The 267,276-nt window shown below is 45.6% G+C and overlaps 6 protein-coding genes across 18 annotated transcripts in view; 3 read left to right on the top strand and 3 right to left on the bottom strand.

The window, feature by feature from the left end:
* The window catches only part of NDUFV3 (NADH:ubiquinone oxidoreductase subunit V3), an 8,553-nt gene extending 2,811 nt beyond the window's left edge, over window positions 1–5,742 (top strand). Inside the window, exons 3-4 of one of the 2 annotated variants that reach the window (XM_063344995.1) lie at window positions 1,562–2,527; window positions 5,438–5,742. In XM_063344995.1, coding sequence (XP_063201065.1) covers window positions 1,562–2,527; window positions 5,438–5,604 — 1,133 coding nt within the window. In that variant the 3' untranslated portion in view covers window positions 5,605–5,742. The remainder of the gene's footprint in view (window positions 1–1,561; window positions 2,528–5,437) is intronic. The other variant, XM_063345004.1, reaches the window with a different exon arrangement.
* Window positions 5,743–23,854: 18,112 nt separating this feature from the next.
* On the top strand, window positions 23,855–70,478 carry PKNOX1 (PBX/knotted 1 homeobox 1). 4 transcript variants are annotated; one of them, XM_063344851.1, is made up of 13 exons: window positions 23,859–23,994; window positions 33,769–34,463; window positions 35,280–35,357; window positions 39,993–40,095; window positions 42,849–42,976; window positions 44,114–44,285; window positions 55,762–55,932; window positions 57,405–57,504; window positions 58,554–58,651; window positions 61,028–61,156; window positions 62,161–62,237; window positions 63,858–64,030; window positions 64,982–70,478. In XM_063344851.1, exons 4-13 carry the CDS (start codon window positions 40,045–40,047, stop codon window positions 65,191–65,193), a joined length of 1,311 nt encoding a protein of 436 aa, XP_063200921.1. In that variant the 5' UTR covers window positions 23,859–23,994; window positions 33,769–34,463; window positions 35,280–35,357; window positions 39,993–40,044; the 3' UTR covers window positions 65,194–70,478. The 4 variants fall into 4 exon arrangements, with proteins under 4 accessions (XP_063200910.1, XP_063200931.1, XP_063200937.1 ...); XM_063344840.1 differs by lacking the exon at window positions 33,769–34,463 and having other exon boundaries at window positions 23,855–23,994; XM_063344861.1 differs by lacking the exons at window positions 33,769–34,463; window positions 39,993–40,095 and having other exon boundaries at window positions 23,855–23,994.
* A 14,472-nt stretch (window positions 70,479–84,950) lies between these two features.
* LOC134524440 (cystathionine beta-synthase-like) lies at window positions 84,951–109,825 on the bottom strand. The gene is given in 17 exon segments (XM_063354519.1): window positions 84,951–85,220; window positions 87,745–87,829; window positions 88,587–88,695; window positions 89,255–89,389; window positions 90,646–90,717; window positions 91,307–91,412; window positions 93,062–93,146; window positions 94,191–94,316; window positions 95,405–95,496; window positions 96,768–96,837; window positions 98,120–98,251; window positions 99,491–99,570; window positions 100,934–101,068; window positions 103,520–103,626; window positions 107,632–107,786; window positions 109,641–109,663; window positions 109,666–109,825. Coding segments are annotated over 17 exon segments (1,770 nt in total). The 3' UTR covers window positions 84,951–85,122.
* A 9,283-nt stretch (window positions 109,826–119,108) lies between these two features.
* LOC134519970 (cystathionine beta-synthase-like protein) lies at window positions 119,109–149,499 on the bottom strand. Of its 4 annotated transcripts, none has more exons than XM_063344800.1 (18): window positions 149,345–149,499; window positions 142,991–143,115; window positions 141,743–141,954; window positions 141,047–141,153; window positions 139,951–140,085; window positions 136,553–136,632; window positions 135,091–135,225; window positions 134,478–134,547; window positions 132,032–132,123; window positions 131,048–131,173; window positions 130,287–130,371; window positions 129,986–130,091; window positions 129,064–129,138; window positions 128,222–128,356; window positions 126,672–126,780; window positions 125,874–125,903; window positions 124,132–124,216; window positions 119,109–122,440 (listed from the first exon to the last, which is right to left on the bottom strand). In XM_063344800.1, the coding sequence occupies exons 2-18, from the start codon at window positions 143,030–143,032 to the stop codon at window positions 122,331–122,333; spliced, it is 1,734 nt and encodes a 577-aa protein (XP_063200870.1). In that variant the 5' UTR covers window positions 143,033–143,115; window positions 149,345–149,499; the 3' UTR covers window positions 119,109–122,330. The 4 variants fall into 4 exon arrangements, with proteins under 4 accessions (XP_063200870.1, XP_063200888.1, XP_063200879.1 ...); XM_063344818.1 differs by having other exon boundaries at window positions 149,336–149,470; XM_063344809.1 differs by having other exon boundaries at window positions 149,293–149,444.
* Window positions 149,500–160,794: 11,295 nt separating this feature from the next.
* Window positions 160,795–175,845, bottom strand: U2AF1 (U2 small nuclear RNA auxiliary factor 1). 6 transcript variants are annotated; one of them, XM_063344763.1, is made up of 9 exons: window positions 175,608–175,843; window positions 174,149–174,698; window positions 172,969–173,056; window positions 169,249–169,315; window positions 165,955–166,004; window positions 165,255–165,353; window positions 163,924–164,057; window positions 163,485–163,577; window positions 160,795–161,047 (listed from the first exon to the last, which is right to left on the bottom strand). In XM_063344763.1, exons 5-9 carry the CDS (start codon window positions 165,982–165,984, stop codon window positions 160,912–160,914), a joined length of 492 nt encoding a protein of 163 aa, XP_063200833.1. In that variant the 5' UTR covers window positions 165,985–166,004; window positions 169,249–169,315; window positions 172,969–173,056; window positions 174,149–174,698; window positions 175,608–175,843; the 3' UTR covers window positions 160,795–160,911. The 6 variants fall into 6 exon arrangements, with proteins under 6 accessions (XP_063200833.1, XP_063200824.1, XP_063200816.1 ...); XM_063344754.1 differs by lacking the exons at window positions 169,249–169,315; window positions 174,149–174,698 and adding an exon at window positions 170,117–170,183 and having other exon boundaries at window positions 175,608–175,845; XM_063344746.1 differs by lacking the exon at window positions 174,149–174,698 and having other exon boundaries at window positions 175,608–175,845.
* Window positions 175,846–200,738: 24,893 nt separating this feature from the next.
* CRYAA (crystallin alpha A) lies at window positions 200,739–203,366 on the top strand. The gene is made up of 3 exons (XM_063354400.1): window positions 200,739–200,945; window positions 201,872–201,994; window positions 203,157–203,366. The coding sequence occupies exons 1-3, from the start codon at window positions 200,757–200,759 to the stop codon at window positions 203,364–203,366; spliced, it is 522 nt and encodes a 173-aa protein (XP_063210470.1). The 5' UTR covers window positions 200,739–200,756.
* The last annotated feature ends 63,910 nt before the right edge of the window (window positions 203,367–267,276 follow it).

Raw genomic sequence — 267,276 nt, 5'->3', positions numbered from 1 at the left:
CTGTTATCCCTTTGGGCATTCTTGTGTTAGTTTGACCTTCCTGTATGCTTCTTTGAGGAACTCCTCAACCTTGAGCGATGCTTCCTCACGTGTTAGTTTCTACAGGCTGCTGTTTGGCTGCGTCAGTCTGTGCAGGGAGTCAGGCTTCTTTCAAAGGCAGCTGCCCATCCTTCTACTTCTTCGTGCTCTCCCTCCCCTCCCTGCACCTTCATTCTGGCAGAGAGAAGTATGCACCTGAAATTATTCAAAAGTATTACCTATATAGTGAACTGACATTTTTTTTCTTTTGTACTTAACGTAAGAACTCTGTATTTCTTTCTTCAATACTTTGCTTTTAATTTCATGTGTCTGTCTCTTTTGTGATGTTTTTATTTGGACATTGCTAAATACTTGCTTCTGTTCAGAACTAATTATAGTAACTCCTTGGATCATGCAAGGTATAACTGTAAAACACTAGAAAGGGGGAAGACTGCCTCTAGTTTATGGTCTTGTAAAGTAGATCTGGGGTTCCAAACTGACTGAAAATCTGTTCAATTACACTGCTGGTTGGAAGTGGTGCAACTCATAATGGAGTTGGCTTTGCTATAGCAAATTTCAGCGGTGGCATATCTTCTTAATATGCTCCCAGTCCTCTTCATCCTCCTGTTTTCTGTAACTAGAACAGTATTAGCTATTGGCCAGCCTCTTGAGGATATCATTGGCACAAGCATCCAAGAGGTATTTGGTACTCATTGAAAGGGCCTGAAAATTGCTGCTTTCTCTTCAACTGTTGGCTCCTTGTCTGGAGAATTTAGCTTCATGAAAGTATCCATAAGGGAGAAGAAAAAGGCATGCTAACATGAAGCATTAGGAGATCTAAGACTCTTTTTTACAAAGAGGTCTCAAACCAAAAATAGGAAGCGGAGATAGTGAAGACTGGAGGAGATAAGGTCTTGGGGAAATCATGTTAAACCGCATTAGACACAATTCAGTTGGTAGGTCACATGGACAGTTGAACGATTAATACGGTCATGTATGGCCTCTGGTATCTCTTATTCCACTACTTTGTGGCTTGGGAGTCATCCCGCGCTACAGCTTTAAAGATAACTCTTGCAAGAGGCTGGCTATTGCTATGTCTGTTTATTGTGTCTTCTGCTTTGCTGGCTTGTTCATAGATGGAATTTTATCTCTGTAGCAGCATATTTGAAGAGCTTGGCTAAAAAGCTATCTTAGTGTTCATCTGAGATAGGAAGGTGTCTGTAAACCATTTTCAGTGATGCAGAATTGAAGGACAGAGAAAAACAGCTCTTGCGAGGAGTCTGGCAAAGCAAGAAGCAAAAGGCGTTATCTCATGAGTTTCCGCATCGCAGCAGCAAAAACTGTTAAGTCCTAACTAGAACTCTAGTTTCTCTAACTTAAAATGTCTTAAAACTTCCTGCTTCCTAATGCCTGTATTTAGTAAATAACTTCTTTCAAGTTGCTTTTTGTACCAGATTACCTCAGAAAATTTGTGTGACTTAGATCAATAATTAACAGCAGTGTTGGACATAATGATGATAATCCTCTTTATGCCGTTTCCTAGATCTAGTGGCACCACAGGGAAGCACCAAGCTGCTAGCCATCAAGGCACCAGCTGAATTTCCTAAAATGTTGTCTTCTAGCTCTCTCCTAGTATCTGCAAACAAAGGTGAGAGCATATCTAGTTCTAATCTCAAGAAAGCTTCAAAACCTTCTGCGGAAAACATGAGGATGTTCATGTCAAGGAAAACTGTGGTTGGATTTCCTCAGCGAGTAGGTTCTTCCCTCGAGGAGGAAAACCTGACTACACCTGCAACAGAAAGAGGCTTGAGGAAAGAGTTAGTTGAGGAAGAAACTTCGCCTTCATCCAGCTCAGATTCAGACTCTAGCTCAGATTCTGAGGAAGAAAATGATGATGATACTTCAGAAGTTGCCATTAAAACCAAAGTTGAGTTTCCTAAACGAGATTCCATCTTTTCTGAGAACATCGCAGTAAAGGCATCGATGCTAGCAAAAGAGAACTTTTCCCAGAAATCCCCCAAAGAATATGGAGCGAAGAAGAAGCGATGCAAAACTGGAAGTGATGTGTCTCCTATCAAGCAGGTTGCATTTTCTAAAACATCAGTCAGCCATGAAACATCAAAATCCAAAGCAAGAGACCCCAAAATAAAATCAACTCCAAAAGAAGCAGATCGGCGGAAGCTGGTCTTAGAACCATATATGGTTGAAAGCCAAGACCTGAGTGAAGTCACTCACAAATCTGATTATTTGGAGGAAAAGTCCATTGGAACCCAAGTAGCAGCTATTCAGCTGAAACCTTCATCAGTGACTCAGGAAGACAAAAAGCAAAAACTGGTATCCAGAGGAAAAGAAAAGAAGGTGAAGGAAGCACAGGAGTCAGAAGCAGAAGTAACTGCCCCTAAACTAGAAGAAACTTCTGAAAGCACAGTGTTGGTGATGGGCACTACAGCAAACGAGGAGACCATTCAGGAGGCAGGAGTCCAGGCTGGAGAAAGCAGCACAATAGAGGGTACAACTTTAAATTTTTTGAACTGTGTTGATTCATCTGGGCTAGGGTTTAACTTTTTTTAAAGGGTTTCCAAGTCTTCTCTGTTCGGGATTCTCTGATCTTCATACTGAAGCTAACCTTGTAGCATTGACTTTCTGGAAGATAAATTCGTGTTCATTGCTAATTGTTATAAGTGCTCAGTAATACTCAGTTTCCAGTTATGCTGTGAAAAGAAGCAGTCTTCACCGTATTTATAGTTTCATAAACCAATCACTTATAAAATGAAAACAAGATTGGTTCCACTGTGACCAAAATCATGGGGTTTTTTATGACAAAGCTTCTTTTCCCTCTTCTCTTTTCTCGGAAGGATTTGGTAGCTGCCTTTCTCCTGAGCCAAATTTGATGCCATCTGACTTTTGCTTAAATCCTGCTGTCTTTTTCTTTAAAAAAAAAAAAAAAAATTGCTGTGTTTGAGATTTCAATAGACTTCAAGAAAGCATAGTGTAATGCCAGAAACAGGTATTGATTCTGAGATTGCTAGGTTGTAAGCGAATTGTGTTGAAGTAGCACAGAATTGACCTTATAACCCAGTTTTTGTAATGAGTTGGGAAGGAGACGGTGATATGTTTTAGGAAAGAGCATCGTGCACCATATAATCTTCTCCCCAGCTATACCTCCCTATCTAACTTACCCTTCTTATTTACCACCAGTCCTGTTAACTTACGTACTGATCTCATTCTGTGTATTTCAATAGCAAATGCCCCTCTATGCTGATCTGTGGTGGCTTACTGTTCTTTCCTTTTGACTTAGGCTGCATACCATTCTTAAGACAACCCCCCACTCCCCTTCTAGTTGCAGCTTTGAATTAAAGAATTTTCCTATTTGGCAGTAAAAGCAGCATAATTATGAAGCTGGAGGTGGTAAGGCTGTAACGGCAGGAAAATTTCTGTTGGGTACACGTTGTGCCCCTGCTAGAGGACTCTGCTGCAGTGGCTGTAGGGGAGGTGGGAGTTAGTGCAGGCAAGTTCACACCCCTTTACTGCTGTTGGAAGGTCTTTGGGTGCCAGGAGGTGGCAGAGTCAAACCCAGCTGCACCATGTTCAACAGCGTCACTGGTATCTCCAGACGCATCTTGTTCTCTCTTCCTTTTGAGGCCTTCTTTGAGAAGAGCTACTGCTTTTCCTTGTTTAAAGCTCACAGTTAATGATAATACCTTCTGTAATGTGTACTTCTGTCCTGTTTCTGTGTTCCCTTGTTCACATGCAAACTCTGCAGCAGGCACACTGAAGAGGTAAAAGCGCTTTTTCCCATTACAAACCCGGATGGTAAGGTGATGTTATCCACTTTGTAGAACAGGCACGCTAAGGAGTCCACAAAAACTGCTGACTTTAACTGATAAGTAAGTAGCAACATAGTAGCATGGTAACTTGGAAATACACCTCTGATTCATTTCGGAAGAATATCCTGTGAAATGCTTGCTCTTTAAGAGAGAAAGCAGAGATGAAGTCAGAAGTATGGGGAGGATGAACTCGGGGATGAATTTTTCCTTCAAGAAGCCAAGTACAGTGTGTTTGGGCAGGAAAAAGGAGACTCCATCTGCTTTTCTTCCTGAGCATCTGTCTCTTAATTTGGAACAACTGTCTCTTGCAGGTTGAAGGTACACTTGCCTACGCTTTGCCTGTTCTTGTGGCTATTTGCAGCAAAGACCACATCATCTGGCGTTTATATCTGTAGTGCTGTCTCAGTAGGAGCTGAGCAGTAGAGACAGGGATATTTCCTTTCATAGGTTGTGTGTGTTCTGCTGAAACCATTGCTTACTATGTTGCGTTTTACAAGCAAGTCTTGCTAAATGTTATGGATGTGTGCTCTTAAGCCGACAGCATTACGTTGCAATAATTATGTTGTAATTAAAGGGAAATTCTGGTATTCAGTTGCTTGAGTTCTTGTATTTTTATTTTAGATGGTTGTATTACAAAAAGAAGCTTAACATGGCCTAACCTAAATCATTACATACAAATTTATATGACAAAGCTTTTCACCAGATTATGCTTATGTCTTTCCTAGTGTTAAAACTCTGGGTATATGAGAATAAATTAATATTGAGAGTAAAGCTTTATTTCTTGCAATTTCCTTGGTTGTAAAATCAGCCCATAACAGGAACATGTTATGTAAATGGCACTGCCTAAATTTGCATCAAATTCTAAAAGTGTAAGAGTTAATGTTGGCTTTAACATGAAGTAAGGAGTTCTGAATGACTTTATTAGGTGATTCTTTTAGGAAGAAGAGCTGGTCCAAAGTTTAGGAGATTACATGTAGAAGAAGGGAAACTTACATCAAAGCCTCTTGATATATTACTGTTCATTGTAATCACACTTGAAATTAAACTGTGGAGATCTCAACAATTCCATCACTTCTCCCCATGATAAAAATTCAATCTGTAAAGCAGTTCTAATAGCTGTATCTCATGGTCTGACATGATGATATATCATTTGTACTGCTTCTTGCCTCTTCTGGCTTGCGAAGAATGTCACCTACTGTTCTGTCTGGAGTGAAAACCACAGCAACTATGAAGAAGCCAGGAAATGCAGACATATGTCTTCAAAATATAAATGAAATGTTCTGCCCTGTCTTCCCCCAGCATTAGGTGGTAGTTTGGATTTTAAAACCTGTGCTGTATTAGATGACTTGTACTGATTCCTGTTCCCCTACCGCATACTAATGTGCTTCTTTAGGACCAGACAAGGTACACCAGCAGAACTTAGTAAAGTTATCCTTTTGTTATAGTTGCTGACTTTTTTTTTTTTTTTTTTTTTTTCCCAAATGTGGACTGAATGAGGGATCTGACAGTATATGAAGGCTGGCTCAGTAATTAAGAATATTGCCCTCTTGTGTGGCATCCTTATAGTCACTAGTTACTGTTTGTTTTTACAGAGACCACAAAAGCTGCTGAGCCTGCTCCAGAAGAATTCGATAATTCTACCTACAAGAACCTTCAGCATCATGAATATAACATTTATACCTTTGTTGATTCTGTCGTGGTTCTCTCAAAATTCAGGCAGCCTCAGCCATCTTCTGGAAGACCATCACCAAGGCACTGAAGGAACCACATTTAAAACAAATGCGCAGGCAGAATGATAAATTGTTCTATTTAGCACTGCTGCTTCTTCTGTATTATAAATCAGATAATAAATAATATATAAATGTGCAATAAATTATGCTTGTGCTTTTGAACATTTCTTCTTGGGTCTTAGAATCCCTCACTTCTTGACCTTTGTGAATGAGCTGCAAATGAATCGTCACTGAATAAAAATAGCTTTTCTACCTCTTGGTATAAATTATTTGGTGATAGTGGAGTAAAAAAAATCCTGACTTTTCACTCTCTCCAAACTTTGATACTGACCATTCTTTCAGTACCGTGTCAAAGAACATAATGACCTTTGTGCATGTATCTGTTCGGTATGTGCCCTGATTTTAGTAGGTAGTGTTATCACCGTAATGCAGCGGGCTGTTCTCCTTGCACACAAACATGTCCCCAGCCTGAAGAGAGATTATGTTTACTCTGGATTTGAAGTTAAAATCATTGGCTGGTAACAGCATAAGAAGTATTTTTCTCCTGTGGCAAGAGTGTATGTTTTGTGTTAGTAGAGGAATGTAAGTTTATGTAATGTAATTGAAACATCTTAAAACCTCTGCTGTTGTAAAGGGAGAACATACAACTTTGTTTAATCTTCTGTTGGGGGTTCTAGTATCCAGGTTCTGCAGTAACTGAAATAATTTAATCTCAGTGGGCAGTTCCTAATGAACTATATTACGTTGATTAAGCTCTAAGAAATAACTTGTTTCTAGGGGTAGAATAACTTGAAAGTTATTTTTAAATGTGATGAAAATAGCATTAACGGTATAATCAGCTCCTGGTGATGATTCAGTGGGACTATGTTTCGTATCCCCCCACTTTTCTCCCCCCACAATAAAGTTAAGATTGCTGTCCAGCTTCATTCTTGCTTTGCAGAAAATGTGAGAAATGAGGCACTTCTCAATATATGCCATCAGCGGTTACAGTTGGTCTCAGTAAATTTTGTATTTCCATCCTATTAGTAACAGTCTTCTGCCCTCTGGGAAAACTGCCTTGATGATCACCAGCTGTTGTGGGTTTAGTTCCATTTTGGCTTCTTGTTCATTTTGGGTTTTTTGGTGTTAATTGGTCTTTGAGCAGTTGTACTTGCAATAGCTCCAGCATTTTCCATCACCTGTCTGTATTCTTTCAAGCAACAGAATACGCAAGATCAAAGGGAAAACTGAGTCAGCTTTAGTAGTCTATCTGGATATTGGACGCAAATCCCTGGGTGCAATTAGTAGAACAGCTATTTTATACTCTAACTTGGCAAAAATGTGGTAAGAAGGATCAAGAGGTCTGCATCAATCTGCTGTGTAGAATTTTAAGTCAGAAACTTCTGGCAAGCAATTTTTATTGTCCTGTAAAAACTAAAAAGCATATTACTGACTCTAACTATGAAATTTAAAAATCAGCAAATGCATAAATCCACGTGCTTGGGAATAAAGAGCAGAAAGTCGCTTTGAGACACCAGTGGTGCCACGTACACTGTACTTGTAAAAGGGAAAGAAATTTGCTGTTAAGGTTAAAAACATGAAAGAATAAGGAAAAGGGTCTTCCTTTATTAAGGGCCCACCGCTGGGCCCCTGTAAAGCTGCTGTGTTTTGTTATTAACTGAGACCCCGTGTAGTAACCTGACCCCTGTGGCTTAGATCTGCGTTGGTGCTGAACTATGTTCCTAACTATTTGTTTCGTGATTACGGAAAGGAAGCTGCGAATTGTCAGATAGAATCTAACCAGTAAAAGTTAAAAGTAGTCTGTTAATGTGCTTATGTATTTACTAAATCTGCCCACAGTAGCTGTGACTGTTAGCTGTTTGGAGTCAGACTTGTTCACCTAGCGCCCTTTTTATTTCTAAGGAAGGCTGGTGTTATAAACACTGACTTAATCAGCTGAGGAGGAGTGGGTTGAAACAGAAGCATGTCTTCCTTTCAGTCAATTCCTACGCTCTTAGCTGCATTTCTAGCTAAGGAAATTCTAATCTGTATTTGGGCTAGGCATTTTGCCACCCTTGCGTCACGATTACAGCAAAAATTAATGGTAAATACCCTTCCTCTCCGTGTAATCCTGGCTCAGTGTCTTCCGGAGATCTTTTATGCAGCTCTAAAATCAAGCTGTAAGTCAAATAACTTCATACTTCTGGTGCATATGGTGCGTGTCGTACATTTGTTCTGTTCAGTGAACCAGTCTGCTCCGGGAAGAGCAGATAATGTGAGGAAGGGCATCAAGACTTTTTCCCACTGTTATGTTTTCCTGGACTTCAATGAAAAAAGGCTTCATTTTTTTGTACTGGGCTATTATCAGATGTTATTGTGTTTGAGTCATATGCTAGCACTTCAATTTCAAGCAGGATGTGATACAATATGCTCAAATTCTGTGATGTTAGTGAGTAACTTTGTCTTGCTGTGCTAGGCACTCATCAGATACAGTCAGAGACCTTGTTTTAAAGAATGTATAATCTAGGATATTAACATAATTCCTGGAAAACTTCTAATGTGAAAGAAATTAAGTCTGAGCTTAGTTTTTTGTGAAAACCAGTTCTTCAGAAGTGGCGTTTTCAATGTAAGTAGTGTGTTACTGTGGGAGTACATGAAAATTTGGAAAGTGGAATTCACTAAATTCTCATTAAAAAGATGAAACAACTACTTTCTTTGTCAAAGGGAGTGGGTTTCAAATTTTAGGTCCCTTGAATTATTTTTTTTTAGCATAGCAAACTGCTAATAAAATCGCTTTTCATAATTTTCTTCCACTTAGACCCTTCAAAAATAACATATGAGCCCAGATGGTTCTGGACATCAGTCGAAAACCCACTAATCCAAGGTCCAGAAGCAGAGTTTGTGGTGATCACTTTAGTTATTACAAGGTCAAGATGTTTTTCGGTCCTCCTGGTGCCTCCTTTGGCATTCATTCATGGTAAGCACTGCAATCTATAAGGCTATCTTCAAGATTTATTTTAAATTTGGTAAATTAGACTTCTAACTGGGTGCACTTACAGATCTCCCACAGCATGTCTCCAGCTTTCAACAATCAAAACACGTTCGGTGCCATCTCACTCTGTCTGGTTTCCTGTAAATTCACAGGCCATAAAATCCTGTCTTTAGTCTTTTCTCCCACCACAAGAGATGCCATCATCTAAGCTACTTGTACAATTATGTTGAATCTGCTCTTTAACATGTGATGAAGAAATGGTGAGAAGTTTTAAGGCTATCTCGGGAAAAACATGCAGTTTTTCCTTCAGCTGCTCACAGTAATGAGAATGTGAGCCGAGAACAGTCACCAGAGAAGTCTGCTGAAGATCCATAGAAGAGCAGGACTTCTCGTCTTTAAGCTGATCAGAATCCCACAGCTCGTAAAGTGGATTTGGTGAGATTTTGTGATCTCGTGGCATTTGGGAGGAAGAGTAGGAGAAGCTGGTGAGAGCAGCCGCTTGTCTGTCCCAAAGAGTTTTAATTCCTGGTGGGCCCAATCAATGACTGTTGTGCAGTGAGTGGGTGAGTAGAAAGAATGCTCACAGTATCCTGTAGCGTCGTAACATTAGAATTGTGCAAAGTGAGCTTGGAAGGGAAGCCTTGAGATGATCAGGCCTGCAGCAGGTGCAATTAGGTCAGGTTGGCCTGGACCTTGTCCGGTTGAGTTTTGAATATCTTGAAGGATTGAGATCCTGCAATGTCTCTGGTCACCTTCTCCAGCATTTGAACACGCTCATGATTTAAAAAACAAACAAAAAACCCAGCAAGCAAAACCTTTACCTGTTATCTAGTTGGGATTTTTGTTTTTCTGACACTGGTCCTTACTACACGCCTCTGACAAGCCTGGCTTTGTCTTTTCTGTACCCTCCGAGGAGGCAGTTGAAGATAGTAATAAGATCCCCTTTATTCTCTTCTTCAGACCAGCTAACCTCCATTCCTTCAGGCTCATCTCCTGCAACACACTCCAGGTCCATTTGCATCTTTGTGTGGTCACAGTGCACCCACAGCACATCCCGCTCTTCTGTAGCAACCCACCTCGCCTGAGTGCTCCCTGACTCTCTTCCTCTCTGTAGCTTACACTTCAAGGTATAACATGCTAGAAGGGAGCTTATGTTAATCTTCCTGATTTTTACTTCCATAGTGAATGGGAAGGGACCCGGGAGACTCCTGGTTCCCAAGATGCTGTGCAGCAACAGTAGTGCAGGGCAGGTTCAGGTCCCCACTGTGTCCCGCTGTAAAAACAAACAAAAAAATCTTGGAGTCGTTCCCTGCCCAAGTATTTGCTATCTGCCTGTGATTTACAACCCTCCTAGGCTATTCTGTATTGTATGCTGCTGTTTGCGTACAGAGTTAGACAAAAGGAGCTAACACAATAAGGGTAATATAGGCACTTTTGTCCAGGTCCTTTGAACATTTGAGTGATTGACTTTACAACCGTGGTGTTCTTGTATTGTGGCTTTGTTTGTTTATTTTTTTTTTATTTTATCCTTTGAGAGAAACGCCTCTAAACTCTGGATGATATTAATTAAACTCTTAGGACTGTAAACAAAATATCCCAACAGGTTTCCAGATCATGCTTTTCCTCTCATGTGGTTCTATTTCATGGAATTATAAATACTTATTTATCTTTTCTATGATTCTGTGGTTTGGGTACTTACATACTATCCTTAGTGTTCATCTCGGGATGATACCACTCCCAAGACAATCTGCGCACATATTTTTGAGCTCCCTTTTTTTTTTTCTTTTTTGCCTACACACATTCAATTACATTTGGAAATTCATACCCACCTCTGAAAGTCTTAGGATATATGGCAGCTTTGGGATAGAAGAGATTGTGTTAATGCATAGTTAAGGACACAAGTTTAAGAATGTGTGTTTATGATAATAAAGTATGCTGCAAACTTTGGGTCAGTGTGTGGAGTCAGTGGGTCAGCTCTCAAAATTTATTTTGGTCTCCCCTCCACTCTCAACAAATTTTTAACTGCAAAACAGGTTAACAGGGACATGGTTCTGTAAATCAGTAGTATCAGAGAATACAGCCTATATGCATGTTCACTTCTAATACGCACAGAGCCCGTGCTATGTATCTTAGTTAAAATTAATGCCTAAAATTCTTAGCAGCAGTTGTGTCATCTCTGTTTCTTAGCAGCAGTTGTGTCACCTCTGTTTCTCTAGTCTGACATGCGGTTCAAATGGCAGTACCCCTTTCCAAATCTGAGTGTTTTATCAAGGACCCATCTGGATAGATAGTTCCTAAAGCAGTTAATATCCAATAATGTAAAAAAATAGCTAATTAAAATTATTTATGCTTTCTATCTTTGTTGGTTGAGTTTTTGATTTGTTTTCAGTTTCTGTCTTACCTGTCCCCGTGCTTATGATGTGCTCTGGGTATTCCGTTTGGCTGTTTGCAGAGTGGAGATATGCTTGGTTTGTAAAATCTGTGACAGCATCTGCCTAGCACTGGAGAGGGAACACGCAAGCCACAACACACCTCGTACTCGGCAAATGCTAATGTCTCATAGCAAAGAAAGGGGCAAGAGTTACTTTTCCCTGGAGGCTTTGAAAGGGACTTGAAAGAACCACCCCTTCACGCTTTCATTTCTCATTTGCATGCACTCCTTTTCCAAAAAGCATCTCCTGTGCTTAATAGAGTTTAAAATCGTGCCAGCCTAGGCCATTCTAAACTGTATTGATGTTTCCCAAACTCTCCTGGGGTATCTCTAAAAGTGAGCTATATTCTATTGGTTGAGGACTGGGAGAAATGTGAGGGGAGCTGGAAAGAAATTCAGAATATAGAAAACAGAAGGATAATGTAGGAACTGAGAGCAAAGATGGTCCTTATGACTCAGGTATTGGACTGGCTCTGGATTCATTTGCGAGACCCTTGGCTGCCTGCATAACCGTTGGCAAGTCGCACAATTTCTTGGGTTCTCATCCTCACTTTATAGATGAGGAGTTAGTGGTCCCAGTTTCTCTTTGTACATCATGTCTATTTACCGAGCAACACAGAATAAAAACTAGTAAAAGATGAGAAAGATTTTTTTCTTGCATCTTCTTTGTCAAGTGTGCACATCGTTTAGAAACTCTGAGCTAGCTGAGGTTCTCCCAGGAGATGCAACGCTTATTAACAGCATGACAAAAATACACTTTGGATAGTCTGCGCATAAATGCCAGCAATTTTTAAATTGCATTCAGGCAATGGCAGGGCCGTTTAGATACAAAAAAAGCTTTACAACTGTTCCAAATACTTACTAGTGGAAGACTGTTAACAGACGGGAAAAAATGGGGAGGTGTCCAAAACCAGCAATCCACCCTGGTGAGAAATCCAGCTGCTGGGAAGTGGAATGGTGCTGGAATTCATACCAGGTTGTTGTCTCTGGACACCAGTCAATGGCCTCCATCTTTTATATCACGCTCCCATTAGCCATAAGGATTCCGTGTTTTTCAACTCCTTTTCTCTTGGCGGCTGGGTAAGGAGAAGGAGCTTTTTCTCTCAAGTCCTTGCTGAAGAATCGTTTCAAAGCTGTTGCCTGGGAGAGGAACATCACTACTCTACCCCACTCCTGCCTCCTGAAGGTCACCGTTGGGCAGAGAAAAATCGACCAGTCTACCTTTCCTCCAGCTGCTTAGCTCCTGATGTATGTTTGTTTACTGCTGGGCCCCGAGCTGCTTATCTTCATAGTCTTCCTCCCCTCTGAATAACTTTAGGATTTACCTCTAGAATCAGAGAGCGCTTTCTGCGGCATGGTGTTGGGAAACCAGCATGTTTGAAAATCTTGAGACAGACACCCCATTCCCCGCCCGCCCCCACAAATTTGAGATGACTATAAAAAAGGAGAACTAAAGGAAAAAATAATTGGGAGTTCTTTTCCTTGATGTTGGTAGTACTTTTATGATTGTGTTTTTTGAGATTTTCCACATAGCCTCGAGGAATGGGGAAGCTATTTTTTTGGACGTTAAGATTTCAGGTAACAGCTACAAGATTCCAGCTGCTCGGGCCTCGGGCTTCATGATACTCACCGATTTATGTGCACTAATGTTAAGAGATTTGGCAGCACTTCAAGCAACTGAGTGAAAACAACGTGTTTATTCTAAGCTTCGCTCTTGCCCTTTGACTTGATAGCGGCTGTGCAACTGGCCTGGCTGCTCAGCTCCGCTCTGCCAGAGCATGGGAAAAGTAGGAGCAGCGGCAAAGAGACAGCTGGCTGGCGGCTGACTTAGAAAGACATCATTGCGTCACGCCACGCTTGGTAAGTTATCTATGCAGCACAAGGGCCAGAATTTTCCCCCCTTTTTTTTTAAGCGGGAGGTAGGTGCTGTGCAAGTTGACCACGGGGACTCGGCCGTGTCGAGTAAAGCGTCCCGTTCGTCAGTGGCAAGGTGGTTTTTCAGCCCTGAAATGTAATGCTTTTCTGACCCTCAAAAAAAAAGATCTCTGCTGAACGCCTTTTGAATCCCGTTTAAATGAACTGTTTGTAACCTTATTAGGATTTTCTTTTTCATTTTTAATATGTGGATTGTTTGAATGGAAATATTAAAGCCAGCACGAGCAATAAATATGGATTGCCAGTAAAATAAACAGTTTGGCCTCTGACTGCACAGAGGAAGCACATCAAGTGAAGGAAACTTCTTCTAAAAGTCACTTCTCTAACTGTAAGACTATTCTGATAGCTGCTTCTTATTTAAAACCTGCACTATTTTGTAGCTTACTAATCCACACATTTAACTCAGTGTGGAAGCATAAGTTAATTGACATTCTGCTTCCAAAGCGATACTGATATTATGAAAGGCACTAAACTGATACGTGAAATATAGAGTAAAAGTGAATGGGAAGCAAGAGAGATGTATTTCTGACAATCCAAAAAGAGTTTGCAAACGATAGATAATGACCGAACATGAAATAGTTTTTACATGCATATGGGTTGCTAGTAAAATTCTGGCTCTGGATGAATCTCATGGAAAAATTATGATAGATTTCTGTCATGCCAGACTTTTGCCTTGTCTCTTTAAAACTCTTATGGTGAAACTCATAGGGAGGTATGTCTTGCCCAGTTCGCAGTTACTGTTGTAAAAGTATACATATGTAGAAGACTCACTGGTAGGGAATCACATATGGGACTCTATCCTGAAGTCACTAAGCCGGTGAGTGTATTTTACACCTATTTATGTTGAGCAGGCTCAGCAACTTGCATGAGGAATGTAATGTCCTGAAGGGCTGACTTCATAATTTGCGGCTGCATATATATTTCCTTCACGAAACCACATTTATGTTTCTTTATTATCATTATTCTTTTAAAGGTTTTTAACTACTCACAACTCTCGTTTCTTTTTCCTTGAGTCCTGCTACTCCGTCTTCAGTATTCTGACTTTTTAGATTTCAAATCTTGGCTATGGTGTTGAGGATCAGGTTGCTGGCTGGGGACATCTGGATGGGTTTGAGATTTGTGCATATCATAATCAAATCTCCTAACCGTATATTTCAAGTCCATGTTTTCATTCTTCCTTTGCATTTCCCATTGTTTGGTATCCTCTCTATTTGTAGGAGTGTATGCAGTCTCATGCAATTATATAAAAATGGTTTCCTTATGCATGGTATGAATTTTTATAGCTTTACATTCACTTTTTTTCTTTCTTTCCATCATCCCATTTTGTGTTTAAATAGGTAGAATAAGTTAGGTAATACGTACACAGGGACTGCTCCACCATGGACCGGAGCTCTAAGTATCTCTGTTAACACATGCTGTAGCCAAAGAAGTTTACAGCATGCAGAGGGAAAAGGTTATTGTTAGTGTAACTGAATAAGTATTAGGGTTAATATATAATGTATAGGTCTATGTAATGGATAGTTTTTATTCATCATAAAATGTTCAAATGACTTGCAGATGTATGACTGCTGCAGCTGTTGCAGACCTTGTAATGGCATTAGGCTCTGACTCAGAAAGGAGCTCGTTTGCCAAGAGATTCTGGCAGTGGCTGCGGCTGTGATATTCCCATTGAAGAAAGTATTGTCAGCAGTGGAGGTGGTGATACAAAAGTGAACTGGAGTATGAGAAAGGGGCAAGGCTGGGTCTACGTACGACAGGAAAATGGGGGTTCTGAAAGCTTTCGTTTGTTTGATGTTTAATTATACAGGTAGTGTCCTACCACTACATGGTCTACTAGGGGAGCAGCCGGAATTTATAGTTACCACAGATTCTGGCTACATGCAGTTTATGTTATACTAATTGCAGAAAAAAAACCCCACAAAACACCAAACCTTTGATAATGTAAAACTTTGCTCATGAGTTTTAAAAAGAAAAAGCAAGCTACAGTCCCCACACGTAGAGAGAATTGAATCTCGCTGTGCAAACACAGTCTGTGGCGCAAACTGTGCAGCACGGGAGCTCAGCTACTTTCTGCCTTTGGAGACTGTACAGTCAGGGAATATGCGTACTTAGCAGTCAACGGAATGCCATCATCCTATGGATGCATACAGTACTCTGAAATAGTACTGAGGAAGGAAAAAAAAAATCCCCTGCGTGTTTTTGATTGTTTTCCTAGGTCTGATTGAAGTAAAGAAAATAATGAAGATTGACATCTGAAATAGGCACACATTTTATACGTGGGATGTCATACTGAGATAAACATGCTGGGTTTGATACAGCTTTTTGATTCCTGTGCAACGGGAAAAGCAGAAGCATGATCATTTTTAGAAGAGAATTGGGGAAGGCAGTGCAAAACGAAAGCGCAATTTTGACAGGGTTCGTCGATAATACTCAGAAAGTTGGATTGAGGGAAGCAAACCCTAGAGACAGCTGAACTGTAAATCGCTGAAATGGCGAGGGAGCACAAGAAGAGTCACCTCTCAATGAAGAGCGGATTTCGCCACTGCCTTTTCTGATGCTTTAAACTACTTACGGAGTGCATGAGTTAGTTATGAAATGGACTGCAATGCCGACTCTTGCTTTCTATGAACAGTTAGAAAGCCATAAGCACTATTGTTTCTGGCACTTTTTGAAAAGCCTTTGCCAATGCCATTGTGTTCTTTCTGACCCTGTTCAATGCCATATCTATGAAAGTAAAACTACCAAAATATACAGATTATTAGGAAAGAGATGCAATCTACATGAACTTCACTCATTAGATTTAAAAAATATAAATTGCAACCCTTACTGATGTGACTTTTGCCTTACATGAGTACAAGGGAATGAGCTGATAATAGATCTCTTCTCCAGGGCTCAGAATTCCTTGGATAAGAGGAAAAAAGCCAGCCAACGTGACTGCATTGGTTGCTGATTGGTGCTGTGAGCTGGGATCTGGGTCTCCCCTCTCCCTGGTAAGCGTGCTGCTCACTAGACCAGGGTTACTCGTTTTGTCTGTTCAAGTCTTGGTCAGCAGACTAAAGTCTGCTGGAGAACTTTACCAAGGTCGCATCAGTGGGAAGCAGTGTGTGACAGCAGCGCACTGTTGGGCACACCAAGCGATTCACCCTGCCTCAAGGGCTGCATTTCAGCTCCTTCCTAAGAGCACGATGTGAAGTGTGGGGCTTTCTGATGGATGCAGGATGTGACTGGGCTTGGACATAGGAGCATGAGAGTAATCAGGGCATGGTACAGGGCAAATTTTATTTCTGCTTCGGTTCTGGATCAGATGTGCTTAAATAATCCTACAGACCATCGTTCCATCGTTGTCTGCGCTAGTCAATAAATACTACATGTGACGAGGAAGAATCTCAGTACTGGATGGTTGCAGCGTCTATCCTAGGAGGCCCCATAGCAATGGTATGAGGCATGTGGCCTGCAGATCTGTGGGATTTCATGCACCCTTTCTATGGGAGGAGGCTTAAGTCTCTCCCTGGGAATCTGCACCTGCTCTGGGAAATAAAGAGGATGTTGCAAACTGAAAAAGAGCTGAGCAGTCACTGCCCTGCAGCTTCCGGGTTAGATGGTCCATGGGGGAGGTGGGTCTGTATCCTCAGGCATTGCAAAGATTTGGGAGCGTGCCTCTCAGGTTGTGCCAGTGTGGCACAATGCATCTCTGCGCTGCAGGTCCCCAACCCGTGTGTGAATGGACCAGTCTTTCTTGGAGGAAGGAGCAGACCTTGGCAGGGATACAAGCTTGGATCCCAGAAGCAGTATTGCCTTGCTAGCATAGCACTCAGTCTCAAGCCGGTTTGCCTTGCCTCTCAGCCCACCAGCTATCTTGGGCACAGCATGAGGCTGGTGTTACTTCTGCGCCTTCCAGATCCAAAGTTATTTCATGCAGAGGCAGAATAGGGATCTCTGTACCATATTGCTCTGCAAGCTGTTGACATGTCCTTTATTTCCTAGAATGTCTTCTCATCAATAAATCTTAGGAAAAAATGTCCAAAGAGTCTCCTGTATCTCCTCTTTCTTATGAGGAAAGGCTGGCTTAGGTAGTCTAACTCCAAGAGAGACTCACTGGCTGGCAAAAGGACATTATAGAATTGCAATCTGTAAATGGGTTCAAACAAGGGAATAGAGGAATTAATGGAGAAGTCTGCCAGCAGCCATTGAATATGATGGTCTCTGATTTCAACTTATGATTCAGAAAGGTGCTAAACTATTGACCTCAGGAGCTCTTAGGATGCACCAGAGGAATGCTGACCCAGTTGTTTTCATGTTTGTTGCAGTCTTTCACTAAGCACTTACTACTGGCCAGTATTGGACTCATGGTAGTTTGATCCGCAGGTACATGTGGAAGGAAGGATTGCCCTGAAATTAAGAACTGGGTGCCAGCTAGGTCAATCCGGTCTGTCATGCGTGAACATATTAGCATTGTGCTCAGATGACAACAGTTCTTCATGTTGAGGAAGTGCCTGAAAGCGTTAGTGGGAATGCTGCCCCCAACATCAACCATCAGCTGATCTAGAGCCTGGTCCAGATGTCTGACTGCTCCAAAGAAGAAGGGCTTCAGCTAGATGTGGCGGCAGGAATGTGTGTCACATCTGGAGTGTGGATGTGGGCCTGGAGGATATGGTGTAAGTACTGCAGCATGGACCATCAGAGACGGGCTTGTCTCCATGCAGCCAGGGGTGGCTGTGCATGGTAGTTTCCACAAATCCCAACTTGGCAGAGATGAGAAGGGGAATGTTTGTGGAACACTTCTGCCCATGGCATTTCCTATTTGCTTTTAGCTCGGTGCAGACGTTTCTGTGGAGCCCAGCTTTTCTTTTGCTTTGTGCTAGGAGCTCAGGTGCCTGGCTAGACAGTTGCATTAGGCAGCAAAGCACCTAATCCTCACTGAAGGCCACCTAATCCTCTCAGCTGAATGTCCGCCTACTCCTTCAGATACTCCCTTCTTTATTTTTTCTCTATTTGCTCAGCAATTGAGTTCTTTTCTCTTCCATTTGCAAAACACTGTCGGGAGCAAGCTGGCTGGCCAGCCATTCTTATTCCCCATTACCAACGCCTCTCGATTCTTCTAGGCTCCAAAATGCAGAAACTCATAAAAGCCGCTGGAAGTAAAGGAGTAATGGAGAGGGAAGACAGGTCTCTATGGACTGAAGAAAGTGCTCTGTAGACCAGTGTTTGAGAATCTCTCATTAATGCTTCCTGGTTATTTTTTCTGCATTTCACTTTGCGGAATCCAAATCCTGCTCAAGCTGGTGGGAATTGTTCCACTGACTTCTGTGAGAGTTGGATCTAGCCCCTGGTCTGGAAGGTAAAACTAGCCTCACTGGTTTTCTTTTCTTTCAGCTGGTTTCACTTTCTGCTTCTTAACTCCCAGAATAACGTGAATGCATTCATAGTCCTCCATGTTGAGATTCATACAAAATATTCTCTTTTTCTGTTTTTTTGTGAAATAGAAATCAAAATGTGTATTAGAAATTCCACCTCTGTCCTTCTGACTCTCTTTTCTGCCCCTCTGCCCTGTTTTTTCCTCCCCCCTCCCCCCTTCCACAAGGAGGTAAATGAAAATATCTTTTTAAGTCTAACACATATTTGAAGAAACTTTGCAGTCAACCAATAAGATACTCTCAGCTTTTGGCATCATTAAAAGCAGAAAGTTTGCCCTCAGAAGGTAATCTGTTTATAGTATCTCAAGTGGAAAAAAGATACCTTGGGTTGTGAAAGATGTTTGTTCCATCACCATGGAAGTCCTCGCGCAGTTCCCAGGGCAAGGCATTGCATGTGGGGAGGTGACGGTGGATTTCTACATCACAGCTCAGTCTTCAGCTTCTAAGTGGAAGCTGTGCTTTTATGATAAGATGTTTTTCCTAAAATAGCAGTTTGTTCAAATTAACATCTCTGATAGCAGAAAACGAGCAATGTAGAATGTGGTACGACAGAACATACAGAAAGGAACATTATCTTATAGAGCTTTGGGGTTTTATCCTCCAGATCGCCTAAAATTCTTTCCAAATAACGTGTTAAGATATTGGTAATGCAGTGACTCAACCATATAAACAGATGGACTGAGTAGCATGCAGCCAGTGATTCAGCTAATGTACAGCTCTGGAAGTTCAAATTTGATTTAACAAGAGGAGAAATGTTGAATAAGACATTGATAATTTTTCCTTTTCTGAAGGGGGCTTTAAGTACATTGTTTTTTTCTGCTAAACAGAGAGGGTGGAAAAACACAGGACAGTAACAGCTCATCAAAAGGATGGCATCTTGATCCCCACACAGGAACTCCTTGCAGTAGTACTGCACTGCAGTGCCAGCTCTTGGTCCGAGCCCAAGTCCTGCTGTGGGACATGAGCTCTTAATTTCTCCAGAGGGAGTGTTCCCAGCTGAGTTACACAGATCTCCATGATCTACTTCAAGCAAAGCTTGCCATTTATTTAGACTGAGTTAACTCATTAATTTCAGCTTTAAAATCTTAAAAGCCAAATCCATTATAAAATCAGTCACAAATTTTTCCCAGGCTCCTCCTATACCACGTAAAGTTGTGGCTGCAGATGTGAATGTGCTGCGCCTGCAAACAGGGCACACAGAAGTTGCTTTTTGGAATGCTCTCCAAACCGCCAGAGGACATCTAAGTTGTTGACAAGTCTTATTACACACTTTTTCCCCTTGGAGTGATGAAAGAAGAAACTGGTTTGCTGCAGAGGCCTCCCATTGTTGAGAGATCAGCACTTAAAAACTCACCTGATTTTTATGGGGGTCTGGGGAAAACCCTGCTCTGCTTAGATTATTCCAGTCTTATCACTGCAATTACAGACTTTATTCAGTAAATCATGAGTACAGATTACTGCCACCTGCATGGAAGCCCATCCCTTGAACTCTATGTAAACATTTCCTTTGAAAGCTTAATTATGAAAGAGTTGCACAGTACACAATCAAGAGCCATGAGGCTCTCCTTTTTCTGAACACGTTAAATTCATATGAGTGTTACATTATGCACACAGTTGTAATATTTAGAACTTGGAAATTACTAAAGGATGTCAGAGTAAGCCTAATTTGTCTAGCAACTGTATGCAGGATACAGTTGTGCCCTCAAATGCATTTGCACAATCCTACTATCACGAAATGGCAACTGAAAGTGCATTTTGGAGAATAGATTTGGGAAAGTGCTTTTCTCATTTGGTGAGATGGGACCTTCATAGCTTAGTGTTTGCAAATACTTGGTCCAACTGTGAGGAAGGCTCTTATATATCCGGGACTGTTCTCAGTAACCAAGTAAGGTCCTGACCCTACAAACATGCGTGCTTTAAGTAATGAGCTGTACTTAATGAGCATATTTAATACGTACAATGTGAAGAAAGTAACAGAAGTTTGAGAATCTGAGTATTCTGTTATTTGCAGTTGTAAGCCTAAATATTACAGAACCTCATTTTTACGTACTTGTAATTTGCAATTACAAAATATTAAAATGTCATTTCATTCATGCTGGAATGTAGCTTTTGCTTTTTTAGAAAAAAAAAGCAGCACTCTCACCATTGCATTGAAGTGAGTACACCCATACCAATTGAAGTTCATAGCATAAAACTGCATCAGTTGTGTAATAATCCTTATCAAATGTGTAGTATGGAGAATTTCCTCACGATTTCTGTCTTCCGTCCTATGTATTGTACCTTTGTCCTTTTGCAGAACTGCTGAGGGACAACACAGTTTGTTTGGAGAATAAGAAAGAAAGAAAAGGGGACACATCCTTTCCCTTTTTGTTTGTCTGTCTTTGAATCACTCCTCTTGATTACTTTTTAATTCTTTTCCCCTGATGCTTCTCTCCTCCCAGCTCCTTCTATTCTCCAAATGTTGCAGGCTTCTCTCAAAAGCCTTGTAATTTTTAGTGCTTGTTGTGGCTTAACCCCAGCCTGCAGCTAGAACCCCACAGCTGCTCGCTCACTCCCCCCAGCTGTGATGGGGGAGAGAATCAGAAGGGTAAAAGTGAGAAAAAAACTGATGGGTTGAGATGAAGATAGTTTAGAGAAAAAAAAGCCATGCAGACAAGCAAAGCAAAACAAGGAATTCATTCACTGTTTCCTGTTGGCAGGTAGGTGTTCAGCCATCTCAGGACAGCACGACTCCATCCCATATAACAGTTACTCGGGAAGACAAATTCCATCACTCCAAACATCCCCCCTTTCCTTCTTTTTCCTCCAGCTTTATGTACTGAGCATGGCGTTATATGGTATGGAGTATCCCTTTGATCAGATGGGGTCAGCTGTCCTGGCTGTGTCCCCTCCCAACTTCTTGGGCACTCAGCCTGCTTCCTGGTGGGGTGGTGTGAGGAGCAGAAAAGGCCTTGACTGCCTAGCAACAACCAAAAACACCAGTGCGCTATCAAAAGTATTTCTCATCCCAAATCCAAAACACAGCACTATACCAGCTGCTGGTAAAAAAGTTAACTCTATCTCTACTGAAACCTTAACAGTGCTTTTCTTAAATCTTCATCTCCTAGAGTCATTTCAGCTGTGATATTTTAAAAATTAAGCATAGCTTTTTGAGCTTTGCAGAGGCTGTGTCAGAGAGAAATGAAGATAAAATGAAAAGCAGGGATCTCTCGAAAGCGGTTAGGATTGTGCACTCAGTGAGTTTAGAGATGGGCAGCTGGAAGGCACAAGGGTAATTTTTAGGTTACTTCCTTCTTAGGTTTACATAGTTATATAACGTAGGTACAGGTATATTTGGGGTGTATCCATGTCATTTAATAACATTTGAACCTAGTGACTTAGTCCAGTCAGAATAATTTTGTTTCTGTAACTTTCATGAGAGTAAGCTGTGGAGCTGTGAAAATGTGTCTGTACTCCCTTAATGATCGAAAGTCTCCAGTGGGAGCTTTTAGGCAATGGCATCCACTGATTACAGAGAAACCTTATGTACAACAGAACTTTGGAAGAGATTACAGTCAAAGCTTGCAACGTAGACCCTAAAGTTAACAAACCATGAGGAGCAAATGTGGAGAACCAGGCTTTCTTAACTCTGGTGCTAGGGGAGTCACGTGCTTTAAGATCGGGAGAGTTATAACATTTACTGATACTATGAAAAGCCTGGGAGGCTGAGGAGAGTAAAGGATGGAGTAACCTTAATTAAAAAGGAGACCAAGAGATGGAATTACTGAGGTGAGGGGAAGACAGCAGATGAGGAATTTCTAGACCTGGTGTGTGTGAGGGGGGAAGCTAGGGAAGAAAAAGTGGCAAGAAGGAAGGGAAGGAAAGGCAATGGGAAGCAGCAGGAAAACAGGAAAATTCAAGTTGGGAAAGGCATCAAGAAAGACTTTGAAGATCACTGGGAGAAGAGATTAAACAGAAACTAAATTAGTTTGAATTTAATCTGTACTTTCTCAGGAGAAATCAGTGAACTCCTATCCAAAGAAGTGCAGGCAAGGCAGAAGGAGAACAAAGGGTTTGCAAGGAGAATCAAATTTGAAGAAGAGGCAGGTCTGGGCATGGGAACCAGTTAATTTTAAGCTCTGTTTAGTGAATGTGTCACTAATGAATGTGGCAGGGATAAAGAGAGATGAAACTTGTGGTAGAAGCCAGCCTGGCCACAGGAACTCTTGTAGAGGTGTCGTTACATGGCGCAAAAGCAGAAATAGAGAAAGAGGCTCTTGTGAGTAAGACAAACTAAGAGTTGTATTTTTAAAAAAATCTTGTTTATGTAAGTCATTCACATGAACTTTGACACCCAATTCACACATCTGAGCGCTCTGGATTAGCATAGTTCATTTTCTTCCCCACTCTCTCTGCTAGGTGTACAAGTTCTTTCTCTGTTCACAAGCCCAACGTCCACGTGGCTCTGACTGCGCAGAGGAAAAAGGGCTCGAAAACTGAACTCCTGTAAAGGCTCCAGGCGGTCTAGCCAGAGGATGAAACGGCGGTTTCGTTAGTGGACAAATGGTGGCAGTGTGCACAGAGGGACTAGATCCCTGAAGACCGAAAGCAACTGTGTTGGCCCAGCAGGGTCTGGACACAGCGGTTACGCTCATTGGACGGAAGGCAGGCCTGGCTTGCAGGAGCATTTAAGTAGCAGTTTCTGTTACCGGCCTATTAGCCAGATCATCTTTAAGTGGCCTGGCCCAGGAAAGGGTTATATAGAAGAAACTAGGCAGCTCACTACTGTTCAACCAACAGGAAGAGTGGCACAGACCCTGAAAAAACGTAGGGCATTCCCAGTTTACAGGGGCACAGGGTAATCGAGCGGATTCCCAGCTGCTGTGCTGCAGAGGGACTACAAAACCCAACGCTAACCCTGCTTTGGTTTTGAGCCCAGCTCCCCGAGATGAGATTTGCTCCGTGTGTATCAGCTCCTTCCCCTCCTCGGTAACTTTTGCCCTGGAGGAGCGAGGCAGAGGTTGCCAAGATGGTCCTTCGGGTGGCAGCACGAACGAGGAGCGAGGCAGGGATGAAGGATCACCTCAGCAGGCCCTTTTTCCACAAAACCTATAAGACAGAAACTTTTAAAACATCCCAACAGCAAAAACGAGTATCGATTCTCCTCCTCCTTACCTCTAAGAGCTCCTGATTTAAGAAAAGTTGAGGGAAACGGGGCATATTTAACGGGCGGGCCCCTGGATGAGGAGAGGCGGCGGCCGGCGCACCCCGTCTCCCGGCTGCCGCCCTCGCCCCCTGTGGCGGAGCCACTTGGTATCTCCCTCCTTCTGCACCCCCCCCCCCCCCGAGGAGGTGGTTTCACCCCCCCGAGAGGCGTGGCTGCTACCGCCCCCTTCGTCCATATGCATGAGCGCGAGCCGCCAGGCGCCGGCGTAGGGAGGTGGCGCGCGGTCGCCCCGCCCCGCCGCTCTGGCGGCGGGGCGGGGCGACCGCGCGCCACCTCCCTACACCGGCGCGCGCCCCGCCCCCCGCGGTGAATATTGATGAGGCGTGATGCGCGGCGTGGTGTCGTGTCGGGCGGCGCGGCCGGCCATTGGCCGGGTGCGTGTGTGCGCGCTGACGCGTGTCGCGGCGGTGCGGGTCCCGATTGCTGCAGCCGCTTGTCAGTGTGACGAAGATTGGCACCCAGGTAAGCGCTGTCACTCAAACCCGCTCCCAGCCAAGCCAAGCCAGCCATCCATCACGGCGCGCCCGCCGCCGCTGCCGGCCGGGCTCAGGCCTACCACCACACCGGCGCAGGGGGGGACGGTTGGGGAAGGAGCCCGGCGGGAAGGAGGGGGGAGCCCGGCAGGCGGAACAGCGGGGAGGGGGCACCCGCTACTCCGCAACTGGCCCGGGGAGGGGGGGGGGGGGTTGAGGGGGGGTTAGGGGCGGTGGCGCGGGGAGGGGAAGGGAAGGGAGGCGGGGGGGGGGGGGAGCGAGGAAATTTCTGGAACGGCCGCCGTGTAACCGTTGTCTCTTGTGGGGGCGCGCGTGCCGGCGGCGGGCGGGCGCGCGCGCGCGCACGGGGAGGGGAGACGGGGCGAGGGAGAGAAGGGAACGCGGGCCGCGGCTCGGCGCCGCGCGGAGGGAGGAGGAGGAGGAGAGGGCAACGGGAGGGGGGAGGCGACGTGATGCTTAAAGGGACAGCGCCGCGTTGGCAGGCGTTCCTTGGCGGGGGTGGGGTAGGTGTAGGGGCTCTCCGGCGTCCTTCTCGCCCACGCCGCCCCGCCAGACCCGGCCCAAGCCAACCCGGGGAGCCCTCGCCTTTGGCGGGGATCAAGCCGCCGCAGCAGCTGCCTTCCCTCCCCCCCAACCTCCGCACCTGCCCCCGGAGAGGGGGAGGAAGGGGGCTGCTGACGGCAGTTGGCCGCTGCGGCCGCCCGTAGCCCGCCGTGGGGTGCCAGCCGGCGTGGTAGGGGATGACCTCCAGACCCTGCTCCCGGCCCTGGTGCGGCTTCGGTGGCGGCCTGGCCCCCGGGAGAGCGGGGGCTGGCGTGTCTTTGGCTACGCTTCCTCCCCCCCGCCGTCTCCCCTCTTATTCATAGAAAGCAGATTCTGTTAGCGGCTGGCACTTGGGGCAGTGTGCGCAGTTCTGGTGTGAGGTGGTTTCTTCCTTTTTCTTTTTTTTTTTTTAATTTTTGATGTGACCTCATTGTCTCTTGGCTCGGTTACGAGTAGAGGCTTCTTGACACCTAGACCGAGGCTTCTTGAGTGTTTACACAGCCGCAATTAGGAGCTGAAACTTGATGTTGCCCAGAGGCCCTGCTTATGATGTGTGTAAACAATAATAAATCAAGTTCTGGTTTTATCCTGAAATATTGCCTCAATTAGCCACATGTCCCTGGTCTCCGTGGAGCAGTCGATAGCTTTCCCTCATTCCCACAATGCCAGCTGTATGGCCCAGAGTCCATCAGTTAAAAGTATAAGTAGTTAACACGACTGGCTGGTACTTCTATGTATAGCTTATCACTGTCTTTTTTATAAAATATTTTCTGTTGTCCTAAACAGGAACGTACAATGTGATTTTAGAGACACAGTTACAGTATTTTTTATTTTTTTAAATCTACTGCTGCAGTTTGTGACCCCGTTTTGTGAGTTTCGTCTAAGTAAATGACTAGTGTGGTTTTGGGAGGGAGAATGAGATTCTAGATCTGGTACAATACCCTTACAAGTGAATTCTTATGCTGTGCAATGAATTGCTACTTTTTTCTTTTTTTTTTTTTTCTCACATGCAGCTAAGAGCTGTCCAAGCAAGATTAATTTTTGTCCTTGCCCCTATTTGGAATATGATGTGTGCATGCCATTAAAAAGATCACAGGAATAGGGAGCACAGACAATATGTTCTGGTGTGTGGATGTTGGAAAACACTTGAGCCGGCACTCTATGGAGGATAACGGGAGGGTGTAGATAATTTTCAATGTATGCTAAATGTCTCATCTAATTGTTTTATAAAAAAGTGAAAAAAATCTTCCTCAGTCTTTACAAAAACATGCACGTATAGTTACTAGTTTATAATACTGTTCATAATTTTGTTCTAGAGCATGCTCTGCACAAAGTTTTACCAGTGTAGATTGTTTGATTAGGCAAATTGAAACAACTATAGTTTTAAGAAATTTATGCTCTTCCCTGTTGTCCATACCATGAATATACTTACAGGTTGTTCCCTTTCCTCTATGGGATATAAACTGTTTATGGTCTCCTTGTGCTATGGGGTTATATCCCTTTAGTTATATATGTGTAGTTAAAGTGATATAGCTTCTACAGCTGGGTTAGCACTGAAGTCTTGTTTAAGAATGAGTCCTAGTTAGCCCCTGTTAGCTGCATGTACAAACTTTATGGATTATACTGAACGAGGAAACAAATTGTGACTGTATCAGAAGTCCTTCTACGGATTTCCAGACCTTGTAATTGGTAGACTATGAAGGAGCCGCGAGTGCATTTTCTAAATAGATCTGTAAAATAAAATTGCAAAATTATCCTTTTCTGAGTCTGTGTGTAGCCATATATAATTATTACGTTTAAGTTTTCAAAAACTTGTGAGTAAAAAACCCCAAAACATTTCACATTTATTCAGTCTGAAGAAACAGTTTCACGCTTCTTGGTGTGTCATTGTTTTTAATCTATCCAAAATAAATCTGATTTTTTTAATGTATGTTCTACAGTTTATTTTATGAAGTGTATAGTATATTTTTGCTGTTGACTGCTATCGCTGTACACATTTTTTTGTCATGATTAAAGTATCTACTGGAAAACTTCAGTGTAGGTTTCACCGTTTTCTTAATGTGAGCTTCAGTTAAATGGTGAAAGGCATAGCTCCATTTACTTCGTTCGTAGGGTAAAGACAGGTAGTGTAGAGGCTATTGTACTGCAGTGAGACTTTGAAGACTCATACTGTTCATTCTCATTGATCTCCTGAGTGATTTTGAGGCATGTATTTTTTTTTATCTGTGCCTGTGTATTCTTCTCTACATAAACTGAATACTAATACCTGTCTCCTGTCTGAAGTGGGTCGTCTTATCGTGTAGTTAAAGTGCTTTGCTGGACTGGAATTTATTTTGTTACCGTTGCCTGTGGGCTAATAGGAAAACTGAGAATTCTTCACATTTTGTGTATGTTGTTGTTATGGTTGGTTGGGGTTTTATTTTGTATTTGGAAATTTCACTTTGGCATGTAAAAAATTAGTCTAATATTAAGTAACTTATGGCCTTGATTTGTACTCAATCTGGATACAATTTTAAAGATTCAGATTGTCTATTGAACATAAAAATAACATTTTAAAACTAAATCCTTGCAGTCTTTCATTAGTGCAACTGAAAGGAGTTTAGAATTAAATTTAATCAGAATTAAATATATGTATTTATTCTAAATACTTCAGTCGTATAAAATGGATATGTCTTCTAGAAGCTGTACTTCCTTTTTCAGAATTTTGCTTTCTGACTGTATTTTTTTCATACCTTTCACTGTACTGTAAATGCAGTGCTATAATAAAGTCATAATAATTCTGATTGCTACCACAGCAAGTTTAGAAGTGTTTAGGAGCAATTCAGGTTTCTGGAAAAGAATAACTCTTTTGCTGTTATTAAGCCCTGTATCAACAGCCAAGGGCGAATGATCCACAGAACCACTACCGTGATAGTGGAACTGCTTGTTCTAACGGCTCTGTTAATGTCCTGAATGAAGAGAGATGTAGTCCAAATTGTATTTCAGAATATTATGTAGTGGTCTGGGAGCCAAATGTTACCTCTTCAAAACTGGCACACACGTGAAAGCTTACAATAAAGCAGATTAATATTTTTATTTTGGTGTAAGTAAGACTGAATTATTTTTTTGTGTGTGAAATTTAAAATTCCACAAATGTTACTTCTCTCTTGCAGCAGCTGGTTGCTTCAGTGTCACTTGTTAAAGAGTCTGTAGGTTTGCAAATGATAAGTCTCTCGGGGGAGGTTATTTTACCACAGCTCAATGCTGTACAAAATGTAAAACAACTTAGTGCTCTTCTAAGCAAGAGGATTCCAAGAACAAGGAAAAAAGCTGCTGATAGAGTTCTTTCCTTTGGTTACTTGCTGCTAGATGTTACCAAAGTATTTTACCTGGACCATTATAGCTCTCCCTAAGATAATTGAATGGTGAAGTATTCACATTTGTTATTGAGTTCTTCACTTCGTTCAGTAAGGTTGTTTCATGTTGTAACTGTAGAACATGCGTATCGTGAAATGGAACTAGGAGTTGGGTGGAAAATAAAATGATGACAGCAAGAGTCTGAAATGCCAGTCTTCATTGTTAATGGAGCACTGGCACGCTTTCACGAAGTTGGTAAAGGGCAGTAACTTGGTTCCCCTGCCAGTGGCGTGGGGATCCCAAGTCGTGTATGTTACTGAAGGACAAAAAGGAAGTTGGTGTTAGAAGTGGAAATAAAACTTAAGTCCGCTTGTCATCACATGCTTGCTTATTATCATTCATATGAACATGGTTGTTCGTTTTTTAACATAGGAGCTATGCCAGGCCATGTTGTTCTCTTTTTTTTTTTTCTACGTATGTGTATAAAAGAGCTATTTGCTGTTAAATAGAAGTCTATTTAAGTACTTAGACTGTCAAAAGGTGATTTTTGAAAATGGGAGCTATCTGACTGTGATAATCTTGTACTGTCCCTTATGTTGCTATACCTGTGGTCTGTAACTGTTGTCTTCTACGGCTGACAGTAAATTCAGGTAGAAAAGTAGAATACGGTAGTTTACTGCTGGTGTGCTAAAAGAGGGATCTGGTTTTTTTTAAACCACCAATTCCAGTTTATATTTTATATGTGAGCTTTTGGAATTGCCTGTGTTTTTTCTTGAGGACAGAGGAAGTTAGGAAATGTGGCTATACTTTGCATCCTGCTTAGCTTTTTTCAAATTACATAGCAAGCAAAACAAAGGGAAAAGGATATTATAATACTCACTACTGAAAAATAAGGTCCAAGTGTTTTATATTCAAAGGAAACAGAGGCAATTATGAAACAGAAATTGGAGCATTATACATGTTTAATTTTTAAAAATTATTTAATTTTTTAAATTTAATTGAATTAATATTTAATTAATAACGTTTTCATTCCCATGTTCTCTAGGTATGTGCTATGTTGTATGTTTTATAACTAAAGAACTTGAACTTCTAGATCGGTCTATGATTGCTTAATTTATATTTGTTCTAGCCTATTTGTATGTAGTCTAGACCATAATAGTAGCAATGCCAGGAGTAAGGTTACCTGGTTTGGGTGGGTGTTTTCTTGAGATGTTGTTTTCAGTAGCTTATTTCTTAGTCATACTGAAATTTGCCATGATGAGTATGTTTGTGCAGGGTTGTTCTGGAAACTTTAAGCTAAAATGACTCAGCATTTTGAAAATGACTTTAAGAGAAAGTAAATATGTTAATTTGAGGAGGTGAGGAAATGCTTGCTTGGCTTATTTAAGAGCATATTAACACTTCAGTTCTGGAATTTAGCGATGCAGAGGAGAGAGGGGAAGAGAGCATAAGCATTCACACAGAACGTATGGCCATTCCTCAAGAAACTTCAACAAATCATAAGCTCTTGAATAACTGGTTCATGCATGTTATTCAGCAAATACTTTTTAACCGAACATCCGAATATTCCATGTAACACGAATATCTTCCCATCTGTTGGTCCTTGTATGTCACCTGACTGTGCAGTCATCATCTGAACCAAGTAGTTAAGCATGATGCATCCCACAGCAGTAGGTGCTGGGTAAGTTTAGTCCTAAATAGTCTGTCTTTATTTGTGCTTCTCCCCCAACCCCAGAATGCTTAGGCAGCAGTTGTTTTCACAGAGGGATGAAGACTAGTGTTCAGGGAGAGATGGGGAACAGAGTTTGAAGCGTGGTGGAAATGCAGTAGGCCCAGGAACCAGAAAAGGATGGTACTAGCAAATGGTCAGAAGTGGGGGGAACAAGAAATGGCAAGAAGTGAGGAAGAGGACAAGCTGTACGTTTGTGTGGAAGGAACAACATGGAAGGGCAGTATGAGGCCGAAGAGCAGAAAGAACATGGATAGGAAAGTAAGGAGCATGAAGAGCGTTGGCAGCAGGAATAAATGAGACTAGAACATTGTACATGTTCCACGCAAAAAATAGTTGAGCTGATTGCTTCTGGTTCACTGTTACTAAAGAGCCATGGAAAAAGTGGAGCAGGAAAGGAAGAAATTTTTTATTTAGTCACCATTTTGAAAAGAAAATAACAGTTCATTTTAGGGCCTACACTTAGCAGCAAAACAAAGTTGTTTGTGTTCGACCAAATGTTAGACTCAAAAGAAGGAGGGTTCTGGAAAAGGTACTGACCAATTGGAACCAGTCAGAGAATTGCAGGACCAGGATTTTGTGTTACTAGTTTATTTAGCTAGTCCAAGTTAATGCTTGGTTCATTGGCAGGCTCATCATAAAAATGACATAACTGACAATGGAACATGTTAATTTTGATGAAATGTTTAAATGTGAAAAATGTGTAGAGAGGATCTCCTTATGTATTCAACATCTTAAATGCATTTTAAATGGTTTTATAATAAAAATGGTGGAAAACTTACATATGTTTACATAAACAGCTTGCTAACATTGTAAAGTAATGCATGTAAAGCAATAAAGGCGTAGCGAGATTGGCGCTTAGTCTGTGTCTTCTTCATGAAACTGCAAAGTATAAGCACAAAACAAGATTAATTTCATAGTTTATTGGATGCTGATACAAATCATGATTCAAATAGGATTTCTTATTGCTTTGGTTTAATTTGTCTGAAAGGATATGATAAAATGAGTGTCTCCAGAACTAAGAGATTCACTACATGCTTATGTGGATATTCCAAAGGCTTCAATGGCGAGGGAATGGAATTGTGTCTAGTACATACACAAGCCTGTTTTTCATCCATGTGGGGAATGCTGGGGAAATGTGGAAGTGGAGTTATGGTTTTTTTGGTGGTCTTTTTGGCTTTTTTTTTTTCTTTAAATGAAATTGTGTTTGAAAAAATAATTAAATATCATTAAGTAGGAAAGTTGTACCAGAGTCAGTTCCAGCTGTGGAATTGCTGATACCTGCTCTCTGGTACATAAGGGGTTTTTGTTAGTCTTTCTAATGCAGTCCTCTTGCCACAATAGCAGCGAGGCAGATGCTATAGTGCCTTCTTGATTTTTAGTCTAAAATGTTATGATGACAGCACATTGGGTAAATACTGAAGGTGGAAAAAAATACTTCTCTGTCCTGTGACAAGTAGGTAATGTGTGAGGAATCATGATGTATATGCTAGGATTCACAAGCAAAAAACGTAAGAAGTCCTTCAGTTTGCAGTGTTAAGAATACAGGAATAAAAAACCGTAAAGGAATCTTCATTTACTGTGTGAATATTGGAGATGAATGAGGGAGCGATGGGAAATATTTTTGTGCTCTCTCATACCCTAATCCCTTGGAAGTCTTGGAGCAATTAAAGAAGGGGGAGTTCCTTTCCACCAAGTTTTGTTTTCCTTATCCCAAAATTTCTGTTCAGTCCCCTTAATTCCTTACTATTACTTTATGGAGCTAATAAAGCGGGATCAAGTTACAGTGTGAAATGGGTGGGAGAAATTGACATGCTGCAGGAAGTTTCTTGAATTTAACGATCTTCTAATAGTTAGATGAATGAGGTTTAATTTTGTAGGAGGTAGGAGAGCAACCTGAGGATTTCCTTCTGCAATGCCAAGAGCTACCTGTAGGCAGGATACCTAGCATACTGAGGTGACCTTATTTTATTACTAGCTTGGATAGGATTTCTTATCTTTCTCTTCCTTGTTGTTAAGAAGCATCATGGTAAATTGGTGATTACATGAACCGTAAGCATGAACCATGATTATGCATGCTTCCCAAGAAATATGCTGGTGTAAACACAAAGGATGTATGCAGAATTGACGAGATTAAGTTCTTCAAAAGACCCAGATGCCCTTAATTCTGCTTTTGTTGTTGTGCCTTGAGAAATTTATATTATTTTGTGCATATGTAATATCCATTTTATCAGTTACTGCATACGCAATAGTAGCTTGTAAAGTGGCATATTTTTTACAATACTTCTTTTTGTACTTGGTGCCTGCAAATAGGAGAATTTCCAGAATTCATTCAAAATACCGAAAGCAGGGTTTACACAAAGAGTGAATTGCTAAAGGGACAAAAATCTTTTCATGAGATGGTGTGTTGTTTGTCATGGAGTGTGACATTGTGTGGTGATACTTGGAAGATAGTCTGTGATATAAACACTTAGTATGGCTTGTTAAGTTCTGAAATGGGATATATGAAGAGAGGATGCTACGAAAGATCAATGGGACAACAAAACAGCATATATAGTGTTGGAGAGGTCTTGCAGAATAAAGTCAGTGTTACATAGTATATATGTTCAAAATCCTACAGGCAAATAAAGGTTGATGATAACTTGTAGTATAGCCTGTGTTTCTGAAGAAATTTAACCTTAGTGGTGTATTGTAATTTAATTTTAATTTTCAGTTTCTTAAAGTGTAATATGTATTCAGTTTTTGATGTAATCTCATATTTGTCAAGATTAATATATAAATAACTTTATTGCACCACCAAACAATAAAGGGAAAAATGTGACACGAAGTAAATCTCATTTTACTGCAGTCAGAAATTGGTTTTGTGGCTTTTTAGGGCTTCTCTCCCAGGGAAATTGACAGCATAACAGTTGTGTAATAACTGTTGTGCTGTATCTGCGTAGTGTAACTCCCTGAGGCTGGTATTGTATTCCTGAACAGGAACATCATCTTTCTAAAAGTATAATATTCTAAATAATGACTATGCTTTGTAAGTACCTAAGATAGAGGAAATGGAAGCCACCTTGCTGCTGAATGAGTAGTACATTCTCATTGAGCACAGTTTTAATAAAGTTGTATGCATCAACTTCATAGTGATTTGTTTGTCTTAATTTTACTGAATGCCTCTTTGTAGGCAGGTTGATGGAGATAGGTAACCACTGCAGCAAAGGTAGAATGAATCCCTGATGGCATGTTGTCATATATACTCTGTGTATTGCTTCATTATTATTATTTGAATCTATAAAAATATGAATGTATCTTGATCTTAATGTCTGCTAATATTTTTATATGTGAATATATGCACAGGTCTTTGTTTCTTACTAGCTGACACGCAAAAAGAATGCCTGAACAGAGGGTTCTTCTATGCTTGAATGAACAAGGTCATATTTTACTTTTTAGTAAGAACTTCAATCATGATATGCTTTTTAAGTGACAAAGCAAGTTGGCCTTGGGTTTGGTTTCACAGTTAAGTATCTTCTTTGTTATGATAACATGACTTTAAAGCTTGTCTGCAAGAGTAATAAAAGGAAAAAAATGAATTGGCAATAGCAGTTCCAAGTTTAGCCTCCACAGTGCCTTGGTATTGTCTCCATCCTTTAACAGGTGTATCTGCTCCCTCTTTTTGCCCCCACTGGGATATGCAAGAGGACATAACGTGCAAGCTCAGATCTCTCTTGTTTTCTTGTCTGATATTTTTTAGGCTAGACTCTAGTCTTTATTGCTGTTAAGTGTCTCTTGGAAGAAGGCAATATGACTGCAGTGTCCTCTGGCTTCTTCTGAGCCAAACATTTTCCCCTGCAGCATCTTTCACCTGGGCCTGCATTTATTCAGTACCTCTTTCGGCCCTCGATGTCTCATATGCAGTCTAGAAACTTGCCTATTTCAAGAATTTCAGCTGAAGGCTTTGCAGGCAAGGGCTACTTTTTAATGCGTGAAATATTTTTGACTCACCAGGTCTGACAGTAGTGGCACTATTGTTTCTTTGTTGCAGTTGTTTCTGAATGGAGGGAGCAGGTTTTTCAGATTTGCAATGGTGAAGTAGTTCTTTATGTCTGAGCAGAGACAAGGAATAGATAATCACAATTTATCTGGCAGTGACCTACATTCAGAAGATGCTATGGATAGTGAGAAGTCCTCTATTTGAAAATAGCCCAGCAAGTTGAGGTGGGTGAAAACGCGTACCGAAATTATAGAAGATAAACAGCATGCGAAGAAAGGAATACAAGAGTACAGTGTCTTCTCAGAACAGAATTAAGAAGATGCAAAAATGAGAGAAGCCCATTCCTTGGGGACACAGGTCTTTGACAGTTTAAGTGGTAAGAACTTCTGATGTGTCATCTGCCCCTTGAGGCATCAAGACGAGGCATATCCGTTTGGACTGAAACTCCTTCTAACTCAACGATGATTGAAGCTTATACCGCCTTGTAACTCCTCAAAGTATCTTCCCTGCTCTTTTAGAGCTAGGTTTCATGAACCAGAGGTGGCATCTATATTGAGTGGCTCTTAGCATTTTTTTTTTTTTCTGTGAACTTGTCTGAAAAACATTACTTTTACACCACGCATGGATAAATTTTGGTTCTCAAATCCAAATACCGACTTCATTTCACTTCTAAAAATGTTGGAGTTGCCTTCATCCCAGTTCTTACGCAGTTGGCAAAACTGGCAATACAGGAACTTTGTCTATGTGAGAAACCGAGATAATCTTATTCAAGATCTCAGCTGTGTGTTTTAGCCATCAGATGATTTCAGATGGACTTTGTCCAACATTAGCGTCTGGAGTTTCCCCTGAGGTAGTCTTGCAGACTTTTTTTAATGCTTTTCAGCCCTTGTGTTTTCTAAATACATGTTCACAATCTTTGCTACTTTGCTTTCACAATCATTGCTACTCTTTAAGAAGTAACTTTAATATATCACACAGGTGTTATTAAATTACCACTTAAAATTACTTTAATTATATTTAATTTTTGTAAAGCTTTTTAAAATTGCAGAACAATCCTGTAGCAGAAGCTGTCTTCACAGAATGCGTGATCCTATAGTTTGTGCCCCTTTCTATAGTCTGTTAGTTTTTATCATGTAGTAGATTGCTTGATCATAGCCATCATTAGAGTACATTCTGTGGTAAAATCAAAGCATGATTATGAAGGGGATTTAAATTTTAAAAAAGTCTTTCACCTTTCTTAGTTTCAGACTTTTTACAACACTGATGAGTTATTCCTGTCTGCGTTTCCTAGTTTTATTTTTGGGATGTGTCTTGTCTAGTCTAAGCAGACAGACACAGAGCCAGAGAGTAAAACATAAAGGCTGAACAGCAAGTGCGTTAGCAGTGCAAATGTAGCTTTCTTTTAGAGGTGTCAGCAAAGACAAAGATAAATATGGAATGGATAAATGAATAAGATGAGGGAAAGTTCAAATAATAGCATGGGATAGTGGGTGTGATTACAGATTTTTAAAAATGCTCCAAAACCTGCAAAAAAAATTCCTGTCAGTTTAACTAAACTTATGGACGGAACCACATAATAAATGTAAATATTTTCTTTGCTGTATTGCCTCAGAAAGTGTGTTCTATGTTGTTGTCTCCTTCTGAATATTTCTCTGTTGGTTTTTAGGTTTCTGTCCTCTACATTGTATGTCGGTGAGATTGCTGGAACAAAATAATGTCGTCTTCAACCCATTGAAGGAAAGGGGTGAGCACCTTTCTCAAGGCCAATATTTTTATCTTCTTTAGAAAGCAGTGTGCCCTGGAAACAAATACCATTATGTATTTTGATGAAAAGTTAAGCCAGTTCTAGGTGCTTTTCATGTGTCAAACCGGCTTGCTGTTTTGATTTTTGTTTCTTTTTAACTTTGTATGTGAATATAAGGGTCTATGTTATAGAGCAAGTGCCAGGACTAAAGTAGGAATGAACAACTCACCATGCTGAATCTGCCAATCGTCCATTTCTCTCTGAAGGACTTCAAAGGAACGTGTATAAGGGAAAATTAGAAGGAACAATTGCTTGTTAACAAGTCTGTTGGGTAGTTTCTTCACAACCCTAAGACAGTTAGTGGTTAGTTTATACCCTGAAGCATAACTATTTATATCTGTTGCAAACATCTGTTGTAGCTTGTGTATGTTAAATATGATATTCCTGAACTCCAACAGCTTACTTGCACTTTATGTTAACATTACTGGGTGGTCCCTTTGCTCTTAATTATGAAGGAGTAAGTAGAGCAAGTGAGGAGTGATGTATGTTAAGTGATTGCTTTGTGTACATGTTTCAGCTCATCTTTAATCTCTTCTCTTAGATACTCCTTAGTTTGCACAAAGTCTCCACATTTCTAATTATGATTATTCCTCTTAATTTAGTTTCCTTTCTACTCTATGTTTTACCTTCATACTTACTTTTATTAAAGGCTTGAATTTTTTTTCTTTGTTTTGCAGAACACAATGCTTTTATGAATTCCCTTTGGCCACAGATATCAATGGATTTTCTGTTTGCAGTTCATGCATCAGCTTCCAGTTTACCTGGCCTTAAACATTTCCTTGAGTTTTCCTCATGCTTTGTTTTCAAAATAAATAGCATGAGAGTTAATTCTGTTCTGCATGAAGCAGACTGGATGACTCTCTCAGCCTCGGGTTATTTCTTTTTTATTTGCAGCTCTGAATATAACACAAATGCACAGCTTTCCTTCTTCTGTGATTTCTTTAACAAAGAATAATTGGTGTTTTTAAAGCTAAGTTGTCCAGAAGTCATGTGTTTTTAGGCCCACTTCAGATACCTTAGGCCATATAGTATTTGGTGTAGCTGTGCTGGTTAAAGATGGTCCTGCTGTGAGTTGATAATCGCCACACATGGGCCAGAAATTACCACACTAATAGGTCAGCCAAGAGCAGGGGTTGTATGAGTGCACAACAACGTGCTTCAGATAAAGTCAGCTGGTTTACATCATAGCCGCCTTTAACAGCGGGTTGAACAAGCCTAGCTGACTTTATGTTAAAAGGATCAGAAATCATTCACGTGTTCTGTGGGCTCAGTGGTAGAGCTGTGGAAGTAATTAGCTCTGGCAGGGTGGCAGCGATGAACATCTGGGAGCGACACCAGCTTTGTCTAGCATCATTGTTTGCAGAATGAACATCTGCTTAGGCAGTGTATCTGCTAAGTAGAACTGGATGCTGTATCCTAAATTAGGTTATAAAAGCTGAATGTGTAAATACCTTTGCATTTATTTTTCTTAAAGTTTAACATAGTTTGTCTCTTACCACTACTGGGTAATGAGAAGATGTTTCTCTATAGTGAACCAAAGTAATTCCTCAGTAATTGCCTCAATTTAAGTGTGTGATTAGCTCAATTTGTTCTTCTTGATTTGCAGTAGTTGTGTTCACTAAATCTCATCAGTTGCTATCTTGCCTAATAGCTTAATCTTCTTCTAATGTAATTATAAGTCAGAGGGGAAGCTCTTACGGGAAATAAAGGATATACCCATGTAGAATTCTTTCCAGCCATTCCCCTGGGAGGCAATAGGGCAAAAGTCCTTCTTGATGAAATAATCTATGGATCTGGCTCAAAGCTGTGCACCTCTTTCTTCCTTTGTGTGGCTTGAGGGATTTTGAGATGTGGAATGTCTCTTCCTTATGGAAATCTGGAAGGAAGGGTTGGTACAGCTTGTCTGATTCTCCAGAAATTCTTGCCATGTCCTATTGTCCTCACGAGTTTATATGAGTTGTCTTTGTTACTTCCCTCTCCATGTTGTTCTCTGTGTCGCTAATGTGACGTCACATCCTTACTTAACTCTAAGACAATCTTCCTCTTCTATGACTGTTTTATGTCTTCTTATTTCCTCCTTTCTGACTAAGAACTTCATCTTTCTCCCACAGCCAAATAATTTCTTTAACAGCATTTTTTGAGGAACTTCTTCAGCTTCTAAAACAATCACTGAAGATTTACTCTGTTGCTCTGTTCAACTGTTCTGCTTTTATTTTGAGGGTAGTCTGGTCTGTGCTTTGGATATCACAGTCAAAAATTAAATGTGTGCCTTTTGAGAATGAAGAAAAGCAGAATTTTGTTTGTGTCCTTTCACTCTGTAAATACAGAAAGACACTAATGCCCTGGTTGTAAGCTACCATTTTTGAAAGAAAATAAATGTTTAAATGTAAGACAAATGCTTACAGGGCTGAGGTTTTAGAATATGTCCCATTAAAGTATTTTGAAAGATGCCGCGCTCTGCTGGTGTGGCAAATGCTGATTTAGATTTAACATTAAATGACTCATAACTATAAAAAAAATTTCAAAAGTCTGAAGTACTTCTCTCAGTGACTGCATTTACGTTGTTCCCCCCTTTTTTTTTTTCTTCCTTTATTTTGGTGGAGAAATTGGTAATATTTTTGTAGTATCAAAGAAAGAGATACTGATGTTTTATAAAGATGGATAGGCAAACTGGAACGAGAAAATACTTTCATTGAAGTTATTAGAAAAACTCTAAATAAATGCAGGTTTTACTCATTTCGTCTCCAAATCATATTCTTAAGAAAAACATACTTCAGCACAGGCATTCCCAAACTATAGCACACCTAGTATTCCACCAGCTACTGAAGATGATATGTGCATGTTGTCTACAGGTAGCAACTTGTTCAGCTCTGCAAGCACATGACCCAGTGCCACAACCAAGATTTGCTCTGTCTGCTCACATTTGTGGTTCCCAAGATGCTTTTGTGTGTGTAAAATGGCATAGACTCCCAAAGAATAACAGCGCGATTTAAGTATGAGCGAGTGAAAGTCAATAACCTTGATTGTAAAGGAAGTCATGCTTACATCATCCTGGTGAACTTCTCTGGTCTTTAAAGATGTTCTGGAAAAAAAAAAAAAAAAAAAAGGATTTGCACTTTGAATAGAATTTGATGCAAAGTAAAACTTGAGATTTGTCCTGAGGAGTTAGGTTTGTCTCTGTGCCTGAAACTGTTAAGTAAACAAAGAGGATCTTGCATTTTGTCCTGTGTTTCCTGAATGAAACATTTACTTGAGACTATGGTAATCTATACGAGAAAATATCCAGGAATGTAAAAATTGCTCTTCAAAATGGGTCATGCATTCTACTATTATGCAATGGTGAAGGAAAGATTTCGAAATAGTTGAAAAAATTTGTACTTATTGAACACATTACAAAGAAAAAAGGTCTTGTTTCAGATCTTAAACTGGTGAAAATTCTAATACTTGGTTCTTTGATACTGACACAAGTGGAAGAGAGCAGAAGACCTGGAATTAATACCTGGATTTAATCTTTCACAAGACATGAGCTCTGTCTTCTTTTTTTAATATGAGTATTTTTTTAAAGTAGCTAAACGTTAGGACTCCTATGTGTCAAGGAAAATTGAGTTCTGTGGTAATATGTAATGGTAATACCTTAATGCATTATGTGGTTTCAGTTGTAATGGCTGCTAATCTGACAAGAAAATGAAATGTAAATTAGTAATCTGATGGATAAACGATCTGCTGGTGGTGCTATGCTAAATATTACTGAATGTCTAACTTTAAAAAAAATGTTTAACTCATCTGAACACCAAACTCCATCTAATCCGTAGGGGGAATAACATGCATAAATTTACTTCTGTTATAAATTCTATTAAAATTAATATTTCCCAAGGTATCAAACGTCTATGAAAATGCGACTTCTGAATTCCTAGGTCACTTTTCAAACTATAATCGCATAGGCCCAGTTGTTTAAAAGTTGCTAGATACCGTTTCATTCTTTGTTGAGCCTTAAATGACTTGGATGGTAGATTCCTGATGTCAGAAGTAATTTGAGACTTCAGTTTCTAAAAGTAATTCCAGGCCCTGACTTTAGAATGTGGGATTCATACTCATAAGTAAATAGTAAGTAAATAGGGTATTCCTTAACACTTTTTACATTTGGTTCACTGGTTGTAGACTATTATTATTTCAGTTACAGTAATGCTGAATGTATTGTTAGCTTTTTCAAAACACAGGAACATCAGTCTTAGCCTGTTTCTAGACTTTTATGTATTGCATTAGAATAAGTTAGTTAAGTAGTGCAGAAATAAAAAGCTTACTTGAAGTTTGTGAACGTAAAAGAACCTCATCCTCTTCTTAAAAAATCTTACATTAAAATATAAAATGACACAATGAAACATGTTGCATTTTCCAACCTGTGTTTTTAGTTTGTTTTAGAAATGCATGTAACTGCTGTCATTGTCAATAAACTTGCTGGTTTTTTGGGTGGAGGTTTGCATAAATCTTTATCTTTTTCCAACTTTTAGAACTAGATTCTAAGTGGTCAATTTTGTAACTGACTTTGGTTTGGTTTTGTTGTGTTTTTTTTTAAAGAATATTTGTTCATACTTATGATGGTTTGACATAATTTAACGTTTTATTGACCATGATGGCAACACAGACATTAAGTATAGACAACTATCAAGATGGACAACAGGTAGGTGTGTTTTTCTTTCTCTAGGAACTAAATACAATTAGCTAGAGAAAAAAGGTAGTGACTTTTTCTTTAAAGCCTGCTTTGGAATTGTTTAAATATCTGTTCATGTTTGTAAAACAAGATCTTTAAAGTGATAAACTGCTATTCTTAAATACTTGAATACTTATTAAAGGCTTAGTTAATCTTTGCGTGACTTTACTTAACTTCTGGAAGAACGCTTAGGTAAGGGGTTTTCTTCTGAATCTTCTCTAGATGATCTGTGGGCTGTAATGTTCCTGTTCTTAGGGAAGTAAGATGGGCATCTGTAATATTCTGTGTATATGGTACTTCAGTGTTCTTACGTGTCTGCAGATAGATGACATTTATGCAGTCATAGACTTGTTGGCCTTGAACAAGCGAAGGATAAACTTAGGTATCTAGAATTACTACTGCTTTGACTACATTTAAGTTGATGCAATTATGCTGCAGGCTGCAAACTCTTAAAATATTTGAATTAATTTTAATGAAGTTATTTATTAGAATTGCTAATTAGAAAGCTGGTCGGTGGGCTTCCAGTTTCTTATTTCTGTTAACGAGCAGCTAGAATAATGAAACAGACTCAGATATGTCTGGTCATGAAGTTTCATTTTTGTACAACAGGCTGTATATTTCAACAATTTGAATTGCTAAATTATAATACTGTTAAATGGAGACAAATCATGCAAGTGGCCTGTACTTTGAAGACCTATTTTTACATTACTCTGTGTCAGCCCTAAGCAGTAAATACAAGTACTTCTGTCAGCAGATGGCAACAGTGGTGAACAGTCAGAAGAAAAACAGGAACTTTCCCATCTCTTATAAAAAGATGTTTATCTGACTGCAGTCTGGATTATTGATTTTTGTTGTTTGATTGTTTTATTGCAACTCTAATTTCTCTCTCTCCTGTCGCCTACCTTATGTCTTTCACCTTATTCCCCCAGCAAACACATACCATCCTGTGGCATGTCAGTGAAAGTAATACATCTTTTTGTAAAGAATGGATTGGGAGAGAGCATTTTCTTTCTATTTGTTTTGTATTTTAAGCTCTTGGTGACCAAGATACACAGGTAATTTGGGTGCCTGCTGCTTTTGTAGTTTGGAAATGGCCCATAGCTTGCAGTTTTAAGTGAGCTATTTCCTTCTCCTAGTGTGAGCGTGCCCTAACTGAACATGCTCTCTCCCTTCAGACTTTGCAGATGTATGGCTCAACGTTTATAATAACTTGTATGAGTCATCTCCTTTTATTTTGCTCCTCCTTCTTGTCATTAGCCAAGAAATGAGTCCATTAATTGCGTCTTTTTTTGCAAGGATTCTGGCTTAAAAATTATCTATGCTTGCTGAAGAAGCAAGGCAAGCTGCTCTGTTGGGTAGGATATGCTGGCATTTTCTCAGTTTCTGATTTTGCTAGGGGGTGGCTTGTCCCCAACAGGTAATAAGAGCACAAACCTTTTGGTTCTCCCAGACTTCTTGTTGGGAATAGTATAAATTTCTTTTGCTTACGTTGTGTTGAAATAGATTAAATTCTGTCAGAGTCAGGTTCTCTAGTAGTTTCTGGAGGTCAGCTCACCTCTCGGGAGAGTTCTTGTGAGTGATGTGATATGTACATCTCATGGGAAGAGAGAGTTGAGGATTGCATTCTGTACACTTCCGTTCTGCAGGTGTCAATTTTGGCTGCCTGGTGCTATCTAGAACAATGACGGTCCTCTACTCAAGATAAAACCATTTAAAGTAGAAAAAAAGATTGCAGTGATTTCTTGTCTCTGTACAGATTTTCCCAGTGCTCAAAGGGGAGAAAACCAAGGACTTTGGGTTGGGAGGTGGAAACCATGACTTTCAGATGTCAGGTTCCTCTAAGACATTTTAGTCTGAAAGATGTTTAGCTGGAGGTGATGGGAAAACCGCTCTTTCAACACTTACAAAGCACTCAAAGGCATTACCAGCCACCTAGTGCAATTTAGGTGCTCAGTAGAAGCTGTGCTCTATGTTGTTTTTCCAGTGGTGGCAGATTGTGTCACTGTGTGTTAAATGGATTTGTAGAAGCAGTTACTACTCTTCTCTCCAGCAGCTTCATATTCCTAAAATAATTTGTTATTACAATATGTGAATTTGAGTGGTAATGGGCAGGGGAGGTTATACTCCTGATTATTCAAAGATTAGGGTGACGTAGAATATATCAGTTCTTTGTAAGAAAATGTGTGGTTTAATGGACAAAAAAACTTCAGGATCTCTTTTCTTCAGTATCTTGATATAATGTACAGTAAGAAATAAGAAAGAAAACTTAAGAGTAGGAACTTTCCTGTTGGAAACTTTTACAGTTAGACTAGAAAGGACCCTTCCAACCTAGGCAATTCTGTGATTTTTGTTTTCATCCTGAAGGCTTTTTATGTAGACATCCCCATAATTTTTTTTTTTCAGCAAAAACATTCCAATTTTTTGCTAGTCTATTCCAAAAATAGCCGCTTCAGAAACAAAATGCTTTAACAATTTACTAATATCTGTCATTCCCATTTTAAAGCCGAGTGCTGAAACTTGAAGTGACCTTTACACTACCCATCAAAAAGTGTCAAGGATTAAAAGAGGGGTTTTGTTACTGCTGTGGCTTTTTGTGTAACTGCCAAGTCATACCAACCTTCTGGCAATTTAGTAGCCTTGTGCATTGCTATTTCCTTAGAAAACAGTACACTTATTTTACGTCAAGCGTACAGATTTACTTATAACTTACTCTTTTTCTACAGATGCAAGTAGTAACAGAGTTAAAAACTGAACAAGATCCCAACTGCTCTGAAACTGATGCTGAAGGGGTGAGTCCTGCCCCTGTAGAATCTCAAACTCCAATGGATGCAGACAAGCAGGCCATTTACAGGTAGTAATGGACTCGTGTTCTGTCTTTTCAAGGGTAAAGAATAGATGATTTTTTTTTTAATTAATAATAAGTAGCTTAAAATCAGATGATCTCTTGGCTAACTGTCTCAGTAGTTTGCAGGAAAAGAGTGAGATAAATTAGCTTCACTGTCAGTTGTCAGCCAAGAAAAAAAACTTCCCTTTATTACGGGATTCTTCAATTTCAGCATAGTTTTAAAGGATTAGGTGTCTGCCTTTAAAGCGCAAGTGACATTTAGTATGCTACTCAGACTGTTGAACTATGGTCGCTGTTTGTTAAACTGTAGTTTTTATCTTTAGTGTAAGGTTATATTTTTTTTTGGTAATTAAGTCAATCTTTATTCCCTTTTCTTTAGGGATAACAATCTGTTGCCCAGTAATTAGCTCAAATGGTATTAAATGTTGATGTATAGACACACTAATTTGAGATTTTTCTAGTGTTAAGTGCTGTGCTAAGCAGCGTGGTCAGTTTTGATGAGGTTAAGTGTTCTTTCACTTTAAGTGCTTTACAAAGACAGAATTATTACCAGTTTGCAGGTAAAAAACAAAACAAAAAAAAAAACACCTGAAGCAGAAAGATGTATCCACTCATTTACAGGCTTGTGCTAACAAAATCGTCTTCTGCTCTGAGCATGATTTCACAGGAGGCCTCTGAGTACAGTGTGGATCCTATTCTCGGTTCTGTAAAGTTATTCACGATGTATAAATAAGGCCCACATTGAAGGATAAATTAATTTTGTCAGACTTTAAATCTGCATTCATCCTATTTATAAATCCTAATCCTCATTTCTAATGCACTGTATTAATGTATCTCTTGACACTCAATTACAGTGAATAAAATAGTATGTCATAGCTTTTTAGCTTGTGATTGTTCTCTTTATTTAAATATATACGTATTCTACTGCTTTACTTGCCTCTAGGGTGTGTGGTTAATCAAAATGAAAAAAACACAAAACTTCCATTGTTTTTTGCTAGATCCAGTGGTGTTATATGCAGTCTCTTCCAAGACTTGTCTTTGTTTCTTACATGAGTGACTGTTACCTTACGTGAGTTAGATGTCTTTTCACTGGCGTGCATTTAAGTGAAAATACTTATTCATGTATTTTAACTTTTATTCTAGGCACCCACTATTTCCCTTGTTAGCACTATTATTTGAAAAATGTGAACAATCTACACAGGGCTCAGAAGGCACAACTTCTGCTAGTTTTGATGTAGATATTGAAAATTTTGTAAGGAAGCAGGAGAAAGAAGGAAAACCCTTTTTCTGTGAAGATCCAGAAACTGATAATTTGGTAAGTATAAGCTGTTTCTTTTATTTCTGAAACAATCATCACATTTGCCTCTTCGTAATTTCTGATCTCAAGTGGTGCTTATAGTTTCTCTTCACATTTTTCTTCCTACAAGAGATTCTTATTTATGTTAATGCTGAAAAACTTTTTTTTTTTTAAATTTCTTCTGACCCCTTTTTACCATCTTGTCTGTAAACCTACATTGGCCCTTCACAGTTATTTCCCATTCTAAACCAACTGAGTTCAGTGTATTGGAGATGAACAGAAACATATGCTTGCCATAGACAGGTTGACTCTGCAAATCAATTTTTGGAGTGTCAAAACATATATTATCAAAAACAGGTAATCAATTTAAGTTTTTTCCAAGTTTTTTTTAATCAAGGTTCATCTAGTTAATGTTGGAGAAAAGCTGTTGTAAGATGAGCTTAGAAACTCTCTAACGTAGACAGATTTTTTTCTTGCATGTCGTTATCTCCTTTAGGCTTTCTGAAAGTCCTTACTGTGGTGAAGCTGTGATTTCCCCAGTCCCTTAGTCTCCCTTTTGAATCATATCTCTGGAGAACACCTCTGTGGGCATGCTAGTTTCTAAACTGTCCATCTGTGTTCATCTCTTTAGAGTCATGTTGCAACTAGATTTTATCATATTCAAGACTGTTAGAATTATAGGAGTCAAGTGTTTCATTTTTGAAAACCTGTTCCTCTAAGGTGACTCTGTAATAAAACAAGTCTTCATCCTTGAGGCGACCTCATAGGAGAAGAGGCTACCTAAAATATTGACGTTCTCAAACAAAACTAAATTGATGGGAGGTTGTAAACAACAGAAACAGTAATGTTTTAAAATTGATATCTAGGAAGATTTATGTGGGCAAATAATATCCTGTGTCAGAGGCTAAGGTAAGGTACCTGGAGAAAACTCTTAAATAAAATGAAGACGTAAAGAAGAAATAAATGTGAGATACTGTTTAGAATTGGCAAGAGTGTTACAGTGAACAGCATGTTATGAGGGGCACATATTGTCACAAAAAAGGGGTCAATTTTGGCTGCTTTTGCAAGCAACCTAAATAGGCATTTTGCATAACTTCATTTCTTTACAAGCACTTTATGACCCATATTTAGTGTACTTAAGTTCTGGGAAGATAGTATTTAAATAGTGTCATGGAAAATAAAGCTACAAGAGTCTCTATGTATAATAAGACCAGTGTGAGAGTAAAGAAGGCAGAAGACTGTATGTTCTAGAGTGAGGCAAGATTTTACAGCTCTAGGTAGAGAGACATAAAAAGCTACCTTCTTGGCTACTTGTTCTATCTTTTTAACTGTAGGTTACAGTGTCTAGGATTGAAGTATCTTAATACATTGCGTCAATGATCTTAGTCTATGTAAATATAAAGTCACCTTAGATTAAATCTTCTTCAAGGATGCATCAAGTTCACTTTGCGCTAATCCACCTGCAAGAGTGCTTTCTCTTACAGCTTTGGCTGAGGAGCTGATTGTCTTACAGCAGCTTTTATTTTCTGTTTGGAAACATTTTGAGACTCAAATAAGGTTTTTGTGTTAGAAGGGGACCAAAAACAATGCCCTTCAGAATGATGGGAAAGCAGCTAAAGGAGGACACGTAATATGATACATAGTGATACTCTCAGTATTAGTGTAAAGATACTCGGTTTATAAATGAAGAATTGAAGAACAGGCATTGGCCACTTTGACCACAGTTACAACTAGAACAGAATTGAACCCCCAAAATCTCAGTTTAATATCTTTATCATTAGATCTTTGTGGGCAAATTTTGATGCAGCTCACCTGAGAAATATTTATTTGTACAGACAGTGATTTAGTTTTCTAAGTAGAAAGAAGCATTGACATACCTACTGAAACAGTTCCATGAATAAACCCTGTAGTAGAATGACTGTTGCCGCTGTAGGAATTAAAAATACAAAAGAAGAAAAATAAAGGCAAGGGGAAATAAACAATAATTCTCTTCTTTAGTTACTGCCCTAGTATGAGCAGCAGTGGTGTTGGGGTGCTTTGCTTTTTAAATTTTTTTTTATTTGAAATATGAGTGGTGTAATATTACACTTATGAAATACTTGTAGCACAATATAATGATTGTCTGACGTTTGTAAGCAGAAATAAGTACTTCAGAATGGTTATAATGTCATGATCTGTCTATGAAGAGTATGGCTGTTCCATTGAGGTGCAGAAATGCTTGGAGATTGAAGGCCTCTGGTACCATCACTTTAGAACTTTCTTGAACAGGAAAGCACTCAGGCAAATTTAGGGGGGGAAAAAAGGGTATTATTGAGGGAGAAGGAGCTAAGTACTTTAAAGAGCTGTTAGTTTCTGAGGAAGACTAAATCCAGGCTAAAAACTGCAGTTTATCACATGTGCTAATTTGCACATGTACAAAATCTTATGTGACCTGTGGCTGTTACAGAATTAACTGCACACAGAATTCCCCAAATAACATACCAGTTTCAGGATCCTGTGGTTTGACCCAGGTATCTAGAAAGTTGACTACCAGGAATGCTTATAATTTTGGAATTACTTCTTTATCTCTTTCACTCTGTAATACGTTTGGGGTTTTGTTACTGCTATCAGTGACATCTCTGGAGTGCTTCTTGCATATCAGCTGTGAATTTGAAGACACGAATAAAATTTTCCATGGTTCTTTCTTCAAAGACTTTTTTTGAATATGCTTGCCTCCAATACTTTACTCAAAAATAAGAGATAGTTCTGTTCTGCATGAAGCGGGTCTGCTGACCTGCTAAACCTGAGGTTATTTTCTTCATTTGTAACTCTCCAAATTCAGCATAAATACACTGTTTTCCCTTATTTCTCTAATCCCAGTTTCTTTTCAGAAGCACATCTGAAATCTCACAGTTGGAATGTAGTAGTTCTGGCTCAGTGGATGAGGAAGGAGCAATGGATGTGTTTTATCTTGACTTTAGTAAGGCTTTTGATGTTGTCTCTTATAATGTTCTCATAGACAAACTGATAAAATAAGGATTAGATAAATGAGCAGTGAGATGGACTGAAAACTGGGTGAACTGCTGGGCTCAAAGGATTGCAGTCAGCAGTATGAAGTCCAGTTGAAGGCTGGTCATTAGCATTGTACTCCAGGGATTGATACTGGAACCAATACTGTTTAACATCTTCATTAATGACCTTGGTGATGTGACAGAGTGGCAAATTTGCAGCTGTTGCAAAACTGGGAGGAGTGGCTGATGACCAGATGGCTATGCCACCATTCATGGGTACTTTGTCACTTTTGGAGAAGTAGGCAAACAGGTATCTTGTGGAGTTCAACAAAGGGAAATGCCAAGTCCTGTGCCTGGGGAGGAATAACCAGTACACTCCAGGGACCAACCAACGGGAAAGCAGCTTTGTGGAAAAAGACCTGGCAGTCCTGATGGACACCAAGCCAAATATGAGACAGCAGTGCATCCTTGTGGCAAAGAAATCCAACATACTTGGGCTGCGTTACGAAGATCATTGTCAGCAGGTCAAGGGACATGGTCCTTTTCCTCTACTTGGCACTGGTGAGATGCATCTGGAGTGCTGGGTACAGTTCTGGGTTCCCCACTACTAGGCATAGACGTACTGGATTGAGTCCAGCAAAGGACCAAAAAGATGATTAGGGGACTAGTGCATCTCTCATATGAAGAGAGGCTCAGTGAGCTGGGACTCTTTAGTCCACAGCGGTAAAGGTTTGGGGTGATATTATCGATGTATCTAAATACCTAATAGGGGAATAAAGAAGACAGACTCTCTGACTCTTCTCAGTGGTGCCCAGTGAAAGGGCAAGAGGAAATAGACACAAATTGAAAAACAGGATGTTCCATTAAAACATAAGAAAAAACATTTTTACTGTAAGGATGAGTGAATACTGGAGCAGATTGCCCAGAGAGCTTATGCAGTCCCCATCCTTGCAGACAGTCAAAACCCAACTGGACGTGGCCCTGAGCAACTTACCCTAGCTGACCTTGCTTTGAGCAGGTGCGTTGGATTAAACAATCTCCAGGTCCCTTCCAACCTCAACTACTCTGTGGTTTCTGTAAGCCTTCAAAATAGGTTTCCCAAAGATCCTGCATGCTTTGGCCTGCTTCACGTGCTTTTGGCTGTACACAAACATTCTCTCAGATCTAGCTGGCTTTGGTTGTAGATGGGTCTGCTGTATTCCAATGGTCCTTCATGCTAATTGACCTGTTTGTGATTTTAGTGGTGGCAAAGTCTCTTGGTTAATGTGGTACTCACCTTTGTTGATGGGCTGCACAAATCTAGCTGATTTTACTTGAGATGGATGAGGAAGTATTTATTTGTCTTGTATTCTGTGGCTGCTGAGGTCAGTACTATCTTAAACTGGAACCACATTGCAAAATCCAAAATCTTTGGCATTGAATTCCTGTTCTGTAGTTATATTGTTAGCTATGACTTTCCATTACTAGGTACCAAATGAAATCTGAGTGCGACTTGTCCTCTGCCTGTCCTGAAGGCTGGGCGCTCTGAACAGCTGACATTCTGACAGGCTATTAATTTTGTAAGGGGCAATGAGCAGAAGAGTTTCTGTCAAGTTGTGAAATAGCTATTATGGTTTTCAGTCTCTTCTTTAGCTTGAAATATTGGTGCTTGCAGAGAGAAGGCTGAAGCTGGGCAGTTTTCTCTGCCTTGTGTCACATAAATACATACATTTTTATATAGCTTAAAAATCTCTTTAGTAGAGAGGGCTTCTAATATTGTGCACCTTTGTTGCGTATTGTGTTCTTGCTGCCTTCCTTTTTAACTCCAGTGTTAAATCAGGCATTCACTCAAAAGGAGAAGCTAGTGAAGACTACTAATTAGAACGAGCCAGAAGGGTGGAGGTAGGCCAGACAACTACTTGCCTTCCACCTGTGCTCTTCTCTGACCCCAGCAGAGTCAAACAAATAAGGTGAAAATGCTTGCACAGTAGCAATCACTCAGCTTGGAGCTAGAGCTAAACTGAGATGAATTGAATGTTGTAATACTATAAAGAGTAGAATTCAAGTCCTGTCTGAAAAGAGTCACAGACCTGTTTACAGTAAGGAAATTGGCACGAACTCAGCTGTTTCAGTTTTTTTCCTTTTACTACTTTTGGAAGTGGCATGAAGAACTCCACTACACTTCAGTTTTTGTGATGAAGCTTAAACTAATGGCACCAAAACAGCAGAATATCATTTCAGGGTGCATACTGCCTATAGGCTAATTGCCTAGATAACAGAAGTTGTGATGGGTCACAGATACTGATTGCCAGAATTGTAAGAGGCCCTACAATGTTTCACGTTAAGCACTCACTTGAAATGCCTTGAATATTCCAAAGGAAAAGTTTGAGTTTCATCCAGAGGACCACAGAATGTTGATCTGGATGGCACAGGCATTAGGTCAGTTTGACCTGAAAGGAAGTTCATTAAGATCACTAAGGTTGTTCTAACTTGAGTAACTCTTAGTAAGCTACAATCTAGACTACCTTGTTATTTTGGTATTATGGTTCCCATTCTCAATTAATTGATCTTTTCCTGCATTAGTAGTATAAAGGATGTCAGCACTGGGAAGTACAGGTAGCGTCCACCTGAAACTTAACGTTACGGATATCCATATATTGCTAAGCCTGGCCTGTAAACCAAGTTTCAATCCTTTTTTTATTGTCTAGATAGAGGGATTTGTTTCTTTTTTGTTAACCACTCCAACAGTGTCAGTTGGTGACTTTGAAGCATCATGGCAAAGGGTTATGGTCAACGCAGAAATGGTGTTACTAGGCCTTCTGCAGTGTCTTTCGCAAGTCTGACTTTGTCAGACACATTGTCAGAATAGCGTGTGTGCAGTGAAATGGATGAGAACACTTCTGTAAACACTGATGGCTTCTGGATTGGGTCAGAACTTTGCTATTAGGCTTCAGCATGTTTAAACAAGCGAGAATTTCTCAGAAGAGATTGTAAGAATTTCTAAAGAGATGGAAAAAAATGGCACTTTTTTGTGGAAGGTTTTTTTTCCTTAAAAGAATGTTTAAGGTACTCTGTGAAATGACTTAGATTCAGCATATTTTTAGTTTGATTTATTGCCGTGTTCCTGATCTCTTCTATATGTGCATTCATGTAATAAGAGTCAGCAATGGTTCGCGTTCAAAACCTGCAGCGCTAAAAAACTCACAAAATTGGCTTCCCTGAAGTGGGAAGTTTCAGGTGTTGTCTCTTCCTTTGCCTGAGAGGTGTATAAGATGCCTCTTTTCCTTCCAAGGAAGAGCGTATCACAGGAAAATGCAAAGTTAATTCTGTTGAAAGATCTGTTGAAAGAAAAATGAGAAGTTTCAGTGCTAGCTCCTGGGCAGATTTCATCAGCTTGCTCTGAGATATAAGAAGTTTTGACATTCTAGGTATGTCTTTACTTTTTTTACTTTTTTAATCATCTTCCAGTCAGAAGAGGTGGCTGGTTTTGGACTGAAATTCTTCCAAGAGTTCCAGTCCATCCCTAATAAATAAACAAAGAAAGTTGTTTTTCCGTGATAGTTACCTGTTTGCTCTTGAAGAACTGTTGGCTGCAAACAGAGCTTTGAAACTTTTCCCTTCCAACTTCACTGACTCTGACCAAGCAGGTTAGACTCTTCAGGAAGGTAAAAGAGAGGTACAAGTTTATGATTTTTTGCAGTAAATATTTAGCTCTTCTATGCATGGCACAGCGTATTATTTGAGCCAGAATTATCCTCTATCTTGGAATAAGACATTCCAAGGTTTCTTCTACAGGTTTCTTTCTGGTTTTCAACAGTTTTGTTCTCTTTTCTGTTTCTTGGTCGCTTATGGTGTCTGTGTCTCCATTGATCTTCCCTGAACTTGGTGTAAGTGCTGATTAGCTGCAAGAAGTGCTGCAGACCTCCCCTTTTCAAATCCTAGTCCCTGTGGGAAAGAAGTGGAAGCTGAAGGCTGTGCTCATGTTTACTTACTAGACTGGAAGTGTACTTTCTTTCACAGAGCTTTATCTACCTTCATATCTTTTTGGATTGCTGCTTTGCATTCACCATACTCCCTCCCTATATCAAGCATCAGTACCAGAAAAGATGTGTTTGCTGTTAAGAACCAGATCTTGGTGGTCTGTGTTGCTAGCCAAAAGTTCCCAAGTGCATGTGCTGCTTTCTGGAAGCCTGCTCAGCTGTATCCCCATAACATGGAGTGTCATCTGTTGGAGCTTGTTACCCATTGCCCCTTACCTTTTGACATCTCTATATCATTTTCACAGATAAAACAGATCTTGTAATGAACCAGCTTCTCTTTGTTCTGCACTAGTATCCTTTTGTGTTTAGGACTTACATGACAGGTTCCTCCATGTGTAAGAAGTTGTTCAGCACAAGTGTTTGCAGATAACTTTTAGAGTTTTCACAGATTACATTATGTTTTAAGACATTCAGTAATTAACATTTCTTTGTTCCTTACTATTAACCCAGGCACTGCAGAGAGGACATGTTACCTCAGGATGGTTCCTGGCTCTTGTATAGCTTCTGTTTGGTGTAAACTCTTGCCATATATGGGTGGCTTTTTTAATTTCCCCACATTCATGGACCCATAGGATAATACAGGTTGGATTACAAGCTTGAGAGGTCTGTAGTCCAACCTCCTGTACGAAGTAGGGTCAGCTGTGAAGTCAGAGCAGGTTACTTATGGCTTTATCAAGTCTAGAAACAATACAAAACAAGGGGTGTTAAATATACTCTCACTTTTGTGTTTGAACAGGACACTGCCTTTCTTGAAGACCCCTGAGTTTTTTGTTTTGTTTGGGGTAAGGATTTTTGGTTCAGTACCCTCTTCTCAAAGACTATCCTATTGAATTTTTAGTTGTGTCAGGAAACAATGTAGTGTAGGTGAAGCCAGCTGATGGCAATTGAATAGTCTTGACTGAACAAGCGGTGCTTTTGCATTTCTGAAAAGTTTTCTTGCTATTGTAATGTGCAGAACTGCCTCAAAAACCTCCAGTAGTACCTTTTGTAGCTATGTCTTGTAGCTAGGGACTCAAAATAGGGGAAACAAAAACAAAATACCCCCTCTCCCAGAGTTTCTGTTCTTCCCCTGAAGACCTAAATCGCCCCAGAAGGATTCGCTCAGGAAGGTAGGTGAGCTGTGGATGTACATACTTTAATTGGCTCTTTGCAAATGAGAGGTCATTTGAGTGAGAAGATCACTTGTCAGTACATGGAGATTCTTTCATTTATGTTGTCCACATACGTATTTGCTTTATGCTTATGTGATGTGCCCTGAAATCCATTAAAAAATGTTGAGTATATGTTTCAGATAAACAAAGGTGAGCTGGGCATTATGACTAAGGTAGTGCATAGTATGTTCTATGCCCTTTGCAGCATGTGCTTGGTGCACTGAAAAGACAGGACGCAGGCACAATCTAAAGCATTTTTAGGGCTAAAGATGTCTTCAAATTTAATGTATGATGTATTTACATGTGAATATGCTCTGGATACCAGTTTTAGCAGGAACTGAAAGTTTTTTTCAATAGTCTTTCTTTCTTTGCTTAATAGTTTACCATTGTCTTTATTTACAGCAGTTTCAGCAATACACGTATGTCTCATAGTTACTTCTGTCTTTGTGCGTTTCTCTGAAATGATGCTCCAGGTTTATTTCTACAGTAAAAAGGCTGAATCAATTGGGTTATAAAAATTCATTGTTCTGTGGCATACTCTACTCAGTAGTACTAAATAACAAAAACATGGTTGTTGTAGATTTTAAGGTGTGCCTTTTACAAACAAAGGAGTGAAATATTACTACTTCTTGGATCTGTCTGGAAACATTTCTCTATATTGCCTTTGTTCAACATGGGTGACTTTATCAGGAGTTCTTTGTTTATTTTTTTATTTTTAGCTTCAAGGAAAAAGTGAACTTCTGTCAACAAATTTAAGTTTGGTTGACCCATGCTGCAAAAGAGCAGGAGCCATATGGCCACAATTAGTGTAGTTGTAAATGAGTAAATAAGTCCTGGTGACAGGCATGGCATATTTACAAAGTTTTGTTTGCCTTCCTAACCACAGTAGCCCAGCTTCCTGTACGAGTAGTGTGTCTGTGTGTGGCTGTGCAGAAACCTGGATAGTGTTACTAGTTCTTGGTTTATGGTTAATTTCGACTCTAATTCAATTTTTACTTCAAGTATCAACCATCTATTTGAAACTGAATCTGAGCTGAAGAAAGGACTTTTATTTTTCCTCCAAACAAATGCTGATTAAATAAATAATATAAATATGGGCAATGGTGTAAGAAAAAAAAGAAAACAAACCACTCCTGACTGAGCAAAACTAATCACTAAAACGGTCAAATATTGCGTGCTCTAAGCCATATTTTTGTTGCATTGTTTTATCTGATTGGTTAGGGCATACACTAATATATGTGCTCTGTGTTGGTCTGCCACACGTAAATAATTTTATAATTTAAGCTTTTTTGTCTCTGAAACTCTTTGGCTATTACAGAACAATTGTTAATAATTCTGAAAGAAGCAGAGTGTCTTTAAACATAGATGACCTTTGTTTTGTATATAACCTATGCAAATTAAAATAGATTTTAACTTGATTGTGTTTAAAAGTACTTAAACACAGTTTAAATGTACTTAAACAGTTTAAACAGCAACCACTGCTGAGGGCTGTTTTAGAAGATTGCTGTTCTATATACCTCAGCGCTGGGCCACTTACTCTTTCAAAGGCTTTTGGTGTCATAGGTCATAAGAGTTGCCAGATTTTAATTTGGATCAACTGTCTCAAGTCTGCAGCTCTTATTTTTCTGCAGCTGTGCTTTTAAAGATAAATATTTGGGTTTTATTCTTTTTAGCCCTGAGAATGGATAAGATTTCCTTTTTTTGTTGTCACTTCGTTCTGGTTTTTTTCTCTTGTTTATTTAAATATACAGTCGTCTACACTGGGTGAGTGTCATACAGCTGGCATACCTTCTACTGAAAAAACAGGGAAAAGATCTGTCACAATGAAAGCTAAAGCTGTCATGGTGGAGAGGAGAGTACACACAGAAGTTTGCCTGTCTTGATCTCCTTCAGGTGCTTTGAACAATGGCAACTTCATCTCCCAGTTGGCTTCTTTAGTTAGAAGTGATAAGTGGATTACTTAGTAAGCTATCATTTCTAGTCATTGGATTCAGCGCTCTGGCCAAGTACATGACCCTTCATATAGGACAATTTTTTCCAAATAATGCTAAAATCAAGCTCTGCACTATGTTTCAAAATTATGGTCTATTCAGTTTCATAAAACTGAAGGATGTTTTTCTTCGAGATCTAGCATAGCAAGTAAGTGTTGGGGATGGCACGCTATATAAAAAATCAAGTAAGTAATTACTATGCCGGTGTGTTATGTACATACTTGAGTGTCCTGGATTTCCCACTGCATCATGAAAATTTAGACCATCTGGATTTGGTTTTAGCTTTTGATCTTCTGCCCGTGACCCTTACAATCACCTAAGCTACTTCATTGCTGTATGTAATACCATTAGCTATCCAAGCTTATGAGTCTTTTTCTCATGGTAAGCATGATAGGTATTCTTACATCACATACATTATCTCCTCCACGTCAATTTTTGTTTAAACATGGATTTGTTATTGGGTTTAGTGCTTTGTATTTTATGGTTTATATTTCAGAAACACTCTCCTCACCTGGAAGTTCTTACAAGATTTTACCCCAGAGTTTTTAATCTTTGACATACACTTGCAGAGGAACTTCAAAGTTCTAGGACTGAAGAACTGTTCGATTACTTTAAGCTTTGTTCAACAATATGACAAACTTTGGGACCTTTTTATTCTAATTCTATAGAAAAATAAAAGCTATTGTATTTTTGTTATAGGCGAGATGGCAAGCCATTTCCTGTACCTTTCACCCTCCCTAGCAATCTGTGACAAACTTATGCTAAGTCACAGAAGGATCTTCTCAGTGTATCTCAAATACATCTGTATGCTTTTGGTTTCCTTGGGTCAGCGTGCAGTGTGGAACTGAACCTGGTATTTCTGATACGTAGCTCAAATTGACTGTTGCTTACTAAGCCTGTTCCAACCACGCCATCCAAATAATACCTGTGGGTGGGATTACTTTCACTTTCAGTCTTGTGTGTTGTATGACCCAGGGATGTATGATGGGGATAGAGATCACAGGGACATGCAGGCTCATGCCGTGCTCCATGTACACCTTAACTACGCTCTGTCTTCCTAACATGTCACATGTGACAGAGACAAAGATTATATTGTTGTTGTGTAGTTTACTCAGGCAGTGGAAGGGTACAGGTTTTGTATGTAAACATGTGCCTTTCATGTTTCAGGAGCATAATGGTCAGAGCTAGAAGACTCAAGTCAGCGCTTAGCAATTAGTAACTCTGCTTTAATTGGATGGGTTTTGTTACTGGAAAGTAGTCTGTGCTTAAATCTCAGATTAAATATTTTTTTAAATTAGCAGTTACTTTGTTTCTGATTTTTTTTTTCCCAATTCTCTCCCTAGATGGTAAAAGCAATCCAAGTTCTACGTATCCATCTGCTTGAGCTAGAAAAGGTTAATGAACTCTGCAAGGATTTCTGTAGTCGTTATATTGCCTGCCTGAAGACAAAAATGAACAGTGAAACTCTATTAAGTGGAGAGCCTGGAAGTCCATATTCACCTGTGCAATCTCAGGTATGTTTAAAATACAGCTAAGTGTATTTTTGCTTAGATTTCCATAGGAAGTTATAATTACACTTCTGTTACTATTAGTTTGCAAACAGTGTTTCTGCACATTCTTTGACTTTCTCAAAATTGGTTATTAAGAGTAGAAAGAGATGTATTTTTTTTTTGTGCACATCTGTGTGCCACTGCCTGATGGACAAATTTGTTGAGATGAGCCAGAACGTAGAGTCACTTTTCTTGTCTGTCTTCCTTTTATGATTTTCCTTCAGTTCAGCAAATGGAGATACTCAGAATTGCCTGGATTTGCTATTTTGTTGGAAGGAGGCTAGGAAACAGAATAAACAAAGGAGAGAAAAAAAATTCCTTGTTAAGAAGGTGTCCTTAGTCTACTCTGCTTCATTAGAATATTGAGACGTCTGATGCTTTTTATATACAATCAGTATTCTGGAACAAATAGACAATGTCTGATGGATTATAGTTGCAATATTTGGGATGTATATCACTGCATGTCCCCTAGGGTGACTATGTAGTTATGAACAGTGCCTGTTCCTATACAAGCAAACCTCAGTTTATATATTGTTGACATTACCTAAATGCAATAACCAATTGCATTTTTCGTAGTAAATCAACAACAGTTAATTAACAACGGTATGTTATGGTTGATGCCTCTGCTCTTAGATGCTGGAGAGTGAGCCCTGCCATCCAAGTACCTGCTAGATATCTAGCCTTAGGGGATGCCCTTCTCTGACTTACTAATGTGTTTGATGCTACGTATTCTGAAAAACCTCGATGACTTTTAAACTTTGCTGTCTGGACTCGGTTTTGGTGTCTGGAAGTGTGGAAAGGAGAGTCTAAAATCAGACAAAAACAACTTCTAAAAGGTGTTTTTTATAAGTCTGTTAATAGCCTTCTGTAGAGACAGGATGGACTGAATTTTGCATTTGGTAACAATAGAGATTATTCATACATTTTAAGGAATGTGTAAGAGTGTGCGTGGTCAGGGTTGAGTAAGAGCTATCCTGAGCAGAAAAAAACATATTGAGCATCTTGAATACTTAACGCATTATTTTGAAATTGAAGGAATTGAGGTAATAACTACAATTCTAAAGCTTTGATGCTTGTAATAAGAGCATTAAGGGTCCATTTCATCTGTCCTTTTTCCCCTGTGCCTTTGGAAACTGTTTCTCTTAGTATTTATGTACCTAGAATAATTTCTCCTAAAATTTCTCAAGATAGTTTTATGTCTTTTCTAACAGTTGCTCTCATGAGGATTTTCAAAGGTAATAGTTGGTGATAATGAGAAAGTTAATGTAGGTAATGATGAACCTCTAATGAAATCTCTTTCTCTTTGAAGTTAATCCTATGATTAAACTCCAAATGTCTTTTTAGAGCCAAAATTACACAAGCATGCAAAAAAACCAAAAAACATCAACAAAAAAACTTTATAAAAATGCAAGCAACTAATTGTTTTATTTTTCTAGCAAATTCCAAGTGCCATTGCAGGCACACTCAGTCCCCAAGGGATTATGGTGCCAGCATCAGCATTGCAGCAGGGAAATGTAACTATGGCAACAGTAGCAGGTATGACACAGTAAAGAAAATCTGGCACCTTGCACTTCATTCTAGTTTCTTTCATAGTTGTTACAAAAAATGCACAAATACTTTTAAAAATGTGTTTTAACTCTAATACCTGAAAAGTTGTTATCATACAGTTGAGTGCCTTACTGGTTTCTGAATGTTCATTTAATTTATATGTGTACCAAGTATGCATCTGTGAGTGGAGGTTACGTATATATAATATTAAAAGATCTTTCTGTGCAACTCTGCTTTGTTAAAAGACATTTCAGAGACTGGGGTGTTTTACACTTTTTTTTTTTTTTCCCCTTCAAAAAATAACTCTGACAAAAACATGCATTACTTAAAATATTGCACTTGTTATCTGTCTCATGCTCTATGGAGTTTGGAACCACACCTACAAGTCTGTGAAATCCTTGATGTCCAAGTTGTTCTACTATTGTATGAAGATGAAAATGGAACTGAAATGTTTTACCTTGCTTCTAAGCAAGGTTTTAAAACAAACAGGAAAAATGCCTTGACTCAAATGCAACAAAGCAGTGCAGTCTGCCTCTACAGCATATACTTGCAGAGAGGTTATCCTGAGACACGGTATGTGCTTTGTGGCTTTGGTGCCCAGGACCCCCTATGCATTCACCAAGATTCTGTCACCTTAGTTCACCAGAACATCGAGGTGTCACCCAGCTGACTGCCCTAACTAGTTGACACATATGGGTGTGGTTTTGGTGTTGTGACTGTTGTTGGCTGGAGAGTTAGCTCAGTTAAAACAAAACAATGAACTATTTTATGGCCTGATAGTCATGGCAGTTTCCTTTGAAAATAGATTTAGAATGCCTAAAATACAAGGAATCACAATCAAATTTTCTATAGATTTTTGTGGATGGAAAAAATTTTAGTGTAGCAAAGAGCACATCTCACATGCTTACTAGAAAAAAATAGTTGATATATTATCAAAACCATTGTGTTGTCTGCAGTGCTGATGTGTTTGTGTGTATGAGAATACTATTTGAAGGGCTTTTACTTACCTATGATCTTTGTTGCTGTTCTGTTTTAAGGGGGCACAGTGTATCAACCAGTCACTGTGGTCACTCCACAAGGTCAAGTGGTGACACAAGCACTGTCACCTGGGACTATTCGGATCCAGAACTCTCAGGTTTGTTTCATGGGCTTCACAGAATAGTATTCTGAGTTCAGATAAATCTCACTCATTTTAAGAATTTTGGTTTAAATTTTACATGCTGTCACAATGAGCTCTGTGTACACACACACATAGTAACAAATGTAAAATTAGTGCAAGCACTCTTATAGGAGTTACAGGTTGTATAACATGGCATAAGGTCCCAGATGGATCTCCCTTGCCTCAGCAGGTCATCATAGTTCCTACCTGTTAAATATCTTTTTTTAGTGATGGCAGAAAAGTATAGGTACATGGACTTAAAAAAACCAACCAACCAACCAAAAAAACCCCCACCACCCCTACCCCAACCAACAAACCAAAAAACCCGCACCAAACCAAAGCCCCCTCTGAATTAAATAGACGCTTTTTCAATGCTTAGAACTTTACTAATTGTTGAACTAGGTTTATGGCTGAATAGATTTACTATATTGCATTATGGTGCCACACTGGTATTGTCAGAAATTTGACGACTTATGATGATGGCAACCACTAGTGCTGTGAAACTACATGTATTTCAGAATTTTTATTTATTGAGAAGCATTTTGCCATAAAACCTTCAAAATACTCACTTGAGACTATGGGAGATGCTCACATTGGGGTTATATCATTATATAACCTCAATTATATCATACCCTAAAATATAAGAGCAGGCACTCTTTTTTTGGGAGGTTCTTAAGAGTCGGATCTGGAGAGCTCAAAGAACCAACTAAGGAAAAGGAAACATGAAACCTAGACTATCTTCAGTTATGGAAAACTTTGCTAGCTTTCCTTTGAAGCAGGAAGTGGTAAATCAAATCTTACAGGAATACGGAGTCAATTAGAAATGTGAATGAGGAGCTACCATTTCCACAGCATAAAATCTGTTGGTAGTCACTGACTCACTCACTGTCTTTTCTTCTTCCGACCTTCCAACCAAAAAAGTATGCTTAGAGTATGCTTACCTTCTTTTTATTGGTAGTAGCATGTATATATTTGCCTATATTCTTCCCTAGAATGCATGCAGTTCTGTCCTCAGATACTTTCTGAAAGAAATGTGTAAATTACTCTCCTAGACTGAAATGTTTTTGAAGAAAAATGCTTTTTTATACCTCTGATGAAAAAAATAAAAAAAAAAAAAAGGGACTTGATCTTCTATATATATATCTGTGGCTACTCTTGATGTTAGAAATCTCCAAACCCACCTATACATAGGTTTGGACCTGTATTCCTTGCGACCCATACAAAATCCTTCTTCAGATTTTTCTTTTTCAGTTTTTCAGAATGGTGTGGAGATAGGGGGAAAAATAATGGTGGAGAGCTATTGAAAGTTCACTACAAAGCCTCCATATACAAGGAGATTATTTAGAATGTAAAACATTATTTTGGAAATAAAAGTATGCTCCAAATATATATTTGTTGTAATTTGATAGCTTAAACCTTGCTTAAAACTTGTTCATACAGGACATAGACATAACAACTGGCTTGAAGAAATTGCTCTGTACTGTCTGAAAAACCTGATTTAGAATGATTTCAGCTATAATTGTCTGAAATATAATCTCATATGCAATTTATATGCTATTTCTTCTCAGCTCTGCATAAGCATTTAAGAATGTATTCCCTAACGTTCAGAAAACCAATGTGCAAATGATTTGATGTATCCATAGGAAGTGGAAAAGAAAGCAAAAGTGAGAAAGAAATACGAACCTGTAGGAAAGTAGTAAGAGTGTTGTAAAGTGATTTAAGGGTTCTACCATATATATGCTCTTTGAGAATTTAGATGCATTTATTTAGCAGAACCTTTAGCATCTTTGTTTGCAACTGTAGCATAGTAATTAATTTGACTTTAAGTCCTTTGTTTAAATCTTACAGCTTCCATAGTTGTTTATATTTGCATAGTGAGTATATTCAGTATTCTGTTATTCAATTGCTCTTCACATGTGCAAATGACTACGTAGGGTGACAAAGCAACCAGATCCTTAGGGTAGCGTAGATTGATACAGAGGATCGTTAACCTGACGTACTACATAGGTGGATTTTATTCTAAATTAGAGTAGATCAGCATTTGGCTATTGTCACAGGATCACGTACACAGCCTGGTAACAGATGTAATTCTTAAAACAGAAGTTACATGAAATGTGAAAAACTATGGAAATCTGATAAAACATTTTCCCTGGATAAAGACATTTTGGAATGCTATTGTAGGAGAGCTGCTATTGTAAGTCTTCCCTAGGAAATAAAGTAGCTTTTTATAATCGGCATGCCTCAAGCCTAATTTCTTTTCATTCCTTCTATAAATGAGTTATTCATACATTGATACAGAATACTGCTATTACTATGTTAACTGCCTTATTTCTTCTGAAATTATATGTGCAGCTTCAGTTGCAATTAAACCAAGATCTAGGCATCTTGCATCAAGATGATGGCTCATCAAAAAATAAAAGAGGAGTTCTTCCCAAGCACGCTACAAATGTGATGAGATCTTGGCTCTTTCAGCACATAGGGGTAAGGCCTGAACATGATCAGCAGTCACAGGTTTTTATGTAACTCTTTTATGTGGTCTCTTGTGATTTTTGCTTCATAAAGAAGGTGAATTTATTCTGTTGTTATTTGTGTAATCTCAGTTCAGTTTTCCCTGAAGTCATTTGGACTAGTTCCACAGTCTAATGTCTGTTGATTTTATTATTATTTTAATAAGTATGTTACATTTGTACCTCATGATCTCAATAAACATTCTTAAAAGGGATCTTTCTTCATTTCATTGTGTTGAGAACTTAATGCTCTCTACACCCTGGTTCATGGCACAAGGGAAAATAGTTCCATCTGTGTTTTGTGGGAGTTCTTTTGTAGAGGAGAATTTAAAATTTTCTGGCTTATCTCCTTTCCAGCAGTCCTTCTAATGTGTACCAAGTGTGTTACTATCTGCTTACGCTTTCAATAGAATGACTTTCCTTTGCAGAAAGGATAAATGAGTCTCAAGTTATGTAACAATGTTTAGTTGATTGATACCTACAACTATTATAACTGTGTTACAACAGACAAATGATACAAGGAAACTGTGTGTATGCTTCTTATGTTACGTGCACTCTCTTCATCCATTTAGTTCAGAGTAGCTTTATTTAACTAGAAAATGCTTGTCAGTACTCTCATATGACACTACCTTTAGACGGCATAACTAATCAGATCTTATCACATGCTGTGTTGCCCCGGGATCACGCTGTTTAATAAAGACTGCCAACCATGAGAAGCTTTTTCTTCTGAATTACACATCAGCAGTTTAATGGTATCACATACACTTTCAAGGATAAAATCGATTTCGTGTAGTAAAGCACTCTTTGTTAAATGGTTTTTATCTATAAAAGTTTGTGAGGTTTCTAAAGTTTGTTTTTTAACAAGTCAGATGGTCTTAATCTAGCAGCTTGAATCAGTTGTAATAAAGGAGTCCTTATTTTTGATGAGGAGATGAAACAAGCTTATGCCTTTTTTGTTTGCTTTTTTGTCCTGTCTAGCATCCATATCCAACAGAGGATGAAAAGAAACAGATTGCAGCACAAACAAATCTGACACTACTCCAGGTTAACAATTGGTAAGAGCAAAAATTCCTACTTAATGTCTGTTGTTGTCTTCACATGCTTACAACATAGAGAAATCATTAAGAGTATAACTTGGACACCTAGAGTTGAATTTACTGTTCTACATGTGTTACAAAATATGTATAAAAATACAAGAATGATACACTGATACACAAGCATATTGTTTTTATAGTAAGGTATAATCATACTTGTGCCATTTAAATTATATAAGGACTCCAGAAAACTTTACAACGTTAAGGAGTTAAGATTTGGTCTGTTGCTGAAAGAGGTGGAAGTACTCTCATGTCTCTTCTGCAAGTAAAAAAATTGAAGTTTAAAGCCTTTTAGTGACCTGAAGTTCTGAAAAGTGTTCTCTGGTAATCGTGGTTGCAAATGTTTAAGAAGTTACTGTCAACAGGTATTCATTCTGCTCTTGTATCAAAGGATCCTGTCCTCTGAGCAGTGACGTCTGAATGGAGAGTGTCAGTACATCAGCTACTCTAGTTCATGGTTCAACATGTTCTAGCATGTCTCATCTTCACTAGAGTTTAAGATAATACACCTCCCCCTGCAGAAGAGAAGAGCAAGGGTGCCGACATGCATCATATTCTGCTTGTGGTATTGGTTCCTAAGACTATTGCAGCTAAGTCCAACAGGGACCTCCCTCAGATTTCAATGATGCTCGTTGTGTGGCTGCAGGGGGGTCCGGTGGCAAAATACTCAAGATAGTAGTAGTACACTGGTTCCAGAAGTGGGACAGTGTAACTGTGCCTTTGTGACATGGTAGTAACGGAGCTCTATGGTACTGGGACTCAATTAATGTCTCTGCAAAGCATTGCATTACACCATGTGGACCTTCCAGCTGCACCCTACTTCCTCCCATTGCAGGTAAAGATGGGTCCTGGATGTGTTTTGTTAGAGTTAGCAAGGGATGCTATCCTCAAGTCACAGCTCCTTGCCACAGCTAGCTGCATTGAAATTGATTCAGTTAACTGCTGGTAGCTAAGTGAGATGTAGTTTAAGTATTTTCTTGTTCACTAGCAGAAAGGGGAAGGGCAACAATTAGCGTGCTAAAGTAAACAAGTGTATATCAGGGAACCAAAAGGAATTGGGAAAGATCTGAAAAATGTGTTTGCTGTTGTCTCCTGCATCAGGAACCAGACCTTGAAAAGCCAGAGAGCCTATAAAATAAGTAATGCAGGAGCTTAAGGAGGTAAATGAAACCAGACCAAGTAAACTAGGTTAGGCAGGGGCTAGATTTTAGCTGAACCGTAATGAGGGGAGTATCAGCTTTCTGAGCTGTGCTGTCAGCAAGTTTTCTGGTGCTTAGTTTTTAATAAGATCTTGAAACGTACATCTGTCATGCTGTCTGGAGAATTTCCCCTTCTGAGGTGGGGGGAAAAAATGCTGCTAGCAACAAAATGATAGAAGTACTTTCTTAGCTAGTTTGCCAAAATCAAAGGATGACAGTGTTCTGGGAGCAGTTTTACACATTAAAACGGATGTCAAGCCAAGCTGATAGGGAGAAGATTTTCTATTCCTAGTTTTTTTTCCTCATTGTATACTTTGTGAATCTGAGAGATAATTTTACAGCCAGCTGGTGATAAGTATTTCTTGTCTTCAATTGTGTTTAGGTTTATCAATGCTAGAAGGCGAATTCTTCAGCCAATGTTGGATTCCAGTTGTTCTGAAACTCCCAAAACAAAGAAGAAAACAGCTCAGAACCGACCGGTTCAGAGGTTCTGGCCTGACTCCATTGCCTCAGGAGTTGCTCAGCAGCAATCGAACGAGCTCACAATGTCAGATGGTAAGGAGAACTGGCTAAACTACAGATAATGAAGTTAATTCCTCTGTAACTGGGAAATTAAGGGTTTGATGCTTTTTGGGGGAGGAGGACTTCTTGATATTTCAGTATAAATGTGTTAATCTGGAAAAATATAATGTGTCAGTTTCTCCCTCTTTAAAAAGTATCAGTGTTTTGGGGGGATATTCTATTGGAATTTATTTTGAGAGACTGTTGCTTTTGTTTCAAAGGTCATGGAACAGCAGAACAAGGTTAGATGTGCAACTGAGTTCTCTCAATATGCACGTGCATGTCAGTAGCATTCTGTTTGATTCGCAGTATTGGACTGCAGTTTCAGTTACGTCATTCAGTTACATCCTGTTCACATTCATTTTGCTGTTGCTAGAGGGGCTGAGCATCTGCAATTCTATATATGCCTCATGTTTCAAGTAGAACATTGAGAAGCAGAGATATGTGAGAGCCGCCAAAGACTTTGACTGAAGTAACTTCCTTAGCATCAGATCAAACAAATAAATGCAATTTAAGAAAGGTACACAACTGCTTTAATCTCAGGACCATCCCTTCTGTCCTGCTGCTTTATTCCTTTCTGGTTTTAGCAACTTTTTCCTCAGCCTCCACTGGATCTGACAACAGCTGTATCCATTTAAGTCACCTTGAATCTCTATGAATGCTCCCATTTTTTTTTGCAATTAATTAAACTGGAATACTTTGCAGAAATGGTCTTGTGATGACCGGATTGGAGAATTGCTGTAATGGGGGTCCATAACGCAGTTAAGTTTAAGATTCCTGGCCAACTTAATTCTGTGTTTGACAACCTATATAGCTTTTGTTTTAATTTAGTTCCTTAGGTTTTCTTCCTGTTGATTAGAAACAAACTCTGTTTTATATAAATACGTATTACTTAAAATTAGAAACCAAGAAAGATGCTAAAGTACTATGATTGTGCCTCTCCAGGTGCTGTTGTAACAATTACAGCTCCAGTCAACATGAATGTAGACAGTCTCCAATCTTTGTCATCCGATGGTGCTACTTTGGCTGTTCAGCAAGTTATGATGGCAGGGCAAAGTGAGGATGAGTCTGTAGACAGCGGTGAAGATGATGGAGGAGATCTCTCAACAACAAATATCAGTGGGCTGGTCTTGGATAACAGCGATTCTCTGCAGTAGGAAGCAAGAGAGTGTGACAAAATGTCTAGGAAAAAGAATGGACTGACTGACTGACTGTTTTTATAGTTTGCACAGCAAACATTTTACACAAGTTTTATTTCTAATATGTTTTATATGTAGATATAGAAGGGTGCACTTTTTTGTATTTCATAGTAAGCTTAAAGAGTGTTTTTGCAGGTGCAGCAACTTCTTTCAAATGTGTTTTTTCATTTATTTTCCTTTTCTTATTTCAGAAAATTATATCTAGTAATATAAAGAACCACATAAGCACCCCTTTGTTCTATGAATTGGAAGTGCTGCAATTTCTAAAGAATTCTGCAGTTTCGATTAGTGCTGTTATTTAACACAGCTCTTGATGGGCAGGTGATGTAAATTTAAAGCATGTGACACTAGCGTGTGGACTTGATCATTAAGTTAGATGCATATATTTGAAAGATGCTTCTGCACCTTAAAAACTGCTAGTCTGAGGTGGACAGCAACACACACAAAAAAGAAAATGTTGATGTGTGATTCAGTAGCGAATGTATGGCAATTTAAATAAGTTTAGTTTCTCTCATAGTCCGTGAGCCTGTTTATCATTTGCTATAAAAACTCCTATTTTTACCTTGCCGGGGTTATTGGATAAAAAATATTTTTATAAATTCACTAGGAATTGGGATGACGACTGTATTAAGCAGGAGGAAAAAAAAAAAAAAGAATTTCCAGAGGGGAAAAATAAATGTTTAGTATTCCTATTTGGAAGGTCTGAAAACTGACCAAATTTAATAAACAAGCCTATGCTAGCATTCTATGATTCTCAGCTATCCCACAGTGATATACTATATTTGATAATAGCATAAGAAGGGCCCACTGTTTGATGGGATTTTGATATTGTCAAACATTGATTTATATTATGTGTAAACTAATATTCAAATTACGTTAACTCTGTATCTAGACTTGTATCTGAAGATATTTGCTAAATGAGTATTCAGGTAAGTAAATTCAAATACCCACAACTTTTCCAGTTATTAGAGAAATTTAACAGTTTATAGTTTGTACAACTGAATCTGAAAAATGAAAAGCTGCCTACTATACAGTCATGAATTCTGCTATTTCTCTGCTATTTTATTGCATTTGAAATATTTTCCCCTATACAAAAATATAACTTATGGATTTATATAAAATTTCTTCAGATCTGAAGGTTACTACCGGAATATACAGCAGGCTTTATTAGAGTAGAAAATCCTTGTGTGTCGTTTAAAAACTAAGAGCTAATGATGAAAACACTTATTTTTGTGGTAAGAGTTCATTTCTTTTTTTCCCCAAAGTTTGGACTCTGTCTGCTTATCCATGAACACTTACTTTTGGAACTTTTGTATTTCCCCATGTTAAGTACAAGTAACAGACTCCACGAGTCTCATGGTGAGATCAATGTCTTCTGTTCCCCCTGTCCATTTGTGACAATGTTTTGAGTTAGATCAAAGCCAGAACATCCTTCTGATTTAGGGCAAATCTAGTTGCATTTCTAATGTGACACGGAAAAAGATGTTAGCTTTTAGAATCTTTAGACATTGTATTTGAACAAAGCCCTTTGACAGATGCAAATATTTAATTGAATACTTAATTTCTGCTTCAGAAAACACTCAGGCATGTGCTTAGGTCCCATTGATTTCAGTAGGATTAACGCATGTACTTAACATGCTTAAATGGTTGGAAGGTGGTCTTTAAAGGTTGTCTTCCAAGGCAAATATAAGTTGATATGAAGAAAAACTTCGGAAAGAAATGTCAGTAGCATTGGCATACAGACATGGAGAATAATACTAGTTTTCAGTGACTAGTAGCTGTTTTGAAAAATTGGCGTTGGGTTTTGCTCAACACAAGTGGTGTTTCTGCTATGGCTTTCGCTTATTCCTGGCTGAGGATCTTGCTTCTTAGTTCAAATGCTGTAATGATCTACTCCAGCTGGAGTGGTAATTTCTAAAGAATGTGTTTTCTTCTAACTTCTCTGCTTTGCCACTGATGTGCCATGTTTGTTAAAGAGCATAGTAGATGAATGATGAAAGATTTAATTAGGAGGGCGTTGACATAGCATAACTATCTCAAAAGCTATTGTCAAATTCAGTTTGACCCCAAAACATTTCAAAAGACAGCTATCATATACAAATCATGCTCTTCTGGAAACATTTGACCTACTGCTTCTACAAAGGATACCTGAGATGACTAGAACTGAGAGACAGATTCTGTATTTTTCTTTTTAGTTATTTTTCATTTAATTCCATAAGTGCTTCATCACCCCCACAGTTTCCATTACGTAGTTTTACGTAGGTTTTATTTGTTGGTTTGGGATTTTTATTCAGCTACCCTTGTTCATATTTAATAATGCATTAATTGTTGTCCTTCTGGAATGTAGGCAGATGAATAGTCTACTTCTCAGTGTGTACAGGCCTATGGACAAATACATGCTTTTCCAAATCAACCTATGCTGGAGAAACAGGCCATTTCTCACTGTCTCCTTTTCCTCCCTGACCAGTTGTTGCTGCCTTGGATATACCAGCAGAGCTTTCCCCAGTGTGCCCTGAGGTAGTCTAGGAAGCAGCTGAGCCAGCAGATCTGTTGGGGCAGCGAGTAGCCAGCAGTGAAGGGAAGGGTAAACCAAAATGGGCAAAGAACTTGTGTGGTTTGGAGATAATGTGGCAGTGGGCATTTGCCCCCACTTCAAAACTATGAGAATTGAGATCTTAAAAAGAGAGAGGGTATACAGCTGGCTGGAAGAGGATCCAGGAATACGTAGTTTGTGCGCCACTTGGAACTCAATTGGAAAGAACCAGGCATCAGGGTTTGAAAACTTCTGAAAGTTTATTTTTCAGAAAGAAATCACTACCTGGTTAGCTTTTTCTATTCCCCCCACCTTACATGCAGAAGTACTGTGAAAGGGAGAACGTGGAATAGTTTTACTGTCAAATTAGAAACATAAAAACATAGGGACGTGAATTCCTAAAACTGAAAAGGCTTTACCAATGTAGTCAAAGGTATTGCTTAATATATGGAACTCAAACCTTGTCTTTTAACTCAGTGAGAATTCTGTAGTGGGTATGAGCTGCACAGAAGTGCTTGCTCTTCTCACGATTTAAAAAAAAAAAAAAAAAAAAAAAAAAAAACACAAAAAAACCCCGAACACCCAAATGAAAAAAAAGCAGTATCCTTCTTTTTTTGCTGTGTAAAAAAGATTGCTGGTTTAAGTAAAGCATCACTATCCAGGAAAGGTACGTGTTTACATTAGTTAAAATGTTTTTATAGGGGACCTAATTTTAAACCCATATATAATTACCATACCCTCACCCCCACCCCACCTCCTGACCCCAATTAAAGTCATGGTCATATGCAATAGAACTAATTTGTTTTTTTTAAATCAATGTAATTCTTCTGCAGTTATGATTATTGAAACTTTTAAAATGTTTTCAATGTAATCTTGATCATTAACCCAAAACGGGGTTCTCAGGCCAATTTTTCCAAGATTTCTGTAACAGGCAATGCAATTTCCTGTTGTTCTTTAACTTTAGAAACATTGCGGGTTTTGTAAATCAATTCCAAATTGATCAGGATATATTTTTAAATGACTGTTCCAAAAAAAATAATCATGTTGAAAGACATTTATAATTGACAGGCATGGCTCTGGCCCTGCAGAGAATTTCCTAGATCTGGATATTGGGTCAAAGTGGAGTCCTGCTGACCTCGGGGAAACTCCGTGAGGCTGCATGTCGGGCTGCATTTACCTGCAAAAGAATCAGTTCCTTGTTCTGGTCCCTGATCACTATTAGGAACTTTTTGGAGAGCCCTCAACTTTATCTTCCCTGCATACCGAGGTTTTCTTCCAGTGGAAACCACGGTATAGACGAAGGGCTTAGAATGGCAGGAATTTGTGTTGACCTGGTGTGCACCACCTATCGTTTTGATGCTCAAAAATATGGCCAGGAGGCAGACCTACACTGAGGAATTAGTTCCCGGTTCCCGTTCTTAGAAAGTAGCTTCAGGTTTATGAATATTCTAGTGGAGTAGGGCCACAAAGACAATGCATGAATAATGTATCTATTCATTTCTCTAATCACATGGAAAAAGAATTAGAAGGCAGTTCCGCTTCCTGACTTCATGAACTTGACAGCCCAGAGGATGAAACAAAGCCTTTCCAAGGGATGGTAGTTTCATAAAACCATTAGACTTGTAGCACTTAAACAAACAAAAAAACCCCCACAACATCCTGGTATTTTGAAAAATCGGAACACGTGCATTTAATTGTAATTAAAGTTGGTTGAAGATATATTTTCTGAAGCTGAGTCGTCTTGGGAGAAAAAAAATGAATAAGTATTTGTCTATGCAAGACATAAATGTCAAAAATGTGTGAATTACCCATTCTTAGGTGCTGTATTGTTACTGTCTTTGACTTCTGTTACTTTGATTAGTCTTTTAAACCTTTCAGCCTTATATTCAGCTTAGTTTTTAGAGTTGAATAGGCAAAATGTAGTTTTGAAATCCTGTTGGAAATGTAACTAACCTTCATTCCCTCATGGAAGTCTCGCATGTTAAACAATTGAGTGAAATGTTTTGGTTTCCTAATAATAAATTCAAACTCTCTCCACCTCCAAAAAACAGAGCATATCCATGAAAATGCAGGTTTAATTGTAGCGTGCAAATGATCAAATCATCAGCCTTGTGCTGAGTACACTTTGCTCTTCACTGTTCAGTGTAGCTGAACAGTAAAGCAGGTTGGTTTTGCCAAACTCAAGCTCAGTGTGGGTTCCTTCCCTCCCCACCCTTGGCTTGCTAACCTCCTTCAAATAGGTTTTGGGTTGTTTAATTTTTAGGTCCTAAAAGTAACTTGATCATCCAGTGTAAAGCGTAGTGAAATTGGCACTAATGTGCTTTTAAGTGGTTACCTAAATCATGTTATTTGTTAATTCTTGTCACCTGGAAATATAAAAATCTGTTCCTTTTCTGTGACTTGGTTCTTTAGGACCTGCTGAGTGATCACAGCTGGTTTTGCCAGAGAAAAGCAAGGTGCGAGAAAGCAGTGAAATGCCTTACCAACCTTGTAGGCTACTACAAAGATACTGACTTCGTGTTAATAGAATCCAGTGTTTTCGGGTCGTGACAGAAGTCGCTCGTAAATCTTTCCCTGGGTTAGCAACATTTGGTCTGTACAATTGACAATCTTTAAAATGTGAACCCTGTAACTTTTTTTTTTCCTTGGTTGTTAAGGGATTTTGAAGCAACTGATCTATCAAGGGATAAAATTAAAAATCAGAATATGGTTCATGGGTGATTTACTTTACACTACTGTTCTCTGTGAACTGAAAAAGCACACTTTTAAAGCGAAGCATTTACATTACTTTAACATTAACAGTATTGTTTGGCTGAAAGACAAATATGTTTTCAAGAAATCTTGAGCATAGTTTTGAGCTAGTTAACCAGTTCTTGGCCAGGGACAATCCTCAGCCTTTTTGTTTGTTTGGGTTTTCTTGTTTATGCAAATGAAGAAAAATGTTTACTAGTTCTTACCATTATGGGGATTTTTATTACACTTTTGTAATGCAGGAGCAGCTTCGATGAAAGAATTAGCAGGCAAATAGTCCATACTGCGTGTGACTTTGGGATTTTTTTTGTTGTTCTTCCAGTATTGTTAATTAAAATGGCATGGACATCAAACTTTCAATAATGGTTCCAACCATATATGGTAGCGACTTATTTGAAGAGACTGCCCCCTGTGCAGGCCCCGTGTGTTAACTGCTTAGCCAGATTTGTAAAATTGCCATGTTCTACTAGATCAGAAATCTTCATGAAATGAGCAGCTTTTTTGTTACAAGATAGCGATTCCTCTCTAGCAGGAAACTCAAAACTATTCCGTCCAGCGTGTACGAGTCTTATTCAGCAAAGATGAAGACAGACATGGTGCTCTGAAGATCAAATGTGCTTCTGCTTAGCACCGGAGCATTATTTATTCCTACTGTTGCGTCCCCAGCACCTGGCATGGTGACATCCAGGTGTGATCCCCAAACGGTACAGCCCTGAGCCCAGGGCAGCTGGCTGAAGGCGCCCTGCGTGGCACTGCGCTGGCTGCGGCTGGTACAGCCTCATGGGGCCCTGCCAAAATTTTTTACAGGTTTTTACTTACTCCAGAACATGTCCCTGAGGATTTGGAATCTTATTTTATTTTTAAAGGGTTAATCTGTGATTAACTGAGTAGCATGTGTTCTAGACATTTGATCATTTCTTTGTCTGACATTAAATGAGTGCCTGAGAATAACTCTTGGTGATATTGTTGGAAATAGTTTTAGCTCTACTGCTGCCAGGGAGCAATTTTTTCCTTACTTTGAAGAGAATAAACAACCAAGCAAAAAAACCCTGTAAAGCAGATTTTTTTTCACCTAAATTACGTCCAGTGTAGTGTATTCCTAGTCCAATGGTTTCAAATTCCCCTGGAAGATGAATCCCCCCCTTCTTCAAGGAGGCATTACAGGAATTAGAAGGATAGTCATAAGAAACTGATGAGCCCGTTTGCTCTTGTGGAGCACCTGTTTACAAAGCAGCACTCCTTCAGTATGCAATTTTAGGGCTGTTTCTAAATACCGCTCTTTGTGGAAAACTAGAGCAATATCCTCAATGCTGAAACGAGGGAAAGTAAACTCCACGCGCCGTGTAAAATGAGGGCTCTGCAAAAAGTAACAGAGAAGGCTGGGACACATACTAGGTAATGTATTACTTATTCAAAATCCGTATTTAAATTCATGCAAGTTCAGTGTGCGCAAGGTAGGTAGGATTGAGCCTGTGGTGTATTTAAAAAAAAAAAAAAAAAAAAAAAAAAAAAAAAAACAAACAAAAAAAAACCACCAAAATGAAATTACAAGCCATCATTTAGATACCCTACTAAAATCTGAAACCAATGTGAGCTTCGTAGGTCAGGTTTGGTTTCTCTTCGTGATGCAACTGTGATCTAGAGTTTATGAAGTCATTGGAGAAAAGCTCCTATGGGTATTTATCATCTCTGTTGGTCTTTGGACTTCTGCGTCACTACTCGCACCAGTCAGAAGATCAGGCCCGTGGTCCTACTCCTGACTGTTATTCCTAGCACCCTTTTTGTTAAGTTGGTCGCCGAATCCTAAACAGGGACTGATGCATCTACTAAATGTGAATGTGGAAATAAAATTTAATTTAGAGACAATTTTTGTTAAGATCCAAGCATTTTTAAACTTATATTTTTTTAATAGTTGTGAAAAATACGCAGATCATACTTAAGAAATTCGTGATTGACTTGTGTGTCATTTTTGTTGTGTCCCTGCAGCCTTTCGCTGTGAGCTACAAACCACGGAGACTCTCTTGACGTTCATCAAATCCTCTTTGCCATACATTTCTGCGCAGCTCAATGTATAACCTTGTTTGGTCTTTAAGATTTAGACTGCTTGCTTTCAGCAGAGACTGGTGCAAAGGGGACTTTAATTATATGTGTGATTACATGAGCAATTACTGCACAGGTACTGATTTTTCCAAGATCCAAATTAAGGCTGGGAAGGAGAGAGAATATTTCCATTACTGGTGTCTCACTGTGTTGTATACTGGAACAAGAGGGTGATTTTTTTTTTTTTTTTTTCTGGACACAAAAAAGTACTATTTTGCACAGCTGATTCTGATTAACTTTCTTCACCCAGTAGTACAGCTGGATTCAGACCTGAAAGCTCTTGAAAAATTTGTGTCATCAAATGAAACTCAGCGATTCTGAGGAACTGAGTTGGCGTTTGTTAGCTGATACCTGCGCTGCCTCGGCAGGTGCTGGGGGGAAACACTGCTCCTGACTCACTTGTAAACAAAGTGAGGCTTTAAGTAGCCACATAAATGATTTTCCTCTGAAATCCTCCATTCTGCTTTCAAACAACCATTTTAGTATTCCTGTTCTTTTTTTTTTTTTTTCCTTCCCCCTTTTTTTCTTTGAAAGCTGGCAACAATTAATCCTTGATGACGTACCCTAGACTTTCCCCTGTGTCTCTTCAGCTTTTGAATGGTGAATTGTGTTGAATAACGACTCCGCACATCGCTCCAAGATTCAAAGCCAGCTTTGCTGGAAAAAGCCCAGTAACTTTACAGAACTGAGTTGTGGATGCTGCTATGAATGCAGTATTGGAATGGTAACTAAAAATAAGCTGTCCCTAGCACAGAGGAACGACGTTACAGCTCAATCACTTTAGACCTAAAACAATTTGTACATTATTTTCCCAAGTGAGTGTGTGTCATTTTTGTCACGTACATGCTTTTTTAATAATGTGTTTGCCCCAGTGGAAGGTCTTAGGCATAGAAATACGCATATTTTAATTCTCTGCTTCACAAAATATGCACACCTTAGGGAAACGTGCAAACCCCCTCCCTATTAGACCGTGCAAATCCTTAATTTAAAGATGTTGCAGTTAATAAATGGTCAGAAAAATCCATTTCTGCTTTAAATTTCAGAAGCAAAATATATACGGCATCAAGTGTGCATATTTTGGGATTGCCCCGAAACTCCTTACCAGCAGCTCCTCTTCCTTATGCGGCCCCTTTCTTGCTGTTCTGTAGTTCCGACTCAGGTAACCCAAGTGTCAGCTCTTCTGCTCTTCCTGGAGGACATCTGTTTTAAACAGCACATCTACATGTTTTGCTCCCCCCTGCCCACCCACACGGAAGAAGGAAAGGCTGTTACTCGCAAGGCAGAGAACATCTAACACTTGGGACTTCTCTTATTACCCAGCAATATTGTTGGCACTTTCTTCTAAAATACCTCCGTGATTTTTCGCTGTGATATTGAACCAAAGGGATGTGGGAAGAAGTCTCGTTTTAAAAATCTGCTTTGGCTCGATGTCCTGCTGCAGGTCAACTTTCACTTCATACTATTTTTCTTTTCATGTTGTCCCTGTCACATTTGCGTATGCGAGTTTAGTTCTCATCCTTGTGCCATTTGCTGGTTAGTACCTTGTCAGGGCAACTGCGTACACTTAAAATTTCCTATAAGGAACAGGTTGGAAAGATAGATAGCGTCAGATTTTACCTCCCTCCCTGCCCCCGAATTTTGATGAAAAACTATTTCTAGGGGAATGTGGTCAGTCCGTTACCAACGCTGAGTGGGTGCAGTTTAGTTAAATTAGGGGATCCTCTAGGAAACCTCTGCCGTGTTCTCCTGATCGGAAATCACGAGTGCGGAACCTGCCACGGGATCAGGATTTCTGATAATTTAAGACCGTAATTCCTAGACAAAATGACAGGCAGCCACCTGCAGGCTGGGGGAGCGGAGCAGCAGGGAGGATAAAGCTGTTGGGTCACCCACCCAAAAGGAATTGACTTCTTCTGGCAGGGTGTCGGGAAAGGCAGAAGGACTTCGGCGAACGCTATCTTGGCACTGGGTATAGTTGTGCCGAAAGGACATCTCCTAACGGGCTTTCACTCACCGATATTTTACCCTGGTATTTTACAGCCTCGTGAGGCAGGACCCGAGACGGCATGCTAAAAGGATTGATGCCCAAAATAATGGTTCTATTTAAATCAATTATTCAATCATTAATACAATGAAGAAAGGCCCTCCCAGTTCCACAAATAACTAAGCAGCCGCAGTGATCTTTTACAAAGTTATGGGACGCTGAAGAACACCACCAACCTCCCCAGGCTTGATCGTGCTGTATGTAAAGTGAGTTATTTTTAGGACTTGCAAATTTCAGCTTTTGACTTGATTTTCAGGGCTAATTTAGGGATGCCCAAGAGTTTGTGTGCTGCTTTGCACTTCAGAAACGTGTACGGCTCCTTACCTGTGAAGACATGCCCAGCTGGGAGGCAAAGGTGCAGTGACCATGCGAATGGGTGGCCACAGCACTACGCCGTCGTCCAGGCCGTGGGGAAAATCTGACCTGGGAAAATATAAATAACAATATCAGCAATACCGTGTCCAAAATGTAGAGGAGCACACGGGGGATTAATACAGGAGAATCCAGGACAACACCCATTCGAATAAAGCACGCTAAAAGCCAAGACGTTAAACTTTGACGAATAGATTCTGACAACTGAAGTGTGCGTTGTCTTTGAGTAGGGTTTCTCTTCTCTCCCTGTGCTGCCGCAGCTGGTCAGGGGAAAAGTAACATCGTGCGGCTATTCATTTCGGTGTCCTGAAATGCAGACAGAGATCCTGTGAGGCTTCCAGGCAGAGGCTTAGAGGTGCAAGCTATCCTCGGATCAGAGATGGTGGCAGCCAGAAGGTGGTGTTCACCACCTCCAATGGGCAGCTTGCAGAGGAGCCGGCGGGGACTTTTTTTGCATAGATATTTGAAGAATAATTCCTCCTTGTTCCCATGCTAACCCAGTATGTAGAGCATTCACACAAAACCACTATTATTCAGGGATTGCTGTCTGTCGGTCATTCTCTCTGTTCAAAGGTTATCAGTCACACAAGGAGGGGGGAAGCGGTGGGACAGATAAGATGCGTGACAAAGGATAAACAACCCCAGCAGCCCACCACCCTCCCCAGGCGACAAGGAGTCTGCCCAAATCGCTCGTGACTCCCTTCGAACAATCACTACCTGCTTGCAAAACCCATCCTGATTTCCTTAAATGCTTGGCAAACACAAACGAGAGGTAACCCCATGGACTAAGATGCTCACGCCTTGCAAGCATATACAAGATGTGAATTCATAGAATCATGGAATGGTTTGGATTGTAAGGGACCTTAAGGATCATCCAGTTCCAACCCCCCTGCCATGGGCAGGGACACCTCCCACCAGACCAGGCTGCTCAAAGCCCCATCCAGCCTGGCCTTGAACACTGCCAGGGACGGGGCATCCACAGCTGCTCTGGGCAGCCAGTCTCTCACCACCCTCACAGGAAAGAATTTCTTCCTGATTCGTTCAGCTATTTGTAAATACCTGGACAACAGGTAATTAAGACCTGTAATGCAAGGAATTTCTTGCACTGCTGGCTTCAGCAGCAGCACGGGCTGTCTGGTATCTGGTCTGAGAAGTGACAGTGAGCTTTAACCTTAATAAAGATTTTTTTTCAAGCACATGGAGAAGAGCGGAGGAGGAAGGGATGCCGGGTAAAATGCCCTTCTCGGTGACAGAACCACATCCCCTGGGAGCTGGGCAGGACATATGTGGAGCTGGGGAGCCCTGGCAGCCAGATGGACCAGGAGCACAGAGCACATGGAGGCTCGGGCACCCTGGATGCTCGGGGAAGGCAATTTCTGACCCCCTCCCCGTGGCTTGGCTGCAGAAAAATCCCTGGTGGAAGAGCTGAATGTCCACTATGGCAGCTCAACGTTGGTTTACGTCCGAAGTCACTGTCTGCCTTCTCTAATAACACCTACCTCAGGAAACCAGGGGAAGGGAAGAGGTGGTGTTTCCCAACCGTATTCCTTATCGCAAGTGAGGGGTTTCTCAACCCTGAATGGCAAAGCAAGCGCTGCAGAAGCTGCTGACTGCCCCAAGATGACTTGACTTGCTGCCTCCTGTGGTTTTCCAAGGGGAGCGGGAGGGAGCGCGCGGTTGCTTTTGCGAGGCCATGTCCCCTCTGGGTTTGCAGTGAGCGCTCTTCCTCACCCAGGCCAGCTCTCCACTTCACTGCGGTTTTCTGCAAATCATACAGGCAGGAGGCGAAATTGCTGAGTGCTTCGGATCAGCAGGGCAAGTGGTGGCCACAAGAGTCATCCCACCAGCAGGGACAGGATGGGGAGCTTGCCAGGTGTGGGTCAGGAGCCTGAGGGGGGATGTTTTCCCTGTTAAAGGCATCCTCCTCTTCTCCTGCTCCCTTGCTTTCCCTGTCCCTGCAGCAGACAGTGCAGGACCAGGGCAAGGAGGTATCCCAGCTGCACATAAAACACATCCCCTTATGTCCCCAGCACGTCCCCTTCATGTGCTCTCAAACTGCCCGGTGCGAGCTCCCGAACCAGCATGGCCCATTTAGTCCCCGAGAGCCCTCCAGCCTTGGGAAAAGTCCATGCTGGGGGTCCCAGCCCGCTACCAGCCAAGGGCCACTGGTGGGGTGGCCATATGGAGGGGGACAGTGCAGCCACTCAAATGCCCGTATTCCCCAGGCCCAGCTTTGAGGTGCAGCGGATTTTTTGGACACGCTGAGCTCTAACATCTCTGGCAGAGCTCACCAGAGCCCAGGGCAGCGTCAGCATCCAACAGCTCCAATAGATGGGGACCCTCGTTTCATCTTGAGAAGCAAATTTGCCCATTCCCTCCAACTTTTTCCCAACCCTTCACCTGAATTTCATCTGCTCACTGTTTTTTTGCAGTCGACCAGCATCAGACCGAGCATTAGAGAGGAATACGAAAAGAAGCCAGGGGCACATTTAATATTTCCAGGTATACCTAGGGACAAGGGGGCTGGAGAGAAGTTTGCCTGGCCCAAGTAACACCAGTTAGTGCAGGAGGAAAGTATATGCGTGCTTATCAGTAAAGTTCCCAAAAGTTTATTGGTAAAATTGATTTTATTCAATGCCTTGAAGGAACACAATTAACACTTGTTAACTTCTCAGCCTGATGAAGCTGTGTTTTTTAATACAGTCTCCCTGTACATATATATATGTATGTGTGTATATATTTATGTATGTCAAAGCATTCAGAAGATGGAGTTCTGCCATATGCTGTGGCTCCAGCAGCGGCAAGGGGAGACCAAGAGTGAGGAGGACACAGCCACTGACATGCAATTTGGGGTATTCCCGCTGAACCGGGACACGGACGACGGGGTCAGCTCTGGGTAACCGCTTCATCCAGGCGTCTGTGAAGGACTGACCCTTGACTGCCAGCATCCTTTAAGGCTCTGCTCGGGAGGGTGGAGGCATGAGAGGCGTTTGCCTCCTCCTAAGAACAGAGCCATGCGCTAACCCACTCCCAACTTTAAAAAAAGCCTGGAGAGGGGGACGTCAGCCCATCTGATTTTGGTCCCACCACTTCGAATTTGATGGAATTACAGGAAGCGAAAACCTGGATCCTGGGAGGAAGTTTATCCAGCGAGTTGGCTTACGTAGTGCTATCTACGCACTCTATAAACATAAACACATACAAAAGCACAATCATCTTACAAATAAATAAATAACTGTGTTTGTTCCGGTTACATGCTAGCAGCAATCTAAGCCCTCCTAGCCCACCGCCATGGAACAAACGTGACATCAAAGAAAGCTCACCCCCGATAGATGCTTTGCCCTGGTTTATAAATGACATATACAATGCGGCATCTCTCTAGCGCCCGAGGAACGGTATGGCACCGCTCCTCACCCAGTCCTCCAGGACAGTTTGAAGCATTTAACCCTTTTCAGCGAGGATGTCCCCAAGGTGCAGAAAGCCTTCTGCTGCCGGAGGGTCCCCCCCGTCCTCCTGCCCTGGGCCGGCTGAGAGAAGAGGTTCACTCCTTGCCCTCGCCCCCGCTGCACTGCAGCCGTCCCCCCTGGGGGGGGCAGGTGCAAATCCGTGTCCCCTGGCTGGTGACGGTGCCGGCGGGGACCGCCATCTCCTCTTCGTCGTAGCAGACGCAGCGCGGGCAGCCGTCGGCCACGGGGCTGCCCACGGCCTGGCAGGCATGGGGCAGGCGGGGGCACAGCGGGACGCAGGTGATGTCCCCGCCGGGCTGGCAAGTGCACAGCTTGCGGGCAAAGTCGATGTAGAAGGAGCGGCCGGCGGGGACGTGGCCGCTGGCGAAGCCTTGCATCTCGCAGTCACTCTCCAGGTAAGGGGGGCAGGTGCAGGGTGGGGGGCAATGGGGGCAGCAGCCCCCGGCTGTGGGGGGGGTCGGCCCCTCCACATCCCTCTCGGGGCACGGGGGGCAGGCGCTGGGGTCGCAGGTGGGTTTCGAGGCCGCACTGCAGAGGAGGAGGCAGGCGAGCCACAGGCGAAGGGGGCCGGCGAGAGCCATACTGCTGGGGGGAGAAAGGAGGAGACAGGCACAGGTGTCACCTGGACGTGGGCACAGCAAAACCCCACGGTCTGGACCCCCCCCCGATGTCTAAAGCGAGGGGGATGCAACCGCCTGTCCCTGACATCCCCGCTAGCCATGGGTTTGGTCAGCTGCAGCTTGCTGGGACCAGGGTGGTTTGCTCTAAATCATGGAGTCCTGTGCCCGAAAGCTCCTCCTGGCTCAACCAAGGTGTCTTCCACCCACCAGGTGCTCAGAGGGCTGCAAGGTGGGCACCGGGTTAGCAAAGGCCACATTGCAGCACACCCTGAGCTTTGGCACGGTTGCCCTGGCCAGCAAACAGCGCTTGTTCGCCCCTATATTGATGTTACTAATTTACTTTTCAGTGACTAATTGCTCCTGGGAGACATTCGGACATGGACACATGAGGCGCTCAGGGGAGCTCTCTTTCTTTGGTAGCTTGTCCTGTGGCCGCTACTGCGACCGGGACCCTGCTCCCCCACGGAGCAGGTGTGGGTGCCGGCCCCCAGCCCCTCAGCTGCACCATTGCCGGCCGGCAGCTCCCAGCCTGCCTTTTCCTGCCCCCTCGCTCCCTCGCGGGAAGCCGAGGGAGCCACCTCGCCCCTTGTTTTCAATTTGTGAAGCCTTCGCTTTGTAAGGAAGATTTTTCAGCTACCGGGCACTCTTCTCCGCTCTTCGCCTCCCTCCGTCTATTTTCAACTGGAGAGTCACTGACAGGCACGAAATCCCTTCCCTGCGTCTGCTCCCTCCCCCTCCACTCACACACCCTAGGATGCACAGCCCCGCCTGGCAGCTCAGGCTGTCTCCCTCCTCTATTTTAAGGCTGAGGATTCTTTTTTTGAACTGCCAGCTTTTCGAGACACTACCTTTCTTTAAGGGCAGCCTTTCAGATCCCTTCCCCCTGCCTGAGTGACCTTACGTCCTGCTCTATTAAATACTCTCGCTTCCCTCCCGCGCTGGGTCCTTCCAAGCCGGGTCACTTCTCTGGCTGCCCCAATGCCAACTTTGATTACAATTATATCATGACCATCGTGCTGTGCATTTGGTAGCCCCAAAGTCCTAACTTTTGCAGGCACGCAGCTACTTGCAATGACTTCTTAAACAAAAAAAATAAATTTCCAAATTGCATAACCCTATGGAAAAAAAAAACCAACTTGAAAGCATGAACTCCGTCCATCTTCAATTTGAAAAAAGGAGAGACCGGACCAAGTAATTCACTTTAAAGCCTTCCTGGTTTTGAAACAAACTCTTGTTTGTTGAAGTTACCAGTAACTCTGCTTCATCCCTGCTGTAAGTCACTGTTCTGACCCTTCATTTCACTCACACATTTTAATCTACCGGTTACTTTATCACCGTTCCCAGCGGGCCGGTGGCTGTGCGGGGCAGCAGGGAGCCCAGTGGAGAGGCTGCCCCTCGGTGAGGCTCTCCCTGCCACAGCCCCACACCGAGACCTCCCTCCCAGCTGCTCCCAGCCTCAGCCACCCGCTTCCTCTGGGCTTCGCACACAGAGGGAGCAGGGCGCTGCCATCATTAAGTCAAAGGTTTTGCACACCCCAACCTCTATCCAACCCCGGCAGCCCCATTCACCACCGAAACCTCTGACCCCACCTAGCAAAGAAACCGGGTTTCTTCAGCAGAGCCCATTTCCAGCAAAACCACAACGTGGAGTTTGTCATTCAGTGGCGGCAGCGGGAACAGCCCCCTGCTCGCTCCGGGACAGAATTTCTTTTTGATAATGTTTGACCTCCCCCTCAGTTTTGGCAAACCAGGCCGTGGGCTGGCCAAGGCGCTCCCCTCCTGCCCCACGTCAAGTCCCTGTGGGTCTCGGCCGTGGCCGTGGGGCTCTGGTTACCTGCAGGGTGGCCGGCCGGAGGGAAGGACGGGTGCTGGTGTGCGGTGATGGACCCTGAGCGGCGTCTCCGGTCGTTGCCCTGCAGCCCGCCAGGGCCCTCTATTTATGTGCCGCCGTAGTGGTTCCATGATGAAAGAGTGGTGGGGGGAGGCGGGGAAGGCTCTGTAACACAAAAGGTGGCTGGGCAGGGCCAGCAAGATGTTTATCTTGCTAGTGGTGTTGGCTTAGTCTGTCTGACTACGGGCTAATCCGGCATCTCCCAGCCATCTGCAGGTCTGTCATCTCTCCCCACGCCCCTCTTTGCAGACTTCAGCCGGGGTTTCTGAAGAGTCAGCACCCCCCTGCGCCTCTCAGGCTGCCGGGGGCACAGATGCTGGTATCCGGAGGGAAAGAAAAATGATATAAAAGCTCTAGCGAGGCAGCACAGGTGGAGGGTAGCCAGCTCTGGAGCTGCGATGCTCCCCCTCAGGAGCCGGAGTTTAGACATGGACCTTCATGGGGCACCTGTTTTATCCCTGTCTCCCACCGCTTCCCGGGGCAGGGCAGCCCTCCCACGCCACATGTGTGACACGCGCTGTTTAAAGCACTTTAGGTCCTGCGTGGCTGTTTTCTTCTGGATTAAACTGCAGGGAGCCAAGGCCACGTGTCCCAGCGGAGGAGGTTTGCATGGGTTTCACATGCGGGCATAACCCGTGTGCCCTGACCCGCGTGGGCAGCCCGAGCTGCCCCAGCGCCAGTCGCTCCCCAGTGTGAAAATGTCTTGGTCTAACATACTAATGAGCTCATATGGGACTGTGGAGAGCCGCAGAGGTTTTGGGAGTACTCACACACACACACGCTGCCTGGAGCAGGAGGTGTTGGGAGAAGCACCCAGGGTCCAGGCTGCAGGACCAGGGTCCATCTCCTGCGCTGGAGCCTGGTGGTGTGCTCCGGAAAGCAGGATGGGATGCTGCCCGGCCCTCACCCTCCTCCTGCCACCCTCTCACATATCCTCAAGCCTGAAAATCCCCATTCCTCTGGCAGACATGTGGGGTCCCGGCACCCCGCAGAGCCCAAGAGCACTGAGCTGCGCTGGGCACGGCGAGCGCCCTTGGGCAGCCGCCTCTCACCGGATACGAGAACACTGATAAGATCTCCGTGTCCAGGGAAGGGAAACGAACTCGAAAGACCAGTTATCGGGCAGCCCTGGGGACACGAGGAGAAGGGACGACTGATACAACACTGGGCTCTTTGTCCCGCTGCTGCCGCTGACGCTGTGTGCGGGCGCGTGCTTCCAGGTCCTGGGTGGGTTTCTGCAGACAAGGCAAATGAAACCTCCTCCACTGGTTGCTGAGGGCTTTTCCACCCCGGAGATGCGGTGGGCACGATAGCAGCAACCAGTCCCTCTCAGCACCCCGGGGTGCCAGTGAGGCAGCACTCTGCCCGGGGTGCATGCTGCAGGGCCCGTTTGCATCCTCCGTGTCACCGTGTGCGGCAAACTACAGCGGGTGCAACGCCGACATCCCCGGCCAGGACAATGCCACCATCCCATGTGCCTGCTGGGGGGCAGGCGGAGAAATCGCGAAACATCCCACGGTTGTGCCCAACTTTATGAGTTCCCACATTCCTAGTTAATGTACAGAAGCCACCGTAAATATTTGTGTTTACTGTTCAGCAGTTACTTCACCTCCGCTGACGTGCAGCTGCCTGACCCATAGCCTGCCTGCAGCTGGGTGCCGCTGCCCCACGGCACTGCTGCTGCGGCTGCTACTGGGAGCACTGGGATTCGGGCTGAGCCGCAGGGGCCGTGCGGGCTGCAAAGGGGCTGAGGGCAGCAGAAGCCTGGGCTGTCGTTCCCTGCTGTTAGCCCCTCAGCTGGGGTTTCAGCTGGTTGGTTTTTGAGAGCTGCCCAGGTGAGCGCTGGCAGCAGCCATTCTGCTCAAGCTCATCGAATACTGCATTCTGTTCAAAGATCACAGTAATGGAACATTTTTTCCATAAACACACGCAGTTTCGGAGCGGTCAGCCCACCAGCATGGCCTGTCCCCCACAGCCTCGGTACTGCCAGCCCAAAAGCAGAGCTGTCTAAAGCTCCTGTTTGCACACACGCACACCCGCCGCAGCAGCCTGGAGCTCTCATTCCTGCTGCAAAGCTGTGGGGTGCAACCCAGACACCCTAAAACTTCCCTAACCCCCCGGGAGAGACCTGACCAGCATGCAGGGAATTATTTCCACGTGCACTTAGAGGGGCTGTCTCTGGGGCAGGGTGGCTGTGGGCTCCGGGCTCGGGCAGGTCACCGCCTCGAAGGTGCCCATGTCTCTGGAGCAGCCCAAGGGGTCGTCTCACACCTTAAAACTCATGAACTGCCTTTGGGAGAAGAACCGTCCCATGGAGGTACTCGCATAGGAGACAAGGGATCTGGAGGTCGGAGAGCAGGGTCCCAGCCACCAGTGAAGGGGGGCTCCCTGCAAAGAGAGACGTGACACGTGGTGGAGACAAATCTCCGCTCCTTCTCTTGCAGCCAGGTCTGCTGCACAGGAGGACATACTGCAGCGAGGGGCACCACGAAGGGTCTGGCATGTCCCAGGCTCCAAAGTGGTCCAGATCCAGGCTCAGTTCTGGGCTTCATGGAGTTATGGGGCACTTTAAGACTTATACATTTGAGTTTGGAATACATGCATGGACTAATATCCTTCAGGTTGCAACAGAAATGCTAAAATAAATACGATACAATGAGGTTGAGCTAATCAGTTTTTACTTTTTCTGGACAAATACAGTTATTACTCAAGCAAAAATTTGCAGAAGATCCGATAAAGCTTGTGTCACTCAGGAAACAAAAGACAGCAGAGACACTCTTCCTAAATATAAATACTTTAGCATTCTATAATTTAATAAAAGCCTCGTGCAAACTAGATTAGATTGAAAGTATGGACTAGCCACTTAGCAGCAAGCCAAAATCAAAATTGATTGTTATCCCCTTTGAGCAGCTGCGAAGGCCTATGGAAAGATCGCAAAGCTCTTCGCGTTTTTTGAGAGCAAGTCCCTCAAACTGGGTTTCAACAGTGCTTTAGTTTGGTCCCACAGCCCTCCTTTCACATCTGCTTTTGTTTATGTTTTTTGCAGCCATGGCAAATGGCTCTTCTGACCTTCATCAGTGTCTGGATCATAATGTTCTGACAGTAAAATTAAGATCAACCCTCGCCTTCCCCTCCACCCCTTGATAACGAGCTCTCAGGATGTGTATTCGTGATGTGACTGTCACAGGCTGCAGGGATGAAGCCATATCCCCTCTCCCAGTTACTGTATCTTTACTTCTTGAATGGGTTTGGTTCACTGCCCCCTCCCACAGGACCATCTGCGAGATGCCTGGTGTCACCAGCTCCCCTCGAGGTGAGGAAGGTGCTTTCCAAAGGCCAGTTGCTGCTACAGGAGTGATCCGTTCCAGACCCACCCAGCCCCTTGTCACCCGCTTCCCATCACAGCCCTCAGCTGTCCCATCCTGTGCCTCCTGCCCGTGCCTTCCCAGATCCCCATCTTTCACATACCAAGGTGCCATCTCCCACCCGTTCCCCTCCTCATCGCTCCTCTAGGGCTCTGCCTCTCCCACTCGCCCCCGGGGAGGAGAAGAAGAAGCTGCCTCCTTGGCCCCAAAATGGAGCTGGGGAGTGAGAAGGAAGGTCTCTGGGGGGTGTCCGCAGCCCTCCCTGCAAGGGGTGGAGAGGACCAGGAGGGTGCAGCCACGAAGTGGCTTGTCCCCAGCCCTCAAGAGGGCTGGAGCTTCTCATGGTGGAGACAGCCTCCAGCCCTGGTGGGACCAGGACAACTCGCAGCAGCTACACCACCGTCGGTGCCTAGGTAGGCACTGCTAGCAAACACACCAAACCCCACACCTGCTAAAATCCGGGCAATAGCAACCACCCCCTTCCCGTCCCTCCCCCCGCATTACCTCTCCAGCCCTGGGTAGCTGCATGTAACCAAACATGGCTATGAAACGCAGTTGCTTTAGTTATCTGCTCTTTAGTGGTACTCTGGGTGGCATTTAGAGGACAAGTGGCTATTACATTACAATTTTCACCTAGTCATTTTTGAGAAACTATCAGCTGGATCAGAGCCCCTCGGCTGGGGCCGGGGGGAGCAGCTCTGGCCCTGCCGGAGGAGCGAAGGTGGGTGCAGCCAAGCTACTGCGCTACTTCTTGTCGCTCCTGCTGACGAAGGTGAGGAGGTCCATTGCTGTGACCACACCAAACACCATCTGCTTCATGAAGGAGCTGCCATTTCCATTGACTGTAAGCAGAGAAAATGCCAGTTTAGTGGGGATAAAAAAAAAGAAGAAAGAAGAACCGCCCCCACCCCCCCCAGCTGTGCAGAGACTGCTGTTCATTTATTAAATGAAAACTTTAACGGGGACAGCAGCTGCCTCTGCTCTGCTTCGACAGAAATGACTGATGCAGCCTTGGTCGGGTTACTGGGATCATGTCAGGGAGGTTTCAGCTGCAAATAATGCACCCTTTACCAGAGCAGGAAACTTAATTTCCCAGTTGTTGTTACCCAACCTCTGTTCCAATCCTGCCTCTATCACCGCAAAACTTTTCAGGCCAAACTAATGGGACTCTTTAAGAGCAGCAGTGAGACACTTTCTGCTCTGTTCTCATAACGTCCTACACCACCATTAATAAAACGGCGTTGCAACAATTGCTTTAACTATCTGATAAATGTTTTCTTAAATAAAAATAAAACTAGCCACCTGAGCCCAAACAGAGGATAAAATGCAAGCTCCGAAGGTGTGGGAAGAAAGTAATAAATAAGGGGGTAACTGTGACGGCATTAAAACAGCAGCTCTGGGAAAGAAAACGGGTGTTGTTTGAAAACCAGAGCCAGAGGCACCGCATACAGCTGGCTGATATTTTTTGGTGGGTATCATTTAATTTGCAGATACCGTTTAATTTGTATCAAAATGTGGTACAGAATAGACTTTCGTTATTTTTATGACAACGTAGCTGAGAAATTCTGCCTAGCATTATTTTTGGTGGGAGAATCGAAAATGCGCATCAAAGGCAGTTTCGAATGACGAAAACGTTTGTTTGCAACGTTTTGTGGGAACGTGGCCGGACTTGCAAGCCGGCTCTAGAGCTGATGGGGCTTTGGGGCGGCAGGGCATGGGGATACATGCAAGAGGGGTTGGGATGTTTGTGCACGGTGGGTTTTGGAGGCCACGAGTTCATCAGGCAGCCCTTTGCTGGCAGGTGATACAGCGCAGTGCTGCGTGCTGCTCACCGTAGGAATGCTTTGCATGTTCGAGGCGTAATCCCATAAAAATCAGTGTAATTACACCCTTCAGCTCTAATTTAGAAGACTTAAACGTGGGTCTTCTGACTGCTTTTTCATGTTGCTAGCATTTTAAACAAAGAAACGCCCTTGAGATAAGGCCAAATTTGTCCTTCTGGAAGTTTTATACGCTATAATTGTACTGGAAAGGTGTGTTAGGTGAGCTTTGCAGAACAGCACTCTCCACCATACCTGTTTTGGTCAGAGGAGCAACAAGGCGTGATCCGTGCTGCCATCGATGTGTCAGCAACCCTCGTGCTAATGTGGTCCTACTGCATGCACTTAACTCTACTGAGCCGGTTTGCTTCACCGGGGAGAGGGTGGCTGTACACTGGTTTGAGAATAGACCAAAGGTGCTGGTACTGCTGCTTTATTGGGCTGGTCAAATGGTGCTCCCGAATTGGCAGAGCATCCCTGGTCCAGGTAGGGCCCAAACAGAGATGGCCCAGGCTGCAGGCGTCAGTGTGCATTGTGCCTCCTGACACCCGGCTGGTGTGCCCCTGCCTCAGGGCTTGCTCACGGTCCAACACATGTGTTTTCAGCTTTCTTGACTTACCCTGGACCTTCAGGGTAGGTGTCTGATAGCACCCAGCACAAAAGGCCCCTTAGCATATCAATGTACCCAGATCCCTTGGGGCACACAGGCATAAGGACATCTCTTGGCCGCATCTCCAGAGGTGGCAAGTGGGAAGAGGGGCGTTCAGAGAAAATGTCACAGCCTCTGGGCATGCGCAGCAGAAGGTCTTTAAGCAGTGGGATGCAGACCGTGTAGTTTGTTCACTTGCACTTTTACATGCCTGAATTCCACCTAAAATTTATCTAATGTGCCCAAATGCTCCTTTCGACCTTGCCCTTGGGATACTAAGTCTATGGAGATCCCTAACTTTCCCCTTGTTTCCTCTGTTGCCCACAACCAGCAAGGCAGTGATTTGAATTCAAGGTGAAGAAACTAAATGAGTACTAGAGGGCTGAGCCCGTAGCTGTGCAGCAAGGGCACTGCACCCCAAGCTGCTACCTACAGTCCGCCTTGGCTGTCCGAGGGGACCAAATGAAATCCCATAAAGAATATCTTCCCATCCCCAAAAGTGGGTTTCCATGGCAAACCATGAGATGAGGGGAGGGGGATGGAGCTGTTGGGTGCTTCAGCATCACCCCTGCATGAGGGAACAATATAGCTCCCACGGCCGGGATCTGGGAAGTGCTCCTGCAGGACACACATCCAGTAGTGTGCTGGTCCCAGGCTCCCGTGGTTAAGGCTTTCTGTCTTTCCCCTCATCCCTGTGGTGTCAGGAAAGGAAATGGGTGAATAGTTGGCAGTTCCAGGGCTTTGCAGAGACACAGGGCAGGAATCCTTCCTGCAAAGGCTCAGGGGCTGCACATGTGGAGCAGCTGCGCTGATACCTACCAAGCTCAGTTCGAGAATTTCCCTTTCCCCTTTCAAATATTTGTGCAAAGCCCGTACAGTGCTTCTGCAGATACCTACACTGCATTTGCTCGTGTACAACGATAGCAAAATGGTCGTTCTCCAGGATGCAGGAAAGCTTCCCGAGGCTGTCCTCCAGGCCAATCTAAACAGCACAAAAAGAGACATGTTATGTTTCACTTCACATTTAGAGGACAGTGGTGGAGGGCCTGACTCCTGCCTCTGACTGTAGCTGTGAGTGGGCAGGGCAGCACCCAGCTGGACCAGGATCAGGTGTGCCCCACTCACTCACACTGTTTTGGGGAGATGGGAGGGGACGTGGGCAACCTGCAAACCTGGCTTTGCTGTAGCTGAAATACAGCGCTGTCTCCCCCCAGCCCAAAGGGCCTCCCCATGGGACAGCATGAGGTGATGGCTCCAGCTCCACTAAAACACCATCCGTTTGCCTCACTCCACCTCTGGACCATTGATGGCCATCCAACCCAGGCACGCCTCCCCTGCACACCCACAGGACCTGCCCTGTGTCCTGTCAGAGCCTGTGCCTGTTGCCCCAGCCCTGCTGGGCCTTGGCAATGGCTGGGCTCTGATTTGAGAGGGTGCTGATTCCCCAGCAGGATGAAATCCTCTGACAATGTGAGGCTGGGGGTGGACATTCACATGCTTTGCTCCTGGCATGAAAGCTCCCATGTCCGAACCCCACAGGCTCAGCAGCATTTTTGCAGGTGCCTGTCCTTACTCTCATCTCCATGATGTCGCCATCGCCCTCCCCAACTCTCTCTACCTTCACCTCTCTGTCTTTTCATTGACCTCTTTCTCCCAGCTCCTCTCACATCTCCGGGTGGTGGTGCACCTTCTCCCCTTCCTTGGACAGTGGCTGACACACACCACAGCCTTGGCAGTACCTTTGAGAACTGGTCGTAGATGACCTTTGTAACAGGGTCCGAGAACTGTGCGTTTCCAGCCAGCACTGAGGTGAGGGTGTTGCTGAGGGTCACCATTCCCAAAATAAGTCTGTAGGGGAACAGGGAGTTTTCCAAAAGGTCAGACCTGAGGTAGGGCACATGTTTTACATAGGGGCTGAGCTACTCCCTTGAAGTCAGTGACTAAATGGCTGCTGCCGTCAGCGGAAGGCACCAGCTTTCTCCTCATCTGAGCAGGACAAGAAGATCCTTGTCCTCACCAAGCTGTTGGTTTAACAGTAGTTAAAGATTGCTATTGCAGTCCAGGACTTAGCAGCTGGGAGAAGGAAAACTTGTGGGCTCTCCAGTTGCTTATTTGTGTGGGTTCCCCCTCACAGCTCTCACCTCTCCTTTGGCCTCCCCTCACCTGTGCACTGATCCAACCCCTGTTGAGTCTGGTGGGCGCTGGATTTGACTTTGACTTTAACTAGCTCATTTACAGGGAGTTTTCTTGATGAATCCTCACAAGGAGGTAGATGATATTTTTAAAATACGCATCACAGAATCCAACGCAAGAGACCCATCACTGGATCAGTAAATGGGACTTTGGCTTCATCATGTCTGCTTTTCCTATGTGAATGGCCATCTCTGTAATGAGCAAAAATAGTCACCCTGATTCAGCAACAACAGGAGCTTGGTCATATCCCTTCTCCTGGAGGATCTCAATTGCCTTCTGACAGCTGACTTCTGGGAGAAGAATGAGAGGGGCTGAGAGATTCAGTTTCTGCACCTTGATGTTCCACCACCTGTTGAAAGACAAATGGCAGCACCAAGCTGTTGCTCTCTGCTGCACAGCTGTGGGAGGCAAGGCCAGTAGAGATGAGACCAACCATGCAGAGATATGCTGCCTGCCTGCAAAGCTCATCCCACTCCTATCCCCAAAGCAGTAAAGGCTACAGGTCCACCATGGCCAGGTCTTGTTGAAGACAAGCTTTCTCTACACCTGGTGTTCAAACAACTCCAGAGGCAGGGCTGAGGCCAGCAGTTAGCAAGGTGCTGAGCTGTCCTGAATCCAAGGAAGCTACTGAGGGCTTCACCCTCAAGATCATGAGTGGGGAGGCCTACCAGTTTTACTTCTTTGGTTTGCATCCTTCATCGTAAAAATGCAGTATTTGCAGCTCCTCCAGGAGGCAAGCCAGCAGAGATGCTCGTGTGACTTATGAAGGACAAGCTATGCTTGTTTGCTGGGGACCACAGGCAACTCCAAAATCATCTCAGCCCTTTGTCCTTGCAGAAAAGGCAGCGTAATGCTAGAGGCTGGAAGGGCCAAGAGCAATTCTAACCAGACATGAGAGGCCTTAGAAATGTGTTTAGTTTTTAGGAAATATTTTGCAATAAACTTTGGTTACAGTAACCCAAAGGAGCAGGTTACATCAATGGTAACCTGCTGTCCATAAAGCGAGACTAGGCACTTTGTGAACAATCAGCACTTGCCCAGCCACATGTCAACTGGCATCAGCAGTTTGTCTGTGATTCCCTGCCTTGAGGGGGACTCTTTCCCCGTGGTGTGCAAGAGAGCTGAGTTGGTCATCTTTTTTGACCCACAGCTCTGGAAACTGAAAATTTACCGTTCCCTGCCTGAAAAGACCTCCAGAGCTGTTTGAAAGGGTGCTTGCTACAGGAGGGACCCATCTTCCACGCCATCCCGATTTCCTTTGAACATCAGCTGTGGAGTAGAGAGAGGAGGTTTTGAGCAGAGCTGGACGTCCACCTCAGATGTTCTGCTCGGCAGGGTTTAAGTGGCCTGGACAATGACTGCCACGTGGGAGCGGATCGGAAACTTCGGGACAGAAACGGCTCCTTTATAGACTATGATGGGAGAACTGGGATATCTAACCACTCAAAAGAGAGGAGCTGACATTACAGCCTCCCCAGAGGGATCTGGACTTAGCTGCGTTTTTTCTAAATATTTAAAGATAACACTCTCCTTTGAAGATAATAATTTCCAGACTCAGAAAGCTGATGCCCTTAGCAAAGTTTATACCATCGGAAGCTGTCTTACCAAGGCTTGTGCTCCTGGACGTCATTTAGGAAACCGTGTTTTATCATCCACTTATCATTCAAAAATTTGGACCTAGAAATCACCAACAAAGAATGAGTCTGTGACCCTTCCAGAAGAAGTCGTGCTTTGTTTCATGCACTAGACCGCAGCACTGCCCCAGGGCTCCCATGATTTTTGCAGCTGGCTGCTCTTAGCCCCTTTTAAGGTCAACGGGAGCTGCGGGTGCTCAGTAACTCTTAGAAGCACGCCAGCTATTTGCCTTCCTAACTTTAGGCATGCAAGTTCAAAAACTGTAGCTTGACTGATTCCTGCTCCGTGCAGTCAGTCAGTAACGAGAGGAAATAAAACCCAAGTGTCCCAACACCCAGCCCCTGGTGCTTGCCATGGTAGTATGTTATTTCTGTTTGTTGTTTATTTAAGTTTTTTTCTGTGAGCTGCTTGAGGGAGACTTCCAGCTCTGGGCTCACTCCAAGTGCAATGCTATCAGACTTCTTTGGTTGGCTTTCCAGCAACCCAAGCCATCCAGGCTCAGCAGTGCTAAGCTTATTTCACCAAAGGGCCCCATGCTCCCAATCCAGGCCACATGCAGAGAGAGTGGGGAGAAGATGATGGGAGCTCCCACCCCGCTGCCGGAAAGCAGGCGAAGAAGCAAGAAACTCACATGTAGTTCCTGACGGAATCGGGCAGGATGACAACACAGCGCTGGCCTTCCTTCAGGTCCTTGGCAGCCCGCACAGCGACGGACATGGCACTGCCCGAGCTGCCACCTGGATGCAGACCAAGAAGAAAGAGACAAAGGTTGGGGCTACCCAGAGTGTAGGGCCACAGTCCCAGTGTGTGGGGCACAGCGCTGCTCCAGCTAACGGCGCAGAGGCACACGGGCAAAGCAGTAGCAGAGGTGGCACCTCATACACCAGGGCAGAGAGTGCAGGGAGTGAGAGGACAATTGGCCCCACAGCTGATTTAGGGGTCCCCACAGGCTTTAGGGTCAGGAAGAAGTAGGGACTGAAGGGACGTATTCATATGGTGGCTCTTGACAATAGGCTTTTGAGAGTCACCGTATGAATGAGAGCACAAGAGTCACCGTATGAACTTCACAAACCACTTCTTGTGGTGACTCTGTGGGCAGACCAAGGGCTGAAAGGTTCCATACAGGGACATTCATACCACTGCTGCCCATACCACACTCTTCCTTTGGGTGAGGAGAAGACCATGCCAAATCTAGAGCTTCTGTCTGACATATTTGGCGATCAAAGATTGGCTTTAAATGCATTGTAAAGACTGAACAAACCATAAACATTGCATTCATGCTTGGAATACCAGGCCAACGTGATGGGAAGACTTAAACGCTCCCCGTGTCCGTGTGCACGCATGTGGTTTGCTGCACGTAGGGAAAGGAGGTCCCTGCTTTACAGAGGCAATTCTTCCACCGGTAGTTCGAGTACTGGAAGTTAAACACATTCCACTATCTGTGTGCCAATTACACACTGCATTCAAGGCAGCACGTATTTTACAGCAGGTTAATTAGCACTGGGTCACATTTTTCAAACAAATGAGGAAAAGCCCTGAAAAATGCAGTTCAGGGAACATGAAGCTATTCATAAATTACAGTTGAGTTCAGCAAGTGGTTTCTGTTGAAACACGGTGACTCCGTGCCTACTAGGTTAAATCAACATTTAAGCGTTTCATTACAAATGGCCTGATCTTTTCCAAAACTCCCTGGATGTGAGCGCTCAGGACTTTTGTCAGCTGTAACTGCAAGCCTACATATTGCCTGGTCCTGGAAGCAAACCTACAGCTATCTGCTCGGCAGCAGGGAAGGCTTAAAAATGCTGATGCTGTGCAGAGGCTCTTAGGGTACAGGCAGGGTTTGTTCGAGGGCACCTGTTTATTTTGGAAAGCCGTTGGGATCGCTTACAGCTTGTTGGCATAGGGAGAAATACTCAGTAAGAACATCTTACACTTTTTTTACTTTCAAACTTTTCTGGTCCAAACCTGGCACCTCTAGTGTGGCAACCACTCAACGACAGAGTACAGCCTCGCGGAGTTGTTAGCAGAGTGACAGTTTTAGCCCACCTGTCCTGCCCTGAGTCCCATTAATCCTCTCTTCAGCCCGTGTAACACTACACCACACGGAGTTAGGCATGAAGATCCAGTTCCAGGAGTGCTCCAGTAAGAGGAGAGTTATTGCTTCTATAATTATTGTGGCTGATGAGTCAGGTCACAGACCACTGACTCACTGCCACACCTCTGAAGTCTACAGCGACCTACGCACCAGCTCGGGGTTTGGCCATTCAGCCCCCTTAACCTAGCAGGCAGAAAATGCAGAAAGCACCTACCCCAAAGCATTTTGGTCCCAAAAGGATGAGGTTCAGAAAGTTTATGAAGAGAAGCAGCTGTTGTCATTGGTGCTTACCGCACAATAATCCCTCCTCTCTAATCAGCCTGCGAGACATGAGGAACGAGTCTCTGTCGTTGCATTTATACCACTGATCAACCACCTGAAGAGAAAGCAAGAATGTTGGTTCCTGGTGATGTTATTTCAAGCTGTCCTGACCCTCTGAGGCATGCTGTCATGCTGATGCCTACAACATCTGGCAGCCTTGGGCTGCTTTCCACACTCCCTGAAAGCAAACGCATTTGTCAGGGCGTCCTTGGTCTGGAGGGTGTTTCCTTGCTTGCAGGTACCCACTCCAGCTTTTCCAGCCGGCACCCTTTCCTGGAGAGTTAGTGATGTCTGACAGGTCCAGGGTTAGGATGTGGAAGAGGGAGTGGTGTTCATGATGTCCCAGGCTAGGCTACACTAACGGTCAAGATTTTGCCAGGCAAAATCAGATCCAACCACAGAAAGAGTTTGGGGTTATTACAGGTCACAGCTCTAAAGCCATGTGACAACAGTAGAGATGTAGTTAACACAACATCCGAAAGTAGAAAGAATCTGGGGTCTGAGGCTGCGGGGGACCTTTCTAAGAGCAAGGCTGGGGGAATTACAGGAAGCTTGAATTAAGGCTTTAAAGCTCTGTGCCTGGTGGCAAATCATCCACCGAGAAGAAACTTGTCAAGAAGCGGTACAAGGTTCATGAACTGTTGTCTTACACGGCTTGGATCTTGCCTTCCAGCCCATAAATGGCGCAAGGTTTCTGCTGCATGCATGTGGTGCCTGCGACAGCGAAGGCTCAGGAAATGCTAGTGTGATGAAGAGCAGCCTCAGCCCTGACCTCTTCTGTGTGGTCATAGTGAGAGAGGCACGCTCTGAACATTGGTGAGGCTGAGCTGAGGAGGCTGGTACCGTGGCATGTTCCTCATTTGCCCCTGTATTTGCCATCTCCCAGTAGGTCAGTTATAATCAGATTTACTCAGAGAGATGCTTTAGTGCTGGGGTCTCAATCCCCCCCCCAACAGCTTGTTCTGCACTGGGAAGTTATACAAGTAGCCTTAGGGCTGGGCCACAGCTGGGTGACAGAGCCGGCTACCTCTGAACTTGGGAGCAGGCTGGATGAGAAACCAAAGATCAGACAGAGAGCTCTAATCACATGGCTACTTACTGATCTGTCAAGGACAGTAGGGATAAAGTCATGCCCAATACCCTCTACTTCAATAGTTGTGGTGTTTGTCCTGTTCATCTCACTGGGCAAAGCGACGATGGAGCCTTCGGGATCTACACCAATGATCTTTGAGGAAAGGAAGTTTTGTTAAACCACAAAGGGAGTTCAGAAATAGTCAAAAACACAACTCAAAGGAAAAATTACCCACGGCCTTATCAGCAACATTTTCCTTCCCATGATATTTATTAATATTCCTATCCACTGTCAGCATGGAGAGCTTCTAGGATAAAAGGGTACTCCTTCCCACTGGCCTTTTAAATAGACCCTAGGTAGTGTTCAGCTGCTGCAGAAGTCACTGGTGGCTTAAAGTTATCACTCTCAAGGTATTTGTTGTCACCCCTTTGGCAGAGACTGCTGCTTCCAAAGCTCAGCCCTTAGGATAGTGCGAGTGCTCCTTCATCTGCTCCAGTGCAAAGCCAGCCAGCTAGCTCAAACCTGTGGAAAACCGGGGCTACAGACACCCTTTCTGGATCTAGTTGTGCTGGCTGACAGTGGCACCTCCCTGGTTGCTTATAGCTTTACGTGTGGGCTGAGGTTGCGTCCCCCAGCACACAGCTTAAGAAGGGATGGTGACACTGCTCCACACGCAGCCTCAAGCAGTCAGTGAGGTAATCTCACCCCCAAGGTCTTCCAGTGGCCGGGTCCTCACCATGTCAATTACAGCAACTGTTAGGCCTCCAGTCCTCCTTGAAGCACAGGCTCTGCAGAATGAGCATCTACGACTGCTGTCCTCCATAGAGCATGGAGGCTTTTGCAACAGCAGATGAGAAGCACTTGCCCAGTCTGCCCCCCGCCCCGCAGAGCTGCCAGGACAGAAACTTTCAGCAGGTGGGTTAACCAGGAGCAGTAATGCCATTGGCTGGGCCAGCCACTTCTGGGGTGGACATCTGACAGTGTCCTGCAAAGGGCCGGACACCCTGCAGTAATGGGGCTGTGGAGCCTTTGACTGCTAAGGCACTTGGATGGATCTAGGTCAAGCTGAGTGTAACAACAAATTGCTTCCACCAAAAGCCAGGCTCACTGTGAAAAAACAAATAGGTGGAGACAACAACTGCGAGCTCAGGTGAGCCATGGGGTTAGGTTTGATCAAGAGCACAGGTAGGAAAAACCAGGGGGCCATGGGTCCCAGCGGGCAGTCCTGCCTTCCAGCTTACCTTGCACTCTGGGCACTTCTCCTTCAGCTTCCTGGCGACGCCAGTGACAGTGCCTCCGGTGCCAGACCCAATCACCACCATGTGGACCTTGCCTGCAGGTCAGGGAAGAGAGAGGCTTGCAGGAACTCAGCATGGCCTCCCTCCAGCAAGGTCTCCCTTTTGTTCAGGGCCCTGCGCAGATGCAGAGCTCGTGTCCCTCAGCTGCTAGAACCCCGTGTGAGGAAAGGATGAGAGGGGGGTCATGCTAGTGGCCAAAGTGTAGTCTTGTGCAGAAGCTCAGATGAGTTTGCAGGGTCTGAGCACAGCTGATCCTGAGTGAGTGCAGGGGGATGAAGGTGACCTCCAGATCTCCTACTGGTCTCCATGATTTCTGCGTCTTTGGCACCTACTGGTTTAAGGGGGAGGGAGCATCTCAGCACTTCCATCCCTTTTCAACTGCACCACGTCAAAGCAAAGCACGCACATATCAATAATGGGCACAACTTTTTAGCTAGTGTTAGTATCCACAGTGGAGAGATGTCAGAGCTCTACCCTGGCACCCGTGTCGGTCAGATGGAGCCCCACTGGCAGCAGTGAAGTTACACTGATTTAGGACTGGTAGGAGCAGAACCAGTCAGGCCTTCAGAGCCTTATACTGCAACTGCATGGGGAAAGGGGGACTTGTAATTCACTGCTGGCAGGCAGCAGGAGCACATCTGAACATTATAGTGGAGGGAAGGCTGGGACTCTCTTGTTCCTGTTGCTACCCGACTGCTTCACTGTTATGATAACTGCTCTCTGGTTAAAACCCTTGAGTCCTGTTTACATTTTGCAGTGCTCCCAGTACTGGCAATAAATTTCACTTCTATCTGCAGAAACACGGACTGGGATAGTCCTTTATCCTCCCTCAGCCGTCACATCAAATGTCATTAGCCTGTGAAGTTTCAGTCTATTTTGATTTCCAAATGAGCATGCTGGACCAGATGCAGCCTGCCATGTCCTGATGGACTTATACTCCCCAGTGAGGCCTCTTGGGACATCTCGTGCTCTCAGCTGACAGGTCAGAGATGTTGTAGCCACTGAGAAATGGGTTCTTCCTCCTTGGGTACAGCCTGAATTTGTTAAGCCTCTGGTCTCCTCCCTCAGGCTTTTGAAATGGGAGGCTGTAGCAGGGAAGTCTGGCAGGCTCAGGTGGATTTGGAGTGGATTATGTGAAGTCGCTACACTCTATGTGTCAGTATTATCAAGGGTACCTTCACCTACAGAGGCTCTTTTGGCCATTTCTAGACATTTAGATCAATAAATGGTGTAAAACAATCCTCTCAGAGAAGGCTACAGCCCTCCACACATCCTCAACACGCAGAAACAACAGCGCAGACAGTACCTTCGCACTGCTCCAGGATCTCCTCCGCTGTGGTGTCATAATGAGCCAGAGGGTTGCTTGGATTTCGGTACTATTTATTTCAACAGAGAACAGCACGAGTTACTGTGTGAAGCGCAAGTCAAATACCAAACTAGCAATAGCTCCTGACGAGCTTTACCCAAAGCATGCAGCTGCCCTCTCCTCTCCCTGGCGAGGGGTAGACTGCAACCCGGCCAGGCCAGGTCACAGGTATTCCTCCTGGTTGTCACTTTGGGGCAGATTTCCAAGGACACTCAGGATTTGTTCACACTGGAAGTTTAAATTTGCCCACAAACTCTTTGGCACTTGGTGTCTATTCATTATGGAGTGGTGTGGCTGTCCCATATGCCCCATTGCCAGGTTTGGTGGGATCTGGTGTTTTTGTTAAAGCCCTAGCTGCTGGAGGCAAGAGAGCTCCTCAGTATTTTAGCTATTGCTTAGATAGAAGCCTTTTAGCCTTTTCTGTTGCCTTCAAAAAGTTGAAAACACAGCCCCACAATACTTCTAAAAAGCTCAGAGAACGAAAAAAAAATCCCTCCTCAAAAGCCATATTAGAAAACTTTTTTCAAGTATCACATATATATATAATTTTCAGAGCTGCTTTGTCACTTAGGGGCATTTGTGGCTGGCAGTGCAGCAAGTTAGGTGGCTGGCAACCGTGAGCCGGAGCAGTTGTCCCACCCGTAGAGAGGGATTTGCCACAGGGGGTACACAGGTACAGCACTGAAATGCATGCAGCCCCATACTCATCCCCACAGGCCAGGCTGCTTCCGGAAAATGTATTCAGACCTTGAGGTCCATTTTTCTCAAAAGGAAGGAGCCTCCCTGACTTTTCTGCCCTATAGGGGCTCCCTACTTGCTCTAGGGGTGCCTTCCTGCAGCAGGGTCAGACCAGAGGGAGAAGTGTACAAGACCATGTGCAAGATCCAGTGCTGCAGGAACCACTGGCGTGAACCATCCGTGTTTGCCCTTTACAGCACGAGGCTTATTTTTAAGGCAGAACAGAGGCTGCTAGAAGAGGCAGAAGAAGTGGGCTTTTTTCAGGTCAAAGTTAAATCTGAAGCAATTTGAGGAGTCTTTGAAGTGTGCAAGAAAACCCAGCCTCGCCCACATCTAGGCTTTGGCAGAAGTATTACAGGCTTGGAAGTGTCCCTCATTCTGTTTCTGCCACCACATGCTTTACAGAGGAGCGATTAAGTTTCAAACGCCATAAAACGCTGACGAAATCTGCCCTCCGTTGCCAGTTTGAACGAAGCCCCCAAACACAGGCACACTTGGAGGACACACTATAAACCGTCTTTGGAAAGAGAGTCGGTGGAGGAACGGCATTTTACCTGGTCCAGGATATGAGAGTTTGGGATTTCACTTTTCAGCTTCCAGGCAACACGAATGTTAGACTCCGGGGCATCAAAGCGGGTGCACGGGGTCCTCACAATTTCAACACCCAGCGCCTTCAGGATATCGACCTTTGGGAGGGAAGAGAGTAGATGTAATGCAACTGATCCCACGTAGCAATGGTAATCCGAACCTGCGGGCTCATGGCAGCGTCAGATGCCAGAGGAGATTTGCATGCGCGAGACATTTAGCATTTTGGAGATACAATGTCCCATTCTTGGCCATGCTATCTCTGACATCCTCCTGGCACCCAGGGCCTCCTGCCTGAAGCTGGCACTTGGATTCAAGCCTGGCCTCGTGCCCTGTCCTACTGGGAGGGCAGGCTGGGGACACGGCAGAGGTAGGTAACACTGTGCTGCAAAGGGGCAGAGGGAACCAGGGTAGGGAGCAGGGTCTCCTGTGTGCTGTGGTCTGAGCCCCTGCATGCACGGAGGAGGTCCTAAAGCTGTCTTTGCCCCAAGTCCCTTCTCTCCCCTCACCAAGAACAGGGAAGGAGAAACTACAAATCATCCCTAGGGTATTAATCCATGGGCAGATGCGGCTGTCGGGGGTGGAGGGGGTCCAAGAAGAAGGGCGGGTGAGTGTCGGGGTGCCTGGAGATAAAGCCCATGGCAACTGGAGGTGGCATCTGATCCAGCCTGAGCTTAAGTGAGATTTGGGTTGAAATGAGGGTGGTGCTTTGGACAAGGGCTCAGCTGAGCCAAGCCAGGGTCCAGGTTTGGCTTCACTGGCATGAGTTCAGCTGAGCAGTTTGTGAGACTTTTGGCTCCCCAAGGCAGAAATTTCTGCCATCGTCGGGATGGCAGTTTTACCTGGTCACCAGCTCTCGCGCAAGTGATTCGACTTCCACCACCTCAGGAAAGCAGCTCAGACAACCATAAGTGTCTCCAGGTTAAAGAAAACCGTAGAGACACAGAGAGACCAAGTGGCACATCAGATGTCAGAGGGGGAGTGAGCAGGACCGGCATCCGAGCCCCGGCACCTGCCTGCCTCTCCTCCACTCCGTCCAGCCCTTGCCCTTGCAGATAGCAGGTATTGCTCCATTTCTCTGCAGCCACACACCGTGTCTGGCTAATGTGTGACCCCGGCTGCACCGCTGACACTGGGTAATCAGCCAGGCCATCACAGTGTGCTTTTTTTTTTCATCAAGAGGAAACCTTCTGAATAACTACAAAGCTATGTCAGTGCGTGCAGCAAGGCTCGTTACCCTTTAAAGGAGGGGGCACTCTGTCTCCAGAAAGGGAGAGGCAGGGACAGACAGACAGGGAGGTGTTCCCCAGCTGTGGGGTAATACCGTACAGAGCTCTGACCTTCTCCATGCTCATTTTCTCCGGCAAGACAATGATGCAGCGGTAACCTTTCACTGCAGCTACCAGTGCCAGCCCGATCCCTAGGTGGTGGGGAGGAAAGGGAATTAGTTGACAACAGCATTTGGCAAGGCCAACCGACGTGCATTGTTTCCCATTTTCCTCCCTCCCGCCGGTGAGCGTAACCTAGAAATGTTCACTGACAAGCCACGGATGAGGGTATCCTCCATGAGTCTCTTGGGATGTGCCAGGAGCACCAGGGAGCGTGGGAGGATGTGAGCCCAGCTGCTGTATCCCTCTTGCTCGCTGTTAGCGTGGCACAGAGCAAACAGCAGGGCTGGGGAGTGCTTTTCTCCCCTCACCGAGGCTCAGGCCCCTTCCTTTTCTTACCAAAACACGAGACAGGAGGTGACTTTGCCTCACGAGTGCCTTCCCCCTCCAATGCTCTTGGCTGGGGGGGTGACACACGTGAAGCTGCACATATCACCCTGTGGCAAGCAGGCGAAGGGAATCTCTGCTCCAGTTTCACTGGGGGTGACGGATGGAGCCAGCTGCTCCCCGGCTGGAGGAGGAAGGTGAGGTTGGAGCAGTGTGTCCCCTGCGAGAGGCTGTGGGGAGCATGGGGCCAGCGGGCAAACAGCCCTGGGGGCACACAGCTCCCCTCGCCCCCACATCTGGGGGTTAGCCAGGGAAAGGGAGGGGGGTGGCTCTGGGGTTCCTGCGGCAAATGGGCTGGGAAGGAGCAAAATTCCCAGAGAAAAACCCCGTTCTGCATGGCTAGTGAGGGGGAGGCAGGGAGCACAGCAAGGGACACAGCTCCGTCCAGAGTGCCTGGACAGCCTCCGTTGTGCTTTCTCTCAGGAAAACACACTAGGCATACACACGTCCCTGACACTGGGGCAGGCAGCAGCAAAGGGCCGTGGAAACTTGCACCCATGGTCCTGTGCAGGCTGCAAAATACAGGGGAGGCTCCTCTGTTGTCCCCCTTCATGTCATAACCCACCATAATCTAGTGCCTGAGAGGGATGACAATGACAAGGAAAAAAAAAACCCAGAGGATTTATGCTCCAGCCTGTCAGGGAAACCCTCTCTGGGAACCTCTGAATATTCAAGAACTTCCCAGCCTGAAAACACCTGGGGCTGCTCCAGGTCCTCCGTCTCCTGAGGCTGTTTGCCTTGCTGTAAGATAACCTGCTGGGCACATTGCGCAGCGTGGGACCCCCGCAGGCCCTTGGGAATTTCAGCCACGAGGCACCTCAGCACCCCAGGGTGCCCATGGCCACCAGAGAGGAGCTGAGGGAAGGATGGAGCCAGAACCGCAGGGGTCCAAGCTGACCTTGTAACGGCAAGCTCAAGAGCTCCTCAAATCCCTGCCCCTCCTGCAGCCCCTCAGAGATGCCACCCTGCCCATTACTGCGGCAGAGGGAGCATCCCTGTCTTTCCTACCTGTGTTTCCTGAAGTGGGTTCAATCAGTGTGTCTCCTGGTTTTATAATCCCAGCTCTCTCTGCATCTTCCACCATCCGCAGGCTGATGCGGTCCTTCACACTGCCCCCTGCGTTGAAGTACTCACATTTTGCCACTGGAAATGAAAGGTGAGGCTCCGTCAGGGACAAGCTGTGATGGGGAGCACCAGGCTGCCCTGCGGCCCCCATCTCCCTGTTCCCCCCAGCCCTCGCTGCAGTCATTTGAGGATATTCCTCCTCTGGAGGATGGTCCTTTGCTCAGGGGAGCGCATCCATCCTCTGCTTACAGTGTGCCGCAGATTGTCACGGGATTGCCCCCCAGTATACCTGCCCATAGTCCATCTTTCCCACCACGTTTCATCTACTTGCAGTACCCTGAATGCAGCGGGAAGGACTGGTAAGCCAAAGATAAAATCAACTGGACATACAGTGATTGCTAGGTGGAAGGCCCCACGCTGGTGAGACACACCTTGCTGCCCTGCCTTGAGGACTCTTCTCTGAGCAAGGACTGTCAGGGTTAACAGCAAGGTCTCACCATCTTTCCTGGGGCATGGCAGTTATTAATAGGTATCTAATAAGGTGCCCTTCTGCAGGGGTGGTCTGTAGTCCTGAATGGGGTGCCATAAAGAAAAGAAAACAATAGAAACAGCACTTTCAACTGTCAACCAAAATTATAATTTCTTCACTGAGCTGCCAAAAAACCCAAGTAACAGAGACTTTCCAAAGTATGCACAAACTGCAAGGCACACCTCGGCTCCTAATCAGGCCTTCCAAACCACTAATGCTCGGGGCAGGACTCTTCTCACCAAGGTTTTGGTGAGCATCTACATCTGAACAGATGGCACTGAGCTGTGTTTTACGGACAAGAGGGAGAAAAGGGTACTTTTCTCTTCATCCTAGTAGAGACAGCTACTTCAGGCTGGCAAATCAACTCAATACCTGAGCAGCCAGAAGGGGGGAATGATGATCTTGTGCTCATCATTACATTTTATAATGCAAAACAGCCAAAACTTCAGCTACACAGAGATCCCTGGAGGCACAGAGATTACAAGGTCATCGCGTCCAACCAGAAGTGCTTCCTTGACGCGGCAGTGCTGCAAGCTTTCATATATTGGCTTGGTAAGACGCTCTGTGCTGACTGGCAGCTCAGAGAGGACCATGCAGCTGCTCTGCCTGCCCAGCTCTCCTTCCTCTCCTGCACCAGGGGAGGGAGACACTATCCCAGCAAACAGGGTCTCCTCAGCTTCCCCGCTGCTGTTTGCACCAAATCCACTTCCCTCAGCAAGACATCCTCCAAGGGACAGACTGCTTCAGAAGGGGACCAGACATTGCAGAGCTGTCCTCCTGCCTCCACCACCTCTGCTCCACGGTCCCCTACTGTCCCCTGAGGTCTCATTTGAGGAAGCGAGAGGTGGTGCAACATGGAGGTTGCAGAGTTAGGGGCCTGAGGATCCCAGATCCGGAGGAGAGATGTTGTAGAAGAGCACAGCATGCTCCATGTGGCCGTGTGCCTGGTGGAGGCTGGCTACCATGCGGATTCCCTGCTGCCACATAGGACCACAAGGTCACGCTGTGCCCTTTTACTGAGTGTGAGCACTCATCACATCTCTCCTTCCTACCCAGCTATGTGATGCTCATGAATCTTGCTGCCTTTGAGACAGCCGTCTTTCTGCCTAGTTTGTCTGAAATTAATTAATAGGGTTAAAAGCTACAGGAAAGGAGGCTGACAAGGCCATATATACAGACATAGACTAATTGTATCATCCTTATGTCTGTAGGGGACCAGGCTAAAACCAAACCTTACAGGAGATACCACCACACTATGCTAACATCCCTTTGGGGGGTGAAGACTTGGGTTCTGCTGGAAAACCTGGCCCAACAGCCAGCACCTTGGCCTGGCTTTTAGCACCAGGGCCTGGCACGCGTGTCACTGATAAATACAGCTGTCTGCAGCCCCCGCTGCTCTGCCTGGAGCTGCGTTTCAGGAAGATCCCCAAGGGAGGCTGTCGCTGCCCTCAGGACGGTGACACAGCAGACGGCAGTGCCTGGCCGGGCTCCAGCTGACCTGGCAGAGATGACACCACGTCGAGACGATGCTACGCTGGCGTGTGCCCCCCGCAGGCCGAGCTGCTCCCTCTGCCTGGGCAGGCTGCGGGACGAGTCCTGCCGTGCTCTTCATCCCATCCCAGACACCACGTTTTGGGAAGGTTTGGCCAGTTGCTCCCATGCATGCCACATGCTACCCCGGGTGCTGCAGCATCCTTGCCCATTGCCGGGATGTCATCCGCCGCCCATCCCCAAATTCAGCCAAGCTCTGCTCTGAGCTTATGATGCAATTATTTGGGAGGAGAGACGCCTCCACTACCATTACGCCCCTGCTAGCTGCAGCTTGACACCATCCTGACAAAATGTAACCTAATAAGCGGGGGTACCCAACACGTGCCACATCTGGCCCTCCCCATCTCTGCCTGCTCTCCACAGAGCCTCTTCTGTAGCTTCCCCCTCCACCACCGCCCCTCACCCTCACCTCATGGCATGGAAAAACCTGGTAGAAAGGGGACACTCACAGAGCTCACACTTAAGCCCATAGGACTTCCCAATCTTGTTGACTCGGACCATTGGGGTGCAGCCAATTTTCTTCAGGATGTTGGGCAAGATCTTTGTTTCTTCTGGCCTGAAACAATGCAGAAAAAAAAAAGAAAGAAATATGTCAAATCAAAGCAACTGTTATGCAACGTGAACCAAGATAAAATCTGAGTGAGGTTTCAGCAACTTTAGCAAGGCCACCAAGAGACACTCCAGCTCCAAGAGAAAAAGTCCCCATCAACAATTTTACAGCAACAGGAGCTAGTTACGGTTTTCCATCACTCTTACAATGAGTTATTAATTCTTTTGCATAAAAAATAAGGTAATTAATATCCAGGGCTGTTCTAAAACATCTTGTTCTGGAAGGTCCTCAACCAAACCTATAACTACGTGAAGAGCTGACAAGCCGTGGGATTTTGCATAGTGGGTGAGAAAGCCAGAAGGCCGTGCATGGTACAAGGCTCCTCCTCTTTCCTCCATCCTACCCAGCACCACCTCTGCTTTTCGCATTTTCAACTATCCCTGGACCAACTGTTGCTTGCCTGGCCGGGATTCCCAGACTTGCAAGGACGGCTCCAAGCCACCATAAAGGCCCAAGACACAGAGGACTCTGGAGCTTTTTTTGCAAACAATTAAACTGAGCTTTTGGATCAGTGCAATCCAGCCACCCAGTTTTGCTAGTCTCTGTCAGGCTCCGGCAGAAGCCAAGAACCACGTCACAGCAATTGCAACCAGAATGAAAGAGACTTGTTTGCCCAACACGCCACTGAACGCATCTTGCCACGCAGCCAGGGAACTCGTGTCCTTGAACTTTTTAAAACATGGAGGGAAAAGATTGGCAAGGGCTGTGTTTATTGGGGCCACAAACGTATTGCCCCTGGTTGACAGCCAGCACGTCTCTCCCTGAGCGGGGTGGAAAAGCCCCACTCCCGCACTGCTCGGCTCCCCTTTGCACAGCTCTCGCCTACTATCATCCATTGAACCTTGAACCCAAGTTGTCCTTGTCTGCTATCACAGCCAGGCAGATGGCCATCTGCTGACAGAAAGTCCATATGGTGCGGGGATGACATGCTGATTTACTTAAAGGCACACACACCTCCCTCCAGGTTTTGCAAGTGTGATATAAACACATCTTGCTTTGCAAGAGTGCAGGGGCAGTGGTTTAGTGTAGGTCTTTACTACCAAGAGGAGCCAGCCCCCTTACACCGCAAGCACAGAAAGGATGGAGTATTACATGCAGGCTGCTACCTCTCCCTCCATGGAAAGTGTTGCTGCGCTTTCGCAGCCTCCGTTGAGTGCTGGCAAATGTGAGGCAATAACTCAATAAATGAGCTTCCCCCATAGCTGCAGCCATTTTCCATCTGCTCGAAAAGCCACTGAAAAGCTCAGGGATTTCAGGGGGCTGAGCCATGGCACGAGGAGGTTCCAGCTCCTTCAGGCGGCATTTAACTAGAGCCTGGCTTTCAAGAGAGTGACCTGCGTGTTACGTTACACATCTAGATGGCAGGAAGTCAGCTCGGAAGAAGAAAGCGAGACCATTTATTTACGTTCTGCCAGTGACTGTGGCAAAGGAGTTGCTACCGTGCCCTTTCAACCCCAGCAAGGCGTGATGTGGCACGGCTGTGGGGTCTGCAGTGGTGGAGCCTGGCAAGGTGACGGGGAACGAGAAGGCAACCTGTGCTGCCTTGCATGCCGGGGCGAGCCTTGCCAGGAGAGCGAAAGTGGGAACCAGAAACAGGACTGCTCTTTTGTGCTGCTACCGGCCATAGTGACTGTCCCCGCAAAAGAAGAGCCTTTCTCTTGCTCTGCAGCAAATTTTCCACAGTTCCTATCAAATTCCTTTCCTAATCATTACCGTATTTTACTACAAAAATAATACGAGCACGGTCAGTTTCCTTTTCCAGCTGCGCAAGCTCTGGGCATGGGCCTGAAGGCAGCGGGTCTATGGTGATACAAGGATCTGTGGCAAATGCCTTTGGTACTCCTAAGGGATGTGGTAGGACATTCCGGTCCTGCAGCAGTTCAGGATCCCAAAGGACAAGAACGGTTTTTGTCCAAGATTTCTGCCTTTACTCATGGCATGTTATTCCGTAAAATGACATGGGGAAAAACAGTCCTGGCAAACCAAGTGATTGTTGCTGAGGTTATAGTGGATCAGAATTATCTCAAGGACTATCAGAATCACTCTACCTCTGTATCTTTGGGAAAATTTAAATAACTAATATTCTTAATTAAAATAACCTCTTGTCTTCTCCCTCCCCCCCTCATCCTCTACTTCTACACCGAAACTCAATCAGCTTCACATGGGAATCTCAGAAAGTCCAGTGACTTTTGCCACATCAGCTGCCATCTGTGGTTTACCCACAGCAGAGAAAACAAACCAACCTCCTCCATGCACTGCTGCAAAGTAAAAGAAACGGTGTGACGAGCGCCAGTGTATTTTCTTCACTGCCATACAGTGGATTATTTTTCAGTCCCTGCCCCAGCGATGCTGCGTGGGCCCCCTCAGCCAGACCCCATCCCCAGGGAGGTGCTCAATGCCCAGGGCTGGGGCTGCCCTGGTTGTCCCCCCTCCGACTGCCCACCTCCCGGCTAGGAGGCTGGGATGGGCCCTGGCAACATGATGCCAATTTGGTAAAAACCAAGAATGTTATCCTGCTCAGCATGATAATCAAGGAAAAAAACCCCAAACCATTTTGACTGAAAAGAGCTGATCCTGTCCTTGGGCCCTAGCTGCGGGGATTGCACTGGGTGAGTGCCTGGATGCACATTTGCTGGGTCAGCTCTGGGGCTGTGGAGCCCACTACTCCTTCATGGGCCAGACCCAGAGGCTGTTTTGGGCTTGACACACGCCGGTGGTTGTGCTCTGGCTGTGTCCTGCCTGGCATGCCATACAAAGCTCCCCCAGCCGGCTCCCGGCTGGCAGGCATCCACGCAGAGCGGTGCTACACCTCCCACAGGCTCCAGTTCCTCACACACTGGAGCTGAATTCATGTTTTACATCTTTGGCGCAGCAGGGACGTGTCTGCAGTTCCCCTGACATTTATAGGACAGCCTTATCTTTAATAGCTTGTGTAGGTCTGGTTTACCAGGCCTTTAAAGCACCTCTTGTCAAGTCTAGTCTGGGCATTTGGCAGGCTCACCTCACCCTGGGAGGCAACCGGCTGCTGTGGGGACAAGACCTGCTCATAGCAATCACTTCGCCTAGCGCTGCACTCTTGGGTCACTCATGCAGGGTGGGCAACCTCAGCATGGGCCATTTTATACTTATTTAAAAGCCCAGACTGTGGTAATCAACTTGGTCACAACCTTGAGCAACCTGGTGTAGTGGGAGGTGTCCCTGCCCACAGCAGGGGGCTTGGAACTAGGTGATCTTTAAGGTCCCTTCCAACTCTAACCATTCTATGAGTCTATGATATGATTCTATGAATCCATTTTTGTGAAGGTCTCTCGGCCGTCGGTGAAGACATTGCTAGTACTTAGAAATCTTCTTACACACGACCTCGGACTGTTTGAGTGGACAAGGGTAGTTTAGTTAAGCTGCAGTTCTTCGACTGATGACTGCATGGCTGTTACTGACTGTGCTGTACGAGGGGATGGGTGCAACAGCTTTGGGGTGTATGCGCGGACTGCACTACAGCCAGGAGAGTCATTACTGCATCTCCCCGAGTGCCTGGCAGTTGGGAGTGCCTTCACTTCTGCTGTGCAACACAAGACCTCATGGAGTACACTCTGCAGAAGCATGCAAGTCCCCTGGTTGAAATCTACCTCTAAAATACGTTCGTCTTAATTCTTCTAAAATGAGTTGCCCCAAGCCAGCAGGCTCTTTCAAATGCGTGCTTGAAAACACAGAGCTGAGTCTCGAGCCAGCCACATCTTTCTGCAACATTAAAGGGAGTGAGAAAGTTCTTCCTGGAGAGGAGATATGAGGTGGGTTTTGCCTTCTGGAAAATAAACCATCGTTAATATCACAGATTGTCGAACTACTGACTTCTGGTCGTGACGATCCCGGTGTAACAATAGTATTTCATCTTCAGAAAAAGATACTGAGCTGTCTGCAATCTGAAATAACCAGTATTAGAGAATTACTTACAAGGGCATACAGGAGTGTGGAGACTTGGTGGCCGGCGTTGCAGCTGTCCAGGTGCACTTACTGGGCAAGTTGGGAAGAACCCACGTGCAGTCAGCTTGGCTTTCCTGACTTCCCACGCAACTGCCATTCATGAGCAGGCACGTCTTGGTCAGCTCCTGTGTTGTGGAAATAGAGACCCACAGTCACCTGGGTAGAAAAAGGGGCGGGCAGGCACCTGGGCAATAATTGTCAAAGGCAAGAAATGACATTTGGGTGTGCAGGCAGGGTGGCCAGCCTGCATGGGGCATCCCTGCTGGCTTTTCAAAAACCCAGTTCTAACAGATGCATGAAATTGCTCTTTCAGAGTGGTATACTAGATCACGTACATGGTAAACCATAATCTGGCCATCATCTCCAGTAAATCTTCCCCTGCTCTAATGTACGTTAAAGCATGCCCTCCGCTAGAAAATTTGGTGGTCTGTATTTAATTATTTGGTCAAGAGCAGTATTTTGCATCCTAGCAGTGAAGCAACTGCAGATAAGTCTGCCCAGCAATAATTTGAGAATACTTGTACGGTGGTTGCGGGCCTCAAAGGGCCAGAGGACACCTCTACTCTGGCATCCAAGTGTATTAAAAGTGAAAAAAGATAATTGATAGAAACAAAACATCAGGGAAGGGCAGCAAAGGTGCTCACGGGTACTGAGCAAGCTCCACAGTAAAATAGTTTAATCAGAGGAGGATTCATCGGATTGGAAACGAGACAGGCGGCTGGTGGTGAGAGGGGGCTTTAATGCGGGGGTAACTGGAGAAGGTGACCGGGAAACACTTTTTTGATCCTCAGCATCAAAGAATAAGGCAAAATGAAATTACCAGGAACAGCTATAGGAGCAGAGCAGGTAAAAGTGGAATCAGAAAAGGGTTAAACAAGTTTGCAAAGGCCGACTTCATTAGTGGCTTTTAAACACACTGGCCTTAATGGTACTGCGAACATGGGAATTTGCTGCGCTGGTTTCTGTCTATTGCTGGTGCATCTACAGAGAAAAGGCAGAGTCTGGCTTTATAGTTTATTCTTGCCATCTGCTACTGACCAACAGTAGAAACAAGGGTTACATGGAGCTTTGGTGTGACCCCCTCTGGGGTGACCCTCTCTGCAATTCATCAGCCACCCTTTTGTGTGAAGGAAACCAGCCACGTGGAGAAAAGACACATGATTTTGGTAACTGGGAGTTTCTTTTCTGGCCTGTTCAACAGAATGAATTTACCTCGATTCAGCCTTTGTTGAATAAAGGGACCTTGCAGCTCAGTAGGGTCATGGTTGGAGACTTGTGTCTTTCTTTGATTGATGATGTCCCTGCCCATGGCAGGGAGGTTGGAACTAGATGATCCTTAAGGTTCCTTCCAACTTTAACCATTCTATGACTCTATGATGAAAGTTGGCATTAACCTGCTTGTTGTAGCATAGCCTGCCCTATCTTCCTACATTACTGTGGTGGTGTATTTTGCAATTAAAGCAAGTGTAATGCTCTCGTTAACTTTACTGTAGCAGAAATTCTGAAGGTCCTGGTGTTGGACCTTCCTTCTACATTTAACTTCAGATTGAGAACAAAGACGTAATTTTGAAATTTGATAGAACCAAACAAGTGACACAAAGAAGAAATATCTCATTTCTAAACTCAGAGGTCTGCCTGCAGAAGGACCAGGCCTGCTGCCCCGTGGAGGGGAGGGGATGTGGGAAATCCACCCTAGCTCCTGCCCTGGGGAGGGAATTTGGGCAGCTGACAGGAGGATGCTGGAGCCAACATGCGCAGCACGGACAGCAGAGGTCAACGAGTCTGCGGAGCATCATCTTCATCCCAGGCCATAAAGCCACCACTCTGCCCCTCCTGGACGCCCAGGCTGCCTGCAGTGCCTGCAAAGCCCAGATGACTCACAACGGCCAGGCAAGCAGCCAACACGCTGTTACGGCTAGGTCCTGATTGCCTAATTGATTTGTGGCTTGACATGTGAGCCCAAGCCAAGCCTTAATTACCATTTCTGCCATCCTCCTTCTTCTCGCTTGCTCCTTTCACGCCCTTGGTGGCAGGTTCTTTGAAGCAGCTCAGCAGGACTACCTGAAGTCAGCGCCGTGCTTTCCTCACTGGCCAGGAGGATGGGGCTGCGGTTCGCTCTCTGCGTGTTGGGCTGCCCCTGAAACACAGAGATACACCACACCATTATCCTAGCCATAGCAGCGGGCTGACACGGCCCACGGCGTGTGACCGAGCTTTCTTCTCAGACAGAGGCCCTAGGGGGTCTTGAAGATGGAGGTCAACAACCTCGTGTGGCTGCCTGGCCCCATGACTGAAGCCTGAAGCAGGATGGCAGGCAGGGCACACTAGGCCACTTCCACATCAGTTGCTAAGCCACATTTTTCTCCTCCGGAGACACCAACCCCAGCTCCACAAAGCAGTGAGACACCATGAGGGTGCAGGGTGGCCACGTCAAAACGTCTTGGAACCCCCCACAGCTGGTCTAACAAAAACTGTCCCGGCAAACTGTGCCTCCCGGCGCTCTTCCCCCCTACTGCCAAACCTGTTGCTTCTTGGGAGGAATTAAAGGAAAAAAAAAAAAAAAAAAAGAGTTTATTTCCTTGCAAGCCAGGATTTGTGATGGCCTTGAGTGTATCTCTCCAAGCAAATCCTTGCTTACCTAATGAATTAACTGGGAAGGAGCAAAAGTCACTGGTGGGTAAAGAAGAGATAAGCTGCAGTGTATCAGAGGCAGTTAGCAGGCTTTCACAACAGAGGTCACCAGTTACCAACCAAAATGTTGGCAAACTAGATTTTTTTTTTTTTTTTCTGGTGATACCCATCTCTATTTTGTGGTGGCATAGAAAAGAGAGGAGAGGCGGTGGGCTGAAATTATTAGGGCTGCTTTTGTCAGTCTTTTCTCAGTTTGCCAGCGCGTGGCTCCCTGCCCCAGTGTGTGCCGGCACCGAGGGAGGCTGGCAACGGCAGCAGGGCACCACGCAAGTCCCCTCTCCCCTTCAGCCCTGGCTGCGTGGGCACTGCCTCTGCAGCTGGGTGAGTGACATTAAGCCTGGTGCTGCTGGTGTCCCCCCCTCCAGTTTGGACCCCTACTTTAGGGCAGCCACCCCAGAGCCACTGTGTGTCTCAGCTGAGCAGGTGGGGAGCCAACACCACATGCGCGGCTGTGGGTACAGCCACCTGTCAAGCCCTGGGTGAAGGTGGGCGACCTCCACAGGGCCTCAGGAGCACCCAATGTCCCTTGGGCACCTGCCTGGGATGGCAGCATCCCAGCATCTTCCCCGTCACCACCAAGAAGTGCCGCAGGCCCCAGTGTCACCCCTGCCAGGAGCAGCCAACGCACCCCGAAAGCTGGGTGCTGGAGGCAGCGTGCCGTGCTGAGGTGGGTGGTACAGGAGGACTTCATGGAAGGAAGAGCCTTACTGGCTTTCCACCTTCTGAAATAAGTTATGCTCATTGTGTTCAGTTGCCTTATCATCTGATAGAAAAAAAAAGGCAAGAATGGGGTTTTCATTTGTTCGCTCACCCAAAGTGTATACAGACGTATTTCCTAGAGGCCCAGAGAACAAAGAAACGGGACCTGGCCCTTGACTAGGCCAACATCTACACTCCTCGCTGCTGGAGGATTTCTTGTGTATCTCCTCAAGGGTTGGTTAATTCCTGGCATGGTGTTGCACAGATATCCTTCCAGTTACGAATCACTCTAAAATCGCTGCATCGCTCTGCCCAGCATCTGGATTCATGGTGAAATTAAGGTATGTCTAAAAGCACTGTGGTTCTGAAGGTAACCTTAAAAACCGCCTGAAGTAGGCAGCCCCAATACCATCTATGTGAGATGGCAGATGACTTGTAACAGGACCAAAGCATGGGAAGAATCAGACCTCCCCATATCTTCTGGAGGCCTTGACAGGACACCAGCGAGCTGCTCCCCTGCTGAGGTCTCAGCAGTCACATGCCACGGACACGCAGGCTGGGTGGCAAGTACGGGGCAGAAAGGGGCATGGGGCCACTGTGGACAGTCTGACTGCAGCCAAGGATAGCTGAGAGGAGCAACGCCCAGCGCAAACATCTCCCCATGCTGCCTCCAGCGCAATTTCAAGTCACCTTCTAGCACAAAGCAAAGATATGCCCTCTCTCGGTTGTCGAAACTCTTTCCTATATCCCAATACTCCTCCTAACCCCTGCCTGAAGCTTCAGCTATCATCTGATTAGCCGTCAAGCACATCTGACTTATTGTAGGTGTCCTGCAATGGCCCCATTCCTCTCTTCTAAACAGAGAAGCTTGAGACAGCACAAGGCTGGACAAAGGATAAATGGAAATATCCACTGGGAAGCAAGCCAAGAAACCAGGCATACTAACATGCAATTCTGCAGCTGCTATCACTTACGGAAAATGTATGACAAAGGGCATAGGCTAATGTTTATAGAGCACTTTGCAGATAGGAGATTGCAATTATTAGGTTATCAGACTGCATTGATAACTTCAAAAGGAAGAAAATCAAGATGCTCATTAAGTAGACTAAGGGAAAACAAGGCAAACTCAGCAGGGCAGAAAGAGTTACCTGCAAACTTGCCCCATTCAAAGCAAAATGCCATTTTCTTGCTTTATTTCCAAGGAATGATATTGCTGTCTCTGAGCAAGACAAATGCAACATCAGTTTCACAGAATCATGGAGTGACCCAGGCTGGAAGGGGCCTCGGAAGGTCCCCAGTCCAGCCTCCTGCTCAAAGCTGGGTCAGCATTAAATTCAGACCAGGTTGCTCAGGGCTTTGTCCTCTTGGGTCTTGAAAACCTCCAAGGATGGAGACTGCACAAGCTCCACCACCCAACTGACCTTGTAGCATAAAGCCAGAACCTCCCCAGTTTTCAGATTTGTTCAGATCTTGCTGAAAGCACAGGATCTCCCTGGATCAGAGTCAACCTTTGAGCAGGCTGAGAAGCAGAGGCTACCAGATTCCTCCTCTTCTTCTCAAGCCTCTCCACAACAACTACGTTACCTGGTTAGTAGGCACATCTCCCATGCAGCCTGCCGTTAGAAAAGCAGAGTGTTTGGTAATAGATAAGCCATACTCACCACCTTTGGTGTATCAGCCGAGTGCCTTCGCTGCGCTCTAGCCCTGAGCTTATATGTGCCGGGTGGCAGGGGACACCAATGAGCAGCGGTAAGTGCTCTGCTGAGGGACGCTGATTGGGTCCTGCCCCACACCTAATTATGCCCAGCACCTGATTGCTCTCTGAGCGTAAATGATTGGGGTATAAAAAAAGATAAGCGTTTTGTTGTTTGTTTTAATTCATACTTATCTTCAGAAGTGCTCTCATCCCATCCCCAGCAATTTTGTGATGGTTTTAGGATCTTGTTTCTGATCTGATTTCCTGTCTCATATTTAACCTGCTGCTTAAAGCCGGCTCGTCTGCGTCAGCATGTGCCTTGCTGAATTAGGCAAAAGCAGTGACAGAAATGACATGTTACGTTAGGAGCTGTCTGATATGGACTCTCTGTGTCCTCTGGGCCCATTAGTCTCCACATCGCCTCCAGACCTAAACCTCTTTCTCTTTCTCATTCTAGCTCCTGCTCCTTACGCGACTGTTTTACTATTAAATCAGCCAAGAGCAGCGAACGGCTTCTGCTCCGCAGTGATTCCCAAAGGCTGGCTGGGCGATTAGGAAATTATCTGGGTGCAGACTTACTGGAAGACGAAAAGGCCACGGGAATTTCACTCCCTCCTTTCCCCGCTCCTTCCTGCAGCTGGGCCAGTGCACAGAGATGCCTGGTCCAGGCTGGGGCCAAAACACAGTCACAAAGGAAACTGCACCGTTATTCAGATAATCAGGCGGGAATAAGGTTTATTGGAACGCTTATTTCGGAATTAAACCTTTCAAAGACACGACTGTTGTAGGCATTAGCACAGGAATGACATTACCTTTGGTCTTTTTGCAATAGATGAACTCTCTGGAAAACATTGCCAGAGGTAATCCTTTGTAGAAAAATCTTGTGGGCTATCTGATGTGACGCAGAGCATGCGAGTCTCTCATAAAGAGGCTGCAAATAACCCTAACCCCGGCAGGAATTGTGTTTTCTGGGCATTGCAGTTACAGAATAACCCGGTCACCCCTTCCTGGCTACCTCCTGAAGCAGCACCGGCTCCAAGTGTAGTCGTATTAAAAAATAAGATTCTTCCCTTCTGTGACCAAACTGCAAGAAACGGTGATCTTTTCAACCTAAAATGAAACAGAGGCTTGGATGGGCATCTGGAAGGACAGAAGATCATTTTGAAATAAAACACTTGGTTTAGAGAATTTCTTTTTAATGAAACATTTTCTTTAAGAAAAGGTCTAAATGGCAAGTTTGGGCACTTGCCCCCTTTTTTGGGCAAGGTAAAAGCTACATCTGATCAGAACGCTCAAGTAATTGTCCCCTCAGCACCACCATCCCTGAGCTGCTATGGGGTCTGGCTCTGCTCAGCATCACCAGTCGTGCAGGCACGCACGCAGCTGGATTTGCCCCCAGCAGGCTTTTTTATGTGGGTTTTCCTGCTTTGCCTGTGCCTGGGTTAGGAGCAGAGGAGGAGCTGGTTGGCGGGGGCTGGCTGGGGCCTGCACTGCCACCCTCGTGGTGCTTCCACTCCACAGACACCCCAAGCACTTCACAGCCCCTGCACATAACAAAAATGTGGCCTGTGGGTACAGCACAAGAAGGACATGGACCTGTCGGAGCAGGTCCAGAGGAGGGCCACAAAGATGATGAGAGGGCTGGAGCACCTCTCCTATGGAGACAGGCTGAGAGAGTTGGGGTTGTTCAGCCTGGAGAAGAGAAGGCTCCGGGGAGACCTTATAGCGGTCTCCCAGTACCTGAAGGGGGCCTACAGGAGAGACGGGGAGGGACTCCTTATCAGGGAGTGTAGTGATAGGACGAGGGGAAATGGTTTCAAGCTGAAAGAGGGGAGATTTAGATTGGATATTAGGAAGAAATTCTTTACTGTGAGGGTGGTGAGACACTGGAACAGGTTGCCCAGAGAAGCTGTGGATGCCCCATCCCTGGCAGTGTTCAAGGCCAGGCTGGATGGGGCTTTGAGCAGCCTGGTCTAGTGGGAGGTGTCCCTGCCCATGGCAGGGGGGTTGGAACTAGATCATCTTTAAGGTCCCTTCCAACACAAACCATTCTATGATTCTAACCTTACCTTGCTGCTCTGCTGTGCTGGTGTTTAAGAGTTACTAAATTGAAAAAACACATCGCATAGTTGCTTATTCCCCAGCAGGCTCGCACCGCCCTGTCCTTTATCTGAATGGTTACCTTGCAGCTTTTCCCCTGCAGGATCCTGCTGACGAACCGGCAGCGTCCTCGGGCCAGGAAGCAACAACCGGAGAGAACTGGTCAACCGGCCATAAAAAAGAGAGGGAGGCACAGGGAGTGAGGGAGGCGGCGGGGAGCACCGGGGTGGCTCCTGGCTCTCACAAGAAGGTGCGAGGGGAGAGTTTGTGCCCGTGCACGGGGAAGGACCTCTGCTTTTCAAGCATCATCGAAAAGACTCTTTGCAGAGGTGGTTTTATAGTACTCATCTTGGCGGGGTTGAAAGGGACACAGCACTCAGGTTTTACTTCTGGGATCTTGGGAGATCTTTTGTGACCACAAAGCCACCTCCCTGGTGATTTTTTTCTCCCAGAGGAGACAACCAAGTTTTAAAATGTTCCTGATTCTGCTGTACCAAGAGGGAAGAAATCCATGTTTTTCCCTCACATATAATTTAATAATCAAAATGTCTTCATCAAAGCAGTTGAAGCTTGATAGGTAGGGCTTGATAGCCCTTGATAGCCCTAAGCTTGATAGGTAGGTTGGTAGGGCTTGATAGGATGTCTGGAGAAGAAGGGTTAGCAATGTTCTGGGAAGGCCCAGCAGATAATTCAGGGCAGAATGGTCTTTCCTTGGCTCTTGGCTTATCTTTGGCCATCAGAGAAAGACATTTTGCTGTGAGGAAATGGGGTCAAAACTGCTACTTGTCAAGCTGAGTGGGGCTGTGAGTTGGAATACCGGTAATGATACCCACTATCTAAATTACACAGGTAAAACGGGAAAAAGGCAGGATGTTACTTGCCGTTAAACATATTTTTCACCTGTTCAACACACTTGGTGTAAAAGCCTTATTTTAGTGCAAAACTATTCCAGCCAAAACATGACATGTGCCATCTGTCCAAAATATGGATTTTATGAAGCCCTCCCCCCCATAATTTAAGCCTTACCAAAAACAGGTAAGAATTTAATTGCCTGTGGCTAGACCCCACTGCCACTTCTGAGCAGCGCCGCATTTCATGCCTAGCCTCCCCTCGGCAGGGACCTGTGTTACAGTGCGAGACACTCGGTGTAAGGTGTGCCAGCCCAGCCGGTCACAATCCAAGGCAAAAAATGGGTTAGAAAACTTATTTTTTTGTTACTGCGTTGAGGCAGCCATTCACACCCACCTGTTTCAGGAGAGGTCAGCACTTGCTTGTACAACCCACGGGTGTTTTCAATGCAGCTGATGTGTCCCCTTCACCGGTCATTCTACTGCTGGTGGCTGCAGGGACAGCTATGCTCCAGAGACAGGTGGGGGGAAAGAAGACCTGCTGGCTTTCCTTAGGAGGACACTGGAAGGAACCCAAGGCACGAGCAGCTCCAAACGTGCTGGGTTTTTCGCTCTTTGCAGGTCAGACCCGCTGTCTTTGCCCCATGGAGCTGATCAGCGCATTCCCGTATCCTGATGGGTCCCAAAGGCAGTGGTCTCTCTGTGAATCAGCACGTTGCCTTCACTCCAGTTTACCTGAGGACATGAAGTATTTGTTACGTACCGCACTATGAAGGGAACACAGGGACAGTCAGTGCATGTAGGCCACTCACCTCATTTGTTTGGACACTCGAATCCGGCTGGTTACCCCTGGAGGATCCAACGACTTTTCAAAGCCTGAGATTTGTCAGGTGTGAAAGGAGGAGGTGTGTTTGTTTGAAGCAGCTATGGCTTATTTACAGCTGTCAAAAGACTAGTGCAACCTGCAGAGTGAACAGCACTTGGCTTTTCCCCTAAAAAGGAGTAGATATTTTCTTAAGCCTAAGGCAGGGGTGGTGGCAGGTGAGTTGGCCGTTCTTACAGCCACACCACGGGTCGGGTCCTGCAGGCTCTCCCCTCGCTTACTGTCCCCCAGCATTACAGCCCCTGGGTGACTCTGGTGTTTGGCACCAAACAAAGCAGTGGTGGGACACGGCCATGACACGTGGCTCTCCTCCAACCCTGAGGAAGGCTCAGGGCTGCTCCTGCTCTGCAGGAGCCACTGTTACATGTAGCAGCCAACCCTTGCATCCCGCCCACCCCCCTTCCAGCCATCCCTGTCGTGCGCTGCCCTCCCCATTACGGACACCTAGAAAAACAAAGCAGGAAACTGATTTCACTGCCGAGGTCATACGGCGTGGGGGGAAAGCTGCACTTTGGCTGGATGTGGTCTGCAACAGTTCACTGCGCGGAGCTGGGGCAGCTGTGAGGCCAAGCCAGGGCCCTGCAGGCGAGGCTGCAAGGCTGGGCATGGGCACGGCTGCAGCACAGCTTAGGCAGGGACTGAGGGAGGGGCCCGGGCTCTGTGGGACCCCCACGCACACAGAACATCCCTGCTGTGTTCGTTTAACCCCACGGCAAGCGGGGCCAGAGCCGTGGTGCAGGCCGGGCTCCTTGTGCCCTGGCAGGGGCTGTGCACAGCCACTTCCCACTCCTCAGCTCTGCTTCCCATAAGCCCCTATAGATAAAGAACGCCTTCAGGAATATTTCACGAGCAAAGCTCAAACACGTCTGCCTTTACCTTGCAATGGCAAAAGGTAGCGGCACTTCCCTCAGCAACACTTTTTTTTTTCCCCAAAGGGAATTTATTGCTTTTGTAAGGTAGCTTTCTGGACTGAAGTCCTCCGTTTATCTCCAGAGCCAGTACAGCAGATTGCACCCAGTAATTTTCCCTGCGTCGGTGACCCGTGAGAAGGGGCACTTCCGCGGCTGGGGACAGTTCAGTGCTAGCGGTGCCGTTAGGCAGTGCCTCCGCCGCCGGGAAAGGTCTTGCCTCCTTCTGCAAAAATGGGCTCTGCGCTGGGGGACACGCCGAGGAGCCCTGCCTGTTTCTCTCAATAGCTGCACTGGCTAAAACCACCCCCGATCTACCTCGCTAGGGTATTTTTTAACGGGTTGAGTTCCCTGTTGGGGAGGGGAGCAGGGGCCAGGGCTGGGGCAGGCATGCCTTTAGCCTGCTGGCAGGTGGAACTTGATCCTGCACGGCTGCCTGACGCTCTCTGTGCCTGCTTAGCCTTTGGCCTTACTGCCGAAACGTTCTTTCCTTGCAGGGGTGAGCCTGGGAGTGACACCTCTGTGTATCAGACCGCAATATCAGGATCCTTTGCAAAAACGTAAAGGTAAGGCAATGATCCTCAAGGCTGCCAGCAACGACAGCATTTCAACTATCACATGAAAATGATGTGTAAGGTAAAGAAAGTTTAGCGTGTCATTTGCCTGCTGTGTTAGTCACCCTGTGCTGCTGGAGAGCACATTGGATCAGGAGCAGGAAGATAAAGCTGAGGACAGTACACTGTGCGTGTGAGGAGGTAGATGAACCATGCCCCTGTAAGAAAACCTGGCATGCAGGCGAGTGAGCCAGCAAGGGGTTCATGCCACACACCCGTGGGACTGGCCCCGGCACCTGAGACAGGCAGAGAAAGCCCCACTGCACCTCTCCACCCACCGGCTATTCCCTGTGTCTCTGTGAGATGGAACAACATCCCGCTGAGACTGTCCAACAGGGTCCTAAGCTATTTGGATAGGGCTGAACAAGGACTGACTGCCTAAGGAAACGGGGACCAAAAAAACAAGGGATGAGGGTTTTATTCGCTTGCCTAGCAGATATAAACCACCTTCATTGCAGTTTACTCGAGCAATCGACCAAGACACCAAGCATCAGCACAACTACAGGTCTCTCAAATAATACAGCCAGCCTCCTCTGTTTCTCCCACCTGCTCTTTATCCATAGAGCACCACACCCATGCACCTCACTTGAATTCATACACCTTTTAATATTATAGCTTCACCGTAATTCCCAAAAGACATTGCCTTCTCCCAGAAACAGGCTAGCCCCTACCCCTCGCATTTATTCAGAAATACTGATCCAATCGACCGCACAGGCATCTGTTGCTGTAGGAGCTTCACCAGCGGCATCTGAGCCCTAGATCTACATCCTTCTTTTCCTGCCCTGTACAGAAACACCAGGATTGTACTAAAGCCAGCCACGAGAAGCAGACGGTGGGGCTGGCTCACCCACAGCTCTCTGGAGGCACAAGAAAAGAACAGCAGAGCATTGCGGTCCACACATTGAGAGTGAGAGGTCTTCTGCAGCTGATAGAAATTTCTCACAGCCTACAGTCCAATCCGCTTTCGACTTGAACTGCCATTAAAAAGCCCAGAGTCATTCTGCAATCAAACAGCTTTTATTGAACTCTTTATATTGTACATTTGTGAACATTTGTGCAATAAACACAGCACATACATAGTATTGATTTTTCCCAGCTTCTTAAAGCATAAGAAGTCTTCCCTTTGTCACAGTAGCATGTTGCCGCTATGCAGTAAGAAAGTGTTGGATGGCAGTGGCAATGCCAGGTGACTCCTGACAGTGAGCATGTTGTGTGAAATTCGTAACAGCAAGCAGATGTTTTCAGAAACCATTTAGCGACTACCCTGGTGGGCAGATGAGACTGGTCTGGCTGCTTAGATGAACCTCAGCTAGACAGAGTTCAAGTCAGCCACAGCTCATGGAAGAAGCGGGAAGTAGTAGGGGATGCAATGACTTCAAAGTGATCCTTAAGTCATCACCTGATAATTGCTTGCAAAATATTATACAGATTTTACTGGATAATTGTCTTCAGGTGAGAAAATAAAGTTGCCCAGAGAAGCTGTGGATGCCCCATGCCTGGAGGTGTTCAAGGCCAGGCTGGATGGGGCTTTGAGCAGCCTGGTCTAGTGGGAATGCCCATGGCAGGGGGGCTGGAACTAGATGATCTTTAAGGTCCCTGTGACCCAAACCACTCTATGATTTTTGCAGAGACAACATTACACCAAAAGGACTGATATTCTCTTACAGTGACAAACAAATACAGCACAAATTCTTGATAAAAATATCCATGTGCAAAATAGTTTCCAGGCTTAGTCAGCACTTGCATAACCAGCACAGGTAAACAGAAGATGCAAGGCACCCACTTTGGGAAAAAAAAAAAAAAATACAGTTCTGTTCAAGCTCTGGACTTGAATTTCAGGGTAAAGACCAAACGAACAAACTGCAATGTCTTCCTTGGCCCTCAGAGTATTTGAAACAAAGAGATAAGCCCAGCGTTAATCCAGCCCTACTGCTACAAACCAGGCCCAGGATAGTAACAACATTCTCACATAGGCAAAAAAGCATCACGCTCAAGCTTTTACATCAGAGAAACTTCTCTGTCCCCTTCTCTTTGCTGCCTTCATCCCTACTACAGGGAAGAGCTCTGGAAAGTTTTTCAGTCATTTAGCAACTCCATCTATTTCACCAATTCCTCTGGTCAAACAGGGTTGCTACTGTCTGTAAGAGTGGCTGGTGGCCACCATCCTCTCCTTGTACCAGCGTAGAAGAGGAGACGGCTCCTGCTCTTAACAAACTGCACAAGCAGAGCAGCGCAGGTGGATTTCTTTGATACTTTGGCTTACTTTGATTGCTTTAGACTCACATTCCTTCTTCCCTACCAGCTCTAACCACCCCTTCTTTCTTAGTCAGCAATACTACCTGATTTCATGACCCTACAGAGATTAATCTATGAACAGTAAACTAAAAAAAGCAAATTAAAATCTTTACACTGTTCTGTGTCACAGGTAAAGCTACGCATTAATCTTCTGCTGCCCCAACTGTAACTTCCCTCCTATACTGCAGTTCTGAAAAGCAACTTTGGGGATCTCATTCTACCCTCCTCATATTTCTTGCTGAATTCAGTTAGGCTGGGACATGGAGCTTTTACAGGCACAAAAAGAAAAGGAGAAAATCCCAAATACTTAAGCAACCCCTCCCTGCCACCATCAGTGACACAGACGCCTCTGAGCACACACTTCCAAAACGTACAGCAAATTCCACTGCCACAGGAAGGCCAGCAAGGTAGAAAGAAATCCATATACAGGAGGTAGTAAATGCGATTTTTTAAATAACCCCTTTTCTCTTAGCTGACTCGCAACTCCCTTCAGCTTGTTTTTTAAAAAAAAAAAACAAAAAAAAACCACAAACAACTTTGCTATCCTATCAGCAATAGCCCCAGCCTAAGTAGTATTTTTCTACTTCAGTGGAAAGAGAGACAAGCTAAGAGAAGTGTCCCTCTTACTGATTGAAAACTTCATTCTTGGCAAAAGGCCAGTCAGAAGATGATTACATTGGTCTTTATGAAGATGAAGAACAGCTACTTTTCTCCTGTAACCACAGGGTGATTCCACTCATCGTTCCCACTTACAGCAGCCGGTAGCCTGAGCACAGCTGTGTATGGATGGGGCTGTGAGTGCCAACCTCTGCCACGGCTATGCAAGTCAAACACTACTGAAGAATCCAGAGGTACAGCAGCAGTGAATAGCTGTATCTGCACACACCTACTTCACGTTATTCATGTACTCTTGACAGTACCAGCCCAGACCATGTTTGCCACTTACTTCCAAGCTTGGCTACAGTGAATTCGATTAATAGTAGGGTTTTTCTCCTGGAATAAGGCACTACAGTGTAGGAGCACTTGAACAGGACTTGAAAGAGTTTACAGCTCTCGACAGATTACCTTTGGCTCTTCTAAAACAGGTATAAAAAGCAGCACTTTAAGATGAATAAGAGGGTGTGAAGCTGAAGCAAAAGGTACTAGATAAAACAGTGTGATTTTCAAAACCTTTAGGCAAGAAGCTTGATCTTACGTTTTTATCTTTTCAATTGTGCTTACAATTGGGGAGAAAAAAGAAAAGTCTGCCTTTGCAGTGAAAGCTGGTACACTGTGCAAAACAAAGGCATTAGTTTATGTTTATCACTTCATTGTCAGGCTTCCACTCAAGTCAGTTTTTCCTCAGAGCGGCTGGTTGAATCAAGCCTCAAATCTAGTCCTCCGGATTTCCTCCTGTTTTACACTGATGTCACCGAAAGGGAAATTCCCCTTTTTTTCTCTCCATGCCCCAGATCTGTTTTTGTCTCCACACAGGTATTGTCTAACTTAACACCCTTGCACAAAAAAAAAACCCAAACAAATAGTCCAAAACTTTCCAGAGCTCTCTTGGGCCCATTTTTCAGTAACTCTTTATTTCAACACATTATATGAATCTGAAACAGTGTTTTGGAAAGCCAGACTTCAGACGTAACAAGTAAGGAATATACCAGTTAATTTAGGCAATATTTTTTACACATATATATCGGTAAAAAAATAAATTGTCTTGATAAGAAATATGTCTAACCTGATTAAGAAACAAGTACTCAGAACCTGTGCAATACCGCAAAATGCACTGGCTGTATAGCTAACACCAGGATAGATAACTGCTTATTTTCAGAACTTAAAAAAAACCAAAACAACACCCTAAGGACAGACAATTATACCTACGAAATAAACCTGATTCTTTGTTAGAGATTGCAAAATGTTGTTGAAGAGGCTCCACATTGCTACTTGACGTTAATTGGACTTTCTTTCCCGTTCTCGTGCAGTCACAAAGTTAAGCAGGTCGATGGCTGTAACGATGCCGAACACCATTTGCCGCTTACTGGAGGAACCATCAGTGTGATCTACACAGAAACAAAGAGGAAATTCTGGCTTTAGGAGGCACAAAAACACACCATCCCACTTGGTTTTCATGGCACTGTTTGTAAAGGCAGGTGGCCAAGCCAACCCAGCTCTGCGTGTCAGGGCCTGTTGGTGGAGCTGGTTATCACTGATGACCCTTGTACATCAAGGGAGAACCCAAAAGTCATCTTGACTGACAGTCACACAGGAAGCGGCATGGATTTTAATTTCAGAAAGGCTCCTCGACAAAAGGGATTTAGAAATGGAAACATTATGGAAGGAAGGGTAAGAATCCATCAGATTTATTCTTGACACAAAAATTCAAACCAAGTCCTCTGTTATAAAACATATTTCCCTCATATGTTAGCTTCTGTAGCTCTACTTGAAACAGCTGCAAACAGCTATTATCCCATCAGAACCTGGGGCCACTAGAGGACATGTGACTACCATCTTCCTACACCACTGTCAAATACAGAATTAGTATAAAAATCACAATACAACATTTTCCCACTTATATCCGAAAAACTTATTAACCATCTAATCATTGCCACATTGAGAGTGCAGGTTCAAGTGATTTTTTCATCATGAGCATAAGCTTTTGACCTGGGAACCAAGCGGCCAAGTGGCCTCTGGCCCTTTATCTGTGGTCCAAGTTTTCTGTTCCTAAAGTCTGGCTGTATTGAGATGTTTAACCCACTTATATAAGCAGTTTGTTCAGCCAGCTGGATTTTCCTGGCCTTTCTATTTACTCAATCTTTGTTCCATTGCGAGCTTCCACTGAGATTCTAATTTGATAAATAGTTAGCACAGAGACAAGAGTACATCCTTACGGAGATTATCATGAACAAGCACAAATTTCATTGCTATTCTTCATTTCCAGTCATAATTGAGATACCTGCCAGATAAACCTATCTGGTGAGTCTTAATATTGTTTTTAGTCTAGTTCCTCAGTGTTTATAATTTTGCAAGTTACCTGCTATAAGGAAGATAAAACAGGAAAAAATACTATTCATATATAACAGTGATATACTCTAGCTTTGAAGATTTATTTCGCCATTTCCAGTTCATAAAGAAGGCAGTGTAAAGACTTTTGAGAAGGATGAAGAAAAGTAGAGTTTGGAGGAAAAACATCAGGTGAAGGGGAGTAAGTTAGTTTAAACAAAATAAACAGGAAAAAAGAAATATTAAGCTGTCTTGAGGCAGTTATGTCAGTGTTGACATCTAGATCTTACTAAGATCTTACTAAACTTTATGAAGTTATACTAAAGGTTTCGCTTTAGCAAGGCAAAAAAATTGAAGTGTAGTTAACCTGGGATGCTCCCTGTGATGGAACTGCTGGGACTTGTATGTCAGGAATAGGAAGAAGCGAAAATCAGTTGTAGTGCAGGAGCTTATTCCTTGGGTTACTGCTACTAACAAAGCCACTGTCCAGTGAACTAGACTCAGGCATTCAGTTCTGAGCAGTAACTTGCTCCAAAAGCAGGTACATTACAGTATGTAGGGTTATTAATGGATTTAACATTTATTCCACAAGAATTACAGCGCTAGTGTCTTACTAAGTGTTAGTAGCACGTAGTTACATACACAGAGAGGATTTGGCTTCTTCAGAACTTGTTTACGCACTCACGCTTGTACTTGCTTCCTGTTACCACTCAAAGATTATCTCTTATGAGGCACAGTACATCATACTCACATTGAATTTGTTCATGAACCACTAGAGCAAAGTGGTCTATTTCCAGGATATGAGAGAGTTTCCCCAGGTTGTCTTTCAGGTTTATCTGAGGAGAGAGTTACAAACTTAAATAAAACAAGTCCTTTACATGTTTAGTGGTCGATAATACTGCACGAGGTATACAGGGATTAAAAACAATACGTCAGCATTTATACGCTGCTCTCCATGTGAAGTATTGTACAACACTAACAAATCAAAGCAAACATAAAAGATCGGTTTTCTTTGTTTCTAATTTAAAAAAAAAAGAACAAAAAAGTGAAGCACTATATGAAGCTATTAATTCTGATTCTGTAAACACAATGAATATACTGAATATCTGAAAAATGTTAATGATAGAAGAAGGTCAAGTGTTCCATGTGTCTAACAAAAGAAGTTACCATAAAACTCATTATACTTGGTGATTTTACTCCAGCAAGACTGGGAAAAAGTGAATCAATCTGGCTGCAAATCATTGTGGAAGTGAGTATGATCTGCAAAGGCAGCAGGTGAAGAGAAAAGCCTGAACAAGCCAAAAACAAAACCAAGGGTGAAGATTGCTAGCTAACACTATATTCGGGTGCAAATCAAGGAACTGAGAATTCAGAATTCATTTTTAGTGAAGTTCAACTTTGCTAAGACTAAACAAGAAAGCACCCTGTGTTGACTGCAGAAACAATACAGATCCTTCTGAAACACTTAGCTGATCACTTGCTGGACCCATTTTAAAGAATGAATAAAACTGTTCTTCCTACATGCTTTAACATATTAACCAGCAGCAGGTCTATGACCCAGGTGACACTCTCCAGGTAACAGCAGCACCCACCATCTGATATACTTTCATTAAAGGGGATTAAAAGCGATTTATGGCAAAGAAAAGCCTTGCACTGCAAATTAAAAAAGTCTTTATCCTGCAGTGAGCTCAGCTTGTGACTGGGGAATAAACATGTGGAACTAATATCTGACTCCACAAGAATGGCCCTCCTCTCCACTAACACACAGCACTTGTTTGGACTAGCAAATTATCCTACAACTAGTGTTTCAAGGCCCTCGAGTGCTATCCTACTAGAGAATTTAAAAGAAAAAAGCTATAACCATTACTCTTCCATTCCAAGAGATCACCACAAAATAATTGCAGTGATCATACCAAAGAAAGCTTCCTGTGTTGATAAAAGATAGCTTTGCCTTGGTAGTCACAGGCTAAATTGACCTCTTATTGATGCACATTGTAGTATGGATCCTAACTGTAGGATATCCCAAGTCATTTCAGTAACACAGATGATCCGTTTTCTCAATTTCCCCATTAAACAAGCCAAATAAGCTTGACTGAAGTGGCAAGAAGAGCAAAATCCACAATACCTCTGAGGTTATGTGCATTTAACCATGTTTCTCCATTAACTTATCAATTCAAATGGAAAATAACCAATGAATGATGCTTTGAGTTAGCACGTTAGCAATACCACCACTTTTGTGTCACTCCCCTTCCATCCTCCACCAAGAAAAGGCCAGAACTAAAGAGAAAAGAAATGGTTAAGCTCTTCTTTACTGAAGAAGCATGAGAAACTTCAAGCTGCCCATGGAAAAAAGCCACAACCTCAGAAGCGCAGAGAATTGGCTACTACAGCTAACACCAGTGTAGCTACAGAAATGATTGCACACAACCAGCCCAGAAACTCTTAAGGTGTCCAAGTGAGGGAGAACATGAACTAAGCAGTTTTGTTACGCACCACATTTCCACCTGATGCTTGATTATCTGTCTGGGAAGGAAAAGATATATTTACATTTGTCCATAAAGAACTAGCATCCTTTCTCAATCTCAGGGACTTGGTAGTTTGTAGACTGAACGGAAGCATTACACATACTTCCAGAATAGAGCACCTCATCTACTATGAGACAGTGTTGAAACTAAAAGCCTGGTAAAAACTATGTCAAGCATTCCATGTTAAAAAACAAAATCCTTTTCCTGCAAGAGAAAAGCAACAGCAACAGTACTTATATATTTTAGAAGAGCACCTATACAGCTCGGAAGCTGTGGTATCTTGGCACACCACATTGGATGGACAGGTGAAACTGGCTAACATCAAAATTCACCTATCTTGACAACATCAGCTTTGAGCAGCCATCCCCCTGTTTCAGCAAGGCATCTGATCCAAAATGTAAGCAGTTGCTTGGTTTTAGGCAATACAGAAATTATTTGTAAGAGCTGTTTCAACATTTCCCTGTCTCTTCCTCTGGATAGTTACATTGCCCAGGTTTGTGATGGAGTTTTTGGGGAAGGAGGAAAGGACAAGCATGCTAAAAGAAAGCCTGTTAAAGTAATGGAACAGCACAATATAGAGCCACAACACAAACCTGGGAACTACTGAGTGACCTAGGACAGGGTTTAGAGCACGTCTGTGCTCAGTGACAGCTGCTCTGCATGGTCCCAGGTAAACCTTACCCAGCCTGATGCCATTGTTGTCTTAGGACACCCACAATAGTACTTTAAACCAGAGAACAAGGAACTGTAGAATATACCTGCTTACCTGTTTAAATTGCTTGTAGATTACTTTGCTGACTTCATCAGAAGGCTGAACTTTTCCAGCAAGCAGTGAAGAAAGCATGTTACCCAGGGTAACCATGCCTAAAATCACTCTGGGAAAGGAGAGAGAGAGAGAAGATAGGGCTAAACAACATAAAAGCTTCAGGTGTTCTGTAGAAAAAAAGCGTACACTCTCAGCCAGCCAGGAGAAGTCAGTTGAACTGCTTCATGGTATAAAGCAACATTATTGACGGTATACTTGAATTCTTTGCCTCTGCAGGAGACAGAGTCCAGTTCTCAAATTCTGGAGACTCACACAGAAGTCAGCAGGTGCTGTGGGTGCCTGGCCCTCCTGAGCTCTTTGTACCTCTAGTTCTTGCAACTGGAGACCTTCTTGCAATCTGAGAGCACTTTTCAAAAACACAACTTCATTATTTTACACCCTCATCTGTTCTTTTGAAAGGAGTGATGAGGCCAGAGACATACTCACTTCAATTCTGCTTATTCCCCTTCTCCCTGCAATGATCTTGCAAGGACCTGCAACAATTAATCCCTTGAGTTAGCAAGGTTAGTAAATGGAGAGTAACTGAGCGACTCATTATTCAGCCTGTCCTATATGAGACTTGCAGGGCAATAAGGCGTACCAGCTTGCTGCAGACACCCTGGTTTACAGCGGTCACTTCAACATTGCGCTATAGTGCAATGCTCTGAAGAAACCGGGTAAAAGCTGTGGTGGAGATCCATAGGTTTAGGGTTGTTTGTTTTAAATATGAATTTTTGCTTTGTCAAGTTAAACAGTTATTATAAAAAATAATGAAGTTATCCTGCAGAGACACACTGAGTAAATATATCATAATAATCCTTAGAAGCTTATTATGTGAAGCACAGGACAGTCCTGGCATGACCGCGTATGTCATGGTTTAACTAGAATCATGCCAAATAGAACCATGCAGCCACTCGCTCACACCCCTCCCCCCCTCCAAGAAGGGTGGGGAGAAGAGGGGGGGAAAAAAAGGAGGGAAGAGGGAGAAAAATAAGCTTGTGGGTTGAGACAAAGACAGTTTAATAGAAATAACAGAAAGGGAAAGATAACAATAATAACAATGACACAGGTCACTCTCACTGCTCAGTGAATTGCCACCATCTCAAGCAGTGATCGCGGATTACTGCCCCCGGTTAATCCACATTTATATACTAAGCATAATATCTAGGGTATGGGATATTTCATTGGCCATTCCGTTGCTCTGTTTATGCTTCTATGGGAAGCCGAAAAAAGTCCTTGAATAGCGTAAACATCATTTAGCAACAAGTGTTATTGACATTCCTTTCACAGCAATCACTAGAAAGAAAATTCACTTTTTCCCAGCTGAAACCAGAACAGTATATTAAGTCCAGCATTTGCGTGTTTAAGGTAATATTTCTGAACTGTGTTACTATAACTGAAGAAAGATGAGTGAAAGGATTTTATACTTCTGGTAAGTATTTAAAGACATCCCTTGGGACCTGGTAAGGCAAGTGATACATATGGATGAATAGTGATATATGTGGACATACCCAGATTCATCAACAACTGGTACCTGGTCGAATCCCTTCTCCCGGAGAATTTCAACAGTCTTTGCACAGGTAACAGTTGGAAGCACAGTCAGAGGGGCAGAGAGTTTGAGTTCCTGAACACTGATGTTCCACCACCTGGGGACGAAATAAAAACCAAGCCTATGCAAGTCTTCTGGGAAGAACAGAACCGGTTGTTCATGTACAGTGGCCTTCAACACTACAGGAATGTAAGAAGGCTACAAGAAAAAGTCAGGATTCAGCCAGAGTCAGTAAAGCTTCAAGGCTTTCAAGTTTTCTCCCCTATATCAGAAAGTCACTGAAGTGTGAGAAGGCTTTAAGGCCGAAACTCTTTTCCTCATTTCATCTATTTTCTAGAATTACAGATAGTGGAGAGTACTAATCTCCCAGGTTCCATTATTTGTATCTTACACAGAAAATTTTGTGCTCCTACTCAAAGACCTAGCCATATTTACAGTCATTATAGGTAGCAATTTAGGGAAGATCCCCCTCCACTTATGCAGGCTTGCAGTGCTTTGCACTCAAGAACTCTGATCTTGAAAGGGTTCTCTGTATACTACCTTTCCATTTCAGATACAACTCTTTTCATTGAAAAAATACATAAAATCATTAAGTACCATTTTCTTCTGCTGCCATGCAACTCAAAGAAATCAACTAGTTTAAGCAGATTTAATTAATAGCTGCAATTATACATCAACACAATAGCATGAAAGATTAGCTAAATCCAAGGAAGTAATGTAAACTGAAATGAGCTTTAAATTAGCAACTGCCATAAAGTCGATTGAATAGACTCAAGAAAATCCAAATGGATCTGACATGTTTACCAAGGCTTTTTGACAAGGTCGTCTTCTTTCATGAACCCTTTCTGAAACATCCATTTGTCACTCAAGAACTTGGACCTGAAAGCATTGGGAAGTGAAAAGCTCATTACCAGGCTGAACATCTCACAGCAAACCTAATAGAACACAAAGGCAACTGTTTACAGATTGCTACCACTAAAAACTAAAGAGTAATTGAAAATATACTGCGGTTTGCCACCCAAGCTTACCAGCCATGGACATTGAGAAGAAACACTCATAGTAAGAAAAAGAAATCCCATAGGAAACTAAGTCTCATCTACGTCAGTCCCTTGCAATACAATAGAGAGACAGCTTGGAAAGGAAAAGTGCCAACCTGTACTCAGGCAAGGCCTGCCTGCAGTTTCTAGTCATCTAGCATTGTGTTGGATGCAAGGGAAGTCGGGAAACACAGCTAAAAACATCATGTTTTGGGACATATTTCAATGCAGTAGGAGAGAAACAACTTTTTAGCACAGCTCAAAGCCCTCACACTTCCAGCTGTAAACTCACCCCAATACTGGCTACTGCTACAGTAGCACTGTGTTCTGCTGTGGACACCAGCAGAGAGAGGGGACAGCCTTACAGTGACCCTTCCAGGAATGGGATAATAGCAATGGTCCCCAGTAAGTAAAACAGGGAAAGTAAGTCTTTTCCTGTGAAAGATGCTAACCAGTGATGGTTATGTACTGAAGTCAGACACACGGAGAAGCTTAGCTTTCAGAGTGCTAAGCAACTTTCTACTCCATGTCAGAGCCTTTCTAGATACCTCAGAAGTTGTGCCCCAAACACATTCCTTGCTTTGGTAACTGGGTGCTATAAGAAATATGTATCCAACTTGCCACTGCTGTAAGGAGGTCTGAGGGGCTGCCTCATCCTTTTCCCAAACAGAAAACAAGCAGGTTCTTACATGTAGTTCCGGATAGAGTCAGGGAGGATAACAACACAGCGCTGACCTTCCTTCAGCTCTTTGGCTGCCTTCACAGCTACAGACATGGCACTGCCTGAGCTGCCACCTGCCAAAACACAGATCAGGGACAAAACTGACAAATCAGAAGTGAAATGAGAAAGAATGGGAGAGAGGAGGAAAGAAAGTAGAGGAACCCAGGGTGAGGAGCTTCTGAAGTAGAAGAAGGTCTCCCTGACCTGCACAAGGCTTCGCCTCCCACATATTATTCAGAAAAACTCAAAGGAGTCACATCTGCTCTTACCACACAGCAGTCCTTCCTCTCGGATCAGCATGCGCGCAAAAGTAAACGACTCCTCGTCATTGCTCTTGTACCACTGGTCCACTGTCTGGGAAGGGGCAGGAAGACAGAAACAAGGGTTGATTTAAATGAGGAGGGCTAGGGGAGTGCCACAACTACTGTGAGTTCAACCCATGCTCTTGGAGGTAACAGCTGCCCCACTGAGTCATCTGCCTGGGCTTCCATCCTCCAAATGCCAAGTATTTTGTGGGGTTTTTTGCCAAGGTAAAGACTACCACATTAACACAATAGACTCCTTATTGAAACCTCACTATGAGAACAGGCTGTTTTGAGACATCCACAGAGTATCAATTAGTTTCCTCCCCTCTTGGAGGGCATCCTTGGGACACAGGCTCTGCAAAGGACATAGTCATATCAGTTTTGGCTGAGAAGGGTTAAGGTGCTTTGTTGGGCTTTTTTTTTTGTTGTTTTAAATTGGTTGCTTGGTGTAGTTTTTGAACTTAAAAAAAAAAGTAAGTCTGGTGGTCTAGGAAAAATGTTATCTGCTCACAGCTTTTCCACCTAGCGTTGTAAAAAAAAAAAATGCGGCCAGTGCAAAAGACTCCCAAGGACTTTTGCTGACAGAAAGAACAGGAATAGTTCTGACTGCTAGCCCTCCCCTTTCAGCTCGAAGAAATACTTCCACAAGTTTTTCCTCCACCTTTCACCTTACTTCTGCAACACAACAGAGGGCAAAGGGCAGTAAAATAAGAAGCATGACTTACAGATCTATCCAACACTGTGGGGACAAAATCATATCCAATTCCTTCCACTTCATACATTGTCTTGTCAGTCTTATTCAGTTCTTCTGGTGTAGCAAGGATGGAGCCTTCAGGATCAACACCTATAATCTGGAGAAGCAGTTTCCACTTTGGATACCATGACACACTGCTTTTGAGAACACAGCTATTTACTCATGAGCACTGGCTTCATTACAGCTGTTGGTGTCATGCTGGCTGCACACACAGCCAAGTTAACAGCAACCTAGTCTCCTATTCATTTCTTCCTGGCAACACTCATCTCCCCTGTGAGCAAAATGTTTTGCTGCTTCTGGCCCCTTGGCAACCCATCCTGTCTCCTGAGGCCGTGGACACTGAGGGGCATCACTTGTTCTATATGGGTTTTGTTTGGCTTAAACAGAGGACAGGGTTTCCCCAAGACAAGATTGTCCTCATTCACATGTCATCATAGCCAATATATTTCGTGCCAAGTGTAAGCAGGGAAGTTTTATTTTGTTTACTGCTCCCTGCCTATGTAGGAAAATATTCACGATTGAAACACAATACCAACTTCTGTGAGGATTTAACACAGCACACAGGTAGACACGCAGGCTGGCATGTTCAGAGAAAGTGTCACTTGGTAAAACCTCAGCAGCTCCAGACAAGTTAGTGAAGGCACATTCAGAGAGGAAACAGAAGGTTGCAGTACACACCAGAGAAAGAAGTTTCTCAGACACCCCATGAAGGGATCTGTGGGCCAGTTTTCATCTGCTGAGCCAAACTTGATCTCTGGTAGCCAGTGAGACTAGAGCGTGATGATTTAAGAGGGTCTGAAAACCTTTCTTTGCTGCTCAGAACTACCTTCTAACTGTGAACATCCAAGAGGTTCCCAAGGAGATCTAGGGTAGGCTTGCAAAGAATGGGACGTGCCAAGTGGAGCAATTTGAGATTCACACCACTAAAGAGAAATTCTTTAGGCTTACCACTTACTTTGCAACCTGGACACTTTTCCTTTAGCTTTCTGGAGATGCCGGTGATGGTACCTCCGGTGCCAGCCGTAGCCACCAGCATGTCTATTTTTCCTGTTTAGAGGCGAGGGATAGAAGACAGTTGTGAAATCTCCCCCAGAATGATGAATTAATAACCCACTTAAATCCAAGTATAGAATTTCTCTAACAAAAATGTGAAGCAAAGAGCCCTATCTTGCCCAAGAGCTGTGTTATGAGACCTCCCTTGAGACCACCTTGCTCAATCCCCATTTACTGCAACAGTGGTTTTGAAGCGTCCATCCAGCAGCCTGGCAAGGCACCAATTTGTGGTACTTTGGCCCATACAGCTAACACCTGATGTTTTCCTGTTACTGTATTTGCTGATGTAGATAGCTCATTCTTTAATTTAGAATGAGCAGCCTATTACATTAATTTACTGAACGAGTGCCAAGAGCATGGGATAGGTACCCACTGAGAGAACTGTTAACACAACTACTCTCTCATTTTCACGTGAAAAATACTGGTTTGGTCATGGGCACCTAGACTGAGTGCAGGTATGATAGTTTGTTCTTCTGCCACCCCCTACAGTTTCCATAGTGCATCCACATGGCAGCTTTGTTAATAAAAAATACACGCACCAATTCACGCACAAAACCAAATGCTTGCCAATCAAAAGAATAACACCCTACCAAGCAGGGCTATAAGCTCAGTAATAACTGAACAGTGATCGGCCTATGAGGAAAAGTAAATAAAACCAAGAAGCCTAAAGCTAGAACTCATCTAGACTCTCAGCTTGTGGGCCGTCAGTTTGTTAAAGTATACTCATTTTAAGTCAAACTTAAAGAAAGTTTCTCACAGAAGGACAAGCCAAATCCTCTGAACAACTAGAGTTGCTTTTTGGGGGGTGGGGAGGAGAAGTGGTCCTCACCTTAATGAGATGGAATTTAATAGCCGAGTTTCTTATTAGAGGGCCCCATCAGAAACTGTACTGTTTTATAAGGCAGGTAAGTAGCCTCCTATAAGACTTCCTTTACCACCTATGTATGTCAAATGCCTATGTGGTAGGCTGCAGCACCACACTGAATGCCTCCAGTAGCTCTCAAACCAATTCCTCCACTGGGTGAGTTAGCCCAGCTAAAGCTTTCTGCTGCCACAGCTCAGTCACTTCTGGTACTCCAACCTGGCTGCCTACAACTAACATGAAAGCGACCTCTGCCGAGCAAATAGGTCTTTCTGGTGGCAACTGCAACACAGAAAGTTTGTACTCCTGAGGACTCCTAAGTGAAGAAGCTTCCAGGGTAATGGAGTATTTGGTCTGAGAACGTAAAAATACCTGTGCGGAGTCCTGCACTTGGGTCACAGCAACCCCATGCAATGCTACAGGCTTGGGGAAGAGTATCTGGAAAGCTGCCCAGTGGAATAAGACCTGGGGATGTTCGTTGACAGCTGCCTGAATATGAGCCAGCACTGTGCCCAGGTGGCCAAGAAGGCCAACAGCACCCTCCTGGCTTGTATCAGAAATAGTGTGGCCAGCAGGACTAGGGAAGTGATCGTTCCTCTGTACTCAGCAATGGTGAGGTCACACCTCAAATGCCGTGTTCACTTTTGGGCCCCTCACTACAAGAAAGATATTGAGGTGCTGGAGTGTGTCCAGAAAAGAGAAACGAAGCTTATGAAGGGTCTAGAGCACAAGTCTTATGAGAAGCGGCTGAGGGAGCTGGGGTTGTTTAACCTGGAGAAAAGGAGGCCAAGGGGAGACCTTATCGCTCTCTACAACTACTTGAAAGGAGGTTGTTACAAAGTGGGGGTCAGTCTCTTTCCCCAAATAACGAGAGGTAGGATGAGATGACACAGTCTCAAGTTGTGCCAGGGGAGGTTTAGATTGGATATTAGGAAAAATTTCTTCACCTAAAGGGTTATGAAACATTGGAACAGGATGTCCAGGGAAATGGTTGAGTCACCATCCCTGGAGGTATTTAAAAGACATGTAGATGTGACACTTGGGGACATGGCTTGGCAGTGTTAGGTGTGCAGTTGGACTTGATGATCTTAAAGGTCTTTTCCAACCTAAATGATTCTGTGATTCTATGATTCTGTATTTGTGATCCGAGAAAGCGATGCTGTTCTTTTACACCACTCTAGCCATGTCTTTTTTTGTTGCTTTTTTAAAGATAATTAAGCATCACTGCTTTCTCCACCTGGTCTCAGGCAGAGGAATCTAAAAAACCCAAGCACCCCCCTTTAATGGGGGGGGGGGAAAAAAAGAAATCATTATTATGACTACTGAAATGAACTAATTCCCTAATGACACACTGCATATGTATGGGATTTGCTGTGTGAAAATCCATGCATTTCTCAACCACCTTGGGTCCCATTCTCCAAGTACCTAACAATAAGAGAATACTAGGGATTCACTGAAGAGGTGATTAGTAGTAGATCAAACATACCTTCGCACTGCTGCAGGATCTCTTCAGCTGTGGTGTCATAGTGCGTCAGGGGGTTGCTGGCATTACGGTACTATATTGAAACATACAAGAACCATTAAGCAGACTAGAAAGACAACAAAATTCACATTGTGAGGCATTTCAAGAACATGACATTCTCCAAACCCCACAACAGCTACGTACACTCTTTTCAGTCGGTTTGCTTGTTATCTGGACCTAGGCAGAATGCACAAGGGAAGGTGCAACCTTCCTAAGGGACCTAATTTAAGAGTAGTGCTAAGGTGCCAGCACCCTCCAATGCCAAGATCAGTCCTGTCTGTGGGACAGTCGTACAACACTACCCGTGTACCTATTCTTCCAGGCAGGACTGCAAGTCAGTGGAAAGCCACCCATGTTTCGCAGTTTCTGCAAAAATAGGCTTGTTGCTGCCCTCTATTGACTACAAAAGCTTGCTACCCTACAGCATGGTGATGCCTCAACTACAGCCCCAGACCTGCGACATTTTTCCTCCAGAGACACACCTAGGCTGTTGAACAGTCAACCAAGGACACTAAGGAGCAAGGCTGCAATGTCTCCTCCCAAGCTACACCTGCATCTCTGACACTTTGGCTCTTACCTGGTCTAGTATATGTGCATTGGGGATTTCATTTTTCAGTCTCCATGCTACTCCCACGTGAGATTCCGGAGAATCAAATCTAGCAGTAGTTGGGGTCCTCACAATCTCAGCACCCAGAGCTCTCAGGACATCCACCTGTAGCAAATAAAGGTGATCACAAAACCCAAAACACGTTCCCAGCATAGAGACTTCATCAAGATGCAGGGTAAAGAAAACATCTTCCCCTTTACCTGGTCTGTAATAGCCTCCTTAACAGTTCTCCTAAACCCCAGCCTCACATCACTGAGCCACGGGTACAAATCCTTAATGTCATTTGGTCTTAACTAAGCTTTACTTGTGAGCTAGATGTCAAATTCATATTTCTATTCTAGGCCTTCAGGCCAGTAGGGACTGTCAGTACACATCGCAAAGCCTCATTCAAGCAAAACATCATCTCTTCTCAATGCCAGTCACGTATGTTCTGCACTCCAACAGTGCTATAGCCCAATATTTTATGTTTAAGTGCAAATTATATATATTTACCTCCTCCTCCGGACACAGGCAGCAAAGGAGATCCTCCAGGGCCCTATGCACCATTCAACTGCTATAAGGGCAAGAAAGTTTATGACACTGAGCTAAGGCAAAGCCTGTCTTTAGAGGGGAGGGAGGCCTTTGGTGCTGTGTGGCACATGGCAATGATCATGTGGTACCTCTCCCTCCAGAGCACGTTAAGAGCAAGCAATGAGTGTAGCCCTTCAGGGGATGTTGTTCTCCTCTGTGCCACTGCCTTTCAATTGGAACACTGGAAGTGTTTGAACTGAGATAAGTGGTTTTGCTGACAGCAGTTTGCTGCCTCAAGTGTGAAACAGAGGGGATCCCTTCTCTACTCTCTTCTCTTGTTTCAGCTGCAGGTGCAGCACCACAGGACAGAGCTTGCTCTAGAGCTAGATGTTTTGTGCTTTCCACAGAGAAGGTAAATGGACATTACCCAGATGGCTTTTCCTTCCCCTTTGTTGTTGTGGTGACACAACTCAGATGCTTGCCAGTACCCCCCAGTGTAACTTTAGGAGGTAAATGGTCTTCCTCACAGCCTTGCTCAGCCCAGTGCAGAGCAGAAAAATATCCAAAGCTTCAGCACTGCCTTCCTTCCTACTCTTTGCTCAGTGAGGGACAGCTAACCCAGGGACAGGTAGTCTCTTCAGTGTGCTAGATATGTGTCAAGTTCCCTTGACAGTAATGACAGTTTTCCAAGTAAAAGTGCTGTGGGGACAGGTCTTAAAGACATTTTCTGTCCATAGTTGGCCAGCCTGGATTTCTCTGGGCACTGGGCAACAGTCCCTCAGCAGAGTTCTGCCTGGCCAATGACTTCAAGACAAAGAGGCTTCACCTTTGTTGCTAAAGCCACAGCACCCATCTGCACCAGGAACTCTACAAGTGAGAACATGCTTACTTTTAAGTTATTGAAAATAAAAGCAGATCTGACCTTCTCCATGCTCATTTTCTCTGGCATCACAATGATACAGCGGTAGCCCTTAACTGCTGCAGCCAAGGCCAGCCCAATTCCTGGAAGCAAGCAAAGACATGTAGAGCATACAGTGAGGAGCAACAAAGAACAAAACCCACAATGCTAGCTTTGGCATGCCCTGGCTTTAATCAGATTTTCACCAGAGGCTTGAGTACAGTGTCTCTAGAGGGGTGGCAAAGGGGATGTTTCTGACTACCGGGGAGAACTGGATATACAGATGCTGCTAGTACTTTGAGGATCACAGCCAACAGAAAGTTTAGCCAAGGGTGGTAAAACTTGACATGTGCGAACTGCTAGTTTTACCACATGCACGTCACATTTTTCCTCTCTCACCCACTTCATTTTTACAGAAGTAATTTGGGAAAAGAATGAGCTTTATGCTAAAGAAGACTAGAGCAATTGTTTTGATACTGTCAGAAGAGCATTAGAGCCTCTATTGACTCACTTCTGCATTAAATCCCTAGTTTACAGTGTGCCAAAATCAAGTCCTTTCTAAAAGACATGACTACCTGTTTGAAAACATAATCCAGGAGCGGAGCACAGACTAGGATCTACCTGGCTGGGGAGCAACTCTGTGGAAAGGGACCTGGGGATCCTGGTGGACAAATAGCCCAATACAAGTGAACAGTGTGCTGCGGTGGCAAAGCAAGCCAACAGGATGCTAGGCTGCATCAACAAGGGCATCACCACCAGAGGTAAAGAAGTCATTATCCCACTCTACTCAGTGCTTGTCAGGCCACACCTGGAATACTGCATTCAGGTTTGGTCCCCACTATACAAAACAAAAAAAAAAAATGTGGACAGGCTGGAGAGGGCCCAGAGAAGGGCCATAAAGAAGATCAAAGAACTGGGAAGCCTGCCATATGAGGAAAGGCTGAGAGCATTGGGTTTGTTCAGCCTTGAGAAAAGGCGGCTAAGGGGAAACCTTATCACCATGATCCAGTATTTAAAAGGTGGCTACAAAGAAGATAGAGGTGGGATGGAGTAAAAAGGGATGGAGACTCCCTTTTTACAAGGGGTCACATGGAAGAGACAAGGGGTAAGGGTACAAGATACTCCTGGGGAGATTCCGATTGAACACAAGAGGCAATTTTTTCACAATGAGAACAGTCCATTTCTCTAGACTGTACTTTTGCCAAGAGAGGTTGAACCAGATGATCCTTGAGGTCCCTTCCCATCTGGTATTCCATGATTCTATGATTAAACACTCTTTGTGATTGAGGTTCTAATGCATTATGTCAACTTGCTACCACAGTGAAGTACCTTGACTGTTAGAGACAGACACCTCATTTCTACTTTAAAAATCTGTACCTCCAGCCTGATTTCTGCCTTCCAGCTTGTTATTGTCTGCCTACCTGAAAAGCTAAGTTCAGAGTGCTTCCCCTGTAGAAGAGAAGCTTGTTATCAGATCACCTCTCTGCTGCATAAGCTAAACAGATCAAGTTAGTTGATATGTGTCTGAGGTCGGGCTGCACGGCACCTCCCCTGCTGTTTTGGGTACAAGGCAAAGTACCAACACATGCCCACGAGAACGCCTCCCAGGCAGTTTACCCTACACAGAGACTTGCTTGTTCAAAGCTGGCACTGTTTCTACATGGTGCTGGATTGTGTAGGGGTGAAAAAAAAATTTTTAACTGTTCCTGTAAGACAAGTTAAATATTTCAGGCGTGGGGGGGAAACTTTTGCCAGTCTATTATAGTCAAATATGGATGCCCAATTAAAAAAAAGCAGAGGCCTCACTGCCTCGCTAAGGCCAAAGCCTGAAGAGAAGCCATCCAGCACTCTCCCTTATGGTCTGTGATGAAGAAAGCACTTTAAGACCTGAACTCTAACACTTTGTACATTCTGCTAGTGACCTGGAAATGCAGCAAACATCAGAACAGGACTTTGGCTGAGGAAAAAGTGGGATGCAGAGATGACAAAAATGTAACATATTAGCTCTCACATTTAATATACTCAGTAGCTCTGAACAGTAGCCTAGAGAAAAAGCCAATTCTCTCAGGTTACCATCTGCCCCAGCCTTTGCTTTTACATGAAAAGAGACATCTTTCTGAAGTAACTGTCCTGTATCTCCTTCAGTTCTGCCTTCTGTTGTTTGGATTCTGTGGCAAGGAGAACCATTTATCAGGTACTGACCCAGAAAGCAGGATGTCATAATTTGACCTCAGATGCTGGAGGAAAGGAATATGGAGATTTTCCACTACATGCTATTGTTCAGGCAAGAGGTGTTAGTCACAAGGGCTCCAGTTGCACTGCACCCCCCACAGAGCAGCTGCTGATCAAACAGCAACAGATACGACTTCACAGTTCTCTGCTGAAGGCAGGAGAACTGGTCACAGATCAGCTCCTGATCAAACAGCAACAGATACGACTTCACAGTTCTCTGCTGAAGGCAGGAGAACTGGTCACAGATCAGCTCATCATCCCAGTCCCTCCACTAACAAAAGCTGAAGCGGATCAAGAGAACAAAAGATTTGCCTGGCCTGTGTCTATCATAAGGCAACAGTGGATGCCCAGGAAACAGTTTAAGAACAGGACAAGACACCTCTCCAGAACAAATCAGGCAGGAGAGTAGCTTGTAGCTCAGCTCAGGATCCTCCTAATAGCAGCAGCATATTTTATATTGAACTAGCTTAAGGGAGAGCATTCCAGGTATGTTTACTCTCCACCAACAGATCAGCTTAACAGAAGTACAACAGCCATGACACAGGAACCCTGAGTTAACTCCAGGCTGCTTGGATCATCAGATGCTCTGCCCTGGCCCCTAATTAGCGGGACTGTTCCTTCCCCCTGCCCTCCAAGGAGGAGATGCTGACCCAAGTGGAATCTGTTGAAAAATCTAGGTGTGCAAGAGGTATGCCAGCAGACAGTGCTGTGGGGATGCAGCTCATCTCCCATCTCAACTGCACCAACATGGGAAAGGCCGTTTCTCAAACCAGGCCCACCTCACCTGACAAAGGGACCATAGGACTTCCCAAATAGAATGGGAAGATCCAGATTCACACCAGTCTTTTGGTGCTTTTTTTCCCCTCAATAATTTCAGTCAGACTTTAATTCCTGAATAGGACCTGAAGACCCTGGTGAATATGGCCTAACACTTATTTTCTTTTAAAGCAAAAGGCCTCTGCAAATTTAGCAGACCTCCTTTCCAGCTGTTCTGCTCAGCATAGGCACTGCAGAATTGCTCCTCGTGTGAGATGGAAGAGGCATTGCTCCCTACACCATACAAGCAGGAAGGGATCCCTTTTCTTCCTTGCATAGGCAGCCTCCATGCACCAAACTCAAGTCTGCCTCTTCCAGGAAAAGCACCACAGCATTTTCCTCACACACTTTACCAGGGTCTCTCCATCCCCTACCTGTGTTTCCAGAGGTTGGCTCTATGATAGTGTCCCCAGGCTTCAAGATCCCAGCTTTTTCAGCATCCTCCACCATCCTCAGGCTGATTCGGTCCTTCACACTGCCTCCAGCATTGAAGAACTCGCATTTTGCCACTGGAAAAAAAGAAACAAAGCAGAGTTCTTAAACAGCAGTCATTTGTTAAACAGGCTGCTGATCCCAAACGTATCTGCAAGACCAACTCTTAACATGTCTGCCCAATTGACCTCCCTACTTTACATCAGAGATGGGGGATTCAGTTCACAGCATCTCCAACGTTAAGAGTCACAACAACAAAGCAAGTTTGGTACTTGATGCTGGCCCCAGAAGCCAGGAACCCACACTCTGTCAGTCTCAAAAGATGACCTCTCCTTTCATCTTTCCTCTTTATTACAGCCCAGGCATTAGGATGAAAAGCCCCAGGGCTCTTCCACTGCTATAGCATGGGGGAAACAGAACTCTACCAACATGCCTTGCCTCTTTTCCCTGCTACATTCTCCAGCCAAAGACTTTCTGATCAAACTGGAAGTTTCTCCCCTTGTTTAGTCTACACTTTCACTTCAGTACTCACAGCACTAATCCCTTCAATGGTGTTAAGCACCACCTTTCAGGAGTCTGATCAGAGCCTCCAGATATCTCCACGATTGCTGGATTTAAAAAACAAACAAAAACATTCGCTGAAAGTTTCATCCCTTTCATCATTTTCCATGATCTTTAGTGGTGACTGCAGATCTGCATTTGTACACACACTGATGAAGTAGTCAAAAACTTCATAAAACATTTTTAAAATTTAAAAGTTATTTTCTATGGAAAAAGTTTTACTTTTTCTACAAAAATGGAAAAGTTACAGGGAATGCCCTCATGAAGTACAAATTGAAAGATGTTTTAGATGACCATATCCTAAAAATCTGAAAAACTGCCACAGAAAAAGAGGAATTTTTCTCACCGTGTTCTGTAGGGTACCTGCACTCCTCCTGTGCCCAGGTGGGACTCCAGTGGACCCATTGCTAACCAGGACTACCCAAGTTTCTGAAACAGTGTTTCTTATTTTGATTTTCTGCTTGCAGAAGTACTCACAGAGTTCACACTTGAGCCCATACTGCTTCCCAATCTTGTTGATTCGCACCAAGGGTGTATCGCCAACTTTATCGAGGATGCTTGGCAAGATTTTCAGAGGCTCTGGCCTGGTACACATACAAAAAAAGTCAGCGTATTCACAGAGGGGGCCACAGGCAGATCACACAAAAGCAACACAGCATTTCCAGTGCTTTTTATTCAACCAGCTTTCTCCCCCACCTTTACCAGGCTAGTTATTTTAGATATTTTAGTTTAAAAGAATGTCCATTGGGTATAAATTCACAAAACATCAAGTCCTTGACCAAAACAAGGATTAATCAGACATCAAGCCAAGTGCTGAGGCAAGAATGAAGTGCTCTGCACTTCCTCCTGGCATGAAGTAGTTTAGCAGTGCTGACAGTCAGCTATTTTATAAGCAAAAAGCATTAACAGTGCAATCTTTCATCTAGTCAGGGAACTGCTTGCCAGGTTACTTAAAATAAGTTAGTTCCAGTTCATGTAGTTTCACATCTTTGGTGCAAGGTCCCTTAATCTGGGTTCTTAGCTTTGCTTATATGTGGAAATTAAGAAGCACCAGTGTATCCACATGCTAAACAGCATCAATTTAAGTCAGTCATCTTTTGTTAAGTCCACGTGGCTCTGAGGGGACCTGGATTAGCGCTGTACTGAAAATCAGCAAATATAAGTAATACTTACAGAGTGGTATGACGATGGGGGGAGGCAGAGATGGGTTTCCCAAGCTTCCATGTGCATTTGCTAGGTGTATCAGGGCGGATCCACTCCCTTTCCTTGTCATTAGACTTGCAGTTCTCATTGTCCATCCCACCAGGGAGGAAATATTTGCCAGGTGCATGAGGGCATGAGTTCATATCTGGCTTCTGGTGGGGAGGACGTCTAGGCATTTCATCCTTGGGGGAGGGGGACAGAAAAGAAAAAAAACCAAACAAACAAACAAAGAAAAGAAGCGAGGGGGGAAGAGAGAGTGTGATTTGTATGCCTTGCTGTAACAAAGTTAGTGCATCTTTTGAGACTATCAAAGTTACTCAAGTTCTGCACCATGGAAAACCACCCATTCACACTCACATCACCATCCTTCCTAAAATAGCTAAAAATCATGTTACTCATAAGGAGTCATTATTCTTGTCTCTGTCCCTTCACTAATGTATCTATTTCCAGTCTAGTGGTTCAGCACACAGTTCTTCTGAGGGAAGCTCAACAGAAACTACCCTGGTGGCAATTTTCAAGACAGCAGTATTGCCTATAAGCCAAAGAGAGCAATGGCAACAGTTAGCCTTTAACACCCAAGAACAGGTTCTACCACTGACTACAAGAGATCCTATCACTGTACCTAAGACTCAGGTGTTCGGGGAGAGAGCATAGTATGTCTCAGACAAATCCCATCCTCAAATGTCCGCCTTGTTTTTCCCTTATGTGAAAAAGGTCACAACGAACTTCACTTCCCACTGTGAAGATGGGAAAGCATTTCAGCGGAATTTTGATTTGCCAAATCCTTATCTCCAAAATGAGAATCTTGCACTGCAATGCTGAGTGCAAAAGCTCAATGCAGTGTCCTACATGAAGGGAACTTAAACACACTGAAGCATGTGCTTACTGTAACTACCATCCATAAATATCAAGAAAACAGGACTAACTTCATGGGAGACACCCCTCCCACACGAAAAAAACAGCTCTCTGAAATAAAACCTCCCCATTCCAAGCAGAGAGAAACAGGGTAAGACTACGTGGTGCCAAGAGACTCTGAATTGCTACTTGTAGTCATGAAGGAGAACTCTTCCAGAAAGGCCACTGGTTTCAGTAGCACCTACTTCCATAGCATTCCAGAAAAAAAAAAACCTAGAACTCCCTCCAAAAACACATAGGGCTTTCCCAAATTCTGGTGACAGAAAGGCAGGCAAGCAGTATTCCCCAAAGACCAATGAGTACCTTAGACACAGAAACAGGCCTTTCTGACATCAACTTCTCCATGTTCTTTGGTGACGGCACAGTAGATCGGACTTTCCTCAGAAGATCAAGTACTGTGGGTCACAAGACTGGAATCTTCTTCAAAGCTGCAGATCATTAAAAAAAAATAAAAATCAGGAAAGAGCCTCTTGCAGGGGCAAGACAAACATCCCACTTTCATAGGGAAAAATAGAAGCTGCAAAACGAAGTGACAATGTCTTGTGTAAACAGGATAAACAAAAATGATCACGCGGCAGAGGTACTGCACAAGACCAGTGAAGGGTCTCCTGACCCTGTTCTTCTCGCATTACCTGATTTTTCCCCTGCCCTGCCTTCCACAGCTCAGATCCAGTAAAGGAAGCAGAAAATATCTCTATTGGACTGCCTGCAACTCCATAAGCTTGAAAGCCACACAAAGTAATAGAAAATACTCCAGTTTGCAGGATATATACCTGTAGGGACACCGAGGGTGAAAGGGCTTCATGGGGCCATCACCAAAAGACCCTCTACACAACTTAGGAAAAGACTTCATATAGGAACACTTGTAGAGGCCTCTCTGCCTTTGGGGAGACCTTAAACCTCACAAGTTCCTACCTCAACTGAATCAGTATTGCATGCACAATTGTAGTGATGCTGGATATAACACACACAGTAAACACTTCAACCACAAGGAAGCCTTCTAGCAGGCTTTTTGTTTTAGAAATTAGTAAATATAAAATAGAAGCAGTAAGTTCATTTCTCCTACTCCAGCTAGTTGTTCATAGAGCCTGCCTGTTTCCTTTCCATTGAAGGCAAAAATCTGGCTGAAGTCTTGGACAGTGTGGGGTTTTTTTCCTAGTATTTGTTTTTCTCATCACCGTTTAGCAGCAAGATTCAAGCTCTTTCCATTACTGAATTGTGCTAGGCCTGGAAAGGGTCCTTGGCCTCATCCTCCTTCTTCTGACAAACACGCACAAAACAGACACAGCTTAGATCAGAGTTGATGGTCTGGTAAAACACTGGAAAAAAAGCTGAACCACAGGATCAGTGAACTTTAGCATTTGATCCCGCAAGTTAACATGCACCACTAACCACGACTGCCTTATGCACACACCAATTCATTTATTGCATGCCGAAGGCATTTAAACTGCCCTTCTTTAGGAAAAAAAAGCCTCCAAAAGCACCAACTTTCCAGATTAAGGCTTGAAATAATTCTCCTTTTGCATATAAAGTCTTCCATGGTACCAAAATGATATGATTCTCCTTTATTTAGGTTACTACATGCCCAAGAGCCAAGATGGACTACAGCCTGTCATAGGCTACTGACCAGGGCTAGACTGAGAGACACCAGTCCAAGAAAGCTATATCCCATAAATACACATAATCTAAATAACATCAACCAGTCTTTGTTACCAGAAATTAGTTTAGTTCCAGAATGAAACCCAGCCTTCATTTCTATTTCTAGAAGGTGCCCGGTTCACGGTTCAGAATATCAGCATTTTTTTTTAAACAAAGAAAAACCACTGAAGAAGTTTCAAGTCTTTCTATGAGTCACATTCACGTGCTCCTTTAGACAGCTGGCGTGCGATACTGGACATTGACACTGACTGCCTCTGCTCACAGGTAGCACTGACAATATTTATAAAGTCCATCTAATAAGGGTACCTTGCTGCCAAAGGATCAAACCATTTCAACATTCAGAAAGAAAGCAGCAACAGGTTATAGACAGGAAACAGCAGGTTTTGTTCATCTTCTAGGTTCTGATAAAATAGGAGGGCAAAACCTTTAAAAGCTTTAAATCACCAGTCCTCAGTGTTGTTCAAGAGGGTCCAAAATTGCAGAGAAAGGGAGAGAAATTTGTTGCAGGAAAAGTTTCAGAGGTTTCAAAAAATAAGTATTTGTTCTCTCTATTGAAGGAAGGAAAGAAAGAAATTAACATGGTGCTCTTCAAAAGCTGCCTTTTGGAGGATTCCCTCCAATTTGGGAAAGACAATACCATCTCATTTCCCCTATTGTAAGGCAAAAAAAAAAAATCCACAATCCACTAACAGCATCACCCATCACCTCTTGAATTAGGAACAGCAGAAATGGAGGAAAAGCTATATTTATCACCTTCAACTAAGCTGTGAGATTCTCTCATACGTTTAGAACGGCAAAACTCTGATGTTTCATCAAAGCTTCAATAATGGGTCCAGAACTCTGAACAAAAGCGAGGATAGAGAGAAAAAGCTAACCACAAGCACTGCCAACAAAAACTCTGTCACCAAATACTAACCTTAAGTAACATCATTCATTGAAAGGAACACAAGATCCTCTTCAGTAAATCCCTTCAAAACATTTTATTAGGCATTATTTTAAATAACCCCACACTCACCCAGGCCAAAGTAGATAAGTATGCATATATACCTTTACAAAGTCAAATTCTAATCATGCTAGTAGAGAATCAGTCTTAGCTATGTTCAACCTAACATCTTAGGGTTTTGAAGAAGGACAAAATTCTAGGACAGAGTTGGTTGTTCTCCACGGGGAATTATTACTGCAGCACTCAGCAGAGACAGATAAAGGCATCTGTGATGGCTTACTGTTCTACCTAAGAAACAAGTCAAGAGCCCAAGAGTGACTTGTCATGTTCAGTACCAACAGGAAGATCTCAGATCTTCAAGCTCCTTCAGTGCTACTGATGAACTCCCTGAACACCACCCAGAGCATGCAACCGGTGCTTACAACGCTAGATGATGCAACTTCAGCAAAACAGGGGGAAGAGGTGGTCAGCCTAGGACACCCAAATTCCTCTCAAGACCCATGATCCTGCCTACAGGCCCAAATTGGGCCATGGGAAGCTGATGCTTCCTACTGAGGAAGATCTTTGGGGGGCACAGGGGACCTAGGAAAGGGGGTGAGCAGAAATTGACAAAACAGAGGACGACAGCAACTTCTTCACTAGCCTGACCCTCTTCTCAGTCTTTCTTCTGGGAATGTAGACTGGGGAGACAGGACAGGAGAATGGTGACTGCTGCTCCAGCTGCAATTGATGGCTGCTTAGAAGAGTCTGAGGGACATAAGCTGCAGGAAGAGTTGCTCATCTTCATGACAGAAGTTCTGTCAGCCTGAATTTAAATTTGCTGTAAAAGGGAACACTCCCATAACTAGCTAGGGGTGTGGGCCGAGTCTAACTAGACAAGTCTGACTAACTTCTGCCATTATATCTGCAGAGGGCATGAGGCAGAAAAATCAGAAAGACAATTTACAAAGTCACTTATACCTAAGTCACGAAGGGGACTGGGGGATAGGCAGAAGTATGAAATCCAGAAAGCCTCATGGGCAAGGCTCACACCTCTGGATCCATCTCCATGGGACCTTAAAGACCTAAACTATTTCTCAACTCCTACAGAACAGGACTGAAGGTCACCAAGTGAAATTAATCCCCAGCCATACTAAGCTGAGCTCATTTCATAGATATGTTAGGAGCTATACTTTCTAAGGCTGTTTACAGTATATGATGTCAGCACTAATGCAGGCAGTTAAAGAGTACCATGTATGCCAGAACCTAATTAACTCGAGTCTTGTCTGAAGCAGAAACAAAGCTGTCTAAAAGGCAGGTGTAAGAGGTGGATCAGAGAGAGATGCCCCAAGGGCTAACTAGTCAGCAGGAGATGAGATATGGGATTTCATTATGCTGCGGCCTGAGAACGGGAAACTTTGACATTAAGCAAGTACTTTACTTCGTGAACAAGTAAACCACTACAAACCAGTTCTGCTCACTCTGAGTATCGCAGGGTCTTAAGAGAGCTTTAAGATCTTTACAGGTTTAAAGATGTAGCAGTACCCATCCAGCCTTTCAATGGTGTTCAGAAACACCACAGCTGTAAGTGATGCATCTGCATCTGGTTTTTTGTTGGTTTGTTTTTTTGTGTTTTTTTTATTTTTTTTTTTCATATTTCCCCCCAGCTCCTCCCTGCTACTTCCTCAGTAGTGGGCAGCCATCGCTTCTGTGTCAGGAGATATTAAGTGACACGAAGTAACTGGGGTATGAATTAACAACACTGTGGCTCTGGGAAGAAATACTTTGAGAATTGAATCTTATCTATTTTCCTTGCCAGAGCAGATGATCACACATGTGTCCTCTCAATGACCACTCTTCCTTTCAAGGCTGTGCTGGCATACTTGGAAGCCTCCTCATATGAAATGAGTAGTTCTTTAATGCCTCGGTAACACTGCAAAGATGTTAAAACTTCAACAGCAAAGCAAGTTAAGGCAACCGTTAAGGCAATTGTTATGCTACAGATGAGCCTGTAAAAACATTAAAGTGTTCAGCCTGCCTTCTCCCCACAGAAGGGAAGCTGTGCACGCAGCTGTAACTCAGGTGTCCTCTGACATCTCCATTTCCTGAATTCAGCCCAACCCTGTCCAGGCTCGCCTGATAAGTTTTCTGAATGAAGACTGAAGTCTTCGAGGAGCACAACAGCATTAGAAAAAAGACTGGAGGATGTCTTTATCTGCATTTTTGTCTGTTGCAGTCAGAAAATTTCATTATTACTTTCCCTGCTTCTAGTTCCCTTTCACACAAAGATGGACCAACATTACTCTTGATCTGTTAAGCTCACCAAGTACATGGAGGAAAGCATTACAGGCACGGTTAACAGAAGCACAGAGATTACGCAGGGTGCTCAGCATGACAAAAAGAAGGAGCTGGAGTTCTGCTCTCAGTTTCTATCCAGTCTATAAAACAGGTAGAAGCACAGCTCCCCTTCCCCAGCATTACGAGGCATCACATCTTTTGTTAGCCCAGGGACGTCTGAGAAAGGCTGGCAAAGAAACACTGGTCACCAGTGCCTGGGCAGGAAGCCAGCTTTTTAGCTGATGCATGTTTTGTGGGAATGATCAGCTGCCGCCCACTCTGGCTACATCTGTAGAGCTTTTGGCAGGTATCCACAGTCCAACCATGAGCAGGGTGCACCCTGCTGCCTGCCTAGCTCCTGTGTGTCTCACATGCAGACAGCAGGCACCTGCCAATAGCCAGAGGCCAGTGCATCTGAGCCATACTGGGAGGCTGCTATGCTGCCGGTGCCAGCTAAGCGACATACCTCAGCCAGCATGCATGCTCCAGGACACGGGGCCCCCATGACCCTTGCTACCAACCACAGTTTTTAGAAGTACTGCTTTGGCTTCAGGAAAGCAGGCTAGTTAACTCACACACAGAAGGGTCATGATAGGATATTAAAGAGCCACCAACTAATATCAAAAAAGGATAACCTGCCCAAACGCCCCAAGTATTGGACTTAACCTAGCACCTAAACGGAGATCATCAGTAGCAATCTCACTACAGCCATTCCCCTGCTAAGAAATACCAATTTCTGAGCAGGTCGTAGTTTCACAGGAAATACTTTTCCTCCTCTGACACAAAATCCCCAGATTTCACTTATCTCCATACTCTGAGTTTTCCCTCCTTGCTGCAGCACAAGTTTTACAGAACACAGAGCTCTTGTGCCTCAACTCAGCAAACAGACTCGTTTAAAGGGTAAACACTCTGAGTAACTTTGCTGGAACAGGGCCCAACGCTCCAAAATCTCCACAGTCAAAGGCTTTAGGATTTAAAAAAAAAAAAAAAAAAAAGATATACAGAAGACTAGATACTCAAACAGGAAAAGGAGAGGAACTGCTTGTCTTTCAAGTAATGTCTAGTTCAGTAATATGCTACCAGCATTACTAATATTGCTATTGAAGTAGGTCTCACAGGTCTCGGGCAATATCAGGCCCTTTCTAATAGGGGAAGGGCAACGCATACAATAAAGTGCAATAGAAAAATCTTCTTAGTCCAGTGCATTAGGCAAAAAACACTGGCAAGAGACCGCCACGGTACCTACGAGAACAATGGATGAACGGCCAAGAACAGCCAAAGAGCTGGTGCCAAACCCAGAGAGAACAACAAAAGGCACAATATCATCCTGCGAGCCTGTGTAAGAAGCAGGGAGCCGGCCTTTCCTCCCTCGGCTTCCCGCCCGGAGGAGCGGGAAGGCCACAGGCACCCTCCCGAAGCCGGCGCTGCCCTCCTCCCCGCCGGCAGGCCAGCTCCAGGGCTCCGCTTGGCCGCAACAGGTCTGAAACCCCCCATTCCCATTTCTTAATCACAAAATAAAAGCCCACCCATGTAGTACAACCGCATCCACCCACCAGCCCGCAGCCCGACATCCTTCCCCGCAGCGAGGGGAAACCGCCACGCCACGCCACGGTGACCGTTTAACGGCCGCCCCTGCTGAGGCGATGCGGACACCCGCAGCTCTCCCCCCGCAGCTCTCCCCCCGCACCCGCGGATGATGCAACGGGCGGCGAAGGGGATGCAGCCGCCACCTTACTCACGCGAGCTCCTCAGGACGCCGACGCCGCCCACCCGCGCTGCAGCGCGGCACACCGGCGAGGAGGAGGAGGAGGAGGCGGAGGAGGAGGAGGCGGAGGCGGGAAAGGGACCAGCCCCGGCCTGGGGTTAAAAAGAGCCCGCGAGCCCCTTGGCCCCGCCCCGCCCGTCGGCCCCGCCCCCCCGAGGGGAGGGAGCGGGAGCGGGCGAGGCCATTGGCCGCCACGGGGGAGTTGGCGAGTCAGGGACAGCCAATGGGGAGGCGGCGCGCGGCCACACGGCACTGCCGCCTGCAGCCGCTTGGCGGCCGGCCCGGGCCCGGGCGGGGCGGAGAGCAGCGTGGCCGGCGCGATGCCGGAGCTCGGAGGGAAAACCAGGGGCAAAACGGATGGGTTTCCCCAAAGGGGCCCCGCGGAGCCCGAGGAGAGGTCTCTGCCGGGGGCGTGGGCCCGAGGGGGCGCGGCCAGGCCGCGGCCTTCGAAGGCCGTGGCCGTGAGGGGAGGAACAGGCACCTGGGCTGCTTGTGACACCCCGCGCGCTGGAGGTGTTACTGGCAGCCTGCCGGATTTGGGGAAAAATAATACCCACCGCATCAGAGGGGCTGCTGTGAGGGGAGTTTCACGGGTGGGGCTGCAGCCAGACACCCCCCCGGCAGCCGAACCCTCTGAAAAGGCCTCAGGGCTGTGCTGCGGCTGGCCACCCGGCTTTGCGGCCCTGTCTCAGCTTGCCCAAAGTCGACATCAGGGGGAAGAGAGAGGACCCAGGCGTCTCTGGGTCTGGTGTCAAAGGCTGAAAATACCCATCCTGGCACAGGGAGGAGGTGGTGAATGCCCGAGCTGGGAGCTGGAAATGGTGCTACAGAAAGTAAGCGTGACCCTCTCACTGAAATAAACCCACACCGATCATTTCGCTAGCGGTAGTTGTGCCATGAATCAGGAAATGGGTTTATCCCAAAAGGTGCCAAGCCCTAAGCATGACTCTGGAAAACACCTAGACGCTTTCTCTGTTTGAAGCTCCCGTGTTGCCTGCTATTTGTCTGCTGGTGTGCTTGCTGGCACAGAGGCAGGCTGCACACTGCTTTTGAAGAAGGAGCCAAGGCCAGGCTGGATGGGGCTTTGAGCAGCCTGGTCTAGTGGGAGGTGTCCCTGCCCATGGCAGGGGGGTTGGAACTAGATCATCTTTAAGGTGCCTTCCAACTCTAACCAGTCTATGATTCTACGAGAAGGAGCAGCCACCTCGAGCCTTGTGGGGGGGCTGTCCCCTAGCCAAATTGGCTTCATCTCTGTGAGTCCTTATGGCACCAGTGCAATGGATAGTTATTATGCCCTGATGTAATTATTACATTTTTGATGGTGCCTGAGAATGTGATGAGGTATTCGGCTGGCAAGTCGCTCAGTGTCACATTGGCTCCATCTGCACTGTTGTGCACAGAGCTTTACAGTGTGTAGCACAGTGTGCAGGTGAATTTAAGACACTCAGTGCAAATTGTCTCAGAATAATTATTGACAACCACAAGGTACTCCAGGTTATGCAGAAAGCTAAAACAAAACAAAACAGAAATCCTTGCATGAAAGCATGAGATTCCAAAAAGGCTTGCCAGAGTGAAACATCCCAAGAACATAGCTTGTTGCTGTAGAAAGTCCAAGCAGCAATTTCTTCTGTATCTATGAAAAATACCAGTAAAGAGAAATGCAATTCGAGGTAGCTTTATTTTAGAACATGGTTCACCCTGAAGTGTTCCATGTGTTTTAGGTAATCAAAGGAGTGGAGACAACTGTATGCCTCCATCTGTACATATAGATACTACGTAGTGTAGCTGTTTGAAGAGTATGGCATGCTATATAAAAATAAAAAGGAACAGGATGTTTTAATCCAGTGGTAAAAGGAGACTTTACAACTGGATATGACTGGTCTGAAGCTGAATGACCGATCTTAGGGTTACAAAGTCAAGGGTCTCTCTGGTGATGAAATGGACCATGACTAGAATATGGGGTGAAATTTATGAAAAAACACAAGAAAAGCACAGAGCAATTAAAAACAAATCAAGAGAATAGACAGGTATTTTATATTGGCCTTAAATAAACAGTGACACTGAAGCAGCTGTTTCATTACATATGCTAAAAATACACACAAATTATAGAGAAAAATTCACGTGTTGATGACAAATTACATTGCTTTTTCCTTGCCCATTTCTGCATCAAAGTAGATGTAAACCTACTTTGAATCCCATGTTGTTATCCTCATTTTCCTAAAGATTTACTAGAAAATACTGCTGTTAAACAGGACAATTATTTACTTTAAATCACAGTTTGCCTAGCTAATTATGTCTGAAATATGCATGTAAAGTGAGGTTTGCACAAGTAACCATTAGCCCCACTGGAAAACCATCAATTGCAAAAGCACGTGGAATCAGATTCTAGCTTGCATCTGGTGCAGCTAAATTACAGAAAGATGCAAGAAGAATGCAGAGTGTGAAAATGGTAATGCTAAGAAGAGCTGGGCCTTGAAACGGGTACCAGAAAAACGGTGAGACACCAGGGCACGCGTGAGGCCCAGTCGCAAAGCACAGCGAAGCAAAAATCCATGAATATTTGGAACAGAATGGGTGCAAGTGTTTGAAAACTGCAGTTGTACCCACAGAAGGTACCCAAGGAGGGATAACCACACCTTTTATGCCTTTCAGGAGGGACTGAGTCAGCTCTTCTGTCTGAAAAAGTGCCAGCCTCGCAGCAACCACTGCGAGTTCAGGCAGATGGACGTCGACACCTGAAATCAGCAGCACAGATGGATTTGCCAGATCCTGTAAAATGTAAAACAGACACCTCAGAGAGTGACAGCACTAGGCATGTTGGAAACTATCTAAACATAATGTGTGAGGCTAATGAGAGGGATTTGTAACTGCAGCACAGTTCTGCACTCAAAATTCCGTCTGCTTCACCATGTCAGCAGCCAGGTGAAGGTAAGCTAGCGACACTTACAAGAAAATAGGAATTTTGACTTGAAAAACTGACTTAAAAGATATCCGCAGCGACAACGACCCACACTGTGCCATTGGCATCAGTGGCATTAAAATCAGTCATTGTGGCTGGGAATGAATGCACAAAGCTTTTCTCCACCCCACTGCCCGCTAATTAGACCCATTATGGCTGAGCCAAATCAGTAGGACACTTAGATTATTCTTCAACCCAGCCTTGCAAATAACTCCCATAAATCAGCAGGTCACTACCAATTTCATAAGTGGAGCCACTTAAGCCATTTCCTGAGATCGGACAACACTTAGGATTATTTTTCTCCCAAGGAACAAGAGAAGTCATGGTGAAGGTTGGTCTATAGTCAAAGTTATGATTTGATCAGTGTAGTGGCAATGTGATGCCAACTGGAATATTAACATAGAACTAGACTGTTTAGGAGCGGCAAGCAGAGAATGTTGTTTCTTGTATCAGTGATGAGTAGACATGCTGAAAATGAAGATCCCTTGGACAAGTGCAACCAGTGATGAAAGGGAAGGGGGAAAAAAAAAGGTAAAAGCTGTTGTGGTAGGATCACTAAAGGAGGAAGATCAGGTGGAGAAGGCTTTTTGTGAGAGACTAATGAAGTCACCGAAAGAACCAGTGGTGCTTTGGTGGTACCCAGAGCCCAAGGGAGAGCACAAGGCTTTCGCATAAGCTCGTGAAAATGTTTTTGTACAAAGGGAGGAAAAAGCAGCCCAAGAAGAGCCACTCCGTATTTTAACTGCACGGGAGAGGCTGCAAACAATTTGGAGGACATAATCATAGTTCAAAATGATCTTTGACAGACTGGAGAAATGAGAAGAGAAACTAAAATAGGAACTTGGCCAATAAGGACAAATGCAAAATTTTACAGCCAGGCAGGAGCGATCAACTGCTTGAGTTGCCATCTGGACAGCAATTGCGTAGAGCGGAAGGTATAACTGTAGTGCCATGCAAACTCAATGTGAGTCAACAAGGCCCTGCTGTTGTGAAAAAAGCAAATGTCATACAGGGTTATGCAAACAGGAATATAGTGTGCAGGACACATGGCACTCTTGGCATTGGCACGCTTTGTTGAGGTACCATGGCCCATCTGGAATGCTGCATTTCAAAAAAGATACGGCCCGTGTGGGACATGGCCTGAGGAGCACAAGAAGAAGGTGTAGAGAGAAACATGGCCAGGAGGAAAGACTGAAAGAAGTGAGGTTGTTCAGAGAAGAGAAAACTGAAAAGAGGCAGAACTGTCTTCCCTTAGCTAAAGGGCAACGAGGAAGGGGATAAACCATTTTTCGTGTTCCTTCAGAATAGGAGAAAGTGGAAAAGGTCAAAATTACAGTAAGGAGGATTTAGGCCGAACATCAGAACCTCAGCACTGCTCTGCTGGAAGGGACATCCTGAGGTCTGCAGTTCAGCCTCCTGCTCAAAGCAGGGTCTGTCTAGAGATCAACCCTGGTTGCTCAGGCCTTGTCCAGTCAGGTCTTGCAGGCCACCCAGGACAGAGACTGCACAGCCAGTCCAGTGCCTGACTGTCCTCATGGAGAAAATGTTTTCCCTACACCCAGATGGAACCTCTCCTCTTTCGATTTATGACTTCAGTAAAGATCCCAACTTTTCCTCTTGCTGACCTCCCTGTAGGCATAAGGAGGTGGCTGTTAGGTTCCCCCACAATTGTCCCTTCCCTGGGCTAAGCAAGCCCCGTTCCCCTGACCTCTCCTCACAGGGCCACCACTCCAGCCCCTGACTGTTCTGGAGGCCCACCCCCCACCAACTCACTCCATCTTATTCATGTCTTTTCCCCCCTGGGGACCTAAAACAGTAGCCAGTATCTCGCTATGGTCTAATGGGTGCCAAGCAAAGGGGCACCATCACTTCCCTCAGTCTGTTGACTGTCCTTGTTCATCCCACCAAGGATGCAGTTTCCTCCCCTTTGCTTCAAGGACACACAGTGGCCTCACGTCCAGCTTGCTGCCCACCATGACCCCCAGGGCCTTACCTGCAGAGCTGCTCCCCAGCCAAGCAGTCCCCAGCCTGTGCCCTGCCAGGGGTTGGCCCACCCAAGGTGTAGGACTTTGTCCTTGTCCAGTTTCACGAAGTTCCTGCTGGCCCATCCCTCCAGCCTGTCCAGGTCCTTGTGGATGACTGCCTTGCCCTCTAGTGTGTCAGGTACACCACCCGGTTTGGTGTCCTCCACATTCATTTTCTCCTCTAAGTCACTGAGAAAAAAACATTAAAAAAGGACAGATACGGGCACAGACCCATATGGTACTTGTAACTGGTCTCCAGGGAGGGTATGAACCATTAATCACTGCCCTCTAAGCCAAATAATCCAGCCAGTTTTTCTCTCATCTGGCAAGCCACCCGTGCCGACTGTGAGAACCCATCTTGGATACTGGGGTGGAGTGAGAAACTGTCAGAAACCTCACTCAAGTCATCTGCTAGTACTGCAAGGAGGACGTAATCTGCTGCTCTCCCTTCACTACAGATCTGTTCCCTTTGCTGAAGATGTTTTTCCTGTAAGGTGTTACAGCTGCCACCACATGTGTGTTTTGAGAATCACAGAGTTGTCCAAAAGACCAAAGGCTTGTCTCCTTGGAGGCTGAGCAAGAACTGCAACTAAACGTCTCTGTTGTGGTCAACACAGTCACACGAAAGGGTCAAAAATCATGAGTCAAACACCTCCAGAATGAAAAGACAGGCTCAGACATTAATGAGACTGTTACTTTGGTTGGCTTCTGGCCTGTCTTAAGACTTCGGAATTTCCCTTGCCCATCTCCAGCCCAGCAATGCAACAACTAATGTTATATGCAATCCCAAAGTCAGTAACGCAGTCTGCTCACTTCCCACTTGTGCTTTGTCCAGAAATCAGTTCTTCACTGATCAGTTCTTCTCGCTGCCTCAGTCTCTTTTTCAAGTCTCTTCCTCCTGGAGCTCCAGGAGGACTTTTTCCTCCACCAAGACAAGAGGAAGCAGAGAGGAAGCATGCTCCGTGTTCACTGGAGAGGAAGGAGGAAGGAAGAGGAAATGATGGAAGATGCAGGACTATTTTGATCCGTGAAGTGCTCTCTCATCTGCCTCTTAGACACATGCAGTATTAGCTCTCCAGGGAATCAGGGGTGGGTAGAAAAGGGAGGAGCAGTGGCTCCCCCTGGCTCTTCCACAGCTCTCAGGCCCAGGAGACAGGCTGGTGCACAGGCTGCTGCGGAGGCAGTTCCCTCCCTCCCTCCCTCCCCGTGGCTGGAATCCAAGACAGCTCCAGGAAGAAAGCAAGAACGATCTGAAACACGGCCAATATTCCGTCACATAGGTAGCAAGACTTGAAATCAAGCCAGATGCTGGCAAAAGCACAGCAGGCCTGAGCCTGGTAGACTAAAGGCTTTTTCTGTGAAAAACGACGAGGCAGGGAGACTGGTTTGATCACTGCCTGCCTTTCTCCCCACTTAGTCTTGCGGCTCACTGAAAACAGAGCAGAAAGAATTTTATTATTTTTTTTTCCTCCAGACCTAACTAAAAGAGCAGCTTTGGAAACAAGAGACCTGGAAGTGGCCTAAGAGGGTAGATTTAGATTAGATATTAGGAAGAAATTCTTTACTGTGAGGGTGGTGAGGCACCGGAACAGGTTGCCCAGAGAAGCTGTGGATGCCCCATCCCTGGCAGTGTTCAAGGCCAGGCTGGATGGGGCTTTGAGCAGCCTGGTCTAGTGGGAGGTGTCCCTGCCCATGGCAGGGGGGTTGGAACTAGATCATCTTCAAGGTCCCTTCCAACCCAAACCATTCTATGATTCCATGATACAGCACACTGATTTCACAGGGCTCAGGAAAACAGCACTCCATACCTTCGTCAAAGATGCATGAGTTTGTCCCAAAGGAACACTGGCATCATAATTATTTTTTCTTCCTAGTGGGCACAGTGTGCAGAGTTCTAAATATCTTTAAGGTATTTGGATCAAAGAGGCAACCATGCTCACACAAGCTACTGCAGGGCTCCGGCCTCACCCGCATCCCACCACTTCAGCAGAAGTTACCACCTTTCTGCTCTGCTGAGGCACAAACGCGCCTTTGCTCCTGTCAAAACCATCTAGTTGGAAAGCAAACACCCAAACTGAAATTATGAGAAAGCACCCAACCCGATTATCGGAGCACTGCTAACAAGCAGGCATTTGCGTCTTAACAGTTGGAGATAAGCACACCCTTCCCACTTTGCATATGGTGAAACGAAGCCAGGGGCTCCCAGAGGTAGTCTGTTGGCAGCAGATCTGGTTTCTTAGCTCCCACCATTCAAACCGGATTCCACAAATCCAATTTACAATTGAAACTTTAGATCAATTGAATTAACACAATTATAACAAAATAATAACAATTATTTTGGCAGGAACCTCCAGCCGCTGCTGGAGAAATACTACGGGACTGTGGTATAGGATAGCAGTGTCCTTTCACCAGTGGTTCTTCTTGCTGGAGGTTACAATTTTATAAGAAACAAAACATGACATGCATTAACAGGGGATTAGATCTTTATGATTGATAAGCACCTCGCTGACAAGGAAGGATTGTCCACATAGTTGAGAATTGCTTCATTTTCCATCATAGTTGAGGAGAATCGCTCCATTTTCCTTAAGCATGGATTTAACAAATTGAACATTGCAAAAAGAATTTGGAGACATTTGTAAAAAAAGTAACCTTGGCTAATCAGATTAATGCAGAAACACTTGTGCGTAGTTTCAGAATGTATCACGCAGCAATTCAACGTGAAGATATCAACGTGATTTATCCTACAGACATTTAGCTGTAATTTCAGGTTTTTTCAAAATCCACTCCAAGGTAAAATTGTGCTCTACAGCAACGCAGCTCAGCTTCCTCCTTGCAATAAACGGCAAATACAGCCTCAAAGATTCTCTTTTCTGACAGCCTTACCTAGGAGGCGTAATTTCCTTACCGGCTGAAGTGAGCGCACACCAACTCGGTTGTTTTTTAGCTCTGCCTTTTCCTGAAGCAGACTGGTTTTTGGGGCAGCCATCAGTGAGCGCAGCAGCATCAGCAGTTACAAGCGTTTGGAGAACAGAGCGATTACCATCCCCCCGCTTTCACTTCTAACAGATTAGAAGACAGTACATTCAGTTTAAGGTGCTGTTATAGATTAGTGGCAATGGACGTAGTTGTCAATGCCCAAAGGTTCACAGCTGGAGCAATGCAACGTAAGGAAGAATCATCTTTAAAAAGCCATGACCCCTCTCAGTTACTCATTTCTTCAACTAAGTGTGCTCCTTCTGCCAAAAGTGAGCTGCCTTATTCTCTACAGACCACCGCAACAGAAACTGGCAGGGTCTCTCAACCAGAACCCTTACCATTTAGAAAAAAAGAAACACACCACCAAAAAAACAAAAATAAAAAAAACACAAAACCCCAACTCCTAACCCCAAGTTGCACTCTTGATACTTAACTTTATCAAGTAACTATGGAGAGGTTGTTTTTTGATATTTTTTCTTTTTTTTTTTAGTTGAAGACATGCTCCATCAGCTCTAAAAAAAAAAACAAAACAGAAGGCAAAGAATCACTCAAAAAATAGCTCAAGACAAGAGCTTGAAACTTGTAGTCTATGTCCTCATTAGTCATTTAAAGAGCAGCATCCCATCTAAAGGAAAGGGATAATTTTTGTCAGATTCTTATAAAAAAAGGCTTTATTTTGAACAAGTTTTCTCCATTTGGTTTTACAGTCTCGGCATACATCATATTCATGGACAAGCAGCATTTTCACAGAATAAGAGCCAAATACAAAGAAGAGGAAGCCACTTGGGATTAACAGTTTCAACCTAATTGACTCAGACTTCAGAAAATACTGTATGCTGTCACTTATTTGAGGTAAAGGAATTCCATAAATTAAGATCCACTGTTTAACAGAAGAGCCAACAATGAAATATTTGCGAGAAGTAGGTACGTTTGGGAAGGAGGGGAAAAAAATTTTACTCTAAGACACTGTGAGCAACAATAGGAGGGGGAGGTAGAATTTCCACTTGGTTTGTATTGGTAAACCAATACAGTTTGGACTACCATGTATAAGTGTTCAACCAAATTTGTGCAGTATAAATTTCAAGTCTGATGAATTTTCCTGGTGGTATAGTCTTAAAAGGTGAGCCTAACTGAAGATACATCGTGAGCTTAGTTTATATGCTGAATGCTGTCACTAGATAATCATTACATGATCAGTTAGTGATTGGTGCCCATGTTTTTTCCTTCGAGGATCCAGTAAAATCCATCGCTTTCAATGCCTATTATGACATATTCCAGTTACATGGTTAATTTTTGGGTAGTTGTATAGGCAGACCATAAAATGATGAGTTTGGGGGGATTCAAGGAGAATATTGGGGGGAGAGGGAGAAATCAACCTTCTACTATCTGTTCACACACAAATATACCTGCAGTTTAACAGTGTTTAGATAAACAGATGAAAGCTGTTACAGGGACACATTTATATTAGTTTAAAATTAACTTCTTTATAGAGCAAATCAGCTTCTGCAATTAATCTGTCTAAAAAAAAAGAGATCTTAAACCTTTTTAAATAGTATCTGCATTATACTAGATACTGTTTTAAAAAACAGAAAGACTATCCTCACCTTTTTGACCTCAAGATTTAAATTAGCTCACTAATAATCCTAAATCACACTGAAGAGGAAATGGAACGGGACTAATATCCTGTAAACTGCAAGAACTAAATCAATGTTAAAGTCCTAATGCCTAGCAGAAATACCACAGGTTTCAGTTCAGCCATCTAATGCCAGGCACTGTTCAATTTCTTCCAGTGAAAAGAAAACATAATTTGACTTATGTACTTGCAACAAAACATTAATCAGTGAAGCTATCTTCACATAGAGAGATATATTTATTTAAAAAAGGTTATTGGCAAAATAAATTCCACAATCTGGTTGGCCAAACCATCCAGTGCATACAAAATAAATTCAAATTGAATTGGTGCAAGAATTTAGTTTTAAGAGCCAAAGCAGATGCATTTATAAAAGCTCATTTTTCAGTATTATTTTGTTTGCCAACTTCAAGTTCCGGAGAGCAAAATGGTTTTATACTTATTTTGGAGGCAGAGAGAAGCTGGTTTCTTAGTCTGGCTATGTAATGCTTCCACATCTTTTCCATTTCTTTCCCTTTTTTTTCTTTTAAATAATAATCAAGGAGCAGATTTACCATTTTGCAAGTTATCTGACTCAGAACTAAAGCACTAGCAAATTCTCTCCCCCATTGGCAAGCTATATTGTATTACGTGGCTTCATGTACATAAAGTTGTATTGTGCAGATATACGACCGCTGACCTCTTACGTTACACTTTGAACAAAAGCAGACATGAATTAGGTTAAACTGCAAGTCAGCCATTGTGCAAATTGTCTCTCAAGATGTTCTAGCAACATTTCTGTTACAGCTTTAACTCCTTAAGAGACATACAACCTACAAAATAGCTTTTGCACAATTCAGTTAAAACTCAGAGAAAAAGATGTCTTGTTTGTGAAGAAACTGCCATTAGCTTTTTTTCTAGCTAACATCCATTAGCTTTTATCATACTTCAGACTACCACAAAGCAAGTAACAGTGGAAAAAAATTATTTTCCGCTAGCATCCAATTAGTATCCTATGACTTTGAACACTAAAGAAATGCTTTTCCTTAAATGACAACTAAGAGAACATAGATTGAAAAGAAAAATCAGTCTGTTAAGAAGTTTGGTCCTTGCATTTAGGACCTTGCATTTCCTTCAATAGATCCTATGTATTTCATGTACATGGAGCATGAGTTGTTTGGTTTTGGGATTGTTTTTTTTTTTTTTTTTAAAACCTCACCTGCCTATTATGAATCCTTGCAATAAAAATACTAATTTTTCCCCACACTGCACTAGGCAGCTTTCTTTCCAGCCAAAGAAAAGGAATTTAGTGAAGAATCATAAGAAAAAAGATTAAGCTATGAACTCTGGCACAGCCAGGAGTAGCAACTCAACTACTCCAGAGGGCTTAGAAAATAGGCTTTAGATTTTACACCAAGAAGTTGGATTTATTGTAAATGCCACAGTCACATTGATAGACAGAGCACAGACTTCTGGTAACAAACAAACATACATTTTTGTAACTAAGCGTTTCTACTTGGTAAATAAATGCATTTCGCACAGCCTTCCTTTTAAATGTGCCTAAACTAACCTAAATAAGCAGACAGCATAGCAGAAAAGGGAAACTTATGTGAGTAACTGTTTCTTAAGCAGTATATTATTTTTACTATGTATATAATATTTTATATTATATACACACACATTTTCATCAACAGTTCAAATTATACCCGAATAAAAAAACCAAACAAAACCAAAACTGGCGCTCCTCCAATACATTTGCCACCTTTCCCTCAGGCATAGTTAATCCAGGTATTTGTCAAGTTAGAGGAATGACAGTTAAAAAGACTCCCCCCACAAGAAACAAGTTACACAAAGAATACTGTATCACTACAAATTTTTTATTCAGAAGCCCATCTTTAAAAAAAATCTCATTATGAACTTGTTTGGTCAAACTACAACACTTTCTAGCAGACATACAGTAAAAATGGCATGGCTCAGAATCGACCAGATCTTTCACGATCTCTTGACCGCCTCCTATCACGTTCACGTCCTCCTCCTCCACCACCACCTCCACGACCACGATCTCTGGATCTAGACCGACGTTCACGGGACCTCGACCTGGATCTATGCCTTCAAAGAAAGCGTGAATATTTTATTGTTTCATCACATTCAGCAAGTCACTTGCAGTACCACACAGTGGAATGCTTAAGGATGTAAGTAATGAGGGAGAAGAAAGACAATGTGGTATTAGAAGGATTAGTAAATTGTCACTCAAGGCTGCCAAACCACGTATTCACAAACAGAAAAAAACCTTAATACCAAGGAGTCAACACATACTGTTAAAAGACTCAGCTGTTCACTGCCAGTCATCCAACAGGCATGCAAACCTTAAGCAAAGGCATGTAGAAAAACCAAATACAGTTACACAGCTGTTAATTAAAGAAGCAAGAGAAGGGGACACCTGCTTTTGCAGTTCTGAGTTGCTCTAAACACATAGCAAAAGCCTACAGCTGTTTGTAAGCTCACTCCTGTTAAATCAACTGCATTAATTAGCAATTACAACTCTTTTTCCTTCTTTTTTTTTTCCTACACCCCACCCCTTCCAGAAGCCATCAGCATTTGCAAATAAGTCTTCCCTGCCTCTGAGGTCAATAACTTAAAATTCAGGAAGAAAGCTAAAAGCACCCAGAATGTACTGCTAACACAGCTATTATGGATTTATAGCTTATATGGCACTTGTCAAGCAAAAGAGTGGTTTGAATGTTTTTAGGCATTTTTGGAAAAGTTAATTTTATAAGACAGGTAAACAGTACAGTTTTAAATACGTGTAGAAATTACAGCAGAACTAAAACGCTCAGGGAACTGAATGCTACAAGTCTTAAGTTTGCAGAATATTGTTTCATGGTGAGATAGTTTGGGGTGGGAGTGTGTGTGGTGACAAGTTTTACTATGACAGACACACACACGTTACCCTTGCATACCACTGAGCTGTCCAGAATTACTAAATAAACCCATTATTCAAAAGTTCTGGTTTACCCTCCAATGTATTTAATTCCACGTAGAACTACTTTCAGGTCAGTCTAGTTTATACAATCTACCTGTGAAACCCCACTGACAACTGATTATTTTTTTTTTTATATATTAAGCCTTACTGCCTAACCTGTGACAGCTTTAGCTGCACAAAGAATTTAAATAAGGCAAATAAAGACAAAACTGGATGCAGGATTCCGCTATTTCATTTGGTTTACCGCAGACTGAAATTGGGCTATAGGTAAAACAATCACATTCCAAAGCCAAACATACAAGTCTGATCTTTCTTGCCATAAAAGGTGGTACCTTTTAATTAGCCTTACTAAGTCCAAGAGATCCAGATTCAGACTCGTGGAAGTGACCAAAAGGCTAACACAAGAGCCTACTTTGTCTTTTTCATCATTCACCTTAAAAGCTTACATTTTCGTTAAAATTAATATTAATTGGGCTATTTTAGGAAAGTATTTAGGCACAAACACACATGCCTAAGCAACACAATCTACATTTTTCCGAAGTTAAATTCATCCTCACAAGTTCTAAGACACTGCCAGAGACATTTATAGGAAAAACATGTTCACAATCCCAGGCTCCTTCTGTGATTGAGAGAAACCTATAAAACTGTGCTTGATATAAAGGGAAGCTCAACAATTTTGTATGCCTATCCTAAATAGCAAGGTCCTAAAAGAAAGCAAATTGAATCCAGCTCAAAGTGAACCATCCACAAGACAAGTATCACATTAACAGCAGCTCTATAAGCCTTTCTACAGTGTACCTTAATAAATAATATAAATAATAGAATGTATTTCTCACAATCTTCTTTTTTGCCATTAAGCAAAATTACTATTCCTTTGCCCTACTGAGAATTGCTATCAAGGGTCACATTGTGAGGCTAGCATTAGTAGAAAGTGAGCTCAATACAGTGACTGCCTGTTACTAACACTAAAGAATGAATACTGGCTAGAAGAGTTAGCCATTAACTGTTAAAAACAAGTAAGTTTGGGTATTGAATATAATCTATAGATAAGCTTTACTGCATAATGCTGGAAGTGGCCAATCTGATCCTGCCAAAATGCCCATTAGCCAAGTAGCCTGCTTCTAACAGAAGCCACCAGCAAATACCTTTAGAAGACAATAAAATAGAGAAGAGGTGTAAAGCAATACTTCTCCCAAACAATGGCCACCTATAACAGTTTGCAGTTTGGAGATCTGAACCACAGACAGGTCCTATGTACTTAGTGAATACTCTTCTCCTTGGAGCCTGCCTTCTCTTAAAGCCACATCAACTTCAGCATCCCCAGCACCACATAGCAAGAAGCACTATAACTTTTTTTTTTTTTTTTAAGGACAGACCTATTCCTTTGTTCTGAACTAGCCACTTGGTAGCTTTACTTGATGCCCTTTCATTGGTATGTGTCAGAACTGCATTAGAAAAAAAAAAAAAAAAACAAGAGGACTTAAGTTTAAAGATTTCCCTTCAGAATTTTCAGCAACTGATCCTTAATTTACTTGTTTTAATCATGTTTAAAAGCAAACTTACTTTTTACGACGACGCCCATACAACTCACGTCTCAACTCTCGAGAAATGGGCTTCAAATGCATGAAGTTGCAGAAGCCTCCTCGTGTACACTCTCTGAAACAGAATTCAAGAGGGACCGTTCAGTTAAAATTCCCAGTTCTACACCGCATCTGTTTGCCCTAAGCCCTAGTGGACCTCTAGCCATGTAAAAGTTAATCACCCCTAACCTTAAACCAGTAAATTGCAAGCATCATTTACTGACACTGACTCACTCCTAGATCAAAATCCTAAAAAGGTGGCAAAAGTCAAGAGGTTGACTCCAGGTCCTCTATAATAACATTACCTGAAGTGGTTTTCTTCTTACACTAAACTACACATAAAAGCCACACCCAAGCAAGCAGCCAGTCTGCACACACATTTCAAAGATACTGTCATAGGCAAAAAGGAAGTCACTCTTTACCCCATTTCATATTGACGGCAACAGGCCTCTCTGAAGTCAGTCACAGGTGAAAGCTCAGCATGAATGGGCTGTCCATTAAACCAGCGGTTGTTCAGGTCAATCACAGCCTTCTCCGCATCTTCTTCACGGCGAAACTAAAAGCAAAATTAACAGGTTCTTATGTTAGAGAGAAGCAACTGAAGTAGATCAAAGATACTTATCAAATCAGTTGTGCGATATCTGAGGCTTAGGACTAGTAATCAAACTAGAACCTACTTTAGAGTTCCTGGGACAGTCCCTCAAATCAAGGGTAAAGATGCTAGCTTTTCATTAATCAGAACTCAGAGCTAATCACAACATCAATATTTTCTCTTATGTTCTATTTGGTCTTTCAAGTTTTGTGGCTTGTATTAAAAGATATGATAGAATACATTGTGTTTTCTCAGTACAGCTTTAAACAGAGAGAATGCTTAAGAGTATTTTCTAATATGCTCTAGATGTAATGGATTTTTTCAAACACTTAAGAGAAATCTGCATGAGAACTGAAGCTCTCATTCACTTAAATTAGAATTTACAAAAATCTGATCTTGTTTTACAATGAATGTAAAACTTAATTTGAAATCCCTTCTCACAGCTAACCACTTGAAAATTTTTAAAAACAACTTTTCTTTCTGACTGTGACCTACACAGATGAGAATTTTAGGTGTGAAAATACTTTCCACTTAAGGGAATGTACAGTAAAAATATGCAAACGAACTCGCACACCCCCAACACTGTGTACACCCAATAAAATTTTTGCAGGTGACAGCTCTGTACTCATTATTGAAGAGATACCAATGATTTTTAAGAGCCAAACCTAAGTGCTCCAGTTTGCACCTTAAACCACCCAGCTACTGCCAAATATAACTTGGTTACAAAATGTTTTGTTTAACTGGTAAGTTAGAAAACAAATGCACCTGTTGGAAATAAACACACCTGTTGCGAATAAACCTCTTCTCATAATGAAGTGCTTAAAAGGCAGTGCGGTGGGCAGACAGACCCCAAATTAATCCTGGCAAACTAAACAGTCCAGCAGTGGTGACTGTGTTTGTAACAATGTAAAAAAAGAAGTGTTAATCTTTATGAAAATGACACAGATTTTGACTATCAAGAAAGCGTCTCATATCTTAAAATTTCTTTTAGATTCTATTCACATTTTCACTCTTTCTACTTTATATTGTGAAGTGCAAGATGAGCTTATATCCTGAAGAGCTACTCTCACAAAGTCTACAAGCATACAGTAGCTTTTCAAAATTATAAATCAATAAATACCACCCCTATTGATTATATAAACACGTCTCTCTCTATCCTACCTTTACGTATACATTTCCAACTAGATGATCTCCAAGGTTATCACAAACATTCATCTCCTCAACTTCACCGTATTTTTCTTCCATTTCTGTGAAGACCTCCTAAACACAAAGCAACCCATTAAAAGTTTGCAGCACAGTAGCACAGAAGTACTGCATTTAGCAGTTAGTAAGTACAAGAGAATGCCTTCCATAAAAAAAAGCAAAATAAGAAAGTTTTTTTTTTAATTTCTTATTTTAAAATTAGTACTTGCTTGGCCTGTACTGTGTCCATCTGTAAGTACAGCACTAACAGGATACAATAAAAAGCTATGGAAAACAGTAAGCATTCGGTATTTTCAGAATACATAAAATGCACTAGAAAACACCACATATAAACCTTGATGCTATAGTTTTACTAATTTGTTTCTATACAAATAATTAAGTTTATTTTAAATTTACAGGAAAGAATGGGATTATGGAATCAAAATCCTACATGGCTTAAGTTGCTGATTTTTAAACGAAGTCTATTACAAACAGTAAAGCTGAAGCTAAGCTAACCAAAGGCTATACCAGGAAATATTTAGCACCAGAAGTTTTGAGTTTTTTATGAACACCTGAGGCAACAAGCGCTTTTCTCTGAATTCACCTAATTGCGCTATACACTGAATATAGCTCATTTGTGTCAACAAATCCACAAACACTTTAATGCATTTTTACATACCTCAAAGAATTCATCATAATGTTCCTGCATCTCAACATCACTCACAGCACCTGTAAAAATCAAGAGTCATATCAATTAGAGTCTATAAATAAGGAAGAAGAGATTTTGATCATACTACAAAACAATCTAGAGAGGCCGTCTGGAGCGTAAAAGACACCATATAGCATGGAGCTAACTAATAGGAATATTAAAAATAAGTATGCGTGAAGAGCTTTGAGTCCCTAAAGTAATATGTCAAAACATTACATTGACATGATCAAATCAAAACAAGTTTTAATCAGAACCAAACTTGTATGCCACAAATTTGAAGGAAGGGGAAAGGAATTATTTTGAAATATCACTTAAATTTAATGTATAGTCCCACCTTCTATCTACCAACAATTTTACCTACACAGAAGGCAAGTGCTTTGTCACATTTGCATATTTTAAAGCATGATAAGAATTTAGTGTTCCTCTTCCTAAAGGCAGAATTTCATTTTAACATGTCCACCTCTCCAGCATACACACTAAAATTTCAGAGTTCACAACGTAACATAACCCAGAATTTTTCTATTTTAAAAATTTGTTCAAAATAGTTATTGAAATGACACACTTTTCTCAGTGCCCTCAAAGAAGGGTACCATAATCCTTTGCAATAGAGAGCAATATCAATTTTTCTATAGTCCTGCAGAACACCTTTTAGTGCAAGACAAGCCAGCTGTATATTCAGGTTAGATTATTTTCATGCTCCAAGCTGGACTTCACAAATGAGCGCTGCTTGCCTGCTGCTATGAAAAAAAATAATTTAGCTGATTTTTTCAAAGCTTTAAGAATATAAAAAATGTATTTATTTCTTCCAGTCTACAGCATTTTAAACTACATTAAGCTGTATACATTAAAGCCTCATGTACTGGCTCTTCAGCAGTTAAGTGGTTTATTAAGATCAAGCGGAGCAGTTTTAAAGTGACACCTGCATTTTATGCTATAAAAAAAAATACTCTAGCCTTTAAATTACAAACACTACTGTTTTAGTTCACAGAATGTCAAAGACAAAGAGACTGAGCCAACAAAGCTGAGTTTATTCACTTTGGGCTGCTATGAAAAAAAGAAATGCTTTGGTCTCGGTCATTTTTGGCTCTGGAACTTTAATTACTTTTCTTCCACCCATCTCACCTCCTGAAGAAGGCTAAGGGGCATCTGTTATATAGTTTAGGCTAACAATGTTTCTGCATTTATGTTTGCTTTTGAGAGCTTTCTTCTTCCCCATGGTTATATAGCAAATTAAACAAATATCAAACATTAAACCAGTATTTCTAGACAGTTTAATACTTAACTATATTCCCGAGGTTCTGCCAACACCACTGATAACAGCTTACTAATATGTAAGGATTTTTTTTTTTTTTTAAAGATATCAGACAGGGGCTTTGTGAGCCACACTGGGAATAACTACTTTTTACCAGATGGACAAGTGCTAAAAACTTATAAGGAGATTCCATTGTCAAATCAGGAGATCATAAGCAACAGTTAGTTAATGACTACTTGAATGTCCTTCTAATGTGGGAAGCATACATATGAACAGGCTTTATAAACATTCATATTCCAGGGCTACTGGTATCTGAACCTTGAGAAGCCCAATTACTACTCAAAATACTCAGGAAAACTACTGCTGTTCAAAACTAAGGTTAATCCTCTACGACGGCAATAGAAAGGAAGACAGTTAAGCAACAACAACAAAAGCATTAAATAGCTACCCAAGTTATCCATTTAAAATACATGCAGTACTTAAGTAGGGACAAATATCAAAAGAGGGAGCCAGGAGTTTCAGCAAATCTACTGATAACAGACCGCCAGCTCTACCCCAAGAGGTACAGTTGGGCTCTGTTAAGTGTCTACCCGCTTGTCAAGAAAAACTAAAGTTGGATACCAGCATTTAGAACGCTAGAGAATCTGTTCAAGACTCTTGCAGCTGTACAATCTAAACAGCTCCACAGACCAAACTGCTGTAACTCTGTGCAAATTAGTTACCAGCGCATTGAGAATGTAGGGACAGAGTGGAAATACATAACTGTACAGTTTTTGGTCTACTGAAACAGCATTAACTACTCAGCATCCGCAACAAGAAAGCCTACAAACCAATAGAACTGTTTAAGCATCTAGACAAACTTACATAGCTCATTACGTATCTAACTTGATTGTGTGACAAAAAACTCAAATTACTGAAATTGGGCCATTATTACTTTTAGAAGCAGCAGAGACAGTGTTGACTTTTAAGTTAGTGGCTGATTTCACAAAGCACGTCTAATCAAATGCTGGTAACTAATCTGAACTAGTCTATAATCCAACAGTCAAAAAAAGGAAGAACCAAACAAAGCTTTATTACCACACAGTCAATATTCACTTCAACAAGAAATATTAGTTAGAAAATAACACCGATCCTTTTTGGTCCTAAAACTTTTTTTTTTTAAATCTTATTCTAATATTGATGATTCAATGACAATGACGTATCAGTAATCGCAGATCAACAATCCTGGTCATTTAACTTCTGCCAGTCTCAAAGTAGGTGCGTTTTCTTACACCCATTCCTACCTCATCAGGCATCATTAAATTAGTTCATGACCATACCCAAATGCCTTCCCCTCCTCAAAAGTACTTTTGAAGATGAATTTTCCTAGGTAAATATGCAACTTGGTTTTGCAATTTGGATTTTCAAAGCATGGAAGGAATTTTAAACATGCACCTATCCAAAAAGGACAGCTGCCAGAAGGGAAGTGTTTGTCAGTCAAAGTGTATTCTTCCAAAGTAGACTCTAAATGGAAACTGCATTAACCTAGGACAAATTTCTGCATGCAGTCTGAAAAGTTTCGAATTCAAGTTCTCTTTATATTTACAGAGCAGGAAATTGGTTCTGGATGAAGTCAACATGTGTCATTGTCCTGCTCTTTTAGACAGTGGAACCTAATGGATGGCACAAAACATACAGAAAAGCATTCCTAGTATGCAGGCAACTGGCAGGGAGAAAGGCGGAGGGAAGAAAGCAGTGCAACCAAGACTGCTTTACAGGGGAAGTACAATTTCAACCCTTTTTGATTTAATAGATGGTACTCAGATTCCCCTCATAGTTTTCAGAGTAGAGAGGAAGGTGAGCAGCACAAAAAAGTTTTGGATTTTTTTTTTTGGGGTGTGTTTGTTTTGGACGCATTTAATGAAACGTGGTCAGTTTGATCTGTTAAACTAAAATGGTAGACCAGCTTAAGTCGACACTGAGCTCTGACAATCAAGCCCAGGGAACCAGTGAAGGAACTTGTATGAACTTACAGCGCAAACCGTCAGCAGACTGGGAAGAGTTTTGAGGGTTACGGTAAATGTTCAAGAGGGCAATGGTCTGAAATACAAAACGCAACAACTTTATATTATGGAAAATAATTTTAACAAGAAACCGGTTTCCTTTAGGGTCGCTTTAGCCGAGTCTCTGCTGAAAAGAGAGGTGGTTATTCTCTCCTAAGAAGGAGAACTTTCACTTATCTGTGACCTTTCTGAATCAACCTAACACTGTAAAGTAATAGAGATCTCATGATACTCCATTATTGTATTTTCTTTTTTAATTTTATTCACCAATATTAATATAGAGGAGTTTTGCAAGATTTAAGGTAGGTATGTAATAGATGGCATTGAGACACAGTATTCAAATTACAAGCATAGTAATTTGTTTGAATTTGGTTTTACTGAGTATTTTCTTAGTAGCAAAACCCCAGGAAAGGAAGTAATACAATAATTACAGCATAACATGAAATCTCCATTTTCCTAAAAACGTTAAGATGAGAGAAAATCCAGTTTTGTGAAACTTACCGTACATCACATATATACCTATTTTTTGTTAAATCAAGAATTTGAGAAATGCCTGCAGATTAACCCTTTAAAAAGAATGCAGTGTTACTAAGAAATGATGTCCACTCTGCAGTGCAAATGAGAATCTGCATCAAGTCCAATTTATGCAGTCAATTCTGCATTCTGAACCGCACGCATTTGACAAGTTCTTGATCTATGCGCAAGAAGAGTTCCGTCACTTGTCCTGTTTGCAACAGCTTTATGTCAGCAGCTCAGAAGCCAACATTATTTTCTCATAATTAGGAGTGGGCTCTTTAACACCATTCTTTAAAAAAATTTCTCCAACTGTGGGACTTACAGTGTGAGCCGTCAGCCGTCTGTGCACTGTTTTGGGGGTTACGATAGATGTTTTGAATCAAGATGGTCTGCGGGGAAAAAAAATAAAAAGGGGAATTCTACTGGCTGCTGTGCATATAATAGACAATTGCAAAGAGACAACTTGTTTGCAAACAGCTAAATAATATTTTATTCTTTAAGACTTCCTTTTGTATTTGCAGAGTATCTTCCAAAATTTCATCCAGACCATCATATTATGAAAACAGTTTTAATTAACCACCAAGAAAGAGCTGCACTTGTCTCAACAGCTATCCTCAAAATGGGAATTATGAGGCACAGGAACCTAAGCTGTGAAACTACATATTATGGACATGCCTAGCTTTCAAGACCAGATTCATTATTGTACGTCTAGGGGGAAAAAAAAAAAATAGTGTTATGTGCACAGCATATAATATGTAATGCCACAGAGTCTAAAATGTTACACCAGACAGTAAGGTTTTTAGGCAAGAGCTACATCTCATTTTGGGATCAGGAATTTCTTGGTGGAATTTCTGTTTAAATAATATAATAGCATCATAGGTTCACATGTTTCCGATCCTTCAAATAAGGACAATATCCTTTTAGCCCTTCTGCTTTTTACTTGAAGAATTAGCCCAGGCAGACTTGAAACCTTACATTTGTACCGTTCTTCTTAAAATCAAGTTGTCTGAAAAAACAAACCATGTTTAAGTTAGTAAACTAATATTACAAAAAAATTCCAAACGTCCACATCACTGTAAGCAGCTCAAAAATTGAAATTTGATTACTTAAAATACAATGTTAGTTAGTACAAATCACAATCCCCAAATAATTTTAACTTACATATTATTAGTCACAGTAAGAATTCAGAGCTTAAAGAAGTCACAGGATCAGCAATATCATACCTACATATCCTGCCCATTTAACATGTTAAAAAAAAAAACTAAGTCTGTAACATCACATTTGAAAAATCACACATCTATTTTATCATGGGTATGGTCACACTAACCAAAGCCTTGTGCTTCTGTGGCCCAGGTTTAAAATATCTATGTTTTAGGCTACAATTGGAGAGAGACAGAAACATGCATATAGTTACAGTGTTTCTGCTGGTTCGCAGTAATTTGATCACCCTGGATTGCACGACCTTTCCTAACACAGCTCTTCTATAAAGTAGCTGCACCAGCAATAGCAACATAAGATAAAAATACTGTGCCAGTAACTTCCAATTAGCAAGATAGCTGTTCTTCTATCACAGCTGATTATCAATCGGCATACAAATAAAGATTTCTGTAGTGAACCCTACAGACTTGCCAGGTACGTTTGAGACCTTACAATACAGCACATCTGCCAGGTGCGATGCCGTAGCAGTCCCAGACATCACTGGATGAATCTGACATGCACTGCTGACCCACTTCAGCTGGCATTGCTAACTGCAGTTTCTAAAGCGAAGGTAAAGACTCTGCACTGACAGAGAAAACTGTTGTTGCACACAAAGATTTTTGTAAAAAAAAAAAAAAAAAGATTGTTAAGAGTGTTGGGGATTTTTTTTCGGTTGGTTGGTTTTTTATAAACTTAAGACAACTATTGTGGAAGTTGTCTAATTTAGAAATATTTTCTAGTAGCCAATTACCTAAAAATTCTGGTCTCTAAATAACCGATCACATTTCAGCACACTTTCCATGTAGGTCAGTAACATGGAGCAGTTTTGAAAATTGACAACATTCTTTTTGTAATACAATATTTACATTAAGAATTATTACATTCACAGAAGTGGAAAACTGGTTTTGTAGATAAAGTGCCAGCAGTAGCCCCTCCCTATCTATCAGTAACCCAGACAGGCTCCCTTGAACTAACCCTGTCCGCTCGTGCACTCGCAAACTTCATGAGTGCCATTGCTCCGAACTCCAGTCATGTGGATAGTACTAGCCTCCCTGTTCTCCTCAAACCAACACCAGCCCACCACTCTAATCGATCCTGCTCCAAGTCAGCTAAAATGAACTTGCAGAGGACTCCACTACGTAAACTTTACCTTTGTAGGTAAACCTGCTGATAATGCAACAACTTCCATAGCCACTACTTATCATACATGGTACTCCCAAAGAAATCTATTTAACTGTATACCTTAACAATCAGCGGTGATAGAAAAAGGCAAAGCACACCGTTCTCAAGGAATGTAATTTCTGAAAACTACAGAGCTCATAATAATAAAAACCCTATCACTCCCTGCACCTTTTGTTTTTTTGGCAGTCACACATCATGCCTCTAAAAAATATTCGCCTAGCCATAGATTTAATAATTTGTCAAGTCAACTGGCGTATACACCCTCATCAACCAGGCAAGCCGTTTTCAAGAAACAATTCTTTCACATTCAAAGCAAGTAAGTTACTCTTGAAACTTAGCAGCCTGGGTCAGAGAGCAAATATGACGTCAGGAGAGTCACTTTTATTTATTAATTAGTTTTCTTCTATTATATGCATAAAGGATTTAAGTTCACACCTTTGAGACAGGCAGAACATGCTGCCATTGTTTGTGATTAAAAAAAATCTGGGATGGTTTAAGTGCCTAAACACCACTGAGAAGGCACACTCACCTGAGAGTTATCACTGGTTGGTCTCTACTACAGGCAAGCTTACAACAGCATCACTTCCTGCAGCCATTAAGGGTGACAGGAGATAATTAGAAATGCTGGGAGAAGTAAATGGAATACCCCCAAAAAAAGCAAAAACCCATATAAACTGGGGCCAAAAGCGAACTACTTAATCTGGAGCTCGGTAATTATTCACTTGTATCTGAGAATCTACATTTTAAAGTAAGAATATACTTCCACAAGAAAGAGAAAACAAAAGGAAGACAAACCTGGCTAAATGTTGGTTTGTTGTGCAACCGAGAACATCTGTCTCCATGACGACAAGCTCCAATTTTGAAATAAAATGAACAGTTGACTCTGCAAGTAAAAAAACATAAAGTAGTTACATATCGGAATAGAGAACATTAATATGCAATCCCTATAAAACATATGCCCTAAATGCCTTTACCTTGATGTACAGAAGTAACATTGGAAAAAAAATTAAAACAGTATAGGAAAGCATTATAGCAAACCTGTTCATATTCATTCCTCTTTACTCCTAATTTACAGGAAGTCATCTAACCAATTTCACCTGCTACTCAAACCCAAAGTGCATTCGTGACACCACCATGGACAGAATCAATCACTACTGTTTTACCCTTCTGGTTCTCCACTCTTGTCTTTTTATCAGTTTCACTGGTTGGTGGGATGGGAAATAACGTGAAAAACAGTCTGAAAAGGTACGCTATGAGCCATATGGTTGTGTCTTAGTTCATGCAATCCCCTAGTCTAAGCAATATAACCTGCTTTAAAGCTGACACAGTTGCATCTACCTAATGTTTTATAAACCACCTGTTTAAAGTTATACTCTAAGGGTAACTCAGACCACTGCCAACACAGTATTTGAAATAATTTAGGTAAGAGAAAAATCATGTTACAGAGAGAATGCACAGAAGCAAAATAAGTTCTTTTTATTAAGCTATTTCCATGAACACAGTTAATAATTTTAAAAAGAAGCATTTAATATTTATTTTAAACCACAAGCTTTTCTTGAATTAACTACCATCTCATGACACCTTCAAAACTATACTGGTTTAGGAATGCCAACGAAACTCTCACATGTTAAGTGTAATTCACAGAGAATGATGGAAGAAAACCATAAGGAGTTTAGTTACCTTGACTGGGAAAATTGAATGCAAAATTCTGAAGGGCAAGAAAACTATTATGAGCTATATATAGGTAACTGAAACATAACAATTCTCCTGGAAGAAAGATTATTATTCCCATGCTCAGAATTAACACCAATTCTTTCCACAATCCTGTGTAACCAACATAAACTCATAGAGAGGAGGAATATTAAAGTACTAAAGCATATCTGATCTGCAGCAAAACATTCTACTGTAAAATTGTGACATGCTTACTCTTCATTACGTTTTTAAAAATATACACTTAGCATTACAAAATACTTACTGTCTTTTCTGAATTCTATCCTGCAACAAAAAAAAAACCCTAACTATAAAGTTTCAATAGTGCCTCCAACTTCAAGACTTTTCTGGAGAGTTCTGCTTGCTTTTTGAATAGGAAATAAGACCAGTACAGGAATTTCATGCATGTTGTATTGGCATATACTAATACTGTTAAACCGCAATGCATTTTATCAGAAAGGATGCTACGGCAACAGAGCTCGAAAGAGGCTGCCGATACTGCTTTTCTGACAGTCGAGTGAATTGGAACTGGCAGGTAGTACTACAAAGCAGAAGGAAAACAGAAGCCTCACGGCCAGGGGCTGACAAGAGTAATTTAGTCCAGCAGCAGCACATCGATGCCCCCTTTCATTTTTTAGGAGCGGAAAAACACGTTGGTTTGGTCAGGCCGACGGTGACCAAATAAATCCTCGTTAGGAGGGCTTTGTAAGTACGCTTCCAACAACCAGAGAAACTAGAGACGTTCCCGACGGGCGGAAGGCTGCAGGCAGAAGCCTGAGGATCAGGATGCAGCAGTCGGGCAAATCCTCCGCACCCTGGGGAGGGGGGAGAAATAACCAGTCGCTGTCCTTGCAGCAGAGCGGAAGCTCTCGGGGCTGCTGCTGCGAGGGGCAGGGACGCGAACAAAAGGGGAAGGAGAGAAAGGCCCTTTTTTTCCGGCGGGAAGATCGGCACCCGGCCGCCCCCGAGAAGCGCGGTCCCGGGAGGGCGGGGGGTGGGGTGGGTGGGTTGCGAGGTGGACGGGGAGGACCCGGCAAGGCGCCACGAGGCGCGGGCACGCCCGCATGGCGGCGGGGGAACAGGAGAAGGAAGAGGAGGAGAGAGGAGGTCCCCGTGGAGCACAGACCCAGCCCGGCCCGCGAGGGAAGGGGAGAGGGAAGCGCATGGGCGTGGCCGGCGGCGCGGGCACGCGCGGGCCCCACGCGGCGAGCGGAGCACGCGCGCGCCCCCTCTCCCTCCCGCTCTGTTCCTGGCGGCGCGCGCAGGCGCGCTCCAGCGAAGGGTGGGGGGGAGGGGAGGAGTGTCGCCGCGGGCCCGCGGGGGGGGGGGGGGGGGCGGGGGGGTGGTGGTGATGGGGTGTGAGGGAGCGCGCCCGCCTCGCTTCCTCTTCCCTCCGCGGCCGCGCGCCGCCACGTTCCAGCGCGCGGAGGTGGCGGGGGGGGTGGGGAGAGGGCACATTCCCAGCACGCGCCCCGGTGCCGGGGATGCCGCAGGGCCCCTGAAGCGGCAGCAGGAGAAACGGGCCGGGCCTCCCCCCCATCCTCCCCCGCGGTAGGGGGGGGGAGGGCGGGTTGACCGCCGCGGTCGGTGCAGGCCGCCCGGGCGGGCGCTGCGCGTCCCCGCGGAACCCGCCGCCAGCCTCCCGCCTCCCTCCCCGCCGCGGGGCGCCGAAGCCGCGGTAGCGGTGCGGGAAAGGTGGGGAGAGGTGAGGATGGGCCACTCACTTGTCCTTCTCTGTTCCGAAGATGGAGGCCAGATACTCCGCCATCTCCCACGGCCCGCCCGCCGGACAGCCCGGCGCCGACCGCGGACGTCACAGCCGCCGCGCCGGAAACACTTCTACCCAGCAAGGGAGGGGAGGGGGAGGAACGTGCTCACCGCGCATGCGCGCGGGGCCGCCAGACCCCCTCATTGGGGGAGCGGCGGGGGTTCCTCCCCCCCGCCCCTGCTCCGCTCCGCTCCCCCTGCTAGTGCGGCGCGCGGCTGCTGATCGCGCCACGCGGTGCCGTTGCCGCGCGTGCGCAGGGGTTGGTGGGGAGGTTGCGCTATCGCGGAGCGGGCTCGGCCGCAGCGGGGGGCTCCCATCACCCCAGCCCGCTTCTCTCACCCCCCGGGACGGTGTCCTGGGTGTAGGAGGGGGAATGGTGGCGCGGTTCCCTGTGGCGGGGAGGAGCGGGGGCCGAGGGAGGGAGCCAGCGGCTTGTGGCGGGACGGAGGCCGCTCTGTGGGAAAGGGAGGCGGGGGGCCCTCGTATGCCCGCGAAGCACGTATGTGTGCGGGAGCGCTGGGTCGGTACGTAGAGCTGGGGGAATTGTTGAGGTGCGCTGCGCCTCCATGTCCAGATGTGTGTCTACATTGCCTAATGACACCCGCCTCCCGTTCCATGGTGGCAGCGTGGCCATCGGAGTGTCGCCCACAAACTTCTGAAGCAGCCTGAACGTTGCCAGGGTAAGCTCAGAGCAGGAAAGAGTCAGCTCCCAGACTTCTGAAGCAGCCCGAGTGTTGCCAGAATAAAGTTAGAGCAGAAGGAAGGCAGCTTAGCCAGTGGCTCAAAGAAATTGGGAAGACCCTGATGGATATGGAAGCACATGGCTAAAGGGTGTGACAGCTCAAAAGATGGCAGTGTGAAAAATGAAGGCAGATGTGAAAGACGGGCTTGCTGGCGCACTGTGTTTGCAGAAGTTTATATGATTGTAGAGAAGATAAGGATGCAGCTTGTAAGCGAAAGGGTCTTCTTGCAATTAGTCATCAGTACAAAGGACGCTGACAAGAAATCCGAATTAGGCCTTCGTTATCACAGCTTCAAGTGCTGGAATAAAGTAATTGCTCAAAGGCAGGGAGGTGTAGGTTCTGCAGGAGTTTAAATAAAAGTTGAATGAGCTGCAAAGAAAAATACGCATTTTAATTCAGAGCAGAGGGTAAGGCCAAATTATTTCTGGTGATTCTGGGAAGCTTCATGGAATTATGGGGCAAAAGCTGCCAATTTGAACAAAGCAAATTGAATTTTTTTTAAATGGAACGGTAATGTTTGCGGAAGTCTCTGATACTATACAGCCTGATCAACATTTGCAGCAAAAGTGGTGTTCCAGTCTGAAAATCATGGCAGGAAAATGAACTTACTCATTTTGTTGATGCAGAAAACAAGACTTAGTGCTCAGTGTATTACAAGTGAAATACATCTCTTAGAGAGTTTGGAATTTCCTGAAACATTTAGTATTATGCTTTATTGTGCAGTGTGTTCACAGCCCCAGTTCGTAGGATACTCTCAAGCACAAGTGCTCACTGCACTGTGCCCTAACACAAGACAATTGACACTTAACAGCAAGACCGGTCTAGTTGCTCTTTATGACACCCCCTGGAATTCCTCAGTTGGTTTACGCTGACTCAAAGACACAGTGACTCATCACAGGACAAGGACACTCCTCTTGGCACCACTGTATGCCCTGCCATGTTCTTTCTGTACGTACTCTTGGGAGGTGAAGGTCACCTGCTCTCCATTCTCATCCTTACTGAGATGACAAAAGCTTTGTGCTAGAACTTCTGACACATACAGTCAGATTAACTTCCCATCGCTCCTTCCTCCTGCACCGACTTCCCTTCAAATTCACAATTGTGATCCAGGTGTTAGAAGTAGAAATCCCTGGCAAAGTCTGAGAAGATCTTGTTGCCAGAGAACAGATACTGCTGCTTATTTTTGCCTTGCAGTGTATGTGCCCGATAAGGTTTGTGTGTTAGAGGATGTACTTTCTGTGCCTCAGTTGCTCACTGTGGGCGTGCCGCTGCAGTTTAAACTCACTAAACCAGCGGAAGTCAAACCCTGCAAAGAGTGATTTCCTGCTCGGGTAGTGAACTGAACTGGCTCACTGAGCTGGAGTTTCAGAGCTAGCACGAGGGAAGATCAGGACTGCCACAGTTGTAGCTTGGAGCGAGGGCAATGAAGGAGTGGGACAACCCCATTCCAGTAGCAGCGTGCTGCTAGGTCACCTCGGTCACCCAGTGGGAACCTGCTGTGAGTCTTGACCTATCCCAAGTCCTCAAGGGAACTACAGCTGCAGTGGTCTGCAGTGAGCTCTGTCAAAGCAGAAGTCACTGGTGGTTTTCATTCATCCCTGAAAGCAGCCTGTAATGCGTGTTCGCAGAGTATATGCTTTACATAATAAGCAGAACAGAATTGCACTGATTTTTGCTTTAATGTTTTTGTTAAAGCCTTCAGCTAAAATATGTTGAAATATGGTTTTTCTCCTGTGGAATTAAAATCTGTTTTCACTATTTGAAATGCACTGGGTTTTTACTCCTTATCTTGTAAATGCCCCATTCACTTTAGATTTCCTTTTGCTGTAGGTTGCGTAGTGTGCGGCTGAGGGCAAAAAACATTTTCCAGAGGATAGCTTTAACTTAGACACTCCAAGTCAGTTGTGCTGAAGTCTGCTGACCCCGGGATCCGTGTTTTACAGAGAAGTAACTTGAGCTGAAGATGCCATTAGAAAACAAACCAAAACAGCTGCTCCTGTGTTGGAAATATGCTTTTGTACATGACAAGCAGAAATCTTACGATGCCTCCAGCAAAAGCAGATGCCTAAAATAACTCATTAGGAGCACAAGCTGAAAGAGCAAATTGCACGGAGTTCTGCTTCGTGGCTTGTGGAATTGGTACGGTGGTAGTAATGGTTGGCTGGGTAGAAAGTGCTTGACTAATAAGATCTTTTTTCAGTTTTGTGACACAGTAGTCCTAGGACCCCAGCTATGCCTCACAGGGCATGGAACTATTGAAAAACAAGCCCGCTCATGTCTTGCTCTTCATTTTCTCAGCAGTCCTCTGTACCAGGAGTGCCCCTCACACTGGGGACAGTGAGGTCCATCCCCATCAGAATTTTGTAACCCTCTGCCTCTTTCGGCATCCCGTTTCCCTCCTGTGCTCAGCCTGGCCATGCGCATGCTGACAAGAAGACCGTCACCGTAACACACCAGAGCTGGAGGGTTCTGGGCCTGCATGGTACCCATGATGTATCAGGGGAAGGGATCTCTGTGCTTTGCATAGGAATAGCAGCCAGTCTTTCCACACATTTCTTTCTTCTATAGGTATCTAAAAATGAACCGAGAAATGAAACAAAATGGGGTTTTTTGTGTGTGAGTTCATGAGATGTCAATGAGCTTGAAATTAATCCAGTGTCAAACAGCCGTCTACATTAGAGGTATTATCAGTATTGCGACTGATTGTCTGAAAAGTGGGATATCTTCCCCTTGTGTCAATGTGGCCGAACCATGGTTGGAAGAAAGAGATGCTGCGGTGCATCTGCCTAATGGAAGGGCAGCGGTGTGGACAGAGCCTACAGACACTGGAGGCAACATCATGTAGACATGTCACGGTGAGGATAAAAGGCTGTTTCTCAGCTTCCTTGAGTGACTTCAGCTTGCATACAGGCCCAAGCTTAGAAGAAAGAGAGGGACCTGGGACAGAAACTAGGGAGTGTGAGAAGATAGGGAGAAGGAAGAAGACCCTCTGAAGTTAATGTTGACAGCACAGCTGGAAAGGTGGAAAACAGGAGCCAGCAAAGCAAAGGAAACGTGAAGGGTCTCCAGAGAAAAGCAGGAATCAAAGGCAGAATTCCATGTAACTACTCATTACTGTGTATTTCGTTTTGCCCAAATCTAAATGAGGACATTTGCAGGACTTCCTGGGCTTTACACATCCTCTCCACTGCTACAGGGTTCTGGTTAGTGACTTAACTCCAGGTTACTCCCCCACCCCAACTTGCTCAGATCTATTGCGTTAAATGCTGCCACGAACCCTCCTCTGTTTTGGTCTGTCTTCTTAAGCCCAGTACCATCACTGGATACCAATAACACATGGTGAGGAGAAAATGGTGTCACCCAGATTTGATTTGGAGACAAAGAGGTGAGAGAAAAAATAAGGCAGTAGGGAAGCAGCCAGTTTTAAGAGAGGCAGGGCAAGGGTGAAAGGAGAGGAAAAAATAGTTGTGAAACAAAAGACTGCAGTGCTTGGATATAGAAAAAAAAGAGGTTGAAACACAGAAACACATCCTGGGGGTCGGTACATAAAGTACTTAACGCATTCACTGGAAAACAGCACCTTCTTGTTTCTGGTGCCCAGAACTCTCTGTTAATTAAAGAGGTACCTGGAGTTCCAGGCCAGTGCGTAGGACTTGGCTTCTCAGGTTAAAGGGATTTTGCTAACAGTGCGTGTGTAAGGGTAATTAGTAACGCACAGCCAGCAAGCCCTTTGAACCATTTTGCCAGCTCTGTGCTTGACATCTCTTGGAACAAGGCACAACTGTGAGAAGAGAGAACCAATTTAAGATGTAACATCAAAAAATTAATCAGAGAAGGCAATTTGTGTACATTAGACCAGAGCTGTAGCTAGTAATCTCATCTAATCTACTTCCATGCCTATACTTCACTAATCGCCACGGTTATATAAGCAGATCTTATCAAAGATCCTTAATTATAGCAACCCCAGCAAGTGCTACACAGCAGAGCAGAGAGAAGGGTGAGGTCTTTGTAGCCATAGTCGCCATGTGGGTCTGGGGCAGGAGTGCGTCTGGTGCAAACTGGCGGTGGCTTTGTTTCATGTGTCGGAGCGACGCAGCCAGGCATGAAGGACCATGCCACTGAGGGCACGGGGAAGGGCCCTCTCTGAGTCCTCGAGGTCACTCACAGTTGAATGCTGATCACCATCAGTGGTGTAAGGGTATTGCTTTGGTGCTGTGGGTGAAGGTAAAGCAAAGGTAGTCTGGTGTGAGGGGCAGTCAGTGGGGCAGGATGAATGGCAAGGAAGAGGAGAGGAGACGCTGAGTCGAAGAACAGTATTAGAGAAGCGGTGTTGCAGAGACTGCAGAGTGTGGTTGAGAGATTTGGTGTTTTATGGAAACTTTTCCTTGGGGAATTTTTGAGATCCAATCCCTGATTGGAAGCACTGCTGATTTGTTAACTGTTGCTATTAGAAAATGCCTTACAATTGAAAACCAGGACAATTAATAAAGCTGCAGGACTTTTCAAGTTCAACATGTTATTTGGTGTTGTGTTTAGCACTTTGGTCTGGCAAGCTGCTGTGAGGTCTGCAGTCAAAACCCTCATGATGCTTGTTCCTTCACATAACGGGCCCTCTCTCCCTGCCCAGAAAAGCATACAAGCTAGACAAAAATGCCATCTTCCTCCCTTTACAGAGGAGGCACAGAAATCAGATGATTCTCCCAACAGCAAGATGGACAGGAGACATTTGGAGTCAGGGTAAGAATTTAGGAACAGCCTTGGTGGTTCAGATGGAGGGTTCACCAAGCGCAGTAGGATGGAGGTCTTACGTCCAGCCCCTCCACCTCCAAACAGTGCTGTGGAGGCATCTCTCTGCACTTGTGCTGCACTTGCTCCATCTCCTCACTCCCACATGAAGTGGCAGGATGTTTTAGCTGGCAGTGAGGGTGAAACACCCTGATGAGGGGTACAGACCTGGTCCCACGGCCTGGGGGGCAGAAACAGGAATGTTCTGCACACGGCTGTGAGCACTGGTGTATTTGTGGCCTCCCCTCATTCATGCCAAGAGGGAGACCTCAGCACACAAGTACATCCAGTGCCCAAGGCTGCAGCCTCACTTCTGGCTCCTCCAGAGCCACTTTTTGAGGCTTGAGTTTTTGCACCCCATCGTTGATGCACTCCTTCTCTGTGTGCAAATCACTTGATTTCTCCCTGCTTTCTTTCGCCATAGCCCCGTAGCCCCCCTTGCTAGGCAGGGATATAAGTTTTGTTCAGGACATGTGCGAGACTGACCCTGAAGAAAAGTCAGTAGGCGGTAGTGGTACTGACCTGGCAGGAGAACACTAAGACCATGAAGGTGGTTTTCCCAAGGTGAGCCTCATCCCTTGCCCTCTGGCTGTGCCCACTCCTTCGCTTTTCCCCAGATGTGGGCAACTCGGCAGCATCACTATGCTGTGGCCATGGGGAGGTGGTATCCCTGTTGTTCTCCGGAAAAAGAGGGAGAAAAATCTTTTTTCTTCCACTCTCAGTGCCTGTCGCTGTGAGGGTAATCTCGGCTCTCCCGTCTCAGACCTCCTTTCCCAGCCTTGTGAAGTGCTGCCCCAGGGCTGTCCCTGATCCACTTCGCCCCTGTCACACGCCCCAGGGGCCACAAAGATTGACTGGAAAGTAATCAAAGTCCATCTGACAGGCAAATGCAGCTGCTCCGTTGATGGAAATTTCTCTCTGTGTTGTTCTGGGCAGTTTGGATGGAGCACTTTGTGTGAGAAGCTGATCTCTTTGGACCCTTCTGAATACTCTTGGAAAACTTCTCCAGTTATTGCTTGCTTGCTGCTTCCCTTTGCAGCAGTCAGAGGAATGAGAGGACAGCAAGGCAGCGAAAGAAGAGTTTGGTGGAAACCTTGGCAAATTTGGAGGAGCTCCACCGGTCACACTGCTCTGCTCTGTGATGGGGAGCCCATCACAACAGTTGTCTCATCTGGCCTTGGCTGGCGCACCAGGGGCTCTCACAACTGCCTGGCTGTTGGAAGCAGTTCTCCGGGGTGAGGAGCTTGATGTGCAGCCGGAGCTTGCTGATAAGGCTACGGGGACCGATTCATACAAGTTCAGAGGCTGCGTCCAGCTCAGTGCGGGTGACTGTGTGCACGGAGGTGCCAGCAGGAGCGGTGAGACGTCTGCAGGTCCTCCTGCCAGCAGCTGTCGCAGTGTGGTGGTGGAGCACAGGCTGGTGCAGGCTCTTCCCTGGCTGCGTGGTTATCAGGAGGGATGGGTCAGTCGGCATCGAAAGTGCTGAGAATCCCCTCCTTGTGTGGAGGAGGACGCACCGCCTTCTGGCAGGAGGCAGCAGATCACACACAGGGTGTGTGTGCCTGGTGAAAGAAAAGGCATATCCCTGGCAAAGAGGAAGAGCAGGGTGTGCATACATGAGCTGCCCTGTCTCCCCAGGTACACTCCCAGCCTCCAACTTCCTCCAGCTCAGGGGACCTCCTGAGCCTTTAGTGGTTCATCAGTTTAGTACCCCTTATTATATCTCTCCTCCAAGGACTTCTCTAGTGCTCCTTGAGCCCACGCAAGTTCTTTGCATGCGCTGTCCTCCGGAAAGCAGCTTGCAGATCTGCTGTCCCCATTGCATCATTTTGTTTGTTTTTAGCCTGGCTCCGGCTGGCTTCATTTGGTTATGGTTTCCTGATACGGCAGGAGCTTAGCTAACATCAGCTCAGCCACGGTGTGTGTAAGGGGCAGGTTTCCCTCCACCCCTCCCAGTGCTTATTTTGTTCCATCTCTTTCAGACTTGCCTGACTGCATGGTAAGCGGATTGAACTCTCTCAAATGGCCGGGTTAATAAGCTGAATCATTTTATCTTGCCATCAGAATTTGCAAGGGGAAATGAGGCTGCACTGCACAGATGGGAGCACAAGGCAGGAGGAGGGAGGGAAAGCAGGAAGAGTAGGGTAGAAGGAGGAAGACAGAGTGTAAGGCTTCTCCTTCTCTGTAGCAGCAAAGTTGTTCAGCTCAATCCCATCATGGGACTGTACCCTCACAGCAGAGCTTTTTATTAGACCTAAAAATAGCAGGTATTTCTGCCAGTGAAGTAGAGCAGGAATATCAGAGCAAACTGTTGTAGGTGGGGGGGAACCTCCTGCATGTTCCCTTTGCTGTCTGCAGTTGAACTCATCTCACAGCTCCATGTTCACAAAAAAAAAACCAGGGACCATGCCAGATTTATCCTGAAATACATTTACAGAAGGTGTTTTGTTAAGGAAAAGAGCCCAGTCATAACAGCCTGCAGAAAGGCAAGGCACAATACACCTACAACAAGCTTCTTGCTGCTTCCCTGTGTCAGACAAACCTCCCACCAAAGCCGGAAGGAGTTGTCCTAGGACAGACATGGATTAAGAAGCGCAGGTGAACGGGATGTTCCCATTACCTTGTGGCACTTATTCAATGGGTGCTCTACAGCTTTCCTGCATCACCGTGCCCTCTGGTCTAGTAAAGAAGTGGAGTGAGGTGCAGTGATGGATACCTCCTGACAGCAAACTTTGCTTTCCACGAATCCCCCCTGAAATAATCCCCTGACTCCAAAGGGCCTTGGGGATGACCGGGTGAAAGCCGCTGTTCTAAATGATGGTGCAGAAGCTCCCGTGAGCCTTCATTTGCTTTGCTGGGGCTCCCTCCGGTGGCCTTCAGCTGGAAGGGCTCATCCAACGCGGCGCTGCAAATCCGTGGCAGAACTTGAGTTGGACATAGTCCAGGGCAGCATTTCCCACCTTGACCCTGCTGACGGCATGAGGCGCTTGGGATGGGTGTCGAGGGGCTGGCAGAGCCCATCGCATGGCCTAGTGCAGGGCGGTGAGTGACCCCTGTGCTCCAGGGGCAGAAGAGTCACTCCAATGAGTTGGTGATCCCCCAGGCTTCTGTCCTGCGAGCCCCAGCAGCCTGGGCAGGAGACCTGGGCTACCCCAGTATTTGCAGGTTAAGCATGCAATTCGCTCCTTTGGAGTCTGCCACACCTGCCTCTTCTGCGGTGTGGCCTCTCCCTGATGCGGCTGCAACGTGGGTCCTGCTGCCCTGTCCTCCTCTGGGACCCTCTCGGAGCAGCAGGGAGCCCCCGGCAATGCCCAGCACATGGGGGGAGCTTACGGTCCCAGCTCTCTGCTGTCGTGTGAAACGAGGCGCTGAGGGTTGTGCTGCCTGAGTACATAGATGCTGGGTGATGCTGAGGGAGCTTGATGTATCATTTGGGAGGTGTGAAGATCTTTGGGGGGATCGAAGATGACTGTGAGGGGACTCTAAGGTGGGATCCACTTTGAGGGAGGGAAGGATAACTTGGGAAAGGTTGCCTGATCCTATACTGGCATGGAAGCGCTTAGGAAAGTGTTACCAGACCAGATGGAATTGTGAGGTGACATCTCTGGGGAAACTACTGGTACAAAGAGGAGTGGGACAGTTGTAGGGAGGCCCTGAGAAGGGATGGGTACGTGACACCTCAGGAGCTCATGGGAGGAAACCAGGAGCCCCTTGCCTTGTGTGGTGTGCCTGGCCTAAAAAGACTCTGGCGTGTAAGCTCTGCTTTCCCGGCTGCCCGCAGAGTCCTGTGGCAGCAGACAGCCCCTCCAGAGGCCAGCGGGCTGCAATGGAGCCTGCTTGCAACCCCTCTCACTTCCCCAGAGGGGAAGGCTGCGGTTTTGCCATGGAGTTTTGCTCAGCTCCCAGGGGTTCGCTCTGCCCTAAACGGCTGCACTGTCCAGGTATCCGCGGCTGTGGTGCGCTCATCCTGCCCTCACACAAATCCTTCCCCGACCTCAGCAAGAGGTGGGGACTGGCCCCGGTCAGGCCCCAGACCAGCCCCTGTCCGATGTGAATGCACAGGTACGTAACATGGATGGCAGACAAGTCTGCATGCAGGACTGCGTTCCTGGCCTTTGTCAGAAAGCCTTAGTTACCACAGGTGAAGAGGCAGAGGAGGAGATTCACCCTGCAAAAGCAATTGCGGTAGAAACTTGCCAGTGAGCAGGCTCTGAGTGGTAGCGTGACGTGCAGCCCGAGCCCAATCTGCCATTTCTCCACTGCCACCATCACCCTTCAGAAGGCAGGTAAGCTGCCACGGGTCTGCTGACCCATGCTGAAATCAGGCTCTGCTCTCTGCATCACATAGGTGCCTTGGAAAATTTTACCCAAGCCCAAGCTGCGTATTTTCAAAGCAAGAAGCTCTAATCCTGTGAAAATATTATTTTCCAATTATGGCTTGCAGAATGGCTGATGCAGATCTAATCGATCTGTTTAGTCAGTCCTGTGAAAGCTCAAGCATCAAAGCTGCTGGCTTTGACGCAGCTGAAGAGCTGAGTTGCCTCGTGTGAATTCTTCTCGTTGTTGTTTTAGCCCTTAATTTCAGGGCACTAACTGCAACAACAGACGACTTTTTGCTACCACCTGACTAAGGAACTGATGAGGCTTAGAAAAAAAGGTCAGTGTTCTTAATGCTAGGTTATTTGCTATCTTAAAGCATTTCCCTGGAGCTTAGCAAGAAACAAATGTTCACAACATCCAGCAGAACTGTTTTTTTTTCAGAGCAGGGGCCAAGATCGATAGTATTTACAGTGCTAGTTTTAGCACTGTAAAGTAGCTCTAGCTGAAATAACACTAGTTCAGTAAGAAACACCAGGGGATGTAAATCTGCTGCAGGAAACCTACGCAACACTGGCTAGCTGTTGAAATGTCCTTCAGGTGTAGCACAGCCAAGGTCCTGGAAAGGACCTGCCTTCCTCATCTGGATTAGCAAAAGACAAAGGGAGTTTCCCAGGAGCCCAGTTTTAGCTTTAGTTTTCAGAGCTGAGCAATACTGAATGCTGGAGTAATACTAGACATCTATTCTCCCACAAGATGAAAATCTATTTAAAACAACCACAGCAAGAGCATTAATTGCTGCTGACTTTGTTGGTACGAGGTAGTGAGAGAGCTGGAAGGTGACAGTGTCATGAAGAGCGACCCTGAGCTCTGCTAGGACAGGGCAGCTGAAGCCACAGCTCAGTAGCTTGGCAACTGGCGTGAGGCTACTCAGGCATTTAGCTGGTGCTAAATTAAAGAGGCTCCCCTGTCCCTTTGCTGATGCTGCTGAAAGGTTTTTTTCCACTGTGCCTCCTGTCACTTGGAGCAGCTTTTCTGTAGCCCCTGGCACTCATTAGGCTCACGTTTACGCTGCTGATTTCAGTTCTCCAGCCCATATTGCCTCTTGTTGTATTGAACGGCTAAAAGCCTCCCTGTGGACCTGGCGGAGGAGCCTGGGCAGCTGCTGGCAGTGGGCTGCCAGCTGCAAAGGGACCTGGGAGTCCCTTGCTGCAGCTCCCCCCGACAGCAGACACCCTCCGCCTGATCTCAGAGAGACTGCAAAGATGGGCCAGGAGGACACTGCAGTGGTCAGGAGACTTTTACAGCCATCTCAATGAGCTGGTCTCCCAGGGCACTGTTATTTTCCAGATCTCATCTGCCACAAAAAAAAAAAAAAAAAGCCTGAATTGTATTCCTTTACTCTCCTTAACAAAACAAGAGGTAAAATTACTGCTCATACTTGAAGATGCACTTAGATTGGAGGGATTCTGCAAGAAGGGCCTCCCAGGCTCCATCTGACTCCTTGGCTCTGCCTGGGACCCCTCCGTGGGCCTGACACACCTCTAGGGAAGAGGTTATTCTCCAGGGGTTGCAAGGGGCTGGCTGTAACCCAACCTGACATGGGACATTTGAAATTATTTGAAAACGGCTGAATTGTTGGCCCAAGAAGTGCACACACTTGTCACGGTTTTTGAAAGAACACTGTGAAAAAAGTTCTTTTGAAGCAAGTGGCGTTTGTGGTGTGTAATTAGGGTGTTCACCACCTGGAAATGGAAGATGTGGGCGGCATCTCCAGGAGATGAAGACGGATTGCTGGTCTACCTTTGTAATTAAAAGTGACCACTTTCATCTTTGCAATGGCTGAGTGGCAGCAGATACCCATCCAAGACACTCTTTTCCACACAGGCTCTCTCTGCCCTTTGTCTCTCTCAACAAATCGGCAGCTACAATGAGCACCCTAAGGCAAGATACATGGCACTTCAATCAGAATGCCAATGCCTACAAAAGAGCCTGCTTGTTATTTTCCCCATATAAACTGCTTTCCTAAGCAGTTGTCTTCACTGGAATGTCATGGGAATTTTGCGTACTGTGTTTCTAGACCAGAAGTGGTTTTAAAGTCACAGCTGCAAAAAATGTGCTGTTAGCATTGCTTGGTTATTGAGCAGGTATATTGATGGAGGCTCATTAACAGCTGCTGTTGATTTACACATTCTACTAAATAGCTGGATTAACAAGGTCAAATCATACAGCTGTCATTCTTCACTCTCTTTTGATGTGGTAGATACTGTGCGTCTGGTCCTGAGCACTCCTACAGTCCAGCTAAAGGTTGGGGAAGAAAAAGAAATTGCTGCTTAGTTCATCTTTCCTGGTGATTCCCCATCCTCAGTCTATCTCTAACTGCGACCAGAGGAGCACAGAGTGCCGTCTCCAGCACCTATCACTGGGTGGTGGTGAAGCAGGCTTGCAAATATGGCTCTGTGATTAGGGGGCTGATGGTGTGCCAGTCCCTCTTCCAGCATGTAAGAAAGGCAGGTATTGCTTTTGCAGAGGAGAAAAACCGTTTCCGTCAGAGGTGACATGATAAGGGATTGACTAAGACAAAGAGGCTCCAGCAGAGGCTTGTAGAACATCTCTTATCACACAGACAACAGGACAAACTGATTCCTCCTGGATTAGTGTCTAGAAGGGTAGTCAAACATTTAACCAGGGCTAATGACATTGAGCAATCTTTTACCAAAAAGGAAAGAAATAAACTCGTCAGATAATCCCTTTAGGTGTAGCATAAAGAGAAGTAAACAGAGACAGGACATGCGGGAAGAATTTTAGGCGCCTCGGACAGACTGTGAACCCTGGAGTACCTAACCAATGGGAAACAGGGGAGGGAAAAATTTGGCCGGGATTAGGGAATAAAAAGGTGTGTTTCAAGAACTGGAAGTGTGCCTACTTGCTAGGTCACCCGCTCTTGCAAGAACGTAAATAAAAATGTGCTTCACAGAGGATTCTGCCTGAGCCTATTTCATTCGGACTGAAACTTGTTTCTCACAAGCACCAAGTCATAGAATCATAGAATGGTTTAGGTTGGAAGGGACTTTTAAGATGATCTAGTTCCAACCCCCCTGCCATGGGCAGGGACACCTCCCACTAGACCAGGTTACTTAAAGCCCCATCCAGCCTGGCCTTGAACACTGCCAGGGATGGGGCATCCACAACCTCCCTGGGCAACCTGTTCCAGTGTCTCACCACCCTCATAGTGAAAAATTTCTTCCTAATATCTAATTTAAATCTACCCTCTTTCAGTTTGAAGCCATTACCCCTCATCCCATCACTACCTGCCCTTGTAAAAAGTCCCTCCCCATCTCTCCTGTAGGCCCCCTTCAGGTACTGTAAGGCTGCTCTAAGGCCTCCCCGGGGCCTTCTCTTCTCCAGGCTGAACAACCCCAACTCTCTCAGCCTGTCCTCAGAGGAGACGTGCTCCAGCCCTCTCATCATCTTTGTGGCCCTCCTCTGGACTTGCTACAACAGGTCCACGTCCTTCTTATGTTGGGGGCTCCAGAGCTGGTCCCTGGGGCATTGCCCTAAAGTGCACTCCTTGCTTGCAGACAGTAGAAGTCCTATGCAGCAACAAAGGCCTGACGGGCTGCAGGGAGGTCCCCTCCCATCTCTACCCTCTTCATGCAAAGGCATAATGCTGGATGTAGCGTGGAATGTGTGTGATGCTTCTGGACTTGGTGCAAAGGTGCATGCGAGAGAACAGGAGCCTCTCTGGCCGTGGGTGTAGTAGCCATGCTAAGAGAGCTGAGGAGAGCTCAAGCTACACATTTCAGCTCTGGATTTTGTACAACGTAGGGCCTTTAGACTGAGGGTCATATAACATGGCTTTGCTCTGCTTCCTTTCGCAGTTGGAAGGGCTTGACTTTGGCTGTTTGGGCCAGGGAAATGCACTCAACTTGAGAAGTAAGCGTGCAGGAGCAAGTTAAAACCAGTGCTTAACTCCAAAGACTGCTGTTGTCTGGAGGATAATAAACTAAAGAGGTGTGAAACTAGGCAGCAGCACGTGTGAAACCTCATCTCTTTCCTTTGCACCTTCTTTTGTTTTGCTGATAACACCACCACTTCCCTCCTCTTGCTTATCTGTGCCATAGGCCAGGCATTAGAAGAATATGGCACATTGCCTGGGAGGGCTGCTTGGGAAAATCTGGTTGTCTGTGGCCCAGAATGAGCTGGAAGATGAACACTTTGAAAATCAGAACCTGGTCTAAGGATGAAAATGAAAGCTAAGCTCGTTTGAAAATGAGCATTTATGTCTGTCCCTTATGTAGAGAATAATATTGATAGAGCAAGCTGATGGGATAGATGAGATTCCTGACTAAGTCAGGTCATTTTGTTGGCAGTTTGGGCATTGGTGCTCTTCAGAGGTTCAAAAAAGTCTTTTACATGCTACTGGGAATGGTAACAACGACTCTGCTCAACCCCTTTCAGAGCTGCGCTAAGTGTCAGACCCTATGAGTGCTTTGTAAAGGAAAAGCCAACTCTGCAGTGTGGTAACCTATGGGAATAGATGCTAAATGGATGTAGAGCATATTGTGATCTCAACCGAAGACTGCACTTTGCTTCTGATATGCTGTGAACACACTGGAAAAATTGCCTGCGCTACAGTTTATGGAGATAAAACAGCACTTGCCAGCTGCGGTAAGCCATGGAGCAGCCATTTCAAAACCCTTGCAATAACATTCACTGAAGAAGGGCAGGCTTTTTTCAGGGCGACGTCTCTTCTGCTTTGTATGAAGACATTTATTACATGGCGTTACAAGAGCTGCACTTTTACTTACATGGCCTGAGATTCTCAGGCACTGGGAATCCCAAAGGGAGGGGAGCAGTTTGCAGGAAGGCTGTCCTCGTTTTCTCAAGGATATACACCAATCTTTTTTCGTGCTTTTATTGATTATAGCAGGTATTCTCTTTGCTGATTGTTTATTTCTTCAACTAAGCTGGATCCTTGTGAGTCAAGATAACCCAGCCCCCTGGATCAGGGCAGGGGATTGAAATGAAGTGACAACTGCAGCAGTGCACAGTGGCTGAAGGACTGTCCCATTCACAGTTGCAGCCTCTTGAAACTCTTCGTCTTCAGAAACAAAAGAACCCCCCAAATTCCAGAAGAAGGTAGGGCAAGAGAGGAGGAGTAGAGTGCACAGGGACTGGCACTAGTGATGGCTGGTGTTAGTGGCGGGGGTTGGAAGAGCAGGGGGAAGGGTGCTGTGTGCCAGGCTGAGTTGTGAGGCTCTTGGGAATGCTTTTCCCATCAGGAAACATCCCTTTGCCGTCTGTGGATGCTTTCTTTACACCCCTTCTGGGGGGAGCACAGTACTGTGGCTACAGTACTGTAGACACCGTGGTCGTGCCTAGTTCCCCTTTTTCCCCTTCCAGGGTAATTAGTACCAATGTCTGAATGTCTCCTTCCAGGTAAAACCTTCCCAGCTGGGAAGTAGTGCCCATCCTAGAGAGGAGCAGAGCTGATGGAGCCCCCAGCACCACATTTTGTTACCACAGGGAAGATTTAGTGTCTGTCCTCTTTCTCTCGTACCTCTTCGCCTCAGGTCATCCCTATGTTGGGAGCCAGCTTCCAACATAGGCTGGGACACTGAAGGAGGATGGCCACAGCGGGGCCATAAAAGCAGTCAGAGCTTCACACCCTTCAGAGGATGATGGCCTGCTTTCTGCTGGGGCGTTGTGAAAAGCAAGCAGTTCTTTGGAAGTGACAACTCTTTTAGGTACTGTGGAACAGGGCTGTAAAGGAGCACAGGCCCAGAGGAAGACTGAACAGCATTGACAGAAAATTTTAATCACTCATCAGCACGTAAATACACAGACGTATCCCAGTGAATAAAACTGGGGAGTCAGAGGGGAGAGCCCGACAGGGCTTCGAAGTGAGAAAGGAAGGTTGGAGGCACTCAGTTGGTGGCAAAACAGTGCGTAGCACTAGAAGAGTGTCACTTCTCAGGTAGCTCAGTGAGGCTGTAGAGCATTCCTCTTGTCATGCAGTAGGTGGAGAAAGAACACCAAGCTTTGGGCAGTATTACTTAGTGCATATTTTTATCTGCTCATCTGCCTGAATGCTCTGGGAAGCCTCCAGAACCGCTCTCTTACATTCACAGCTGCTCATGAAGTGCATTACTTAAACATTTATAACTGAGAGCATCCTCAGTGGGTCACTGAAAAGCTCCTCTGTGATGTGCAGGTCATGGTGTCACCCTTGTAAGTGAGAAATGTTGTGCAAAGACTTTTGTGTTTGTACGCTGTGAGTTTAGATTTGGGGCCCTGCACTTAAAAATGATTGCTCTAAATTTCCCTCCTACTATTGCACCCACAGCTGCAACTCCCCTCCTGTGCACTGCTCTTCCCAGCTGTGACATACAAAATTCCTTTCTTTCTTTTACTCAACAGCTGCAGCGGGGATTTTTCTGTTTGCTTCTTTTCCCTCACTGTATTTAGTCACCTGGCTATGACCTTTTGACAAAATGCATAAAGCACCTAGGGAGAAAAAAAAAAGAAAGGAAACAGAGGGCTTGGTTTTGACTGGAGATGCCGTGACAGTCTGTATCATTTAACCTTAATTATACACAGCAGAGCCACGGTCATTGGTGCTGCATCAGCTATCTGAAGTCTCATCCCATCTGCTGTGCCTGAGCGTAACGCTTTCCTGTGGGTTAAAATCCGGGAAATGTGATGCTCTTCAGCTTGATTATCCCTTAGTTTGCAGTCCTTTCCCCGGGAGTGTGCTCCAGTCCCCAGCCTGTGTGCTCTATTTACCTTGCAAGATCATAAGAGACATCGAGGGGACGGCTGGCTCATACCGACTCCTTCCCCTCCGACTCCTTCCCCTCCTCCGGTGATGCAAAGGCAGCCTTAACCCTGCGGTGCGTAACAGCTGAGAACGGCTGAGAGCGGGCCCTTGGCATCGTCAGTGCGCGCACACAGTGACGCACGCAGAGCCGGTCTCAGCATTTTGTTGGCCAGCCTATCGTGCTAATCTTTTTGCCGCTAACCTCCACCACCCTCGTACTAATGCTCATCCTCACATGAGTGCACATAAACCCAGCAAGAGGATTTGGGAGCAGCTTAGACAAACGGTTCATTCGGGTCTTTCTCTGCCAAGTGGTGTTTTTTTTCCGAAGGTTCCCATCACTCAGTTACTGTAAAAATAAATTCTCCAAGTCACCAGACAGCTGCCACCCTAACAGACTCATCTGGCATCCGGGCGTAAGGGACGGAGGATCGTTATCCCATCAAGAGCTAGCTTTTTTGCTCTCTGTTAGGCTGCTGGATGAACAGAGTGGATCCCTTTGAGCCAGATGGAAGCTGGGATTATTTTGTGTTTCTCCTCAGCACAGGGAGATTTGCAGGTCCTATGGCGCTGCACAGGTACTTCTGAACCCGGTGGAGGTTCAAAGAGGTTCACCCCCATGGTTGCCTGTTAAAGGACGTGCTCCCTGCAGTAGAATCTGGATGCTGTTTGTATTGTGCTATCGTGGTAGGTTATCTAGTTTAACTTTAAATAACATAATTATGCAGGTAGCCTGTGTACACATGGTACACAGTGGAGAATCTTGTTGGTTTCAGCCTCTGTAGTACCAACTGGTCTCTCGATGCCTCTCACTCTCTAACCTGAATTAATAATATGACTTGCCTGCCCAAACCCCCTTTCATCAGCGTCTTTTAGACTCATACTGCCTTCTTACCCTGCCCACCTCCTGTCTCCTCTGTGAGACAATCTCCACGGTCCGCTAGCAGCGACAAACAGCTCAATTCCCAGTGCCAGTTTACACCTGAGCACTAAAACTACTGCAGCATCACCTGTGATTAGGCAATACTTGGAGCTTTCCTGGGTGGTTTGCAGTGACATCCACCTTTGGTGTCTAGTGTTTTCCCTCCAAGCCCTGCTCAGACAGTGAGAGGCAGACTCAGACCAGGACTGTGTTGTTCACTGCAGGATTACCAAGTGGCTGCAGGGTTTGCAGAACACCCTTTACGGAGCTGCTTGTCCTGCACAGACCACCCTCTTTCCACGTTATCGTCTCTTCTCTTCCAATCTTCTTCCAGTTCTCCTACAGACCTCCTCCTCCTGCCTCTCCTTCCCCACTACATCAGCACCACTCGTTCAATTTCCCTCTTTCCCTGGACCAGCAGATAAAGCGACTTTTCTTCCTGGCTACTCCTTCCTGCAATCTCTTTTCTCCCTCTCCAGATGCCGCCCCTAGTCTCGTCTGCTTCCCAAGCCTTCCACATTGCCTATTATTTGCTGACTAAATATCCATGGTAGAGCATTCCCTGAGATACCCCGTTCCTCCCTGTATGCCATACCTTTGCAATGCAGAGGCTGAGTGTTGATCCTTTGGAGAAAAAAAAACCTATAGGATTGCTCTGCTATAGACTCTGTAGGATGATATGCTCAATTCAGGAATGCTCATGTTGACCATGGAGAAATAACTCACATCTAAACTCTTATGAACACTGGAAGAAAAAATAATAATTTATAAAATCAAAGAACCATATAGCAAGTTTTGATTTCCTTTTATTTTATTTTTTTTAAGAGGTCTCAATCTGAAGATATATATATTTTATTTATTTAGATAGCTATTTATTTGGTAGAGGTTCATACCAAAAAAAGAATAGACATAATTTCTCCTTTCCTCTGAAAAATAGTCAAGGTTCTAATTCCTGAAACTGTTTTATCACTTAGCATAATTTTTTGCTTTAGATGAGTAAACATCATGTCACAAAACAACCCTACACTCCCTAATTCTCTGATCTGAAAAATGGCTGTAATTTCCAGAGCAAAAGGAATATTTTATACTGCAGGAAGAGGGGCCATGGAAAGCTCACGGAGATGAGATCTGGTTGCAAGGCGGAGGGACTCTCAGCAGCAAGCTCAGTGGAGTTGCAAGAGAGGTGGCTTTATTCACGGAAAAGACTAGGGGGGTGAAAAGGGTTCAAACTGCACCTCTGCCTTTCTGGGTGAGAAGTCGTTTTACTTGTTGTTCCCAGTCACCACCATGATACTTACCTTCTCTGGAAAGTGCTCTGAGATCTCCAGATGGAGATAAGCATCATTGCTTAGCAGCTGTAAATCTCCAGACCTGCTCTTGTTCCAGTTCTCCTGCTCTCTGGCCGTGCTGGATGCTCTCTTCGCATCTCCCACTCTCTGGGCGTGCTGCTGCAGACTGGGAAGCAAAGAGCATCTCTCATTCCCTATGTAAATCCATTGATGAAAACATAAAATGCATTGTGGTGCTAAAACTTGCTGAGCTTGTTTGAATAAATGCCAAGGATTAACAGCACGTAAATTCACCATTGATTTGACAACAATGATGTTATGTGCCCTAAACACTGATGGGATTTGTTCAGTGTTTAGGATGTGAGCTCTGAGGTGGAAAAAAGGGATTGCTAGTAATTTTTTAAGCCTCTTTGGCTACACCAAGGCAGACTGTTGGTATTATATAAATTCTTTAGATAAAATAAATATCAGTCTTTGTATGAGGAGAGTGGATATTTAACTTTTCCAGCATACAGCTGAATAGTAAATCTGACTGTGGATCGCTATAAATCAGGAAATAAAAATCGCCCCATCCCGATAAAATAGGGAGGAAGGAGATGTTGGAGTGGAAAAAGAATCTCAAAGGCCATCAATAAAACAGAGGATTGTGCCTTAAAAGCAGTGGGACAAAGATTTCTTTTTAGATAGGAAACTAGAATTGTCACCTCCACAACTTGTCCCCCCTGTGATCACTCTCTCCCCGGCTCCGGTCTTCAGCAACTTTGCAGCCACGGACCCTGTGAGACAAAAACTGTTGTGAGTGAGAGTGGGGACCACCTGGGACAAAACTTGTGGTACAGGGGTTGACCGTTCATTAAGCAAGAGTTGCCGAGGCGAGGGAAGGGAAAGCTTTGATGACTTACACCAGATCAGGGTTAGTCCCTGGCTCTTTAAGCCAAGCTGCTGGAGTGCAAGGGGTTGCTTACCTGCTCCCAGCTGGGCAGCTGATGGCTGTTTGGGAAGCATGGGAATTTTGCAGAGTTCTCTAGGGACACGCTGGTCTCTCTTTAAAAGAAAAGCAAGACAAGGTTTTGATTTTTTATTTTCTTTTTTAAATACACTTGCTGAAAGTTAGGCTCCTAGATCTATATTTAAACTTCTTAATACGTGGCTTGATTTTCAAAGGTGCTCAGCGTGTAGCAACCCTCCCACTAACTGGCTTCTTTCTTGCTATGAACCATCCTCAAAGAGGGGTTTTCAAGTGTCCTCTTTGCTTTTAACAAGAAGCACTTATTCACCTAATAAAAAGAAAAAGAATATAACATCTGCCTTCTCTCATGTCAGCCCTCCCATCGCGTTAGCCCTGCAGCCCCAGCCAGAGTTCAGCATGGTGTGCAGATTGCACCGATAACATGGCCTCACCTCCTCCCGCCCATTACAAAATTTAGCAAGATACCAACAACATTCAAAACTCGGCAGAAAACACTACTTTAGTGCTTTCCATGGTATTTGGTGGGGGTTGAGGGCAGAGGAGAATGAGTTTAGCTGCAGTTATAATCGGTTGCTACCTCTATCAGTATCCCAGGTCAGTCATGGCAGAGAGGTTTGGAGCTCCTGACCGTGGCACTGCCCTGGGTGGCACGCACTCGTTTAAGGAACAGGAGTCTTCTAAAGAAAGGTCTCTTCCCTTAAAAAGAAAAAAATAAGTGCTCTGTTTTCATTTCTAGGGAGAGTTTTTAGTAAGTGCTTAGCAGCTTTTGAGCCAAAACTGATAATGCTGGCTCCCTGGTGAGCCTGCCCTGCTAGCTTGTCTGCTTGCATGCTGACTACTATAGACGTCTTGCATCCTTTCCAAAGCTAGCTCTATGTAAAGTTAAGAAAAGCATGGTCATTTTTCCCCACTCATCAGCTTCCTCAAGCACATTCTGTAGTATTTTCCACCACAGGAAGACTGGTAGGAAGAAAACTTGCAACAAAATCGCATTATTGCCTGTCCTAGCTCGGTGTGACTGTCATGAACTCCTTTTTGTACCTCATAGAAATGTTCTTCCAAAGGGAAGACTTAGTATGATTAGCATGCTGCGACAATTTTGTCATTGAATATTGACAGAGATTATTCGCTCCTTTATAGTGTCACTAAACAGCTTACATCTAAACGCAGAGGACCATCTAAATGAGTACAGTTGTACCTTTTTGGGTTGACAGGTCTATTAGAAAGAAAACCGTTTTCTATCAGAACTATCTGAAGAGCTGCATCCTCTGCAGGTTAACGGATACCAGTTAACCCAAGAGGACATGCAGATCAGAGCAGAGGGGTGGCCTTTCTTGGCTCTCCTGGGGCTGCAACACGCCAGGTGGAAAGAGCAATCCAAATTCTATTAGTACTTCAGAACTGCATACAAACCCTCCTCAGTTACACCTGACCAGTCACTGCTCCACTTAAACACTTGTTTTTCTCTTCACATTGGGCTTGTCCAGAGCTTGGCGCAGGGGCTGGAAACAGCACTGGACTCACCTGGAAATCAGCAGGTGAGAGTCAGTCCCAGGGACAAACTAATTGCTGCTAAATACAGGCAAGGGCTGTGCTTGGTGGCTGACCCCTGATTTACTCAGAAACATTATACAGGATTTCTGCAGCTCCTCCTGGGCAACATCCTTTACTAAACTTCTCATGTGCTGGCAATTATACATGATAGTTTAGGAAGGTATTCTTTCAAAGGTCAGCTGGACAGCAGATCCTGCTGGAAGACCCTTAGAGTTGGACTTGCATTCTAAATTTGCAACGAGGCTTTGGGAAAACCTGCCTTCAGTGTTTTTGGGTGCGCTCGTGAGCATATGCACGAGTTTTTCTTCCTTTTGTAGGAACGCCAAGGAATCTCACTGCTTTTGCTCAGTAGGTGATAATGATGCACAACTGTTGTGCATCCTGTGAGAAGCCTGTGGTCCCCTGAACTGGTGCAAAGTGGTTGCTTTCTTCTCTCATACCGAATTCTTTATTTAATCCAGTGCCAGTGGAGTTCATTAACTGTCATTTCCCTCTTGTATTCCCATGTGCAGTTTCCTTCTGAGAAGAGGCACAAATCACACTGGATGGGATTCATCTCACCAGCTCTGCTTGTCCAGAAGGAGGTTGGCATTAGAATTCCCTCCCCTAAGGCAGCTGTCTACGCTCCCTGGTTAGTCAGTTGAGGTGTAGGCACCGCTGAAAGGTGTCTCATTTCACCTTTCCTAGCCACCTGCATTATCATGTGAGCCATCTGGAGGCATCTGTCTCCACTGACTGGACAGTGGACAACTCATTTGGACTGGACACCTGAGTTTTAGATCGTTGGAACTTAAGATGCGATGAGTTTCAGGAGTTGCCCAGAGGCAAGCAGACAGTGTGAAGTCTGTATCAGAAAAACCTTCTGTAAACGAAATTTACATTTCAGTGAAATATTTTGCCCATAAAAGACAAAAATGCCCATAAAAACCAAAAATGTCCATCAAAGACAAAATGGGTGTGATTAATTCTAGGGAGAGCCATGAAAATGTGGGCCCAGAAGAAACTAAAGACATAAACCCATAAAGTTGGCTCCCACTTTTCAAGTATTTGAATGGGTGGTAATACACATAGTTCTAGATGATATTTAGGTGAAGGCATATTGTCATTTTTCTCTCAAATGCCCATTCCCATCATCCCATTGAACATATAGGGTACTCTGATCACAAGTTGAACACACACATGCTCCGATCCTGGAGCAAGCTTCAGGCCAAGGGTGGATGATGGATTTTGTTGGCCTTCCTTGTGAGATAAGCGGTGGTGTGTGGGCAAGTGGCTGCTCTCCTGGTGCCCTAAATAAAAGCACTGATGTGCTGCTGGTCAGTGTTGCTGAGCCTGCCTGGGCTCCCTTCTGTCTGCTTGTCCCAATAATCCGCCCCCATTCCTGCACGGTGAACATGCTGGAGGTCAGAGCTCAAGGGCTTGGCAGTTTCTTAAGGACTGAAAGATGCCCAGAGAGGAGCCTGCCATAGTGTTCATCGCTCCCTGTGCTCCTGGTGTAACCCCTGGTTTGGGAAACACAAAGGGGACGTTCCCAACACACTGCAGGGATTGCATCCACCCCTCACACATGGCTGGGGGCCCAAATGGTATATCAGACCCCAAAATCTGCCTCACTTTCTCTGTCAGGGTTCAGTTCCCACCTGCTCGTCTACCAGCCAAATAAATCATTTGCTTTGTGTGCTCCAGTGAGTGATTTGGGATTTGAACCTGTTCCTGTGTCTCTCCTTTCATTCTGCGTATATCAGGTCACTGCTGCCATTTGGTTAAATACATCTTAGCAGATCCCTGGTATTGGGTGGCTGAGGAGACATTTTCTTCTCTCCTGGGGCAAAGACCCAAATCTCACAGAGCTCTTGAAGAAAAATCTTGGTAGCGCTTTATGGATCTTGTTTGCTTTCCCTTCATTTTCTCAAGCAAAATGACAGATTTGGGACAGTGGGACTGAATGGGGGTTAGGTCTGTCTGTTCCGTTTTTTTCCTCCATGTCTTGGGGAGGGATTGATCTCATTTTGGCACCCGATTTTAGAAAAGCCTTCATGCCCAAGAGCCACCACCAGACCACAGGGCCTTTTCTTGCTGGAACTGGGTGAGGTCGAACCTAAACTCTTGTCTGTCTTCTTAGCGGTCTCAACTGCCTTTTTGTGTATTTTTCTCCTCAACATTTTGCTTTTCATGAAGGAAACCTTCTGTCATGGGATCTTCTGGTTCCCACTTTTCCTTGCCTGCCTCCATGCATTGCATGGGGAGGGGTCACATGTGGGAGTCAAGGCCAAGGGCTTTCCAAGACCATGTGGCACCTAGATGCCAGGCGATGCTGAACTGAGTGTCACTTTGCCTCAGCACTTTTCTGAATTTAGCTCCTCTGGGCTGGATTGATCCCATTTCTCCTGAAGCACCGATGCCAGGATCTCAGCCACCCCCCATTTCTTCAGTCCCTGGCACCAGGAGAGGATGATTTAGCCCCTCAGCTCTGAAGTGCCTTTTGGAGGTGTCCTCTCCTCTCTCTCCCTCACTCTCCGCCGACTGCAAAAGGTGCTGAGATACACGAGACTCCTGATGTAGGTGCTTCTGCTGTCCAGAAGGCCCTTAGGATGCAGCTGGCCCCAGTGGAAATGGGGTTTTGGCTGTCGCCATGGCCTCGTGCTGAGCCTTGCTGTGGAGCTGGGCAACATCGCCGCCCTTTCACCGCCTCAGCTCCCTGGCAGAGCTTGCTGCTCCCACAGTGGGCTGTCCATGTGCCTTTTCCCCAGTCCATCAAGGATAGCGCACGACCCCTTAAAGGCAGCGTTAAGTGAAACAGAAATGCAAAACAGCCGTAACCAGCAATGCACGTTAAGCAGGATCTGTGTCGTGACACCGGGAGATAAATGAATCTCCCACAACATTCCTAAATCAAAACAAGGGCCCTCTCAAGAGCAGCTTTGGGACTGCTGTTATGGTCGGTGACCAAAGTTATTTTTCCTTCTTTCTTTTTGGCAAAGTATTTGTTTGTTAAAAGTTTCTGTTTTGTCAAACCCATGTTCATGCTCTGCATCATGCGTTAGTCCTGCTTCCCTGCCAGCCCTGACAGGATTCCCATGCCAGGGCTGTCAGGCCCCTCTCAAGCGGTGGACGCACTTTATATCATGCCACAAAAAAAAGTTTCCGTTTCTTCAATCTGAATCAAACCCTTTTTCGTCACTTGGAAAAAAAAAAAAGCTGTTTTATTTATTTGGAAGAGACTTTGTGTCTCCATTTCAAGGAGGGGCAGAAACAGAAGCAAATTAACGAAATGCCAAGGGTGGGTTACAAAAACCCACAGAGCAGGCCTAATTCACAAGCATCCTTGAGATGCCCACCGGGGTGTCCCGTTTAGCTTGCTTCATCCCGTAGAGGACCTGCCGGTACCCCTGGGCACGGGCACCCCGTGTCTCACAGCCTGCTGCCTGGCATCATCCCTCCGGCAGATCTGGCACCGATTCCAACCAGACTGTCGTTTCCAGGTCAGTCTCCGCATTTCTGCTGACCACGTTGCCTCCATCATGAGATCATGTCTTTCCAGAGAAATCCCGCTAATGCCTTCATTCTGCAAGACCGGTATATATAGGGGGAGCTTCTCTGGGGCTGCACTGCGCAGTCCAGCCAAGGCATCGCTGTCTCCCCAGCGGCTGCACTGTCCCTCCCGCTCTCCCCTCGCAGCCACAGGTCGCAGCAGCAGCAAGCATGGACATTACCATCCAGCACCCCTGGTTCAAGCGTGCTCTGGGACCCCTCATTCCAAGCCGTTTGTTCGACCAGTTTTTCGGAGAGGGTCTCTTCGAGTATGATCTCCTGCCTTTGTTCTCTTCCACTATCAGCCCCTACTACAGGCAGTCCCTCTTCCGCAGCGTGCTGGAGTCGGGCATTTCAGAGGTAAGGGCCCTTCAGCTTCCTCTTCTTTTCCTTGTTTTCCCTCCTTATGCCTTCCCCCCTGGTCCCCGAACCTGAGGTTAGTTGGTGGGGCCCGGTGACTGTAGCCCCGTGCTGGGGTGTGAGGGGACAAGGAGGACTTCTTGGGCATGGAGGGAAACCCTTGCAGGGGAGAAGGCTTCCCTTCAAGAAACAGAAACCATTTTGGCTCCCGGCAGTTGTTTCCGACATGTAGAAAGCTGTCTTTGCTGCCACCGCACCTGCCAGCCGCATGGCGAGGGAAGAGCTAGGCTGCTCCCGGAGTAAGCACCCGCGAGGGCAGCTTGGCATGGAAGAGGACCCCGGTGAGCGGGAGCTTCCTCTACCCCCTCCTCTGCCTCGGGAGCTCAGTGGTTTTTGCAAGCCCATGCAGGAGGTCCCAGGAGCAATTCTTGGAAGGCAGCGTGTAGAAGGAGCATGTAGCCATGGGGGCTCTGGTCTGAAGCTCAGGGCCCGGTGTTTTTTCTAGCCCTCTCCTACTGGCTTCCTCCCAGAGCTAAGACCACAAAGAAACCATAAATCACTGAAAGAACAAAATGTATGCTATCAGAGAATATTACACGGCTTTCCATCCCCTCTTGCTGCTGAGCACAAATGCCCGGTGCATCTGGCAGATCACTGAGTGCGAAGGGGTCCCTGGCACAAGAACAGCGGTGAGAAGTGATGCCTCTCCCCACAGCAGCAGCAATGGCGCAGATGCCTATCGCGGCCTCCCAGTGTCCCTGGGTCCCCGCGGTGGGAAGGAAGATCCCTGCTGAGCCCCGTAGTCACAGAAGGGAATACCGTGCCACCGCCAGACCACCCCTTCTCCGGCTTTTAAGCTGCCACAACACTGGCACTGCCTCCCCACTTAGAGTTCGGGTCTTACTGTCTAACAATGTCCATTTCAGGTGAGGTCTGACCGGGACAAGTTTACAATCATGCTGGATGTAAAACACTTCTCTCCCGAAGACCTGAGTGTGAAGATTATCGATGACTTTGTGGAAATCCATGGCAAGCACAGTGAAAGACAGGTAAGTGGAAGTGACAGTGAAGCAACTGGGGAGTCAAGCTCTGTTTTCTTTCTTTCCAATGGTCCTCAGCTGAAGGAAAAAAGAAAAGAATATATCAGAAGATTGAGTTATTTATCAATTGTCATTATTGGCATGGCCCATTCCCATAGAGCTGCAACCTGATACCTGACAATAACGAGCTAATCCTCTCCTCTTTTGTTTAATTTCAATCATCATCTTCCATAACCGTCAGATGACAATGTCCATTGTTCACTAATAACACTGGACCAGACAAAGAACATCATCTGGTGCTGCTGAAGCATGGCTGAGTTTTCATAAGCCAGAATCGCTAGTGAAAACAGAGTTTTCATAAGCTGATCTGGGAGAGAAAATCAAGAGCAAACAAAACAAAAGAAAAACAACCAAGTGCCTCAGGCTTGGAAACTTTTAACACATATGTCATGGAAATATCTGCGGGGGTCGAAAAGTGAATTATACCAGCAGGGGTTTAATTCTTCTCATACACTTTTTTGGCCAGACAAAGCTCTAGCCTGGAAACAGTATGTATTTTTTAATATAGATATTTTTTCCAGAGGGAGAGAGCAGCCCTTTCCACGGCTGACTTCAAGAAAAAATTACTTTTCTCATTCTTTCAGCCAAAAAAAAAAAAAAAAGGGGACCAGGATCGTGTACTTTGGCTGACACAGCGTCGCTGCCTAGTAGGGAGATACACGGGCGCGCACACACAGGCGTTGCTTTTACCTTCGGAGAACCCCAGGCTTTCTCTCCAAGCATCCTTTGAAATCGGAGGCCGCGGCAGAGCCCCTGTCCAAATCAGATCCCAACCAGGGGGGGTTGGACTAGATGACCTTTAAAGGTCCCTTCCAACCCAACACATTCTATGACTCTACAATTCTATAATACGGCCAAAATCACACCCTGCTGCTCCGCTCAGCCCTTGCACCTGCAGGGTCATCACGAGGGGGGCACCTGCCCCTACAAACCTGTTAAATAGAATAAAAAGCAGAGATGGTCCCAGCGATACTGGCAGTACAGCGTCTCGATAAGCCAGGGCGAACATGGACCCCTCTCCGACAGAGCTGCGGGGTGGTGTGGAGGGAGGCACGGCATGGTGCCGGGGGGTTTCTGATGGGCCTTCCCCCCTTTCCCCACTGCCTCTCAGGACGACCACGGCTACATCTCCCGCGAGTTTCACCGCCGGTACCGCCTGCCCGCCAACGTGGACCAGGCTGCCATCACCTGCTCCCTGTCCAACGACGGCATGCTGACCTTCTCGGGCCCCAAGGTCCCCGCCAACATGGACGCCAGCCACAGCGAGAGGCCCATCCCTGTGTCCCGGGAGGAGAAGCCCACCTCCGCTCCTTCCTCCTAAAGCCCGCCTGCTGCTGCGGTACGCAGCCTGCCACCGTCTGCAGGTCTCATTCCCAGAGCCATTGCAGAGATATATCAGTGAATACCTAGAGGGGTTTTTTTTTGTTGGTCCCCCCCCTACTTCCGCCCCCACCCCTTTCCCTCCCTTTGTTTCTTTTATTTTTTTTCCCCCCTTTCCCTTGGATGGGACGAGGGGCTGGGTGAGCGGCTGGTGGACTTTGAAGCCGAAACGCGCGAGCTGCGCTGTGGGGATGGTGTGGACGGCGCGCTGTTGTGCTTGCTGGAAGGGTCTTCGTCCGGTGCTGTAGTCCATGACCTCCGTCAGGTAGGAAGGGAGCGCAACGAGTCACGCTGGCTCCTGGTGCGCCAAGGCTCGAGGCGAGGCTTGGAGCAGGGGAAGAGCCCCGCAGACTTGCTCTACCCCACGCAGAGTTAAAAAAGAAAGAAGCCACAGAGCCAAGCCCCACACCCGACATCCTGCGAACGTGCTGTGAGCGTGCCACGGATTCCTCGCAACCGCAGGAGAGAGAATAACGTCTTACCTTCGGGGGTTGCAACCTGTTATTTTTTTATTTCTTTTTTTTCCAGCAAAGTGTTTTAAGTGTGTGTGTTCACACCACTACCCTGTCGTCTCCCTTAGGGACGACTGACACAAGGACGAGCAGGTCTTTCCGCTGTCGTAGTAGGCCCTCGGGGCAGAGAGGGGGGCTCGCCGCTGTGCAGAGGCTTCACATCCCCAGCCAGCTCTCCCCAGCCCGCGCGTAACATGCCGTCTCCCCTTCCCCTCGCTGTAATTCTAGGGTAGCTCCACCTCTCCCACTGGTATCTGGCGCTCCACCTGAGAAGGCGGTCAGTGGCGGTCAATAAAGAGATATAGGAAACACGCAATTGGCTTTGGGGGTTTCGTTTGTTGCTTTCTTTGAAGTCGAAAGGTTAGCGCGGTGCCGAACGCACCTTGGAGAAAGCGCTTTCCACCGCTGGAAGCACGTTTTGTGACAATGACTTGCCCTTTCTTTCACGTTCCTGTTATCCTTCATGCAAGCAAAACAAAAGGATCAAAAAAAGAACAGAATTCGACAGCCCAACAAGCACGCCATTTCTTAAGTTCATTGCGTCAGTAAAGACAGCAACGCAGATCTCATTTGCGTGGTACGATGTGAAGGATTCTATCTGAAATGAACAATTAAAGCTGTTTGATGGCAGAACGGGGAGGGCATGGGTACTATCTCTCACTGCCATTGCCACACATGAAATCCATGGCTCCCAAACCTTCACAAATGTGAGCGCTAAAGACTGAAGGTTTATCACTCACGCTTGACTCAAATAGCTTTCCACGCAGATGGAGATCCAGGGTGTTTAGGAAAAGCATAGCATCACCGATTAACCCCGCACCCCCGTAGTTAACCCCGTAGGTAAAATCAGTTTGGACAGCCAGTGCTTTTCCTCTTGGTAAAGATCTTCACATCCAAGACCTGCAATGTGAAGTGGAGCTTCTGAGGTCCACCTTGTCTCCTTGGCTAAGGTCACTGCTTCCCCAGGAGCAGACACAGGTTTGGCTCAATCGACATGTCTCTGGGTGCTCTCGGATCACGCCTACAAAGCCAGGCAGGGTGACAACAAAACAAGCACATCCTTCCCAGGGAAGAGCACAGGTCTGTGCCCTCACTGGGAGGTGAGGACAGCCGGAGAAAGAGTGTTCACTCTGCCAAAGAGACAAGCCCACCAACCTCCTCCCCTTTGCCGCTGATTAGCTCTGAAAAACGGAGAAAATATATGCAGGTTTTTTTTTTTTTTTTTTTCTCATGGCAGGGTTTAAATATTAATATGAGCCATAAACAAAGAAGCTCTGGGCCTATTTAAAATTAAAAAGCGCTTTCTTCCGCCACATCTAGGCCAAAACCCAGGGAGGACTGGGAGTCAGGAGCAAGGACATCTCCCCTTATCTGAGGAAAGTGAGTGTGCCCCGGGGGTCAGCACTGTCCCCTGCCTGTGCCAGGGATACCGGGGGTGCTGGGAGCGTTGCTGGGACCCACATCACAGCATTGGTGGCAAAGCCCAGCAGGAACAGGGTGGCCAGGGGGAGAACCGGGGAGAGAGGGGCAGCTGCAGGAGCGGGGAAGTGCCGCAGAAGCAGGGGGAAGAGGGGAAGAGAGGGAGATTACTGTCTGGTAATTAGAAAGCAAGGAATCCCCTCGGCGCCTGACACTATTTTAAAACCTGTTTTTTACTGGGATTAATTATTGGGCAATCCCAAAGCTTTCCACCAAAAAAAAAATGTGCAGCCTGTTGCATTTTTGTCTCCAGGGAAAAGGCGTGAATGAGCGCATTTGGGGAAAGGGCAATTTCGTACCAGGAGGGAGCAGTTACTGGCAGGGAAAGAACATTTTAACAGCAGCTGCATCTCGCTGCTTTGCCTGGCGCTAACAGCCCCTGGCCTCGGCTGCTGTCCCCTTGGGGGCATCTCCCCGCCAGAGCCTTGACGCCTCCCCGGCATGTGCTGACATCTCTCGCCTTACTGACACAAGGAAATGAGGAAAGAAACCCCAAAACCCAGCCCCAAACATTTAGCCCCCATTCAAACCTCTCAGAGATGTAAAAGCAGGGAAACATACTTTGAGCATGATCTGTGTGCAGATATTACCTGTGTGTCACCTTTTTTTCAGGACAAGAGGTAACGGGCACAAACCTAGCATAGGAAGTTCCACCTAAACATGAGGAGGAACTTCCTTACCCTGAGGGTGGCAGAGCAGTGGCACAGGCTGCCCAGAGAGGTGGTGGAGTCTCCGTCTCTGGAGACATTCCAAACCCGCCTGGACGTGTTCCTGTGCAACCTGCTCTGGGTGACCCTGCTCTGGCAGGGGGTTGGACTAGATGATCTCCAGAGGTCCCTTCCAACCCCTACCATTCTGTGATTCTGTGTGTTTGAGCAGCGTGTCTGTCTGTCTGTCCCATGAAGTGACATTTGAACCATTTTGGGGGCCCTTTTTCTGTCTGGATGGCAGAAAGTAAAAGTGTTGATGGTAGGAAATCAGGGCAGGTTTGGGGCAAGCCTGCAGCCGCGCAGAGGGGGCAGCAGCTCTCGTGCTGCAATGCAGCGGGTACCAAAGGACCTGTGCAGCCCCTCGCTTTTGGGGCAAATCCTGGGGACACCAGACCTCAGCTGTCTCGCTGCTCTGAAAAGGCCTGATTTTAAAGCCCTTTGCAATCCATCAGCTGATTAAAAACATGAGCAGCTTCTAAAAGCCTCTGTACGAGGACATGTGGGGTGGATGGTGGTGTTTCTTGTAGGAGGAGGGATGTGTCGACGAAGGCTTCCTTGCCTGTCCCCAAGGCCAGAGCTCCCCTGGTCCCAAGGATTCATCAGTCCGTGGAAGAGCTTGACCATGGGCAGTAACACCTCCCTGCTTACCAGTGGCTATGTGTCACTCAAAATATTTCACATTTTTCACCCCAGAGTCTTCCTAGTCACATTGCTCTGGGATGCTCCTGCTCCTCCTCTTCTGTGCACTTGACTCTGCAAAAACTACTGTTTCCCTTTGCTGAGATTGATTTTCACTTAAAGAAAGTCTTGTCATTCATAGCCTATGATCACAGTTTCAAGAGGGAGCTTCACCACAGCTTTCTGCACAAATTCACCTGTTAATAAGGTGTTGCTAATACTCTTCAAGGATTAACAAAATTTCTTGGAAGCTCCTTGGCTAGAAAGTCAGTGGGTGATTTTATCAGGCAGGGAAAGGCAGTGGAGGACCCCGCACCTTCCAGCATCTGGGCAGTTTGGTGTAGGGTGGTTGTAACCAGGGGTTCTGTTTCCACTCAGAGTGCTAACCTTGCTTGCATACAGCAGAGCAGAAATGACTTTAGCTTCCCCTCCAGAGAAACTGTTAAAGGGTCCTGAGGGGGATGCATCAGACAGTGGTCCAGGGGAGAAGGCTCTGGGGACACCTTATAGCAGCCTTCCAGTACTTAAAGGATGCCTACAGGAGAGATGGGGAGGGAAGTTTTACAAGGGCATCTAGTGATAGGGTCAGAGGTAATGGCTTCAAACTGGAAGAGGGTAGATTTAGGTTAGGTATCAGGAAGAAATTCTTTACTGTGAGGCTGGTGAGGCACTGGAACAAGTTGCCCAGAGAAGCTGTGGATGCCCCATCCCTGGAGGTGTTCAAGGCCAGGTTGGGCGGGCCTTTGAGCAACCTGGTCTAGTGGGAGGCGTCCCTCCCACTGGGAACCACAGTTCCCTCCAATGGTTGGAACTAGATGATCTTTAAGGTCCTTTCCAACCTAAATCATTCTATGATTCTATGCATCCTCCTCCAAGCAATTCCCCTCCTCCCACAGGCCCCAATAACCCAGTTGCGGTGGCAGTGATGTGGGGGACAGCAACAGCTCCTGGTGCTGTACCTGCCCCTCCCATCCTTGCGCACTGCTTGGGCAGGGTATGTCACCTCTGCCAGGATCCCATTTTCTCCAAGAAAAAGTTGGGAACAAGGGCTGGAAGGATCCAACCTGAGGGCCTCCATCTGGGAAGCTGTCCCTGAGTATCTCGGGCCAGAGTTGTCTCCTTGTCACTCCTCTTGGCAGGGGGATGGAGGACCCTCCTCATCCTTTGCAGGAGAATCATAGAATCATAGAATGTTTAGGTTGGAAAGGACCTTAAAGATCATCTAGTTACAACCCCCCTGCCCTGGGACACCTCTCACTAGACCAGGCTGCTCAAAGCCCCATCCAGCCTGGCCTTGAACACTTCCAGGGACGGGGCATCCACAGCTTCTCCGGGCAACCTGTTCCAGTGTCTCACCACCCCCACAGTAAAGAATTTCTTCCTAGTGTCTAATCTAAATCTCCCCTCCTTCAGCTTGAAACCATTTCCCCTCGTCCTGTCATTACACTCCCTGATAAAGAGTCCCTTTGGGTACTGGAAGGCTGCTCTAAGGTCTCCCTGGAACCTTCTCTTCTCCAGCCTGAACAACCCTAACTCTCTCAGCCTGTCCTCATAGCAGATGTGCTCCAGCCCCCTCATCATCTTCGAGGCTCTCCACTGGACCCGTTCCACCAGGTCCATGTCCTTCTTGTGCTGAGAAGGTGCTCAGAGTTCCCACAGCCCTCTCTGCAAGGGTTCAGGCAATCAGCAGATTGCTGATAGTCTCCCCCCTCTCACCCCCGATTTATCTAATTGCTTTGGACTTTTGTCCCCTGGCTTCTGTCGGAAGGACAGCCCGGGAGAGAGGGAGGGTTTTCCTGGCAAAGCCGTGTCCCCACAGGGTGACAGCCTTTCCTGCGCTCTGGCACACCAAAGGGCTTCCTTTGCTCCCCTCCTCGCCTCCAGCCCCGTGTATCAGCACCTCCCCAGGGAGAGGGAAACCCAGGGCACAAGGCTGGCAGGCACATGGACCCAACGAGGGTTGCACAACTCTGGCATTTCTTGGTTTGTGATTAATTTGCAAGTTAGACGGTGTTACACCAAGATCGGGAGTTGTCTGAAAGTATACCAGCATTTTTCCTTTTTTTTTCTTTCCCCCTTTAAAGCAAATTTTGTTACATGCAGCCATTATAACCCTTCATCTCCTTGGCATTGTCATCAAGATTTGGGCTCTGCCACACAAATCTCTGTCACCTGAGGTTAAAAACGCAGTAACTGCCTCCAGTGGCAGCAAAAAGGGCTCCAAACACACCCCAAAACCCCCAGTATTCTCTTAAAAGCATGTAAGACTGACACACTGGGCACACCTCTGCAGTTTATTGCTGCTGTGTTGGGCACATAAATTTGGGAGACACAGCCTGAGGGGACTGCGATATGTGGATTCTGCCTGCCCTGAACCTGGACTTTGTCCCTCTGGTGTGACCCATGGTCAGGATTGGCTTGAAAAACCACCAGCTCATGTGAGAACAGGTAATTACTGAGTCCCTTGTTTCCCAGCCCCTGATCCGGCCGCGGGGCTTTTCCCATGGGAAGTGCAGTCCATCCGTACACAGCCCACGCAGGGCTGGAGATGGGTTAATGCGGCTGGCGCTTAGCTTGCAATTAACTGGCACTTGAATGGAAAAACATGAGGTTGGGACACGGTGCAGGTGTTTATGGCGTATCTTAGAGTGCAGCACAAGCGGGGTAAAATTGAAATCTCAGTCAGTGAGGCTGAAGCGAGATGATGGAACGATGTAACTCAACCAAAACTTAGGAGACGTGTCACCACCTCAAAGGCCATCCTCCAGCTGTCTTGCAGAGACCTACCATGAGCCATGAGGGCCCCAAACTCTTTGGAAAATCGTCCTTCTGCTCAAGTGGGCTCAGCCCAACCTGGAGGAGCTGCCCTGCCTGAGCAGAGGTGCTGGCAGCTGGGCAGGGGCTCAGCAAAACCCAGCGCTGCTGGAGAAATCCCTGCCAGCTGCCGCACATCACCCTGTGGCTCTGCCTGATGTCCTGCCCGGCTTGTCCTTTGGGCTGCCACCACCACTGCTGTGCTGGGAGAGCTGTAAATCAGGGGGGTGACACTGTGGGAGGGGGCAGGGTCAGGGAGACACATCATACACCAGCTCAGAGCTGTTGGCCACTGCCTACAGGTGTCTGGCACAACTCGCAGGGTGGCTGCCACATCCAGCGTGCTGTAGAGCACACAGCTATCGCTGTATCTCCTTGGCCAGGCGAGGAGGTGGTGGGGGCTTTAGCACAGGAGCTCTTTGAAATCCTGACACAAACGAGCAGTGCTTCCTGCTGTGCCCATTCCCCGCTCTCTAACCACAGGGTGCAAAGAGGTCATCTACCCAAACCACAGTGACATTAATTGAGAGGTCCAAGGGCCGCCAGACAGTATGTGTCAGTTGGCTGCCTTGGGGTCAGGGGAAAGGCACAGCTCCCCCTGGGGTATAGGCAGAGGCTGATCTGCAAGGCCCTGGGGACCAGTGCAGGGACTCTCCTCCTTAAAGCACTCAGTGCTTCCAGAGCGCACTGCCATAGGTTGCTGGAGCTATTTTGGGATGGTTCCTTGGTCTGTGTGAGGGTCCAGAGGTAGGGAGGCCCTTTGTGGGCTCAGTTCAGCATGAGACCTCTTGAGGACGTGGATATAGACAGCGTGCCATCGCATGGGGTGGACCGGTAGGTCCCAGGGAAACCACCGACCCAGCTGGCAGTCGTGTCCCTGTTGGGAAAAGGGAATTTCCATGCTTTGCTTGCAGTGCATTCTCTGTGAACTTTTCATAGTTGGGTGATCATTTCATTAGCCTCCTGTCAGGGGAAAAAGCACGTAGCTTCTATCAGACTCTCTGCTCTGCCTTTAAGGACATCGGTGTAGTGAAGTTATACTTATCTGAACACAAGTATTTCAGCACACACAAAACCTTACACCGCTGACAGAATATTTGCAACGCGTCCAGTTTTACTTCCTTGCCTTTAAGTGCTGTGCTCAGGGATGCCATACCGAAGGATTTTTAAATAGTCATCCAACCATTCCTGCTTTTTTTCCCAACAAACGGCACTGGCTTGGCATCTCCGTCCTTCCTCGACGGCCTGATGCTCTCCTTCCCTGCTCGCCCCCGGGGCCAGCGGGGACGCTGCGGGCTGGTGCCGGCGGGGAGGCCGGTCCCCGGCTGTGCTGTGTTGGGCTGTACTGGGCTGTGCTGGGCTGTGCTGGGCTGCGGGTCGGTGCCACTGGGCTCGGCCCCGCTCTTCGGCGGCTGCGGGAGCGCCGGGAGGTGGCAGCAGCCCCTCGTCTTTGGGACTGAGTGGCCTCCCCTGCTTGGAAACACACAGCCAAGGGAAAGGTCATGCTTGGTATTTTTCTGAAGCATCTCCTATATGTTCCTCCAGAGATTCCCCCCCCTCCTTTTTTTCTTTTTCTTTGTTTCCCCCCAGCAGTAATTATTTCAGTTTTCTTTTTCCTTTTTTTTTTTTTCTTTCTTCTTTGACAATGTGCTCCAAAGGAAGCAGAGCTGCACCATTGTCCGTGCCGTCTCGGTTTTCCACCCACTCAGGCTGATGTCAGCCCCTCGCCCCAGGACTTAATGCACTACTGTCTCCCCTCCAAATTGCTAATTGCAGTGTCGGGTTGTTGTTGTTTTTTTTTTTTTCCCCTGCTGGAGAAGCCGCTTAGAGCCGAAGCCTCTCTTCCACCTCTGACAGCCCCTTTCCTCCCCATTGAAGCCTCCCCAAGCCGAGCCGTGCTGAGCTGTGCCAGTTCCTGGAGGATGGGGCGTGCAGGGTCACCCTGCCACCGAGCCACTGGGGTGGAAACAAGGGGAAGCTGAGGGGGGAAACGCACCCCAAACTCTTTTGCTCTCCCCGTATGCAGGCCATTGCCATGCCAAAGGGTTCCTTTTTCGTGCACCTTTGTCCCCTGCATGATCCTGGGACGGCCGGCTGAGGTCTTACGCTGGAGCAGCATTTGGCTCCGATGATGTTTATATTGAGATAACTCACCCAGGCATCTGTCGCCAGAGCTCAGAGGTGAGCTCTAAAGACCTTTGAATGAAGTCCGCTTCATAGTTTTTGGTGCTGACTAAGGAAAGTCTGGGGTTTAATTTCCTGCTTTTTTTGTTGTTGTTGTTTGTTTTTACTTAAGGAGAAATATTTGGGATGTCTAGCCTTGTCTCCACTGGTTTTGCTGGAAGGCTCCTTGGGCGTTTCAGAGGGTTTGTGTGTTGAACTCTCTCACGCTGTAAACAAAGCGTGTCAAATCCATCCCAAAGAAGCTGATTTTCCAAAGCATTCATTAAGAACCTGACCTTTCTTCTCCAACAATTTATGAACCACTTCCAAACAGTCCACAGAACAGTAATGCAACATGCCTGACTTATTTATGTGCTTCAGCGGGACATAGGGGTAAGAAAAGCTATATGTAGCTTTGTTTCAAACTCTGGCTATGTCATTATTTCCCTTGTGAGGTTCACGACTCCAGGATATACGACCCTGTTCATGGGACTGAAACCAGGAAGCCCAACAGGCTCATTCCACCTCTGAAGCATTTTGCCTTCCCCTGATGGTTTCTGCTTCTCATTGATTTTCAACATGTCAGCTCAAAGGCTCACCTGAATTTAGTGCAAAACAAATAGGCTGTCGCATCAACACAGAGAAAATGGAATACAATGAACTTCATTAGCAATGGCAGGATGATGCAACGGAGTCTGGGAATGGATTTCGTAAAGAAAAGCAATCCTTCACAATTTTTTGCGAGGCCGTAGTTTCTCTAGCAGTGTGCACCAGACGTGACTCGTGAGCCTGCCAGGCTGGCTTTTCTCTTCCAGGCGCTAGTAATGCCCTGTCATTTTAACGTACGAAGAAAGGGAGCGAGGAGTGAGAGAGGTATAGACTGGGATGCATGGAAGACCCAGACAGGAGATGGTACCCACGGGTGAACCTGTGAAGTTCGCTATAATGAAGATTTCCATCTTCCTCAGAAAAAGCAGCCCAGCCACACTCCCACCTTCTCCCCTGGGGAGCAGACAGATAGCTCAGAGACAAAGTCTCTAGCTAAAGTAGTAAGTATAGATCAACTTGTTTATGGTTCAGTAACACAAACTTAAACAAAAAATACACAACAGAGGCTATACGCGTTTTTCATCTGGTTTCTCCTTTGATAAGACAGGGTGCAGGAGCCACCCTAGCATCTGAAGCACTTGTCAATGCTCTCCAGCAGAGTACAGCAGGAATCAACGTGCAGCCGTTGCGCAGCTGGACTGTACGGCTCTCCCTCCCTGCGGCTGATGCCCGGAGTCTGCCGTTGAGGGGGGCTTAGCTGTCGTTTAAGATTCTCCTTCAAATTAGTGCCTGGCAAATCACAGGAGGTAGCCTCATCGTGTGACTTGCATATTTAGGTCGTTAACCAAGCAGATGAAAATGCGATCATTTAAGCGAGAGATTTAAAAACAAAAACAAAAACAAAAAACAGGACAGCAGATTCTGACAGCATTTTACCTGTAAGTTTTGGAGTAAGACAGCACGAATGGAAGGAAAAATGCTTATCCATAGCATTTGTGGTTTCATTTGCACAGGCCTTTCATTGCCAGCTGTTGCCGGAGGGGTTTGTACACGGGGATGCTTTGGCGAGAGGGAGTCAGTCTGAGGTGAGCAGTTACTATGGCAAAAACCCCTCTCCCCGTGACTCCCACAGGGCATGGAGGAGTCACTCCCTGCGTGTTTGCATCGCAGAATAAAGTCCCCCAATAAATCAGGCGTGAGCCCACATTTCTCAAGCATCTGAGGTGAAGTTCTCTCTTTTCCTTGGAAGAGAACCAGACTTCGAGGTCTCCAGCATATTTTGCTGTAGCTGCAACGTCTCAGGACACGGCCAGGTCAAAGATTTGTAGACAGTGGGAATATTTTTCATTATATCTGCTAGCAGAGCTGGAAAAACTAGAGGAGGTTTTGAGCACCGAAGCCAATCTACAAGTCAATGAGGGCTTTGAGAGGTGAGCCTTGACCATGCTTATTATGGTGGGTTAGACATTACTCCCCTCCACTGCTGAACCCTCTGGTCTGCAGCACTCGCCTCTGCAGAGGACAGGGTGGCACACGGTGGGCCAGCGGTGGCAACAAGATTTGCCACATCATTTGCCAAAATTTTCCTGTGCAATGCCTACGCTGCAGCCCCTCCAGGGTTTCACAGTCGCTGTCAGCACTCAGGTAACACAAGGTGTCTGCAGGTAAATGGGAGCAGGATTGGGAGACCGTGCAACAGCAGCAAAAATCTAGTTTAATCTCTAGCTCGCTTCTCTGATAGAATTTATGGAAGGAGAAGACGAATGTCTGGAGAATAAAGAGGGGGAAAAGGACCGATATGACTTCTGCATTACTTCTTATAGTAAGATAAGTGTGAAAATTAGGCCTAATTTTTTATATTAAGAAGTCCTCTGTAGATGTACAATATGCAGGTGCTGGAGAGAAAACGCTTCTTGTACGTGGGGTTGCCTTAAGCCTGGAAGCGCTGGGTACAGAAACTGCGTGAAGCGCTTCTGCTCGGGTGTCTCCGTGCAGGGAGATGACAGGAGCTCAGGCCGCCACATGAGCCCTGTGTGGGCAGAGTCCAGCCAAAGAGAGGGAATTATTGAGCCCCCCATCAGTAGGGACCAAAGCTTAAGCGTGACAAGTTCTAAGAAGCCAGTGGAGAGGCAGAAGAGGAGTTGCATGAGCAAGTGCACGGGCAGGAAGAGGGCTCCTGGCACCTGCATTTTCTTTTCCAGGGCCAGTCTGCGAGTTAGCCCTTTCCAAGGGCACCTGGAGCCCAGGAAGGTGGGGAACAGTAATTTGGTTACCAGCACCCAGGAGGATATTAAGAAAAAAGATCAACCGAGCTGAAGTTCCTCCATTAGCTTAATTAGCACCAACGGGGCACCAGCACCAACGCCAGCCGGCAATGCTCATAGGGGTTTGCTGTGTCCACGTGAGCCAGGCACATCTGTGCCTGGGGGATGGCTTTCCCGGGATTTGGGACCTGGTGAGTGAGCGCCCCTGGAAAAAGTGTGGGTGTTGTTACTCTCATTATAGTCAGCTTTTTGGTAGCATCTGCTCACATGGGGTGGACAAAACTTCAGGCAGGTGCTGGTGGGGACAAAAAGCTCCTGGGGAAAGTCCCTGTAGCTAGCAATTCAGAGACTCTCTGGAAAGGCCCAAACTATCCCCATCGGTTTAGAAGAGCCTCAAGGAAGAAGATAAAGTTGTGCGTAGGCGGAAAGCCCCCTACCCACCCCATGGGAAGGGCCCAAGGCCTGACTTTGGGCTGGGTTTGTAGGTGAGGGCACAGCGATGCTACCTGGGGCGTCTCCAGGGCATTAGCTGGGCTCCTGCAGAAAGAGCATGAAGAGAGGGAAAAACAGCCACTTTTTTTTTTTATTATTATTACGTGCTATGTGATCCACAGCAAAGCACCAACTTTTACTGCTCCAGAGAAGCTTAGGGCTTTTTCTACTGTGTTCCCTTTGAACCTTCCTTCTGGCCAGCATCTTCCCCCTGAAGGCCACTGCCTTTTGGTCCACTTGACAGTCCCTGGTACTGCCCCACATCCAAACTGGCACAGCCTGACCCCAGCATCACCTCCCTTTTGCAGCCAGCTCCCAGTTGCCCTCCAGCAGCTCGCTCCTGCTCACCTGGCAGTATTAATTCCTGATGTTGCACTCCTGGGGCAACCGCTCTGCAGGATGAAGCTGGCAGCTGTGCTTTCCAAAGGCTGGAGCATTTCTTCCTGAGCTGGGAAGGAGAGATGGCAGACAATGAATGGACACATCTGGTGTGTATAATGGAAGGCAGTGATCTGTATGTTGTACACATGCAGTGGAAATGCCAAAGTGATAGAGATAACATGGATGTGCCTACATACATACACTATGCATTTCCATTTTGCTGCATTGGTAGCAACCAGAGTTGCATCTCCAGGGGAAACGCATGGTCTTGCAGCCCTCTTGCCCATTGAAGGACCCAGATTCTCCCCAAAAATGACCGCTTTGTGCCTATGCAGCAGATCACTCATAAATCGCTGCCAGGTCCAGGAGGCAAGGCTAGCTTTAGCCGTGTATCTGCCCTTGGGCAGCCATACTCCAACCCCATTCCTTGCAGTGCCTCTGCAGGTCCCCAGAGCACTCCGTCAGACCAAAGCTCGCGCGAAAAGCCCGCCTGCAAGTCCAGCCGAGGCTCCAGCTGCCTGCAAGTGCCGCAAGGGTTAATGCTGTAACCATGGTGGGACCATACCTGCCAAACCTGCCACGACAGAGGAATCAAAATGCAGACCGGGCTGTGGGACACCATCTGGAAAGTGTAAAGCCTTCCCTCCAGAAACATATGGAGTGGTGGTGTATGGGATCCATGGAAAATAAGAGGGTGGTGAATAGCAACCGGCCTCATGTTAATCCCAACAGAATCAAGCCAAGAAAATAAATAACCCTGGAGACAGTGTGGTTTATTAAAGCCTCTAATATAGAAGAAATATGTTCAGGTTGCAACTGGAAACCAAGAAACACGTCCCCTCAAGGAAGAAGAGACTGATCTAGTGATGAGGGTCATTTTGATATGCCTGTCAGACTAAAATCGTGCTTGCCATTGACCATTCATACAAGGCACCTGGCTCTTCCTTTTCCTTGCCTCTTAGAGACAGCATCTCTCTGTCAAAACAATAAGCAGTTTCCCCTGTTTCTTTCCCCTCACCAAGTCGCTTGGCTCAGCCGGTTCTCAGGATGCGTCCCTACTGACTGCTGAAGAGCGACAAAGCCGTATTGTTTTTCAGCTGAGGAAAGAGCAAAGGCTGCAACTTCACCAGTGCCGGACTGCTGACATTAATCAAACTATCACTTTACCCTCGTTCGTGTGGACACAGTGACACCACCACGCCGGGAGGACTGTGGGAACCAGCAGGCACGAACAATTCAGCTAAGCCTTGCAAAATGCCAGGGCCTCTATCCAGACCTTCCCCTTTTCAGCTAAAATCTGCTGCTGAAAATAACCCTCCCTTCCAAAGGATGGCCCTGTTTGAGTACTTGGTGTGCCCACGGTGCATGACAAGGGGGTTATTTATTGCCTGCGTGCCAAGAATAGGATTTTATGGGGAGAGGGAGGGTGGCAAAGCCTATTCCTGAGCAAGCCGGGACTTTTTAACACCTGTTACTGAGGTAACCATTGCGCACACATGCACCAGAATGTCTGGAGTCATCAAGGTCTTCTGTAACACTTCCAAGCAACGTCCTTCCCAAGCCTGCAAATTTACTGGCTGCCAGCGACACGCTGGCTGGCATTCAGTGCTCCCCTTGGACCCTGGTTGTACATTTACTCTGCTTGCAGTTTGTTCTTGCTTGGCAACAAATCTCCCCCGTACTTAGAGGAGGCCAGCAGTAACATGAGATTTCCCTCACTTGTCCTTTAAGAATCAAAGCCACGGGCAAAAATCAGAAGGTAGTTGCATGTCAATAGGTAAACTGGAGGCTGCCAAGCTGCTGACCTACCTGTCTTACCGATGTACTTTAGGAACTTCGGTGGGGAAGTGACCGCCTGGGTCACCCCATCCAGACCCTTGCTGTTATGAGCAACCACATAAAAGCCTGTCCTGCCCAGCAGGATTTGCAGAACATTTTCTTCCCATGCCTCAATGCACCCTAGACCACAAAGTACTTCCTGACCATCCTTGAGCCAACTTAGATCAACAGGGCAAAAGATCAAAAGCCACAAACTCTGCTGTACTGGAGGGGGACGGCAAGCGAGCTCAAGGACCTTGCCGGCATCCCAGCAGCTCGGCAGGAGAAGGATGCTTGTGAGAAGAAAACTCGGGGAGAAATCTGCAGAGGAAGAATCCTGGGAAACCTGCTCTCAGGTTGCTCACACTTTTAGGAAGTTTGTAGGAAGCGTGGGGAAGCTCGAACTGCATGTGCAATGTGCAGATAGGAAAGTACTTGGGATCAGGTTGTGAATGGCAAGCCCCATCATGCGTGCATTTCCCACCTCCATTGCTTGCTCTTCTCTGCGCTGCAGGGATAGGATTCAACTCACCTAACTTCAGAGGTCTACAGAGTAGACATCTCAGTCTGAGCTCACTGTCCTTTTCTCCCTGGGTAGACAATGGAAAGAAATAGCCACTCCATGGGCACTCTCCATCTAACCCATCTCAGCCATCTCCATCAGAAAGAGAGGTAATGCTCCCAGAATGGGCTGTGTCTGTTGGCTAGGGAGCAAGCTCAGTAGAAGGTATTTAATTGCAAGTGTCTACCTCTGAGCAGATTAATCTTATCCAAAGCACCTATCTTGTGCTCAGGAAGAACTGAGTTCAGAAGACCTGCTGGAGGACTGGGCTGAAGCATACTTTGCTTCTTATCTGAGCCCCTTGAACCCTTCCTGTGATTGAATGAGAGCTGGGTTCTCCCTCTTTGTACCATCCTGGAGCTCAGCTGAAAGGTGTGCCCAAGCACAGCCTCATGTGGAGCCCATGTGGTGATAGAGAAAGTTGTGATAGATATGTGAAGATTGGTATGAAGGCAGAATTAATGGGAATATTGGTATGAAAAACTCCAAAAGCAGTAACTGGTAGGAGGGGGACAGGAGGGATGGCAGTTGGTGGTGGCACCTGGGCTAGCAGGTCTTTGAGACGTACATCTAGGGACAGCTTCTCAGAACACCCACATCAGGAGACAAAGGACTCAGGAGACAAAATCCTGATGACTCATGGAGAGGTGTGGTAGGATGGAGAGAATCGTCATTGTCAGCTCCTGACGAGTGAAAAATAGCATATCTGAACCTGGACAGTGCCACTCAGGAGACTTGATGAGGACTGGGTAGCCAGTGTTCCTGGTCCTCTGTGCCAGCAAAAGGAATCCTGGCCAGATCAGGAAGATACATGCTTTTCAGTGCTTAAGGTTATGTGGGTATGACAGTATGAGGCAGTGACATTCATTTTGTTTCAAAATAAATCATTCTTCCCCTCTCAACAGGTCTGGCATTGAACTTTGTTGCATTTTGATTCATATTGCAGCATTATTTCCTACAGCAGAGAAACAAGTCTGGACTTGGAAATGGGGTTGGACACATTCTTCTGGTCTTGAAAGCGTCTCAGAGCAACTTGGTGGATTTGGACTTACAACCCCTCTGTGTTGTTAGCTCTATCAGAGTCTAAGGTCACCCTGCACTTTCCAAGTGAAAGGCTTTGGCTCAGGTTTGTTTGAGGCTTGGCCTTGGCTTTACTGAAAGATCTGTGAACCTCCACAAACCTTCAGTTTTGGCTCACTCATTTTATAGGTTTATGTCAAAGTACAAGAAATTCACTGCTGCATTGATGTGCGGAGTCACGTATGCCAGCATGTTTGCAAGCGTGGATCTCGAATGTGTGGGCCATTGTGGAAGCAGCGTTGTGCAGCCCCTTTGTCTGTGATTCCCATTCCTAGGGAGAGCCTGGGTCTGGGTTTCCAGTTTTTACTTGAATCTCTTTTTCCTTGAAAGCTTAAAGCACAGATTTCCATAGGAAAGGAGCCTTCCTTCTTTAGTCTGCGGCTGGCTCAGCATTTTCAGTGATCACCTGGACACAAACCCACAGTTTCCCAAGGTAGAGAAGAGGGGGGAACGGAGAGAAACTGGATTAGACTGACCGCAGTCCTTTTCAAAGAAGCAAACAGCAAATTGGAAGCTGAGGGTGACGCAGCTGAGCACATCACTGGGACCCTGTGTCCATGGAGAGTTTTGTCCAAGGGAGGATGGGAAACATTTGTGCTCTTGGAGGGAGCTCTGTTTCCTGCGACCACTGGACAACACAAAGTATCTCCTGGGTTTGCAGTCAATGCCAGGGCACAGGAATTAATTGTTCCCTGGGGGTATATTTAACCGGCATGTCCTTGACCAGGAGAGCTTGTTTTGGAAGTCCTGCAGAAGGCCATCCTGCAAAGGTTTCAGATGTTCTTGGCGTCTTGATAGATTGCTGGGGTCTTTGCATGCTGGGATAAGCAAGACAGAATAACATATGCTCAGGATGTACGCCATGGCTGAAGTTTCTATTTCAGTGGTCTGTTAAAATCCTGCCCTATTCAGATGCACACCTTTATCATTAACAGTGTTGCCACATTTTAAACAGCATTCTCCGTATGGGAGTATGTAGGACCGCCGAGTTTCTTAGTACCCCCAAGCAGTTCTCAATTTTTTAACACAAATACACTTCAGAAATGGAGAAAAGTGGCTCAAAGTGATCATATCTAGACCAGCTGAACCAATTAGACATTCAGTTCAACACAACTTTTTTTCGTGCAAAGGCCTGCCAGAAAGGTGGTTTTGCAAAAATCTTACCAAACACGAACTCAAAGCAGTGGGATTAGTTTGCAGATTTTGTTCTTGCTTGTTCACCTCGCCTGCCACATGGTGCAAGGATCAAAGACTTTTGACACATATCAGTCACACCTGGAAGCAGGCTTAAAAGGAGATGAATCTTGGTTCTGTGAAGCCTGAAAACCAGAGGGCTGTTTGATCAGGGCTCTATTCATCCAACTGCTGCCAAGATCCAGAAGGAGGCAAGTGGACCCTTTGGCCCGCTTCTGAATGTGGTAAGGGACATTCCGGCTTCGTGCCTCCCAGGGATGCCAGAGGGACCTCCTGAGACGTCACCTTAATTCCCTCAAATGGCTTTGGCAGACATGGGTCAAATGACTTAAAATGAGGAGCCTCCAAAGAAACGAGGCAGGATGCCTTCCCTATGAGGCTGCGTTTTAGATGGTGGGCAGCCCAAATGTGGTGAAGAATCAGCAGATAAATGGGGGAGAGAAATGTGGGTTAGACCGTTTGGTTTAGAGGAGACCAGAGGCACAATCTGTGCGTAGATGTGTTTGTACACACATGGGAAGAATCTATATCGCTGTTAAAATAGGAATTGCTGCTCTGTAAAGACATTATCACATTGGCTCTGGAGAAGTGAGGCTGCATACCGTAATAGGCTTGGGAGGTTTATTCCATGGCTTGCAGATGAGGGACTATTGACACAAAGCTAGAATTGGTACCTCTTTTAGAAAATTGCCATTATGAGAAGACTCATTAGAGACAATATTCTCATTTCCTTTCTGGCAGTAAGTCTGCCAACTAAAATAAACAGTAGGATGCTTTTCACTGATAGGAAAAGACATATTCCTGTGTTGCAATCTAAAGGGATAAAACCTGTTCATTTTTCAAAGCGGCACAGGTCATTCATCTGCATTGTGGCTTTAGTATAGGCAAGATTTTATTTGGTGGGTTTCCACAGTGCAGCCTTACATCTTGACGGGAGTCTTCCAGTGGACAGGCTGAAGCTATCATTTCGTTTTGGAGCCATATTCTGCATGACTTCCCAAGTTTCAGGTCTAGTTACTACCCCTGGAGTCCCTTAGCCTTGCCAAAGGGTTGGCTCACAAAGGTTAAGTAAGCCTGAGGTGAGAATCACACGAGTCTGGGCCAAGTTTAAGAAAAAACTCTCTGGATCTTAGGAAAGCAATACTACCTTGGGTCAAGCCAGGATAAAGGTCTATAACTGCTTCTGGATGAGACAAAGTGAAATGCGAGGGACGTGTGCCAAATCCCAGTGCCCATTGCCTGTGTTTTGTACTGCTTTGGTCACTGTAGTTCATCGTAAAATGAGGATGTTTACTTCTCAATGGTGTAACTCAGATTTGCCAATGGGATTTTGGAGAGACTTTAGAGGACTAAAGCTTCTCCCTTGGCCACCAATCCCTTCTGCCTGGCTTTGGCCCAGGACAGCTCTCTTCTTGTCCCAGTTAGAAAATCGCCTTGCCCTAAGGGGAGAGATGTTTTCATTGCTTTCCTCACGCTGCGGTGCCCCGAGAGCACACGTAATGAGATAACATTGTGTTCGCATTAAAAAAAATGCCCCTAATTCCTGGTGCTGCAAATCTGTGACAACTCACCAGCGAGTGCGTGCTCTTTGGAAAAGAAAAACAGCGCTGACCCTGGCTGGGGAGCACAAACCCAGCTCCTGTCACCAGCCACTGAACGCTGAGAGCAGCAAGTGCTTCTTGAGCCACCCATAAAGGGAGGACCCGGGTGCTCAGGGACCCACCACCAGCTGTTTCTGGCCCCGGTCATCCATGCTTGGCACTGCTGAGGTCTGCCAGCATGGCCACGGGTGGTCACCTGTTGAACGCCACCTCCTTTTTGCTTGGGTAGGGTGGCAGTAGGTGGCTACGGGTGAGCGCTGAGCAAACCACGTTGCTGTCGTTTCGTGTTTGGCATGGGTCACTTAATCCAGGTGTTTATGGGCACAAATATCACGTGGGAGAACCCAGAGATTCCTCTGGCTCAAGGTCACGGGCACGATCAGCTCCGTTAAGCTCGGTGAGTTTAACCACACCAAAAGCAGGGTTTGCCTTTTCTCTGAAGAAGGGCAGAAGTTACGGTGAGATGATTTTCGAAGTGAGGCAGCCCCTGCTCGCTGTGCTCTCATGCTCGCATTGAGCTGGGTGACAGTATGTCCGGATGAAGAAACCGGGCAAAAATATTCCCATTTTAAAAACACCTGTGCTTAGAAATAGTCAGGCTCCTTACTCCCCACCAAAATCAAAGCAGGGAAAATACGTGCATTTGGGACTTCCCAAGTGAAATGCTGGGAACCTCACCCCACCCTAAGCATGTGCACAATTGCAGTTGGAAGCTGGTGGCTCCCAGCCAAACCCCAGCTCCCAGTATAAAGCCAAGGATGGGCCACCCTCCACTGTGGGCATCTGCCACGTGGCTCTGGAGTCACTGTGCAGGCCGGGCGCCGGCACACTGCTGGAGCGGGGCCAGAGCCCCAAGGCCCAGGACTCTGCCAGGTTTTCTGCCTACCCTTTGCTAAGGCGAACCTTTAAAGTAACGTGGGGAAGAAGTTCGTCCCAGATAGAAGCAAAAGTCCTCAGGATTTGGCTTCCTTGAGAGAGAAAGAGATTCCTTTTAATTGTATTCCTACCCAGAATCCTCTTACTTGTTTAAAGAAGGTATTTGAAATAAATGAGGGTTCCTGCTTTGCTTCAACTAGCTGACACATCTCATCTTCTCTCATCCTCCCCAGGGAACTGTGACGGCCCTCCTGCAGCGAGCCGGGCTGTGGCCTCCTTCCCAGCCGTGCTTTTAACTGGGGCCACAACTAGCTGGAAGCCTTTATAAGGATTCCCATGAAGAATAAATCAAAACAACAGAATCAGGCTGGAAATTAATTGCTTTTCCGTCTGTTGAAAGTTAAAAAAAACCCAACACACCGGCACCCCTTTTCATTAATCAGTCTGTTTTCTATCTGCTTTTGACCCTCACCTGGCTTATTTAAAAATAAAATACAGGCAAGTGTTTTGATTATCTATTGTTGAGAAACTATTAATTCAAGGAAATGTTTGCAGTGGAAGGAAATTTAAGTCAAGTAAGATTTAATCTTGGAATAGCACTGGGAGCAGTGGGAGCGTCTGCTGGGCTGGCGGTGTGGGACACGGGGGCTGCAGCACCCTCCCTTGGCTCCAGGGTGAGCTTCACCCTGGTCCAGCACAGCCTGGGAGATGGCAGGAGGGGATGGAGTTGTCCATGAAACCCTCGTTATCCCTGCATGTCATCAAGCCAGAAATCCCATGGAAAAAGGTCCCTTTCTAGCTGATTTGGGGTTGTTGCTCTGGTCCAAAAAGAGAACAACATGAGAGTGCCTCGCTGCTCCACACCTTTGTACAGGATGGTAGCATTTTCTGATCTGCAGAAGAGTTTTGACGTGAGCTATGTTTCCCCAGCAGGTGTCTGAAAGCAACTAATTCCTCAGATTTTCTCGGCTAACGTCTGATATATAGCGCTAGTAGATCCAAACAGCAAACACTGCAGAGCGAGGTAGGAGCAGAGTCTGGGTTTTGGATCCACCTCATCAGTATTAAAACGACAGAGGTTGTTTGGGGAACTCAGGCCTGAGGCAGATGCCACCGCCATCGTCCAATAGTTAGGGATATTCAGATCCACACAATGGGACCATCTTCAAAACTTGTTTCCATGTCCTGAGATAGATTGCCCTGTCACAAAATCCAGAATCCTAGCTCTGTAGTGCCTGGGGTGACAAAAGGCAGGTAGGAGTTATCCTCAAATGCTTTCTCAACTCGCAGCCTGGCATAGATGGAATAAAATAATAGTAGTAATAGTAATAGTAATTAATAGTTATAGCAATAGTGTAAGTAATGATATAAATGGCAACAACAACAACAATAATAATAGAGTTGAGGGGGAAAATCAATCCCTTTAACCTAAGAAACTCAGTTTCTGCCGGGAGCAGTCTGAAGTCTTGCTTATGGAAAACTTCTGCAAGGTACCCGTTAGTTTAAGTGCTCCACTGCCAACAGGAACTGAGTGACAAAAGCAAGCAGGCGAGCAAGGCAGAGCAGGAGCTGATGTGACAGCAAAGATTGAACAGATTTTAATTTACCTAGACAGCCCTGACATCCCTGCCTGCCCAAAGGACGCTGTTACTAATGGGTTGGGCGGCACGCAGCCGCAGGTCCTGAACCCGGGCTCTCAGCTGGGGGAAGCAGCACGTGTCCCTCCCCCTGGGAAAAACCCCACGTCCACCACAGAGCGTGGGTCACATATCTGCAAGGCCAAACAACTCAGCGGGGTGAAGAGCAGGGGGAAAATGAGGGGGGAGACGAAGAGGGACTGGGTGCTCCAGGCTGGAGGAAGCTGAGGAGCAGCGCCGTGCCAAGGTGACCCATGAGGGCTGAGCCTGGTTCAACCTCATGACACTGACTGCCAGAGTGGAGCGGGACCTGCTGCTGGCCTCACCGCCTTCGTGTCCCAGAAACTCCTGCAAGACCTACGTGGAGCAAGTTAGGGTTTTAACAAGGTAAATAGCGGTGTCTGTGGGGGCCAAGAAACACATGGGCCTACAGGACTGTGGATGCAGCTCCCAGTGGTAGCTTTCCCTGCTCTTCCGTCACTGGCCATATTTATTTGTGTGCTCTGCTCTGCACCAAAAGCAGGAGGTAGCGAGGACCCATGCAACATCCGTTCCACCTGGAAACATCTCCGCTCCCGAGTGCAGCCCTGGAGGAGAAGTTCAGACTGAGTTGAGGTGCAAGTACCCTCCATTCAAAGGCTCTCAGAAAAACCAAATGCCATGGCCTTCCTACTGGCCTATTTTACTCACTCAGCTTCTCTCCTTCCCCCCTCTCCCAACTATAATTAGTGCTGAGTGCAGACATGCAAAGACATTCCAAACAAATTCTTGAGCAATCCACAAATCTCTACCTGGGCTGATTGCTCAAGTTGCCTTATTAGCATCGCACCTGCTTTAAGCGCCGATGCTGCCAAATTAGATGGAAAAACATGCAAATGCCATGTAGCTTTCTGGCAAATTAGTATGCTTCCTGCACAAAAGTGAAGATTACTTGGAGGGGGAGAAGTACTAACATCATTTGGCTAATTATTGAAGCAAGCAAATTAGGAGAAAGGATGAAAATAGTAATGCATAAGTATCAATCCAGTCATATAGACTAATTGCCATAAGGATGGCAGAAAGAGCAGCTCTTCTCTGTGGCCACTGGTACCGGTGAGGAGGCTGCTTACATCCCAGCTGGCTAACGAGACCATTTTAGTTTTCTGCTTTAATAAACAAAAGGGAGGCTTTGGCTCCTGGTGGAAAGCGAGGTGCGAGACTCCAGTGATACGCACAAAAACGGTGTTAAGAGAAATATGACAGCATCAGGAATGCTTATTGTAGGACATGCCACATCTGCACTTGCCTGAGTGACCGCAGACTTTAGTCCTTTGAGTGCGTATCCTAAACATTTAAGGATCGGAAAAAATCATAGGTACTCATAGAAATAAGTCTGTTTCATAAAGAGCACAGGCAGCCTTCACCCTGCCTGCCTTCAGAGTGTTTAGCTTTGCAATCTAAACAACATTTTTCCATCGTTATTTGATTGAAAATTCCCAAGCTTTCTGTTGCTCTTTTTTCCTTGAAGGTAAAATCACAGTTTGTCAAAAGGAGCACGAGGGGGAGAGAAGAAACAGCAGCTTTTGAGCAGTTTCTGTCTCAGTGAAACCCAACGAGGCCCCAGCCCCGTGTGCTGCAGCGCCCGGCATCTACCGGCCCTCTTTCCCAAACGAATGGCGCACCCAGCCCCGTTGGATTTTAGGGTGCCCCATCCCTCTGGGACCAGCAGCCTTCAGCTCTTCTGGCTCCTGGGACCTCTTTGCTGTCCCCAATGGCACCGCATGCCCCCTGAAATGCATGGGGCCATCTTCTCTCCACCTGCTGCATCTTCAAAGGAGGCTCTCATGCGAAAGCTCTTTCTTCTCAGAAAGCCACAGCTGGTTACCTTCAAATCGGCTGATTTCTTTAAATAAATGCAGACGTGCTGGAGACTGAGGGTCCTAACAGTTTCCCCTGTTATCTTTCTGGGATGTCCCAGCAGGTTCTTGCCTGGGGACTGGCTATGCTGCCATTCCCAGTGTCCTCCCCACAGCTCCTGCTGCACGTCTCCCGACCAGACCACCAGAAACGGAATAGTGAGCGTGCAAGAAGCAGCCGGCGTCGTTCCTCGAGGAAGCGCTCCCTGAGCTTACTTGGGCCGTGAGAAATACATGTGCCTAAGGCCTGGGGCCAAACATATGGACCTACTTCTCCCTTCAAGAAGAATTTTGTCCTATCTGAAAGTGGAGAGCGTGGGCCAAAAGAGCTGCCCGATATATTTATTTAGAAATGACTACCCATCTGCTCCCTTTGTTCAGGGTGAAGTGGTGTGACTTTTATCACTGACTAATACTGCAGTCAGCTGTCTGAAAAGGCTCACCTTTCTTTGGGATGGCCTCAATTCTCACGCCCCTTTGCTGGAGCCTTAAAAGCTTGTTTTCAGTTGTGTTTGCTTGCAAAGCGCAATTAGCACTTTGCGCACATTTGATCAGGTGCTAATTTAACTCAGGGGACAATTTACCTTCCTAAATATGTGCTAATAGATCTCGTCAAGAAAAAAAAAAAAAAAAAAAAAAACAGAAAAAAAAAAAGAGGGGGAGGGGGAATAGAGAGAAAGTACCAGACATATTATTTTTAACTGGATCAAAACGGTGACATTAATTTTCCTGCTCATCCCTGGCTGAGTCATGCAAATCGTCCCGAATAGGAGGAGGTGCAGCAAGGACAGCAACAAGCATCTGGGAGAAGGCAGGGCTGGAAGAGTACCCGGGGATCTGCACCATCCTCGGGTAGCCGCCCTCCCCGGGCAGAGCCCTGCGCCTCCCAAACTGAACCCCGCCACCGAACGCCCCAAGGCTTGTCCATGGCCCGGGCTGGTGGGGCAGGCGTCACGTTGCATCACCTAAACCCAAAATACAAAATTCTCCAAGGCACGTTTATGTATGTTCCTTCTAACTGAGGGCGTTCAATGGACAGGCAAAACTGTTGCACTGCGACAATTGAGGGGCCAATAATGTGGCCTTGGTCTGGGCAAGTGGGGCACGACAGTATCTCTTACACCAGCTTTGCCAGGGGGGTGTTGTAACCAGCACTGCAGCCTCATCCTTTTCTCAAATGGCTTCCGTTTTTTTTTTTTTTTCCTCCCAAAAACCCCGGTGGAGGTTCAGCAATTAATTGTTGAACCTCTGGTATTCAACGTCTAGTGCACGGAGGGGTTTGTTTCTCACAGGTCTGCTGTATTTGGGAAAATAAATTCAGGTTTCAAATAAAACGGGCTCTTGGAGGGAAGCTCCCCAAAATCTGAGGAGTGTGAACATCACTGGTCACTTTTGAAAGCTTTTGCCACTATTGTAACTTACATTGCCTGGTACAGTGGAGCCCCTGCTGAGCTCTGGATTTGTAGAAACTCCACAAAAGAGTCAAGGTGGTTTTTTTCCACCCTTATTTTGTATGACTCAGGCTGTAGCAATTCCATCACTGCCTTGGACAGTTATTCAACAACTGAAAAATTTCCCTGCCAGAGATATTTCCCAATCCAATAACATATTTCACATCACCTTTTGTTTTATGCAGGATTTTTTTTTTTTTTTAGAAAGATTTATGAGTGTGAAGACTGAACCCAGTGCATCCCCTGCCATTTTTCCCTCTGTGATGCCAACTTTCAGAAACTCTGCTTTATCCTGAGAGTAACCATTCTACTTTGGGGGGAGGTAATAAAACCTGCCAGGTTATCACTGTAATACAGGGCAAAAGGGCAATAGGATCTACAAAACTCTCCTCAGATCAGCAAAAATGCTTTCATTCCTGTGGTCCAGGGGCCACGTGGGATGCCAGCAATTACATGCTCCTATGTTTAATGTTAATGAACCAAAAAGAGAGCATCACAGCACCGGGATGCTCTCTCTTTGATTCACTAACATTAAAGTAACTTTAGCCAGGGTTGCCAGCAGCTCTGCATTTCCACTGGGCTGTGGGCTGGAGATACAGGCTCAAGATTAGTAGGTTTCCTGTGTTTTTTTCTTTCTCTAATTTTAATTTGGTATAGCTCAAGCACTGATGGCTTCATAATTTCCTTGAAAACATGGAGTCTCCTGGTCAAGGCAAGGCTATCTGGGGGTACGTGACAGGAGCCATATCCAATACCATGGAGATCCAAAATCCAGAGTGATGCCTACGGGCGTCACGTCCCAAGCCACCACAGACAGGGAGATGCTGTGGTGGTGCAGGGAGCATCCCGGGTTCCGTGGGGATTGGTGAGTCCTGCCAGAGAGTGGTAAGTGTGGCGGGGCCAGGTCACCTCTCACTGGGTGACAGCACCCTTTGGAGGCTGTGGGACTCTGCCCAGGTTGGAGTACCTCTGCAGTTGCCATTTCAGAGGGCAGCAGTGGAAAAGCGAGCATATTTTCCTTTTGCATAACTACTACCCATCCCAAAAATGTATTCATTTACATACTTTATCTAGCTTTCCTGCTCCAAACTATTTCCACATATTTTCCTTGCTCCGTTCAAATTGCTTTTACACCGTGTCTAATACCCCACAGGTCCCTTCAATTCGCAACTGCTGTTATTTAGTGAAATGTTTTCCCTAGGTCAACAGGCTTTCATTTCAGGGTAGATAATCCTCGGTATATCCCCTGCGGGAGGTAGGGCTGTGCTCTGCAACTGAGAGACTCTTTGTCAGGGTAATAAACTGGAAGCAGGATTTAGAAGAAATTACCTAGAAATGGAGTCCTTTGCCATAGCTTTTTATTCCTTCTTCATGTTTTCCTAAAGGCTCTTCAAAAATAGGGATCAAGAATATGTATTATCTTTGCAGAACGAAACAAAGGCAGCAGACAGATTAGTCTGCCGAGTGTGAAGGAGGGTTGGTAGAGAAGAGCACACATGCAAAGGCCACTACACAGACAAAAAAGGCTCTACCTTTAAGTAAAGGTGAAAGAGTTATGTTTGGAGTTTGTCTTTCACATCAAAATGTGCATTTGAAACCATTGTTTATTTGTCTGATTTTTAATTCCTACATCGCTTTCCTAGAAAAATGAAGTTTCTTAATATAGAGTCTTCCTAGCAAAATTTGATTCATTACCTTGCTTAGCTTATGACAGCAATGGATTTGAGTTTGAGTGCCTTTCCTAAGAGGCCATTCTTGGCTTAGTAGTACTGACCTCTAATTTTCTTGTTGCTCTTTTGCTTCAAAGGCAGGCATTTTAATCAATTTCCATCTTCCCCATTTACACGCTGTCTTTAAAAAGTAATGTAGTTTTCCTGGTCTCTCTCTTTCCCCTCTACACCTTTATGGCACTTGCTAGTGTCTGGTTATCTCTTCCAAAGAGAGCAAACCCAGTTCTTAGACAGAATATGGCCACTGAGCAGGGTCATTTCAGGTCATAAAATTATCTGTGAATCAGGGAAGTTCTTCCTTGATAGTCAATCCAGAAAGGCTGAGGCCCTGCAAAAATGAATGGCCTTTGACTCTTACAGGTTTCGCTGCCTTCTGTTGACTGAGCCCAGAGCACAACATCCTTCTGAAAACCTCAGCAGTCCAGAGCTTTTAAGACCATGCATCGTGAGCCCTAAACAGAATTTATTAATGGATTAGCAGAAGCATTTTTACAAGCTCTGAGGGTCATCGTGATTTTGTATGTCAGAGGCACATACAAAGCACAGAGGTGAAAGGAATTCCTCGGTTGATGAATTTGGGTCCCTGCTGCGGCAGACAGCCAGGTCGCATAAGCCTGTACATAAATTTACCAGATTGCAGCCTACGGATGCTGGAGTGCTGGGGGGGTGGATGTCTTGCTGTGCTTCTCTTGCACTTTGGAAAATATTCTAGGACCTCCCCAGCCTTCAAAACTAACTTCTAGACCACATGTTTTTCTGACTGTCTTAAGTCATTCACTTTAGAAAGTAAGGCCAAGACAGGGAGAAGATCTCTTTTCCCCTTGTATTCAGTGTGAAGATGTAGGGAAAGGCATGAGCTCAGATCTTTCAGTCTCCTCCTGTAAAGAAGTTACTGTACGAGCCTGTTGTGTGCTGGTGCCAGCGTCAAGTCTCTTCACTGGAAGACCGGCAGCGTGCCCTTTATGTTCCTGTTGAACTCCTAGAAGTGACTGGTGCAACTACATTGACTGTTTTGCCTTCCTCTAATGGAAATATCATTTTAGGATAGGCCTAAAAGCATTTTAAGATCAGTTAATTCTGTGAAAGGTAGAGGTTAGCTTGATACTGTGGATGACTTTCAGCTGACCCATGTGTCTTCCTCCTTTACTACCAGACTTGTATTTGTTTTTTCCTGAAACAATCACCCTGAGCACGTGTGTGACTGAGATCAGTTTGATGCACCTGTAATTTCCCCATTCTTGTCCCTGTCTTTACTATACAAGCTATTCTCCAACCATAGGATGCTGGTCTTTGATGAAGAGCAGGCCTTGCGTGGCGGGTTTCAATTCTTCTTTGCTGGGGTGCCTATGTGTTACTTCAACATAGAAGGGCAAAGACAACGCTGTGCTCTTGACACGCCATCGTTAACACACACACTCACCGGCAGCTGTGTTTTTTTAACACTATATATAATTTCCCAGAAGTCAGGCAACACAAGCTGAAATAAGTATTTAACAATATTTATGGTTCATGCCCACCGTCTGATTTGTCTTCCTGTCAGCCTTGCCTCTGCCAACATCATCTGAAGATAATTTTCCATTTGGGTGAGAAGCTAATCTGTGAAAAGGGACGGAGGAGGAGACCAGGAGAACTGGGGTCTGTTGACAGAAGAGCTGTCTCGGTGAAAACGCAGGCAATGATTTCTTACCTGTTATCGTAACGAGAAAATGAAAGTCAATACAAAGCAGGGGAAAGTCAAATGTTGCAAGATTTCCTGTGTGTTCCTCAGTCAATAGACAAACCTTTCACCTTTGATATTTCACCCAATGCAGTCGCTGTTTGGAAGCTGTCTGCCTGGCTGCTCCATGCTGGGGTGTGAGTCAGAGCTGGTGGGTGCCAAGACATGGGTTTGGCAAGGGGGGCAGGGCAGGGAGCCACATCGCACTCTACGGAGCCCACCTCTCCCATGAATTGTCATATAGAAGGAGCACTTACATAAAAAGAGCGTTTATCAAATAAGGAGATTATGTGAGAAAAAGACTGCTACTGAAATAAGACGAATCAAAACTAAATCAAAATCCTTCCTTGTCTTGACCAAGAAGAAAGTTCAAGGAAATTCATGGGAAGGTCAAGAAAATTGTGGCTAACTAGCCTGAGCACAGATGTCTTGCTGCCCTTGACTGGTTAAAGAGGGAAGGGGAGAAGCAAAGGGGTTAGAGTCCCCTTAAACTTTGTGGTACGTGGCACAGCCCTCTCCACCCTTGTGCCAGAGGTACCACGAGCCCCAAAAGCAGTATCTGGAGCTGCGTTCAGCTTTTGCGGGGGTGGCCAGGCAACCATCTCCCTCATGCAGAGAGGTCGCATGGCTTCCTCCCCAGCTCCAAAATAGTTTCCATGAGCAAAGCCCCTCTTATGATAGCCCAGAAGGACCTTGGCCTCATCTGGATCAACCCTTCAGGAGTTTCCCTGCTCTATTGGAAAGCTGGACCGGCAGCAGCTTTCACCACCAGGCCCGGGGTACATTTAAGTGCTGTTTTTTCAGTGCCTTCTGCACAATTCCCATGTTCCACTGACGAAGTTTTTTTTGTCAAAACAGGGGTGTTTCCATCCACCTTTTTGCACAAACAAGTTTTAGATGGGATCCCCGTTCCTTACTTCACAGATTCAGTGATCTTCCTAGCTGACCAGGGAAGAAGAGGAATGAATAAGACTATGGTAGTGTCACTGGCAAGTGGGGACAGCACATCTGGGATGTCACGTCAGAGGTGTGTAAGGAACAGGTATAAACCCTGAGAGGCCTCAGCTGCGCCTGATCCATTAAAGTTCTTATCCCATTGGTGTTTGATGTTCACATGTTCTCTGGGAACTGCCTTAGTTCTTGAGTTGTCTTGCTTCAGGTTGCTGTCAAAATACCAAATTTTAGAGGAAATTTTCTGTGCTCAAGATCTCCTCTGGTCAGAGACTTCTACAAATAAAATCAATGTAGTTCAAAGCACAGTATGTGGCCACCCTGAAAGAAACAAACAGAATGTGGGGTAGCAGAGGGAGAAGTGCTTTGGTCCCTGCTCTCCCCTGGGACCTGGTGCTTGTCCTGCTGGGGTCCCTGTCAGCAGCCCTGCAAGGGCAGGACGCTGCTCTGGAGAGAAAGGCAAAGCCAGTTGGGTGGGGAGATGCCACGCACGGATTGGATTTCTTCAGCGTGGCATTTTGTCCTTCCTGCCATGCTGCCACCAAGGCCCTAAACGTTGGGCTGTGGGGTCCATCTCTGCCAGGCTACTGCAAAACTGTATGTCGGGGCACTTTGAGGATGCAGGTGCCCCCCAACCCCTCTCACCCAGGCCACGCTCTCACGCGGTGTTGTGCAGCTCCTCTCTGCCCTGCTTCTGCGTTTGAGAGAGCACCTCCCCGTGCTTCTCTGGAGGCCACCTGCAGTGCAGTGAAAACTGTCTGCAGGGAAGTTTTACTGTTTTAATTTTTCTTTTTTAATGGAACAATTTTTCTGATGCCCACCTCCTGCGAAGCCAGCTGACTTTGTCATCCTGGGATCCAAATGTGCAGGGCTCACCAAGAGATGGCAGCCGTCATACAAGTGCTATAAAATTAATTACACTCTACAGCAGCCTCTGACATTTTTGGTCCTCCCAAGGCCAGAAGTGAGTGCCAGGTCCTTATGCTGAGATTTTTCCCTTTCCAGCAGTACAAAGTTCCCAGGTCATAACTGCTGCTACAACACGACGCAAAGCCATGCTGAAGTCAGTGATAAAATTCCCTCAGATCATGGTGCAGACCTAGATTATACCCAAGAGTTTCATTTATCCCTGCTGTTTATCTTACGAGTCTTATCCTTTTGCATATGCATATGCACATATCCAGATATGGACACACAGAGCATAAAATAGTTATTTTAATACCTGTTTATTTTGTAACAAAAGAGGCTGACTCCAGATCAAGAATCCTTTATTTTCAAGTTCCCAGCTAGTTTTGCTGGGGTGTGGTGTTCCTTACCTTTCACCAGCAGAAATGCTGACACAGGAGTTATCACTAATATTTCTGATAACAGGTTACAAGTGGAAGCCTTTCCTTTACCCCAGTCTGATAAATAAGGAGGGAGAAACTGCGTACTTGTGACCACAAAATGAACAACTGGGCGTTCTTGCTTCACGGGGGCATGCAGAAGGCTCACGTCTTCCCTTCGTTCACCTGGGATGTAGCTCTCAAAAAAATGGAGGTGTGCACATGGCGAGCAGGGTGCCAGCAGCCACAGCTCCCTCCTGTTTTTGGGCTGCTGCCCCTGAGACCCCAGCACTGCAGATGGGCACGAGGCACCGGGTCCCTGGCCTGAATACTCACGAGCGTGGAAAGTTTGGCCATAAAACTCCTCCCGACCTTCAGCCACTGTGCACGGAGCACACCGAGAGCGCGCAAACAGCTCTCAAACAACAGCTGCGTGCAGCCATCGGTAATGATCCACCAATACCAACAGCCAAGCATCAATCATGTGTGGCTGTCCTTGCGCTGACACTGGACTGGGGGTATTAATGCTGAAGCCAAGGCATTTCAACAGATAGTTTTATACTGGCTTTGTACCTCCCCTTTGGCTTATCATCAAAGAAGCAGCGCTGGTTTTGTGCCTGACTGCCGCCAAGTCCCCAGAGGATAATGCTGTCCCAGCCAGCTAGGGAAAAGCCTTGCCACGTGCCCAGCCCTTGAAGGAAAGCCTAGGTAGACAGCAAGCAAACAGAAGTCAAATGAGACCTCCACTGAAACCTCTTCCTTCAAGCCCAGTCATTGGAGTAGTGTCTCTCGCTCCTGTGGCCGGCTGTCTGAGGAGCCGGCAAGGAGAGACTGCTATCTCAAGTGGAAGAGGTGGGATGCGAGGCTTGGAAATACTTCTTTTAAATGAGTTTTCTTTTGGGTAATGATATCATGAAATAAATCAGGATGAAGCGTCTCATCCTTGAATCACTGTGGAGCCCACCAGTGACATGACTCACGGCCTTGATGACTTATTTAGTGTGACTGAACCTCATGAGGGCCCTATGATTAAGCAGGCACCAGCGCTCGCAAAAAGTGCCCTGACTTGTCAGGGTCCCAAATATAGAAGGTTTTGGTTGGACGAGGGAAAAGTTTTGATGAGTAAAGATTTCCACGGGAGCCCACGTTCGCCAACAGCAGGAAGAACAGTGATTTTTTAAAGTGATGCTCCCAGCCCAAATTGGGCCCTAATTTAGCTAAGAAGGAAGATAATCTAAGCACTTCCAGCATGAGTGCTAATGTAAACACCCGCACCATCTGTTTTATTTGCACACACACACACACACACACGCTTTATAAAATGCCAATTCTCCCTTGTTACTTTTGCAAGCCACACGACGTCCTGCTGCAATAGGAGAAGCGGAGCAACAGGACCTGGGCGTATCCCAAGCATGGACCTCTGCCTGGATCCCACCACAGGCGCGCAGCCCTGCAGCAGCAAGCAGCACCCACTGCTCCCTGCTCTCCCTGGGAAAACCACGATTTCGGGAGCTGGGGTGCGAGGCAGTGCCGGCTGCGTATCCCCCATCCCTGCCCCAACCTCCGAGGGGGTTCGTAGCCCTTCTCTTGGCAATTGGGGTTGACCTGGGAGGGAGACAGTGCAGAGTCGGCAACGTTCCCAGGCGGTTCTGTCTGTTCCTGCAGTGCCAGATGCCGGCAGGGCCAGGAGTCACACAGGGATGCCCCAGCCCCAAGCCCTGCTCCAGCAGAGGGAAGGGCTGGGGCTGCCTCTGCCAGCCCACACGCTGGAGGGATTAAGAGGTGCTTCACACGTCTTTCGGCATGACTGCAGAAAGCGGTGTCCTTTAGCAAATGGTAAATAATTGACACTTTACTCTGCTGGCAGCCAGCACCCCTGCCGGCAGCCGGGTTTGTCATTTTGTGTCCCCTCGGTGGTTCTAATTTCAAATTTACAGTAACATATGCCCAGAGAGCTGCCGGGCTTCTCCCAGCACCACGAATGCTTATTCCCTGCTGCCCTGCACCGTGACGGGTGAGGAGCGAGTGACATTTCTGCTTCTGCCACAGGTCTTCTCTTCATCTCCTGCACTGGAAGAACAGAACCTTTTTGTTTCTTCCCCTTTGTGTTTTTATTATTATTATTATTATTATTATTATTATTATTATTATTATTATTATTATTATTATTATTATTATTATTTAGACAGGACAGCTGGGGACCAGGGTGTTTCCAGTACGCTTATTTAGCTGCATGCCTCCCATTAATGTAAATGGCAGTTGCACAGCTAAAACCGTGCAGATGCTGTCAAAGACTTACCCCCCCGGGGTTATCATTTTACAGAGATTTCCCCCTCCCCCTCACACAGCCTTTGCCGCAATTATTGTGTGGAGAGAAAATTGGAAGTCTCTGCACAAGAGGAATGCGCGGCTCACTTAGGAAATGGAAATTTGCATCAGGTGGGTGTTACGGAGGGACAGAGGGTATGGGGAGGGAGGAGCCTGAATTTCCCTCTCCAGTCTCACTGTGCCATCCCCAAGGCAGACGATATTTGCAGAGACGCCGCAGATCCTTGTGCTGGGAAGGTATTAAAAACAGTATTGGCAGAAGAAATTTCTTATTTTTTTTTAAACCTCATTTGCAAACCAAAATTTGCCTAAAAGATAAGCAGAACACTTATCATCCCTTTCCTTCTGACAACTCACGCTGCTGTTTTCAGCAAGGGCTTTCAGTCACGTAGGGCTCTCCCCCTCCGCGGTAAGCCCAGAGGATGGGGGCCGTGTCCCCACGCTGCTACCCAGCACAGCATCGGTGGCCACCATGCCTCTGCCATGCAGCTGCCCAGGACGGATGGGACCACCTGGGCAGCATTTCTGCCACGCTCTCCTTGAAGATGGCCATGGCCTGGGAACACTATCTCCTCCAGCAGTGTTTGCCGGAGGAGTTATTTGTCCCTCTGACACCAGCCATAAATTTCAAGGCCAGAAGGAGCCATTATGGTCAGCAAGCATGACCCTTGGTCTAACACAGAGCATGATTTGTGCGTCAAGCCCAGGACTTTCTTTGGAGATGTAATAAATCTTTGGGAAAGGCAGGCAGTCCTGATTTAAAGGCTGCAAGCCATTGCGCCGTGTCCCTGCCTAAACTGTTGAAGTGGTTAATTATCCTCACGGCGTGAACGCACACCTTTACTCCAGATCCGAGATGACCTGCCTGGGCGCTCGGGCACACATGTGGCCATGGCATCCCCTCATGCCTCCTCCCGTCGGAGCAGCAGATCTGCTGAGCACACAGCTCTTCCTGGGGAGGTTGTCAGCCGTGGTCAAGTCACCTCCTGACCTTCCCTCTGACAAGCCAAAGAAATTGAATTTCTTTAGACTGGTTGATCAGCTCACTTCTGAGAGACGTAATGCAGCTACATGGATTATTTTTTTACCATGCAGCATGTCTCTTGCATCAGGACGCTGTGCGGGTCCAAGTCAAAAGTAGAGTGGAAGAGGGACCGGCAGCTTTGCCATGCACCCTGCGCCAGCTCCTGTGCTCTCCAGTGGGTGCCCAAGCAGGTTGAAGGCTCTTCCTACAAGTGGAAGAGAAACTTTCTGGCCCAAGCAGGAAGAGCAGAGAGCAGTGTTTCTGAAAATCACAGCTGGGAGGGCAGGGAGCGAACATGCGCAGGATAAGAGATCCTCTGGCAGGTCATTGTTTTCCAAATAAACCACATGAAAGAGGTCAAAGCCTCTCTGATGGCTGCATGAGCTGAGTCACCCCCACCCTGGCTGAAGGGATGGGGCTCGCAGCCTGGGGAGGGTCGGACCCCCCCTCTGTGCAGATTAACAGTGAAAGCCAAGGCCTCCTCCAGGCAACACAGGCTGGGGCACAGGGGACACGGCACACTCCCCTGTCCCTGGCAAGACTCAGGCACATCATTCTGTCATCCCTGGGAGCTGTTTCACGGGCAGATGCCTGATGGCTTTGCAGGAGCGTCTGCACGGTCTGTGTTTTGGCTGGAGAGGGGCTCCCACACATCTCGCCTCCCATCTGCCCCCTCTCACCTTCTCCTCCCACCTCACCGGCCAGAGCTTGGGAGGAATGAAACGGGGTGTGCTGGGCTGGGAAGAGGCAGACTCCGGGTCAGCTTCTCCCCCTTGGCAGCTTTCCCTTGCTCAGGATGTGAAGGGACAACATTTGTGTCCCTGCTCAGATGCAGGCCCAGATCTCGGTGTCCCACACGCCAGGCACAGGCTCTCAACAAGGGACCATCAGCCGTTCTGAGAGATGGCCAAAGCCTATCCACACCAAAAAATCCAGCATAGTCAAAACCAGTAAATACCTTTCACCAGAAAGCTGCAGGTCTGGCCATCTGGCGTTTGCCGCGCGCCATCTTACAACTGCCAGCTTCCCCTGGTGTGAGCAAGAGGCCGGCTCCGAGATGGGCAACCCAGCCGCCGCTGGGAAAGCAGAGTCCATTGCTTTACCCCTCCCCAGCTCAGCCGTGGCTGACCCTCACCCGTTCCCCAGGCCAGCCCACCCCGTGCTGTGCAAGTCCTTCTGCCATGGGAAGGGAGGAGCTGGCTACCGAGGAAGTTACTGCCTCCTCCAGTCAGGTTCAGCGGGGCCGGAGCCTGTTAACACGTAGAGTTTATGCAGAACTGCTCTTGTTTCCTGAGCGAGGATCAAGGGGTTCGGTTTTCTTCTTTTTGGCAGAAGATAAACCGCTGAAGGGAGTGTTACTTCAGGCTGACAGGTTGATGTGCGAAGAGCCTGCCTTGCGCTGGGGAGAGCAGGAGGTGAACTGAAGTGGGAGATTCTCACAGGACCGGTGCTTTAAAAGCAATCTAGAGGCCAGAGTGAATTGGTGGCTAGATTTCAAATTAATCCTTCCACTCTTGAGGGAAAAAACCCAAATTCCTCTAAAAGGGTCAAAGATAGTGGAATTAGTCTGCATCTTTTCACTGGAGGTCACTGCATCTTCCCAGCTGCCACAGGAAGGAGTGCTGTGGGTACTTGGGTGCTCAGCAGCTGGTGTTTCACCACCTGCATTTCAGGTTTAATGCTAGCTAGAGGATCTAAGAAGTTCTCCCGCTTCTTGTTCCTGTACTCCAGCCTGCCCTTTCCCGTGCAGTGAGTCAAGGAGGCAAAATGATTTCCAGGGTGGGTACACCTTTCAGTGGTGGGCTGTCACGTCAGCAAGCATCCCTCAAGGCATAAGACATGGTAGGAAAAGGAAAGGATTGGTGAGGAATTTAACCAGATACCTGGTCTCGCTCCCATAGAGAAGAAAGGCTTAGGAGAGCTGGAGGTCTGCTCAGACAAGTCCCCCAGTGCCACTTGGCCCCTGAAAAGATGATCTGGTGGCTTTGTCAGTCTGCACAATGAGGATGTGCCAGTGTCTGGCAGGTCATTGCAAAGGAGATGTCAGAGAGGAGGTGGTAGAGAGTCTGAACGCACATCTTTGCTGTCAGGCCATCATGAGACAGGGTATGGAGAACTACAGCAGGGCTGAGTGGTCTGGGATGTGACAGCATGGAGGATAGAAATCATGTGGGGGGATTATTTGGCACCTTTTCTGCATGACTTTTGTCCTTGTGCCAAACTCTTCAGGTGAAGTGCTCAGACCAAAGCTGGTGCGTGCACAGAGGGGGCTTGGAGGGGCACCCCAACACTGTTGCTGTCAAGACCAGATTTCTACACCTCTGCAGACAAAAAGAAGTGTAGCTCTTGGTGTGGCTGGAAAGTGACTCTCTGTAGGGGCCTTAGTGTCACAGAACATTAAGACCAAAGGCATCCATAAACCCATGATGTGCTCTCACGTCACAAGCTCTATCTGCCAATAACTCCAGAGAGTACCTAAGAGAGAGGAGAAAAATGGAGCCCCCAGGCAAAAGGTGATCATCTCTTGCATGTTTTTTCTTGCAATTGCTCTCCATTTACTCCTCCGTCTGATGGGCCTGTCACTGTTGGAATAAAAAAATTAAATCACACATTCGTAGTAAGACAACTAAGAAAGACAGGTTGCCCAGAGGGGTTGTAGATGTCCCATCCCTGGAAACATTCAAGGTCAGGTTGGACAGGGCTTTGAGCAACCTGATCTAGTTAAAGATGTCCCTGCTCATTGCAGGAGGGCTGGACTAGATGACCTTTAAAGGTCCCTTCCAACCCAAACCATTCTATCATTCTAAAGCTTTCTGAAAGCCAATCTGCAGCACAGGATAAGTCAACTGCTATTTTCAGTGCAATCACATGTCACAGAATTTGTCCTCTGCAGGTTCCCACCATCTCCTCATGTTTGTCCTCTTGGGTCTACTGTACAGGTCAGCTTGATCATCCAGGCACCCTTGGGGAAGGTGGGGTGCAGGAGGGAACTGAGGGAAGAAGGTGCCCTCTCAAACTACTCTTTGTCAGGAGATATGTTAATGAAAACCTCTCACAAGGGACAATAGTGCCACGGTTGAACTAGGCAACAGGGGCAGGAGAAGCCTTTGTAAATTAAGCAAAATCAACACAGGAGGTAGCATCTCCCAGCCGTAGCAGTGCAGTGAAGGTGAAAGGCAGTGTCTTTCTTGGCCTAAGCCACCCTCTAAACATAGTCACACATGAGCCTGAAGGATGGTATGTCCCCTATGGGTGAAGAGAACCTGCTCAATAACTGAAGGTATCACCAACATCCTCTGGAGTCAATACCTATGCTGTGGGCTGGAGACCCTCTACCTTTACAAGAACCTTCCTTTGACCCCCTTGGTATATTAACCCCTTTTTCATGTGGACATTTTCCTTTTCTGTACAGATGTCAGATAGATGGGTCTGTCATGCTGGAGATGTTGATGGCATCCCACACAGACTTGGAAATGGCTCTTGTTTCTCTCTGGCTTACCTCGATCCCAGCATGCCACAAACCCCCGCCTTGGGGATAGCAGAGATGCACCACAGCCCTTGAAATGCTCCCCTTGCTATGGACCTGCTTGAACCCTGCAGTCACCACTGATCCTGAGAGCTGACCACCCTGCCTGCCATGATACATGTTGGCCCTCCCAACTCATTTACAGGGCATGCAGTGATGGGTAAAGCTGGTCTCTGTCCTTTTGGTCATTTTGATTAAAAAGAGTGTGATAGGAACATTTATGGTTTTCAATTGACTCTAGGTGAGCCCCATAAAGATTCTCTTTGTGCTGAGGCCAGACCATAGAATAAAGTAGCAATCTGGTAGATTCTTGTTATGGCTTCACTTTATGACTAATGAGTCTGATAAAGAGGGTGAGCTGTTTTTGGGCTTTCTAGTGTGGGCAGGCCTGGCAGGAATAGAGGTCCCTTCAAGCCTGTGGGACAGCTGGCACAGGTAAGAGCAGTGTCTGTCCTGATATTGCCTTTTTTGGAGCACAGCAGAGATCTGCACTGCCCTTCAAAGGAGACATCTCAATGCAGTGGCTTTGTCTATCTTGGCTTCCCTTTCTTGCTGTGCCCTGGAGACTCTAAATTCTCAGGTCATGAGTGGGACTTTCCAAAGACAAGTCTGAAATAAACCATACCTTGTTTATTTGCCCCAAAGTACTGGCCATGATTCATCTGCAGATTGAATACAAGTGCATAGCTGGATCCCCCTGTTCTATTGATTTCTATAGCCCTGCTTACAGATAATGAGTTTAAAATCATGGGACTGGACAGGATCTCCCAGGTTGTTGTGTCACATCTTCTTCTGTCACACATAGTCATTTTATGCAATCCCCTTCATAGGCTTGCAAAGCTCCACCTTAAAACTAGGCAGCACTTTGCTCCTAGGATTCCTGCAGGAAAGCCTTTGCAGAATTTCATTCCTCCAGCGGTCATTAATTCTGCCATTTCTCGTCTAAACATAGTCAGGGACAGTCCAGATGCATTTGCTCAATGGCCAATGTTATCCTCAAGCTTAAATAACTCATCTCCTTTCTTAGGTGACAAGTTGGAAAGAAAAGGGGTTACAGAGGGTGGCCACGTCCCCATGCAGCCCCCTAAGCTGCAGGGAGATGTGTGGTCCATCAAAGTTCAGGGCAGAGGGCTGAGCTGGCACAAGGGGATGTCCCCAGCAGCTCGGGCATGGTCCTGTGCACTGCCAAGGTCCCAGTGGGTCCTTGTCCCCTGGCACTGCTCTCTCTAGGCCCTTCTGGAAATATTCCAGCTGATTCCATGTCTGTTTGCATTTGCTTTTTCTTAGCCGTGAGACACTTGTGGCTCAGAGCCATCTCATGCTTGAGTGATCCATCTCTGCTGCTTTGTGGATAAGCTGCCAGCATATAGCAGAAATTCTTGTTTCCAGCGTCCAAGTACATGGCGGCACATTTTTTACTGCTAAATTACATCCCATTTGTCTCAGTCTCATCCTTAAGGGCACCCAGCTCCTCCTACATAATATTCCAGCCCTTATCAGTACCAGCAGTGACTCCCAACTTCACGTCATTCCTGCTCTCGCTGCTATGGTCATTTAAAGAAAATATGGATTAAGATAGCGTCAAAGACAGCTCCTCAATGAACTCCACCAGGAACTCGCTGCCGAATTTTAATTCCTCTTTCATCACAGCCTGTTTGCTACCCATTGGCCGGTTCTTGACCCAAGCTAAATCTCTTTTACTACACCTCATCTTAATGAGCACGTTCCTGCTTGGCAACAAGGAATCAGGCAGACCTGGTCTCCCTGTGTCCTGACTCAAGCAAGCCAGGCACAGACTACAGCTGGAAAACCTATCCCCTCCTTGGTTCAATTTATCATGTGCCATCATGTATTTCCATACTTCCTGACGAGTTTGTCACAACACTTTTCTTCTGTGGACACCAGCTGAATAGGTGCATGGCTACCACCACTGCCCTCCCCAGTCCCTTCTCCTTCCCCGACCCCAGCTGTGACCTTGGCTCTTCTCCTCTCCCTTTCCACAGTCCTTAACTTGGTGGCTTCATGAGAAGCTATAGCTATCAGCCTTGCAATTGCAAATGGTGGTACTTTCCAGGTTGAAGATATCCTTGTACCCCTGACCTGATGTGCTCTTTATTTATCTCCACTTCTCTCTTGGCTCATAAATCCCAGGCCTTTGCACCCATTTCCCTTTGCCCCGTGCTATCCCCAGTAGCTGCTGCTGACAAAAAGTTCACGTTGTGGTAACGAAGTATTTAGTTCATGTTGGGTCAATGCCTAGAGTACCTGAGCTAAGCCACATATTTTCGTGTATTTCCTCCTGCCAGGTTCTTCATTTCTTTACTGCTCTCCCTTTTGCCCTCTGTTGGTCCCCTCTGCATTTTTAATACTACTGTTGTTAAAGTTTTATAAGCTTGGTCTGGCATTTTTATGTGTCTAATATTCTTTCAGTACAGAATGTTTTTGCAATATTATATTTATTTTTTCCCACACTCAAAACTCCTTCAGATGGCACAATGGAGGTGGCTTTAAAACTTTAGACAAGGGGGGGAAAAATCTCCTCCCCATTTTGTATTTCGGAAACTTTTTTAATGACAAAGAGTGCAAAGAAAGTAGGGAAACAGTGCAGAAGCAGCAGATGACTAATATTGCTGGAAAATGAACTCCGTGCCATCCATTTTGTCTGTTCTGGCCCTCCTGAACAGCCAGTTGCTCTCTCTTGTTACGCTATGGGAAGCTGGGAGACACCAGCTTTTTCAGGCTCCGAGCTGGGTACCTCCTGCTGTCACCAAAGTGACTGCAACTTGCCGCTTGGGAAAAACCAACCATGACAAGTATGGTGCACAAACTCTGTGGCAAAAGAGGTGGCAGTTAGCAGGAGTGGGTGGATGGGGGTCCTAAAGGTTGTGGTTCAAGCTCCATCGGCCTCCACAAAACATCCTCCAGAGATGCAGCTGGGTGGAGAAACAGACCCGCTGCGATGGGACAGGCACCCAGACCACTTTCTTGAGAGAAGGATGGAGTGTGATCTCTTAAAAAGACTCATCTTTTTGGCTTTCATTGCATTTCCCCCCAAATGAGTTTGATTTAAAAAAGACAAAACAGTGGTGATTTTTTTTTGCTGTAATGGATTATAGCTCCTAATATATATTCCCTTTGCAGAGTAGATAATACATCAGTAATCTGGACGCACAAGGCCCTGAGAATGGATGAGAATCTGCGGGCTGCATGGGAACACCCCTGAGGTGCACAAGGAGTGGCATTAGATACAGTAAATATATGGCAGTTTCTTTCTGCTGTTTTTTAGGAAGCGATGGCAGAGCTTTTTCAGTGCAGGGGGAAGTATACCTGTGCTCACTCGCCCAACAAATCCTTTCTTCACTGTTGAGCCAGTTCAAATCCTGTGCCCTAAAGGTCTCCGCATCATGAAAGTCCACTTTTCTTCTCCTGAACAATTTCCAGCCAGCCTGAGGTGCTTGGCTTTGAAATAATTTCAATGGTGGTTTCTCTCTAGAATGCTAGCCCAGCTTCTTAAATCACCTTACTAGTAATTACCGAGTTAGCTTGCAGCAGATCTGGGTGATGGGTGGTGATATTCCAGAAAATGAGACACAGTGAGCTACATGACCGGCACAAAGTGATGCAGAAGGACTGTAGCAGAGGAGCACCTCCCCACGCGCTAATTCTGAGCCTTCGTCTAGTCAATATAACAAAATGCAATCAGCCACTGCCTAAACATTTACCTGTGGCAGATTTTAGTACCCTTAGGATTGGCTGACACTCCTGTGAAGCACCAGTTCCCCATCTCTTTGTGGTTCTGTGCACTCCTGGCAGCAGGTGGGTAAAAAATGAGTAGAAAAGATCATTCAGTTATGAAGAAGGGAAAGTCAGTTTCTTTGACTTCCAGTTTTCAGTCGTGTCTACTTCGTTTTCACTTGAGGGAGTTATCTCAGCAATTAAACCTCAACTCAGCCACCGCACGGCACCACGATGTGGACTTCCCACACTGCCTTCATGTGAATACATCCCCAGTGCCTCTTACAAAACACAGTACAAGCTGGTGTTGTTTGCTACCGTGAAACACCAGCAAAGCTACTTTTTAGTCACCGTTTTTTCTGTGATATGATATGCGTCTAGCTTAGAAGTGTTTGCTGTGTGTTTATTAATGGGAGCAAGCTACTGTATATGGGCAGACAGCAAAAGGCCTTGCGTTGGCCTTGAATGGGATGCCAACCAGCCTGGTGGTTTGGCACACGCCTGTGTGCTGTCTGAACAGTCAAAACATCTCTCTGGACTGGCACAGATGTGGTGGGATCGAGGGCAGGACCATGACCACGTGACCACGTGTCTCCCCGCAGCCTTACCTGCTTGTGGATGAGGGACGGTGATGCATTCAGGGAATGCTCCCACTGTCCCTGTGGAGATCAGATTTACATGGATGCAAGGCAGAGATGCATAGGAGTCTTTGTTTCTCTACAGTCACAGAGCTGGTGGGGACAACTTGCTTTTGATCTGGTTCACCTCCATGTCTGTCTTCTTGACGCTTTGACAACCAGTACCTCTCAGGACACGGAGGAGCCAGGGCTTCCCAGGAGCTTGTGACAGGCACCTCTGGGCTCCCCAGGGTTCCCTGCGGTCTCATGGCTGTGACTTGAGCTGTACTAGCTTCCCAGGGCTTTTCTCTCCCTCCCATGGCACCTCTTGATTTGCCCGAGGGAAAAAAGCACATTTCATTGGGAAAAACATGTGATTAGCATCTTCATTCATTTTCAGCCAATTAATACTGGTTAAACCAATCATCAGAAAACCAGGCATGGTTTAACAACCTTATTTAAAGCCTTTGTGGGTACATTTACAACAATCATGTCATGGTTTTGGCTGGGATGGAGTTGACTTTCTTACTAGCAGCTGGTGTAGTCCTGTGCTTTGAGTTTGGGATAGCAATACTGGTGATAGTGCAGTAATGGTTTTGGTTGTGGCTAAGCAGACAAGGCCTTTTCTGCTCCTCACACCACCCCACCAGTGAGTAGGCTGGGGGTGCAGAAAAAGTTGGGAGGAGACACAGCCAGGAGAGCTGACCCCAACTTACCAAAGGGATATTCCATACCATATGACTTTGTGCTCAGTACATAAATCTGGGGGAAGAAGAAGGAAGGGGGGGACGTTCAGAGTGGTGGGGTTTTTCTTCCCAAGTTACCATTACACGTGACAGAGCCCCGGTCTCCTGGAGATGGCTGAACACCTGCCTGCCAATGGGAAGCAGTGAATGAATTCCTTGTTTTGCTTTGCTTGTGTGCATGGCCTTTGCTTTAATTATTAAACTGTCTTTATCTCAACCCACAAGTTTTCTCACTTTTACCCTTCTGATTGTCTCCCCCATCCCAACCGGGGAGAGTGAGCGAGTGGCTGGGTTGTCCTAGTGGCCAGCAGGGGTTAAACCACAACACGCCAATACAGCTTCCATACACGTGGTGGCATTAATGTAGTTTGTGCACAGGATTTGGTAGAAAGTGGTTGCTCGTTAATCTAGCCTGTACTGCAGATAATATTTGTGCAAAAGCTGTGTGTCTACTAAGTAGCTGGAGGAAGACTGTGAAGCATTGGAAGTGCTTCCAGGCTCCCCTGGACTGGCTGTTTAGCCTCAGATCTCATTCTGTCCATCTTGCCAGAGATACCAGCAACTGAATCCCGCTTGCTTGTGCAATTCACACCTGGTGGAGGTGATGCTCCAGCTGTGCCAGCGGGGCCCCTTTGAGCGCAAGTATGTCCCACCTCAGATGTCTCCATGCCCCTTGATTCTGTCATCCAAACGTCAGGTGGACTGGGGCAGCTGCTCTGTCCCCACCAGTGACAGCAGGAGCTGTCAGTGCTACCTCTTGCAGCTGGGACAAGCCGGCATCCTTCTCCTGATGGTGACCAGCTCCTGCAGCACGGATTTGCTGCTTTCCTTATGTCTAGCCCCTTGTGCCTTTCCAGAGGAAACCAGGGCAGGAGGCTTCTGCTCTGTGTCTGTAACTGGCTTCCACCTTGGCAGAGGATGAGACACGGTCTGATTTCCTATTTATCTGAGCCCAGATGGGTTTTCTCAGTTGCCTGGTGTTGGACAGGAAAGCATCTTTGCACATCTGTAGCCCAGAAGTCACAGAGTAAAAGGGTCAGGTGTGGGGCTGGGAGTCACAGCACGGATGTGGACCTTGCTAGCATGCCCTTACGAGGGCCAGGGGACGAGGTGTGCCTCACCTCTGGCTATGGGGTTGACGCAGAGTGGGGACACTCCTGCTTTGGAACCTGGCACTGGAGGAACTCATGGCCAAGGGCTTCCCTTCTCCTTGGCTCCTGCCTGCCTTGTGGGATGCATTGGAGGGCCCTCCTGCCCCACCACCAAGCACAAAGGCCATGGGGAAAGGCTGGAAATCCATCCTTTCCCTCCTCTAGCCCTGAGCAGGTGTAGCCCATCCCATGTAACGTGAGTGGGTTCATTCCTGGATTAGATCAAGGGTCAAACCCTGAACCCCTGGCCCTGGGTGGGCTCCAGGAGCTTTCACTGGGGCTTTGTTCTGGCTCTCCTCACCCCTGAGACCTTGTGGCTTCCAGCCAGGTGCTGCTGCACAGCCTCAGGCATCACTCAGCATCCCCAGCAGCACGCAGCCGGCTGGAGGCGAGTGACCTGCGCGTCTGACGTCTACGGCTCCTTACGCAAGCCCTCGGCTACAATGCTTCACTCCTTTTAAGAGTGGGGTGATGCCCTGGAGGGCAGCTCTGCTTATCTCAGGCAGGATTGGAGCGGGACAGCCTGCAATCTGGCCAGGTCTCAGCTGCCCTTGGGAACCCCGTGGGGATCCTGCTGGCAGCTGATAAATGCCAACAAAAGGATGTCAAGCGCGAGCGGTTGCTTCCAGGTTTGTTTATTCCTCTGATTTCTACAGAGGCACACAAAGAGTCCACACGCAATCTTCACAGAGCCCTCTTTATAAAAATAAATAAAAAAGGCCCTTGCTGTTCAAAATCAGCTTCCCTCTGGGTCTATTTTAGCCCATCGCCTTAGCAGCAGCTCCTTCAGAAGCCGGGACTCTGCTGATGAGAGTTAGTCACTTCTGTCCCTCAGCAGGCGTCTCAGTAATTTTCCCCAGCCGGTTACGTCAGTGAAGCCCTGCACCAGCAGCGCTCCCCGATTATGCAAGCTACGTTCGCAGATAAGCTCGGGGTTGGTCTTTTTAACCTTTATTCACCGGCTCGTTGCAGGGAGAGCTGCAATAAAAGCTTTGCTGATAAAGCCCTGTAATATATTGACAAAAGAAAAGCATGGTATTGGTAATAAATTATATTTGTGGGAAACTGAGAGGAGAAACAAAGAAGCCGATTGCAGCCTATAGGCACAGCTGAATCTCCAGCAGTACTGTCTCTTGAAAAGAAAGACACACTTTTCTAGTTCATCCAGGCAAAAGCAGGGACAAAGATTTTTATCTGGGCTTTCAGTTTATTAGCCAAATGCTTTGCAGTCATGGGTTTTGCAAGACTGAGATACCTCTCTGCTCCCTGTGAGGCACCCTAGAGCTTGCTCACAGACGGTGCAGGAGCTCCTGAATTACCAGATAGGTGCCTTCTACTTAATTTTTTTTTACATGCCCCCCATCCCCACTTTTTTTTTTTGATGGCTATCTTCACTTAATCTTTGTAAAAGGGCATTGGAAGGGGGAATATGTGAGCACTTTTCTTCACCAGGAGCATCTGGAAATGTTTTTGTTCACCCAGCTCCAACATCTCCTCAGTAGTCCAAGCCTGTTCTTCATCCCCACTGTACCTTTCCTATGTCTGCAGCACTGAAGTGCAGGAGGCGGCATGATGGCCTCTCCTTTTTCCTCCTTGCCCCGACAAACCAAAGGGTGGGCGTGAAGCAGGGGATGGATACGTTCAAAACTTGTGCGGTGGGAGGTGTTTTGCCATGTAGCCAAGTCCAGTTCAAAATAGACAGGCTCGTACAGTGTGCTTCTGCTGACTGCTCCCTTCTGGGTCAGGCACTAAATCTGTCTATAGAGAGAAATAATTGACCCACTGGTTGGGCTTGCTTAGGGCAGCAAGTAACTATAGAAACTCCCTGCCTGTCAGACAAAGGTGTAGCAGAGCTGTGTTTGGCTGCTCAGAGCCAGATCATGTCAGTCAATGCAGCGAAGTTCGCAGTAGGTGCTCAGTGCAAAATGCCATGTGCTAGTGTTTCCCCGTGGCTATCAGGATTGCTAAGGTAATGCTGGAAAAAGAGGAAAAATCAGTTATTGTCTCCAGCTGTGAGCATCACAGCAGAGTAAGCATTAATATCCGTATAACTGAGATCAAGAGGTTCCTGTTAGCTACGGTGTTCTCATCGGAGTGATGGGGAGCTGAGCCTGACAAATAAAACGGGTCCACACTTTTCAAGCAAATATTTTATAGGTCCTGAAACCCTGCAGTCCTGGGTTGACAGAAACTGTCAGTAGATTTGCCCTCCACTGGACAAATATTTCTATGCAAAGGAAAATCCAAGCACTTTCTTTTAGACGTTTTAAAGGAAACTTCTTACTTTTGGGACATTTCAAAATTTCCCCAACATCACCGAAAAGGATAAAGATGAGAAAGAGAAAAATAGAAGCAAAGCATGGGAAAGAATTTGTTGTAGATTGAACTGAATACTTTAAGTGACTCAAAGCTGTCAGGGTTTCTCATCTGCCAAAGAAGAAAGGCAGTCCTTTGCATCCATCTGCAACGACACTGTCTTCCCTTTCTTTGTCTCAGCCAGCAAAGTCCGTCAGCAACGCAGCCTGGAGCCGTGTGCCCTGACGGAAGAACTTGGAAATAGCAGCACTCTGCCAGTATACGCTGGGAAATCTTGAAACTGCAAGATTTTGAATATGTTATCTGAACCAGTGCTCAGTGCATGGGAAAAAACCCAACAAACCAATGGAGGGAAAGAGTAAGGCGTGCTAGAGAGTTTGTGAATTAGATGTGCACAGTCAAACCACGGTAAATGCTGGCTGCTGGTCAGAGGGCTGGAGGCTGCCTTGTGCCCCTGAGGAGTCCTGAGAAGCCATGTAGGTTAAATCCCTCTTCTTCTCCTCCTCCTCCCCGCACGTGCCTGCCAGTTGTCCCATCCCTGTCCCCCCCGCCGTCAGCCTGCAGCTTGCCTCCCAAACAGCAGGGTGGTAGATAAAGATGGAAGCTTAAACTGCTCATGTCAAGCCAGTGATTAGCAAGCAGCGTGCAGATGTTTAGAAGTTGAGTGAGGACAGCTTACTCTGCAAGCCAACTAGAAGCCACCATACCTTGCAAGAGGGATCGGGCTGGGGCTAAGGTGTCACAGGCCCTGCAGCATGCTTAGCCCTTGCTCTGGTGAGCTGGTCGGTATTGTACCAGCTCCATCAAATGCCAATCCACCCCATATAGGAGAGGAGGCTCCAGGAGATCTTGCTCCCACCTGAGATTCCGCCAGAACCACTACAGGACCCAAATGCGGGAGTAACGTGGGACGGGGTGAGGGTGTTTGGGGCTCCAGTTTGCTTCTGAGGTGCTCCCCTCGCATGCACAGCGCCTGTCCCAGGGAGCAGCACCCTCAGGAAGGCTGCCTATGTCCATGTCCCACACTGGCCCCAAGCAAGTTTTTCTCTTGACACATGGTCCTGTGTTTTGAGCCCTTTCAACTATTCGGTGTCAAAAGGATCAAGCACTAAATTGCATTTGAGGTAGCACATTCCCACGCGGCGCTGTGAAATATTTAATATTAGGATGCTGTATTTGGGACAGGCAGCATTTTTAACAAATGAGGTGCAGGGAAACAGTGCTCTTTTGACTCACCAAGCAAACTGCCTGCAAGGAGGATGAGCAGGTACAAAGCAATGAAAGAGATCTTTACGTCCCTTGAATGGAGAAGGAACTCCTCGAATTAACAACTAGCACTTACATCTAGAAGCAGACCCAGTGCTATTAGGAAGATTAACAGTAGCCAGGCATTTTTCATTAGGTGCAGAGCTGCAAACCTCTCCTGTGGCACGGGCCTCGTTACAGAGGATGTGTCAATCCATCTGCGACTGAAGGCAACAAAAATAAAGCCCGACAGTATAAGGCAAGCCCACCCAGCCCCTGCATGGGCCTTCCTTAGCTCTGGCACCTGATGTCCACACCTTGGCGAGACGGCTTGGCTGCAGACAAAAATGGACTTCTGGGGACTTGCTACATCATGCTGATGTCTCCCATGTCGATCCATGTAGAGATCAGTCCTGCTCACCCTGGGGCCTGCCAACGTGCCACAGCTGGAGCGTTAAATATGAGCATCAACGTAGACTTCCCCCAAATACAGGCTTGACACTAACTTGGTATTCCCATTTGGTCTCCTTTCCAATGAGGACTTTAGTAATGCAATTAGCACACATGCTCAGTGGTTAGTAAACCTGCTTACTGAACTGTGAGCAACCGCTCTCGAGTGGGGGAGGTGTGTGTGTGTGGGGGCACGCACAGCCACCACCTCTGTGACACCGAGGTCCCTTCTGCTCGGGGTATGTCAGCTCACTAATGCCCTCGCCTCCCTTGCCTCTCCTATGCAGAGCGTTTCCAATGCAGACGCCACCACCTTGGCCCTGACCTGTGTCCTTTGCAGAGCAGGAGAGGGAGGAGGAGGAGGAGGAGAAGGAGGAGGGCTGGATCCTGCTCTCACTCCGTGGCTGGGTTCAGGCAGCCCGCGGGAGGTGTAGGGACACTTCCTGGCTGTCCCATGTGTGCTGCAGCTGCTCGTGCGCGACACGCCAGACCCGGGATTTCACACGTGGCCGCTCCGCGGCATAGCCAGCCACCCTTCTAATAAGCGCTAATTCAATTTTCGGCTTTGCTCCTTGAGCCTTTCATGCCGCCTCCTGAGCTGCTTTGCACCGACGTCTGCTGATGTCAGCAGCTGTGGGATGGGGAGGAGAGGGACGGGCTGCCGGGGGGGAGGGCGGGGAGTCACCTCCACCCCCAGGCTGGAGCACTCAGGCTCCCTGGGAGCATCCCGAACCACGAGAGAGACATTACGAGTGGGTACCGCACAGCCGGATCCAGGCGTGGGATTAAAATTTTGTGTCAGCGGTATGAAGAGTCATCCGTCATGCTCCGAGGGGAAGATTAGTGAGCTCAAACTCTGCAGGAAATTCAGGAAGAAAATCTTACCACCTGCCAAAAAAAATTTTCACCACGTGCTCTAATCCTCCTGGAGGGGGCTGAATAACAAACAGCACAGCCTGAAGGGGCCCTGCTTGGCTATCTCAGCCTAGGTCCTGGGTAGCACACTTTTACAAACCCAATTAATCACCTTCGTTTCAGCTGTCATGGCCAAGCTGGCCACAGAGGTGACCAGCCTTTGCTGATCTCACTGAAAACTTGATCCCACCTGATCTGCAGGTGATGGACATCCATTCCCCTTGCTCCCTGCTCTCTTCCTGCCCTGTCTGAGCTCCTGCAGGGAGAAGCAGGTGGGGAGAAAGCTAGGCAGCTGTGGAGGTGAGCGATAAACCCTCAGCAGCCTGGTTTTGAGCATGCTCGAGAGGAAGGCCAAGGACACAGCCCAGTGCTGCCGAACCTTGGTGTTTGCCTTGCCCTGGCTCGCATGGCTGCCAGGGTCCCGAGTGCCAAGCTGAGCGATGCTCCAGCTCTGGGGCTGGCTGTCCTCCTCCTCCTCTTCCTCCTCTCACCCGGCTGCCTGCCCAAGGGGATTCCAGGGACCCACAAGTCCTGGAGCAGGACAGGAGCAGTAAGCCTAGCCATAGCAATGGATGAATGAATGAATGAATGAATTTGTTCATTCAGACACCAAATGCGAAAGGCGTGCACCTGGAAACATGCAGCCTTTCTGCTCTTACCTGTGGCAAATGAATGCAGAGCCAATGCTGCACACCTCCAGACCCCAGAGGTCTGGGGTCTCATGTGGCGGTAAGTGGAGGGGGTTTCAGTGACTACGGCATTGCTCTTGGGCTCAGACTGGGTAAAAAAGCCCAAATGTAATGCCCCCACCATCTTCATCTCCTCTTTCTCTCCCTGAGGGTTCACTTTACTTGCAGCTGAACCCAGCCGTACCACTGGCTCGTCTCTGCATGCAGTGCCATCATCACCCCCGTCGAGACTTGTCTTCTACAAACTGTAATTTCTGTCACCAGTCAGAAGTGGCCAAGTGACAGGGCAACACAATATGACAGGAGCCAGGAGCCTTCCACTGTGTACAACGTGCACAGACAAATGCCGACTCTCAAGCGTCCCTTGCTGGACTGTGCTTCAGGCCAGCAGCAGGCTGCCGGTCAGCCCGGCAAGCAGATGGGTCATTACTTAATGCCACGGACAGGCTAAGATTCTTCATAAAGCTTCATGGTCCTTGTGACAGACAGAGCAAAGGCAACCTGCATTTGAAATGATTAAAAAAAACTTCGAAAAACATAAGAAACCAGTTGGGCTGGAGCAATTCATAAAGCAAAAAGATTGCGGGTAACCTCCTCAAAGCCGGGAAAAGGGAAGGACGTTTGTTGTCCTCACCCATGAGTTCACTCTTCAGCCCTGCCACAGTGCTGCCAGCAGAGGCAGACGTGACATGCTGCTGCAGAAAGAGAGCGTGGCCCCAGAGATAGCCCTGCCTTTTCGTGTGGGTCCTGGGGTTGGTCCTGGGGTTTGTGCTAAGGTTAGAGATGCCTTCCTCGCCTCCAGCGCCCCCCCTCCATGAAAGAGCAGACCACAGATTTCATATGCCCGTATGTAGGAAGCAACTTTGCTTCTGTGTGCAATGAGGTATACTAAAAACATTTTGAATCAAGAGGCGAGAGGTAAGGCAAAGAAAAATCTCTGTGAAAGACTCATCACGGGCAAGACAGAAAGAAAGCTTACCAAAAAGCCATCAAGCTCTAGCACGATCCTTTTCAGCTTGCCATGCACCCAAAGGAGATATATTTACATCAGCATTGCCCTAATTATGCAAATTGCTGATTGGTTTGTGCGCCAGGACACCAGCGTTTTGTTTGCTTTGCTCCCAGCCCCCGGCCCGTGGGCCAGCGTTTTGCTCCTTTGCGCCGGGTGGGTGGTGAGTCCTGGGGGGACAGCAGGGAGGGTCGCAGCAGCAGGGCTTCAATTTCAGAGCTCCCCCTCCCACCCCAGGCACATCTGCTTTAGTTGCGGGACTGGTTTCTAAGGCAAACAGGATGGAGCACCTCAGGAAGGTGGTTATGGATAATCATGCGTGTTATAATGGCTATGCGCTGGGTACCAGTGTGAGTGTCTCCCAGCACAGCCATCCTCGTCGGGCTCACAGGGCACGAGGCGTGCTCATCCTCTAGCACCGTGTCTGTCCTCCCTCAGGCTGCCAGCAGTGGAAGATGGTACAGAGACGCTGACCCCATCACTCTGTGCCACTGATAGCCTGGGAATCGCCTCACTGCTTGGAGAGAGCTGTTGTTGCCAGAGCTGTGTGTTCTGGTAAATCTGTTGGGAAAGCAGTTTTGGTGGGCTGCTGAAGGAAACAAACTTCCCACATCCATGGACGATGCAACGTAGGGGAAAAAGGTTTCCTCATTTCTTTTCAAGATTCATTTGGGATATTAGGAAATTCTACTGAGAAAGTTTAGAGCCAAGAGAAAAAAAAAATCCTAAGAGCTTCCTTCCTGCAAATATATCAAAAGCAGCAATAGCACTAGCCAAATGTTAGATACACATATGGCACCGTAACAGAAAAGAAAAGATTGGCTTTTCTGTAACATGTACTCATTTTTTTTCTGCTAATCCTGCTTCTGCAGATACGCAGGGAAGTTTTTAAACCAGGAAGACCCTTGAAGTCTGTCAAAACTGCTTGTAAAACCCCAGTTTATGCTACAATTCAGTGCCAAACTATGCCAGTTTTAACAATTTTTCACTGCAACCTAATCTCAGTAGTCCTCTTGGATTGGACCTTGCCTTCATAAATCCGACAGTAATGCTCTAGTCGAATCCAGGGCCCACGGTCTAAGCCTCAGCAATTAATGCTCACTGATGTATTCATATACATATTCACCACAAGGGTACAGAACCTTCCGCAGACACTATGCAAATAATGTATAGTAATAAATGCAAATGCCCCACTTGAATTTACAACATCAATATTCACACTCTGAAAATTAAGACCTTCTTTAGTCTATTAGCATATAGTTATTAATGGCCAGTAAAAAGGGCTGCAGCTGTATGCAAACAAACATTTCCCTTCAAAGGAAACCAGTAGCAGCAATCCCACAAAAAGTGCTGTTTCCTGAGAAAAAACTGAGCTTTGAAAAACCTGCAGGGAGCATATTTTCTGTGCAAGTACGGAACTTCTGATCTTGAAATATGTAATTATCTGGGGAAACCACCTTATTATTGGTTTTTTGGGGGTTTGCATGTCTGAACTTTTTATTTTTAGATGAAACCTTTTTTCATGGAAAATTTGGACTGAAAGCCAATAGGGCTGTATCTCCTTTGAAATCCCAGCTCCCAGGCTTTCTAGAGTGTCTGAAAGCTGTGGTCTCATGTGTCCACAACCAGGTGAGCACTCGTCCCCGGCAAGGTGAGATGCTGCCCTAGATTTTCTGGCGGAGTTGTTATTTCTCGTTGCAAGCTCACTGTCTCTTAAGCCTCCTGGCCAAATCAGACAGTGTCACTGCTCCCTAGATGCTGTGAGACTCAAATCCTTTGGAAATGTACATTTATGAGATTGAGGTATGTGCAATTCTCATAAAGTGGCCCACTGACACTGCACTGCCAGATCACCTCATCTGCAACCACCACCAAGGGGGAAAGGAAGGAGAGTAACAGAGGCTGGAAAGCACCATTTTATCTAGGAGGGAAAAAATTTCCTAAGCGATGAGGTATATCAACACCAGGACATATGAACAGGCTGATTTCTGCCAAGTTTGTTTCCCTTCTCCTCTTTGAACCAAACACGAAAGCCAAAGGATTTGCAATGATATTTATTTGGTTACTACCATAAAATGCAGAATACCAGAACACCTCCTGGACCTGACCCTTTTGCAGTTCTGCACCAGGAATATGTGGCCTGGTAGCACGGAACGAACTTTTACTAATACCCCAAATTAACTGGGATGAGCCCTGGTGTCATCTTCATCTGCTCAATCTCCAGGCAATGGAGGAGCTGACTCCTCTTTCACAGGTCCCTCTGGATTTTTAACGCGGTGAGCAGTTGGGTTGGTCTGGCACGTTTTACCTTTGGTCAATCTGTGCTGGCTGTTCACGACCACCTTCTTCTCCTTTCCGTGTCTGGAAACACACTCCAAGAAGACTCACTCCATGATTTTCCTAGGGACTGGCATGAGGCTGACTGGGTTGCAATGTCCTGGATTGTCCTTCTGGCCTTTTCTGAAGATGGGTACAGTGTTTGCCTTTCTTCAGTTGCCAGGGATCTCCGCAACCTTTCAAACATGAGCAGCCTTGCAAGGACAACAGCCGCCTCCCTTGGCACCTTTGGGTGCAGCCCAATGGGTCCCATGTGCGGGATGTTCTCTCAAGCAAACCCTGACTTGATCCTCATTCACGGCTGGTCATTCACCTCCCCCTTCAGCCCTTTCTCTAAGCACAGAGGCCTGGGAGACCTTGTTGGTGAAGACTGAGGCAAAGGCGGTAATGAGTGCCTCAGCCTTACTTCTCTTTGCTGTCACTAAATCATCTGCCCCATTCAGCAGTGGGCCGTCATTTTCCTTATTCAGCCTTTTGTTACTAATGTATGGGCAGAGGCTCTTCTTGCTGCCCTTGATGCCCCTTGAAAGCATCAGTTCCAGGTGAGCTTTGCCTTTCCTAGCACTGCCCTACATGCCCAGGCAGTGTTTCTAAATCCCTTCTTCGTAGCCCACCCTTGCTGGCACCTCCTGTTACTGCCTTTTCATATTGGAAGCCAGTGGTGAGTTCCCAGTTCATCACTTATCCATAGCCATTGCTACGAAGTCGTGGACCAACAGCTGCCTTCTAATGGAAGAGAGGGAGACATGCATAATTTGCATAAATTAGCTTCTAAATTAAATTGTAGCCTTATAAAGTACCACCGTGACGCATAGCTAACTCTTGCAGCCTGGTGAAACCTAGCCAGAAAGCAAGCCAAGTGCTTTGTAGAACGGCACGTGAAAAGGGCACCAAAGGAGATGCAGCAAGATTTGTCCTCTTTTTTCATTTCTGTGTGCTCGGTGCTGCTCTTCTGCCCACCGGCTGAAGTCTGATAGGGAGCACTGTAAGACGAGATGCAAAGGTGCGCTCGCAGCTAATTTGCAGTAACAGGAAAAAAGCACATCACATCCGATTCAAAATGCTGACTCTGCCTGCCCTGCAGAGCCTCTTCGGCTATATAATTACAGATCAAGTTCATTCAGATCTTACTGGATCGATAGCCTCCAGCCTCCCTCTGTAACTTCAGTCCTACACCTGAGCCTAAAACAAGCTGATCAGTCCTTCTCCTGTGGCCTGAAGTATTGAAGGGTCCTGAAGGAGGATCAAAGAAAGGGCATAACAGCTAGGAGGCACGAGGATGTCCTGCATCCAGGGATGAAAATCCATTTGTCAGAATGCCCTATTGAAAAAAAACCAACCCAACACCCAAACCCAAACCACCAACCAAAAAGCAGCAAATGACCCTTTCCCCTCACCCCTGAGCAATGAACTTTCAGATCCTCCAGACGTAGTTTCTCTAGCAGCACACAGCATATACACAGCACAGCTCTTGTTACGGCAGCAAAAAATCTCCCAGGTGATTTTATAATGTAGAGGGGTCTGAGCTTAGGACCTTTTTCTGTTGCTTTTTCTTCTGCAAGCAGATTACTTGTGGGAATAAAGCTGGTTGAGTGAAGAGAGAGAAACTACCTAGAAAAGCAACCTTGTGTAAATGGTGTTCCTGCACTGGCTGGCTGGGGGAAAATTTCAGTGACAAAGTTTTTGGACCTCCAAGTAAAATGATGCAGGCTGGGAAAGGAGTTGTTGAACCTGGCATGGTCCAGCAAGTCAGGTGAGCCCAGGTACACAGGGAGTGGCACAACTGATGGGGTTGGAGTAAGGTGGCTGGCTGGAGGAAGCCATGGGGAAAACCACAATGTGCCCTGAAGCCAGCATGTTGGGTGAACCCTAAATTTTTTAACATCTAGTGGAGTTCTTCTAAGAGAAAGTGAAGCTTTTGCATGTGGGATTCTCAAAAGCCCGAAAGTGGAGCTGTTCCGGACCTCTGGGAAGAGGAGTAGGGCTGAAGGACCTGCCTGGAGCCTGCGGGAGAGGCAGCTGGGGAAGAACTGGCTATGATTTGAGGTACGTTAAGAGACTTCCCCAGCATGAATCTAACCAAGAGTTTTGGCTCCAGCCCTCCATGGGAGCACATCAGCAGTTTCATGTGGGAGCCGAGTATCTCCCTGGACACAGTCCTGGTGTAGCAATCAGCCCCAGGGAGCTGGTCACTGGGGAAGGCTGGCCAAGCCCCCATAGCTTGGCTTGGTACAGTGGCAAGGGAAGGTGTAGCTGAGAGGCCCTGACACTGGCACTGGTCTGAACGCCACAGTGGCCTTCACTACGTGACACATGCAACAAAAAAAGCCTGTTAATCCTCAAGCAACCCCTCTCCAAGATGCATCCCCATCCCCATGCTGTAACACACCATCCCCAACTCATTCCAGAACCATGCTCTATAGAGCCATGCTATGGAGCTCCAGGAAGTCAATGCAAGTAAGAAAAACCAGAATCACAGAATCACAGAATGACAGAATCGTAGGGGTTGGAAGGGACCTTTGGAGATCATCTAGCCAAGCTCCCTAGAGAGGCTGGGCAGGAACACATCCAGGTGGGTTTTGAATATCTCCAGAGCCAGAGACTCCACAACCTCTCTGGGCAGCCTGTTCCAGTGCTCTGTCACCCTCAAAGTAAAGAAGTTTTTCCTTCTGTTCAGACCCCAAGCCCAAAACTTTCAAATGAAAGTGCTATCAGTTCTCCGACCTGTCTCACAGCACAGCCCGACAGGTGCAGGTGGGATGTCCCCTCGCGGAGCAGGAGGGAGCACCGCAGCTTGGGGACGGAGCAGCGAGCAAGCTCCTGGCGCATATCGCTGCTGAACGCTTTGCCAGAGGGTCTAATTTGGCCGGCTGTTCCTCCATTATAGGTGATAATGCAGGAGATGGAACAACCCCAGATGGCCGGTCGGAGCCTAGGACAAGTTTGCCAAGCTGGCAGCGAGAGCCAAGCCTCCCCTCCCGCACGCTGCCTTCTCCTCAGTGCAAACCGAGCAGCTCCGGGAGCCAGGGAAACACCAGGGATTTGGAAGCCCTCTCCTGCCATGGTCCCCTCGCCAGCAGCACAGTTTTTGCCACAGAAAACTGCATGTTTGCTGGTCATCTTTCACAGCATGCTAGCGCTTCGGAAATATTTTTCTTTTCACATACGACTTGCAGAGTAGCAATTCCCTCCCAGCTTGAGGGACAATGGACTGTAGGAACGACACCCCAGCATCCCTTCGGTCTCTGGGTCTTACTTTCCCTTAAACACTGTCACCCAACCCTGCTCGAAACACGGCTCAGGAGAGATTATGTGATGACGGACGTCATCACTGCTCACAATTGCGCACGCTGCTTTGTGCTTTTTCCCCCTTTTTTTTTTTTTTCCTTTTCTGCCAAGTTATCCTAAGAGAGGCAGTTTCTGACTGGCGATGTGAAATGTTACCTTTATCACTTCTCCACAGCACCAGCAGTATTATAGGCTGTCAGTCTAAAAAAAGCAGCATTGTTTGACTGCGCAGAGCAGGCGGTGCAGCAGCAGCGCATCAGGCTCCCGGCTCGCCACATCAGGCTCCAGAGGTGGAAAGGGCCCCATTAGGTGTTGACAACGAACGCGGCGCAATTCGCTCCAGACGACTCTTGCAAGGCTGAGCTTGCTCAGACGTTAAATGTATAAATATAGATCCACGCAAAGGCAGTGCGGTTCAGCCAAGACCCACATGCACCAGCCCCCCCCCAACCTCCCAGGATAGGAGCAGAAAAGTGAAGGGAGATTGCTCAGTGATGAAACATCACCGCTGACGCAGATCTCTAAGTGGGTCAGATGGAAAAGTCATGTTAATGAGTTTACATGAGAAGTTTCAAAAAAAAAACCCACCCCAACACCCAGTGGTGAAGGTGAAGTGCAGACAAAGCCAGGGGTTTTTAGTATGCTGGGCTAGTGAGCGAGCAACAGGGTATGAGCCGTCCTCCCCTCCCTCCGACGTGGGCTTTTTTATTTCTTCACTACAGATATGAAACAGATGGGGAGAAAGGGAGGACAGGCCCAGTTGGGGATTATTTAAAATCAGCAACAACTAAAAAGTTTCCATAATGAAATCTGATTCTTGTGGAGAGCATGAGTGCGCTGGCTTTTGACTATCTCAGCTGAATGCCCGGCACCCTTGTTATCTCTACACGAGCCTTCCCTTGGCTGAGATGCCGTTGCAGAGAGGCGTACCATTCAAGGAGCATCACGGAAGGCAGCATCTGGATTTATGGCTGCCATATTTCAGGGCTGTGTGAGAGGTGCTAGCAGTTTCAAATGACTTCTCCGCAAAATGAAGCAAACTGAAGGCACTGATGTTAGCATCCCCATCTGTCATCTTAAAAAGACAGCCCAACCGTCTTCTTTTCAGCAGTAGGCCACACTGAATATTGTCACAAGCAATCATTTCCCCTGCTAAATCTTTCCTTAGGGTTACAACTTTTCTGTCTGTGAAGAATACAGGAGAGGCTAAAATAAACCATATAACAATAAAGAGTCACGGAATGGGAACTGTGGACATCATCTACTCCACCCCTGCCCTGCCATGAAAGCAGGGCTATAGTTGACATGAGATCAGGTCAGCCATGGTTACTGGAGTCTTTAAACCTTCACGGAGACTCTGCGTCTTCTGAGCAACTTGTTTGACTAAGTCACCAGATACAAAAATGGGCCAAACTGGTTGACCATAAGGACGTTCGTTATTTCTGGGTCGAGGCGGAGATGATGCCATGGCCAGTGAAGCATGGTGGGAAGTGTCGGGCTCATCAGGTCTTGTGAGAGCTCTGTCACTTGGTTATCCCCAAGGTCTAGGGAGACCTGATGCCGTTAGGGTCTCGTCAAAGTGCAGTGGCCCTGCAAATGGCCTGCTCTCCATTGCAACACCGTGCTCTGGCTGTTCCCCAGCTCCACACCCTGAGCAACAGGGCTCAGTTCTGCAGAGGTATCAAGGGTGATGTTTGGGGTCAGAAGGTGCGAGAGAGGCCATGCACTGAGTTGCAAATAAAGCAGCCCTGGCTTCGATGGAGCATGAGTCAGGACAGACGTACAGGTCTTGAGGTTACTGAGTGAGAATTCACAGATCTGCAGAGGGAGCAATGGGCAGCATCATTTGCCATGGATAGCCCTGATATTAATGGGAAAGGGACAAAGAGGAGAAGGTCTAGAGGCAATGCTGACTGCAGCTTGACGTCAACTCAAAGACCAAGTCCCGCTCCCAGGGAGGAAGCACATCCCCTAGAGAATTTCATCAGAGGAAGCCTGCACCAGAACCTGCACCACCCTGCTGCTGGTCCCCACCGGCACGCTGCAAAGTCACAGCTATGTCTTTGCAGACATCGGTGTGTGACTGCAGAGTCCCCTGGGCTGTCCCAGGCAACTCCAAAGGCTTTGCTGCTGCACCTTCCCACCTAGACATCCCTCAGCAATTCAGCTTAGCCCCCACCTCGTGCGCACCCACGAGTTGCTGGGGTCGATATAGACGTGACCCATCTGCAACAGTGCTGCCTGGTGACTTTTGCCATGCTGTGCATATACGCAAGCATTTCCTGGAGCTGGGGAAGAGCTGCTCAGGGAGCCTGGAAGATGCCTGCAGTTTTGTGTAAAGCCTGAAATGCCGTCTGAAAAGCAAATGAAATCGGCACCTTTCCCAACGGGAGAGTGCTGACTCACCTGCTGTTTGCTTCCCTGCACTCTACCCCTGCAGACTATCCAACAGCAGTTACTTTCTGCTCTTTGTAAGTGCTCTGGGACTCTTTAACCTCCTTTGCCTGTCTCCAAGCTGCATAGGCACATCCTTCCCCTTTTCACAGCGCTGACACACAAGCCCTGTGCGCTCTGAGGCCAGAGCTGGTCCACTTAACTGCTTTCCCTGCACCCGGCTTCATGACGCACAGCAGGGCCTCTGACGCCCACTTCCAGTGCCATCGTTGCAGAGGAGCTAAGGGGGACACGCACCCTTTATGCTAAGCCTGGACCATTCCAGGCTTGTAGACGTACAGTCCAAGGTCCTTAACTAGCCACGGACCAAAACACCACGTGGGACTCTGAGAGGGATCCATTTCCAGTGATATCTCTGAGGGATAAAGTCATCATTTCACTGGGAAAAAAAAAAAATCACAGTTAAATTTCAAGATATATTTGGGAGCAGACACTCTTAAGTAGCACTGGTGGCAGGTGCCCCAGTAAGAATCTTATTATGTCCAATAAGTTACTCCCTGAAAAGCTCCCAGAGCTCTTATTATCTCTGGAGTGATAAGCAGAAGTGGTCTGATCTCTTGTAGAGCTTACAGAAGGATTGAGCTCTTTGTTTCAGATTAATTACCTCTCTGAAAAGAAAATTCATATCAGAAGCCTGGAAAAAAATAGAGGGTAAATACTCAATGAAAGCGGTGTAAAATGAGAGTAAAATCCTGCCACACTACTGTTTGCAGTAGGAGGACTCTAGCCTTACGCTGGCTGAAATCAGAGGAAAATTCTCTATCTCACCTTGCAGGGAAAGACCCCCCTCCAGCAGACACCTCGGCTGGATTAATATTTTAACTAAGAACCTTTTTCTGAGGAAGGCGAACAATAGCTTCCTAAATGTATGTACCTTACATCTGAAATCTCGTTGGCTTTGAATTAGCCATGCATTCGCCGGCCCTTTTGGTCTGACACTCTTTTGTGTGAGATTATTTATTTTATTTCTATTTCTAAGAAGCTTTGTGTAATAAGGTGTTAAGCTCAAGATAGTTTAAACTAATATTTGATTGTGGAAAAGGGTAATATCACTGAATAAGGTTAAAAGTGGGTGCTTATAAAAATTAAAAATTATTCCTGCTCTGCTTTGGCAGATTAGACCTGTGAAACTATAATAGGATTTTTCTCTCTCTCTTTCTCTCGAGCTTTAGCTTTTCCCTCCGAGGAGAAGACGCAGGCGACAGACAGCGTACTCAGCCTAATGTCCAAACACTGCAGAAGTGCACGTGAGACTTTGGATCAAAAATGCCTCACGATGGGTTACCGCTTCACCTGTAAAGCACAAACAAGCCGCAGACCCAGTTAAGCCCACCGACAGGCTTGCAAATTAAGGCAGGAAGGCCTGAGTGTTAAGGTGAAGAGCGGGCAGCTGTTTTGAGCGCTGCAGCCTGCCCGAATGTGCCTGGTGAAGTGAATAACCATTTCCAAATGTGCCTGGTGAAGTGAATAACCGTTTCCAAATGCTCTGGTCGAGTGCAAGCTGCGATGTAAGTGAAAACTTGGATGGGTTATTCAGAGACTGCATTTTTGAGAGCCAAAGCCCTGGCTGGGAACAGAAGAGCGATTTGTTCCCCGCCGAGCATGATTACCTCCTCTCCTCTCCTCTCCTCTCCTCTCCTCTCCTCTCCTCTCCTCTCCTCTCCTCTCCTCTCCTCTCCTCTCCTCTCCTCTCCTCTCCTCTCCTCTCCTCTCCTCTCCTCTCCTCTCCTCTCCTCTCCTCTCCTCTCCTCTCCTCTCCTCTCCTCTCCTCTCCTCTCCTCTCCTCTCCTCTCCTCTCCTCTCCTCTCCTCCTCATGACTAGAAGCTGCCCAGCAAGCACTGCTGCAGAAGAGAGATGGTCCTCCCCATTTCTCCTGCAACTGCTGTGGCAGGGAAACAGGCCCTGGCCCCTTGCCGAGCAGAGGCTGGTCCCGTGCGCCATGCACAGCTGGCTGTGGACACACTGAGCCACATCCCTGGCCATGGCTGGGGAGCAGGGAGCAGCAGGGGAGCCAGACAGCTTGAAGCCCACTTTGCATGACAAAGCCAGCACAGAAGGTTGGAGAAGTGACATTCCTGTGTGGGACCACCTCCAGAGTGCATTTTAGTCAGCTCTGCTGGTGAAATTTACTTCATAATTAAAAAAATAAAGAGTGGTTCTAAACCAAAACCAGCCTGACTTCAGTGCTGAGGTGGAAGCAGTTGCTCTGGGTGCAAGAAGAGACATCCTATTGCCCACCCCTCCAGCAGCACCAGTCTGTGCCCCAGAGCAGCATTTTGCCCTACAAAAGGAAACCATGTTTGTCTTTTTGAGAATCTGAATGCCCCGAACCTCTGTCTATTACAACCATACCGTAGAGCCACTTTCTGCACTAGAGGGTGAAGCCAAACATCAGCAAGACCCAATGTAGTGGAAAGGACAGCGGCAGCCTGCCCTCACGGCCTTCTGAAGCTCCCTCTGGAAGGTGAATCCTTTCGCCATTACTCACAAATGCTGTGAGCGATGCTTTCCACCTGCAGATGTGTGTGTGAGGAGCAGTTAAGTGAAACCCATCTTTTCTTACCAGAAGACGGGGTGATCTCATCACCCTGAGGCACAATGGCAGAAAAAAGGGGGTATCTTCTAGCTTGCAGCAAAATGGTAAAACAGAGCCTCCATTCCTCTGCATCAGGAGAGGCATGGGGCAGCTCTGGGGAATCTGAACTGTGCTCTCTCTGGCCAGAGCAGAGGAGCAAGAAGACGCAGTGCCTTCACCCAGGGGCAGGGCCGGTGATGGTGGCGCTGTTCTTGGGCAGCAAGTGGGATGGCCATAGCCTGAGCAGACCATCACCGTCCCTTAGCTTGTTAGTGGTGGGCTGCATTTTACAGCAAAGGGTAACAATAACTTAAGTTGGTGAGACACCAGAACAGATTGCCAAGGAAAGCTGTGGATGCCCCGTCCCTGGAAGTGTTCAAGGCCAGGCTGGATGGGGCTTTGAGCAACCTGGTCTAGTGGAAGGTGTCCCTGCCCATGGCAGGGGGGTTGGAACCAGATGATCTTTAAGATGCCTTTCAATCTGCATCATAAAATTCTATGATTCTATGACTTGCTGGCGGCCTTGCAACTAGCCCATGTCAGAGCCAGGTTAGCATACTGGTCTCCATTGGTGGGTCCAACCCTCAGCAGGTGCCTCCTGGTCTTGTGGTCTTTTCTAAGAGAAATCTGTTGTGGCAAGGGAGAGAGTGGCAGGGAAAGGAGTGGAGAAACTCAGTCCTGCAACCCCAGCCCTGAAATACTGGAAAAAGACACATGCTGGTGAGATCCTTGTTGCCCTGCCAGGCCGTCTGCACCCCACTGCCAGCAGCGATGGACTCAGCCTGCCTCCACCCCAAAAAGCAGCCTCCCCACACCTCCCTTGATCCCCTCTGGAAGACGAGGGGAAAGGGATAAGAGAAACAGGGGAAGTGACAAGATAATATTATTCCTGCTTCAGCAACATATCTAAACAAAGCAAGAAATGGGTTCAGGTGCTTATTTTGTGAGACAGCAGCATTTAGAGTTCAATCTGAACAGTGTAGAGTCTCGATATATTTGCCTGCCCAGTACTAGTCAGTGGAAATAACCTAGGACTTTTAGTACTGGTCTGACCATGTTTTATCCAAAGTGAATTGGTGCAGCAAACGTGACTCCCTGTTTCAAAAGTGCCTGCAGCAGCCGGTGAGATGGCAGGCAGGCTGTCTGCCTCCCTGAAGCTCCCTCCTCTCTAAAACACCTCCCAGTGCCTTGCAATGTCACTCTCTCCCCACTGGCAGCTCCCCAGTAGGGATGGCAGGACAGGAGCACCATGGCATGGAGACCAGGGTGAGGTCCACACATTTGTGGCTGACTGCCCTGCTTTCGGCGGACCAAGCAGCAGCTCAGCCGGTGCTGAGGGTTCAGAGACAGCACCGGGGAGTAGTGCAGGAAAACGATTTGGCGGTACAAGCCCTGAGTAGCGAACACAGCTTGTTTGTACAGCAGATTTTACCATTATGCAATGCCTTTGAAGTCGCGGCAGCGTAATGGGACAGGTGACGCAATCTCTCGTATTATCAAAGCCCAGGGGGAATGACCGGCTTTAAAGTCTCCAGGTAACGCTGCAGTTTCAGCTATCTCATTATTGAGATTTGGTAGAAAGACCTGGAGGGCGTTAAAGTGACTGCTGCTCCTGGCTCCGTAGCCTGCTCTGGAGTAGCAGACACCATGCCAGGCAGAGCAAGGGGTCGGGTATTTTGTGGGATGCCAAGGGGCAGGCAGGGCTACCCGATGCACCCTGGGCACCCCCAGGCCTGGCCCCAGCTCAGCTTTTGGTACATGCCACCCATGATAACTGACACCTCCCGAAGCCCTGGGAGGGTTAAAAGGAAGTCTGACCCCCCAAAATCTTCCTTCAGAAAGGAGTGACCTACAGTGAATAATGCTAATGGAAAGGGGTGCAGGCAACAAGTGAAATATGATATAAAAATTATGATGGCTGAGAAGGGTCCAGAACAGGCAAGTGCTGAAGATATTTAAGCAAACAAGCACATTTCAGGCACACGGGAAGCATGAAGCTTGCCACAGGGTTGCTGAACTACACATCTGTCAATGAGCTGATAGAGCAATATAAAAGACTAAAGACACTGCAGGGAAAAGGATCTCTTCAGTTAGTTGCAGAAGATGTTTGGAGAGGTATTTGCATGCCAGATATATGACTTTCAGGTTAAAAAAGGCTGAGGCTTCATCAGGAATTGAGGTAGCAAAAGAAGGGAACTGGCCCAAACCAATACATTGAATAACAAGTTGCAAGGGCCCAAACTTTTAAAAGAGTCCCTCAGGAACTGGATACCATGTTACATCTATAAATTGGATTTATGAAAAAATGATACATGATTAAGTTTGTGCAAAGGGATAAAGAAATTTTGGTTTTGACAACAAAATGTGCAATCTCTCTTTTAAGTGTGTTATTTTATCAGAGAACTAAAAAAGAAAAAAAATAATCTTGCACTCATCTATAGGAAGGATGCCAATGTGACTACACAGCCCAGTGAATCTTACTGCAGGCTCAGGAAAGCTGGATGAAAGGGTAATTAACATAGTTATTAACAGCATATAGTAGTTCAACATAAACGAACTGGCAGAGCTTCAGTAAGTCTGAATTCTTTCACCAGATGAACCATGAGTAGCTAAAGAAAAGTACATGACAACACCAAGCTGAATTTTAGAAGGCCTCTGACTGAGATCCCAAGGAGATGACTTCAGCACACCAAGATATTGGCGAGGTGAAAGGTGCGGCAATAACATGGACCAGAACCTGAGTGGTAAGATGGGATGTGTGGCAAAGGCATGAAGTTTAATGGGATCATCAGCATGGAGGGGCACTGACATCTGAGGAAGAAGCAGAGGAGGTCCCTGTATTCAACCGGCCAGTAAACTCCATCCCAAACTATTAGGAAAGCAGGTACCTGACATTACCTGCCTGGCAGCTGGGCTTTCCAATGAGTCTATGCAAACAAGCAGGGGCCACAAGGCTGGAGAGCAGCTGAGGCTGCGCGTTTCAAAGATGGTGCAGGGGGAGGGAAGTTAATCTAGGCAAAAATTGATCTATTAGTTTAACCTCAGGGGTATGACAGGCATTTGATTAATGTTGAAGGGAGGAATAATGAAAGATGTAGAGTTTAATAGAAAACGGTATAAAATGCAACAAAGAGGTTACCAAAAATAGATCTGACCTGACTAACTCAATATATTTTTTGATAAAAATAGCAGAGGTTCCAGACAAGAAAATGCTGTGCATCTCCTCTGTCTGGCCTCCTCTCCAGTAATTAGTGGAGGAGTGGGTTAGTAAGAATTAAGAGGGTAAGGAGTAGGCCAAGGATGAGATGCCTACAGCTTCCTCTCACAGCCCTCTCCATTAGCGATTGTAATTTTTACACTCAAAACAAAGGCCCAGACACCTCGGTGTGGATGCTTATCCTGGGGGGAATCAGACATGCTGCTTTGCATCTGAGACACCCGTCTCTGGTGGACTCATAGCCTGTCATGTAGCCTGCAGCGTCGGGGACCTCTGCAGCCACCTGGTCCTTCTCTGGGCAATCTTCAGCCCGCAGGAGGTACCACTTCACAGCAGCACATTATTGCTG

Source organism: Chroicocephalus ridibundus, chromosome 1 (assembly GCF_963924245.1).
Source record: "Chroicocephalus ridibundus chromosome 1, bChrRid1.1, whole genome shotgun sequence".
NCBI classification, from domain to species: Eukaryota; Metazoa; Chordata; class Aves; order Charadriiformes; family Laridae; genus Chroicocephalus; species Chroicocephalus ridibundus.
This window is presented reverse-complemented; position numbering and strand designations above follow the sequence as displayed.

Coding starts and splice junctions, on each gene's coding strand:
- CRYAA (XM_063354400.1), top strand. CDS start 200,757: ATGGACATTACCATCCAGCACCCCTGGTTCAAGCGTGCTCTGGGACCC. Junction 200,946..201,871: donor TGGAGTCGGGCATTTCAGAG/GTAAGGGCCCTT, acceptor TGTCCATTTCAG/GTGAGGTCTGACCGGGACAA. Junction 201,995..203,156: donor GCAAGCACAGTGAAAGACAG/GTAAGTGGAAGT, acceptor ACTGCCTCTCAG/GACGACCACGGCTACATCTC.
- LOC134519970 (XM_063344800.1), bottom strand. CDS start 143,032: ATGGAGAAGTTGATGTCAGAAAGGCCTGTTTCTGTGTCTAAG. Junction 140,086..141,046: donor TGGGCTCAAGTGTGAACTCT/GTGAGTACTTCT, acceptor CTTTTTTTCCAG/TGGCAAAATGCGAGTTCTTC. Junction 126,781..128,221: donor CCAGTTGTTGATGAATCTGG/GTATGTCCACAT, acceptor CTCCTTTCCCAG/AGTGATTTTAGGCATGGTTA.
- U2AF1 (XM_063344754.1), bottom strand. CDS start 175,651: ATGGCGGAGTATCTGGCCTCCATCTTCGGAACAGAGAAGGACAA. Junction 173,057..175,607: donor TTCGGAACAGAGAAGGACAA/GTGAGTGGCCCA, acceptor TTTTACTTGCAG/AGTCAACTGTTCATTTTATT. Junction 161,048..163,484: donor TATGGGCGTCGTCGTAAAAA/GTAAGTTTGCTT, acceptor CTTTCTTTGAAG/GCATAGATCCAGGTCGAGGT.
- PKNOX1 (XM_063344840.1), top strand. CDS start 40,045: ATGATGGCAACACAGACATTAAGTATAGACAACTATCAAGATGGACAA. Junction 57,505..58,553: donor AACTATGGCAACAGTAGCAG/GTATGACACAGT, acceptor TTCTGTTTTAAG/GGGGCACAGTGTATCAACCA. Junction 62,238..63,857: donor CTACTCCAGGTTAACAATTG/GTAAGAGCAAAA, acceptor AATTGTGTTTAG/GTTTATCAATGCTAGAAGGC.